General features: G+C 41.2%; 4 protein-coding genes across 8 annotated transcripts in view; 2 read left to right on the plus strand and 2 right to left on the minus strand.

The window, feature by feature from the left end:
* The window catches only part of RNF138 (ring finger protein 138), an 11833-nt gene extending 11740 nt beyond the window's left edge, over nucleotides 1-93 (plus strand). For both annotated transcript variants that reach the window (XM_039549385.1, XM_039549384.1), the window contains exon 7: nucleotides 1-93. This exon is cut by the window's left edge and continues 2765 nt beyond it. The gene's annotated coding sequence lies outside the window, so the exon portion shown is untranslated.
* Nucleotides 94-16315: 16222 nt separating this feature from the next.
* On the plus strand, nucleotides 16316-40897 carry MEP1B (meprin A subunit beta). The gene is made up of 14 exons (XM_019286804.3): nucleotides 16316-17561; nucleotides 19720-19770; nucleotides 19872-19915; nucleotides 20911-20983; nucleotides 21895-22012; nucleotides 26388-26566; nucleotides 28025-28243; nucleotides 31309-31461; nucleotides 32198-32413; nucleotides 34732-35199; nucleotides 36715-36897; nucleotides 37334-37589; nucleotides 39325-39526; nucleotides 40488-40897. The coding sequence occupies exons 1-14, from the start codon at nucleotides 17492-17494 to the stop codon at nucleotides 40503-40505; spliced, it is 2250 nt and encodes a 749-aa protein (XP_019142349.1). The 5' UTR covers nucleotides 16316-17491; the 3' UTR covers nucleotides 40506-40897.
* A 22444-nt stretch (nucleotides 40898-63341) lies between these two features.
* Nucleotides 63342-165636, minus strand: GAREM1 (GRB2 associated regulator of MAPK1 subtype 1). 3 transcript variants are annotated; one of them, XM_039548894.1, is made up of 6 exons: nucleotides 165277-165636; nucleotides 142738-142878; nucleotides 87923-88053; nucleotides 77474-78652; nucleotides 72233-72399; nucleotides 63342-68809 (listed from the first exon to the last, which is right to left on the minus strand). In XM_039548894.1, exons 1-6 carry the CDS (start codon nucleotides 165395-165397, stop codon nucleotides 67897-67899), a joined length of 2652 nt encoding a protein of 883 aa, XP_039404828.1. In that variant the 5' UTR covers nucleotides 165398-165636; the 3' UTR covers nucleotides 63342-67896. The 3 variants fall into 3 exon arrangements, with proteins under 3 accessions (XP_039404828.1, XP_020439670.2, XP_020439671.2); XM_020584081.2 differs by lacking the exons at nucleotides 142738-142878; nucleotides 165277-165636 and adding an exon at nucleotides 83072-83177 and having other exon boundaries at nucleotides 87923-88010; XM_020584082.2 differs by lacking the exons at nucleotides 87923-88053; nucleotides 165277-165636 and having other exon boundaries at nucleotides 142738-142808.
* A 7313-nt stretch (nucleotides 165637-172949) lies between these two features.
* Nucleotides 172950-206226, minus strand: LOC104690435 (ras-related protein Rab-10-like). Of its 2 annotated transcripts, XM_039549934.1 has the most exons (6): nucleotides 206053-206226; nucleotides 199972-200032; nucleotides 196642-196780; nucleotides 188389-188478; nucleotides 183051-183152; nucleotides 172950-173877 (listed from the first exon to the last, which is right to left on the minus strand). In XM_039549934.1, the coding sequence occupies exons 1-6, from the start codon at nucleotides 206210-206212 to the stop codon at nucleotides 173803-173805; spliced, it is 627 nt and encodes a 208-aa protein (XP_039405868.1). In that variant the 5' UTR covers nucleotides 206213-206226; the 3' UTR covers nucleotides 172950-173802. The 2 variants fall into 2 exon arrangements, with proteins under 2 accessions (XP_039405868.1, XP_039405869.1); XM_039549935.1 differs by lacking the exon at nucleotides 188389-188478.
* Between the last annotated feature and the right edge of the window lie 30179 nt (nucleotides 206227-236405).

Genomic DNA, 236405 nt, shown 5'->3' on the forward strand with positions numbered 1-236405 from the left:
TCGAATTGTACCTTCTGGTTTTTTTCCTATTAAAGTGTTTTTACTATTTGTCTTTTTGTTGCATAATAAAGATGATCAATTCCCTTGGTGCTACTTCTTCCTTTTCAGATCATTTCTAAAACTTAGATATGTGATCGGTTGTATGTCTACGCACTTTGAATTACTGGAATGGTGTGTATGCTGCTGGAATGATAAGATGTGACTGATGATGCATCTGTGAGCTGACAAGTTACCTTATATCATATCGTGGGTATTTCCAGCAAGCAGAAAAGATGATAGGTTGGCCAAGATCTACTTTGTGCATCTTTTCTTGCTTCCATGTTTGTATTTTGCTGTCCCATGTAGTGTTAATAGAGAAATAACATCCTAAAAGGAGAGGGAAAGATGTATGTAACACTTGGGGTCATTAGCAAACCTTGTTATTTAAAGGTAGATTTTCTGAGAAGATTTAATGCTTTTCTGAGGAAAGAATTGCCAGTAAGTTTGGGCTGGTTGCAAGTTTTAACTTGCACACACCTTTAGCAAGGTGGCAGCTAGATGATTTATCCTTCTGCCCTTTGTTCTTGTGCTGAAAATACCTTTGGTTGTTTCTTGTGCTTTTACATTCTAAGGACACACAGATGATAATACAGTAATAAAATTGATTTAATGTGTTATTTTGAATGACAGAAATTTAACAAAACTATGTACATTTCCTTTTTGGTAATTTATTCTTTCCCCATAGAATCTAATTTTCTGATCTCTAAGTAAACCACTGTATCTTCTGAATCTGCTTATAAGTCCTTTGTTAGAGATTTCATTGGATTTGATTTTATTACAGCAATTCATATTTCACTGCTTAGAGAGAATGCATGTGATGTGTTTAATTTTCATTGGCAGTTTCTTGGTTATAGGATACTTGAGCTCTGTAAAACTTCTCTTTGTTCTCTAGTCTTACACCAGGGCCTCATTCTCAGGTAGAGAGGGGGATTTTTGTGCACCCAGCTCATCTTCTGACAGGTAGTTGGGGCTAGAAGGCTTTTTGTGTTTGGGAAGCATTCCTGGGTCCCTCTTTTTTAGATTTGACTTTTGAGTCCCATGAGATTTGAATGAGTGTCTGTGAGGACTCTGCTATAAAAGAGTGGATAGTGTGGTTTTTTTTATATCCTTTGTTGTATGCAGAAACAGACACACCAATTCATGAACACTGTTAGGGGATGGGACAGTGTTTAACAGAAATGGAAAATGCACATTTGTGAAATGACTGCAGAACCTGGCATCCAAGGCTGCTTTGTCGCAAGACAGAAGAGCTACAAGAATATCTGACAAAGGCATCTTCAGGTTTCTTTTAGAAATGGAGAAACAAGCAATGAAAGGACACAAAACCTACATAGTCTGTTCTCCATACAGTGTGTACATTTGCTCCAGAAATCAGGTTTCTTTTGTTTCTAGTTGTGGCTGTAGTTGAAAACATGTTGGAGACAAAATTCAGGGCGTCTTCAATGAGAAGACACTTCAATAATGTTAAAACTTCCACTGCCCAGTGCATTGCCAGACTCTTACTAGGGTCAAAGCATGGGTTTTTTTTTTTGTTTGTTTTTGTTTTTTTTTTGGTCTCAGGAATAGAGTAGGTCTGTACTGTTTCTTACATTTCCAGCTCTAACCAGCCTTATTTTATCTGTAACATTTTCGTGGACATGATCAGGAAAGAGCTAAGAAAGTGAATTTTACATTTATTCCCTCACCACGCCTCACACTGTCAGGAAATTGAGGGAAAGGAGGGAGGAAGGAGTCATCACTGTCGAATGCATTTTGTGGAATAGCATTTAATCCTATTTCAAATCTGTGCCTTAAGTACTCTGTATACATTTAGAGGCATTCCTCAGATCTGTGAAGCTGTTGGTTATTTCCCAGGGCTTAGAGAGAAAATACTGTTTTTATGAACTTGCTTAATCTTGTGAGGATGCATAGTCACTGAGAAAAGTGCTTCTCACTGTTTACATTCTTTCTCTACTGTTGTGTTTTTGTCTCTCATTTTTTTCATAAAATGGCTTGAGTTGGAATGAACCTTAAAGGTAATCTCATTCCAACCCCCTGCTGTGGGCAGGGACACCTTCCACTGGACCAGGTTGCTCAGAGCCCCATCCAGCCTGGCCTTGAACACTTCCAGGGATGGGCCATCCTCAGCTTTTTTGGGTAACCTGTTCCAGTGTCTCACCACCTGTTTTCCTCTATGTGCATTTCCCTACAGCAGTTCCCATAAAATTACTCTATGCATTTCCCTGCCCACTCCCTTTTCTGTCTTTTAAAGTAGTCAGTGATTAAATTGCTATGATTATATTGGTTACTAATTATTGTTTCATATTCCATATGTTTTATAAGCTCCTCTGGCTGTGCCCTTAATATGGGCTGGTGTGGGCCACAGGGGTAAATACAGTAACTAAGAAGCTTAGCACCAATAATTTCCAGAGTTCTCCGGAAATGTTTACTTTTATGGCCAGGGGAGTTGGTGTTTATCAGAATGTGTTTGTGCTTGGAAAGAATCTGAAAGTCTTACCAGATAGCTTTTATTGCTTTTAAACATATTTTAAAGCTTTTACTTTGTTGTTTCTGTAGGGAGAGGATCTGCTTTTGGATTGGAGAGATTAGAATGAGGTTGAAAATTAAAAACTTTTCATGGAGACCAGGTCTTTGATGGTAAAGATACCCTGAAAATCTTGTGTTAGGGTCTCTGGTTTTGTAGGTACGGACAGAAGAGTGTGGGGTGTTTTTTTTTCCAGGGTAACTGCTGTGGCCCTAGTGCCACAGAAGGTGAGATTCATGTGACCTTAGTTGTGAGACTGATCAAACTTGAGTAGTTTCTTTTACGAATTTTTCTTCTTTCATAACTCAAACCACCAGAGGGCACTGAATATATTGGGTACTTTCTGACTAAGTATTTAAGGGTGATAATTCATTAAGTATTGTAGTCCAAAACACTATTAGATACGGAATTTCTCTCCAAATGTTTCATAAAATGTAATAAATCTTTTAAGGATTTTTGGGGGGTTAAGAGACGGGCTGGGGTCATTCCATTCTACAGAAAGAATATTTGCAACTTACTTTAAAATCTTAAAATTACAGATTTCCTTATGTTGCTTTATCATCTATGGCAAGTAAGCGGTGTTCACCCCTCGACTCTACTCCGGGAAGAATGCTCCCCTGTTCACGAGAGGACATAAAATGTAACACGTTCTCGCAAACGCCATTCCCTTGCAAGACCTTTCCTTGCCCAAGGGCGTTCTCCAGAGGCCGCTGGAGCTCGGGCGCTGTAGTGCAGGCGGGAGGCACACGGGGGCACCTGAGGACTGATGCATTCTGTGACAGTGACAGGGGCTTAGCGCTCGTTCCCGGCTGCTTGCTTTGTGAGACTGCACACAGGTCATCGCCCTCGCCAGTTCCGCCTGCCGCGGTGGTGCGGTCTGCCAGGTGCCCCGTGCAGGTGTGCTGCGTTATCCCTTCCTAGCAGCCACAGCAGTCTGGGGGTGGGACAGCCCTCTGGTATGAAGCGAGGAATTCTACCAGCTGAGGCTTATGCTGCCTCATCTGAGAAAGAACTAAGCCTCCCTGGAGTGTGCTTCTGCAGTGGCATGATAGTGGCCAGCCACAGCCACTTTAGTAGCTGCTAATCAGTGACAGTTCGTTTCACACCGTAATCTGATTCATATTTAGCGTGAAATGTGTTTGTGTAAAAACATGTCAGACATGGTTCAGATCCCTGGGAGAGGGAGGGAGGTGTAATCCCGTATGAGTAGTTATTTAATTTATAAAACACTGGTTTTTTTACACATACAAAAAAAAAAAAAGGTTAAAGTATGTCTGAAGGGCAGGAAGGTGTGCAAGTTATACCTAAGCTTCTGCCATTTGCTTTTTAACCTTGCTTTTTAATTTACTTGTAGCTAAGCAGTATGAGGAAGCTGAGGGTCTGCTTTATTTTCTTGTTAAACTCTTAATGAAAGCAAATATGTCTCGTTTGCTCCTCTGCAAGCAGTTGGAACACTTGTATTTGATATCTGGTGTAATTTTTACCTTTTTACATTGTATCCCACATGACACTTGCTAGGTTTGTAAACACTGGAGCTTCCTAACTTTAAATATTTAGGCACTCAGCTTGTAACATTCAGGATTTGATCGAGGGTCTGTTATCTTGCAGGTTTATCTGGCAATGCTTTATCTTCATTGCAGCGTTTGCCTGATCAGCCAAGGAGATAACACTGCAGTAGTGTCTCCGTTTGGGAGATTAACTGAAAAAGTGAACTTAATTTGTGCAAGATAATGCAGGAAGCTTGAGAGAGGGCAAGGAACAATCCACTATCTGAGAGTAATAGACCATCTGAGTATCCTCCTGCACTTTCACATTTGAGCTATAAGCCCTGCTGTAAGTGGGATACATAATGTTCTGCAAACCAGCACTCTCATGTTATGTAATGAATTCATATCACTTGAAGCTGACACTGAAACTTGTGATCAGACAGGTTCCACCCAAATGTCAAGGAGCAATCATGAATCACCACTGTTTGCTGAGCAATATACAGATGGCAAAATTACCAAAGCATCTCTGCTGCCTTACAGAAAATTAACAAAACTATTCAAATATGAAGTTACCTACCAAAAATTCTAAAAAATCACTGTCTGTATGGAGCTAATTTGACTTGGGTTTATGGTTCTCAGTAGTTAGCAGATACTGCATTTTGAAATTAAGTTCTTCTGGCTTTGAAAAGAGCATTCTTGCGCTCCTCCACTTCCCTCATTTTTCCCAATCTCTCTGCCTGCATTACTGTCTCTTCCCAGGTTATTACAAAGCTATGTAGCTTTACAAAGAAGAGTAAAACAGGTGATGCTTCCCATCTACATTGGATGATGCCTGATGAATGTTCCTTCTTCTGCAGCAAGGCAGGGGAAAAGCACTGCAGTATCTTTATTACTGTGCTGTTGTAGATCCCAGATGCAACAGTGCCACCAGGAAGGCAGGATGAGATGGTGCCTGTCCTGGGGAACATGCTGTCTGCTCTGGGGTGCTCTCTGTGTGTCTGGTGCTCACAAAGTAAGCTCAGCAGGAGATCCAGGCAGTCACTTGTAATAGATCTGCAGCAAGCTCCACAAGAAGTTCTGAGGTCTTTCATTTTCCTTGTTTCTACTAACAGCATGGGAGTCTGTGGGAAAAGAAGTGTAATTGACTGGCAAAAGCTCAGATTTTGCAGGTGTCTCTTATAGTTACTCAGGGCTCATTAGATATCTTAGCGCTCATAAAAGTTGTGAAACATGTTCAAGGCAAAGAATTGCAAGAAAGGAAAAAGCAAACAACCAGTTAAAAGACCTGCTCCTTCTCCTTTGCATTTAATGTTTTTATTTTTCTTCAAACTCAGAGTATGCAATCAGGATACTGGTGGATTCTACTTGCAGATCAAAATGTTAATGGAAATAACATCCTTGAATTCCACGGGCCCTTGACTGTGTCAAGAAAGGACATGCATTATTTTGGCTATCATATGCTAAGGAAACTTCTCAGTCTGACCATTCACAAGACTCTCAGGCATCTCAATCTGCAGCTTGCAAGCTGAGCTACCTTGACCAGGTGCATTCCTCAACATATATGCTCTGGTAGCTGTGGAATAAAGACATAATCTAAGACTGCCATTCTTTTTGTTGGTCTGAAAATGCACTCTGTCTATTCAAGTAAGTTGCACTATTCTTTATTAATTAATCTCCAGTAATACTCAGTTATTTGTTACTGTGGGCCTCAGTCTTGGAAGTATGACGTGGCTATATTCATAAGAAAAATTCAAGGAGTTCTGTAGGATACCACTTAAGAAAAATAAGGGGTAGGTATATTTCCTGAACACAGACAGTAAGTCAGTGATAAAGCAAGATGGTTGTCATTGTAGAGAACATGGTCACAAAAATAGATAAGGCCTGTTGAAAAGATCTTCCATGGTTAGACATGTCTTCCTGAAGACTGCCCCTATATGAATTTCTTTCTTCTCAACATGTATTAAAAAGCCCATTTTAGCTACTTACTCGGTGACACTGAATTTTCTGCCAAGAGCTTCTATCTTAAAAGTCCTGATGTTCTGTTATTAACATATTATTTATTTTTCCATTGCCTCTTGTTTTATTTTACCAGATGACTGGTTAAGGTGTCAAAACTCTGAGTTTATTTAATGAAAAAGCAGTGTGAGTTAGCATATAACTTTCATGCCTTCTCTGTTTGGTGTCACTACATGCCAATTCCCACACCTTCTAATGTTTGCTTTGGGCAACTCACTTTTTAGCCAGTCCTGAAAGCAGCAATGGTCATAACACAGAGGTTCATATAACCCTTCATCCCTCTATGTACTGTTGACAAGAAGTTGGTGTGAGCTCCCAGTAATGGCTGATACGTCTTAGAAGCAGGGATGGGGAACAGAGAGCAATTGTAGTGATTATTTCCATCTAAAGGGGAGCAGAAAAGAAGCAGAAAAGCAGAGTTTTAGGCTTTCTTCCAACATCAAGTAGTAAGACCAAAATTGTGCTATTTTTGTTGAGTTCACCATCTATGGAAAGCCCTTGTAAGGTACTATAATTAAGAAATAATGGATACAGTCTTTTAGTTTTGATCAGGATTGTATTTTTTAAGCAAGCATTATCATCATCACCATTCATATTTACCATGTTTTCGCTCACATCACAGAGCAGTATTGGTGTGTCCAAATTGAATTCCTCTGTTTCGAAACTAAGTCAGGATATGTTCTGCAGATCCCTGCCTAATGCAGTCCAGTTGTCACCACTGATCCACTTGGGATCAAATCAGAGCCAGACTAAAGCAGAGCTCTTCGAGATCTGTACAGCACAGATGCCAGGTTCTTGCCACCAGATGTTTCAATGTATGGATCTGTTCCAGTTGGTTTGAAGTAACGGTTACTGTGGGCATGGCCAGTCTAACTCAGGGATCCTTCTAAAGCACTACCATAATTGTATCAGGGACCAAAGTCGTGTCAAAGGCCCTGCCATATTTGATCCACTGTTGTGCACGTCAAGATAATGAAGAAAAAACAATGAAGAAAACCTTATTGTTTAACTGGTGGGAATTTGACCCTTAAGAGAAACAACGTATTGGTCACTCAATGGGAACTTAACCTGTGAAAGAACAATGTACAGTGGAGCTGTTGTTAGCATGGAGGTGGTATCATGAGCCATTATGGCCTCATCTCACACTCTGGCCAAGTGTGAGGTGATGTTGTAACTGGAAAACTTCCACTGCAAGAGGAGGAGATATGAGGTGTGGTTCTGGGGTGGAGGGGCTGAAAAGGACAAGATGCACACCATTTCGATCCAGGGGATGCCCTGAAGGTGCAGTGCCTGCTGCCCCTCCCGCCTGAGCACCATGCTCCATCTCCTGCTCAGCGGCTTTTCCAAGAATCCAGGGGTCAGTATGTATTATTTGCTCCTGCTTCTAATAAAAACAAATCTGCTTTGCAATCACAGTTGCGTTTCAGTTTTTTTTGTGCACGGGTGTCCTCCAGAACCAGTAACATTAATGGCGATGAGGATGGAATGCCCAGAGCACAAAAAAGGACACAAAAACCTGACAGGGCTTGGGCAGTGCAGTGTATGGTTGCACCAAGAGAGTGAAACATGTAACTGTACTGAGACATGCTGTTCCATGTGCGTGTGGCATATGGGAGGTCAAAATTTAGTCTGGGTACCCAGTTGCGTGCAGGAACTTAATAATGTTTTTCTGTGTCCGAAGTGTAATCAGTGTTGTACACTTGTTGTTGTGCAGTGTGGATATTGTGAACATAGCTCAAGTACATTTCAGATTCTGTTAGGAAGAACTCCTAGTCCTTTGTGTTTGTGGTGTTGCTGGACGATACTACTAGAACAGAGTTATCACCCTTGCTATTTTTGTTGTCGTTACCACATCCTTATGCAAGTGCATTGGTAAAGAGGTTTCATAAAAAGGAGCCTCGGGCCATGGCTCCGCCAGTGGAGCAACCAGGGTGGACAAAGGAACCATGGAGCACATTGTGGGACAAGCTAGAAACCTGTACAAGTATTGGGCCCGAACCATGGGATGTTAAAGGTCCCATGGGAATGTTGAAATATTGGGGAGAGTTTGTGCAAACTCCTCAAAAACACTCTAAAGAGCAGCTTATTCATGCTGGAAGCATGGCTGAATGTCTGTTATTTGCATACAAAGTTGCAGTTGAAAAGAATACAGAGCTGAAAACAATCAAGACAAGGACATGGAACAGATGAGTGCTAATATAATGTTGCAAAGGCAAGCGTTTGTAGCTGCTGCTGCCACACTGCAATCTGAGATCTCAGTTAGGTGTGTAAGTAAAGTTAAGTTGTAAATTATAAATTAGGTTAAATGCTGTTAAGTGTTATTCCTCTCTTAAATGGTTACAGTTAAGGTATAATTTAAGCTTAAATTGTAAGTTAAGTTAGGTATAAGTTGCGCTGTTCCTTTGTTAAATTTTTAAGTATAAGTTAAGTTTAAGTACTGTTGAATGCTGTTAAGCTTTTAAGCCATATTCCTTTTTATCCTTGCCTCACTGTTCTTTTGTCACACAGACACAGAGATCCTGGTTCATTTCTGTTTTGATTGCCTGGATTTTATTTGGTTTTGTTGTTGCTTGTTTTTCCTTGGTGTGCCTCAACTGTTCTGTAAGTAGTAGAGTGAATCTTGTAAACAAACTTTGTTGTGCTGTCCCTTAATATCAAATCTAGTTTTGCTGATACCCTTGCTGAGGATTTTTTAAGAAATCTCAAACTCTCGTTCGTAACCTTGGGTGCAAGAGATTCAAAGAAATTCTTGGTGCTAAGCCCAAATTCTCTTAAGGAGAATGCATTTAAAACTAATCCACAGGACACTAATTTGTTAGCCATGGCTACTCAGGGATGTAGTATTAAATACCACACAGAAAATACTTAACCAGGGTCTGAGCATCCATGGTATACCTTGTGAGATTGTGTACAGTGAATGAAGGAGGAAGGGATGAAAGCAGCAATTTTTACTGGGGATGCTGCCACTCTGATGTGAAATCCCTGTTTGTTACCCTGAGAAATAGATGGATTAAGACTGCTCCCCCTGCATATAAAAATGTGATAATGACCCTTTTGATTAACGAAACAGGAAATCCTCTGGATGAGATAATTGAAAAAATACGGCAGCTCAGTAACCTTGGGGAGTGGAACCCCGGGGAAGTGCTGGTAATCGAAAAAATCAACCTATTGGGCTTTTGACACCACACAGTGGCTACATGCCAGAATTAAGATTCTAGGAAGAGATGCAGAAATCCAAGCAACTATTAATGATTTGTTATGAACAAGTGTTTTTTATGTTTTGCTTTCATCCCTGCATTAGTAGCAAGTGGATTTGTAGTGTTAAATTCTGTATAAACACAGCACAAGAGCGGCCTTACACATTGCTATTTTTCATGTGTTTTTTCAATCAAAATGTAGCATGTAACTTGTGTTTCAGTCTTCTGGAGTGAAGATTTCATTATATAAATCTTAAATTATGTTCTGCAAGTTCTCAAGTAGGACAGAAAAGAATGTAAGTTTATTTGCAATGGTGTTGGGGAATTATGCTAAGCAGAACCTACAGAGTGCAGGCTGGTCTGTGCTGTCTTTTGGGAAGAGTTGTTAGCAAGCTATCCACAGAGCTGCCCTCGTGCTTTGATGTGAACAGAGCAATTTCCTTCAAAGGAAAACTGGAGAGCAAGGTAGCCAGGTGACCTCTACCTGGGAGATTGACAAGGAGCTAAGCACAAAGTGAACCTGTCCACTGAGGTCCTGGTGTGAGGTAGTTCATCTGCTGAAAGATATGATGTCGTACTGAGTATTGTGGGATACAGAGCAGAATACCCTGCTCCTACAGCAGTTTCCTGGAGTTGTTAGTTCTTCTAATGTAGATCACCAAGTTTTATCAGGTCTGAAAATTATAACCTTTGCTGTTTTCATAGCCTTGATCATAAGCCTATCCACAAGGAAAAGAAGGCTCAGAGCAGCACAAGAAACTTAAAAAACATTTTCCATAGCTTGAGCTAACATTTTAATAATATTGCTTTACTTATAATCCTCACTTTTAAATAATTTTTGTACGTCTTCTGTTTTTGTGATTTGTAGTATTATACTGAACTGCCTTCACTATTGATTTAAAACAAAACTCAGTTCATATTTCTCACCATTGTTGAATAAAACTATTGTTATGGAATTTATCTTTCCTTCACAGTGTATGCCAATGTTGAAACAACACTCGCTATTGTCCCTACTAACTGTACTTTGCTTATCGTTGTGGGATGGTTTTGGGCTGGATGCCTTTGGATAAAACTAAAATCCTCCTAATTAAAAGCCTCTTTGTGTAGAGGAAGGGTGAGAAAAGCAGAGGAGTTTCCAGATGTATATTAGTTTGTTTTTAAAATTGATTTTACCTTTGTTTCAGAGGAGTTCTTCTATAGTTGCACTGTTTTAAACAGTAGGAAAATTAACATCCACTCACTTTAGGCATTAGGAACACCACTCCTTCTACTCGTATTCTCCCCAGTGGAACTATTGGGTCAATTTTCTTTTGGATTATGCCCTCCCTATCTATTCAAGGTCCTTTTCAGGTGCCAAGGTACAGTATCAATCCCCCATGGAACCTGGTGCTATGGCTACTGAGGTGATAGCAGCAGAAGCAAAGCAGGTTACTGTCACCATTCCAGGGGAATGGCTCTGGTGCAGAGTACCTGCTAAACACTTACATAGGTGGGAGTAGCAGGTGGGAGTGGGAGAAGCAAGGGGGAGGTAACTCTTCTTCTGTTTGCTTTGACAGGGTACCTCAGACTCATACCCCTGGAACAAAACATCTGGGTGACCCTGGCTAAAGTGACCAGACCTTATGATGCCTTAGCACTGCTGTGCCCCAGAACCCATTCATGACACGTCTGATCAGCGTCCCTCTCACTGCCCGTGAGCTGCAACAGCTGTTTAACAGCACCTGGGCATCTGTGGCCTGTCTGGCTACCAGAGTATGGCAACAACTGTCTCACCTTGGGAAATCCCCTGCTTTACCCCCACAGGAGTTGCAGATTTTAGGCACCTTGAATGCAGATAGTTGTACCACCTTTAAACTTATTAGCACAAGAAATAGCCCTAGAACTTGGTGGGTCAATGCCACAATACCATGGTATTAAAATACTTCACACTGGTATAATTCAACCACAGTACAGCTAGCCCTGAGTTTTAGTACACATATGTAACTCCCACAGGGTATCTTCTTAATCTGCAGGGACCAAGCCTAGGCCAGAGTGCCAATGGCAATTAAAGGTAGTCCATGCTCCTTAAGAAAACTAACCCTCTTATCTCCAAATATAACTAATTCAGTATAGATCCAACAAAACTGAACTCACCACCGTCATACTCAGAGCATACATGCTTTTACTCCTGACTACAGAGATACAGCTAAATTCTAGAACACTGCCAAGACAATCACTGCCTCTTCATGGTTCCTGAGGTTCCAAGTGCACAAGCCCTCATGAGCCTGAATAGACTTAGTTGTTGGTTAGCAAAGTTTAGCAATACTACCAACACAGCTATATCTGATTTGTTAATTGATGTAGACAGCATTAAACATGCTATGATACAGAACTGAGCAGCAATTGATTTTTTGCTTTTAACGTATGAGCATGGGTGTGAAGATTTTGGTAAATTATGTTGTATAAACTTAAGTGACCATTCTAAATCTGTCCATGCACAACTAGAGAAATTATGGGCACTTACTCAACACCTTGTAGAAGACACAAATTGGAATCCATTTGCTGGATGAACATGGGGTTGGAATTGGTTAAAACAGGGATTAGTATTACTTATTGGGTTTCTATGTATTCTTTGTTGTATTCCTTGTTTAGTGTTGTTGATCCAGTCTTTAATAGACAGCATGTTGCAGTGCACTGTTGTTCGTATGGTGGAATATCGATGTGTTCCAACCGCAGAGCACATGGTGGCATGTGTAAAGGACTGAAGTTGTGTCTAAGGCCCTGCCATATTTGATCCACTGTTGTGCACGTCGACAAGATAATGAAGAAAAGACAATGAAGAAAACCTTATTGTTTAACTGGTGGGAATTTGACCCTTAAGAGAAACAACGTATTGGGAACTTAACCTGTGAAAGAAGAACAATATACAATGGAGCTGTTGTTAGCATGGAGGTGGTATCATGAGCCATTATGGCCTCATCTCACACTCTGGCCAAGTGTGAGGTGATGTTGTAACTGGAAAACTTCCACTGCAAGAGGAGGAGATATGAGGTGTGGTTCTGGGGTGGAGGGGCTGAAAAGGACAAGATGCACGCCATTTCGATCCAGGGGATGCCCTGAAGGTGCAGTGCCTGCCGCCCCTCCCGCCTGAGCACCATGCTCCATCTCCTTCTCCTGCTCAGCGGCTTTTCCAAGAATCCAGGGGTCAGTATGTATTACTTGCTCCTGCTTCTAATAAAAACAAATCTGCTCTGCAATCACAGTTGCATTTCAGGTTTTTTTGTGCACGGGCGTCCTCCAGAACCAGTAACAATAATCTCCCAGCAGCTGAAGATGACAACATACAGAATTCAAGGGCTGCTGAACTTGTAGAAGAGATCTAGACAAAAGAGCTTTTTGACCTGCCGAACATCACTGATTTGAACACAGTTGACACCGTCAACATTGGTGAGTAGGGGATTATAATATTTAGTTGCTTTCATAGAAATAGACCCTAGCATTATAAGAACAATAACATCTACAACTGCTACTTCTCAACGCATCAGGAATGAAACAAGTATGGATCTAAGCAGCTATAAATGTCTTAGTTGTCCTCATTACTCAGGATCTTTCTTTCTTACCAGCTCTGATACTTAAAATAGAATGCAACATGTTATTAATTTTGATATAATAATTTGTGAGTCTGAATTTACAATACAAAATCTAAATGCCATTCTTAATTTTTGTATTGGTCTATACAAGTAGTTGGTCTGGGAAAGTAAAAGGTTACTAAAGCCTGACCATACAATTACCACAAGTACCTGCAGTTTAAGCAGAAGAAGCAACTGTGGCAATTCAGCATTCACTGGCAGCTAGGAAGTAGAAGAGATGGTTAAAGTTGAAAGAAATACCCAAGAGTCACAGACAGTGGTGATAGTACAACAGTACAGACATTTAAAAAATTAATTTGTATGGAAACTTTAAGTAATCCAGAAGGATGCCATTATTTAAGCTAGTAATAAATGCAGTGTCTCACATATATCAACAATAGAAATAGCTTTGCATTTTCCAAAAGCAGGATACTGAAATTATGTTGCTGACAGATTATTTTTATGTACACACATTTGTCATTTTCACTTTCTGTCAAAAAATGCAAAATTATTAATATATTAATGTCTTGCCAAGAGTCTTGCTAGTTTTCTGTTGTTGAAAAGGTTTTAGTGTCAGCTTTATTCTCTGAATCACAAAATGATTGAGGTGGGAAGGCACCTCTGGCGATCTCCTAGTTCAATTTCCCTGCAGTCGTGCTGCAGGGTTACCTGCAGCTGGTCACTCGGATCTGTCTGGTTGTGTTTTGATTGTCATCAAGGAGAGAGACTCCACAACTTCTCTGGGCAACTTGTTCCAGTGCTTAAAAACACTTAAAATAATAAAAAAAAATTTCTTAAATTTAGATGGAATTTCCTATGTTTCAGTGTGTGTATTTCCCCTGTATTTCCTTTTTCTTGTTTCCATTTCATCCTGTATTTCAATTCTTCTCCAATGCTTTTTCTCACAGCAGTTCTTAAAAATAGTTAAATTATTTCTGTTAGTTATTATAATACAGTAATGATGGACTTACTTGGCAATGATGTGCTTACTTGACAAGAAAAAAGTAGGTAAGGCAGGTGAGTTAATCGTTGTTGAGAGGACAAAGGTTTTGATTTATGATATTTACTGTCTTAAATACCAAGTTGGTGTAAAATTCTGTCCATACAACTGCTGACTGGAGAACAACATGGGCTTGTTTTCTGTGCCTGGGCTTCTAACTTGTCTTCTTCTTCAGGTGGTCTGGAGTCTGGTAAGAAAACAAAGAATATATATTCTTTATATGACTGAGTAAGTAGTGCATCTTAAGATGAGCTTGAGAGGAAAACATTTAATTCTTGTTTTGCAAAATCAATATAATTCTTTTGTTGTTAGTTTAGTTAGTTTAGTATTGCTATTTTTCATAAGCCTGGCTATATATGGAAAGAGATTATCTTGTGTTCCCCATCTAAGCAAAATATCCACTATTAAAGTTGCCAGAATAGCAAGTCTGGGGTTTGAACCAAAAACTGATATTTATTTCAATTGTCCATATCTGAATGGATTTTTTTTTTCTTTGCTATAGTACAATATAATTGATATTGAAATTTATGCCTTTTTAGCCAGTGGATATACTTGGAAATGACTGCTCCCTGTTCCTCCAATCCAGCTGAAATATTTCAAGTCAAAAAGTAACAGTTGAGATTTTGTGTTACCTGTCTTTTGTAGTGAAATGTAGCATTTTGCTCATGTTGGGAGGCCTTGTTGTAGAGGTCAGGAACTTTCGGTGATGCACAATATAATTAGTTCAGAGAACAAAAGCCAAAAGGTTCTTGGAAGTTTGTTTCAGCTGTTCATATCTTCAGGGCAATCTACAGAGTAAGGTATTACTTTTTATGGCACTATCTGAGTGCAATAACCTTATCTAAGTTATGCAACTTAGCTATCTGTGGCAGCCTATCTTCTTCCTCTCCACTAACACATGCTCATCCATCTCCCGAAGTTAAGCGTTCAGCCTCACATTCCTAACTTTGCCACAGTCCTCCTGTATCCCCCACCACCCCAATCCCATCCTTCCCTACTATTTCCACTACCTGTGCCTCTGCCCCAACCTTTTGGAAACTCAAATCTCAGCCTTGTGTAGATTCCACTGCAGGCTTCGTTAAAGCCTATAGTAGGTGATGCAGGGTGCTACTAACATCCAGAAGTTATCTCACTTCAAACTGATCCCTAATAACTAGGTCTTGTGTGGGAGAGGGGCTTCTGACCTCCAGGGCTAATTATTTCATTTCCATGCATTTTGTGGCCAGGAAGAGCTGATTTCAAATTTCTGGATGCCAATGCTAAAATAATATAGTCTGGAGAAAACACTGGTAAGTTAGGGTGTCTCATCCAAACTAGATGAGTATATTCCATCTGAATACATGTCCAAGCTAGGTGAGGTGGATCATCTTCTGGAGATACCAGGGCCTCATGGTGGTGCCATAGATTTTCTAGATACATAAGAATTATTCATTTGTTTCTTCACTGATTACTGAGTGAGTCCCTTTTCCTAATTTTTACATGATTACAATAGGATTGATGTCTCCCACCTCTCCAAGATGCACTTGAATTATTTGTATGTTAAATGTGCTCACAAGCCATGGTTTAACCAACTGTTACAATGTCTTAATTCACATGTTGTCCATGTCCAAAATTAGGCACTGATATTAGAAATGATCAGAAATTTGTGTGTGTGTAGATTTAAAAACAGCATTGGTTAGACTAAATTAGATTTCTCTTTGGAACACCTCAGATAACACAACTTTCCTCTGCATGAGACTATGAGCTGTGAATTTGTTGTGTATTTACAATACTTTCACAGACTAGAAATGCATCATGTAGTTTGTCAGGCTGGTATTGAGACCAAAGTCACTGGTTTATAATGTCTAAGCAGCATGAGAGAACAACAGCTAACAGGCCACGAGAAGCTTCAGTTACACACTAGGCAGTACAGGATTTGAAAAATATAAAAGTTAAAACCTAAGGCATCATGTGAATGAGTAATACTTGCATACGGAGATGCTCCTTTTGAAACAGAGTATTTTGCTGTTGACATTCACAGGACTAAAGACCTAGTTTTGTTTGGAACACAGTGGAAAGAAGTGATGGAAGGCATTCCTTCAGTATAAAACATTCAGCAGCAGTTTTCAGACACTGAGGACCAGCCTGGATTTCACTGAGTTGCTGAACTTGGTGTTGTTCAGTCATGGACTCATGTTTTGATCTGTGCACCAAAAGTACCACTGTACTTAGCTACTGATTTCAGTTTGTGAGCTTTTTCTGCTGCTAAAGGAATTTTTCCAGGAGTCGGCCAGTTTGTACCGTTAGCACAGTTCTATTTTCTTATTAGTAGGTATGAGTATATTGTAGTTTATAGTTATTGGAACTGCAGAAACCTTTTACTCACCGTTAATGATTATAAGGGCATTCAGTATATATGGATGTGATTCTTCTCCTCCATCAATAATCTGTAACATAAAATGCAATAATGTGATTTTAATTTTTTAATATTTCAAGCTTTACTTGTAATTTTTTTTTTCACAGAAATCTGTGTGAGTGGGAGTTTAAAAGCAAATGAAGTCTTCAAAACGTGTGTTGCACACTTTGCCCATGTACTTGCAGTTTCTTTTACAAGCTGCACTTTAATTTCAAAACTTGAATATGTAGATACTGTTTTATGCACAGTGATAATGAATTGTCATATGCAGTGATAACAAAGTGTAATGGTACAATATATGTGCAATAAAACTTCAACATGTAGGAGGAGTCTATTGACATTTCAAATCTATGGACGATCTGTCTGAGCAAGATATCTGCAGTTATTAAACTGCATGTGTATATGGTTGTGGGGTTTTTCCCTAAAGTCCCCATCCTTATTTCTCATGTATCAATGTAAACCTGAATGATAGCAGTTAATTTTAAAATGTGAGATCAATATCAATCCTTCAGCATTTGCATCTGCCAAACTCTGGAACCAGTTTTTCAATGGAGTCGGTCACTTTCCCACAATGATACTGGGTTTTTAAGAGTCACCCATCTTAAAATCTGACAAATTTTGAAAACATCCAAAATGCAGAGTGTTGAAACACTCTATTTCAGAAGAAATTCGGTCAGGAAACAGATTCTACTCAGTGTTTTCTGTAATCGACCCTTCAAGGTCAAAATCCTGCCTTTAGACTGGGCAAGGACATATGTGGGTGGTAGTTTTCATTTAAAAAAAAAAAAAAAGGAAGCAGAAGAAGTTGATTAAAAACTTTGCCTGCTTAGATAAGAGTTAGATATTAAGCGTTTGCCTGTGCCAGCTGATACCAATTAGGAATTATCTCTCTTGTAGCCTTCACTTGGTTTGGCAAAAATTATTTTCCTCTATTAGGCAATTGGATTAAATGATCAAAATCTGACAAAAACTGTGAAACAACACCCTGAGTTAATTGTAGTTCAGGTGAATCAAAATCATAAGACGAGATTTCTGGCCTTTTTATTTACAATATTTTTACTGCCATTTGCTGAGGTTTTAAAAAGACAGTGATTTCAGATTAAAACTTAATCTCTCATTATGAAGATAAAATAGGTCATTCTGACAATTTCAAAGCTTTCTTTCCAAACCTCGAAATTTCATGGGAAGTAGGATTTTTTTTTCTGTCTTTGGTTAAAATTTTTATATGAAGTCAGTTCTAGGGCTCACAGTTGTTTCTCTCAAAATTGTTCCCATCATTATGTGTCAAAACTCGGGTCTAGAAGAACATGTGCATTTGAATCTGTCTTGAATATTCTGGCAATACTGTTGTCTTACACATCATACACGTGTTAGAAATTACCACAATTAATATTCCTAGGGACTGCATTGCCTTGATTTTTGCTGTTTGTCAGCATTCTGATCTTGTGTTGTTCATTGCTTCTAGTGGAAGTTGCAGATGTTTATCACACTGGAAAAAGAAGTCCTACATGCAAAGCTGCATGTACAGAAAATAAATTACTTATATGGAGGAAGAAAAACCGGGCAAATTGTAGTAATGTAGGTTTCGGGGGTTTCTGGGGTCCAGTCGGGACGGCCGGACGTAGACGGTAACGGATGGAGACGAGAGATCTCTATAGGCAGGTCTCGGGACACAGCCGGTTTATTGTAAAGGGCGTGGGTATTGGGGCACTGCTCAGAGCTGCCAGACTCAGCTCTGAGCAGGCCCAAGAGAGCAAGAGAGTGAACGGGTAAGAGAGAGAGAGAGGGTGTAAGAGCAAGAGTAGAAGTGGAAGAGAGAAGTATGAGAAAGTCTGAAGTAGAAGTGAAGAGAGAATGAGAATTGAAGTAGAAGTAAGAAGTGAAGAGAGAATGAGAAAGTCTGAAGTCCTGGTTACAATACAATAAATCATCTTCTGTACTGAATATTCTAATTGTCACTAACCAATCTAATACAAGATACAAATCCTATAGCATTTACATACAGCCTATAAGAGTTCTTATATTACCATAGAGTGTTACATCTTAACTTCTAAAAACTACTCTTTGGACCCCTTCTGCTGAGCTAGTAGGGTCTGCTCTGACCCTTGGACCTGCCTGCTAGCAGAGGGTATTGTTCAATCAAAAGGGGCTTACCTTCAGTCGGCCATACCATTGTTTTCCAGTTGTTCAGTAACTAAGACCTGGTATTTCAAAAGTGGCTTTCATTTCGATGTTGCCTGTAGTTTTCATATTCCCAAAATCTTTTGTCAGGCAATCATATTTCCAAGGCTTTCCTGTTTCATCTTCCCCAACATAGTAAAAGTAAAAATCCCACACTTTTTTCCAGAATTGCTGTTATATTTTTCCATTTTCTTTATCTGCAACCTATATTAGAGCTTAGAATATAAAGATGGTTTTTTTCTTCATTTTGTGAACTTCTATTCAAACATACAAATACAAGACATGCAGGAGTGACTGCTTAGGAGGGCTGTTCATGATTTTACTCACTGTGTGAGAAACAGTTGCATAGTGTTAAGTACATCCAAGCCAGTCCAAAATGAGGTGTCTAGTCAAATAAAAGAATTAAGATTACATTCTCTAGGCATGCTACGGCAAGGAAATTCTTCTTTGTGTATCTCATCATATGTAACTATATCTCATTATGGTCTGTGGATTCTCCATGTTGCAAAAGGAGTGTTTGAGTTGGTAGTGCTTAGGTAAATGGGGTCCAAATAGGGCACTGAACTGGGGCTGAGGTGACTTGGGCTGTGTGCCCAGTCCTTCAAAGCCATGCTGTGTGACACCAGACCACTCATTCTCTCCCCTAGTCGTCTGATTTGCGATGGGAAGTTCAGCATAACTTCCATAGGTTCTGTACAGCTGCTGACTAGTAGCAGTACTTGATTCCATAGAAATAATAGGCTCCTTCTTTTCCCCATTTGTGAAGGACAATTCAGCGCTACCTGAGTTGTGAGAGAAAAGCGGCTGTGAAACCTGCACAGAAGCAGTACCGGGCGAATTACTTGTTGGGCAGCCTGAGGTGGGGAGGGCACAAAGCTGCCACATGAGCAAATAAAGATTTCCAGTCAAATGAGGAGGCAGTGGGTGCAGTCAATCCAATACAAAGCCGTGTGCTAAGTGCTGTCAGTTGAGCTTGAATCACATCTCTAATACTGTTGAGAAAGTAACGCGAGCTGCATTTCATTATGTGCCTTTCTAATAATATCTTTTTTTCTTCCCCCTCCCCAGCCTGCTCCAGAGACAACTGGTGAGTTCTGTTTAGAAATCTATTTGTATGCATGGGAGGCAGTCAACAAAACCAGCTGCTCATAAACATCGCTAGGACAGACACAGATTTATAATTACTGTTATTGTTATTGCATTAATTTTCACACTTCATAAAGATAACAGCAAGGGCTAATGTCCTACCTCACTTGTCTTTTTATTTTTCAGAAATAGACATAGATGGAGGAATTGATCAGGACATCTTCGACATAAACAAAGGTTTTTCAAAATTCATTCTCTTTTAATTTTTCTTGATAATTTTCATTAAAGTAGTCACAGATCAATAAAATAAGCGAATGTTAATCTCCTTTTCCCTTTAGCTTTAGGACTGGACCTTTTTGAGGGAGACATCAAACTTCATGGGGTGAGTTGAAATATGATACAAAGCAAAATGTGTCATTGATTTAAATGTAAAGTATCACTAACATGGAAATAACAGATGCATCCTGCTCCTGCAAACAATAAATGCTGTTTATGTGACAATAAACTGAAGATGATTGGGGATGAAATTCTACAAAATGTTATCGACAATGAAGGGGTCAGCAGCATTTGCAGAAACATTATCCAGCATGAGATCTCTTCAGTGATTAGATCAATATTATTAGCTTCTTGTTTCCTTTTTTACATTTGCACTTTTAAGAGATTAGGCAGCACTGATAATCATCCAGGCAAGTTTGTATAAAATAATTTCTTAATTTATCTGTACAGTATTTATTCTGAGCAAATTAAATTTACTGAGCAGCACTGCAAAACCTTCATCCTATAAATAGATTGACTAAAACCAATGAAAAATTCCGATCTGTAATACCACATTTTAAGGCATCTGGCCAGCATCCTTATCTGATCCACTAAAAAAATTTACATTTATATCTCAAATATATCTAGTAAGAAACCCCCAATGTGTCTTGAACTCTGAAAGTACTCTGAAAATAGTATTTTACTTTCCCTTTTGGGAGATATGCTGAATGTGTCACTAGAAGCAAGGACAGAACTTGCTAAAGGCACAGAAACAAACCCTTGCATTATGAAAAATCATAATATGATTAATCTCTGTACAGTTTTCGGGACTTTCGATCTTAAGGCGTCCCATAGGAGCTGAAGCTCCCATGCACATGCACCAAAATCTCAGGTAATTTCTATGGAGAAAATGCTGCAGAAGTTGGAGACACTGGTAGAAGGGAGTGAAGCAATTTCAAACCCAAACCTCAGACCTCTGAGTAATCTTTCAAGGTTTTTGAGCTCGTTGTTTTCTTTTATGTCTTAATTGAAATTGCAGGTTTGCTTTAGCACTATTGTAGTCCCTAATGCTGAATCCCTTTTTACTGAGGACTGCATATTTATTTTCCTTCTTGGATGCAGGAACGAAACGCCATCATTGGTGACAGCTATCGGTGGCCCCACGTTATCCCTTACGTTCTTGAGGACAGCCTGGGTACGGTATTTGCCCTTCACAATGTCTGTATGTTGTGTTGATTGCAATGTTAACCCGGGTTGATAAAGCTCCTGTGGCATCCTTTCCCCTTTAGAGTCAGGAGCAGGCCATTTCCCACAGCAGGAATGGGGCTGAGCATGCCCCAATGGGATTTATAATCTTCACATCAGTGCTGGCTCTCATCTCCTTTCTTGAATTATTATCCTGCTACAGCCCAGCAGATTGTTTTGGTTTTGGAATCCTGTGTCTGAGACATGAAACTCTACAAAGCAGAAGTGAAAAGAGGGCACTGAAGATATTTTTAAGGCCATTTACAGCATCTATACCAGTGAAGGCAAAATGGCATTCTGACAGGCAGTTTGCAATGGCACATTGCCGAGTCCCCTAATGTGTGCCAGGGACACATCATAGTTTGACTCCATCCTTTAAATCTCTGAGTTGAAACTATGCAAGTTGCTTAGAGGAGATGACATAGATATAATCTGAAAAATTCAAGTCCTGCAGAAATTCAGTGAGGGATCTGTAGCCTGCATTCTGCACTGGGTAAAATATGAAGTCTTCATTTCCTATCTATTTAATACTTGTTTACATAAATCTCAAAAAATTAAATGAAAGAATGTACAAAATTAAGACCCCCCCCCCCACTATCCTTTATATGCTCATCGTGTCATATTTCATGCATTTTATACAAAGAAAAATTACACAGGAGCAAAACAAGAGCAAGATACAGTTCTGCAAGACCCTAATTTATGTTTTTTTCTAGGTTCCTCCTTGAGTCTTAATCCAACAAAAAGCCTGTTTATTTTGATCAAAGATTGCTGGAGCAAGACCCACCCTTGGGACTTGCTCCATACGGATAATAGTAGAAATCTGTCAGTTCAGTATTGACAAGAACACTGTTTGCTTTGCAGAAATGAATGCTAAGGGACTCATCCTCAAGGCATTTGAACAGTATCGACTGAAAACTTGTATTGACTTCAAACCTTGGGAAGGGGAGAAGAATTACATATCTGTGTTCAAAGGAAGTGGGTAAGAGAAGCAATTCAAAATAGCTTTCATTCTGTTTGCTTTTGGGCTATTTTCACGGCCAGTATTCACTCTAAAACTCATATTCCTGATTATTATGTTACATTTTTGTTGTCTCCATTTCCCCAGTCCTTTTTAAGCCATCATAGTTTCCAAAAGAGGTATTACCTTAGTAGTTATGAACAATTTCTACTGATATTATTCGTAAATATAAGAAGAAATCAAGTCCTTTAAGAGGTAATTTTTTGGACATGGTAAAAGGTGTCAGAAACAAAGCATTATGTTCTTGACTGATCTTTGGATATATGGAATATCACTTTCAGATGGTCATTCTTAATATACCTTGGCTTTTAGGGGAAAAGAAAAACCAAGGAGAAATATGATAGTTCTCGCTGTGGGACAATGAATTTGTTTGAATGTAACAATGGAAGTGCATTTGAACAATGTCACATGAGCATTCAGATAAAAGAGAAATATTTTTAAATTCTGTACAGCACTGAGATATTTTACTGATGTTTTACTTTATTTACCTCTTTTGATGAATAGTCATGCTATTTCATCTTAAATTTTGCAAAATATGACTCCAGTAAAGAAGTCAAAATTGCCCTGACTTCTTCCCTTCTAAGACATTCTCTGTCAAAACAGTGCAACAAGAACAGATATATTCTTCACTCTATGCTGAACCATTTCTCTTTTAGAGAAGGAGAACAGGGAGATCTTGATAGCCTGGTGAGGAAATTTGCTTTCAGAAAATAATTTCCTGATATGAGAACGCATTCATAAATGGGAAAAGATTTTCTGATAATAAAAATGTTTCTCCTTCCCTTTGGCTTGTTCTGAGATATTTGTAGCAGATAATTGTTTCAAAATTTCTTTGGTGTCTGGCTCTTTGTATTTTCTGCTGTTCATTCTGTACACATGACACTGAAACTCAGCTCTAAAAGATGTATAATTGGAGACTCAGGGAGCAATGCCTTTTCCTGTGCTAATAACTCCAGCTCTTTGAGCTAAATGGGAAACTCGTGTAGCTGAACTTCGTAATCCTTCATCCCCTAAAGTATGCATTGAATTTGCTAATAATTGTACCTGAAAAAGAGCCACAATATTTAGCCTATGGCAAGTAGGAGCACTCTGGGCAATGTTTCATTTATATGTCTATTAAAAATAGATGAGTCATGGTGATGAAGATGAATCCTTCTAGTTGGATAACATATCTTGCCCTCACTGCCTGGAGTGTGGCTTGCCCTGAAGTGTTTCCATCACCTTAGCTGACACATCCACAGCAGAACTTTTGAAAAGGTTGGAGCTAAATGGTGCAGTCTCCTGAAAATGTCCATCCAGTTTCAGTGAGTCATCTTGGGCTGTACAAAGAAATCAGGACTGACCCTGAATGAACTGCCTTCGTTTCATGCCATTCCTCACTTCTGGTGTAATGGAACAAGGTGTAAGCTGGGTAAACCAACCCATTTTCTCTCTGTTGTTCCCACTGTTTTGGAGTTTTTTTAATCAGTTAGGACTCTTCTATCTGCTGACTGAAGACCTCAGTCCAGAGGGTACAGTGCAGACAGGCACACAAAGTTCCTGGCAACATAAAATTTTACCACACCAAGTAAAGGTTGATAAATCATCTTTGCCTTTCTGGTCTTGGCTTGCATCTATAAAACAGAGGAATGTGGGGGAACTTCTGTGTCAAAAGGATTTGTAGTAGGCCATAAAGTCCTTGTCTGGATTACCCTTTTGTATTCAAATGAAGTAAGCCACAAAAGAAGCCAGCTGTCTTGTTGTATTGACCACCCTGTGTAAAAATGCATTTGTAGTCTCTGGTGTATGTACAGAGTCTATCAAGACCCTGTACAAAGAGCCCCTCCCTGTACACATTCTGCACCTATCATTCGCCTTGGCTACTACCAGTATTATGTTAACTCCAGCCTGGTGCTGAGCAAAATTCATGAGGGGTGTAATTATGAATTACAGAAACATAGGGTAATCGGATGTGGTAAGATGTGCCTGGAAAGTTCTTAGAAGAGTCTGGAATGGATGTGCCATTTCACCTTGCTGTTCTCATGAAGAGCAGGATTTATTCAGCAGGAAAACTAGCATGGTGTTGTAGAATTAAATGATTAGCAGACCAGGGAGGATCAACATCATCTCTAGTACTTCCACATGGAAAATCAGGTTTTCATGGAGACCTCCTGGGAGGCCACTACAGCTCTTTGCCACTGTTGCACACAACAAAGGGAATCCATGCAGAAGTGGATTGACAGAGATCCCTGGCTAACCAGCTTGGTGCTGGTAAGCCAAAGTGTCTGTGAGCTGATACTGATGATCTGTGATACTATGGAAAGAAAATCAGCAGAAGGACATTAGTATGAAAATGTGCCTGAAATGAGTGGCATCGTTGCTACTGATGGCGTGTGTCTATTTACAGCCCAAAAAGAGGGATGGTGGGATTAATCAGAGCAGGTACTTCCCGTTCCTCCAGCCTCCGATAGCAATGCAGAAAGCATTGAGTCACAGGCAATACAGCTCTCACGCACCTGGGGAAAACTGGGACTTTCTCCACTTTCTCCCCCTCAAAGATACTGCTGACACAGGCTTCCAGGCGCCCATTGCTGTGGAATGCCATGTCCCACTCACCTAAGCTTTATTCTCAGTGCAGGGTGACACAGACCATGTATTTACTCCCTCTGTGGCTGTAGAATGACAGTGTTGTAGGCATTTGGCAGACCAAAGGCAAGGGGCAGCTGCATCCCCTGTTGTTTGGACGTCACTTTTGCCAAGTGTCCTGGATGTGCCTGTGGCCTGCTGTGCACTGTGCAGCAGCTGTGAAGCCAGAGGTGGCTTTGGTACGAGGTGGACCCAGGCCTGTGATGGACTTCTGCACAGCACATGAATCAATGTGAGGCTTTGTTCAAGGAAAGACCTTGAAATTATGGATACTACATGTGCTCCTTACCAGGTCTCATGTTGTGATTATAATGAGTAATCAATAGGCAAGGCCTGTGTTGCTCTGTGGAAAATGAAATACTGGGGAATATGTTGCACTGATAAGTTACAAAGTTTGAAAGCACATGGCGTGCTTGTGTTTTTAAATTTCTGGGGTGGTAGGATTGCAAATCCTATGGTATATTTTGTGCCCGATTAATTTTATGTACTTCATTGGGTAAGTATTGATTTATTTGCTGCATAAAATATCAATTTAAATGTAGCTCTCTGTGCCTGCTATTTTGTGGACACAGGGTGCCATTTTATTGGCCTATGCAGATAACTCACCAAATTCTTTCATCCTTTAAGAAAAACTTCCAGCACAGCTGCAGTTTTGCTCTTACTTGGGAGCGTGTGAGAGCAGTGAGTGCTCTAGCGCAGCAGCTCACAGAGAGCCAGAAAGAAAAGAGCCTATGAAAAGCACTGTCACATCCACCAACCTGTCAGATGGTAAAGACACCATGCAGAAGCACACCTTGCCTGGCAGCCACAGCCCCATGCAAAGTAAAAGGCCAAAACACTACAGAGAAAAGCAGGCAGAGAATGTTCATTAACCCACTTCTTCTTATGATAGGGACAGGCTCAAAGAGTGCTCACAGCTACATACTGTGGTCTAGCTGAAAATTGTTAATTTGCAGTAACTGAATTGCTCTAAATTATGTGCCCATGGCCTTTGATGTCCCAGAGTACCAAAGTGATGCCTGGGGCGGCCACCTAAAAACAGAGACTGGACAAGAATAAGAGAATAAAAGGAGGTATTTATTTGAAGGGCCTTCAAAGGTACACCCTGGGCAGTCAAAAGGCTCCACCCAAGATAGACCCCAGGTCACAGGTTCTTCACACTGCTGTAAGTTTGGTTCATTTGCGTATCAGGGTTAATTCTCCAATTATAACCCCAATTAATGATGTAATTACCCAAAGTTTGCTCCCCTCTTCAGAAGCTTTTAGTTTACACATTTTGGGGCCTGGTGTCCTTGAAGAGCAAACCTAGAGAGGGTTTGTTATGTCTAACCAGCATGAGAGAACAACGGCTAACAGGCCACATGAAACTTCAGAGTTACACACTAGGCAGTACAGGATTTGAAAAATATAAAAGCTAAAACCTAAGGCATCAAAAGAAATCCTCATCAGTTTTCTTTTGTCACAAATAGCTCAACATTTTTCTTCTAGTAGAGCCAGAGATGAGGAACTTCTTGTTCATCAAAACAGAGCTAAGTGTGAGAGGAAGGGATATGATAAGGAACAGATCAATGGAGAAGTGCTCTCTGTACCAAAATGTGACCTCAATGCTCAGGTTAAAATCTACCTGTTGAACAGACTGGTTCTGGGGTTCTCATGGCATGGGGATGGTGTGTATCTCAAAGAGTCCTCTCTCCTTTAATGTCAATGCCAGCTGCTGGTCCTCAGTGGGAAACATGCAAATGGGCTTGCAGCAGCTCTCCATCGGTGCCAACTGTGACAGGATTGGGACAATCCAGCATGAATTCCTGCATGCCCTGGGATTCTGGCATGAGCAGTCACGGTCTGACCGGGATGACTACGTGACCATCGTCTGGGACAGGATTCAGTCTGGTCAGTCACTCCTCTGCTTTTCCTTTCAGGCTCTGGTGTTAGTGTTTTAGCTGTGGAACATCCCTTCCAGCCATCCTTTGGTGGTCATGCTATTCCCTCACCTAGACTTACTTTTCAAAGCTAGTATATCAATAAATGAGGTATCAAGGAACATCTATTTGAGACAGAAATTCTCATTTGTTGTTGCTGTTGTAATTCCTTGTGCCATGACGGTTTCCAAAGCCCTAATTAGAGATTTGAATCCTGTTATGCTACATGTTGTACCATGGAGGAGCAGAAGAGGATAATTTAATTTGTTTAAATGAATACTCTAAAAGGACACTTACTCTAGAAGCCCTTAACGAAATAAAAATAACTAAAAACCCTCCCCAGTCTGAAAAACCCAGTGTGACCAAAGCCAGTAGAAAATCTCCAGTGAAAACACTGGTCCTTCTCCTTCTGCCTGTCTGCTACACCTGGTGCAGGCAGCAGAGCTGAGATAGAAGAGTGTGCAGAGGGTGGGCAGGCAGAAGAGACCTTATAGGGTCTGTGTCACGCCAGCTGTTACTTTAGCAATGCAGCCTGTGAACTGTAAGTGTTGGTATATTTGGCACAAGCCTGAGAGCTGGCACAGAATTCCTCAGGACTTTGCTCTGTCTCTGCCTCTTTAGCCTGTTGTCGTCCTCTGTGACTTTCAGGCTGTTCAAAAACAAAGTTATACACACAGACTTGATGCTTTCCTGACATAGGCACACACAGAAAACTGAGAAAGTAGATAATGATTAAATCTAATGCATTCTTATTTAGTCATGATCAACAGTCAGGTGCATATTCAATTATAAATTACAGAAAATTACCTAGACTCCGTTATTTGATTTCCATTATATTTTGCTGACTCTTTAGTGACAAGCTGCACTGTTGTTAGACATTTGAAACTGCTGCAACTTTTTTACACTGACCAGAATATAGTTACTGTATTTTGACTGATTTAAATCTTGACTCCCCATTGGGTAGTAAGCAATAGGTTTTTTGCTCTTACTCCAGAAAACGCCTGTACAGTTAAATTCTGGAAGCTTATCTGATGACAATTCTAACTTGTTTATTGTTACCTAAAATGACTAGCAATTAAACAACAGAGAATACAGATTAGAAACAGTTGCAAATTGCAGTAATTTGAGTACTAAAACACTCTCTAAACTTTTGGGTATCACAAGCCTATCAAAGTTTACAAGTAGTTTCACAGGAAAAAATTTTCTGGTAGCAAAAACCTTGCTTCATCCAGCAGAAGTCATCAGTGGCTGAAAGAGGACAGTAAATAACCCTAGACTGGAAATAAAACTGTTTTACAGAGTAAGTGCAAGTAAATGGCTATAGAAAATACTTTGGGATTTGATGGATTCTCTGTCACTGCAAGTCTTTACATTGAAACTTGATTCTCTTGGGCAACAGACAACCTTTCCTTTTAATTTTGCCATTCAGGTAAAGAACATAATTTCAATAAATATGATGATAAAACATCAGACTTCCTGAATGTTCCTTATGACTACAATTCTGTGATGCACTACAGCAAGACTGCATTCATGAATGGAACTGAGCCCACCATCCTCACCAACATACCAGACTTCATGGATGTCATAGGACAGAGAATGGATTTCAGTGAGTACGACCTCCAGAAACTGAACCGGCTCTACAACTGCAGTAAGTTCCCCCATTTATTTTATATTATATGCTTCTGGCATTTGAAAGAAGTGAGGGTGATACATACATGCTGGACCCATCCAGACACAAGTGAAAGAGATGTTAATATATTTGGAGAAGTGAATTGTGTTAAAAACACAATATAATAAATAAAATAATAATATAAAAACAAATAAAATAATAAACATTAATAAAATAATAAAATAATACTACAGCTAGAAATAACATCCCTCCTGCAGAAACACTGCTGAGTAGCAGAGGTTTCTGTGCAATTTGATCTGACCTTTAGTTAAAAACCAGCTTTGCTCAGCAGCTGATTTTTGTTCATCCCTTGGGTGGCTGTTTAAAATGTGTGCTTCTGCACAAAGCCTTTTGTTTTTTCCCTGTATTATTCCACAGCTGTTGCTCAGACACTGCACAGAAATGAGTGTGCTGTCATACCTACTCCTCTTTCGTGGAATCTGTGAGACAGAGTGGATATTCATGCAAATAGGGTACAGATACTGTTAGGAATAAAATGCAAGCTTTGAAAATTTTCATGTTTAGTTTCAAATCTGGTCTCTTATAAAAGTGGTCAAAAGAGTTATTTTGCTCAGGTGGGGTTTATTTTACAAATGTGAATTAAAGTAAGAGACAGAAATCTAGATAGTTCTATTATCAAACTGGAATATAATTCTGTAATTGTTGCTGCATTCAATGTGCTCTGGCACTCAGAAGAAAACTTTTATAATATCCTAAGTAGTGAGTACTGGCTTACAATTATATTTTAAGCCTCATTATGCAGATACCTTAAACAATTATCAAACTGATTTATTAAAATGGTGCAGTTTTTTGAGTGTACAATTCTGATGAAAATATTTCTATCCATGTAGGTCTAAACTGAACACACACTTACCTGCAGCCTTAGCTTCTAGCACTCACTGCACAGTCAATTAGGCATTATAAACGTGCTTACAGCTAGGGATGTCTTTAACAGGGGATGGGGTCCTTCTTCCTCTCCATTGATCTTATATAGTTTCCATCATTCTCATGCATTACAGAAATACTTCACAGCATTTTAAGTTTATTCTTAACCCATAAACACATTCCCCAAATGAAAAAAACCTCGGTCCAGTTGAAATCCGTGACAAAACTGCCACCACTTTCAGTGCAATCAGGACCTGCCCTGCTCCCCAATCCATCTCTTGGCTTCACGTGATGTGTATAATGTGGATGATATTTGCAGAGACATATATACTGTCAGATCACCCACCTGTGCCAGGGAGGATGGTGCTTCATAGGTCCTAGCCCTCACCCATGTAAAAGATTACTTCATTTGCTGAACATGATTTAAGGAAGTGTTTAAGCTGAATATCTGCTAGAGGCCCATGTGGACAGGAAATTGCATTAAAAATGTGAATCCTGGTACTTGAATTGAAGAAAAAAACCCGCACCATAAGAAATTCTGTCTGATAATTTAGTGCTGCTCCAATCTGTACTTCACTGCTGTCTTTCAGGCCATATGGTAACAGTAGATTGTAGTCTGCTTTCCCCTTGCAGCACAGGGCTTAACAGAACTGACCATGAGGTTTCCCTCTGCCTCTAGAAATTAGGACTTGGCACTCATTCCCCATGTGTTTTCTTCTGAGTCCAGTCTTTCACTACATTTCAAGCAAGTATCAGGCTTTTGGTGCAGATGGAATTCACAACCTGTCTCACTCATTGCCCCTTCCCCCGTTTCAGGAATGAATCTCAGAAATACACCGTGAGCTACTGGGTCTTGCCTTTCTCTCTTCCTGTCATTCAGGTCAACACTCCATGACAGCCAGCACTTTCTAATTAAGGTCATTAGGTTGCTTCCTTCCTGTTTGGCCAAATCAGTTTCATGTTTTGTTTTGTATTGTGATTTCAAAGAGTTTGTTCATCTAATAGTTCTCCGTTTTAGCTTACCTTCTTTTTCCAGCAGTCAATGTAACATTTGCTGCCAAGGCCTTTTCTTAGTTTTTGCAACATCCTACTGATACTGTATCTTAAAAAATAGCACTCATACAACACTTCTGATTATCCTGCAGCCTCTAGAGGGTTTTTAGCTTTCTGTGAGGACAGCACAAAATATCTGAGCAGTAGAACTGATTTGGCAGCAGTTCATACTTAAGTACTTCCCAGAGCTACAGCTTAAGTGGAGCATTTGGCATGTTATTGAGGTTGAGTTTTGTGATACTCAAGGTCTTTTTGTTATGCAGTGAAATCTTTAAACCTTTAAGCCACAATATTTTATATGTAGTTTAATAAGCATTTCATTAGCTTAGTTGTTTTCAATTCACGGCTGGTATTACACATGAGCTCAGATGTGGTACAATGGAAAACAAAAGTAAGACCAGGGATAAACCTGGACTGTGCTATCTCTCACCTATCCAGAGTTTGCTTTAGACAGAGAAAATGTTTCATATGGTCTTCTCCTTTCATATCCAACTTCACAGTCTTCCTTCACTTAATTTCTCACTTGTTATATGAAAGACATTGTAAAATTTGTATGACATGAAATATCCACTGGTCCTTTGCCAAATGGGTTTTTTATCAATTCAGCATTTGGAAAATCAAGGTTTGTTTATTAGAGTGAAACAGCTTCTGCTCTTCTATATTTCAAAATAAGCATTCCAGCTGATGCATTAGTGAGCTTGGCAAAGCTCAAAATCTGTGGCCATGTGTGGACTGGCCCAAAGAAAGCAGAGGAATGAATGGGAAGTCTCAGGACTGTAATTTGAAGGTGTGTGAATTGGGTTGGTATTAGTGTTTCTTTTATAAATTAAAGATGTGATATGATAATTAGCAGATGCCCTCCTGTGCTTGCTTAGGGCCCAGAGTGTTCCTGATGAACACTCCTGATGACATCTTATTAATGTCAGTGTTAACCACCAAGTGTTTTGAGTTCTTGAACATTGTATGTATAAATGCTGATCATATTTGAAGCCACTGATTACTTGGTGTTCACATTTAGTCTTTCTCTGCTCATGGCTTTGGACCTTCAGAACTAAAATGTGTTATGTAATAGAGATTCACAATTTTTTTTTTTTTTAATGTCGTAGCCTCCTCCCTAAGTTTCATGGACACTTGCAGTTTTGAACTTGAAAATATATGTGGCATGATTCAAAGTTCAGATGATAACAGTGACTGGCAGCGTTTGTCTCAGGTTCCTGCTGGGCCAAATACTGATCACACTAATATGGGAGAATGCAAAGGTATGAGAAAAAAACTCTTATCTTTCTGGGAAGGGTTTTCTGCAGCGACACGCGAGTTCACTTCAAGCTTGGCCTTGTTATCTGTTTATTTTCTGACAAATTACAGTTTATTTTTTAACTAAGCAACATAAACCTACATGCTTAGGGACACCATGTGATATGTTTGATTTTCTGCTTATTTCAGAAGATCGAATGTCCTTATCTCTTTTGAGCTGTATTTTAGTCTTAGTGCCACATCCTGTCATGAGAGTTATATAAAGTGTTGAACCTGTGGTACAGGCACACCCGATAGATTGCTGCTTTTCTGCATAATTTCTCAGTAAGTCCTTGGGAAGGAGCAGGATTTTGAAGTGTATATTATCAGGGTGGAGATGAAAAAAACAATCAAGCTATAGATGTATCTCAACCTGTCAGAAAGCTCCAAGAGTTCAGGAGCTTAAACCAGTCCTGCAGAGAGTTATTGACACTGGGTAAAGAGCAAAACCCCATGGTTTTGAGTACAATTTGCTAGAGATAATGAAATGAGGACAAAAGCTGCAAAGAGAATGGTTCTGCCTTTGGAAAATGTGAACAGGTAACAGTCCTCAGTCAGAGATTTGTACAGGATCTACCTAACTCTGTCCTGACTGTACCTTCTAGAGTTATTACAATGCAGTGTTAAGAAAAACAGTACACCAGGAAAATTCTGTTTTCTCTCCCCTCTCTCTACTGCTCATTTCTCATTGACTTTTGGCAGATTCTGGCTACTTCATGCATTTCAACACCAGTGCTGGAAGAGAAGGAAGCACAGCTGTCCTGGAGAGCCGAATTCTGTATCCCAAAAGGGGCTTCCAGTGCTTACAGTTCTATTTATACAACAGTGGTAACGAGGGCGACCGGCTGAATGTCTGGGTCAGGGAGTACACGTCAGCCAATCCAAATGGTACTCTGAGATTCATCGAAGAGATTAAAGGTATGGAATAAATTGCATTTTGTTTTAATCTAGACTCAATATTTTTCAAAGTACTGGGGGAAATTATTGTGGCAAAGTCACTCATTTCCTAGTGTTGCTCTTTGGCTTCTTCTCTATCTATGTAAGCGATTCGTTGCTGGTGAAATTATACCTGATGGATCGTCAGTCAGCTGTTTTCCTATAATATAATAAATTACCACAAATTTCAAACTCTCACATTGTCAAAACAGTTTTCTCACCAAAATTGCTTAAATTCCATGAGCAATCGTTTTAACTGTTCTGGAATTGCTGGTATCAATAGTAGCTGATGAAGTTGGAATATTGGAGTAAATGACAATTGATAAGAAAGTATAATAAAGAAATGGAAAGCAAAAGTGCCCTGGAATACCTAATATACAAGTTTAAAAAAGATAAATAAAATTTAAATGGCTTTTTAAACAAGGTTTGAAATTACTTAACTGAAATATATGGGCAGCAGATCATGTTTTGAGTTCTAGTTTGAAAAAGATTGAAACCTTGTGGTTTTAGGAGCCTATGGCCTACAGAATGAGGCCAGCTAATGGACAAAAACTCTTTAAGCTAGAATTGCCAAAGTCACCATATGATTAAATTACTTTCTTCATTATTTAACTATTATGTGGTCTCCACTGTAGCTACATCAAGTTCAGAAGGGTCTGAGCAAGTTCTTTTACTAAATAGGTATAATTTCTGTCTCTTTTTGTCCCTTTAGGCTCAGCTGCTGCTGGTGCCAGTTTTCTCTTTTTTTTTTTCCACTCCTTTCTTCACCTCTATGGCTTCACCCTCTGTGCCATCTGTGCTAACAGGTATCCTTAATGTAAGTGTTACTAAGGCAGGTGTAGACTTCACATCGGTCTGAGCCCTCCAAACTCTTTCAAACCCTACTTTGAAGTCAAGATTAATTTCTCCAGACTTCCTTCTTCCTCACAAACACTCTTTTGTGTCTATTAGGTCCCATCTCCCATTCCTGCTTTCTCAAGTCCATAATTTCCTTTGAAGTCTCTGATCTCAAAAGTGGGTCCAAAGAGGCACCCTATTTCGACAATCTGTGGCAAAACTTTTAGGAATGGTTCAAGACCATTTTTCCCCCAAGCTGTTTCACTTCTCTCATGTGAGAAGTTACCCTCACCAATGGAGTCAACAACCTGGAAGAAACAGTGACACTACAGCCCCTTCCATCCATGGTTTGACACCCTCACCCTGGCTGAGCTGCTCATGGGTTTGCACTGAACTATGAAGCTTAGGGACAATCCCTGAACCCTTCCCACGGGTCTGTGGCTGTGGGGGATTTTTGCACTGCACATATTACTTGTAAAATTCCTTTAGCTTATGCAGAAGGCAATTGAATGGAAAACACTGGGGTGTTTTTCTCCTTGTTTCTGGGTTAATTTTGTACCTCCTAATTATAACACTAATGAAAAATGTCAAGAAATTAAGACTCATATTTGAGATCCATTGTGTTGTGTTTAGGGTTGTTAGGAGAGTGATGCATGAGTTCTGCTCCTGGGACTGGCACTGCTTGTTCAATAAATGCAGCTGGTCTTCTGTGCAGATAAACAAGACCCAGAAAGCAAAAGAATTTGCTGCACATACTTTTAAAAAAAGGGTGTTCTACTTTCATCGACCTCACAAGGCCCCTGTGCAGAGGTCTTTGCTTTTGTGTACGCTGCTCTTGAAGTTACGTGGAATTTGCTAGTGCAGGCACTTTTGGATGCAGAATCAAACTTGCAGTGAGGTTTTATTGCATGAAGTAGGTTTTGCAAATGACTGGCTTTAATTTGACCTTAGTACCATTAATCATTTGATGGGTGAATAGTGGTTCTACATAGGCAAGCTTCCAACAAGCCATTTAAAAATACAAAAACAAATGAATGAACCAGTCTTGTAGTTCTAGGTTCCCAGAATCCTCTGGAGTATTTTTTGTTGAGGCATGTTATTGTTATTTGAATATAATTAGTTCTGAATTTTTTTTCTTTTTAATAATACAGGTGAAACGATTTTTGTACATTTTATTATCACAATGTTTGGATTAATTTAATGAAATTTTATTTAAAAATTTAAAAGAAAAAGCAGTTTTAAAACATATCAACAAGTACTATTATGCATATTAATTCTGTTAAAATATTGTATTGAGCAAATATGATCTTGCACTGAAAAAGTAACATCTACAGAAGAAATATTCCATCACATCAGTGCCAGGGGAACTGAAAAATTCTTGCACAATGTTGGTATAGGGTACACAGACCTGTGCAGTGTTTGACTGTACTGCTGATTCAGAAATCTTTACCCTTGTTTTACAGGTTCACCTGAGACTTACTGGCAGCTCCATCATGTTTCTTTGAATGTCACGAGTAAATTCCGGGTTGTGTTTCAAGGCGTGAGAGGAAATGGCTTATCAAATGGAGGCCTCTCTATTGATGACATCAACTTGTCAGAAACTCAGTGTCCCCACCACGTCTGGCATATCAGAAATTTCACACATCTCCTCAACACGAGTCCAGCAGGGAGAGATGGGATAATATACAGTCCACCTTTTTACTCTAGTAAAGGATATGCTTTTCAAGTCAGCTTGTATGTAAATGGTACCACTAGTAACCCATTTAATTTAGGAATATACTTATCCTTGATTTCTGGAGCAAACGATGATCATTTGCAATGGCCCTGTCCGTGGCAACAAGGCACCATGATCCTGCTTGACCAGCATCCTGATATTCGTCAACGGATGTCAAACCAAAGAAGTGTAACAACAGACCCTCTGCAATTATCAGGTCAGTCAACATCAAACATGTAGAACACAACCAAAAGACAAGGGGTCACATCTCTTCTTCATGTAAATTAGTGCAATTTTTTTAGCTTCTGGAATGTTTCATTATGTTTGCGGCAACAATAATATTGATCCACAGACAAGAAAAAAATTAAACCTACAAGCAAGTTTAGTTGGGACTCTGGATTTCAAAGTTGCATTTGCAGAAGAAGCACGTGGATGATCTATTCCTAAAGTTTCTCTCATATGCTCTGTGAGGATATATTTATTTCTGTTTTGATGAGAATGAAAGTTTTCCAGAAGGCATGAAAAGAAAAATATTGAATTAACAAGACAAGCAGTTCATACCAGATAAAAGTGCAGCTATCAAACAAATCCCTGCCCTCCTTGTCAAAGGTACAGTGATGTCAGCACAAGCCTCCAGATGGACAAAGTACTGATTCACATTATAAAATCTGTACTTGTTCAAGGTGTGAGAAGATAAGGGCTGTTGTCCACAATAACTTGGAAAGGTGGCAGCTGAGGTAAAAAGTAACTCTGAGAAATGGCAGGAATCTCTACAGAGAGAGATATTAAAGAAAACACCCACATTCATCACTGGATAAAGTTTGGATTTAAGCCACAATGGATTTCTTCATTTTGCCAAAAGAAACCACCTCTGCTACTGAATTAGTTTTCTGGAGTTTCAGACTAGAACGGAAGGAAAGAAGGCACAAAAACGTCCAATTCACATTATTTTAAAACCAGTATGTTTTACATTCCTTTTTTCTATGACACTGGTTCTATATGAAAACAAAGTGGGTAATCTAGAAAGACTTCATGTCCTTTCTGTAAATGAAAGACACGCCACACCATGTCCTCCATAGATGTTTGGAAAAGCACATTTCCCTGTGCTTTCTGCTGTTACAGCTACAGTGCTTAGCCCTTTTCCTTCCCTGGCCCTGTGGACATGCAGTCTGTTTGCCCTCTGCTCCTTCTTCCTTGTTTATTCATGTATTGCAAATAGTCTCAGATTCCCAAGGGAAGCCTTGTAACACACACTCTTTCTCTAACCAGAGAGGTGTTGGAGCTGGCAGTTTTCTCTCTCTGTCAGATTATTCCATGGACAATCAGGCTCAGCTTTGAGATTTACAACAGGGTGTGAGGAGCAGGCATCAGTGATCCATGATCATTCAGGTTGTTCCAATACCCTGTGCCCCACATCTACTGCAGGAGATGCTCTCTTTTGAGAAGCACTGCATTAACTTGTGTTACAGATGATTCATGTGCTACTTATCTTCTTGACCACTAGACTTTAAAGAGCTAAAAACAAAATGCAACAGATTTTCAACTAGCTCTCCAATAACCTCACCTCCAGCAGGTTATTTTCTCAGTACCTCAGGCTAAACCACATAATTGAAGATCTCCATTGTCTTGTGCCTCTCATCAGTGGGGAATCTCAGGCAATTGAGGTTTCTGCTGAGAGACAAATCCAGAGTGGTCTCACATTCACATTCTTTTTTATTTTTTTTTCCTCCAGAATCCTCATCAAATTATACTTGGGATAGGCCAGATAAAGTGGGATCCGAAGCAACTTTTCCCAATGGAACTAAATACATGAGAGGTCCGGGAGTTGGAACAAGTGCCTTTTTAACTCATAAGAGACTTAGAAGCCGCAACTTTATTAAAGAAGATGGTGTTTATATTCTTTTAACAATGGAAGGTATGTAAACATAGCTGATACTCTTTACAAAGCAGTAAACAGCGTCAGATACTAAGTCACTAGGGCTGCAGATATAAATACACACGATGTACTTTGCACACAAGCAGTATTTGAATTATGCCTATATCTAAAGTCAAATCATATGTTTGAATAAATTTATGAACAGGTAAATGCACAGTATAATTCCGTTATCTCATGCGAAGGTGTATAAAACAATGCAAATTATTTTGAATAATTTGAATAAAACTATCTGTTTCTGAAAAAAAATCTAGAAGACATTTCCAAAATACATCATGCTCCTGAAAGGTAAAAAAGACTGTTTATCCATTACACCTGTGGACAGGCTCATTGCTCTTTATTATCAGAAATTATCATTAGAATAAGAAGAAAAATAACGTGGAGCAAAGACCTGATTTCTTGTGGGTTCACCGTGCAGATATCTCACATCTCCTGTCAACTGAGCCGAATGTTCCACCCACTGTTGTTACAACTACAAGTGCCAGCACCACCAAACCTGGCCCTACTGCCACCAACAAGCCCCCCACTGGCACTGAGAGCACCACCACTGCATCCACCACCACAACGAGCAGCGTCACCCGGCCCGAAGGTCCAGAGGTTCCAGCTTTCTGCCCAGACAACCCCTGTGAAAATGATGGTGTCTGTGTTATGGTAAACAGAGCACCAGTGTGCAGGTAACTGCCTCTATTCACTCTCAAATGCAATTTTAGGATGAGTAATGAGAGTTTCTAAAAAAATAAATCTTTGCTCCTAATGAAACAAAAGACAGACTGTATCTGACTAAGGCAAGTACTTACAACTGCTCCTATGAGACTGAACTTATGGCCAATTTGGGCAACAAAGCTCCTAACCTCAGCATTTGATCATTTTGAAGTACTCTGCTTGACTTCCCTGTAAATTATATTTTAAATGTGTTTATTATTTTCAGTAATGTATTACTCCAAGTCCTTAGAATTCCCAATAGCAAAATGTAGAAGAGTTGGATAAATGTAATTGAAAGAAAAGAGCATTTATATCAGTAGAGAAGATTTTTAATACTTGTTATGTAGGAAGCAGCATAGACATGATTTTAAAATTTGATTCAGAAATATTGTACAGTGCAAATTATGACCATGAATTACCAAAGTGTAGTTGCTTGCTGAGGAATAAAAGATTGTTTGCCCTGAAAGAAGATTAATATCAACTTCTTTTTAATTCTCTGTGCATACATTTACGTAACCCACCTTCCTGATTAGCATTGTTCCGGCTTGCAAATAAGCTCCGAGGCTGAAGGGTAGTAACCTTATGATGCTGTGCCAGGGCAGGTAGACTGGGGGAGTGCTGTGAGGAAAACATAAAGGCCAAGAGCCACAAGAGTCAGGATGACTCACTAAGTGTTGTATCTCCCCATTTAGAAACCTTTTAAAAAATACTTCTCGTGCAACTCATCAGAAGCAGGTCACAAATATGAGTAAATGTCAAGAGTTGGCTCCAAGAAGACAAAAGTAAAAAACATGCTGAATATTATGCCTAATTTCAAAATTACAGAAAGAGAACATTTATTTTCTGACATCTCTGGACTCTTTGAAGCTTTAGTGCCTTTGTGACCTGCTTTCTGTCCTATAGAAATGTGTGACCAGCAGTCAGTTTCCACCCCAATTTTCTGATGGGAAATGGGCGGGAATGTGATACATCTGTTCAAGCTGAACCACCTGGAGTCCCCCCAGCAGGCAGTACCTGTGCAGTGCACTGCAAACAGACTTGTTTTCAGGGCTGAGGTAGTCCTGAATAAATGGCTTAGACAGGAGCTAGACAATCAGTACATAAGGAATAACCAAGGTTAGAAAGATGGGGGTAGGTGTGCACTCAGCAGCTCTGCATGGATATGTTTCTTTTTCAGTTAGATCATAGGACCCTCGTGTGCTCACTGTAAAATCTTTTGGAGCCGATTGTGGTGCTGGGTAAGGTGATGGAATCAAAGCCTGGAGGTTGTTTTCAGTCCTAAAACTGGATGACTGCTGGGCTGTTAATTTCTTTTCCTACCTGCTTGTTGGGGGAAGGCAGAGGCAGCTCTTACAAGTTCTTTAAATCTGAAAATTAAATAAAAAAAAAAAAAAAAAAGAAGCTCCATAATCAGCTGCAACCAAGCATTAAGCAGTCCAGAGGATCAGGAAGGCATTTAAATTTTCTGGCAAAGGCTCTCTCTGAAGGCACAACCTGTGAAAGAGCAGGAAGATGAAAGAAACACATTTAGGTGTGTAAGGACAGTGGGCCACTCAAAGCAACTTTAAAAATAGAAGACCATTTTAAGGAAACTTCAGTATGCTTTGGGATATAGAAAATGCATCAGAGATGCCATTTTTCTGAAGTAGACCTTTTCACACCTTCACTCTGCAGGTGATAGCACATGTTTGTTCTTTTGCTTTCTAGATGTCCAGCAGGTGACAACTGGTGGTACATGGGAGAAAAGTGTGAAAGGAAAGGCTCAACTCAAGAAAATACTGTAATAGCTGTTTCTTCAACCATAACTGTGTTTGTTGTAATGCTTATTGTCACCATCACAACTGCAGTGTGCCTTAAAAAGAAATACAAGCAAGGAAGGGAGAATAAGGACAGCCTGACTCTAGAAGAAGTAAGTATTTTGCCTCTTTCAACAAATATACACACACATGCACGCATATCTATACTCACTAAAAGGTAAACAATCAAATTCAGTAAGAAGTAAATGGGAAGATGTCACCTTTTTGAAGCCTAAAGACTCAAGATTGGAAATTAAAGAGGTCCATTGTGCCACTAATTTATCAAACACCAAAACCCCACTTAATTAAAAACCTGTTCTCCTCCTCCACCCCTCATCCACTCTGCCCCAATGACAGCCTACATTGAGTGGGATAGTGTGAACAAAGAGGTTCATTTTCAATCTGTAATTAAACCATATTTTCTGCTCAGTAAACTTGTACTTTATCTATTACTGCCTCTTCTACTAAAGATCTCCCCTTCAAATACACAGATATGGTGCTAAAAAATGCATCCCAGAATGTCAAAACAAAAAGCAAATCTAAAAATAATTTTCCACATTCAAAGGCCATTTTTTAATGCAAGGCATGAAGCAGCCATGGAAATCATGACTTAGGGAAAGGTAAAAGAAGACAGCAAGTTAAAACTGTCTAGATGACAGGATCAGAAATGCCATGTATTGGATAGAAGCAGCATTTGGGCATGTTTTCATAGGAATTTTCATACAGTCTGAGATACATGGACTCTTACATTAAATAGAGGCTTGTCTTGGAAATAGAAAGAGTGACAATAGTTTAGAGGGACTCATAGGGCACAGGAGAAATTTTGTTAACAAACTGAAGAGGAATGTCCTTCCAGAAAGCAGAGTTCCATTTTAAATTTTGTACTAATACTCTTTGTGTGATACCCCACTGAGTTGCAGTACCTCTGTGCAGCGTCAAATACTTGACACTGCTACTTTATGACCTTCCAATAAATAGTTTTGGTTTCTTTGCAAGTAATGCTCTTACATTGTACACATATTTCCCTTCCCTATATACTTTTAAGATGTGGGTTGGTTTTTTTTCCCCACTTAGACTAAAACATCCTTCTGAAGATAATGCAAACAAGCATCAAAGACACAAGATGAACATCACTGCAAGACCACAACTACGTCATGACCCTTTTTGTTCCTTTTATCTCAACCATCATGATAAAAGTTTATAAAGTCTGGAAAATAATTCATCATCTGGATAAAATACTGTGCTGAAGTCAGTGGAGTGTCTGACAGTGCTGTGCATCGTCATGCAATGGAGAAAAATGTCACATGTTGTGTGACATGGCTGCCCTGTCCTTCAAGTCTCCCTGAACATGAAGAAAACATGAAAACTGCGTCCTGAATTTCAGTCAACACAGGAAAGTCTAAGTTTGCTGTATTATCATTATACAATTGTCTGTAATAAAGGGAAGCTGGACCCTGTATTCACAGGGTACCCAGCAGTTCTCAGTCCTGCTGCAGCTGTCAGTCAGTAGTGTGAGAGTTTGTGGAGTGTGGGAGCGTCTGGTTCATTAAGTTACTTGGTTGTGATCTACTCACTATAAAAGAAACAACAAGTGATGAGGAAAGTGATAAATGAACCTCACAGACACACAAACATTAATGAGGAAGTCACAACAGAGATAATAATGAGGATCCAGAATGCTTCAGCCACTGATTGATGGTCCATTAGAAGAACTACTCAGGCAGAACCCTCAAGAATGTCAACCTGAACAATTATTAACTGATAGGAAGGGGAAAATATGATTAACATGAGTGTTGTGGAAAAGCTGAGGCTGCTTGAGATATGGGCTATCAGAAAAGGGTTGTGGATTTACATAAAAATGACTATGGGGGGTTTAGGGGAAGGATTAAAAGATCCAAAGAAAAGTGGAGGGATATGGGGCCAGTAACTGGAGAGACCCACCTGCAAAAGAGATCTGTGTGCCAATGACCAGAGGAGATCACACGTCTTAGGGCTCATGGATCTAGGTACTAGCACATGAAAGGACTTGCATGGAAGGGTCTGTGTGCCAGGAACTGGGGGGACTGTGGGCCATAGGGCCTGTAGGTCCCCCCCAGCAACTGGAAGGACTGGTGTGTATGTTTTGTATGAGTCTTGAAAGGTCCAGGTGCCAGCAGCAGCGGGAGGGATCAGGTTGTGTGTGGGTGTGTAAGAGGTCTAAGTGCTGGCAGCTGGAGAGATCTGTATGTGTTAATATTTCTGCAGTGAATTCAATCCTCTGTGTGTGTGTGTGTGTGTGCATAATTCACTAGCAAACTTCAAGCTGGACTAGCTGATGAGTTGGAGGAAACATTTCCACATCTGGAGGACTCAAACATCACACTGCCCTATTTGGCAAGCAGAAGGTGACTTGTATACCACTGCCAGAATCCCCAGGCACAGATATCAAACAGGTTTAGAGGCCATGCTAACATTCAAGGGAACTGTGCATGTTTGAGTGTTTCTGGATGTGGAGAATGAGGGCACACTTTTTTCACCAGAGAACCTGCATTCTGATTTCCTGGAGGAGAGGAAGAGGACAGGGCTGTGTGCCCTTCTGAGAATTTGGGTAGCATGACAGAGGGGTTGTGCTGTCCAGGCTGCTCTGTGTGTGTGTGCAGCAGCCTGTCCAGGCAGCCACTTCAGGCCTCTGCGTGTGTGTCTCAGACACAACCTTGCTGCCAGCCAGATCTGCGAGCTGGAAGAGAAGCAGCAGCCAAATCCTTAGGACTGGGACGTAGAGATCACCTGGGACCGTTCCTGGGCTGGGTATATTGGCTGGGGAGGCAGGTCCTGGGTCTGGGAGATTTAGTGGCTCCCTTAACACCCCTGACAAACAGAGCTACAATTCAGTAGGATTTAGAGAAAAAAATAAGCATGGAAATAAAAGGGCCAGAGTAAGCAAAACATCCCTCCCTGAGGACACTTTGCAGAGGGAGATGGCAGCCACCATGGGCAGAAATCATCATATTTGCAGTGTTTTGGAGGGGGCTGTGAGAGACAGGAGTGCCAGTAATGGAAATGTCAGGTCACACCAGATGGTTGGTAGACTGGTATGTGAACATGTTCATATTTAAAGGTCAGCAGCTACTTTGATTGCCTGGGATGGGTGTTGATGATCTTAACATTTGTCGTGCAATTTACCCTAATTCTGGGCAAGAGCAGTTCAAATGTATGGAAATTTGATGAGGGAGCAAGTCTTCCTCTGAATGCTACTGCACAGCACAAAGCAACAAATGTGTATTCTTCTGTATCGATGCTATATATGTAGTCCTTCTCTGATTCATATTCTCTGAAATGTAGTTGTATTTAAAGCATTCATAGCTGGATTTATTAGCTTTTGTTGGAAACCAAAGATTCATGAAAACAGCCAGACAAAATTAACAAAGATTTGTCAGAGCTAACAAACATCCTGGATAGGAAAATACCCTACTATAGCTGTCTTAAAATAACTTTCCTATTTCCACACGTCTTCATCAGCAGTTTTCATGCAAATAATCCTCCAAATGCGCCCTCAATTAAGATATGCACATAGATTTACATGGAGTTAAGAAGACACAAATGAGACTGTTCATAAATTCAACCCTGGCTACAATCCTGAACATTATAAACTGTGAGCATTTTATAATTTCAAATGTGAAGTACCAGATTTGTGATTGTAGAGATCATTTATATTCTTGAAATCCAGATTACATGAGATACTTACCTGTACTTTCATCAGAAGAGAGCTTAATACACAGAGCAGTATTACAATATAATTTCAATACATTGTGGAAGACACAAATTCCATACGGTATATCCTGAAATGTTAAACTTTCATGGGAAAAAGCCTTAAGCTGCTGGTTATTCATTTCAAATAGCAAGGAAGAGCATGATTGAAAACTGAATCTCCCAGCAAGTGAGTGTAAAAAACTCACTTCCATAGAGCCAAAAGAGAGGTTTTTTTAATGTCCTCAACTGACCTAAAAATACTCAGGAGAAGTATTTTTTTTTCAGTTTTACAATGCAGAAAAATTACTCAGGAAATGCAGAATGAGATTCAATATTACACTTTATTGTTTATCACAAAAGTTACGCTGCTAGCTCAAGTTCCTGAACATTTTTCTTAAAAAGCTGTAGCACAAATGACTTAATTATCTTAATTTTGGAGATGTACATTTAACACATTTACAGATAATGTGGATACTTGTCCCAGGTCAGATACTGTGTTGGTTGGTCAGAGAGCTGTACATGGGCTTGCAGCCTGGGTATTTACTTTACTTTCCTGGAGCAGGTTTATTCACAGAAAGTGTTACTAAAAATCTTTACTGTAAAGATCCCTCTGTAAAATCACTGAGATACTAATGTGATATTAAACTCCACCAGTGTTAAATCTGCAAAAATCTATTTATCTTTCCTGTCCTTCTCACACCATAGTGACTCAGGTTGTGATTTACACCAAGGATTTAGTCTGCCCACATGCCTGCTCAGGCACGTTCCGCTCTCTACACTCCAGGACTAGTGTGTAAACTTTATTACTGGCTTCACACGATATGCAGGACAAGGGCTTGGGCTGTGGACATTGACTCTGTGGGTCACCTGCCCTGCTCCTGTTCCTCATTCAAGAGCAGATCTCTGCATCTCTAGCAAAGACCCAGACCTAAGTGAGTGTTTCCTTCTCTGCTCCTCCTTTTCTGGGCTCCAGACTTGCTGTACAGCTGGACCTAGCAGCGTATGTGCACATTGTATCCAGAACTGTGCATTCCCCACTGTTGAGTCTATCAGGAGTCACAGCATGGGCTTAAAAATAAACTTACTCCAATATTCAAGTTAGTGTCTCAGGTGTGGAATAATAAAGAAAGAAAGAAAAAAAAGATGGGTCATCATTCTAGATACTTCTTGGTCTTCAAGCATTTCAGCACTGCAGAAAATCTTTTAGTCATGCCACCTACTATCTGTGCTAAACAGGATACACAGCCTCCTATTCCTGATACATGCAAACCAACTCACAGCTATTTGCATCACACAGATCAGCTCTGCTCCGTTTAGCTTCTGCACAAGTAGCAAATTACTGAGTTATAATGTCTCAGTCTGGCTGGCACAGCATTGTCTAAATGCAAGAAAGGGACTGATCCTAGACACCAGCCCTCCAATTTCAGCTGCGTGTGTCAGGTGTCTCATGCCACCCACGCCAGGCAGACACGGTCCCGGGGTGCAGGGCAGGAGTCATGACTCGTCATTTTCTTTAGGTGCAATTCAGAACAGAGAAGTAGCTTTGTTCCTTTTTATTCCCCCCATAGGTCTCCTTATCCGCTGCTATTAGAGGTCAGGGTCTTTTGCTAAGACACAGATGCCATCAGCTGAACTACCTTTGATTCTGATAAATAGGATCTTAATTCTCCACTCTTCTTGGACTGCATTTTCAAGCTATCTTTGGGGCCAGTAGTACAGATAGTTCTGTCTCAAGACAAGAGGATAACCAACAATTAAACTGCCTTTTCTGAAACAGTGCTGTTTTTCAAATCTAGAGTTATTGCTTAGAGACTTTTGTAGTATTTGATGCAGTACTGGCAAAATATCTGTATTTTGCTCTGTGTTATGAAATTATGAAGAAATATATGGTGATGTAATTTTCCCACTTCTTTCAATGGCATATATTCTCATTTATCACAAAAGACAGCTCTAAAGTCAAGATTTAAGGATTTGTTTCAGGCAAGAAGATTATAATTTTTTTTGCAGCAGACAGATTCCATATGGTTGCTCTCCTTGTGTTCTCCCTTTTCTGAGAATCAACAGAAATAACTGGGAAAAAACAACGACCACAACACCTCAGACTGACTACTACTTACACCAGGTACACTCTAACTGGTATCATAAAGGCTGCAGACAAGTTTACATGTTTACACTGGAGTTCTTTTGCTCACAAATTCCTAAACTTCTACTGGAGATGAAAAGGACCATGATTGATCTACGCCTTTGACTTCACCTACTTTGAAAACAAAACAGCAACAAAGAAGCTTAACTGGAATGTCTGGAACTTAAAGGAACAAAATCAAACCTCATTGTTTCCCAAGGCTGGAATACTTAATCCCACAATACATAATCATGGTCACTCTTCCAATGCAATACTCATGGGAAAAAAGAACTGTGTGCCCTTTATCAGATTTGAATCTTATCTCTAAACAATTTGATGGAATATTTTGATTAACTTCTTAATGATAGCCTTTCTACTTCACAGTTACTAATATGTAACTAGAACCACCCACCTTCTTCTGCTAGAGCTCTGTGTATGTGCACTTGCCCTTGATTTTTTGTCCTAACACCATCTGGATCTATGAAGTCTATGCTACAAAAGACCAGATCAAAACTTGCCAGAAGCACATCTCCCTCTTCATCTCAACTTGCCCCCCTACCCCTCTACTTCTTATCATATTATGATCATTTGGCTTTGGAGGCAGCTTTCACTCATGTAAATGATATTTGCTTGTTCATGTTAAAAACAGGCTCACGATTGAGCTTTTAAGACAGATGTATTAACAAGAACAAATTTAACTGACAATAAGAGACCTCTTGCGATGATCTGCCATACACAAGACAAAAGGCGCACGGCTGGGAGCTTGACCTGGGACAGATCAGACCAGAGACTCTCCTCACAGCCTTGGGTGATACATTTTGTATCACCAGTCTCTGCCTCCTGGCCGCCCCTTTCCCCGCCCAACCGGAGCATTGCGATTGGCTCGCTGATGTCTAGGCTCTTCTTACTGGCTCACTGTCATCTGGCCATTGTCTAGGGTCTTCCTACTGGTCTGGTGAACGTTCACAGACAGTCTTTTATTTCTCCCTTCAGGTAAATAAGGTCTGAAACCCTCCCCTTATGATTACATCATAGATACTCTGCAACATTCCTCAATTCTTCATTTTGTACAACAATCCCCATAATAAATTTATTAACAATAAGCATAATGAACAGATCAACTAATAACTTAACTTTGATAAGTTACAACAATTAAATCCAATAGTAAATGAATCAACTGGATCGACAAGTACTTCAACGCATAACTGCAAAAACACTTAACAAGATAATTTTTATTTAAATGCGTAAGCCAATTTTCCTAAACTTAATCATAACATTCAGAACAGAACATTATAAATTATATAAAAGTAACATTGCAACTCCAAGACAGCTACGGGGAATTAGAGAATTGCGTTGTGAGCTGCAAAACCTGCCTGCAGAGGCACACGGCAGCACAAAGGAGCACACGGCAGCACAAAGGAGCACACGGCAGCACAAAGAGGCTTGTCTCCACCGGACCCTGGCGGGAGGAGGCGTCACATGGCAGACCCTTACAGTGAGGAGCCTGCCACGATCTCTCAGATGGGTGAACTGCGAGTGATCACCCCATAGAAGGACACTGAGGAAGTGTGTTGCTGATGTGGCAACACGGGATAGGTCACGCCATATAAGGAAATGCTGTGCCTTAGAAAAGTGTATAAAACCAGTTCATTCCTTTGAATAAACTATTCTGATTCCTTGCCAGTCTGTGTCCCTGATTCAGTCACCAATAAATGGTGCCCCGTGTGAGGAATTTATTACACGCCTCTCTGTGCGTCTGTCAGTGAGCCTCATGGGACTTGAAGCGCTGCTGCAGGAAGCAGGAATGCTGGCCAGTGATAATCCCTACAAGTTGTAGGCGAGCTATGGGGAACAATGGGGGATGGCGTATCCCAGGAACAGAATGTCCCAGAGACGTTAAAACAGATTTTAAAGAAACATGGCAGGAACGTTGAGTCTACAGATTTGAACAGACTCTTGTTCTAGGCAAAGAACAGTGATTCAACTTTAGATAGTACCAATATTTTTGATCCTCGGACATGGGACGCTTTAGACGCATTATGGAACCGAGTTACGCAACGCAGCACTGATGGAGCTTTTGTGTCCGTGGAGGACAGTGTGCAAAGCAGTCACAGCGCAGGCGGCACCCAGAGACCGGACAAAGAAAGACGGTTGTGCCACCGCGGTAGACATGCCGAGCCCTTCTGCGCTGCCAGCAAGCGACCGTAAGTCTGTCGGGGCAGTGGGAAGAGAATCAGCAGATGTCCCCTCGTCCCCTGACCTGTTTGACCCTGGAGGGAAGCCAGATGGTAGCGTAGAAAAGCACATGCCGCCCCACGCCATGTGGCATCAGCTGGAGCCGGGTTGCAGCAAGTGGCTGGAGCCGGGGAGTCCCGTCCGGGTAGCGTGTTCCCTCTCCATTTGCCCTCTGCGAGAGTGCAGCAGCAGCGGCAGATGCAGTGGGGGGAAAGCGTGCGGAGCCACAAAGGTGTGGTGCATAGCGGCACTGGTGACTGCACCACGCCGGCAAGCACATGGCAGAGCCAGAAAGCAGCGGTGAGCACATGGCAGAGCCGTGTGGTGCCAGCAAGCACATGGCAGCGAGCACATAGCGGCGAGCACACGGCAAAGCTGCGCCGCAACCGCGCCCGGCGGCCACCCCCACGCCACGGACAGGCGGGTCAGCAGTGCTGGGAGCTGGCGGGGCTGCGGCTCCTCTCAGCGCATGGTGGGGGCCGTGAGTGGCTCTCTGCATGTGAGAAGTGAGGAGACAGGCCCGAGGGACCCGCGCAGCCGGCAGGACCCACGCTGCTACAGCCAGGGATCCCATTCCTTGCAGACTCTCGGGAGCTGATACTGTGCTGGAAAAAAGACTGAGTGGACCGATAGCCCCTTCCTTGAGAGTGGGGTAGGGCTGCAGTATTTTGCAGCGCCTTGTGCGAGAATGGCTGCAAGCTAGGCAAAACGCTGTCACAATCCTGGACCCTATCTCAAAGACTGCTTTTTTACCACACCACCTTGTGACCCCTCTGCATTGTTCTAATTGCTTTTTGTGATAGATAATAATTATAATTTGTAAGCTACTTTTTAAAGCAGGAATCAGGCTTGTTACCTTTTGAAACCTTTTGAAACCACTTAGAGAGTTAATGTTATTATAATTTTCTAAGGCCTAGATTTATATACATTCTGTGAAATGGTGAAGTATTTAAACAGTTGAAGATAATTACCTTGCTTAGTTTTACATGGTGTGCAGCTGATATTGGATTAGATATATTAGTTTACTGTTCATAGTAAGAAAAGTGCATGTTATGTTCCACATTTTCCTGAATTTAGTAAGTTGAAAGATGTTTGTGTTACATATTGTTAGAAAAGGAGGAAATGCAGAGATGGGGTGTGGCCCCCACGGAAGACTGTAAAGAAGTTAATATGTTCTTAATTTTTCAATTGCATTCAAAATAATCACAAGATATTAATAAAGTTTTTAAGCAATTTTATACGTATTTTAGGAAAACCTCAGTCACAGTTTGAGGCTCTGGCCAAGCCCTAGCCCTGGCTGATTGGGGATTATACCATCAGATCCAGGTGTTTCTGCCCTCAAAGTATCATCAAGTCATTTTGATTTGTTAATTTGATCTTAGAAAAGCTGGACCCTCTTTCAAAGTAAACTTGAAAGTCTTGCCTAGGAAAGACTCTCTAGGTCTTCACTATGAAACAGGACCTTCCAGCAAGTTGCAGACTCTGAGTGATGGTAAAAGTTTTAGACAACTTTACATTGTTTCTCAAAGTTTTATCTGTTTAATAACTGCCATAATTCTCATTTGTATAAACAAAAAAGGGGGAATTATAAGAGAGAATTGGGCTGTGATCTGTAAAACCTGCCTGCAGAGGCACATGGTAGCACAAAGGAGCACATGGCAGCACAAAGAGGTTTGTCTCCACCGGACCCTGGGGGGAAGAGGTGTCACAGGGCAGACCCTTACAGAGAAGATGGGTGAACAGCAAGTGATCATCCCATAGAAGGACATCGAGGAAGTGTGCTGCTGATGTGGCAACACGGGATAGGTCACACCATGTAAGGAAAAGCTGTGCCTTAGAAAAGTGTATAAAACCAGTTCATTCCTTTGAATAAACGATTCTGATTCCCTGCCAGTCTGGGTCCGTGATTTAATCGCCGACAGACAGCTATTAATTAGTTTATTAAGTTTGTTAGTTATTAAGTTGATTAACAAAATTTGTTTATTAACTGTGGAAGGAGTCTCTGTTGCTCCTTAGAAGAGTCAGGTTTCATTCTGGCTCCTACTTGTCATGCTTTCATTGCCAGAAAAGATTTGTCAGGGTAAACTGGAGGTAAGGAGAGAAAAAGAAAATTAAAGGGTTGCCTTGACCAAAAGAAACATGACCATGCTTAAGTCTTAGCAGGTGCGACTGAGAGGAGTGGGGAAAAGACAAGCTGCTGGGATAACAAGTGTGAATTTTCTTTAGGGGAAAAAAAGCTGTAAGGAAAAGAAAGAAACTTAAATTGAGATAGTGAATACCTGCTATGGGGCACTGCATGATAATCTGTCCACAGGCTGTGTCTCCCAGGCAAATTCCTCCTACTCAGCAGCCCACCCGTTTGCTCTGCTTTTCACAGGTTGCCAGCTCACAGCAAGATCAATTGCCACTACATGTGTCCTTTTTAAACCTATTTCCATCGGCTTACAGCAAGGCCCACGTCTCTCACTTACAAGCGAGACCTCCAGCTGCCATGACCCCAGGGCTACGGGGCCTCTTCAGGCAGCTCTCTCCTTTGGGAAGGTCTGGGAAATTGACAGACAGGGAGATGCAGAGCCTGCACTGGCACAAGTATCACGCAAAACAGATACTGGGAGATGGAAGACTGAGGAAAAACTTGGAAACATAACCCCTTCCATGGACAAAGCCATGGTGGTATCTTCTTGTGCCAGCTCTGCTGTGTCCCTGTGGACATCATCCCTGCATAAGCTGCAGCTGGGAGCAACAAATAAAAGTGGCTTTTGCCTTGGAGTATTTGCTGGAGGAACTGGTTGAGACCAAATCTCTGTTTCACATAGGCACTGAAGACCAGATTTTGCCCTCCTCTCTTGGGAGGAAATTCACCATCCCGCACCCAATCCCCCTTGCCAGGAAGTGGGGCTGGCCCTTCCAAGCCCTCTGCCCCACACTGGCTTCCCTGGCCAGGTCCCCACAAGGCCACGTGGTGGGAGTGACTGCAAAGAAACTTGATTAACATCAAACCTCCCCACTGGCACAGCCTGTCCATGGAAGATCTGCAGATCACTGTGCAGCAACCACCTTCCCCCAGGAGTAGATCCTGAGCTTTGGAAGAAATTTGAGTTTCTGAGAAATACAGATAGCCACAAATACATCCATTTGCTGCTGCAGTCCCAGCAGCCTCTAAGACATTTCTGAAGTGAAATGTGGGGAAATAGAGGTTTATTTACTTCTTTTTCCCCTGGGGGGTTCAAATGAGCAAGCCACTCCACCCTTTATGCTAAGAAAGTAATAAAAATGCTTTTCTTTACTCCATAATCATACCTAAGTGCCTAGATCCGGTTGTGCCACTTGTTTGCCTAAAAGCAAGTTATCTTGGCTTCCAGTTGCCTTGATTTACACCCATACTGCACAAACCACTTTGCAGGTGTGTCAGATTGCTCTCAGATTGGCTGTGGTCAGGCTCACTTGTGTATTTGCTTTGTCACATATTTCCCACAGCATCTCAATGATCTGGAGGACTAGGACAGGCTGGGTTAAAATTACTTTTTTTCTTTTCCATTCCACAGATATTCTTTGGCTATAAAACACTTTCCTACTTCTTATTAGGTGCCATCAAAACCATTTTGAGGCTTTGTTACCCAAGCCCTCATGGGCTGGGGTGCAGGAGCTCAGGTGCATTGGGTGCTGGCTGATGCTCACATGGGTGCACAGTGTGCAGCCCCTTGCATGACAGCAGGGTTTTAAAGCTCAGAAGATGGAAAGTTTGATATCTTTGGAAATGCAAGGTTGAGCATCAGTTTCTTAATCAGCAGTTACAGCTGCTGTCAACTGCCTTCCTGGCAACCCCCTGCTGATGGTGGAAGTGGTTTAGGGAATGTTTTGCAATACAAAGATCACCTCTTAAAGGGGAAAGCAGAACACTGCCATCTTCCAGCCTTTTGCACACTGATTTAAGAACAATGGAAAAAACTAAATAGCCTAATAGGAAGTAGAGAAATCCTGACCTTTCTTTGCTACCGTTTTATTCAGCATACATGTGAATGATTAAATTGTTCTGAATTGACACTGTTGGGGCTGCCCGAGGCAGCACAGTGTCCAGCTGCAAACGTCCTTGGCTTCTACTGCTGCAGGCAGGGGTCGGCTGCAGCTTGCAGGGAAAGCTGTGAGCTGCAGCAAGCAAGGAAAGCTGGCAGCTGCAGCAAGCAGGGAAAGCTGGCTCCTTCACAAGGCGCGAGCCCCAAACAAAGGTGGTGTAAAAGCGTTGGCAAAGGCAAAGGATGAGAGAGGGGTCTCTGTGTAGGTTCCAGCTGGTTTATTGCCAGTGGAGGGTCCAGGGAGAAAGACTAAGAAGTGAGACAGATTGCAGTGATTTATAAGGGGGTGGAACAAGGGGAAACCACCAATGGGGATCAACTGATAAGGAGGGGACAACAGGGGACTATCCAATAGGGATAACTTAAGGGAGGGAATTAGATGAGTAGACCAATGGAGCATCGAAGAAGAGAGAACTTTCCAGAAGTAATACATAAGCAACTAGGGGAAATACATAGACATGAACTTATACATAAAACTGGGTGCAGAACTCCTGAACCAATTAACTTAAAACATGTAAACTAAGAGCCACTAGGAACCTGGGAACTCGCTGTAACCAGGATGAGAATCAGACCTCTGTGTTCTGGAGGCCTGTCCTCCAATGCTCTGCTGCAGTGGCCACTGCCACCTGCACTGCAACACTGAATAACTGGTGCAGTATTTGTGAGTGCACGATTTCCCATAGGAAGCTCTCCTTCCCCACCACTTTGTCTTTTATCACAAGAGGTGCTGAAAGCATTTGAAATGTCGGTAGCTACTAGTGAAGTAAAAATGTTCTTTGGACATCTCTCTCAAAGGTCACTGCGTAAGACACAGAGGTGCACTCCTAAGGTCTGGATCATCTCAGATGGAGCCACACATTAGCAGGATTACCCTTGATAAAGATCTTCTCCCAGCTGTAGAAAGGCTTATTTGTCATTGAACCTCCGACCTCAAAGCACAGCAACTCCATGCAAATAAAATAACTTTTATGAAAGGGGAAATGTGGATCCAAGCAGCCAGAGCCCTGACTCCTCTCCATGGATGTGCAAAAGAAAGGGCAGGAGGAGCATTGTGGTCACCTCCTTCAGATCCAGGGACTGAAGGATGCAGGTCTAGGCCTCTGAACTGGATGTTAGGGATAGTCACAAAATATTTACTTATGATGTTGGGCTTATTGCCCCAGTACACTGGAATCTTGGTACTTCCAAGCGCTGGTAGGAATGAACTTGAATGAGATGAACGTTCAAGCACTTACAAAGTAGTTTTACAGTTAATTACCCAAATACTCCTGGGAAATGGGAAATCAGTTTCCTCATTTATTGTAAAGAGTTAAATCACTACTATTTGGAGGCTTAAGTAAGGGCACAGAATAAATTCCTATCGAATCAGATTGAGAAAAGGCAACCCACCAGCACCTGTTAGCTGGTCTGATATTTTGCTGCCTCAGTGGTGTTGTTTAGTCCAGCAGTCACAACCAGGGAAACACCACTTGGTGGGAGCAAACCCAAGACCTCTGTCAGTGCTGCTCTGCCATGGCCACAATCATTGACAAGACAATTCTTCCCCCTTGGCCCCCAAAATCCCACAGCTGTTAGCAGACAGACCTCAATAGCTGGATGAAGATGGTGGCACCAGGAGTACCAGGCGTCCCTGATGATGGATCAGGGGATGCTAACCCTGATCTTGCTAAATCCAAGGAAGTATGGGGCTGTGGTGCCAAAAAATGCAGCTTTTCAGGCAGCTGAATGACATTCACAGCCAGCTTTTATGTGCTACCACTTGATCTTCATAGTAAGTATTTTTTATTCAGTGTTTCCGAAGCTCCTTCACTGTGAAAAGAGGAAGATGCCTTTGACAGTGTTCCAGGTATGCTGAGAAGTGTCAAAGCTTTTCCTGTTTTCAAGTAATGAAGATCAAAACTTAAAGTTTAAAACATTCACTTAAACCTTGGAAATACCTTGAAACATCTTTACTACATATTTTTCCTCCCTTTGTTTTATTCGTTATTCAAAAACACAGCTTCCATATAAATGTCATGAGATGTAATGTTCTGCTTCAGCTTAACAGAAGGAAATTGTGAGCATAACAAATCAACACTCTTCATTATTCTAGGTACAGGACCCTGCCGTGCTTCACCAGGATCTCAAAAAACACAGGTCCAGGCAACGGGAGGAAGACAGAGCATTAAGAGATGTGCTTGAGCCTTAAAGTTCCCAAAGTTGAAGGGTTCTGGTTATAGAATTTTAATTTGCTCCTTTTTTTAAGCATTTCCCCTCTAGAATGCTCCTGACTCCTTCCAAACTTGAAATCTTGCAACACTAATTAGCTTCTAAACTGCTTAATTACTGGTAAGGTTATACCAACGCTATTGGTGTGTATTGTGATTGCAATTTTCTTTTCAGTCTCAAAATGGAAGGAAAAGAAACACAAAATGGCATTTCTAAGGTCAAGACTGTTAAAAAAAATATGTAGAAGAACTAAATCTGTTTTCTTAAGGAAAGGTTTATATTACTACAGTATTACTGCATAGCTAACTCTCCTCTAGAAAATAGTGCAACACAGGTGGGTACTAAAGACAGCTTCAGAAATTCTACTGTTTCAATAAATGAGATAGAAATGCTCAAAATATACTTTACTTTAATTAGAGTTCTTTCTTTAGAATCCTCCCAGAATAAATATTTAATTTTTTTTTTTTTAAGTTCTCATTCCATATTTCAAGGAAGCTTGTCTATGTCCCACCTAGCTTTGCATTTCATTAAGGGACCAATTTCTGGGTTTATTAAAGCTTTAATAGACAGTCCTTTGGATTGCAAAGCGCAGCAGATCCATTAGCATGTCACTGAGTGCTATTAGACAACTGCTTTGAACTTTTGTGGTTCCATGTGTGCCACATTTGGGTACCTAGCAAGGCAGTGCTGGTGCTGAGCAAGTGCTTTGGATAAGGGGTTATTGGGCAACAGATCCCACCTGTACTGACATGGTTAAAATGCCACGGCAGGGCAGGAGGCGTGAGGGAGGCGTTTCAAGTTGCCCTCTTGAGGAGAGAAAAGACATACTCAAAAGATTTGACAAGGATTACTGTTTTAGTCTAATCTATTTTTAAAAGCAAGCTATCAAATATTGGATTGAAAGTCCATAGAGAAACAAAGAGCTTGATTTATGTAAGGAAGCTGACATCTCTGCCAGGAGCTGTTCTGGAGCAGGTTAGAGTTTGCAGCTAATGTAACTTAATTACGGATACTGAAAACAAAGCATTTAGGAACGAAGTCACAACTGAACAACTGTGACTACAAGTGACAGAAGTAGAATAGTTCCATCAAGTTCAGCAATAAACTGAAGCCCATTCGTGGAATCAGTGGGTGTCTCGCCCCAATGAGCAGCTCAGGATTAGACGGGATTGCGCATCATGCCAGCGCTAGTTAGAAACATAGAACAGATGTCACGTAAATAGGGAAGTGTGAGACAAAACAGAAATAATTGTAAAAATATGCCCAAGGATAAAATAAATTGATCCTAAGACACTAACAAACATTCTTGTATAAGGCAAAATGAGTCTTTGTACTGGGTTGGCTTTTATTTTCTTGCTAATATTGCATAACAGAACCACACTGGCATGATGAGGAGGGGGGATAATAAAATAACTTATCAATGCACTATTAACTCTGCACGCTCTTACCTAATAATAAGATATTGATGTCTCCTTTAATGCATGCCTCATTGTCGAGAACTTTCTCATTACCCTGCAGTAGCATACACAAAATGGCTTTTTTAATATACTCATGGCCATGAACATTTGGTGCTAAAGGCTTGCTTAAATGGTCAAAGATACCCTATTTAAGAAACAGCAAACACTTACATTGCACATTACCAACATTAAATGCAATCTCATTATCCATTAGCCAGTATTAGTGCAATTTATATCTTACTTTGGTTTGAGTTTTGCAGAATTTCTTGATCTTTGCCACATCATGAGTTGAGAATGTCGATGCTATTTCTTTGCTCATCAGTTTGATATTATTAGGAAGCATTATTGTTCTGGGTATTTTCCTGCAGATGCAGAGAAATGTCATGAGATTAACTATTAAATAAATACTGGACCATTGTTTACACAATACAAAAAAAAAAATCAAAGAAATTATTAGGTTTATCCATTTTATTATGGCTCAGCAAGTGAAATCCACACTGCAAGAGGATTCAATGAAGTTCCAACATCAGCCCCCACAAAGAGGGCTCATGGAAGAGCATCTCAGGACCCATCACAGGGGGTGCCCAGTTGTTACTGGGGAGGAGCCAGGGCCAGGTAATGGGAGGAAATTTGTCGAAGAGGAGATGGCATTAGGTGGAAAGGGTTGCTCTCAGCTCCAGGGGTGGCGTGGCAGCCATCTCCGACAGGTACAGAGAGCAGCTGGCAGCAACCGGCACAGGCCAGGCCGGAACCTGGCTCTGAAACAGTGGGATCCTTCCAAGTACTGGAAGCCATGCTGACAAGAATTTTTTAACTGTTTGGTAAATGCCAGTGCCTGCCATGGGACCCCAAGTTCCTCTCAAGCCAGTGCCAATGGCAGCCTCCCCTGCTGCCACGCCCATCCATGGAGAGTTTTATGACCGCTTATTCCTCCTGCACACTGGCCAAAAGAAATAGATTTTTCTGGAAATACCTTCCATGTGATATTTGTAATATTGTCAACAGACCATTTGCTCTTGAGATGTAGGGTATTTGGATATTTCCCCACTGAGGAGGAGGAGGATGGATGGCAATTCTGGCAGCTACACAATGGTATGTTGGGGAAAGGAGAATGCAACAGCTCACAAGTTGCTTGTATTTTTGTTCCAGTGCCTGCTTCAACCTGAGCTGCAGCCAACGCCTCAAGGTACATAAGGACACCAGGATCTGAAAAGACATCTGCCTGGAGATGCCCGCTCTGCACTGAGGGACAGTAGCTCCTCACTGCAGCCATGGGACTAGACCAGGCAGTGGGCACCCAGCGAGACCAGTGCTACCAGCAGAGCAGGGGGAAATGCTGCATTAATTCTTGCCGTTAATGCTTACTGAGTAAGGAAACCCAACAACCAGTGCATATTGCCTTTTATACAGTTGAGAGACAAAACACAGACCAAGTTACAACAAAGCTTAAATCCAAAATAATTACATTTTTTCACAATTCCTTCCACACAGTCCAAGCCACCAAGGAAGCAAGCTGCCAGCACCCGAGGAGAGACACGATTTGCTCCACAGCTCCCTTCAATCCCAGCGCAAAAACTTCCAAATGTTTGAAACGGGGAGCAAGTAAATCTTTTAATGCTCTCTGAAAAGCAATCAGCTCACCGAACGCATCATTCAGCAGCCTCTAATATAAAATAATTAAACCATGAAAAGCTGCTGCAGTAATCTTACTTAAAAATCCCAAATTCCTTTACATTTTGAGGATCTGATGGCACTGACTCCCAGTCAGACACATACAGGCAGGGCAGAGACCGCGGGAGCTTCTCACAGCTCAGCTGAACAACGTCTTCCACTCCTTGAGCAGAGGCAGCTTAACTTTATGAATATTTGTTGTTGCAGCACAGCTATCCAAGAGATACAGCGAAATCCAAATTCATTTCATTTCCAGCCAAATTATATTTTGATGCAGGTCACTAGAAGCTAATCTTTCATCTTGGTTTTCATACATGAAAACGAAAACGAAAAAGAATTTCAGATTAAGCAGCATTTATCATCAAATTAAATTAAATCAAATGGAAAATTGCATAAAGAAACTCAGTTAAAACAATTAAATTAAAAAGCCCTTTACCTCTGTGAATGTAATCTTTGATTTTCTCAGAAGAGAAGAGAACCTTATTATTAAGCAAACTTAAAAGGGATCCTGGATTACCCTTTCCCCACTTCCCTGTACTTGAACTGTCAGTCTGTCTTCATGAGCAGACTTTGCTTCCTATCTGTCAGGCAAGCTCACTTGCTTGTTCTCACATGCCAGAAAAAGTTGAGTTTTCAGTACTGCAGGAGCACTTAAGCTGTATAGTAAGCAGAAGATGAGTCCTTTATTCGTGATTATTTTGTTAGTTACATGCATATATAGACAGACACACAGGTGCATACACACATCTGCATTCAGTAATATAACACAGCTTCAGCAAAAACCTGAGCTCACCAGAAGCTAGCCTGCATTTAACCACTTTTTATTGATGCTCTGACAGCTCCAGTCTGAAATAGCGTGTGGTAAGTACTAAAAATGAAGAAATAGCAAAGCTTTCTAGAAGACACCTATTTAAAATGATCTCATAAGTATTTCAGCTTAACTGAAGAAATTATAATTCTTTTTTTCATCAAAAAAACCTCCAAGACTTACATTACATCAATTAAAAATACATTTATGATCCTGGCTTATGGCAAAAGGGAGAGCAATAAGTAGTTGCTGTTTTGGAGAACAGCTCTCTGGGAAGAATTTTTCTGATATATAACGCAGGCCTAAGAGGCTCAGTAATGCCTTGGGTCAAATTTTTGGTGATGAACATTACCTTAGTTTCTTGGCTGGAATCCCCTCTGGCTTCTAAAAATCCAATTTCATTTCAAGGCAAATTTTGTCTTAGAAATAAATGCAGGAAACCATGCAATAAAGTTGGTTTCACCCAGAACTTGAGAAACACTGAGATTTGGGGTCCAAAGCTTTTCTTTGTTCCTTGGTATTTGGGCACTTTTCCTTTAGATCCCCATGAATGAGTTGGTGCAAACTGCAGCCCTTGTCAATTGGGAGGGATTTTCTGACCAGTCAGGAAGAAGCATCTCCTAATTCCAAGTGCTCCACACATTATTGCATGAATGTCAAGCTCTGTGAGTACCAACAGAAAGTTGTAACACCTCAGGAAAGCATCCAAGGACAAATGTACCAGAGGCAGAGTCACATACTGTTTACAAACACAACATACTGACACTGTTTTAGTGGTGGCACTGGGGTCTTTGAATGCATCTGCTCCTATAACCTAGATTTTTGCTTAGTGCTTCTGAACAAAATCCAACATAAGCCACAGGTAAAAGTTTGCATTTTATCATGAGGCTTCAAAAGTCATTAGTGAAGACAGTGACTTTTAAACACAAAATACCACTACTGTCTCTGAAAGCCCCTGAGATGTAAATCAGTGGAGATGGGGAAAGCAGTCCCAAAAAACATACTGGTGTTTCCTCTTCCCATTCCCTTGACATGCCCTTTGCTCAGGGCTGCTGCAAGGGAGGTGATGCCAGCCTGCAACCTCAGGCTGAGGTGCTGCAGCTTGGCTTGCATTTGTTCTTCTCCTATATGCTGGTCCTTCGTGTTTGGAGATGAAAGGTGCAGTGTGACACAGAGGCCTCTCCTCTCTCCTTTTGAAACTGCCTCCTCCTCTCTGGTTTCCACAGTTCAAACGCAAGACTTTGAAAAAGGTTTCAAAGCTGCATATTGTATATGGAAATTCATGGCTTTGGGCAGGTTCATGATCAGGCCTGAAATTTCGAGCTTAAGATTAAGAACCTGCTGCCTAAATGTAAGTAGTTTTACTTGTGCTTTGCCTGTGTCTGTTTTTTAAACGGCAGCGGGGTATAAGCATTAGTTACCTGCTTTTATATGTGGATATCACCATACTTGATTCCTTCAGGATTTGCAGGCATGGTGGAAGCCAAGCTCATGTTTATTTGCAGTGGAAGCTCAGAGGTTAAAGATCTCAGAGGAGGAGAGGTGCAGACAGCAGGAGCAGGTCAGGAAGAGGATGAGGTTTGCCGGGATGTGGCAGTAGGGCTCTATGTGGGACCAGATATGGATGGCCACCCATCCCTGCAACCAGACCATCACCTGTGGCAAGAGGCACCCAGTCAGGCTCTGAAGACCAAAAGGTAGCAAAGGAAAGTGACAAAATGAAAGGATATGTTGGGTTGAGTTGGTAGGTGAAGCTGGGAAACCTGGATTTGTACTATTTGTTGCGTTTTTAATTTGGATACTTTTTATCCTTGGCCTGCCACATTCCTGCTGGAGGCTCAGTTTCCAAATCCTAGTTTTCAGCATCGTACAAGGAGCTCAGATTGAAGAGTATAAAATAAAAATGAACATTGTAGAATCCGTGAAAGGACACTTCATTTTTCAGTAAACCAGCTGTAACAGAGACGAATCAGAAGAAACAGTATGTGCCCTTAGAATTTTTTAAAATCAGGAAGGAAGGGTTATTGGAAGCCTTACTCGATAGATAAGACAAAACTTGAAATATCACTGCCTTTTATTAAAGGAAGCAGAAGAGAAAAATGTTTCAGCAATCAACAGTAGACCTACACAGATGCAGAGAGAACACTGTGCCCATTTCTATTGCAGCTTCACCGATTTGTTAGGAAAGGAGAAATTTCAGAGCCATGAAAATCAAACACCTCTCCTATTAAGACAGGCCAAGAGTTTTGGTTGCTTAGCCTGGAGAAGGCTCCAGGGTGACCTCGATGCAGCCTTTTAACATATAAAGGTGGCTCACAGGAAAGAGGGAGAGAGGCTTTTTATCAGGATGTGTAGTGAGAGGACAAGAGGCAGTGGTTTTAAAGTGAAAGAGGGTAGATTAAGCTGGGACATAAGGAAGAAATTTCTTCTGATGGGACAGTGGAACAAGTTGCCTGGAGAAGTTGTGGATCTCTTTAAGTGCTCAAGGCCAGGTTGGATGGGGCTTGGAGCAACTTTGTCTAGTGGAAGGCACGGTGTTAGATGAGATGATCTTTAAAGGTCTCTTCCAACACAAAGCATTCTACCATTCAGTGAAGTACTCATCTAGTGGGATTTTTCAGTCTTTTTTTGATAAAAACACCCATGTTTTTCAGGAGGAAACTGGAGGGCCAGTTACCAGGATGGCCAATGCTTCATTTATCAGGAGAAGAGGCTACTCTCTAGGAGTAGCATTTAGGATAGTTTCTAGCTGTCATATGTTTCTCCCATGTGCAGAGCTGCAGTTAAATAAAAAGATTAGCCAAGATATATGCAGTTTTCTTCAGGGCTCTGCCAGACATTCTGCCAGGTCTTACACTGTTGGCCTATTAGAGTCCTTCCTCCTGCTTTCTGTTTGCAGTAATCCACTGGAAACCCAGCCCTGGAGACCTCCCTCACTGACCCCCATATTCATTAAGAATAATTGTTGATACTGTACAATGGAAAAGCACCAGCACAATTAAAACAGCTCCTTCTCATGACAGAGCTTTTGTGGGATTGGCAGAGAGTCCTAATGAGGTCCCCGAACCCATCCATCACCCACTGCAGCCCCTCCAGCTGGTTCCATCCTCTGTGGCTGTGTGCCAGTCTGACACTGTGTGGCACGTACAAGTGCTACAGCAGCCACTGTCACACACGGCCAGGGGACACGTCCCTCTGCTTCACTGCCAGCTCCTTAGGCTTGGCACCTTAGAAATGTTTTCTCCTTCGTCCCTATTTTCTTCCCTTTTATTCTTCTTCTACCCCAGACTCTCTGTGAGGAATGGTTTTCATTTAATCCAAGCGTGTTTGGCAAGAGATTCCTTTTGTCCTGCCTAGGAGTCAAGGGCATTTTGAGGTCTTGTTGAGCAATAAATAAATACTTGAGTCGTATTTCTGTGCTTCCATTGTGGTGGCCTGGTCACTCATCTTGAGCTTTCCACCTTTGAAATCTGATGGAGAGAATGGTGTGAAGACACCTACTTCTCAAAGCCACTCTTCATGTCAGCTCTTCATTATGCCAAGTAAGAATGAATATAAAATGATTTATCCTGGAGGGAAAGGAGAAATGTTGGATCCAGGCAACTGAATAAAAATATAAATACTGCCAGCTTTCAACAAAAGTTGATTTTCATTGAGTGTGACAATCACAGGCCAGAGAAAAGAATTCTATACACAGAATACAATTAATAGTGAGTTTTTTGTGGAACTACCAGAGCTGCTGTTCCAACAGTCACCCATACAGGCAGAGGTAGTAGTCAGCGAGAGGCGCCAAGGGAATCCCTTAAAATAATGCTGCCACGGAAGCAAGGCTGCTAGGGAAATGGTCCAGCAGCACTGAGGGCCTGAGCAAAATCACCAAGGGCAACTGCCCAAGCAGGACTGATTTTCTGTTCGTTCTGCAATGGCAAATCCCATCATGCGCTCACAGCACAGAAAAAGGGGAGAACACGGGAGCTTAGCCCAGGTTTGCAGCTTTGAGTCACTCTGTGCACAGGAGAAAGTGGTTACACGTGACGTGTGCATCTGGTGACATAAAATGTGTTTATACCTGGGCAGCAGAGCGTAGTGTGGAATGCCCCAAGCTAGCGACGACCGGAGCTAGCGCAGTCCTCTGCAACCAAGGACTTCAGGGATTAATCACCGGCGACATGAGACAGCACGTTAGGCTCTGTCAGCAGCCCGGGCCCACAGCAGCTCAAGGACAGGAGCCCCAGGGACAGGGAGGACAGGGGACGTACACACCTAACAGATCCAGGAGAGCTCTGGTTAGACTGTATCACACCAAGAGGAGGAGCATGTCCAAGGGCATTAAGCTTGCACTTTCCAAAGAGAAGAGAGCTGTGTTTTTGGTCCCACCTCTGCCTCTATTCTTTATTCATATTTATAGGTAGCCATGGTGACTAATCAGACAGGAGATTTATGTCAGGCTTGCTGACTACTACCTATAATATATATATAAAATATACATGCCTGATTTAGGACAGCACTTTCCTGATAGGGAGATGGACATACTTTGATTTGGGCTACAGCCCTTCACTTCCCCTTCATGCAGTGAATGCTATCCTGTATCCTGCAGATCTTTTTGCTCAGGTTGGAGCCAACTGACTGGAGCATTCAAAAAATGAAATATTTTTCCTTCCCCTCTTAGGAGAGGGGAGCACAGATAAGCCCTAGACAGACCTGCTCATGGTGAACGAGAGTTTTCTTCACTTGTGAAAGCAATTCTGCTTCTCCCTGCCCCTCCCCCAATCCCCCCCCCCCCCCCCCCCCCCGCCCCCCTGTGATGCACATCCTGCCTCCAGACACGCTTCTTTCCTCTCCCGGAGGTGAGGGTTGGAGGCAAGTAAACCCCATCTGTCTCAAATCCAACGGCAACCACTGTGTCAGATCCTGCCCTGCTTTATGTCTCATAAACACGTATTAATGACTCCCTCCATAAACCCTTCCACAACTACTGTTGTGCTGTAGTAAACTTTCTCTTGGCCTGGTATCAGTGAATGAAGCTTCAGCCCAAGGGAATCTGGCACAGTAGCAACTTATCTGCATAACACGTGGATGGCTGTAGAGTTGACATTTCTCTCCACTGCCAATATCGAAGGAAGTGAGAACAGGCAACCTGCAACCTACAGCACAACATTGGTTTGTCTCTCATTTCCTCCCCATCCAATAAATGCCTCAGAGACTTTCTGCAAAGCAGGAATATTTGCCCATGGTCTTGCACTTAAAAGCATATCCAAGTTATAATTGAATACTTTCCTCCAAAACAAAGGTAATAGGGATTGGGAAAATAATGTTTTAGGTGAACGTCTGCTGTCTGGCAACAAGTTCTTTGGGGAAACACAGCTCGATACTCTTGCTGAAGGGGAACGAGTGAAATTACAAGACAGGGAAAAGTAACATGTCTTGAGAGGTTAAATGCAAAAGCCTGATTACTCCTCTCAATTATCCCAATCTTACTCTGTGAAATTCACTATTTGAGAAGTGCTTATTTCCAAATTATAGAGATGAGCAAGAGGGTAAGTCAGTGAAATTACTAAATGAAAACCAACCCTTTTATATAATACATGCAACCCGACTGATTTAGTACAACAAATTCTGTATGCATTTGAAGTATCATGAAAATAGTGTCTTTAATATACAGTTTATATACTTACAATACACGGTTTAAAGTTGTTCATATACATTACAGGGATATTTATTTGCACCTGGTTTAAATAATAATCTGCCTTCAGCCTTTTACACAAAAGCCCAAAACAGCACAGAATTCCACAAAACCCATGCTTCATTTTATAACGGAAATGCACTAAGCCAAAGTTTTGGGGCTTTTTATTTTTTTCTTTTTTTCCCAAGTGTTACTTTTTTGACATACCCAAAGTGAATCTAAAGCGCTAAGAACTAACATATTTTTAATACCATTCAGAAGATTGTCCAAGTCAAGAGAATCACTCTGCAGATTTTCACACTGAAAATTTGGTTATTACACACAAAAATTGTGAAGTTGGAACAACTCCTGGATTATTAGGAATTTAAGACATAACAAAATGAAGAGTCATTTATTGCTAGGTCTCAACAAGGGGCCTGCATTTCCACACTGCCCTGCCATCCCTATAAATAAAAAGGACGATCCCTCTTGCTTATTAGGATTTAATCTGTACCTTCTGGCTTGCATACAGGAACGCTGCAATTTCAGAGCATCAGTAAGAGGAGCCAGGACAGCTGGGCTAAGCTGTAGTCCTCTCACAGGGCTGGTGTTTGGCTTTTAAGTACCATGGTGTAACCTCCTGCTGGGCCCGCAGGCAGGCAACCCACTGGGAAGCACACAAGAAGCTGGTGCCAGCACAATTTGTTTTGTGGGAGGACAATCAAGAAGTTGATTTAACATGAAAACATAAGGGAAAACAATTATTTATAGACAGGTTTGAAACACGGTGCCTTTTCAGGCAGCTTCGCTGTTTATGCTGTTTCTCTTGAAGCTGTTGTGGAACGAAGTTCATTTAAGTGGCGAGTAAACCTGTTGTATTAGAAAATACACAGTAATACACAGTAACTTCAAACCCTTGCTTCTAGCTGAAAAGAATACTTTAAAATGCATTTCCCTTCTAATTTTGGATGGACCAAATGTTTTCTGTCTAAGTTTCTAGCCGTAGGCAGTTTTTACAATATGGCAAGAATAAGAACGCAAGTATGCACTTTGAGTTGCTGTCAACACAGCTTTGGTTAGCCAGGCAGGCAGCAAGACAAAGAATCTCAATCCTAGGCACAATGAGCATTTGAAAGAAACTAGCATTTCCCCTCAAGTTTCCTCTCCATGCCTCCCCTGCCCAATTCAATGTCCACCTCCAGAAAAGCCTCCATGCCAGAATCCGGCTTTCACTGCTGAAGGCAGCATCAGTCCTTGTGCCAACATGCAACTGTTGCATAGAAAGGATGTGTTTCCTGGTGCAGGACAGAGAGACAGCTCCATACAGGATGACATGCCATATTTTTTGCTACCAAAACCCCCAGACAAACAAAAACCCCAAAGGTAACACAGAGCTCGGACACCAATAACCAGGTAAGCACCAGAGGCCTTACATTTATTTAATCTGAGGGAAGAAATCCAAGGTTAGGACTGGCCTGTTTTAGCAGACTGCCTCAAAAATTTAAGTGATTTTTGGCCCACTCTGGCACAATGCTCAATGGTTACAGCTCTCAGGCCCCAAAGACAACGAACACAACTCCCATCTACATGGCTGGACTCCACTACTGCCCAAAACCAGATTGGTTTTCCCCACTGCTGACCTCCACGCTGTGCCTGGCTACCTATTGAAAGATACCCCTTTCCATAACCTAGGATCCAAAGGCTGAGCCACAACACTCCACCTGCTCAGTTTGCTCATCACTCTACTGATTTCAGCAGAGCAGATAACTTCAGTCCAGCTTGGGCACCACAGCAGGTAGATCAACACTGGAGTCATAAAATTCAAGGAACACAAATTTTAGGAACACCTAAATCCCAAAAAATGGCTTGGAAAATGAAGGCAACGAGTGGCTAAGGGCAAAGGAAAAAGTTAAATGCTAATACATTATGCACAAAAAAAGTAAGCAGTGCCAAGCTAGAACGAGACAACTGGAAGGCCACCAATAGCAAGTTTGCAGGTAGAGGTTTTAGCTGTACTTTGGTGCACAGGCTCAGCTTCTGCAAACAATGCACATTGCTGGGCCTTTCTGTGGGCCAGTTGTATTTTGGTTTATGCATGTGAGATGTTGATGCAGCACGGTCATGAATGCAAATTCCACCAGTCTCTTTGCAAGAATAACCACTTCAAGCAGGTAAGCAGAGGTAACAGAAGAGGTGTGAATCCACAGTCAAAGAAAACTACTTTGTCAGGGATGTTAATATACTGGGGGGTGTTAGCAATATTTAATGTTAATATTACCAAGACTGCAATATTTTCTTTTTTTTTTTTTTTTTAGATATTTTAGGGGTTTTTACCTAGAATTAACAAGCTGAGCAAAACAATGACAAGTACCTGACATTAAATATTTGGCCCTTTCAAATTTGAACACTCATTTGACACAGTGAGGTTTAAAAGGCAATTGGTTTCAACTTGCATCTGTCTACCAACAAGCACACACGTCTGAACAGTATCTGAATTTGATCTCATCCTATTTGCAGCTAAAATATTTTAGGATGCTAATTAAAAAGCATTTGGAGAAAGCTATTCATGTGTTGCTTAAAGCCAATACATTATGAAAAAGAGGATTATGAAGTCGTGGGGGTTTTTCTATTGGGGTATTTGTTGCCTTTACAGTACCCACAAGAACTGGGATTTGCCTTCTGGTTGGGAACTGGTGGTTTGCATTCTGCAAGACAAATAATGCACCTTGGCTTCGTCATGGCGACATGACATGAAATTTGCCCCAACAACAAAAAGCTCTATTTGCTAATAAATTATTTTTAATGAGTCAATATGGCTGAGAAAACAGGCAAACCTAGCAGTTTTGTCCCTGCTCTGTATTTTCTCTTGATGCTCCCAACTATGTGCCCTACAATGGAGATATTTTTTTATACATCAGAAAGGTAAACAAGGCAGGTGATGGTGTTCCCCTAGCCAGGGCTCTGCTCAGCAGCAAGTGAAGGTGAAATTGCTCTAGCATTCCTAGCTCTGACCACCTGAGGATCCTGGGCACGCACACTTGCTGAGGAGGAAGGGATAACATAGAGTGTTTCCTGAGGACCTCCACAAATCCTTGAATCCAGTATATAAAGGCAGGGGGATCCAGGGGTTTTTTAGACACATTTCAGAGAGCTCTGTCAACTACAAGAAAACCACAAAGGACTATCAAAAGTTAATCCTATTCCTAGCCTTTTAAGCAGTTAAATTTGAGAGGTCTCCACGGGCAGACTAATACCCACGTACCATCTCTGTGCTCCCTTTTAACTGCTACTTACATGTGACATCTAGTGCAGATTTTGCAGCTGGGCAACTGAATTAGCACGTCCTTTGATGCTCAGCCCCTCCCACTTTGACACCCACATCCTTCTAGCCCACTGCAAACAAGACAGGTGAACTGAAAAGATCACAAACATTTCCTGTGGCATGGTCCAAAACCTCACTCAGCCCATTCTCAGCAGCATGCCGTGCTCTGTTTCCGATCCCTCCCACCTTGCCGATGCTTTATTTCAAAGGCATGACACAGGAGCACGATCACCTTCCCACACAGATCCGACCGCAGGAATAGGAGAGCAGACCGAGCGTGTTTTCAGACGATCAGAACAGCAGCAGAGGAAACACAAGGAGCTGTTACCTTCCACCACAGCACAGCTCCTGCAAGGGCTGTGCTAGCAGGCTGCTGCAGCAGGCAGGATCTGCTGAGAAAGGAGTCTGTGCACTGAACTGCTTTTCCCATGAGAAAGCTGCACGACCAGAAGTCATGCTATTTACTCCAGTCATCCGACTACAAAAGCAACTTTTGAAATCTACAGGTCATAAACTTTTAATTGGCCAGGGCAGAGTGGCTCAGTAGAAAATCCCCCTTCTCCCTCCCCTCTGGGCAACGAGCTAAGCATGACTCTTGGTTTAAAAACATTTAACTCTTTTTGCTCAAAGTAACATGGAAAATGCATCCATGTTACAGATAGTCAGGAAGATACTGTGAATAAAAATAATGCTGCAAGAATAGTGTGCTAGTGGCACTTCACAGCAATTCTTAACATTTTCAGATGTAGTGTCAAAACCAATGCTTTTGAATATCTGCAAGTCACAGCACGTTGCCAAATATTATGTGAACAGAAATAATCCCATAAGAAATACCTTTTTTTGCAGTTAACACAAAACTGTAAACTGGATTGGTGTGTGTCTTTCAGCATCAAATTGTTCAGTAATAAATACGACTAAGTCTTAACAGACTATGGAGTCAAAGTTCCCTTAGTGTCCGGTTTTTAGCAGCTGTTGAATATTCAGGGATGCACAAAGGCACACCTCTGCAGGTTCTCTACCTTTATTATTGACATAGAAAAAAAGTCCATTCACCACTGAAAAATGTTTATCTGCATAGTAAGAATTTTTCTACTACTATTTACAAGAAGGATTTTTAGTGCAAAAAACAGGAAGCGATGTATTAGCTCAAATGTATCGAGCACACCTCATACAGTTTCACTAAAAGCTAGCCAGCATCACATCTTGGGCCGCCAGCCATTAATGAACTGTAATATTTTCTTAACCTGCAATTTGCTTAGCTTGAAGTCTTCTGATAGGATTTCTTCTGTAAGCTGAACCAGTAAATTGCCATCAATCTTCTCCGTGACAAAAAACGATATGACATCTTCTGACAGACCAATAAACCTCAGCGATTTAGACACTTCCTCTATCGAGAGTCCAGAAAGGTCTGTGGGTGGCTGCCAGGGAGAGCCATCCCCACAAGACCTCGGTGCTAACTGGAGGTGGAGGGGAGACGAGAAGGGGTAAGACACAGAGAATGTATCCTGCATGCCCTTTTTAGCAAGATACTGGTCTTCCAAGATGTCTGGAGAGCCAGTTTTTGATTCCTCCTCGGCACCATCTATTTTCAGTGGCAAGGGACACATGTCTGTAACCATCTTATCTTCACTTGACTTGGGTGCCCGAGGAGGTAAGGCAGGACACGAATGGCTCTGCTTTGTGTTGCTGACTCCCAGAGTTTTCTCATCAGTGCAGTCTAGAGAGTAACTTGCTGACTTTGGACAGCTGGAGATGGTGTTTGTGAACTCTGCTGGAGTCAGCGGGGAGCACCCCGTTGGGAGCTCACACCCATCGAAGTCAAAAGTCAAAGGTGCTGGACAGTTTCTCTTTGGCGTACCTGGAGTCTTCTGTCTGGGGTAACTGTAGCTCCTGCTTGGATCAAGCAGGAAATCACTCCTGTTCAGGCCTTCAGCAGTTCCTGAAAAATGGTTTGGCCAAGATAACCTCGAAGGCAGAGCTTCAGCTGAGGGGCTTCCCAAAGGCATTGTGGTCTCAGGCTCTTTGGATTCAGATTTCATCATGTTACATGGGTAGCAGGAAACGGGTGGGCTCTCAGTTGGGTTGGTGTTGTCGCTCTCTGTGACATTACTTAAGGAACAAAGCAGAAAAGATGTTGTTAGTAAGAAAAAAATTGGCATTTCAATAAACTCATAAATCATCTGACAGAGTCAGAGGGTGACCGTCACAAGGAAAGAATCTTCTTTCCTCCAGCAGAACTTTTCACATTTGAATTAACATGTTTGAATTAATGCACTGACAGTTCCTTCACCCCTTCTATAAGCCTGACAAGATGCTGATATACCCAAAAGCCTCATGTCTTGTTTTTTCAAGCTCATAAAAACAGTAGATGTCTCAATTCAGTTCTGTGTCATCACACAAATACTCAGTTTTTCACTGTTGAATTCCTGAGGGATACCACCATGGATGAGAAACAGCCTCACATATACTAGAAAGATGTTCTAGTCCAGTACTTTTCTATATATATAGCACAGATGTGTCATGGTATGCAAAAGCTCATATGAGGGGCAGGTCACCCTGCACTAGGCCATGTGCACCAGGGCAGAGTACAGAGACACAGAGTGAGTTAATGCTCACTGCCAAAGGATTAGTTTTAGCAGGAAGGGTAAGCAGACCTAGCTGGACGTGCTGAAGTATCAGGCTTTAAGCTTACCCACAGTAACTTGTTGATGTGTCTGGATCTTTAAAATGCTTTGATGTCAAACACTTGCTGTTCAAAGGCACCTAAAGAAAGTTACCCTGATCCACTTCCAGGTGGTGAACTAAGCTCAGCCTGTCCCAGGGAACTGATGGTTTATATCCAGGCGTTCCCAAGAGACGGAGATGACAACAAAAGCACGCAAGCTGTTATCAAAAGCAAATGTTTGCTGATTCTATGCCACTTTCTAAAAGAAAATGTGAAAGATTGTGCTGATCTTTGGAATTTTGGCCAACTAAACCAGAACACTGGAAAAACACTTAGCAGACTTATAAATCCTTACTCAACAGAACAGACAGAAACCACCAGTTGAAAAAAATTGTTTTAATTAGTCACCTATCTCTCCTGAGAACTAACTACTCAAAAAAGAAACTCAACAGTCACCCCATGACAGCTCAGTGGAAACTGCTTGAGAATGGAGCAGTTATCAAAAACCAGCATAGTTTTCAGTGGATTGACACAAAATTACTTCCCCGCGTACTTACAGTGGATCAGAGAGGAAGCCAGCCTGGACTTGCCCAGATCAAATACACAGTGCAGATGCATAAAACCAGCTCTAATCTGCATCACTGGAAAATATCCATCCCAACAGATGCAGTTTCCCTCTTTCTAACCATCCCTCAGTCTCCATTCCGTGCCTTCCGAACTTTTCGTCTCTTTACGTCACTAATACAAGTCTGACAGGTAAAGCAGCTGGATATTTACAGTAGGAGAGATGGAGTTTTCCCCACTCAGCAGGGATACACCATCAGCTGGTCACTTCTGGCTGCTGAAAGGCCAACTAGTGTATTGCACACAGTGCAAATCATTTTTCACAAACCAAGCCATCAAGCTGAGGAAACAGTCAGCGAGGTGTTGTAAACAACCAACCATACAGAGCAATTAAATTGATTGATCCTGTTTCTGTTCTCTAATTCCATACTAGAACTGGAACATTTATTGATTTCAAAAATTAATGGAATTTCTGAAAACTGATAAAATAACATTTTAACATTTTCAAAGTACTTCCTTATTCATCCTCCACTAAAATTAACTCCCTGGGACTTGGTGCCAAAGGATGCAAGACAAGCCTCAAACACAGCTTAAGTCAGGCATCAGGCATTTTTAGAGGCAGATAAGGACAAATCATACTGACTTTGTTTCTGTTTAAAATATTGCCTGCAACCTTTCGTGATCCAGAAAACAAGACCGTTGATATAAATGGCAAAGCAACTTCACCAGCAATCTGGCTACTCCACACAACGCCAATTTTCTAGTAGCTTCCTTTGCAACACAGAGGTGTTGGTAGGTCAACTCCACCAAAATGGAGATGTCTGGTCTGGACCCAGGTGGAGATGAATTTCATGCAAATACTGTGAAGTTCAAGGCAAATCATTGAATCACAGAATTGTTTAGGTTGGAAAAAACCTCTAAGATCATCAATCCAACCATTACACAGCACTGCCAAGTCCACACTAAACAATGTCCCCAGGTGACACACATACATTTTTTTGGAACGCTTTCAGGCATAGTGACTTCAACACTTCCCTGGGCAGGCTGTTCCAGTGCTTGACAGCCCTTTCCATGAAGAAATTTTCCTAATATCCAATCTAAACCTCCCCTGGTGCAACTTGGGGCCATGTCTTCTCACTCTATTGCTTGTTAGTTGGGAGAAAAGACTGACCCCCACCTCACTACAACCTTTTGCATTCCTGAGAAACTTCACTTCTGTTTTCCTAGCTTTTTCATAGTTTTTTGGAAGGCAGATGTATTCTTAGCTACAAAGAGAGAAGGCAGCATTTGGTGGGCCCCAAAAGCTGGGAGGTCTTGTGTTCAACCTCCTGTGGAGTAGACCTTGACAGAACTACCCAACAGGCTTTCATAAAATAAGCAAGCAGCCTTGATCTAGAGTGATCATTGCCAGATCCACAACACTAAGCCGCAAATGTGCAGTATGGCTTAGTAAGGCAATTCCAGCACAAGTTATTATCCCAACTGCATCCAGGCTGAAATGAATTCAGTGATGTTTCAGATTAATTTGTAATATCCACACACTGTGTCACTGAAGGGGTACCAAAAATAATGGCAGGAAGACATCCAAGGTAAAAAGGAGGTGAGGCTTCAGAAGGTGCATATACTTTCTGAACCCAAAGGAAGGACACTGTATCACTAAGAAAAGCTGTGCAGCCACATAATTCAGAATTTACTGTCAACTTTCAACCAGCCTGGGTGGATTTTCCAGTTTGTGGGTCGTGCTGAAGTGTGTTTGATGTCTGGCCCCCTTCTGCTACACCTCACTTCACACTCAGTGGTGTCTGCTGGTCCTTCTGTCCTCCATCACATCCACCCTGTAGGTTCCCATATAGTTAGCACAACACATTTCTGGATTACCACACTCTTTTTGTGTCCCTGATTATCAGAGCTGGCTGCACTGCATGCAGCACTGCAATCCCACCCAAAAACTAGCTTTGAGGTGGTCTGGTTTGAAGATTCAAGCCTTTCAAGAAACATGGAGAACTATACATGATTTTTTAATTAGACAGCCTATGTCACCTAAGAGCGGTATTACCTCTAGCAATGTGTGCAGGTATTTAATATCAACTGCTATGTCCTATCTAGTAAAACCTAGTCCCTGATGGAGCTTTTCTTCCTTTTGAATCTTTAAAAATAACTTGACAGGCTAGCCCTTTTTACAAAAAGTCAGCAAGTCTGACACCGTACCGTGCCTTAGAAACAAGCGCCTTTAAAAAGAACAGTGCTAAATTTAACTTTCTCAGAAAGTGCTAGCACGGTGCTCCCACAGCTCAGACACATACATGTTGTGCAGTCCTGAAGAGTAGTAGGACAGAGTGGGGCTGGGAGAGCGGGTCTGCTGTCGTGCAGATTTCACTGTGCGAGGAGGGATGGAAGGACTGGTGGAGGACGGCTTTGAACTCCGTGGTGGGACCGGGGGAGCATTGAGGAGCCTGCATTCCTCTTTTACCTGTACAAAAGAAGAACACGTAAGCAAGCAGCAAGAAAATCTGGGCAACAGCAGCCTCAGCCAGATGAAACACATCTGGTTCTGCCTTACTCTTTGAAAGGAAATAATTAAAAAGGGAGGAGAAGAGAGAAATGAAAAGGTATATACATTTGCAACAGTATGTAGCTGTCAAAGAAGTCCAAAAGAACACTTTGCCACTGGCAGAGCTACTAGCAATCTTTTTTAGGGCACGTTTCAGCAGTTTGATAGCCACTCATTTAAAAAGTAAAAGAACCTTCCAGTAACATAGAAAATCAGACAGACTGTTCCTGATATTGTACATTCTGTAAGGAGCAATTCATCATGCCTAAACTTCATTAGTGTTGTTTATTTAGATGTAATAAACCAAGCTTATGTAATGAAAAGATCTCAATATACTTTGATGTTTCCTGACTTACTTCACCAGTGATAGTCAGTCATCCAGCTCTAGGACAATTCCCAGCCTCCCTCCCACAGGAATAGTACATGTATCTCATATTTACCAGCTTCTGGATTCAAACTTGGAGCTTCAGTCCTTCTGTAGCTGCCAAGGCAGGGCAGGATAAGGCTGTCCAAAATGTAGAAGTGGAAAGGTGTGGGCACAAGAGTCTGTTCAAACAGTGCACCAAGCCAACAGGTCTGCTCCATGCAGCCAGACAACCTTGCAGCTCACAACACACAGCTGTAGCACTGCTCACCTGAAATTCAGTTGGGTGTGTCTATGTAGGAGCAAAATGTCAGGATCCATCCCCATATAAAAAGATGATGGAATTAAGGACTTAATCTCATCAGGACATATTTGGGAGAGCAACTTTATTTAGTAGGGCTAGAGATGAGAAGGCTGCTGAGAATTAGGCTGCCAGGCAGGATTTTTAACAATTCACCACCTGCCCCTGGGCAGGAGGAGACCTCTATGTTCTCCTTGTCTGAAACAGTCTTAGATGCATCAGAAAAGGGAAATTATTTTTGTGTTTGAAAGCTGCAGTTTATTTTAAAATTTTACAGCACTGCAGAACTAAAAGTTATCTTAGCAGTTCTGCAACACATAATTAGCAATTAAAGTGATTTAATTTACTTAAAAACAAAATAAATGTGGAACCTTTTGCAATCCACTTCAGTGCTTTCAAAATGCAATAACATATTTAGTACTTTTGTGAAATGGAAAACTGGGGACTAGGACATTGTACTACATTTTTTCCCTAATTCAAAACAAGTCAAAATTACAGGAAATGCCCGACAGCATAAAACACTGAAATAAATCTTGTTCTAAGGGTTCTTATTTGCTCTTTCAAAGAAATGAAAAAAAAATGAATCAATTTTATTCATGTTTGTTATTGAATTCAGGCATAAAACTCTTCAGCCATTTTAGTGTTGTGCCCCACGGATGCCTGAAGCCTTTTTTCCCTCCCCAAGTCAGAATAGGCAAAATTAATACTGAATGCTATTGAATATATATCCATGGGGTTAGAGACACCATTCAGGGAAGCTCTTGGAGCACAGCAGATGGTCAAAGGCTTAAAGTGTTTCTTTCCTGGGAAGACTGAGGCATTCAAAGGTGCTGGCATAACAAACTATGCCAAACTCTCTTGCTGACCTAGACTGCAGATCAGAAGGAAGCCATAAATAACACCTGTTTGGAGTCCCATTTGGTCCCTGTCATAAAACTATAATTACAGCTGCCACACACAGCCCCCAGAAAACCCAGCAGAGGAATAAAAAGTAGAGATATTGCAGATTAAATGGACAACAGCAAGGGGAAGCTTCAGGAAAGCCACGTTCACTAGGTCCAAGAGAATGGCAATGAAATAAATAAGGGAGATGAGTGGAACAGCCACAGTGTGACAGGACAATGACCTCGATGGCTGCTGCTCTTAGCTGGAAATACTCTTTGCCCTGCAAGCACTGGATGTCACATGGCTGTCAGATACAGATAAAACACATTTACACTGCACAACCTGAAACTTCTATTTGATACTGACCTCTCATGCACCAACCCTCCTTCCTGTGACCTAGGAATGGTGACCTGTTTCTAATGGCATAAGGTGCTATGTTGATTTTAAGACCTCTGCTCCTTTTCCTTGCTGCCAGCCCAAGCCCTGCCAGCACCGCCTGGGCCCTGGGGTGTCACTGCTGAATCTGGGTGTTACAGTGCCCATTGCAGTGACCAGCTCTGCAGCTGCCTGGATAAAACCTGCCCTGTCACCAGTATGACTGTGAGTGTAACACAGAGCAGTTCCATGCTCCTCATCCACAGGAGCCTGAACTTCCGGTGTACTCCATCAGGGATGTGCTTTATATCAATCAGGAAAACAGCCTCTGATTTTATGCAAATTAGTGTTTGGGGAATGAAGCAATTACTAATTTACAGGCCTTAATTCAGAAGTTATTCTCCCCTCCTCTGCCTTCTGCCTTCACGCTGCTTTGATTTTTCTGAAAGTTATTTAGAAAATACACGTGATATATCAGAATGCTTCATCCTGCTGGAGAGAAGAAAACCAGAACAGCTTCTGAAATACCCAGATGTCCTTTCCTGTCCTGCAAACAGCTCCTGGACGCACATTTTAAATTTAGTGCAAAAATACAATTGCCAGCCAACCTTTATACAGAAATGCTACGGAATATCATTCTAGAGGGAGTGATGACTAAACCGCATGTTCTTCAGCAGCTCCTGAGATCTACTTACTCTATAAATACCTACATGAAAACCATGCAAACCTCTCCTCAGCCCCAGCCCACAGATGAATTCAGTAGGTCACTGATACTCACTCCAAAGCTGTTCCAGGAAGCCATAAAAGTGAGTCTAAATTCTTATAATCTGTGGAAATGTAGGTTTTTAGCTTTATTTTTAATGGGGCTACACCCCCTGCTCACTTTTAAATGCAAGCTAATATCTTTAGCAGAAGTTATTTCTCCAACTTGGCTAGAAAGCAATATCCACATTGCTGACAGCACTCACACATTACCTCAGTAATGTAAGACACACATGACAAAATTCCACACTTTACAGAATAACTCTCAAGGGCAACATACACATCTACCCCAAATGTCACCCTGCTGGCCCCAAAAGGGAGTCACTATACCCCAAGTATGAGGGTCCACACCAATGCTGTGCAGGTGCTCCACAGCTCTCCCAGCACCCTACTTCCCACACCTCAGGGATGACATAAGACCCTCATATCTCAGGCATGATCCGGGCATCATCACCCCCATGGCACAAGGGCTGCCCTCACCTTGCTGCAGGGGCAGCCTTCCTCCCCCACCACCCACTCCCCGGCACTCCAGCACTCCTCTGACCCTGTGCAGAAGCAGTTCAGCTTGCAGAAATCAGCAGGAAACTAATCATTTTCCAGATCCAGACCTGGCTGCCTGCCCAGGCACAGGAGTGCCAGAGCCAGCACAAAAGAGAAGCCAGGATGATGTGTCTGGGAAAGGAGGAGGAGGAGGAGGTGGAGGAGGGCGGGACCAGCCCCACACCAGTTAATGTCAGTGTAGGCTGCCAGGGAGCCTCATCCCGATATGGTGCTGCTGGGCACTCGTCCAAGAGTCTGGACAAAGTGTCAGAGCATACCTGACCTCAGAGGCAAGGAAGTGCTCTTGGGTTTGTAAACGCTTTGCTAAGAAGACATAATGTCTTGCCTTTCCTGGCTGCTCCAGCTGCTGCATTTGCTTTTCAGGCAGTTTTGGCAGCACAGTCCAAGGGCTGCAGTTGGGCATTTCGTGCCTGCACGGCGTCTTCCTCCCCTCTCCTCGCTGCACCTCCCCAGGAAGCACAGAGCCTGGCCAGGGGCATCCCCATGGAAATCCACTGCAGGCTAACCCAGCATGAATGAACACAACTTAGCTTTCAACCAGGTTCTGACCTGACTTGTGAGGGAAAGGCTACAGCCAACACTACTGGACTGTTAGATGGCAGAAGGAAAGGTGTGGGATCATCATGGTTTGCTACAGTTTGGTCTCAAATTAGTCTTAATTTACTGTACAGCCGTGCTCTTGAAATCACCACAGGACTTGTAACAGGAATTATATATTTTTTTAAATTCCAGAAAAAACCCTGCAAAACAAATTTGATAAATGATATCCACCAAGATTAATGCAATATAAGTATGTATCACTGACACTTTGCTAAAGACTGCTAGACAGTCTTTCCTGGGGAACCTTCTTTTTTCCTTTCTTTCTTTTTTTTTTTTTTTTTTTTTTTTTTAAATAATGTTTAGGACTATGTCAAGGGAGCACATAACAGGTGGATTCTCCAGCCAGTCCACATAAGCTCCTGTTGATAAAACGTATTTGCATTTTTCCTCTGAAGTCTCCATGACATTTCAGGTTTGGAGAACTGATTTCTCCCATGAGTTTTCATTAAAAACCTTAGGCCAGGAAACATGCTCTGTTTAAAACTGACTAGAAGGCTCATTTATCAATTCTGCAGAGCTCCTATTTAAACATACTTTCTTTCAATAAGCAGTACAGAATGATTAGTTAAGGTCTAGTTCGATAAAGTTTCCTTGAGGATAGTGCCACAATATTCTTCAATATCTGCTATAGGCTCACAGTAGAGAAGACAATCTCTCATTAACAAACACTTCAAATCTGTAAAAATTATAGCTGTTCTCATTATCAGAGCCTGTTAACTGAAGACACACACTAAGGTCATCTGAGGCAGTTTGTGTGTGTGGTCATGCCCCACACACTTTGGCCACAGAAAGTATGAGAAAACATGGAGGTCACATGGAGAGAAGATGCGGAAAACAAGAGAATGAAGTGACTCAGCAATTCTTAGACCTTGTTTGAGTGAGCAAGAAACCCAAAATAAATATCACCTGAAAGTATCAGGATTAAGCTACTAGATCAGTAGTATTAAATATACTCTTGTGATTTTTAAGGCATGACTTACACACAGTAGGAAACTAGCTGAAGTTGCACATCTTGTGAAGTCTGACTGCTTTCTTGCCCTGTATGTGCCCTTCCCCCTCCACCAAGTATTTCCTAAAAAGATCTGCATGCAAACTCTTCACCACCTAAAGAAAGAAAGAAACAAACATAAATAACCCTGACTTACTGCTTCTGATTTCGGAGGCACTGGAGGTGGAGGTAGGGAAACATCTGAAGACTTTGTGGTTGTTCCGATAGTTGCAGGCACAGGAAGAGACGCGGTACCACACTTTGATCGGAAAGATCCTCTGTAGTTGTCACACTTGTTCTTCTCACTTAGCGAGCAAGAGAGAGGCTGATCACCACCCTTTCCAGACCCTTGGTCCAACCAGAGCTCTTCATAAGGAAGTTCTGATTTCGTAGGCAGAAACATCGATTCTTCGCTAACTTCAGGGAAAAGATAATCACTGCTACTGTCCCCCGACTCCTGGTACTGAAGAGCATCGTGAGAGAACAGGGCCCACTCGTTACACAAGTCCCTGCAGCCGTGGAGGTTCACCTCGCTATTCCCATGCAAGTTGTTGCCATAGACGCAGACGGAGAGCCGGTGGAAGGACTGCGTGAGCTCGTCCCGCGCGTAGCTGAGGGAGTTTGGCACGTGGCTGTGCCCCGTGCACCGGCTCTTCTTCGGGCTCTTGCAGTCGTCGTTCCAGTCAGTCTTTACATCTCGCACGGCACGAGAATACTCGTCTATGTCAAACTGTTCCTGGCATATGTTAAACCAGTGCTGGATGAGGGGTTCATGCCACAGCTCCCCCTTCACCACACTATCAGGTAGAATAAATTTTGGAAGAGTCAAGTGCAAAGGAAAATGCATGGGAATGATTTTGTTTCCACGAAGCACGCAACAAACTACAACAGTCTTGGTCTGAATGTTGACAAACTTGTACCTGTGCCCCTCACGGATAAAATGCAGGTCATAAGGGTTTCTTGGTGTAGGACTCGGCACTGTCACATTAACGGGCAGCCTGGTTTTTTCTACTATATTGCGAATTGTGTGCTCCCCTTCTTGCATCTGCACCTCCAGTGGGCTGCGAGTGCTGAACTTGCCCTTGCACTGGAAAGGGAGACTGATGCTCTCGTTGGTCCTGTGGTTCATGCAGATGAGGCAGGGCATTTTGCCTCTGCCTAGCTTACTAATTGAATTAAGCTTCCCGATTTTTTTGAAGATGGTGTTGAGCCGTGACTTCTCCTTAGAAGATTTTGCATAAAGGATTTCTGCTTGCCCCATTAAAGTGAGCTCATCCCCAGTACTAAGGGTAATGTTGTAAACTTCAGTGTCTTCATTGCATTCACCTGAAGCTACCTGCAAAATAATAATAAAAAATTTGGTTTTCCCCCAACGAAGACAATACTTCAATCACATCAAATCTCTTGAGACTGAACTTACAATACTATGTACTGGAAAAAACGAAAGTAACTTTATTTGAACAGCCAACTGGTCAAGTGCAAGGTGTTTAACCCAAAGCTCAGCTAAGTAAGCTTTTAAAATTGTTCAGCACATTCCTGCATCTTACTTGAGAGGAAAGAGCCACCTGAAACTGCCAAAGAAGGCATGAGAACAAACATTATCATTTTTTAAAGAAAGGGCAAATCCACATATCCCAACAGTTCGAACAGCCGCTTGTGTCATACAGCTATGACAGACCATGGCTGGATTCCCTTGGGTATCTTTTCCCCACACCCTTGTTTTTTGCTGTTTGCTAGAACTTATTTGCCAGGCTCTTGAGGGAAACAAACTTCTTTCACCATCTTCAGCTCCCTGAGGAGCAGAAAAGGTGATCTCATCATTACAGATGAAGCATATCCCTTTGATATAATCTTTTCCAGGCTAGGGGGAATGACAGATGACATCTATTCCCTGAAGGAGAAATCAAGAATATTGGTCTATCCCATATGCCTAACCCCCCTCCCCCCGCTTTGCTCTCCTAGTCATAGACTTCCTTCCTCATTTTTTGATCATAATTGCAATTTAAGAGATTAAACAACATATGCACAGCCATGTGTGAGCTTTTCTAGTATGGAAATTGTACCAGGAGAAAAAACCCAACAAAACAGATGTCCAAGGCTCATTTGCTCCTGAAGTTATTTCCTTAAGACCGAAATAGCTCTTTATAGACAAGATTGCTCTGCCTCATACTTGAGTGGTTTAACATGAAAAGCCCTCTCCAGGGACCTAACAGAACCCACCCAATTCTTTGGTAGCAGCAGATTCCTACTCATAAATGAAGGTGCACCAGATAAACACTACTCATCTGTTATAGACCATTTTATTTGAGAATATCAAACATACTAAAGAAATTGCCAATGAAAACATATGCTAAAATTGTATATCCCTTCCTCACCTCTGAAACCCCTAAAGACTTCATGGACTTGAGTGAAGTTCAAAATCCAGGCTTTGAACCCTGGTATCATCACACAATAGCCACTGCATGAAATGAAAGCTGTAATTCCAGTAAGTTAATAACTGACAAGCGCTGTGAATAATGCTTCCTCTTGTAAGACATGACCTGCAATTCCCCCGTATTTGCAGAACTGTGATTATCTTCTGCAAGCCTCTCGGAGCAATTGCACAGGCAGCGCAGGCGAGGTGTGCCGCCTTAGCACTTCAGGCTTGGGGTTTCCGGAGAGGAAGTCATTCAAACCCTGAATTATCTAAACAAACACTAATTGGTCTAATCCAGGAAACTACTAGGATTTATGGTACGTAATACTCATTCACAGTTTGCGCCACTGGCCTGACAGCATTTTGAAACACCACAACGTGAAAGGAAAGCACTCGGGATTTTTTTGCTGATAACGCCTGTGTGACGTTCATTGCTGGTTTCTCCTCAAACTGTCACAGAGCACTGCATTGGAGCTGCAGCCACATAGCCCCGCCTTCGAGGGGCTGATAAGGACTGAGGACACACAGGGCTCCGTGCCTGTACCACGCAATCCCCCCCTTCTCTTTCTGAGAGCGCGTTTTCTCTAAGAATATTGGTTTCTAGAATCAACAAGTCTCCACAAATGGCTGCTCTGATAATGCCAGCTACACTGTTGGACTTTTCACTCGATGCTGCATGATCACAGCTTTTCCTCACTACTTGTGGGACACTGTCCGGAGCGAGGGAGGTGGCACAACCTACAGCATTGGGAGCTCCTCCTCGGGCAACTTACAGTTCCCTGGTGATTCACAAACAAACGAGCCACTGTAGGAGGAAACAGTGGGTCAGATGTGAAACCACAGACGTAACTACACGGCTGAGATTCACAATGAAGGTCTAGCGGAGCAGCTACTTATTAATGTCATCCATTTCAACCAACCAAGTAGCAAATGGACTTTGAGAGTCAACAGGCATGTTTAAATACAAAATTATTTTCAATTAAAAACTCCGAAAACCATTTTCTCATTGTTAAAAAATATAGTCACAGGATAATTACAGGTGAAAAAAGGCTGAATTTAACCCTGGATGTGTCTACAGACTGGGGAATGAGATGCTGGAGAGCGGCACTGTGGGATTTGGGGGTCCTGGTTACTGGCAAGTTGAACATGAGTCAGCAGTGCCCTGGCAGCCAGGAGGGCCAACCAGGGGTATCCTGAGGTGCATCAGGCACAGCACCACCAGCTGGTCAAGGGGGATGATTGTCCCGCTCTGCTCTGCACTGGGGTGTAGAGTGCTGGGGGAAGTTTTGGGTGCCACAATATAAAAAAGACATTAAGCTCTTAGAAAGCATGCAAAGGAGGGCCATGAGGATGGTGAAGGGGCCTTGAGGAGAATCTGTATGAGGACTGGCTGAGGTCACTTCATCTGTTCAGCCTGGAGAAGAGGAGACCTCAACATCCTCACAAGGGGAAGTGGTGGGGCAGACACTGATCTCTTCTCTGTGGTGACCAGTGACAGGATTCAAGGGAATGGCCTGAAGTTGTGTCAGAGGAGGTTTAGGCTGGATATTAGAAGAAGATTCTTCACCCAGATGGTGGTTGGACACTGGAACAGCCTCCCCAGGGAAGTGGTCACAGCACCAAACCTGACAAGAGTTCAAGAAGCATTTGGACAATGCTCTCAGGCACATGGTGTGATTTTGGGGTGCCCTGTGCAGGGCAAGGAGTTGGACTCAATGTTCCTCGTGGGTCCCTTCCAACTCAGTATATTCTATGATATTTTCTGAAAAGAAAGATGAGGCCATAGTTCTAGTTTAGCACTCTGAGAAAAATACTGTTCTGCATTCTTCCTTCTAAACAAAAATATAAGGTATTAGTTGCTGTCCAAAATTATAATAAAAACTGAAAATGTGAAATTAGAAGTCTAAGAGCACACAAATTTATCCGCTAAATTCTATTATGGTGGTGTTAAGACTGCTGATACATCCCAGCAGGCTAATTATACTTTAAAATTGGTAGGTAAATTGTAGGTAAATATGTATTCCAGAATGTTAGCAAAAAGATATACCATACATATAATATATACCTCTCTCTCAATACACGTAACAGTGCACAGATATCACTCAGCTTCTGTTTTGCAGATTACACAGCTAAATGATCTTTACTTTGTCCTTGTAGCAATGACATATGAAAATCAGACTTGCTCTGTTTTGTTCACTCAAACATTTCACTTTATCAACAGCCACAAAACTTACAGAAAAATCAACAAAGAGCCATGGACTTTAGCTCAGCTTTACACTGCCTTGGGTGAACTTCACAGGGCCTCCAGAAGCCCAGGAATCAGCCAAGCAGAGCACTTCCTAAGAACAGATGGGACAAGAGGAAATGGCCTCAAGTTGCACCAGGGGAGATTTAGATTGGATATCAGGAAAAATTTCTTTACCAAAAGGGTTGTCATTCACTGGAACAGGCTGCCCAGGAAAGTGGTTGTGTCACCATTCCTGGAAGCATTTATAAGACGTGAAGATGTGGCACTTAGGGACATAGTTTACTGGTGGACTTGGCAGTGCTGGGTTAATGGATGGACTTGATGATCTCAAAGGTCTTTTCCGACCTAAATGATTCTATGGTTCTATGCCAAATAGTACACTTATAGACAACATCAAAGTGCATATCATAAATTATTCCTAGAAGGCAGAATGGGTAGCCCCACACCAGACCCATCCCCCTCTACCCTCTAAGCTTCCAGCACCAACCCATCAGGATTTGCATCTTCTCAGCCCTGCTGAGAGCACTCTCTGGGCAGCTGCTGGCGGGGTGTAGCAGAGCCCTGCGCTGTTTCAGACACTTGGACCTGCTAGTGGCAGGGCCCAGCTGGTGGGCGGGACACAGCGTATCGCTGGTACCTGATGGACAGAAGGCAGCAGCGCACAGTGGCAGACTTAAGGTGGTCTAGATCACAGACTAGAGCAGAAATAATCATACATTTTTGTGGCAAACTCTTAACGTCTCATAATAATTCTGGAAAAGAGGTAATGCTGCAGAAGGCAGAAAACACCCCAGAAGCTTTCACTCAGCTGCATCACATATCCAAGGAGGGCTTATACATTCTAACAATAATGTTTCATGCATTGTAAGAGCAACTCCTGCAGTTTTACTTTGCTCTCGCCCCTCTTTTGTTCTTCCCAGCCAGTTTTCATTGGAAACAGGTGAGAATAACCAGTGCTCCCAGCTTTGTGAAAGAGGCAGTGCTTGCCACACTACACTCCAAAGCCATCTAAGAATCTCTAGTAGATGTTCAAGCTGAACAATGAATGCAGAAGACCCACAGAACCAGAACTTCCTCCCTGTTGTACTTGCCTTCTCCCTTCCGACTGCCAGATGTTGATCCATACTACCTGTTCACTATTGATGCCAGGATGCTGACCAGAAAGGTTACAGGCACACAGACACCTTACCAAACACACTGCAAAACAGCAGAGGGTTAAATCACTATAATATTTTATATTTTAAGACTCAAGCAGTTTCAGTAACATTGAAAAGCCAACTGTAACTCCTGCAGAAGACAGGCATCAGGGAAGCAAGGAACGATTATTTAGGAAACGTTCTTTTGGAAAAGCTCAGGTATACTCTTCCTTTTGCTTAAGGAAAGGCTAACTTGGAATAATAGATTTTGGTAACACCTGAGTCAATATGCTGCCTTTGACTCCAATTATTCTAATTTGTTATAGTTTGAAGCAAAAGTCTTTAATTACTTGGACACATACGAACACTTTTATAAAAATGATTTGTGGCTTTATATTGGTTGGTATACCTGCTAGATTTTATTAGAGTAATGCAAGCTTTGCATTCACTTTAAAAATACAATGAGGATTTTTTTCTTTTGGTAGAGGTCTTTGTAACTGTGAGGTCTCTGATTCATAGCTACAGCATATGGTTTTTACTATTAGAGCCAAGGGACCAATCATAGCACTACGCATATATTTAATAGATAATATATACTAGCTACATTTTTTTTTTTACAGGTCACAAAAATGGAAAAAGATTTTTAAAATGTAAAACATAGTCTTCAGAAGAGCTGTTAGCAGACAAAAAAATGAGGAAACTTTTTCAAGGAAGTTGGCTAAATTCAGTGAGACAGTATCCCATTTTTCTTCTATAAATGTCTGTTTCCCAAGACAGAATCAGCAAGTAAAAGTCTTCATGCTAGCATACACGTATTTCCCTCTGGGATAAGAGCGACTTTGCCCAATTGCTACATTAACAGCTGGCTTCAATGCTCTTCAAGGATGTCTCAAATAAATCAGTGTTCTAAAACTGACCCAAAACGTGGCAGGTAACACTGCAGAGCTGTAACATGGAGCATCTATTTATGTGGGACGTCAGGAGCCACTGAGGCAACGGCACTAGCCATCCAGGCTCCTTTTGGAGCAGGACCCCTCTCACAGGTACCTCAACATAGGCATGCAGCAGCAGCAGCTCTGCTTCCTTTGTTTCTCTCTTACTCAAGCCACCCACCTTTCTCCAAGAGGAAAAGAGGCAGCCACAGCACTGCATTGCCAGTGCAAGACACCGAGGTGTCGAGCCCGTGTGTACCAGGGGCAAAGGGGAAAAAGAAGAAAAAACCCCAAACCTCTTGGAGCTGACTCCTGCTGCTTCGTAAGGCTGGCATCAAGCCACAAGGCCACTAAAGCACTAATTCTTGAGGTGAAGTATTATTAATTGCCTGAAAGTCTGGAGCCAAAACCTACACACCACCTCATTTCAAGAAAGTCACTACTGCAGCACTTAAGAATGTCACCGTAGGTTACAACCTACTATATATGTGCTTTATGGCAACTCAGGGTGAGTTTATCAGAGGCATTAGAATTACAATCAGGAGATCAATTTTGCTGCACTGTACTGCACTAACATCTGCCAAAAAAAAAAAAGGGGGGGGGGGAAGAGCAAAGTTTTCACTACAGATTTCTTTCTGCCAAAATGCACACTGTGTGGGCCAACATGGTTAAATCACTGTGAAGAGACGATTACATAAAAAAAGATGAACAAATCAGGTATCAAAAGTTCAAACCAGTCATACAGTGTCTTTGATGGGTAAGAAAATTATCATTATAAGGCTAATTTACTAATCCACCTCTCCATTCTGGAAAGTGTCTGCAAACAGCTTCACAGACTCTCCAGAGAGACCAAGTGATGTCTTCAGGACAAAAACATTATTGTGGAAGATCTGAAGGGTCCTGCAACACTAAGTAGGCTGGTTTTTAGAGTGAAGGAATTCCCGGCTTGTCCAATGTTCAATCTATCAGATAATACTGCTGCTTTTTTAAGAGAACTTTTTGTGAATTACCCTCAGTATGATGTGGAGGATTTGTTCCTTGTTTTGTTTTCAAGTGTTAGTGCAAATAGCTTCCTGGGTGTTTGTACACACTGCCATCTGTATGGGATCAGAGCAGTGGAGAGCAGAAATCTACTGCTGTTGCTTCAGCAAAAGATAGGGCCCTGGGGTAGCTCAACCTTCTTAGTATTTTGTTCCTAGTAATAGAGAATCAAAAATTCTCATTGTAGCATAATGCTGTAACATAAATAAAATCTTCTTCAATTACGCAATGAATATTAATACAAAAAAGGTTCTCACCTATCTGGTCAGTGAAGAAAGAACAGAATACCTCTAATTTTCAATCAGGAACAGATTAAACTACTGACTGAGTGAAATTCACTTATTCCCAGGATGCTCTAAATTGCTGTGCCTGTAGATGCTGCTGGCCACCGCCTGAGATAACCAACTGGGTATCTAAGTGCAGTACGTGTGGACAAAAAAGTTACTAAGTACTTTAAGCCATTATGAAAGTTTTATTTAACCTAAAATTTTTGTTTGCTATTCTGTGAAAAGTGGTTCCACCTTTCCCTCCTAGCTGCACTTGCTGACACATGTTACAGCTGTCCTTCAAACACCCTGCAGGTCCTCAACCCCCTGCCTCAGGGCACTGCCCAGAAAGCCTGTCCAGCTGCAAAACCATGGGGAAGGAAGGGAGAACTATCTCCCCTGCCTCCCCAGGATAACGTGGCTGATTTTTCCCTTCAACAATTATTACAAGAAGCAAAAATAAAGTAAGCCCCTTAGAAAAGATCTTGCAGCCCACTGCAGCGAGAAGGCAGCCTGCTGAAGGGCAGCGGTAGCTGTGAAATCCTGCTGGAGCAGCCAAGGATTTACACACAGGAGCAGGGTTCACACCAAGTGGAGCCACAACTGTGGTGTACTGGCACATGCAGGCACACCTCAACAGAAGCACACAGTGACTGACTGGTCACCTGGTAACTCTACAGCCTCCTTCTTCAAAAATTATCCACTGAAGACTTCAGTGTTTAGAACAAGAAAGAATTCCCAGACTTCAGAGCTCCTTCTCATCTTAAGTACTTCATCAGATATTTTAGGCATTTTTTTTCTTTTATATCAGATTAGCTACCTTCTGATACTCTTTTCTGAATTTAAACAGGCATGCTGCATTGGACAGAAATCAACCATACTTAGTATTCCTCCCTTTGCTCTAATCAGCTTGACAGAACCTCTCCTATATTAAAATTTTAGCGTACATAATTCTCTTGCATGTAAAGGGTTATTAAACACTTTAATAAATCCTGCTAAGTTCATTTATTTTTTGGAAGATGATAACCTTGGAATAGACTTCTATGAAACTGGAAAAACTGCCAAGAGGAATACTGCCAAGATAACTGTGTAACTAGGTTAAACCTGGATTATTACTACTGTTATTTACATTAAAGAGTATCACTATAAAACCTTTTAAAAATGGATTTGATATCTAACAGTAAGCTCTGCTTATTTCTCAGTTTGCTACATGTGACAAAGAGTTTTAAAAACACTCATATTAAACTCAAGATATGGCATTTTATGTTTAAACAAGTCTGTAGACAAATACTTTTTGCACTAGAAAATCAAAGCTGCACATTCTACTGTGCCATTCTCTTGGTTTGGTCACTGATCAAATGAGAAATAATAGCACAGCACTGGATAAGGCTAGCAGTCCAAAGGATTTTTTCTGAGCAGAAATGAAATTTTCTTGTTCGCTTGCCTAAAGATACAGAAGTGTTCCAACTTTCTCATGTAGCCTTCATTCATAAAAGCCTCTGTTTTACAGGCTCAGGTTAATGCAGAGCACAAATGAAAACAAACTACTGTCTTGCAAGGTGTGAGTCTGTCACTGAGTAAATTAACTGATGAGCTCTTGCACTTACACCTATAAAAACTGTGAACTAGCAGGTGTCTTCCAACTGCAGCAGTGCAAGAAACAGGAAAAAGCCATTAAAAGGTTCCTATACAAAGCCCATCTTGATACACATAGGACCAGGAAACTCCAGACTGGTTTTGCACCAGCAGTATCAGCCAGTTTCCCCTGTAGGGTACACGATGTGGATCCACACCATTGCACCCCAGCTCTAGGATGCTCTTCTGCTAGTCTGAGATGGTGTCACTGCTCAAACAAACCAGATAAGCCTGAAGACCACTCTGCTCTCATGGCAGAGCTGACCTACCTTGTGCAGTGTCACACATGTAGGACAAAGAAGAACGAGTTCTGTCTTCACTGCTTCATGACATGGCACTGCAGTGTGTTTGGTGACAGCAAGCCCTCCCGTGGGATCAGTGACCCTTTGATGAGCCCAAGAGCTATGCACATGCAAACACACACACACACACACACGCAGAACAACTGTGTCTTTTTTTTCTTTTTTTCTGTTATTTTATTCACAATGCTACTTAGCTGCAGTAATTTTGAGACAAGCAACCCCATCATTTCACCCTGTGTGCTCTCTGAGAATGAGGCTTTCTGGAGAGGGATTTGAGCAGCTGCTGCTTAGCAGAGAATGAAATTCAGACTGCTGGAGGGGGAGGAGAAAGGGGGCAACAAACAACATTTGTTTAAAATCTGGCAGGAGCATCCTAATTAGATGAATTATTGAATGGATCATCAGGATTGCTCCCCAAAGTGCCATAGGGCAGGAGAGCCCTTAGAAGACGTGTTGATTTAAGACTGCAAAAATGATCCCAAAGAGCACCATCACTGAATGTGGAACACTAAAGGCTCATTTGTCTCAAAAATCACACTTCCCACTCAGCGCCGTTGCTCACTTGCCATGTATGTAAAGGTTGTAACAGTTAATCATTTAGACAGGGATAAATATTTATTCAGGGACTACCTTAACGTTGAATGTTATTTCCTCCATGACGTAAACTCGTTCAGGAAATGCTTTAGCCACCTCCTCCACACTGTTAAAATACTGCACTGGCTCCTTAATATCTCGGTCTTGTTCCAGCAGCTTAAACTGCCCTGAAAACAGATGATAAACAGAAGAATTGTAAGATATTTATACTGGACAACTGTCACTGTGGCAACTGCTGGCTCAACTTCTTCACCATTTTGCTCAGTCAATTTTTCCAGTTATTAGCAACCAAACAAGAAGACGAAAGATTGTAGAGTCTCCTGAACCTGCCATGAAAGACACCCACTTTCACTGGCTCGGAATGAAAAGAACGTGTGGCAGTCAAAGTGAAATTAAAAAAGATTGGTTTATCACATGCTCTCTAGAAATGGTAAATAATTATGGAGGCATTTACATTTGTGTACTTAATTCAGTGTCGTTATATCTGTACAGATAGCACTTTTGGGTCTTTAATATTAAAAGTTTTACAGAAAGAAACCACACCCATTACTACAAAACTCCAAAACAATAAACATAAAGTGTTTGGGTTTGTTTTTAGCATCATCAAACAGCTATTAAACATGGTAGGCTAAAGCCCTTTTACCCCTGGGCTTCCCTAACAATGGAACAACATCTAACTTTCCTTAATCATAAACTAAGTCCTCTGAGAACTTTAGCGAACATAAGATATTAAACCACACACATTTAAAACTCTTTTGAAGGTGTCTGCCTTCAGAAGAGCATGAGAAAGAAGCGTTTCTTGCTCCAGCATGAAAACTTTGTCTATTTTCTATGTCTTGTAAAAGGCAAGAACTAACATGGAGGGAGCCACCCCAGGCAGACCTGCCAGGGACAGCCAGGCACATCAATCACCTGTGTGCACTATGAACACAAAGTTTAAAAACTTTATTTTATAAATACAGAGATAAGAAAAGCTTAGACAGTTTACTGTTTGCATGACTTAAGCTTAAAATCAGTGGAGTCGTCTTTCCAAATTTAGAAATGGTAACTACTACTAAGTTAAAGGCTGGTCTCAGCAAGACTCCATGTAAGAAACAACTCCAGAAAATGAGAAAAAGGTTGAATAAAATCTATGGTTGGTGCAACTCCTGTCAGTCTCATTTTAAAATTTGCAATGCATGCAGCCACTGGATTATTGTTCCCAAATAGTGCTCAGCTTCATTACAATATATCCAGTACATGAGGATGTCAGCCACCTACAGAAATATTTTCTCACTCCTTCAGCATTCTTGTGCTCAACACCCTGCTGCCCCTTTACATCCCATCAGGCTTGAGACTTCTGTGACACATTTGGAGAATTCACCCACACTGAACTATTTCAGTCCCCATAACAGCAGAGGAGGAAACGAATGCAAACTCAGCGAGCCCTGATGCCCCATGAGAGAGAGCTCCCAGCCCCCTGCCAGGTGTGTGCACACACATGTACCCACCCACTCAAACACCCCCCAGGAGAGGTGCCAGAGCAAGAGGCTCAGTGCTGCTGCCCATCCCCAGCACCTGCTGCCAGGGGCACACCCTTTTAATCAGTATGTTAGAGTTCTGTGGTTGTAACCCCGAAGATCAACTTGCAAGGCAGAGGACTTCCTTTTATACCCTTCCATATGTTTCATCTTTCTAAAGTGATCATGGTGACTTTGACGTATTGTCAACAGGGTAACTACATATGCTGGTACTTCTCACCGCAGGACTCTATTTTTCCAGTGTTTTAATAACCTTCATCATGCTTCCAAAATCTGTTGAGTTTTCCCAACTTCATGTCTGCTTCAGGACATGCTATGATTTGAAGTTCAACCAAGACAATTCATGTACTTTGGAGACCAGCACTGGGGTAGAAGCCACAGGACCTTTGGTCTGACCTGAGGAAGCCCTTCCTATAGTGTACTACAGCAGGAATGGCTTCTCTGGGTCAGACCAAAGGTCTGCCTCAAGCAGCATTCCACCTTAGACAGGAGTAAGCAACAGCTGTGTAAGGAGGCTGGACTTAAAGCACAATTAGCAATACCACCCAGAATCTCCTTTGCAGCTCACAGAGGAACTCATGGCTGAAGAATGCCCAGAGCAGGGAAGAGGTTTTGGGCTTAGTAGCTGGAAAGGTTTTCTTCCCTGTAAATTTGTTTAGTTGCTCACTGAAGGTATCTAAAACTTTCATTGTAGACATACCCTCTTATCTTGAAAAATTTTGGCAATCTCTTTTTCCACGAACTTTGAAGTACCTCTGGGATTAAGACTACAAATTGTAGGAGTGATAAAGCTACACCTGGCAGACAGCATGGGTAGCCACAGGAAACCTGACAGCAGACAAGCATTTGGAAAAATGCTTCACATACTCAGTAGAAACATGCCAGCATACTAAAGCTGAATTCCTCAGCCTGTCCACTTTGAGCCCCTTTTGGTGCAAAGCAATAGAGGGGCCAGGCAGCCAACACCTTTGGGCTAAGGAAATCTGAAAAATTAGCAGGGAGCTGCTCAGTTAACTGATGCTGGAAAGTCCGTTGTGACTGATGCCAAGGCATGCACATGGCGAGTTGAAGAGAGAACTGTGCTTTTTAATCCCCAATCTGCCACAGACCATGCAAGTCCTCTTTTCAGGATTTCCCTGTCAGCCACAGCCTAACCAAGGGGAAGATGCACTCTGTAGCTGCATCTTTCCCTCACAAGAACCCCACTTTGCTTCGAAAGAAACTCAGGAGTGGGAGGAGATGAGTGAAGTCAGGTTGCCCTCCTACATGGAGTCAAGCACGTGCCAGGACATCATGCAGCAGCAGAGACTGTGAGCTGCACCAGGGAGCACTTGACAGCACAGAAAAACCACTACTCTAGAGCACAGAGCCAGTGACTGTACTTCAGATGGTCACTAAGGGCAAGATGCTCTTAAATTTAACAGATGTCACACAGTGTCCCTTCACCATGGGCTGACCCGAGGCTGTGCCTATTCTCGACTGTTATCCTCTTTGACTACTGACACAGCCACTGGGATGCAACCCTAACTGATCGCCCAGTTTGGGATCCAGGGGTCTGATTTGCAGGATTCCTGGCTGTGGTTACCATTTGAGGCAAGCTGTGATTACAGTTTTTAATGACAAACCCCAAACCCAAACCACAGCAAGTTTAAGTCATCTCAGACAGATCTAAACTCAGTGGAGTTACTTCTGATTTAACACTCCATGCTTATGCACAGAATGGAGGTGAATATAATATTGCATGGAAGCTACATAGTTTTTTGAAACTGTGCTATATTGCAGTGATAAAATTTTGCTAGTTCAGAAAGACATTGAGAACTCTCACTTCAGAGTGGGAACTGAGCTGGGCACAGTAACAAAGCATGAATTCACATGAACGAGGAAGGAAAACAAAATACTGAATAGTAATACATGATATGAACAATACTCATCCAGCCCTTTGAATGAGAGAGTGGTCTTTAATTCTAGGTTCTCTAGTTACTCTGTTTGGAATCATAATAATACTATTTTTCTATGACTGTTACGTATTTAACAACAGTCAATCTGATGGCAAGACATGATCAGTTACTCCTTGCAACCCAAAGTTCTACAAAAAAGGTCCCAAATTCCTCAGCACAGAACAAATGTTCTAGGCTGTGTGCAACTGGGAGCAGAGTCTGCTCTTTACTGCAGAACTACACATTCCTGCAAAAAAAAGGGAAGAAGGAAAAAAGAAAGAAAAAAAAAATCATCACTGGGAGCTCTGCTTCGGTACAAAGCGAAGCTCAGAGCTGTCTGTGTCGCTATCTGTGCCATCCTCCCCGTCCTTCAGCTGAGCCTCACAAACACAAAGCTGTCTGTGCCCTCACTGCTAATAAGCAGTTCACGAGGAGGTTGACGACAGAGGAGTACACACAGATCCCAAAGCACAGAATAGAAGGGCAGCATTAATCTCTGCCTGTTACGAAATCAAGAAGTATGCTGTGCATGGAAGCTGTCAGGGCTAGATGTTAAAATGCCTCTTCTTTGAAAAAGATGGGTTTATAACTTGAGATTTTTTATAGGCAGTTTTTAAAAATTTATTTCCTCATTGAAAAAAATGGACTTTTTTATTGGAAGGAGACAAAGAAGGGCTGAAGAGGAGCCTACAGTAAACATTTGAACTAGATGTCAGTAACTAACTAACTAAAGGGGAGGAAGCAGACAATTTCTTACTATGTTTCTCCTTGGTCTCTATTCAAGCCTCCATAAAAAAACAAAGACAGCACGGCTGAAAGACAAGTTTAATGGACATAAGTACGGCTTGACTGCATGTTAGAGTGGAATTTTATTACACTTTGCAATGGGCACAATTTCATTGGGAGGCTTTACAAAATCGACAGCAAGCCTGAACAAACCACTGGGCAATTTCACTGTGTGTTAATTAGGAATTTAACAACAACAAAAAAAGAAAATATAAAGCTAAACCTATTCTTTTATAGAAGCTCACCTCTCTCTCACTAGCACAAAAAGAATAATGAAATGTTTCTGTAGTAAATCAGAGAAGGTTCAGAAAGATCAAAGATTCATAATACCTGCACGGTCCACTGAGCAGGTATGGCTATTCCTTTGCAGCCAAGTGCAAGGGGGAAATGAACAACTACTGCAAGCTTTATATCTCTTTATCTTTCTGTCTGGCCTCTGGCAGGCACAGTATTGGAACAGTTTCATCCCAGTATATATTATCTCTGTAGATTATGAATTCTTATTTCTCTGTGAAGGTACTTACAGCAAAGACAGTAAATCTACTACTGGTGGAAATGAGTCTGGAAAGCTAAAAAGGCAAGGAAGGACCTAAACCAGTGCTTATTCTCCAGTTTATGAAGGCATTTATTAAAACCCACTAGGAGCAGGAGGATCAGTCTATCTTCCTTCTTGCCAGATTGGCCCTGCAATGGCTGTGAGAAGGGGCATTAATCAGCCCTTTCTGTTCCAGCTTTCTGCTGCTTGCACTGCTTAGGTTCTTGCAGGCTTACACACGTTCCTAACTCCAACCCAGCTCCTACAGGTTATTTCTGTGATGTTAGATCCCCTGGTTTTTGCAGTGACTTACCCCTTACCCTCAAATAGTCCAGCAGTTTCCAAAAGTCCAGAATGTTTCCAAAACAGAAACATTCATTCTGTACAGTGTCTGCACTGTGCCTAGACCCAGGCAGTCTTTATCTATGGCAGGCGTTCACAGGCTGGACAAACAAGTCAAGTTTTCATTGATATAGAAGCATGAGAGCACATTTATGCTCATAGACCAAAAAGAAAAGCTGGAAAAAGAAATTCTGTTAAAAAAAAAAAAAAAGCATGTCATCAATAGGAAACATGGAAGGTCACTGAAACATCTGCTCAGCTGTGTTAGCTGCTAAATGTTTCTCCAAGGAGGCAGGAGCCGTATTGTCTTTCAGCAGCTTTGATTATTTAGTAGTCTCACAGCCCTCTATGAGACTGTATGCAAGGCCCAGTGCTTCTCAAGAATGTGCAGACGGCACAGCAGGGTAGCAAAAGTACTGCAGAGGCTTATGTTTTGTATTATTTGTTGACTGCTGACTGCATTTTAGTATTTCAAAGCACTGCAGAGCTACTCAAAAAGGAAAGGCTCTACCTGTCAGAATAACATAATTTTGGAAAAAGACAGTTCTTGCCTACATTTTTCAGTGTTCCTGTGCATAACAGTGATAGCAAATTACTTTGTTTTTCTTCACAAAATGATGATCCTTGATGTAACTGGGCAGAGTTGAAGAGCATAAGCCAAAAGTACACTTCAGCACACGTGGTTCTTAGATGGACCTGTACAGTCTTTATCTGATTGTGTATACAACTCTCCTCAATGCCTCATTTTAGTGGGGGAGGATGGAAGGAAATCTCAGTTTATGGTCTCCCTTTGTCAGCCCATCAACTAGATCACACGGTAGAGCTATTTCATCCCTAACTAATCCTTAGACAAGGCATCCTTAGTCAAGAGTGAGCATGGCAAACCAAAGACTAAAATAATGGATTAAGCTATAATCATAACACTTCAGCCTACCTGCAATTAAAAAAAGGGTCAATTTTTATTTAAATTGACATTTGCCAATATGTTTTTGCATAGAACCTAAATGTAGCATTTTGTTGTTGCAAGAAGTGTCATCCTAGCAGTGTAGCTGTCCAGACCTGAGAAAAGGAAGAACAGAAGAGCCCATCACAATCTTTGACATAGCTATCATGTGGCTAACAGGGACCACGGTGTAAAATTAATACTGAAGCTCTTCCAGGGACCTACCACTAAGCCAGCCTGAAAGGGTTTGGCAGACATGCAGAAGTAATGATGAGTGGGAAATAAATGCCTTGCTTCACTTCTGTCATCTTCCAGCTTGTCGAAAGTGAGCATTTGTTCCCAGCTCTCTGGAGGAGAGAAGAGTGCAGGCACATTCAGTTCCTCTGGAGCAGCAGAGCCCCACTGCAAAGAGAGAAACTGCAAGTGCAAATGGAATTACAGAATGCTGTTTTTAACAGCAGGAGCAGACAGTAGTCCACAAAGGGACTAGTGCAGGCAGGCTCACTGCCCACAGAGAAGACAGGAAAGTGAATCACCTGCTCTGTTATCTCAGGGCTCTCCACTGAAGTAGCTACTGATTTCATCTCAGGTTGGGATGTGGCAGCAAACTAACATGGATGCAGTGCTATGGTAAGTTCAACCCCTCAGTCAAAGAAAGAGCAAGATAACCCAGCAGCAGCACAGGTTCACCCTTATCTGCCACACCGATAGCTTCTGAGAGCTATGCAAAAAATGGCTTGGGGGCAGAGAGGATATTTTTTTGAGTTATTAACAAGAACTTCTTTGTTTATTTTCATATTGTACCCTGCTGAAAGCATACAGGAAACTATAAAAGGGTGGAGAATACAACAGGAAAATACACAAGCATATCTTTGGTGCACAGCTTCCAAAGGATGACAACTGGGACACAAACTAGAAATGCTATGATTGATTCTTAAGGCATAATCACCTTGAAACAGCTATAAGAAACCAAAATATTCCTTCTGTTTTTTTAAGAGCTGCCTGTCAATACTTTTTCTTGAGGAGATGGGTGAAGAAGAGGACCTCCTGTGTCCCAATCTATACCCAATCTTCCGGAAATTTTGGGAATGTATTAAAAAAACAGACGGAACATGAACTAGAGACAGATCTAAGTAAACATGACACAAGTAGAATTCATCAAGAGTACTGGAACTAAACTTATGGCACTGCAAAGCAGAGGGCAAGGCACAAAGGCACATTCAGTCAGCAGATATGGTGTAACACTTCACGGGGACGGAGCCCTTCAGAATGAATAATTTTACTTCTTGGAAATATTATGAAGATTTTGAAGCCTTAAACGCCTTTATTCCTCACTGTGTCATGTCCATGGCACAAATAGCCAATCAACCAAGAGAGAATGAGTCAGGCATCACAACCTGGTGAGACATGTCGAAGCAGAGCATCAGCCCACTGACACATCACCTGTGCGTATGCACAGACACCATCTGAGAGATCAAGGAAGGGAATCCAACCAAGTTTCCCACACAGCAACGCAATGCTTGCTAATCAAACCCTCTAATCCTGTGCTGGCAAAGCAAAGGGGATGGTACAGCCTAGCATTCTCTTTTGTCTTATCTTACTTTTATGATTCGTAAGTAGCATAACAAAAAAAAAAAAGATTCTGTTGGCAGCATAACAAAGAAAAATCAGTTCAAATGGTGACTGATGATAGCTTAAAGCAGATTTAACTCACAGATATTGCAAGAGGGGGAATTTTAGGTTACAGATGATGTAAAAAGACAGGGAAAACAAGCCTAACCTCCAACCTTTGTTTCATAAGTTATTATCATCACAAATACAAGATTACCACAATGAAATGTTCCATTTTACAGGGTCACATGTTTTGAGTGTCTGGACTGTAAGTTAACTAGATTTAACTTACTGGGTTATCATCGATCTAACCTGTAATTAGCATAATTTTCTTCCTTTCCCACATGCTTCCAGCAGACATGAAGAGTATGTTCCACAAGCAGTGCGCTAGTTCACACGCTCAACTGGCCATGCAGAGGACTCTGATGAGCACCACACTGTCTGACTTTCCTAATGACTTAACAAAAGCTGTGATAAGTCTCCTGTTGAAGAGTAAGAATATAAAGACACACATGCAGATGGTAGCTCTCCTGGTGTATATCAGCTCAAAAAGGGATTGAAAGAGAGGAAAGTCACAGAAAGCTCAACTAAACCAACCCAGAGCTCGCATGAAACAGTACTGAGGTGACTACATTTTACAGCAGCTGCCCGATGACAAAATCTTTCCTTATGTGTGTAGGAGCAGCGTTCCCTTGGTACTGGAGTGGATAATACCCACGCAGATCGCAGTTATGACAATGTTTAAGAGCCACTGAAAGCTTATGGCTCCGACCTACTACAGCAGCATCCAGGATCCTTATGAGAACATCCAATGGAACTGCCTGCCACCAGAGAGGAAGACTTGATAAGAAGGTAAAGACAACTTAATCCTTCACTTAGAAGAAGCCTCTAGCAAAAATGACCAGAAAAGAAAATGAACCAAAGGTGAAAAAGTATATGGTTACAGTTCTTTCCACATTTTAAACACTTGCATTATTAAGTTAATACATTGCTTTCACTTACACGTCAACACTGATTTGGTACTAAATATCAATCCTAAAGGAGCAGAGATCCAGCTTAAGTATGTCGAAGCAAACTGAACATCAAACCTTGCACTGGGTGGTAGATAAGACCCTTAAAAGAACCTTACAGTGCTCTGCCCATAGATTTGTCCATTTTAGTGAACGATATCACATACCTTTAAAAATAAGAAGCAACACAGACCTAATCTGCCTTTGGACCTAGTCATAGCTAGGTGATCTCCTCCCAAATCATCAGTGTACACTCATCCCAAGATATACACACATTAAGCGAACAAGGTTGTCTACAATAGATTAACATTTAATTAAAGCACAGAAGAAAGCTGAGATGAGAGTAACTGAATAAACTCCTGGTTAATATTCGAAACTAATATTACTAGTTTCAAGCAGGCTCAAATGGATGACATGAGAATACCTGTTAAAGGTTAGCCAAGCATGCTGGAATTTTGTATCACAGCAGCATCCAAATATTCTGCCTTTATCCCACAGATTACTGACCTTATTAAAGCTGATATCACAGGAAATTATGAATGTGTAAGGTTTCCTCCTCAGTGCTGACAGAGAATATCCCTTTTCCTTTTATTTCAAAACAAATTTGTGATTAATAATTTGGAGAAAACATATTAACAAAATCTGTTCCTGTGGGCTGATGCCTGCACCATCAACAGTGCAGTTGTAGGCCATAATCTGCATGGGCATTATGCACTACAACTACCTAATGAGAACAGAAACCCAATGACATCCTTCCCTTGTCTCAGCAGATGCCTCCTCACAGAAAATCCACACAGAAAGATACCCCTATTTTCCCTTTCACTCTTGCCATTTTGGTTGCTAAACAGCGAACTTCAGTTTCTTGTGCAAGTTAAGTGTCAGTAAAAGAAACTGGAGTTATTTTCTGAGGGCAGCAATATTTCAGGACCTGAGTTCAGTGTAGTTCTAGTGGAACAGTTTCTTCTAACTCCACTGTCTAAATTTGTTCAAAAAAATGAAAATGATTTTTTGCACTGACAGAAAGATAAAAACCAGACAGCATTCAAAAAAAGAAACTGTGTTCACCTGTGGCAACAGAAAAATGTTATAGTGACAGATGGAAGAGGCTTCATTCTTAGGGAAACAGATGAGTTTGAAAACAGGGCTAATCATTTTAGGGAATCAAAATTTGATTGCATTAAAGAAAGGCAACTTCTGTACATTAGAAACAAGCAGGTTCCAGGCTCTGTGTCAGGCCTGCTCTGAATCCTATCATTTCACTTAGATTAAAAAAATTGAGAGATGGCAATTACAGGGAGAGATTTAAGTTGTCCAGAAGTGCATTTTTACCACAATACGGATTCCAGGGATCGTAACCACAAGCCAGTTGTGGATTTACACCAGACAGCTTTATGGATTTGGTATCCATCTCTTAAAAAATAAATGTGCAAAGTGAAAGCAGCTCTTCCAAACAAGTTCATACACATTCTTCTATTTCTTGGTAAGTCAAAACTTTCACTAAAATAACAGCAGCAACCTCTGAGCTTAATCATTAACTTTGCCATACTGAGTAACAGCTTTTATTTATTTATTTGGCAAAAGCTTCAAAGCCCACACTCACCAAAACTCAAACTCTTAATATTTCTGCCATAGTGCAAAGACACTTTCTTCAACTGCAAACCCACCATCCTTTATGCTTTCTGCTCTTTTGCTGACAGATCTTTTTCCTCCTGCTACTCCCACGTGAGTATCCCCATTTCTGTGGCCTGACTTGAGCACCATTCATTGCCTTCTTGCTCACTGAGCAGTCTTTTGTGCCTTTCAGGTTCCGACCCCATCCCATGGGCAACACACCCCGGCCCAAGTGTAGGACTGCCCAAGGAGGGCAGTCACATCCACAGCACTGCCCCTGGCAGCAACTTGTGCTGCAGTAAACAAAGCTAAAGAAAAGTGCATTCACAGAGCAGAAATCTTTAAAATGCACATAGATCACTTCTGTATAAAAAGTGCTTTTGTTTCCTGCTCAGGAACAGGTTTTTTAAATAACTGAATAGGAGGAGTTGTAAAAAACAGGAACAATGACTGAGTCAGCAGCTCAGTCAGTTCTCAGTAGCTTAACAGGGCTTTACATGAGACAGAATAAACTTATTTCATTCAGTTAGACATTTTCATCAATGTGTAGAGAGACTTCAGAGCCGGGGCTTGGTATCCTGAAAGACTGTCTGTGCATTATAGAGCAGCTTATTGTTTCAAAGCTTGTATCTCATTTGCTTGCTGAATATATATGTAGTTTCTAGCAGAGCCTGTATTTTTCCCCCTTCTCCCCTCTCCTTCAACTTAAATCTACTAAAGTATTGTACTCAAATTACTGCAGAACCTGTCACTCAAACAGTTCCCAACATTTGTGTATCTGCAATGGAAAGGAGTAGTTGCTGTTATTCTATGTAGTTAAAAAGACAATTTTCTTTGGAAAGGTACTATCACTTTGTATTGTCAATGCCTGTCAATGCCGACGATACCTTAGTTTACCTATTTACAACATGTTTAAATTAGGAAGGAATTCAATTTATTATACTCCGACCACCAGCAATCATGACCAAGTTCTGAAAAAAACCAAGTTCACTTTACTTCTGGAACAAATTAAACAACATTTGAAAAACTGAAATGAAGCCAATTTCCAAAGAAACTCTTTAATTACACAATAGGTCTGGTTTATTCATCTGAGGTTTCCTGTCAAGGAGGGTATTCAGCTTTAAGTACGTTCATGCTACAGCTAAAATTACATTAAGGAGAATTTAAAACAAGTGCAGAGCCAAAATAATACACGATCTGAAAATCACCTTGATGAAGTACATGCAGGAGCTTATGCTCCAAAAACTGTCATCTGCAATGCTGGAATATCTATCAAGCATACAAAGTAACTTGTAGCAAGCAAACATTTCTAATTTTTTTTGGTTTAGGATCAGCAGTCACGTTTGTATCACCCCCTCAGTTGAGAGGCAGAAGGTGTTTTGATCCCTGCATTCTGCATGAGCTAAGCCATCTCTTCACTCGCTCCCCATGAATGCAACGGAGTTTGTCAGAATTGTCTGGTTTCCAGTACAAGAGGACATTGATTCAGCGCTGTGCAATTTACCCACGAAGCAGACAAAGCTCTTGATAACAGCTCAAGATGAATGAAGGCAGCTTTTAAGAATGAGCATTTTGGCATATGTTCACAGCATGTGCTAAAGTGTCACCAGGAGAAAAAAAAGGGGAAAAAAGGGAAAGAAGAGATGAGCTGAAAAGGTGAGTGAATAGAGATGATGAGTAAGAGCACATTGCTTCAGCACTGCCACTTCATTTAATTTTCACTGCTACTCAAGAAAGCAACAAAGATGATAAATCTAAAATGCAGATCTAAGCAAGATATGCATCTGTCTCAGTTCTCTTGAATGCATTCCGACACACGCATTTTGTTTCATTACCTTAAATAAGGAGGGTACCATCTAAACCTCTCTCTGGCAGTTCGACTTACCATAGCTGAATCCAAAAGGTATAAAGAAACAGAATGCCCAGCCAATTTTTCCCTCTTGTAAGATGCCTGCCAGCTTGCTGAGAGCCAAATGAAACCCGTTACTAGACGCTGCCAGCCTAGCCTAAAACAGCTTGACAGAAAATAAATGCTACAGACTACACATGGGGTGGTTTAATTCCAAAAGTGTTCTTAGACCACCACTTATGGGATTTTGTTTTCTTGATCTCAATGATAATTCATGAGTTAAAGAGTTGTACTTGTGAATATTTTTCCTATATGCGTTTCTAGTGAAAACTTCCCACTAATACTGGTTTGGGGCATCTCCCGTTGAAGGGCATTTTTGCACCAATCCCACTTTGTAGCCTTTCACTGAAAGGGCTGTGAAGTGGTAATTATCAGAGTGGCTGGTTGTCTGTTTGTCTCTGAGTGGACATGGACTTCCCCAGCTGCTAGATTATCATGAGATATATTATTACATACTGATTTCTAAGCACAAAAGCTAACATTAGCAGCTGCAAACATTCCAGGGAAATTCTCTGCTTTAAATTTCTGCAAAAGAATTAAAAAAAAAAGTTATTCCTTGAATAACGAAGCTAAATCAATACTGCACAGTTTGCCTTAGCACACAGATTTAAGGCTGTAAAGATGCCATGGACAGGAAAAAAGGATATTAGGGTTTCAGACAACTAGAATTGGTTACTGTAGGTATTTAGAAAGGGAGGCAGATGATGCTTAGAGACCAGAAAAACTGGGACATCCCAAGCTAAAAGTAACTCAAAACCAAAACCCATCATAAGATCAGTCTGCTAGAGTTGTTACAAAGTTTTCCCGACAGCTTAGTATTTCCTTTCAGGAAAACGACTATTTCAGTTGAGATTTTTGAACATAGGAAACAGAGAGGCAAAGATGCTTAAAACCCCTGCCTTTGAAATGACATGCATTATGCTCTTTCGAAGCACATTTTTCCTCAAAAAAGTCCACTCCTTCCTTTTTTCAACTGTACTCCTGCATATCCAGCGAAGCAAAACCCAACAGTACACAAGGCCTTGACAGACACACAGTGGCACAGTCATCACTGTGCTGCAGAAGGTCACTTGGAGAAGGGTCACCTGCCCCAAGGGAGCAGACCAACACTTCTTTTACCCCTTCAGTCTGCCACCTCCTGCTGCCACACTGAGCTGCCTTGAGGGGACAGAGTGTCCATGCTGCCAAAACCCTGCCACTGAAGGTGAGGGTCTCAGCTTGGCCAGCAGTAGGTGCAGGGTTCACAGGAAGAAGCCATGGGCATGGCGTACTCTGTCCAGACATACAGCCCCACAGCCGACAGGCTTATCCACATGCACCTTCAGTGCCTGCCTAAGTAAATCAGTCCAAAACACTTCTACTTAAATCACTAGAGACTGTGACCACCCTAAGCAAATCCAGATACAACCTGGTTTACAATCTTTGTCTTTTTGTCTGCTGGGTCTCTCTGATTGAGGGATATCAAAGAGGGCAATTCACTTTTCCTCCCTGCAGTCACTCTCCATGCTTTGAGCATGTATTATTTTGGCCTCCTCAGCCACCCTTCAAGTTGGAATTGCTCAAGTGGCTGGGAGCCTAAACACCTACAGAATTTACTTGATGTCTTACCCATGTATTACCCTTCACCATGCTATGCCCCAGTGTTGCCACCCCTGCCTGCTGCAGGTTCCTCATGGCTGAAGAGGCAGCTCATTTACCAGCTCTAGGAAGACTCAGCCGAGCCAGCTCTCAGAAAGCTGTATGCCAGCTGACCTAAGGTTTTTCTTGGACAGGAGTCAGAAAACCACTCTGTACACTTTCCATCTGATCCACATTAAACGAGCCTTACAGTGGCCAAACACCATGAAGTGACAAACCTGTGCACTGATGCCTTTTCCTGGTCTTAAAATCAAGAGACAACCACGGTTAGAAGGGAAAAAGGGATTTTACCTTGGCATTTATTTTAAGGATCCTTAGGTGCACCACGTCCAGGTCAAATACACCTCAATGCACACCACAATGCCCACCCCCAAAAGATCTGGTATAACATTATAGGTCTTACTAATTAGCATATCTATCAAAAATTCCCCAATGAGAGGCTCCTTCCCTTGGATGGTTCTATCTTGGTTTACAGAATGTGTTCTGGAGAGACTTGGGGTCTGGAGCACACTAACTGGGATCCCCTAACTACAAAGCTTCTAAAATGTTTCATCTCCTAGCTTGACAAACAAGTCCAAGAATGTAGGCAAAAAGCACGAAGAATACAGAAGTTGTAAAAAGGTATAAAAGGGGTATAAAAGAAAAGGCAAAAAATCATCATGGCATCAGCACCATGGGAAAAAGGTGGCTATTTTCATTTTCCACAGTGGAGAAGACGAGTGGTACATCCAAACAGGATGAAGGCATACAAGTCACGTCACACACTTCTGCTCCCCCGAGCCAGCACGTCGGATGGCAGTAATGCAGACATGGCAGCACCACGTTCCACTCTCAGCAGCACAGGATGCCTCCCTTCCAGGGACTCCTGGCACACAGACCTTGGTTGCCATCACGTGCCGGGCTGCTGCTCTGTCCCTGCTGTTGTTAAACAGGCAAGGAAATGTTCTTACACATCCATGGGGGTATGTGGGCAGACCCTACATGCCTCACTTCCAGGGTTTCTGGGGGAAGTCTTAGGCCTTGCAGACAGCTGATCTGCAAAGCCTGCACACATCTTCATACAGAGCTGAAGGCTTAGCATGGCCCTTTGTATGTTATTTACTCACTTTTTTCCCTGACAAACATCATATCTGCCAATGCCTCTCTGCTCCCCTTCTCCCTCACCCACAATTATTTCCCTCTGAAGAAAAGAAAAAACAAGCAAAAGAGTATGTTTGAAATTATCTTCTGCGATTCTCCTCTAGGAAGTGGCATACCCAGGAATCAGTATGACCCAAATTTCATAGTAAATGTTTGAAAACATAAAAGTAAAGAAATCTATGCTACAAAAAATTATTCTTTTCTTTGACCACTAAAAAAAGCTTCACAGATAGTATTAATATTTAGAGAAATCAAAGTTCAAAAGCATTCTTCCCAGAGTAAAAACAGAGGATAAGTTTATCTATGACCACATAGCACACCACTCTAACAATCTGTGAAAAAGGGAAGGTTAATTAGTAAATAAATTGAGCCAGATACCAATCCTTCACAATAAAAAAGCTAACATATACCAGAAATATCAAATCACACACTTAAGATCTTTGTGCAAGATTACAGTATGAAGCACTATGGGCTAATCCAGGAACACCAGACAATTTAATTACATTTTCTACTGAAAAAATTAAACCATATGCATAGCTCATCAGATCAGGCTTTCTAACGTGTCTGGTTTTGATATCCAACATCTGTCTGAAAATGAGATTTTCATTTCCCTTATGAAATCTGATTCCACCTCCATGGTCAAACTCAAGGAGCATTGATGGAAAGAAGTGAGGGAAAAAGAACAAGTGTTGGGTCATCTGATTTAGCTAAGCTTATAGTTCAATCTCTAAATACTAAAAAGCACAGACTACAATAATTCTTTCTTCACAGGTGAAGGCAATAGGGAAATGCAAGAATAATCAGATTTTTTTTCCTCAAGGAATATAGCCTAAATTTTCTTTCTTTAGGCCTACAACTAATTAGGGTCAGCTGTTATTAAACAATTTCTCCCACACTGTAGTGCTCTCTCACTAGTTCTGGCTGTCTCCTTGAGAAAACCTTGCAGAAAGACTGCACATGTGCGATGTACAGTCAAAGAAATGACAGTGCTTCTGCTGGATCAGCTCATCTGTCACCTTCATCACCTGTCCCCTGCTGTTACTGAGCAACACAAAGCATGGTGAGCTTTAGAAACCTGCTCATTGTGAGGATCCAGAAATATTCAGTGCTCCAGCTCCTGTCAGCTGAACAACATCTATACAAAGGAGAACCATGGAAGTAGCTATTTAACTCCAAAAAAACGTTGCTGTAGGTGTTATTTTACAAAGTTGTAGCACCAAAAAAAAGTGCTTTTCTGAAGGAAGAACACAAGCCTGCATATTCCATCTGTATTTCACCTTATGCTAGCAATTTGCTTGCCATGTTTTTCAGCAGCCTCTTTCCAAAGGATCTTGAAGCTCCTCTGAAAACTTTATTTCATTGAGTGTACAGACGAATTCTGTATTCAGAAACTCGGTTAAACTTTTCTGTCCCTCATACTGATCTGAAGTTTTAGAGTTATTTCTTTCTTTTCCACAACAGAATTACTCTGAGATCCTTCCCCAGTGCTTTGAAGCCTGCACGGGATGCTCACATGCACTCAGTGCCACCAGATAGGGTTGGAAAACCCTACATATTGGTGAGCAGCTGGAATTCAATCTACCCCTCTTCTGTTTCATTTGAGCTATCAATCTGAATTCAGTTTCTTACATCCCTGCTACAAGTTCAATCTTTCTGCCACAGTCAGAACTGTATATACATGAAAATAAAAAAAAGGAAAAGAAGAACTGCTCCAAATATAATCCTTGGGGCAGAGCAGCTGATTATACACATTTATGGTCAAGGAACTGTGAATATGAAAAGCAAATTTCGAGTCATTGCTCCACATCCTGTAGGACAGGAAGTGCATGAGTCTACACATCTTATATGTTATTCGCAGAAGTTTTAAATCACTTGTTATTGTATTGTGCAATTTTCTATTTCCATTGCAGATCTGAGAAGCTTTTCAATTAAGAAAAAAAACCAAAAACGAAACCACAAACCTACCTTCAGATTGAACTCAGCATGGTGCTACAAAAGTGTGAACAGTTCAGCATTCCCAGGAAAAAAATGGTACAGCTAAAAATGAATTCTGCCAACCCTCATTTCAAACCTCTATGAAGAGATCATTACGAATGTTCACTCACACCATTCACCCACACTTACACTAATAGCCTGTATTTGACTACAAGCTTCCTGGTGATGGAAATGCAATACACAGCAACAGCAAAATGTCTTGCCCACGCTGCTGTCAATTTAGCAGAAAAAAATTAACCTGCATCCTCCTGGTTCAGGAAAAGTTTCATCAATACACATGGGGCAGCAGGGTCTGCAGCTGTGAATATGCTCTTTTAATGATTTCCAGAAGCGTTTGCTCATTACATTACTTAAAATAATAGCCCAGCTTTTTCAGGGTTGATAGTTTTCTAAAGATTAAACTGCTTTATTTCAGCTTCCATCCAGCAACAGGAGTAGGAAATCGCTCTTACACCAGAAGGGGGTTTCTTCTGACCAAGCAATTTACAAGATAATCCAAGATGCTGCAGCATTTGGAGAAGCCAGCCAGCACAAGGGGCACATTGTTAGAAGCCCCCAGCGTGCAGGGGCACCCTGCCTCCCCTTAGGGCAAGGGTTCAAAGGCTTTATACAAAGCTGTGGAAGGGGCAAGCTGCAATTCACCCTCTGCCCTGTTTGTTCCCCTTGCCTGGGGTGCCAGAGCTGATGCCTTGGAGACAGGTTTCAAGGATCAGGTCTCCACCTTGACTTTCTGCACTCAGTTCTGGCTTGACTCTCCTGAAGGCTGGTGGCAGAGAAAGGGTTGGGGCTGCCTTTCCTTCCGTGTCAGGACTAGTCCCACAGGAGCACACAGTTCAGCTATTACACAGAAGGGAGTTTTGTTTCCACTTGGCATCAGAACTGATACAGAGAGTCAAAGGGAGGATCAGCACTGAAGATTCATTTGTGTATCAAGGGGAAATCCAGAAGCCATTGAAATTGTTTACAGCAGGTTAAAAGAATAATACAAAGAACAAACATTGTGCTGACAGATATCCAGATGGCTTCTGCAAGCAAATCTCAACACCTTTAGCCCAGCTAAGGCTCATTAACATTTATGTATCATCTCAGGATTTTATTTCTAAAATTTATAAAGCACCAAATTATGAAGGTTTCAGAGAAATGGGTGTCAGCCTTCTCCCACCCCCTCCCGACTTTGCTTTGTGACTGAATTGAATTTACATGGCAGGGCAAAATGGTTCAAACAACTGGTGCAAATGACAAAGAGGGGAATGGGGGAAAAGGTGTAATACAGGGGGGAACTAAAGGATGCTGATTGTGCAGCCCTGTGGACAGGGCTATTCTGGGGCAGAATTTCACAGAATTCCTGCAGTTTCACACTGCCAGAAGAGGCTCCTGGAAGTTTGGAAAAGGCAAACCACACATATGGTAGGAGATGGCAGGTCCATCACCTTCTATCCAAACACTTAGTTCTTCCCACATAAACTCACCCAGTGATTTCTATTGTTATTTGACATCCCTGTAACTAAGAGGATGTTGTCAAAGTACAGCAAGGGATGTTTCCCTACCAGACACAAGAGCAAGTCAGGAGTGATGCGTCAAGGAGTAGCAGCATCCGACAAACGCCACTCTCCTCAGTGGGAATCAGGCAGGAGTACCCGGACTTGTTTTAAGACAAAGAGCCATGAAGGTTGAAAATATTCATCCACTGCTCATCCACAGACAAATTGTGGGGAAAAAGTTTACCAGGCAACCCCTTTTTTTTTCCATGGCTCCCCCATTTTGTGATAACAAAATTCCCTGACTTCTGCACTGATGCATTCCTGGCCACACCACTGACCACTGTTTCATGCACTGAGTACAGACAGAGTATAAACACTTAACGTTTTCCAGCCTATCCAAATAAATCATTCCAGTCTGCTGCTGGAGGTAAGAAAGGGTGAAAAAGCAGCACTGAATCCTTCACCTTCACGAAATGGCATTGAAGTTAAAAATAGATTTCTAACATATTTGCAATCCTTAATCTCCCCTCAAATCAAACTGATGTTGAGATTCACCAGTGTTTAGAGACCCCAAGAGATTTATTTGTAAATGGCTGGCTCAGACTCAGCTAAATCCTCCTTCTTTTTATTTAGCCAGTTTGGTGACCTGGTAACTATTCAAAACATAAATTTTAATGAGAAAAATATCCAACCACCTCCAGCACATTAAGGTTCTGTAACAGACATTATAAAAGAAAAGAAAAAATAAGGTGTTGGTTCACGGGACACCGGGGGGAGGGGAGACCTTTTCAGCAGCAGATGAATTCAGTGTTCAGAAGAGGCCTGAATCTTCCACACAGGCAATGTGTTTTGTGTGGTTCCCTGCACAACTAATCTGTTGTTACTTATTCTTTTTTCCTGCAGTATAGATGGACCCTGTGTAGCAGGGAACAGGGTTTTGGAGAACAGCCCTTATTTTGTTCAGTACAATACAGCCTTCTCAACTCTTAACGCTGCCACTTGAACCCTCAAACTGTACACAGGCGAGAGGAGAACAATTTTGAAATGAATAAAGCAAATAACTGATTTGAGTCTCCTTTGGGTGTAATGTCACATCCCAGCTTTTACGGAGTATTTTCCACACCTGGAAGTTTATACAAACACTCCCTATGGGTATTTCTCAACTTTCCAAAGAAAAGAGACAGCTGCTATTGTCCTGAACAGCTTTCCCATCAGATGTTTGGTGAAGATCAGAGAGGAAAGGCATTACATGTCTTCTTGCACATGATTAATTGGCATTGCTGCAGTCTAGTGGATATCTTCATTTATATAAGGAAAAGGTTTTAGGCTTTATCAGTGACATTTTAGATCACAGCCAAGGAAGCTTTGCTGCTCTACCATGACTCACCCAGATTAATACTTCCCATTACAAATTCAGTAATACTGAAAGAAATATAAAAGTGTCCACAATAATCCAGAAAAAAAGCCTACCACTGAAAGCCATTTTTGGTGAGTGATGATATTTTTATATCACAAGACCCGAGAACACAATTCACATGCTAAATCTGTTCCATGTAGATAAAGTTTAACAGATTTTTATCCATAAAGGCATAGAGACACGCAAGCACAATTCCCAAAAGATGAAGGAATTCCCATTCTCATAGTTAGACGTGAAAGGAGTGGGCTGGAGAGGGAAATGACTGTAGTTAAAACTGCCAAGGAGTCTCAAGGAATGAATATGCATTGCTTGACCTGAATCTATTCCAGTTTCACATGGTACAAGAACAGAACATTTGCTTCCATATGAAAAACAAAAAAATAAATGTGTTTACATGGTTTTCCTGGGTAAAGCTATATTTGAATTTGTTTGGAGATAGCACTTTTTGTAAAATGGTTCTGTTGCTATTAAATAGTTCAGAGCACTTCAGGCTGGTAAAGGATAAAGTAGGTGGCTAAAATAATATTGCTCTCAAGTATTGTAAAATAAATAGAAAAACAGCCTTAATTTCAAGAAAAAACTCAACTGAACACGATCAGCAGGAGAGCTCTGTTTGTAGTTCATTAAACAGGATGGAATTCATTGCTCAGTAAGGAAGTTCAGGATGTCAGATTTTTGCCATTTGGTGCAAAGCTGGACGTTGGTGTGGGAAGCAGGTGTGACAGAGCACAGAGTTGTTCAAGCACGCTAAAGCAAGAACGTCCTGTGAACTCCTCCAGAACACTAAGGCTTCATTTACTCATTTGTCATCTTCAAGTCATACTTGTCAGCTTCAGGTCTCTGGACCCAAATGCTCCCAAACACAGTACTGGCACTTCATGCACTTGCCCCTGAGGAGAATTTATGACTAACCTACCTTTTAAGGATACCTATGCTGAGCTATGAGACATGGGATTCACTCTTGTAGGAAATTCTGCACTGAGAGGGATTTAATTTTATCTTTTATAAGCAACCCCTAGGAAGTGCCATTTTCAGCACTGCAACACAGAAACTGTAGAAGATGGAAAAGGCAAAAGAAAAAAAAAATCAGTGATATTAATGGTTATATCTAGCAAGAAACTAAATTCACATAAAACTATAAAATTATGAAGCTTAGAAATCATGGTCTTTCAGCTACAAAAAAGAAACTCTACCCTATTTAGCACAGTGGCAGTGAATCTATTCTATCCCAAGAAATGAGGGGAAAAGAGAGTTGAGGTGAGGATTCAGAGGAAGCTATTTGGCATCCATCCCAGAGAACTGCTAAGCCCTCTCCTTCCATCCCTGCCGGAAGCCCCAACCCACCAGATCACAAAGAAGAGCTTCCAAGGAACTAATTTATGCCCCAGTTAAGAGGGAAATCTGGACCCACACATATAAAATAGGAAACAGTGAGGCTTAAGTGTATCGGGGTCATTACATCTGATGGCAAGAAAGTTTGAGTGTACAGATAGTTTATGGGAGGTGATATGAAAAATAGGCAAAAGGCTGTTTATTATTAAAAAAACCTAAATCCTAAAATACAGAGCTAAGTTTCTGCTTTGTGAAAACCACCCAGTCGCTTTGTGAAAAACTGTGGATGTTTGAGTAGCTGAAGAGGCAACCTGGAAGGGTAGGGAAGATTTTGTGGGTGGAAGCAAGGAAACAAAGAGGTTGAAAAAGAAAGAAAACTGTGTGCATCAGCGAAACTGCTCAGACGAACATGAGTCTTCCCAACTTGGATGCATAAGGGCTTAAACCAGTAGAATCCAGTTTTCACAAGCTCACAGCCATAAGCAGAGAGACCTTCTCTCTCCAGAGAAGGGAAGAGAGGGGGAGGAGAACAAGCAAGTTAGCCAAGGAAGGCCATCTGTTAAGTGAACTTCAGCTATGAACTCAAGACCTGCCCTTACTAGGCTCAAATATTAATAGAAGTGTCCAGAAAACACCAACGGCTAAGCAGAACAATTCCTTTAAATCAACAAAACTGGAAAAAAAAAAAAATAAAAATGGAGGTATCTTATTTCAAAATAAATGCTATAGCCACTTAGTCACAAATTAGATACAAAATAAACCTTACAACCAACTCCAGAGCAAAACATTCTTAGTAATTTCAAAGGTGTATTCTCATCAAATAGGAATAAGTGAACAGTTAAATGGTATGCACATGCCAAAATTTCTCCTGGCAGCACTTGTAAAGTTTAGGAAGAAGCATTTTGGAGAGATACAAGAAGAAAAGGGAGTGGGACAAAAAGCCTCCCACACCCATCCCCAGCTTCTAGCAGAAAGGGAGAAAACAGCAAATCTCAACATCAGCTCCAGATTTCAGGCAGTAGAAGGTTGGGAAACATGAGAAACTAGATGGCTATAACCCTTACCACCACACCTTGTGGTACACCACCAAACGTCCTTTCCCACAGAACGAAACGCCACCAGTGTACTGCAGGTGATAAGGACAGGTTCATTCCTATCCTCATCTTGCTGCCCAACTCTTAAGAGCATCTCACGAAACAAGACAAACATCTGAATAAAATAGTCCATTTTAAACTAAGGTTTCAGAACTACAGATTCAGTGTTTAGTAACAAGCAGGAAATAAAGGGGAGGAATGTCTACCTTTATGGGACAAATCTGTAATGTCCTTAATCAGGCAGGGACTTCTGGAGGCCATGAACTGCTCAAAGCAAGACTAACTTGAAAGGTGGATCGCAGCACTCAGTTCCATCAGGGTTGGAAAGTGTCCAAGGATGGACACTTCATGGCACCTCTGGGTGATCCTTTTTCAGCTTTAACCACCATGATAGTGACAAAGCTTTACCTTACATCCAAGTGTAATTTTCCCTGCTGGACATGGTGTACATTGCTCTTTCATTGTGCACCTCTGAGAAGTGCCTCGCTTGTCTTCTCTCAAAAGCCCCTGTGGCTGGTAGGTACTGCCATCCCCTGTGTTCCTCTTCTCCAGGCTGAACAAGCCGTAACTTCCTTCAGCTCTTCTCATAACACCATGTGCTACAGCCCCCAGCTATCCCAGTGACTTTTACCTAATGATTACTAGTTCACAGATACACTAAAATTTGCAGAGAGCTCTTCACAGCTAAATAAGATTGCCAGTAAGATCATTCTGAAGTCAGCACCCTTCCTTCTTTGACATTCCCTTTATATAGTATGCTGCTGCCATTTCCCTCAACATGAAGTATGTATAGTTTCATAGTTTTATCTATAAATGGTTAAATACTGGAAATGCAAACCAAGTCTCCTCTACCCCCCCAAAAATTCATGATATATTTAACATGTACAATATCCACACCACCAACTACTTGGTTCTGCCTTTTTGTCAGATTTTACAGTTTTCAGGACATATTTGTATAATATTTTCTTTACTATGAAAGAAGCTTGCATCAGTAATTGTGTGACTCCAGAAACTATGGTGTCCCACAAAATAACAAATGAAACAATTACTGAAGTGAAAAAGAAATTAAAATCAAGAATTGAGAGGAATTCCTTTGATGGTAAATGAACAGTGTCCTCCTGCTATGAGAAGAATAAAAGCTAAAATATATTTCTCCGATATCAAAACTAATAGAAATACTAATGACCTAAGAAAATCAGGCACAAAGACTGAAAACACCACTTTCATAGAGAGATTAAAAAATGCCAGTCATGGGAAAACCCTTCTTCCACTCCCACCAGAGCTGCTAATCTCCCATTTAATCCTCCCCCTCTCCCTCACTTTGCAAAATAAATTACGAAGCCAGAAGGAGCCAATGTAATCATCTAAGTCTTTATCTCTTTGATAGAACAAGCCAGAGGATTGCAATGAATTATTTCTTTTGAGTTAAGGCTTATGGGTTTTTGCTTTTTCCAAAAGGGAAGAAAAAAAACCTCCCCTGTCAATCTTGATTGAAATGTTTCCAGGGAAGGAAGTTCTACACTCAAATTAATGTTTTTGTCCTCATGCTGATTGCTACCATTTTATTTACTTTCCATTCCAGTTCTGATGTGACTTGGCCTGGCGGGCTCTTCCAGCTTTAACATTACATGGCTTAATTTCACTGCTTTGATAAGGGAGAGCTCTTCGAGACTACAGCTGTATAAAACTGACTTCCCTTCCAAACCCCCAGAGCTCACAAGTGATATTATTGCCGAGCCCATCATGTTGACGTGCCTCTTCTAGGAATCCTGCTTTTCCCCCAGTATCTGTTCCACTGTAAAAACTAGACATAAATTGTATTCTGGCTGCAGTCACATCAGTCCCAAAGAGAGATTTGTGTAAGCCTCTGTTTTCCAAACCCATTGGTTACCATGAGGGCCATTTACCACAGAAATCAGATTAAAAAAATCTCACAGTGGATAATCAAGACCTTTTCAGAAATGACACTTCTTAAAATAGTGTTTCTTGATCCTGTAAATGTAACTTACATGCCTTTGTTCCTACATGTGTAATTTTTGTATCTGTCTATAATGAAATAAATACTGCTTTAATGTAGAATAATATTTAACCTAGATTGATTTTCTACTTGTGCCTGACCTTGTGTTTCCCAGACACTTAATTAATAAAAATGCTAAAAAACCACACACATCTGAGAAAGAATGGGTATGAATGGAGCTTCAAAACAGCTGTTCTTAAATCACAGGAAACAAGAGCAGATGTCCAAAGGTTCTCTCTTCCCTCCCTTCTCTCACTTCCAATGAAGAATTTGTTATCTCTAAACCAGTTCTGGCAAATACCTGACCTGTTTTTAAAGCTTCTAACATAGGAGATGTCTCAAACTGTCAAGGCACTTTATGTCAATGTGTAGCATCCTCACATGAAGAAAAGTTTTTTGGCTTACTTGGAATAACTCATTTAAATCTCCCTTGCTAGGACTGTTCCCTTCAGAGGTTGTATTTTCTAGCTCTTGATTATTCTTGCTGCTGTCATCTGGATTTCCAGTTGCCTGTGCTCTTCTTGATGTTTGGTGTCAGAAGTGAACATGCTGCTCAGTTCCTGCCGTACCAACAGCTGAGAGAGCAGAACCGTATCATCCTACAGACTAAGTTTCATCTCAGACACTTCACCCCTCCTCTTTCCTTGAGGCAACAGCATGACACAGTTGACTCATGTTCAGATTTATAAACAGAAGTAAACTATTACTAAACTTGTTTTCCATCTCCAAATATCCAGCTGAAAATAAAATCTTTGATGTCTGTTGCTAGCAATGTGCTTGATGCCTGCCTTTAACCTTTTTTCATGCTCTTGTTCTAAAGCAGATTCCATTTCAGCTGTCAAGAATTCTAAAACTGGAACAATCAGGAGCTTGGATGGTTGATTTTCAGACATATCAAAAGACCACTTTCTTAATAAATAATAAAAAAAAAAGCAGCTCAGAGCAGTAGATGCAGACCATAAACACTTCTTGCTTGAATCTCAATTGTCTGTATGGGTGAAAGGGCAAGCTTTCATTTTGTTTACCCCCAACCACCTTCCAACATACCAAGTCCACACAGACAATATCTGCTATGTCTTCAGGAGAAAGAAAATCTATCATTAAAATAAAACAACAAAGAAAGAACAGAGTAAAAGAGCTACTGATGGCAAATAGAGTATTTTTAAAAAAACAACTCAAGTGTCACATGGAACAACAAAAGAAACATGTTCTTTATTTTTCCTCTTCCTTACAGTTTCAGTGAGGGAGAACATCTTGGAGAACTGACCCACAATTAGAAAAAAGAGGCACCAGCAATGATCACTGAGGTAAACAAGCAAAGTATTCAGTAGCACACAGATTTCTGTCTTTGTAGTAACACTGAATTAGACTACAAAAACCCAGCAAGGGAGCTACAATCCTCTAAAACATTCCTGAGTTCAGAGAGGTTGTGTTCCTTACATATAACAACTGCTGTCATCTCACAAATACTCCCCATGTCACAGAAATGTGTGTCAATAACATGCACTACAAACTGTACTGCATTACCACTTCACAGAATACATGATGTTTGCATTAAACATCACAATAGTTTTCCAAAAGGGATACTGGTGTGCAAGAGCAGTGTGAGATGGGCAGTGAGTTGAGGAAGAGTCAAAAGAAGCATTTTAAATACATGAAGCACTGGGTAGGAGATATATCATGCATACATAAGCATGTCTTAAGTTTCAATAGCTTCTAATGAAAGAGATGAAAAAACACTATGAAGGAACTGTAGAAGTCTTCATTTTAATAAAAAATATACCTTAAATATTCCTATTTTTTTCTAAATGCTGTTGGACAGACAGATAATGACTGACACAATCTGTTGCTTGAAGCAATTGAATTTATGTCTTTGTTCATCACCTAGTAAGGTGCTGTTAAGATCTGCTTGAAGTTCTGATATGGGCTTTGAATTCCTCAAAGTAAATTAGTCCAAGAAGCAAACAAAAAACCTCAAGGAAGCTTATGTTGAATATCCTCCTTCTGAAATGTATCAGGCAAACATGTTCTGGTTTTTTTTCCCTCCTAAGGAAAGCAGTCACAAGAAGCATTAAGAACACGTAAGAATTTACAGAAATAACCACTGAAGTAATACCATAAAAGGCAGAAATGAGCCATAAAATTAAGAGCTGCAAAATGTGGCATCTCCATGGTGCCTCCCAAGTAATGATTAATATTTTCCTCGCCTCATATACCCATACAAGTTCTAGAAGCCACTACAGGCGTAGCAATACCCTTTTTTCCAGAAAGAAATAAAAATCCCTGGATTTTTCTTTCAACTGCTGTAAACCAGAGCAGCATAAAGGAGTTTAAGTTAGCCAGCTCCTGTACCTTGTACATTCAGTGCAGAGGCCATCCTTAAACCAGCTTGAATTTCAAAGCTGCTTTCAAGCATTAGTAGCTACACAGTGCAAGTCCTCCTGGTTCTAGAAGGGAACATCATTTAAGAAACAGGTCTGCCTGGCTCATTTCTGAATTCCTAATTAAGGTAGATTCTATTGAATATGTCCAAATACAGCATTTTACAGCACTCAAACCTGACAGGAAAGGGAAGTACTTTTAAACTGTAGTAAATATTATTAAAACCATGCTCATTTATAATGAAAGATGCTACTGACTTACATGACACCAACAGATATGAATCTCATTTTCTGTCAATGAACACAGTTCAGCCTTTTCTACAACTTTATTTTTCACATTTTACTCAATAGTTTTCTATTAAAACTATTATTTTCCAGTTTTCCTGATGTGAATCCATTTCCAGCTGTAGGGTGAAACTGACTTAAGCACAGCCAACATTTAAAAGTCTTTTATGGAAGTAGTGTTATTTTTACCAAGATAAACACTATATAAATTTCCACAACAGTCTTGTCTGGAAACAGCACATGAAAGTGTTCTGAGTTCTACAAATATTTCGAGATGTCCAGCAAATCTTCTTTTAAATCAAGTGATTAGATCCCTCTGCCCCCTAACCATCAACAACAAGCATCTTTTAGAACTTCTCGGCTCATCTGACTTTCCAGGATGCTGTTTGCTTAAATACTACTAAGCCTATTACTCCCAGTAAAGCCTAACGAAACAAACCTAGAACTCTATATGCATGTAAGACATCTTAACACATTTATCTTCTGTTACATGTCTCCCACACAATGCTTATAGTGACTCTAATGTTTTGGGTGTGAAGTAAAACGGTGCTAGGATGTTATTTAGAGAATCAAAATTTTCTTAAAATCACTCTGAGTTCTGTCCTACTAGAAGACACCAGTAGGGTTTTTTCACATGGTTAAAGTGCCTAGATTAAAATCTTGCATGTGTGACCTCTTTAATCCAGATTAATCACACATGGTGAACACATGCAGTCCAAAAGAACGTGCACCCAGCTCACTCTCTGAACCCTTCTTATATTGGTAGCTGGTAAATGAATGCTTTTGAGAAGGACTTACAGAAGTCCCCTTTAATCCATTCTCAACCAGGTAAGTGTAAAACTACACAGTAAACAACTGTCTTCAGTCTTCTAAAGGAGAACTGGTTGAGATTAGGATAGGAAGGCACACGCAGTTAGTGACATATTACAGCACAGAGATACATTAGTCAGGGTTTGTTTGGCTTTTTTGTTTGCTTTTAAAAATATTATTAGAATTCTTTCATTTAAAAAAAAAATCTCTATTTTAACTGTATAAACCAAAAAACAACGTTTATTTCTGGATTTTTCTACTACAACATCCTTCACCATGGTTCACTTCTTAGATTTGGGACTACAGGCAACATCTCTCTTCCATGCCTCAAAAACCAGACAGTGATCAGGCTCTCCTGCAACACAAGAAGTCTGTCTCTCCACTCAGCTAGACCAGGTATTGAAGAGGAGATGATTCATGTTCAGGTAAGCACTGCTGGCTACACTGTAAGAAGGTCTCCAACAAGGCTATTTTTCTCCTCCCTGTGTAACAAGAAAGCCTCCTCTCCTCACTTGCACCTTCCCACAGAAGGCAAACTTCCAAGCACGGAGAATGGGAAATAGACTTAGCTGAATGCACCACTTCCCATCCAGGCTGGATTGGGCTTTGAGCAACCTGGTCCAGTGGAAGGTGTCCCTGCCCATGGCAGGGGGGGGAGGGGGTGGAACTGGATGATCTTTAAAGTACCTTCCAAGCCGAACCACTCTGTGCACAAAAAACAACTTGGTGCCCACAGAGTACTAAAGAGTGCTTTCCACACTGCTATCTGCTAGTAACAACAATGCCTAGTCACAGAGAAAAGAAAGTGTAAAATCTCACCCTGTAAAGACAAGATTAGAGGCTGAGAACATTTTCTTCTCTACGTCGAACTGTTTTGCCCTCCTACTTCAATACTCAAATCCTCCATTTATTCTTCCCGCCAAGGACGCCGTGTGTCTCATCCCTCCCATGCAATGCAAAAATAGCTGTTCCTCCCCAAGAACCATGTGCCCAAAAGTCTGCCTGCCTTTTCCAAATGTATCTTGTGAAATTCCAGCTGGTCTAACAAAAATATTATGCCTCCCTATATAACTTGTTGTCACAGTGAGACAACATACCTACAAACACTACAGCTACTACCCCTCTCTGCCTGCGTTTTCCCTTTCCTCTTCCTCATTTCTTCCACAGAGAAAGAAATAGGACATTCCAGGGTATCCAGGTTTTAAAACTTTAGCTAAGATTTAAAGTCAGAGATCAGACTGCTACACAAAAAACTGTCATTTATTTGATTTACAGGGAAAAGGCAGAAACTGCTCAGATGGCTTGCCAAAGGCCTTCTGCTCTCTGATACCTCAAATATCAGCTGGCAATTTGGCACCAGCAAGATGTAGAATCCACAGAAATGTGGGACTGGAAAGTCCCCATGGCCATTAAGTTCAGGTTTCTGATCAATCACAGACCATCACAGTAACAGCTCTGCAGTCCACCAAAATTGCCAGTATAATCAACTACCACTGATTGTCTCATTATGGACACAGAAGGATTTTGCACTGGTCTCTCTGCAAGTAGCAAAGGAGGACTATGCTGGAACAAGTTCAGAGGAGGCCACAGAGGTAATCAGAGGGCTGGATCACAGGCTGAGAGAGTGGGGATTGTTCAGTCTGGAGAAGAGAAGACTCTGGGCAGACCTTAGAGCAGCCTTCCAGTACCTAAAAGGGGCCAGCAAGAGAGCTGGAGAGGGACTTTTTACCAGAGCATGCGTGGTGACACACAAGGGGGAATGGCTTTAAACTGAAAGAGAAAAGGTTTAGATTAGATTTTAGGAAGAAATTAGTTCCTCTGGGGGTGGTGAGACACTATAACAGGTTGCCCAGAGAATCCCTGGAAGTGTTAAAGGCCAGGCTGGATGGCACTCTGGAAGATGTCCCTGCCCATGGCAGCAGGGTTGGAACTAGAGGATCTTTAAGGTCCCTTCTATGATTCTATGATGTAGCTCTCCAACAGCCTCAGCAGAAAAGTAGCTCAAGTTTGTGCACCCAGATTATAGAAGTGTAGGCCTCCATCTTCTCCCAAGCAACCCATTCACATCCCAGAGAAGACAGCATGCTCCCTGCAGAGCCAGGCTGGCTTCTCAATCCCCTGTAATGCCCTCTGGAAGAGGTGGTTGGCAGCTGTAGCTCCAAGTAGGGTCTCTACCACTGCTACCAAGCAAGAGTCACTCCAATAATATTTTAATCCTGAACTCTCTCCCCATCTACAACTAGGCCAAGTACTAGTAATCTGTCACCATCTCTAAGTCTCAGAGCTGTGCCTAGGGCTGAGTTTCTGCTCTGATCACAGAAGGCCAGAAACACTTCAGCTCTCCCAAGGACATAGTGGCCACCCATCAAAAGCTAGTTTTCCTGTTAATACAAACTGTGGGGAGTATTCATGAGCTTCTAGTTTCAATTCAGACAGAGGACAAGAAGAAACTTTAAGCTTCAATTGGATGCTTTCATCAGTCTACTTACATTTATTCGCCCATGCAAAATTGTCAGGCAGGTTTTTCATTTGCTGCAGGACAGTCATAATTACCCGTAAATCTTAAGTCCTTATATAGATTTAATTAAATGTGTTTATAAACTGCTTTGTAAGATTACAGACAACATCTGAATCTCCAAGAAAGCCCTTAGGAAACATTTAGTAAACTAAGAGAATTCACAAACAAAAACATACCTGGAAAAAGCTAGATAACTGAAAGCTTTGGCAGGCCCCCAACAATTCTTTTACTGGTAGCAATCAACATTCACCACAGACTCTGATTTGTCATCTACTACTTTTAAAATAATGGGGCAAATACACTAGCCCCAAATACCATCTTAAGCAAAAAATTCATTCAAATTGAGTTTCCAGAAAAACTGAGCTAGGAAATCTACTCTTCTCCATTCTTGTCACTACTGAAAGCTTATGCTTCAGAGTAATGATGTGACAAAATCAAGTACTTGGTAGTTACAGTTATTCTTGATTAGTCCAGAGATAATATGCAAATTAATTCCATTTAATGAGTACAGTGTCATCACAATCAGCTAGGCATAACTGAGTCAATATGCAATCAAGAGTCCTCATAAACAGAAGTTTCATCATCTAAGTTAGACCAGCTTGTCCTTTGATTGATGTAAGCACACATCAGCCTGCACAGGAACTACAGTTTTTATGTATAAAATAACCTACAGAGCAGCAAGCCCTGCACATCCTACTCATCCACTAGGCAAGAATTAGGCTAGCAGAGAACTGACAGCCATCAACATATATTAGTAACCAAAGCCCAGTTCTGTCCTCCTCCTCTGCTGCGCTTCCTGTTCCTACCATCACGTGAAAGATGCCATCATTCAGTACTGCCAGGCTTGCTCCATCACTATTTTCACTCTGTTTTCATTCAAGTTCTTACTTCAATACACTACTTAAGTCAAAATGTACCCAATGGACACCTTTGCAGAAGATTTCCAGGTCTGTGCAGCACCAAGTAGCTCACACCTACAACTGCAGAACATGGTGAGAAGCATCACACATCAGTCTTCTATTTGGCTTGATGAATAGTTGATGATCATCATATTAAAAGAGAAAGTACTTTTTTCAAGTACGTTTAATCAGTGAGGTGTGACCCTTAATTTCTGCTTTGCATTTGATTTTCTACCACTTGCCTTATATTTTCCTGCAGAGGCTTAGAGAAGTTGTGTTAAGAGTACACACAGTTCATACACAAAAGACTTTTGAGGGAAGACTTCCAAGTTTGTTACCCCTGCAGTAGTGGCTTTTAATGGTTTATTGACTACACAGTGCAGTTGTGAAAAGCAAGGAGTTTTTCTGTTGTTGTTATTCAGCTTATACTGGCCATAGAAACACCAGGATCTTTACAGAAAAAAAATATTCAAATGGGTCAAAGACATAACATTAAAAAGAGAACCCTGAACAACTTCAACTGTAGGTAAGTGGTCCAACCTCTTCAGTGAAATTACAAACTTGTGGAGTTGAAGTACTAAAGCAGCCTCCAGGGTAGTCCTGGTTTTTAACTTTCAACTGTTATGCAAAAGCTGGAAACAAGGAGCAGCACAGTGTCACCACCACTTTGCTAGTTCACCAATGACCAGCTAGTAGGTGGTCCCACAGTGCATAACCTAAAGACCTTCTGCTGGAACCAAGCACCTCTAGGAACCAGTTAACTTGGCAAGGTTTGTGAAGAGTAGCAGCAAATGAATGAATGAACTATAAGACGCTCAGTTCCACATAAGCATAATTAATGTATCCAACTATGAAGCATAAGACTGACATTATCTTGGAAAAACTCCAAGGGTCACAGGCACGATACAGGAAGGGAAGCTACAGAAGGAGCTACTGTACTTGCTTAATAAATCTATTGCACAGACTGCTGTCAGTGGATTTTGTTCCAAGAAACTACACAAACAAAACAGTCTTTACAGACAGAAGAGAGGGAAGGGGTGGGAGAGGCGAGAAGGATTCAATCTCATGATCGCTAACAATGCTGAACAGCTGAAACGGTCATGGACAATGTCTGTGGAACTCATGAATTTTCTGAATTATGGTGACAAACCTCGATTTCACAACCTGAAGGAGAAAATGACCACTTCCCTAAGAAACCAAGTGTCACAGTTTGTCATTTAAACGTGAGATTGTATTTAAACAGATAAACTTTTTTTGTTGAGCCATTTGCATTCTTTGAAACATTTTTCATCATTTTCCAAGATGAGAGTAATTCACATGTTGTCTATAATTGCTTTTTTAGTAAAATAAATGGATCAAATTGTATACAATCTGCTTTCCTATAAAATCACTAGAGAACTCTAAATATACACTGAAGTCTGATTTTTCACATTACCTTTTCAAACCACTTTAGTTTAGCTAATAGGCTTTAACTGTGTTGTCTTTGCATGGAAGCATAAATGGTAAGAATAAAAAAAAAGTCTTTATCAGAAATTCTCTTAAGTTTGAGACTGTATACAAGCGTAAGGATGCCTTGAGATTAAACAGAAATAATATTTCTTCATTCAGATTTAGGAATATGAAAAATGCCAAAGGATAATCAGTTCTTCTTATATCCTTCAGCTACGCTGCCTTTCAGTTAAATTTAATTAATATACCCCAAAAGGTGTTACTTTCATATCAGACTGTCTGGACAGTAATTATGGAAACAGAGCATTAGGCAAGATATTTATATAGGGTACTAGTAGCTCTTTCAAAGTTGTCCTGAGGAGACATTTCAGACAAGATTCTCAGATGACTCAGTAGATGGCAAAATTCCCTCTACTGCCAATTATTAATTAAAGCTTATTCTAGAGAATTAAGCTCACATACGAGTGTCTCTTGTAACTCAGAAACTCCTTGCAATAGGCCTTGGCATGTGATTCTGCAGCTCATTACCTTTCAAACAGGCTTAATTACTTTGCAGAAGTTTTTTTTTTCTTTCACTTACTGCTGTTAAGGAAGCTTGGTGTTACTACCCCGTTATTCTTCTGTTTGCAACAAGGACTTGGCCTTCAAGAAGAGCATCGTGCAACTCTGAATTGCTAACAGGCAGTAAAAAAAGTGGCAATAGTACTTAGTAATCACAGTTTCAGATAGATGATTGTGTGTGTATTTGGATATGTATGAGCATATGAGTATATATGTAGACAATACATATATACATATAAATTTTAAAACATAGACCTTACCTATAAACCCCTGAAAAAAACAAACAAAACCAAAATTCCCACTTCATGAACTCTTAATCTCACACCTTCCTCCCCCCAGCTTTTCCTTTTCCACATCTACCACGATATACTTCAAGCATTCGTAGGTGTCAGAATAGCACACCCCTCTCTCCTTCGACACATCACTCTGACCCACTTCACTGCAGAAAGCTAGTGAAACAGGCTCCAAATATTTCACTCTGCAGCTGGTCTTTAAGCCCTAATAACCAAGGGAGGTTGAAGTCACTCTCTAATCTCCTAATGTGTAAGAATCAACAGAGCTCCCCTTTGAGCAGCCAGCCTACGCCGGAGCACAGAACAGATTGTGTCAAGTGACAGCTGCTTTCTGGCAGAACACGCAGGCTCCCTACCAAGAAAGGGAGGCAGGAAACATCACTCAGTTGAGGAAGAGGTTGCCAGATTTTAAAAAAAAAAAAAAAAAAAAAAAAATCACCCCCCCCCCAAAAAATACAGTTATTTGAAGAAGATCCATGCAGCTCTAAAGAGTTGCTGGCATATACCCTGAACACATACATGTTGTTGCCATCTCCTCTTCACCTCTCCTCTGTTCCTCGCCTTCTGCAGGAAGAAAGTTTCCCACCATAAGGACTATTTGCCTATGTATCTGAATGGTGCTTCAGGTATTATGGCTGCTCTACAAAGAGAAATAATAAAGGACTGTCAAGCTCTCTAACTGGTTAAACCAAGTTTGAAATTGAACATGTCACACAGATACTCACTTTTCTGCAGAAAAGAATTAGGTGTGAGAAAATGAGCTGTAGTCTGGTGATTGATCAAGGATATTACTGTGTGCGTATACACAGGTACAAACTTCTGAAAGCACATTTCTTGCAATTGTGCCAGCATGCAAGAATAAGGCACAGAATAAAAAACGGTTTCATGACTCCATGTTCTGACCAGCTTGTGCAAGTATTATTTTAATTCAAAGTATCCACTAAATACAGCTTAAGAGCAGTCACAGCTCAGTTCAAGTAAGACGTTTCTGAAGTTACTGTAGCATTTTTTCTGGGTACCTACAATGCTCTGCAGCACAAGATTAGAATTTTTTTTAAAATGCTACATTTTAAAAAAAAAAAAGTTGCTGGAAGAACACATTTGTACGTCTGGATGTATTAGGTTCCAAGATGAGGGAAAAAAATTCAGCCCAAGCACCTTTTCCACCTCTGTTAAAGAAGGAAAACAAAAAAGAAACAAAAAGAAACAAAAAGAAACAAAAACCTCCCCAAGAAAATCTCAGCAACAAAGCAGCAACTGATTTTTTTAGAGGACAATTTAGATATTAGGGCTGCAACACTTGACAAATTTGCATTCATATCCTTTAGCTAAATGATTTAAGCCCTTGTTAGCTTGATTTCAGTCCTGCTTAAAACCTTTGTCAGTATGTTAGACACACAGCAGGCTAACAACTAACTGCTTTGTCAAATCCACATTTATGTGTAAGCAGTCAACATACAGATCATATGAATGGATTTTTACCAGTTAGTTTCAGCAGGATGAAGAAAGGACTAGAAAAGGCTACAGAATTAAGCTTTTTTAGAGGAAATGCACCATCCAGGTTGATAGATCATAGGATATTCTGAGTTGAAAGAGACCCACAAGGATCATCAAGTCCAACTCTTAAGTGAATGGCCCATGCAGGAATCAAATCCATAACCTTTGTGTTATTCGCACCATGCTCTAACTAACTGAACTAGGCTGGCTGCTCCTTTGAAAGAAGGCTATATAAATCAGACTCCAAACAGTTCTAATACTGTATGGTCAGTGAAGAATGTTAAACTGCAGACTGCCTTCTGAAAAGAACTTGAAAATGGCAAATGGGTGTAACATAAATACACCGGACATTAACAGTTCAATTTGTGGATGAAAGACAAGGCCAAGCCCCTAAGAATACAGATACCTACAAACTGATCTGATAATAGGAAGAGTTTTGCAATACAAGATAATAATAATAAAACAGGAAAGACGGTTACAAAATCTGTTCTTGCAGGAGTCCTGATTACATCATGAATTTAGGAGATTATAAATTATTGCCTTTACTACTTCCTCTAGTGCTTTACATTCTGTTTACCAAACAGAAATAGCATACAAGGAGTTTGTAGCAGGTGTTCCACTTTGCTGTGCTGCAGCAGAGTCCCACTTGGCCACCACTGGCCACACGCCAGCAGTGGGGCACCTCTGCAGAGCCAATGTTCCAGCCCACAGGACAACTCCAGAGCTGAGGCACAGCTGGGGCACGTGAACAGATTCAGAATCCAGCACTATGTAACCAAAAGCTGCTGCTGCTGCTTCTGAAATGTTAGTGGCTGGACAGACATTTTCCATTGCAATTACATGATGCTCTTCTAGTTTTGCATCTGTGTTCGTGAATACACTGCAACTCAGTGCCAAATTGCAACTGTTCTCACAAATATTCCTTTCTAGCCAGAGACCAAGTACTTTTAAAGCTGGTCTCTGGTCAGGATCAGGCTAGTTCAGTTACTATTCTTAATTGTGAGTCCCTATTACACAAGCCCACACAAATACTTCAGCCCAGAGCCAGGAATTCCCCTTCATTTTCCATCACCTCAGCCTGTACCATCTGGTAAACAAAAATACAGAGTCTCTCATCTTAGAGGAGCAGCTTATCTAGACATGGGTTATAACACTTTCTTGCTACATATCCAGCCTGTGGAACTTCAGTCTCACCTGCCTTCCTGTTTCACCTGGGAAGTTTTCCTTTCCTCCTGGCTGGGCCTAAACGCTGAGATGCCTCCAGAACAAGGCTTTTATTGCATGTTCATAGCCAATAATGCAGTTCATCTCACAAAGAACCACGGGGATAACCCCACTGTCTTGTCCTTGCAAGATACACAACAATAAGCAACCTCTTACTGGAAGGCTTACAGAACTTAACAACCATAGAAAACCTACTGCCACCATTCAGAACTTGAGAAGGATTTATTCTAACACAAAGCAGCCTTTAAGACCATATACCAGTAACTTTTTAGGAAATTAATAATGGCTTTTGTCACATAATATATCGGTCTTGCTAACTGCACAGTGAAATAGGGGAATGTTAAGGGCTTTTTAAAATGGCCCAAAATCTACTCTCACAGTTAACAGCTATTCAAAAATATAATTACAAAATTCTCGTAGTCAAGCACAGCATAAAGGTATTTTTTCCACTACTGCTTTTCACAGATCTCAAGATCACAAAGCTTCTACTCAAAACTTAAATGCTACGGTATTGAACTTGCAGGACAGTGGTGCTTAACAGATGATCATGTATCTCTGTACAACTGCCAAACGAGAGCGAGAGAACAGTCTAAAAGTGACTTTGCTATATTTAGGAATAGCACAATCAATACAATACAAACATCAACTCCACAAATATAATGCGGGTTAGTCGCCAATGCCTGGAGCCAGTACATCTGCAGAGAAAAAAAAAGTATGTAAATAAATAAATAAATAAATAAACAAACAGTTAAATCAGTCTGATAACACATGGGGAAAGATTCTAATAAAAGAATTTGCCAGACACAGAAGAAATGCTTTCTTTCTTTTGGGGGAATTTACCAAATCTCTACACAAGTTTAACAATCTCTTAGCTGTTCTTCACATGTTTACTTTGATTTTGCTTTAGCTACTGTGAGACTGTTAAGCAGCCAAAAACATTAAGGTGATACCACACACAGGTGCAAAATGACGGGAAAAAAAATAGTGGCAATCTAACAACCTCTACTGACAAAATAACTGACTTTGCAGCTCAGAGGGAAATGTTGCACTATAATCTGGATGCAATCAAATCTCTGGTGGGTTTGTAAATCATTGCTAAGAATAATCTGTCTGGTTGTTTATACTATTTAGAAGAATACTGGTGTCGACACCCAAAGTTTCATTTCCATGTTGGCCTGAACTCTTCCTTCTGTAACTGTTCGCAGACAAACTTTTGTCATGTCTATTAGTCAGACCTTCTGGAACAGTCAAACATTGAAGTTATTAGGCCTCCACAAATTACAAGTGATAACTCCCATGTAGAAAAGGAAGAAAGAGAAAGAAAACATCTACCACCAGACTTAAAAACATCCATGGAAACAGTACTGTGGGGTTTTACATTTACTGTGTTACTAACTTCTGCATGGTATACGTGCCATTCATGATGAAAAATCCTACCAATGTACATGGCCACAAAAACAAAGAGATTTGACTACTACAGTTTGGATGTGGGTTTTTTTGGTTTTTTTTTTTTTTGTTTTGTTTGGGTTTTTTTTTTGTTTGGGTTTTGGTTTTTTTTTGTTCTTGTGCTTTTTTGAACTAAAAGGTTATCATACAGTATTAACCTCTACCAGCTAGTTTTAATGTCTGCAATTTTATCCAATGGAAGGAAAGAGAGGGGAAACAACAGTTGAAGGCATCTGTTCCCAAATGTTTGATTGGATATGGTTCAGAGAGTTTGCAGTCCAACTCTTCAAGAAGAGGTGCTCTTACTAAATAATACAAGAACTTTGTACATGATCTTGCACCTGCTCTTTTCAGAGGAAAACACATTTATACTGTTCTTCACTTCTCGATGTTTCTGAGCCACAGCAACCAAGAGTAAGGAACCTAAAAGGTGCTCCCAAAATGCAACACACATAAATCCATTGCTGTGTGTGGTTGGGAATGACTAATTCAGTGCATTTAAAATTAGTAATTTTACTTACATGCTCCGAGTTTTTAAGGACACATTTTTTTGTTGCTGCTATTACAACCAACTAAATTTAATGTGGAATCACATTTTTGTTATTGCTGCCATTACATATTAACTACATTTGACATGAAATCAGCTAAACAAATATATGTACACTCCTATCTTCATTATCTCCATTCATCCCTGGGCATTTAACTGATAGTGCTATAATTTATTTCTGTATATATAGATGGATGTTCTTTTATAGCCACTGGATCAAGCTTCAGTGTTTAAGACAAAAGGTTTTTGAACCTTAGTTTTCTCTGAGCAAGATTTGGAAACCTTGCCATCTGTAGCCTCTACCTCCTCTCACTGAATTGAACCCCTAGATCCAGGGCACTGTGTTCAAATAACCAAAAGCCACCCACATTGCTTCCTTCTATTTCTCACTTTTTGAACCATAGTAGTATGAGTAGAATACCAGAGAGAGAATACAAGGATTTCCAAGTACTCAGAAGGAGGCTCTTTTCAAGAGCCCTTATTAGTAATCCAGCTCTGCTCCCACTGAAATTACTGGGACTTTTAACACCCTCTTGAAAAAAAAAAAAAAAAAAAGTAAAAAATTAAATCAATGGCTCAATTAAGGAAATGCTACATACTTCTGCAAAAGTTTTCCTGAGAGGCCAGTGAAGAGTTTCACCTAATCTTTCCCTGATGCTATTTGCTTTTTCACTTCTCCAAACGTTACCCAAAAGTTCTGACATTACCCATGTCCCATAGCCACTTTCTTCTTACAGCAGAGGAAGAAGAACTTTTTCCTCCAGCGAGGAATTACCAAGGGAAACAACTGATGAGCATTTCAAACGGAGACAATACTTGGTGAAGAATAAGGGTTACTGAGCCTTGGAATAACAAAACCAATCACTCAAGACAAATTTCAGAGTTATAGCATTTGTTAATTTTAAGCATAATTAACTTGTGAAACTCATCTGGCCTAAGAAGACATGATACAACATGTTTTAGCATGCAACAACATGGAGTTGTGGCTGTGTACCACAAGCAGAGCCTAAATGTAAAAAGACAACACACAAACTTATTTTTAAATCTATTTCGGAGAAACTGTCTGAGGACATAGGTAAGAGGCTATCTGTATTAATTTTAATGGTTCCTCACATGTAAGAACAAACTTTTAAAACAGCTTTGTTTATTTGTTCAGTACAGAGAATTACTGCAAGGGAGACTAATATTTATAACAATACTAGTCAAAATATTCAGTCTCTATTCCCAAGATCATCCCTCCAACTGAGGAAAGCAAGAAACAAAAAGCCCCATCTGCCAAAACCAGCTCAAATTGTTTCTATTGTTGATTTCTTTTGAAGTCAATGATACTGAAGCCTTGGGCAAATGCTTACCAACCAGGTCCCCCATTTTAGTTTTCCAAATAGCTATCCAAACAAGGTTTTCAGCTTTATAAACAACTAAGCCTTTACAAAGAGATATGTTTTAAACTGATCCAACTAAATTACGAACAAGATCAAGTATTACTCAAGTGCTGCCTTTCAAAAGGCAACAGCTGAAACTTTTGATTCAGATTGGGAAGAGCAGGGCTTACTGGTGCTCAAGGGGAGGCCCCAGGCAGTAATGCTTATTTTCTCCTCCACTTTATTTTATAAATGCATCTAAGGATCACTGTGACTGGACCAGCAACTATGGAAAACAGTCAATACCCACCATCACCACACACAATGCAAACACTAGAAATATGCACATAAATCACACATATGGTTCCTAGGACACAGGCCCTTCAAAGTGAGGGGCTCTGTTTACACGCAGTACAACTCCTATCCATCAGAGCAGCTTATGAGCACAACAGGCTTTTGAAGCTGAAAATGTTCTTACCCTGAAAAGGGTATTGTATTAAGGCAGCAGATAACCCTGCTATTGATTTGGACAGAGCAATCCTCTCAGAAGCATTCAAATAGTGGCTTGGTTTTCAAAACTTGGGGAAGAGAAATTTAATTTTCATAGGCCTTAAACACATACTAAGTTTCTAATTCTAGGACTCAACTTTCCTTCCCCACTCCCTTAAGAGCTTTTTCAAAATGGAAAGTATGGACTACAAACTTCTTTTGCAGAAACTTTCTAATGGAAACACCAGCTTCCTTGCACACCCATTCAGCTGTATACAAATTGAGGCAACCTGTCATAGAGGAATTTCACAGCATCCCATACTTCTTTCACCATCTCCCTCAAACACATTAGTCAACTTTATTCTGTGCTCTTGAAATTTGTAACATTAGACACCTGAAGCTAAATGAAATACTGAAATATATTGAAGTACTATAGTTTTGTTGAAGATGGCACATGAAAAAATTCTTCTGGCTGTTTTTGGAGAACCAGAGAAGGAAAGTGCAGAAGCCTGTTTTTGGGTTGCATTAAATTTTCTTTACCCCTTTTCAGATGAATTTAAGACAATGGAAATAAGCTAGATACCTTATGAGTTCCTTCCCAGATACAAAACTGTCAACTACTTACTGCAGTCAGCAGGACCTGCCAGCTCCTCAATGATCCTATTTAATTCATCATGCTATAAGAGTGTACACACCCTTCACACTTTACAATGGAATACCTAGATTAAAAACAAAAAAAATTGCCCACGAGCATCCCAACAGCAAATAATACAGTTTAACTCAGCCCCATTGGTAAAATTAGGTAGGCAGTTTTGCTACATTGCTTTTTTAGTTATTTGCCTATCAGATCATACCTTCCTTAAAATATATTTACATTTCCCCCCAAAAAAGTTCAACCCACTCACACAGAATGATTTTTACTGCTCACACACAAAGAAGTAGCTGGGAGTAATCTGCCTTTGGGTATACAGATACATTGGAAATCAAATCAAAGTGAGATCTGTTATTGGGGGGTGTATATATATATGGAGAGAGGGAGAGAGAGAGAGAGAGAGAGAGAGAGAATGGCTATTATTCACACCTGGCTATGATAATATGACTTGGCAAATACAGAGGGTCAAATGCCTCCGCTCTCCCCCCCCTCCATATTGTGCTGCTATAATTGGTCACCAGCAATGTGACACAGAAAAGGTTTGTACATTTGCACTCAGCTGGCTCATGTCCAGACAAGGCCTGGGGAGGGAGAACTTCCCAAGAGTCCCTGTTAGACACACACAGTTGGAAGAAAGCCTGCAAGACCGAAGATTAACAATCTACAAAAACTCTCCACCACCCAGACTATGTTGGCCAGCTGAAAAGCTTGGCCCCAGATTTCAAACCTGTCGGACACCAGACCTGGCAGTGCCTGAGGCCAGCAGCAGCTCTGTTTCCAGGCTGCTTAGATAACAACTGTGCAGCCAAGGGATGGACTGGGAGAAGTTATTTTAAGTTGCAATTACTAGTTCATACATTATCAAAAGAGCCAGAGGAGTACAGTCATTGCTGCTAATAGCTTCCTTTTCTCTTCTGAAAGAGCCACAAGGATTTTAGCCATGGCAACTAAAGGCAAAGTAAATAGCACCAGGTGAAGAGTTAGGTGCACACTACTGCTACTGCTACCACCCCAGGGAACTCCAGTGCCTCCCATTTTTTTTTCAGGCAGTCCTACTGAAACAGGTCTGACATGCATCTCTCTTTTTTTCTTGTAGAAGTACTTAACCAACCTCTTTCTTACAGAGGATCCAACAAACCCACTATGTAGTGGCAGTGCTCAAAATAAAGGACTGCTCAAGCAGCCCTCTCTCTTCAGCTGAGGGTTGGGTAGCCTCAAATGCACACAGAGGTTGGGTGGCAAAGTACTTCGCACTTTCAATCACTGAGTGGACAGGAAAAGTGTTGGAAATGAGAGCAGGAAGGAAAAGCAGCGCTACTTGCACATCAGGCGAGGCAGAACTTCAGAAGGGTTTAGCAGCAAGGTGACAGAGCATGAGGTATTCTCCCTTTGCTACACACAAACTAATTCCAACATGAGAACAAACACTAATGTCAGAGACAATATTAAAAGTCATTGCCGTAGCACAGAATTCAGCAGGCAAGGTTAAGAGGTGAAGGACAGCCTGACCTTACCACAAGTTCATCTGAAGTCATAAGGCTGAATGATAAGTACGTAAGTTTTTACTTCCATGAATCCTTGCACAGCTACACCTTGGCAATGGATTTCTCTTAGATCAGTCACACAGCCATTACTGACACCAGAGACTGATCATCATAAATTTTATGCTCCCATACTGGTGGCACCCACAGTTTAGAAACAATGGTCCCATCAATCCTCCAGACCCACTACTGGCTACCAAATACAGTATTTTCCGACAAGTATTTATTGAAAGTATTTTAACAGGATTATATAGACCAGCTGCATTAATTTACTACAGCCTTTCAGACTACTGTGACTTTCAGAAGTCAGACATTATGTTACTTTATTTTATTTATCATTGAAAATTTCACATGCTCTAAAAAAGCATATATGGTACCCATCCACCACTAAGAGGTAAAGAACTGTGTGCTTTCCAGTTTTCTAAACTAGGTTCTGGAATATTTTCTTACCATTTTGGTAAAAATTGTTGCAGAAGCTACAGTGATGTTTTGTCTTTCTCTAATACATTATAATGTTCCCCACCCCACTTCCTGAGAGGAAACTCACCAAAAGGTTGTAGGATTTTAATTGTTTTTTTTAATCTGGCAAGAAGATACTGCTCTAAGACTGTGCCACACACAAACTGGATGAGCAGCCAACTGCTGAGTGGGAGGCTCATTAAAAAGGGCCATTTGCTTGCCATATGTCTCTTTCTTCTAAACAGACTAATTCTAGTCATTAGAATTTTAACCAGAAATGCAGATTAGCAAAGCAACTTTTTGTTAAAATGGCACCAGAAATTTTCATAAACAGAATATTGAGAGCCACTCGGGGCTCAGAGCAAGTTACCAGTTTGACAGGGGAGCCCTGATTCCACAGCAGGGTTGGCAGAACACTTCATCCTTGCCAGGCTGGTGTTTCCTGACCTCCCAGTGGGGAGCCCATGTCCCTACATCTCTTCCTCCTCCTGCCATCCACCGCCACCCATGCTGCTGCTGCTATTGTCCCCTACTTCCCCCCCTCCACCAGCACTTCCCCCTCACTCCTCTTCCTCCCTGCTACTGCCCTAACACTCCCTCAGCCACCAGGATGACTACAGGAACATAAGATGACAAGATCAGCCAAGCCTGTCTGCCATTAAGAAGTCTGTGCACGTTGCTCCCAGCTTAGGAAGGCAGCACAAGCACATCTGCTCACAGCCAGCTACCTAGAGCAGCTCCTGGAGACCTTTGCATCCACTAGATCCATCGGATCCTTTGACACCTTTGTGTGTCTAACAGTGTGTGTACTGACACACCAAGAGACAAACACAGGTAACCCACAGACTTCCTGAAGTGGGACAGTGGTCAGTCAGCAGCAATCAAACTGAAAAAAAGGGAAAACAATCAACCAACCCAACCCTTAGGATTTCGAGTCCATCTCAGCCTTTTCTTAGACTCAGATAAAGTAGTTTTTCAGAGAGGAACATATGCATACTAGATCTTATTATAAATGTCAGTCTCTCTTCTATTTACATACTGTTTTAAGACACTACCAGTCTGAACTCAAATTCAGGTTTTCTGTTGATTTTATCGAGAATGTTTGTCTAAATTCACGTGTTACGTTTCTATAGCAACTCTCCTCTTGGAAGGTTCAACAGCACTGCATAGAAAAAAATCTGATATCATGAACAGTTACAGGTACTGACCATTTCCCCCATCCAGCATCCCACAGTGTCTAGTGAAGCCTAAAGCTGATTTAATATCATACAGCAACTTCATTCCTACTCAGGGTATTTCTCATCCCACACCCCAGGATATGCTGTAGCTCCTCTCCTACACTGACTCTGAGGGACACATCCTTCCCAGCAGTTGGTTCTGGGTTTCTAAGTCACACTTGTACAGATCTCTCAGCTATGATCCATGAATCTAATGCAGTACTACTTTGTTTTTCTTCTATTTTTGGCAGTGCCATTTGTGTAGCAAATTCTCCTACATACTTTGAATCCTAGTAATTAATTTAGCAGAGACATAGTAGCTAAAGAACTGGATTATTCAAGTTACCCTGCCCATCCATCTCACCCCTGTTTCACTTTCCCCATCAAGCTTCACAGTGATCCCACTTGGTCTACACAGACTTTGCTTTTTGAGTCGGGAAATGCAGAGGCCCATGCGGCATTTTATCAGAGACAGTGTTCAGCAAAAGTACTGATTGGAGAAAGCTTTCTCCTCCACAGACACATAGCTCACACTTGCCTATGCTCAAAAGGTTACTAATTGTTAAAAAAATTAAAATACACAAACAATTATTCTGGCAGCACACAACAAATGCACTTCCCATCATTTTGATGAAGATCTTCAGGTGTGATCTTGCATCCTACTCACACATCCCTCTTCCTTTTTGAGCACGTGTGCAGCCATCATAATAAAAATGGGACCTTTCACATGATGAGCTGGTCCACACACAGCAAAAGAAGAATCAGGTGAGTGCCATGAAACAAGGCAACAATGAATAGATGCAGCCAGCTTGAATTATTTCAGCCACTCAAATGCAGCCAGCCAGCCTTGGCTGGCTACTCCCAGTCCACTGCAATACAGGACTCATGTGAGATGAACCGGAAAGGTTGAACCAGTGACAAATATTTAAAGAGCATGATGTGAAGGTGCCTCCCCTGAAAAATATAACCTTCTTAACACATTGATTTAAAAGGTCTTTCTTACTCTACATAGGCTATCAACCATCCAAGATGACAGTAGCATCTGTCAGTGCTGTAGATTTTGTGACAGGTGGCTCAGCAGCCTGGCGTTCTTAGTTTGAGGACATTTATGAAAGCCCTCTTACAGCGTACAATGATTTCCTTCTTTGCCCCTGCTCCACCTGCTTTTGGGGTCAAACTGAACACTTGGGTTCACCAGAAGAGTTGAGTCTCACCTGCAGTAGAGGGAATGAATGGAATACAGAGCTTCATGTCTGTACATAAAGCTGCGAGAAAGTAAGTACAGGCTTTCAGTTTCTCTCTGTTGCACAGGTCCTTCAGAGCAAGAAGTTAAATACCCTTGTTCCTCCTATCCAGGTAATAATGGTCACCTTTGCTATTAGTGTTTATAGCTTCCCCCCCACCACTGAAACCAGTTCATCTCTGCCAACTGAGAACAGAAAAGCTCTGCACAACAGCCCATGACAGAGGAAAGAGCCAGTTTTTCCACTTCTTTAACTTTCAAAGCTCACAGAAGTGCCTTTCCCTGACACAGCAGAATCACTGACTTGGATCACAGGCTAAATTAAACACACAAATTACATTCTCAATATAAACAGTTATACATGACTTAAATAGCACGGTTTTATTTTCCTATTGGCACCAATTGGTACAGTAGTTCAGTCAAAGCTTAGGACATCAGTGATGTCAGTTGCTTTAATTGGCAGCACTGACGTGACCAGCTCTCGTTCCCAGACATGAAGTGTGCCGGTTTCCATAGGGAGGATGCTGACCGAAGAATTCCTACCACACTTCCTATCAGTTGTTTTGAGCAGCAAATACTGCCACCAGCAGAAAAAAAAAGGGGAAAAAAAAAAATCATCTGTTTAGGCATCCAAAAATTCACAGGATGACGCCATCCTGTGAGACAGATTTCTCTGCAGCTCCCTCCCTAAACACACATGACCTATCAAAACTCCTGCTCTACATTCCTGCCAGCTGGGTTCTGTATTTACAGAAGGAAAAGACATCAATAATTTTTGCCTTGCTTGTTTGCCATGTTGGCTCAGTTGTAACAGTTCCCCCTCCAGCCCCCAGAAGGAAAAGGGACAGTCTGTCTGAAAGAGATTTGATAGACTAATTATAGAAAGCTCATGGCAATTTCTTCCCTCACAAATTCCCATGCAGATTTAGTTCATCTAACAAGTCATAATGTCTCTAAAGGAAAAAGTGGGGATGAACTTGAAACGAAGTGAAGCCAAAAGCAGAAGAATCCACCAAATGAAAAGAAGTGTGCGGTAGCCCATAACCAAATTCCCCAAGCATTAAGGACTGTACTTCTTTGCAAGAGTCTTCACCTGCTACTAGCATGAACAATGATCCAGGTAAGAGTCATGGGATAGTTGCACTGGTGACTGCTTCATTCCTAGCAGTCACATGTGCTTGCTCTCTTCTGCACCTGGTACTCTGTATGAAAATTCATGCAGTGTTACATAAGAGATTAATAAAAGGCATCATCACCCATATGAACCATCAACTCAAAATATACCATTTTTCAGAATTTAATAAAAATTCTTCCCCCAAGTTTGCACAGAAGGGAAAGCATATTTTTTAACTGATTAAACATAGCCTTTACAACTCCCTTCTCTTTATTCTTTTCTCCCATCAAGGGATAAGTTCAAGGCCAGATGGGTGATATTAAAATTGTGAAATTCCTACTTTAGGAAAACTGGTGTGAAGTTCCAGATTGCAATTACAGACCACAGGTTAAGAGACCCACTTTGAGGTTCTTAACGGTCCTTAAAGACTTTTAACTGTATGGTTTTCTGTGGGCCTGTCATGGTAGGCAAGGGGTGAAGCAGCTTCTCACTTTATTCATGCCTTGCTCAGTGCCTAGAAACCGGCACTGTTTCTCTGCCCCAGCCTTGCTGGCAGCAGCTCACCAGCTGGGTAGGCTGTAGTGCTCATACAACTCCTCCCTTTTGAATTCTGAAGTTAGACCTCATGAAAAAGGAGAACAGCTGTCTCTTGGGAACTCAGGAGCCACATTTTCAATTTCCTTGTAGCTAGTGCTTCGGGTAGCTTCAAATCATTAGAAATGAGGGATCAGACTGGAGCCTTGAGTGCAGCCCTGAATACACCTCAGATTCCCAGTGGGGATCAGCCTTTTTCTCTCAGCTTCCCAGTGGTTAAGTTAGGCAGCTTTTAAGACCCCCTCCCAAGCACTTAAGTCTTTCCAGCAGCATGCAAATGAGCCCAGCACTCCACTGTACCAGGCAAGAGCTAAGGCAAAGTAATTCAAGCAATGCCAAGCAAATCCCGTGTGATTCAGGCCATCTCCCAGTCTTCTGGGAACCAGTTTCCTGGCTGCTATTCCACCCTTCCCTCAATTGCAATCTTTCAAAAAGTCATCCTCCCCAGTTAATTTCTTTTGTATGAGCCTCTAGAACTTTTTCCTAATTGATGCAACTCCAATAGGCTTTTTTGCTGCCCATGGACATCTGAAACAAGCAAACAAAATGAAACAAAAAAACCAACCACCACCTTACAGTGAATGCTTGTAAGGTCACAGCTGAATTTCAGCAACTTTCAAGTTTGCAGACTTTGAGTAACAGCCAAGAGCTGTGGAAGTCTGAGAGGAACATGTGATACTCCGAGCCATCAGTTGTAAAAGCTGCAAGTTTTCCCTCTCTCTTCCTACTTCCTTTCTCACAAATAAAACAAATTCAATGCTGAAGCAAATCTTAGGGGTTTTCTTTTTAAAACAAGCATAAGATTATACTTGTGCTGAAGTCAAGGTAGAGGAGAGCAAGACAGCTGTATCTAAAAGGATACAGTTCTTCCCACTTAGTAGCTCACTGAAATAGGATTGAAAAATATCACTGTCATCACAAGGTTTTAAGGTACCCTTTAAGGTACCAAGCAAATCCCATGAAACCAAGCATATTTTATAGCAGAATTGGTGTCTACAAACCATAGACCCTTACTCCAGGTTAGAAAGCAAGACAGAAAATGCAAGTATTTTCTTTCCATGAACTTCTGGAACACAGTCAGACTTTTCCTCCATTACTTGGAATATTACTACCCTGTGAACTGATCCTACTTTTCTCATTACATCAAAGAGCAACAGTCTTTGAGGGCTGCAGACTCTTACCGCAGTTCCAGTTTTCCAGTCTGGCCCATCTGAAATATCTGAATGGTAAATTTGAACTAAAGGAGTGTTGAACATGGTATCTTTAGAAAGCTGGATCCAAACTTTGATATAACCACCCACCAAACGGAACATCAAGCAAATTCTACAAGTTCTGTAGGGGATACCAGAAATCTCCCATAGACATAAGGTTGTATATGTGCAAAGAAAGAAAGTTTCACAGTCTGCTGATTTTAACTCATGAGAATGGTAACTTCAGGGAAACTAGACACTGCAAAAAAGTCTGGCTGAGTCCAGAGAGATGAATTCAAGTGAAAGATTCTTGATGAAGTGAATTCTTCATCAGTGCAACCTGATGAAGAATTGCACAGCGTCGTTTCACTCGACGCTAAATTCGAATCATCTCTCCACACTGAAAAGGTATTGCTGATCCGTAGCTTCCATTTTGGGAAGCTGTCAGCACACAACTCTACAAGAAGGGGGGAGGGGGGGTGAGAAAAGGGAAGACATATGTATTACTTTCCTTAGCAGTTATAAAACAAAATGCAAAGTAGATGAGATTCTCCAACACGTTATCTGATAAACGGGGAATATTTCATTAAAATTAGGTAAAAAGCTGCTACTTCACCAGGCTGGCTAATAGGGGGAGATGAAAGAACAGGAAGAACAAGTGCACCCAGAGATGCAAAAGAAATAAGCAATTTTTGCCAGCAATCTCATTGACTGCACTTTGATACTGCACTGTAGATCAATGGAGACATGTTTGCCAAAATTCAAATGGGTACAGAAAGTGAAGTAACAAACAGACAGGACCATGGGAAGGTCTGACAACTTGTTGAAGGTAACTCTTCGAGGAAGAAAAAAGAGGAATATGGATATTTGCTTGTATATAAGAGTTCATCCAGTTTTTCAAGGCGACAGGTTTGAGAAATCAGGAATATGAAGAATTTCCAGACTACAAAGCTGTGATTTCCTAGAATAAAAAACACTAAGTCTTTGTGGGGAAAATGAGGTAGCAACAAACTAAAATCAAGTCAATAAATATATTTTAAAGCATAAACATTTCCAGAAAAGCATGTAATGATGCTATATGGGCAATTACAAGTGTTACAGACATTACTGATTTCAGAGTTGAGGAGGCACAAACTGTTCAATAAAGTGAATGCCCTCTCTCTCTGCAATATTCAGGCAGTACTTTACAATTTTAAATGAATACCAATTACACCTTATTCTACATGTTTATGGGGAAAGAAAGGTTGCAATGCTCAAGAAACTTCCCACAGTCAATTATTCGGAACTACAGAAGTCATATTTCTCTTTTAAAAGCATGAAGGCTATATGCTGGTGGCAATGCTTTCTCTTATTAGAAGAACTTGTGAAGAAAAGTTTTCAAACCTCCAGTTTCTTTTCAGATGCACAATCCTTTTCAAGAAAAGAAAGGAAAAAACAAAACGAAACTTGGGTACTGGGTGGGTTAAATGTGTGTGTAGGTTGTTTTCTTGGTTTTTCTTCTGAGGATATCCATTCATTAATCATTTACAAGCCCACATACACATGGCAGCCTGCCTCTCTCAAGCGCACAGCATTCGGGCTCTGCTCTCTAGGAAGTGATACTCAGCTGTAGAGCACGAAAGCCTCAGGAGAACTATGTGATAGCTCGGTGCCAGGGTAAGTTCAAAGCAAAACACAAATCAGAGTACAAAACATTTTGTATCAGGGAGTGGTGTGCCTGTTGGCTGGAAAGGACTCACCTAAGTTCTCTACTCCAGAGCAGTGTGTCCCTCCCTGCCTTAGATCTCACACACCTCTTTGAACTTAAAATTACCCCATCAGAGCTGTGCTGCTCAACTCACTCAGAAGAGCAGGCATAGCTTTCCCTGGCACCACTCGCTCTTCTCAAGGATGCAAAGCTTTGGACAAAACGCTCTTTGTCCAGCACCACCTTCCCTGATCAGCAGACAGCATTAAATTGCATCTGAGGGAGTGGAGAGTCTGAATTGAACTTAAGCAGGCTCCCACTTTGTCCCCGAAGTAACACAAGCTGGCAGCAGATACCATAATGCTGACAAGCAAAGGATGTGTGCCACTCTAATGTTTTTTCTTCTCCCCAGGGCCAGGAAGAGAGCTCTACAGCAAACTTACAGAAGACCCAACACACTAGAAACATCTAAGAGTGCTCAGCATTACCGAAGGAAAAATCGGAGCTCTTCCAGACCTTGGATGCATCAGGTTCAGGGTGGCTAATGAGAAACAGCAGCTGCTGTTGCTGTCATCATCTCAAGACAACTGGGAGATGCCTAATTCACACCATGCTCTCCTCCCTCAGTGTCCAGGGGATGGCTATTCCAGAGTGGATAGCAATAGGCCTACAGGGATCGCGAAACTGTGCCTTGGAGGCAGCCATGGACCTGAGAGAGAAACTTCTGCAACTGCATGTTGCCAAATGTCAGGGAGCTGTCCTGCTGCCAAGGCAAGTTCGCTCCTGAGAAGACCTGCAGAGAGCGTCTTCCTCCATGCTAGCAGGGCACGGGGAGGAACAGGCCCATCAGGCACCACTCCGTGATTAACAAATCAAACCAGTAGGAACAGGTTTCAGTAAGGTGTTTGTTGTACACCAGTTCCAACAGCAGAGAAGGGCCTTCTGACTCATTCCATCCAACACCCCACCTGGGGAAGGTTCACATGACAAGGTTTTATATTTCCTCATTTAAAAGGCATTAAGAAAGCTATCAGCACACTTAGGTAAGCAAGCAGACCAGGGCATCAGTGATTACTCTGTATTAGCAGTTCCACACCTGCACTCTGTGGAAGGGAGGCGTGAGTTCACAGGAATATTTTCAACAGCCCGGATGTGTTACGGTGTGGCACACCCTGGAATAGGGTGTTACTTTCTAATATCTTTATAGAAGTATTTTTGTTATTAGTTGCCTCCTATGTGCACACAGGTGGCAGCAGAGACAAAAGAGGGATTCCTTCCTAACTCTGGGCAAAACTGAGTAGACAATTACAAAAAAAGAAAAGGATTTTTACATTCGTATGTTTGGGGTTTTTTTAATGTAATCTCAGAGTAACAGTTTTCCTCTCAGAATGGAAAAAACCAAACAGACAGTTAAGAAAATGAACCATCAGTTCCAACAACAGTGATAAGGCCCTAAAAACCCCCAACATTAAAAGTCCTGTAATGATTTGATTAAACGTGGGAGTGCATATTTGGGGCAAAATTACCTAAATGCTGCCAACCCATCCCAAAGTACTTTTTTCTTTCATTGCATGCACTCACCAACACTAGCATGGCCTTTGAAAGAAAAGAATGCACTGTGTAGGTGGGGGTATGCACACACTCCACAGCCTTCTGTGCCACTTTTCCTGTACAGCAGGTTTTAAGCAACCACATCCAACTTGATCAACCACTTTCACATCAATAATCTGCACACATAAACAACTGTGGCCACGTAGCACAGGCATTTGCAACAGACAGAACCATTTACAGTCAGAGCAGAACACCTCTGCGGCTTGAGCTGATGCATCCTCAAAAAGCTTTAGATAGTTTTGAGCTGTAGAGTCCTAGAAGGTAATGCAAGAAGAGTCAGACAACGGCTGAAGGTTGCAGTATTAAAACTCTGAGAGAGTGTCTTTCAGTTATCACAGAATACATCTGAGATGTGGTCACCAGCATATCCCTGGGACACATCTTCCTATGCAGAACCTCTGCAGAAGAATGAAAGTATCCTCCTTGGCAAGCAGCAGCACGGCAAAGTGTAATTCTGCAAGGTACCAACATTCCCTGTGTATCTTCCAAATTCAGATCATAAACCAGCGTTTTCCAGAGGCTACCAGGGGAGACATTTATCAAGGTAAAGGTTACCGTGCTGCCTAAGCAAAATGTAACAGTAATATTTAACATCAGCTGGAGGGTATCAGTAATACACATTTGCTTTTAGAGGAGAAATCCAGGTATTAAGGATATCAGAGTACCAGGAACGAAACAAAACTAGTTCAGACAGAGAGCTGATAAGACCTTCCTGTAAATATCAAATGTGAATTGTGTATCTGAGGAAAGCAAAGGACACCAAAAGAATGTCCATCTGCTGTGATGGTTTACCTTGGATTCTTGTGAAAACTGTTCTTTCACAGGACACTATCAGGACATTAATTTTGATATGCTCTCCATTCTATATGCACATGAAGATTTCTATTGTTTTAAGAGCCAGAAACACATTAGTTACTTGGTTTTAATTACATGAAAATTTAACTTGATGCACATTAACTTTAAAGAGAGAATATTCAAGAGAGAATGGTTACACTAACAGCTGTCACATATGATCTTTAATAGCAAAAATTAACCATGTCTGCCATCACCAAAAGAAACAACCAGGGTAGCAATTTCATAGTAGGGAAAGGACCATCAGCAAGACTGCACAACTCAGGTTCTGTTAATATAATTTCACTTAAATGCAAAATACAGCATTTCCCCTCTTTAGTAAAGCTTTATTGTATTGTTTTGTATTTGTTGTATTGTTTAATAAGTGTATCAAAATCTGATTTAGCGAGTAGCAAAATAAGATTTATTTTATGCTCATATTTATATATACAAGTGATGACTTTGTGGTACTTAAGCCATAATCTCAGGAAAACAAAATCAGTTTCAGTGTCTCTTCCTGCTCAACTGTTACAACCAAAATAATATTGCAATTTGTGACATTGAAATTCTTCTGGGGATTAAAAAAAAAAAGGTATTCTATTAAAGCCAAAACAAACCTAGAAAGTAATTTCAATGAACTCTTATGTTCCATCTCTAAGGGTTATTCTGGTAGCCAGTACATCTTAGCGGACAGAAGTTTAAAGTTTAACCATGCAAAAAGTCAGTCCTATAATCCAGGTCAGCACCCAGCCCAGCAAGCTGGCTTAGGCAACCTGGCCTCTCCAGAGGGGGTTCTGGATCCCAGGAGCAGTGAATGTGAGGCACTGCACAGGGCAGCACTGAAAGCACTCAGTGTTAGCTCATGGATTTCTGTATGCTACTCCACAGCAGCACAAGTTAATCGTTAGGGCATGGAAGACACTTCTAATTGCATTCATGTTAGCACCCAAGTGCCAAACTGCAGTGCTTTGCTAACTAATCCTTCACATGCATAGATTGAGCTCTCCTTTCATGTAGGCAAACCCATCAGACATGCTCTGGCTCTGCAAGTTAGCCCAGACCACGTTTGTGACGTTCCTTAGGCAACACTGGAGCTCATGGTGCATTCAGTAAGTGCCGTCACTAGGTGGAAGTTTCTGAACTTTAAGATATTTTCATCTCATTAATGAGGGTTTTGTGGCAGGCAACTTTCTTTGACAGCAAAATGTATTTTGCTAACTAAACACACCCTCTTTTCCTGCATTAACACAGGCCAGGAAGAAAAGCACATTGACACTTTTATATCTCAGGGGATAGATTTTAATTTTGCTGGTGTCTGTGTAAATTTAAGATATGGATGAATGGAAGCATGAGGAATCAGGAAACTCTGCTTAGCATATCTTTAACTTTAAAAATTAAGAACCAAGCCTCCAGTAAACCCCTTAAGATCTTCTTTCATGCCAATAACCATTTTATTTTCTGTTCTCCTTCTTCCAGGAATCAGTGTAAGAATTCTAAAACATGGCATTCAGTTTGAAGGAAGTGTTTATCTGTCCACACCACTGGAACTTATGCAGCCAGGAGGTGTAAAAAAATTGTTACTAAGCATAAGCACTAAAAACTGTTTATGCTAAGAAGGTTAACTTCAGGGAGTTTTAAAGCTGCATATATTATGACACTATATGCCATCAGACCAAAGCTTTTAAACATATCTTAGAAAAATTAACCTTCCAGCAGTGAACTCCAAGGAGAAACAGGGCATAAGGCGGCAAGTGGTGTAATTTTCATCACTGAAATAGGGTGCATCACTGCATCACTGAAACAATTCAGCCAGGTCTTGTCCAACTCAGCACACCCTCAGTGCACAGTGTTTTAAAGGAGACTGTAGCAGAGCCAAGTACATTATTCAATTGATAACTGGTTATACAGAAGACTAAACCACTAAGCCCACATCTTTATTTCGTAGCCATGTCTCTTTCAGTTCACACTTTCCAGCTTTTAAAAGTTTTCTATCTACTGCTGTAAGATAAGCACTTCCCACTCACATTTTATTGTTCTGTTCAGCTTGTGAATAAGAACACTAAACAGCAGGAGACAGTATTAAAAATAATTTCCTAGGAAAATAAAAATAATTTGAAATCGTAAAATAAATATGGATTAGTTGGATCACAGCTACTTGGAACAACAGTATTACTCTATCACCTGAAAAGGCAGACAAAGACAAGGTACTCCTGAGGAGCATTAGTTTAAAATTGCAGTATTATTATGGTGTTTAACATGGAAATATCAGAAAATCCGCTCCAGCTTGAGTGTAAAACCTATTCCATCTTTGACCAAACATTTCAAGGCAATTTCAAACTTTCACACTTGTGTCTCCAAATTCACACATGAGAAGTGCTGGCAACTCATTATGCTCAAATTGAAACCAATTCCTCTACACAGCTACGTGTTCTGTCAATGTGCTGCTCAATGAAATACATCTATTTAGCAGCCCTGGGAGCAAGTCAGTATCTCTTGCTCTGTAACATTTCTAAAACATTAACTCACAGACACAGCATGAGAGGCTTAGCTTCACTCTCTCAAATATAGTGATCAGTGTAAGTGGTAGGCAGTTCATTATTTTTGCATTGTATTTCAGGTGAACAATAGCTTTACCTGCATAATGGACAGGGATTTCTATCTTTGGCCCTATGACGTAGTGACCCTCCTCCAGACTGTGAGCTGTGATTGTTGTCCACTGCCGACACGAATGTATCAGAAGATAATCGCTCTCCCGAAGACCTTCTACAGTTTCTCCTGCAAAACAGATGTAGGGTTTTTTTAAAAACTAAAACAAGCCACACTTACTACATGAAGAATTAGGAAAACTTAACATGCATTTTATTCATATTGGTGTTTATTTTTTTCCAGATGTTTTGATAATTAAAAATTCAATTAAGTAAATTTCAACTCTACACAGTATTCACTTTTGCAGCTTAAGCATCTTACCTTCCAGAAAACAAACATGAAGCAAATTATGCCATGCATACAATATCACAGAGATGCAATCCAGATTACTGAGTAGTGGCTCTGGGGCTCCTTTTTCAGCTTTCTGCATAAACAGACTTTTCATATTTCTATTTCTGTCTGCCTATCTCACTCGATATAAATACTTGAGAGGTCCTTTAAATAAAGGAAAAAAAAAACCCCAACACATTTTCATATTTTAGAAGATCAGCATCACACTACCATACAGTAGTAACTGGATGTCACACTTTCAGATACAGAGATTTCATCTTTATCATTCTATCCCTTTGCAAGCCCTTGCTTAATCAGCCATTCAGATGTCTATAAACTTAATCCTATCACTTAAGGAGGAGAAATGAATATATATATATATATATATATATGAAAAAGATAAAAATTCACACACACCAAAGTCCCCTCTCAGAGTGAAACTCAACCAGAAGCCTTACCAGACAATGTGTAGCTCACCTTTCTAAGGCACTCTCCTGTACTCTGGTATCTGTCAAATCCATCCCAAACACAGTCAGAGATCAAGACCCAGCCCTCTTTTCTTCCCCTGTCCCTAGTAACTCCTCTGCATTTCTGCAGAGCATCCTCCTCTCCTCTATGGTTTGCAGTGCCTGATCAGGTCTAGAGTGCTTTGCTTGGTTTTCCAGCAATTGCAAGAGCCACATAAGACGGATCACTCAATGTGCCAGCTACACATCTCGAGCATGATATATGAACAAAATTTCACAGAGCAGGGAACTGTTCTGCATATCATCACAGAACTGCTCTCACACACCTGCAGTCCTGCTCAGTACCCTTCTGCATTAAGCACACCAAAAAGCAGCCTTTCTCAAGGTGTCTTTAAAGCAGTCACTTGGATGTTCAGGAATACTCAGTAGGCACTAAACATGGGCCAAGAATAACGAAACTTCAAATTTCATTTTCCTTCTCTCCCACCAGCCCTCTGCAGCTACAGCCAAAAATAACACAAGTAGTTTAGCCCTGGAATCAAGTTTGGACAAAACCCACCCCCTTCAGCTATGCCAACAAACTGAACTTTCTCCTCACTGTCCTGATATTCCTGAAAGTCAGTGGAAGAATGAGAATTTCCTCAGCCCGGGGCAGCAGACATTTCCTCTGTTCAATCTCTGCAGAGGACAGCTATTTCCCAGTAAGCTTTTTTTTTTGCCCACAACAGGCACTCTTCCATCATAGGCAGCAGCTTCTACACACCCAATTCCTGCCTGATTTCATGCTCCCATTCTATCAGAAAGCACCCTCCTACACGATTTAAAACACAACAACTGGTGTGTGTGAGAACTGTTAGATTTTAAATCAGAAGAGACCATTACGACCATCTGCTCCTACACCCTTTGGCCACAGGATTCTGCTTGTTTCCTCCAGAAACTTGTATTTGGCTAAACAAGGGAGAGACCTGCCCCAACCTGCAGAGTCCAATAGATGGACTTCCATGGGAATGCTGTTCCATAGCCTGTTAAACCTTAAAAACATTCCTGTTTTGCACATTTGGGTCTTTAACTTATAACCATGGGTCAACTGCTATGATGGGAATGTAGAGGAGAAACAAAAAATGTAAAAATTAAGAAGTCAAAAGGTATATACAAAGATGCTTAGTACCAGTTATTCTTGCTCCTATGAAGGTACGCTTCTAGGTTTCCTTCTTTTCCAGAGCACAGACAGTAACTTCCAGGTAAACAAGCTGTTTCCATGAACTGGTTTCCAGGTGCTCCTTGGACCACATCCCTTGGCGGCCTAGACAGCTGCTTAACACCAGTTCCTGATCCCTGGGAAGCACCACCCCTCCACCCACAGCACACTGGGATAAGTGATCTTGTAAAGCCTCGGGAAGAGTGACAAAATTGCCATGCATGGTGCTTCATGAGAACTCTTTGGTCCCATCCATATCTTGAAAGAAATTCAGATATATTTGCTGAAAGAATTATGCATCTGCTAATTTTTAGCAAATTATCAGCTCTCGGGCATCTCCTGTTTTCTGCTCACAGAGCAACTTCTACTATGTATAAAAATTACCTTCAGCTTGCTGCAGAGCTTTACAATTTTGAGGGAGAGCACAATAATAATAACAATAATAACAGTAATAATAATAATAACAACAACAATAAGAATAATAATAAGTGGTGTTCTTTGAAACTCATGTTTCAGTTTTGAGAGTTACACTCATGCTTCCTATAATCTGTGGCAACAAGTAATTATTCTGTCCCACAACAAAATCAAACCAAGGATACTTAAGGGAAGACCTAGTATTTTACTAGTTTCACTGACAGTGGTGAACAAATTTGGAATAAATTACAAAGCATTTCCAGTATGCTTTTTTTCTGCCTTACAATCTGTAGGTATAATTTCGGAATACCCAGAAAACTTCAAGGGAGGCTGTACTCTACATCCAGGATTGCAGGGAAATAATTACAGTATGGGTCACCCTCGAAGAATCTGAGGAAGATATTCTCAGGAAAATAAAGACACCCATTATGAAAAGGTGTTTCTAGCCATGGCTCACATGCTGCGATCTGTTTAAGTGGTTGCTCCACTAAAACTGGGTGGGACAGGTGAGTGTAAAAAGAGATTAGTAAGGCAGGTCCAAGAGTGACTATGTAATTGAGTCTGGAGCGGGAAGGAGCTGTATTTCTTTAAACAGAACCTTGGAAACCACAATTCTCATTACACAAATTATTTGCTGCAACTGATTACATCGGAAACGAATTTTGTGCTTTGCCACAGGAGACTGGAGGAGACAAGGTGAAGCAGGTGTGACAGGGAGGTGACATTCCCTGTGGCTCCTTAACAAAGGGCCTGTTCTTACCAAGCCCTGATCTTTCCTAACCATAGGTGAGACAGATTCCTGGGGTTTGCTTAACAGGAAGAGGCTCCTTGTCACCAAGGGATTATTGGACTCTCAGAAACACCTGGCTAATCATGGCCTCCATGCTATGTGAGGAAAATGCGACTGAGGACAACAAAGCAACTCACTTCTGTCTTCCCTTTTCTTCTACTCTGTCTCCCCCATAAGACTTGCTCAGTGATTTTAAAGTGGCTTCTTCTTGGAGGGGAGGACCTTCGAGGCTGGAGGCACCTCTGACTGACCCTTGCTACACAACTCCTGTCCCAGCCCAACCCAGGCCAGACTTAGCCAGGCCTTCACACTTTTCTCAGCCAACCATACCTTGCAAAACAGCCACACACATTCAATCTGATCCCACCCCCCCACTGAAGTAACGTAAGTTATGCAAGCCTTCCATTAATCACATTTTAGCCGTGTGGGAGAGAACTCGGCAGCCCTCACATTCACCAGCTACGCAACTCGGTTCTCACCTATTCAACACACTCCTACGCTGCTGCTCACATAAAAATAAGACGCCATGAGAAAACAGAGAACACAGGCCACTCATCTTTAGTAACAGTTTTGTCTCTTATGATCCAGTGTGGATTAGCTGCTCTATCTTTTCACCCTCTCCTCCCTGCCCCACATGCCTGCAGTATAATTAAACCACTACAAAGAATCTACAGGCAAATACTTGTGCTGGTCTTTTAACCCCCCCAAATAAAAGTCAAGAGAAGCAATGAACTACCACATTCAATTCCCCACCCTTCCCCAAGTTGCCTACCTCCTTCCAAAATATGAGTCAAGTTTATTCATAATAATGCCCAAGACTAAGACACCCATGATTCACTAGCAGCTCCTAAACCCTAAATAAAGTGTCAACACCCATCCTTGCCCGAGATGAAAAGCATCACACCTCGGAACTGAAAATGCAACCAGTATGTTCCAACACAAGCTGATCTCCCACAAGCACTCTGACCACAATCAGTATCTGGGTACTTCGCTCAGCACCACTGAAGTAGCATTGCAATAGGTGTTCACTGCAATAGGTGTTCACTGCAAATCAGATTCACTATCATTTTTTAATTGCATGACCCATTTCTGTACAATTCCTAAAACCCTCTAATATTGTCAACAACATCCTTGTTGAAGGGTAGTTGCAGGGGAAATGCTGACCAGGAAAGTAAAATCATTCACATGTTGATACAGTCATAAAAAAAAAAAAGTTAATTGCTTCATTTAGAGTCCCATGCTTATTAAATACTACCTACATTAAATGCCAATACTACTTTAATAATTCTTTCCAGTTACAAAACCGGACCATCCACATTTGGCAAATCTTGATTCTGTCATTGTAAACACTCCAATTTCAAATTAACAGCTAACAACTGTAGCAAGACTGATGGAGGAGGGACATGATACCCCCATCCACAAATTCAGACACGAAATTCTGTTTTCACCTGCAGTTTTTAAGAACCAGGTGAGAAAACAGAGGTCAGCTACATGCAGGGACTGAGTTTATATATGTCTATGCTGCAGCACAGAAAGAAGCTCATTTCTTTTGAAAAGAGACCTCTCTGCAAGCTGTTGCCAGTGCTTACTTTCTAAAGACACACACGTTTTTATTTAGTTTAGCATTTCACAATTCCAAAATGTCTGTAAATTCCCCAAAGTCTCGGGAGTAGAACTGAAGACCACTCCAGTTTTGAAGGAGACTTAGCACTCCTGTCTTCTCTTTGCTTCCTCCTGGATCACAGAATATCTCAAGCTGGAAGGGACCCATAAGGATCATCAAGTCCAACTGCTCATTTCTCACAGGACTACCTAAAACTAAACCATATGCCTAAGTCTCATCAAGATCCTCCCTGAACTCTGACAGGTTTGGTGCCCTGACCACTGCCGTGGAAAGTCTGTTCCAGTGACCGATCACCCTCTCAGTAAAGAGCCTTTTCCTAATGTCCCATTACAGTCCACAAAAGAAAATTCACACAGGTCCCACTTACTCCACTTGCCAAAGATAACAATGACTTTTCAACACCAGCCACTAAAGAAAACTCATGGAACAAATGAAAAGAACCAACAACAAAACTTTTAAGGTTCTCCTCCTAATATTGAAAAACTAACATTCAAGTCACTGCAAAATGTTCAGACCAATATGACTCACTCACTCACAGAAACTACAATGCTAAAAATAGGCAGTGATGTACAGGAATACAAACGCTTTATAACGCCACACACTTTGTCATTGTGGCTAAGAGTTTGCATCACTGCCTTAAAGCATAAGCTTTGCGTCTGGAGACATTAAAATAGTAGGTAGCAAGGTAATTCAGAGAAAGAGAAGTCATCACATACAAGGTTCCAGTAACATAACAGATTCCATTTACACATACCAGATGAGCTAGATACCATTTCCTCCTGCCAGGAAGACGGTTACGGACACATTCCACTCATCTCATTCACCACGGAGGACTGCAAAGTGAGCTTAATGCTGTTCCTTGCACATCAGTTCAAGCAGGCTGAATTTGCTCTTTCTGGAATGAAAAGGCTTACGGAAAAGAACCAGGAGCTCACAAGAAACTTGAGATGGGTTTTGTGAAATAACTGATGAAAAAGATGCCTGTGGAACCCCAGGGAAAACTCAGCAAGACTTAGGGCCATGTGTTTTCATTAAGCCTGAACACCATCTGCATGCAAGGTAACAGATGCTGTACAATTAAGTGCATCACCCGGACTGTCTTGGTCAGTTAAGTAGGTGGTGAGTTTAATTTTTCCATCTAATGTTCCATAATCATATTACATATCATTACATAGAAAAATCTCAGCAATATTAAAAATCACGACCGGGTACTCAGCCAGGTGCCTACCAAACCACACAAAAGAGTAACATCAACCTTATTCTCCCTCGAGTTTGCACTAATATTTGCCAGGAATGAAGTGTTAATTTGTGCAACTGGAAAAAGAAGTGGCTGGCTGGACAGGTAAGCAGCTATGCTGTGAAATAATTAGGCAGAACTGTCAGCATGTGGCTAGTGTTACAAGGGAAGGAGGTTTATCTGGCAACAACTGAAAGGTAAGAGAAAGCAAAACTATTAGAAGCCAGTAAACAGAAAGAAGTGAGGTTCTTACTTATTCATCATGCTCCCATTGCACTGAGGAGCCCTACTTACACACTATCTGCTCCACTGGGCATGTAGCTTCCCTGAATGTTCCCTAGCTGAGGACCAAACAAGCCATGCATTAAGATAAACCTTAACATTACCCTACTACACCACAAAAACAAAAGGACAGCTCCACACAGTATGAAATGAAGTTATAATCTATCGTTTAAAAAAAAAAAAGACAGTATTACAGACTTGCATGGCTCTGTGCAAAGAGACGTTTTGGGTCAGAGGGAGGTCACACTGCTAGCACAAATATAAATGCCAGCGCTGCTTTTTCATGGCAAAAGAAGGGACCTACAAAACCAGGCACTAGTAAAATAATAAAAGCTGTCTTGTTTTTGGAAAGGCAAACTTGTGTTTCTACAGACATAGCTAGTCACATAGCTCCCACACAAGGTAACACTTACAATTAATTAGATTTCTTTTCATCTTATTGGGAGATCCATAGAAGGTAAAAGATGAAGCCAAGGCCTCTCCTCAGCACAAAAGCTAGGGGGGACCCCATCTAAAAATGGGAAGCCCAGGGCCGAGCACTGATGAGACAGCACACCTGAGGAGACCACACACAGGTCAGAAACACCTGGCAGCACACAGTGAGCACCTGGGAACTGCAGGCATCTCACACACTTCAGTCTCCTTGGCAGTGAGGGTCTGGGAGCTCCACAGGTACCTGCAAGCCTTTGCAGTACTACCAGGTGTTAAAACAAGGCTGGGTACCACAACATTCTTTTGTTTTTAAAAAAATTAAAGAAAGAAAGAAAAGACCAATCATAACTCAAGAGCCATTCTTATCTGAGAGTCTGTGTTTCCTCTTAGTGGTGGGCTAATCCTTAACATAAACTTCAAAGAGGTCTCAGCACTTTGGTTCTTTTTTAGCCAGTTGTTTGTTTGGGCTTCTGATCTCTTAAAATACAACACAACAAAAACCAAGGCATAACATCCACAAAATCCAGAAGATGGCAACTTCTTGTCCCACACAAACCAAGTAAGCTAAAACAAAAAGATGTACACCAGGCTGCATCACAAAGAGCATTTACTGTTAATTTGAATTTGGACTCATTTGATTCAGGGATACACAGAAGCACCACCAGTGCTCAAGCAGCACTGAGTATGTTGTTTTCATGGTATTAAGAGTACAAGTTCTCTGAAAAACATACACAAAAACCCCTCAGATTGTTAGCAAGGGCAATAGGCTATGGAAAGAGAACTCTAAGTTCCTTACAACAGTGCACAGGACAGCTTCCATCTGACTTGCACACTGCTGTCAACACATGATCCTTCACCACCTCCAGCACTCAGCTGTATTACTGCCACAGCATTTCACTGGCACTACAGCTGCCTCTTTTCCTACAGATCATTTCACTAATACTTAGAGCTTCCTTCTCTTATAATGATGAGTTTGGGATTTATGTTTTGGGTGAAGAAACAAAAAGTTCTTGCTAAGTCTGAATATTTAAATTAGGACAAATTATTTTGTTATTATTCAGCAGGCTGTGCAACCTCTCCTCATGAGAACTCCATCTGAACTCTTGAGGGAGGGTGGAGGGAGAAAGTCAAACCTTTTGTTTTCTGCACACTGCATCATACTGCAGACTACCTGCTGTGTATTTTATCTATGGAGATGCACCTCAATGAATGCCAAAGACTAATAAATATTAAATTAGGGTGGTTTGCTTGCTTAAGCTTTGGCATCGTCCTTCGTTACTGAGTCAAATCTCCATTGAGCTGCTCAGCCTGCCAGTCCTATTTCTTCTGCAAAAGCACTGGTCTGTGATGTAGGTCAGCGGAAAAAGTTCATTAGGTACAGAACAACATCTGAATTTTCCAGACTGAAGTAGCAAAGCAAATTTGTAGGAAAAAAAAATCACATCACTGTAATGTTCCTTATAGGAAGAGGAAGAAAGTCCCAGAAATATTTTGCTACGTGATGAAGCCTACTTGTAGCAACGTTAGACTGACAAAAATCGAATTTTTTTTTATCACTATGACTGAACAGATGCTCAGAAGAGTTACTCTTGCATAAAATGCCTAATGGGAGAGAAGTAGAAAGAGCATGCAATTGCAGAAAACACTACTACTGAAGAAAAACCTTCTCTGAAAGCTGCTTCATGTTATCAGTCTCACTTTGTTATTCCATACAGACACAAAAAAAGGTTGATTAAAAAATTAAAATCAAGCTGATCAGAGAAACTTCCTTGTTTAAAAGAAAGCATAACAACCTGTGTGGGAGTGTATCATGCAAGGTCTAAATACAGACTGCCAGTAAGTTAAAAGGGTAAATATTGTAATTTCTAGGAGCAAATATTGTAGTTTCTAGGAGTAAGAAAAAAAAAAACCAGCCAAACAACCCAACCAAAACAAACCCAAGGCACGTTAAAATTTAAACATCTCAGGGCTATATAATGTAGTGTACTAAATTTTTAATTTAAAGTGGGCAGATTCATTAGGAAAGCCTGACAGTGGTCTCAGCTGACTTTCTGTGTCTGAGCATAGTGGAAAAGATGAAAGCAGAAGGCTCTGTACCCAGCTACACAATCTTTTGAGCTTGCAACACAAGGATCTAGAAAAAAATTCCAGTTATATCCAGGACTATTGATAATCAGCCTCACTTTTCAGTTTCCCTTCTTCCTTTTCAAATTCCCAAGTAGTTTTCAATAGGTGCTTCCGTTTAACACTTCCATTCCTGCAGCACATTATTTGTGCTGCTTCCTATTATCTGAATCAACCAGCATTTCTGTCATGATTCAAACTGCAATTTAACACTCCTCTCTCTCAAAAAAAAAAAAAAAAAATCCAAAGTCATACTGACTTGACCTTCCATCAGTGGCACAGATTTCACATCTCCCAGTGGGTGAAAAGTTTCGTTTGACAGCATAAGGATTCATACTTATTTTGATTTTAAGATTACTTATATTATTCCTTCTTTTGCCAAAAACAAGAAATGGGGGAAAGTTGTAAGTAAAGCACGAAGATCAGGCAAAATTAGTTCAAATTCTTGTGTGCTGTCTCTTAGATTAAGATTCAACCTACTGGTCTTCAGAGTTGCTTTTTAATTACAAAAGAGTTTTAAAAAGTGCTTTTTATATATTTTTAAAAATATTTTTATTTGAGAGCTAGACATCAAAGCCAGCTCAGGTTGTGCCTCACAAACTCACCAACAGTTTCACACCATCTCTTCGTTAATTCGCTGCTGAGACAATGCAGGAAATGTCCATGAGATTTGTCCAACTCCATCCAGCCCAGAGTGCTGTCCAAAAGCTGGTCATCTGCAGCAAGGACTGCTACCAGCAATTACACTTGTTTCCACCTTGGATGGTGGAGGGAGGAACACTGAATCTTCTTACAGCTTCAGGAAGAGCTGGGCAAGATACATCTGCCCACAAAATAGTTTGTCCAAGGTGAAGCCTCTTGCCACTTGTACACCTCGGATGAAATGCAACTGCTGTTGGCTACACTGCAACAATTTTCAGTTGTCTGAACAGGGAATCCAGTTTGCTTCACTGACCCTACCTGCTCAGCGAGGAAGGAGCAAAGACAGCATCACCCCCAGACTGCCTTATGTTACTACCTGGGGTACTTTGTGCATTGATGTAACCCTTCAGCCCCACAGCACTGTGATCAGACTTTGCTCTGGGCAACCATTAAGTATTTCACAATCAAGAGAAAGGAGATAAGGCTTTATTTCTGCAATTTCCAATCCCTCTGCAAAAGCCTGATACAATCAAATTGCTTCAATCCCAACTGAAGCTGAACTTAAGCTATCATCCACTAATACCTAACAAGAGAGCAGAGACTCCCAACCACCTATTCTTTTTATGCCTGCCAGCAAGAAGACAGATTTATTTCTCTAGGATTAGCATTTTGCTATTGGAATGACTGGATATACCAGTACTGTTGCAACAAATCAGCATAAACCATAATCTCATTACAAAGCTATGGGACAGATTAATCCACTGAAAAATCCAGTTTGTTCCAAGGCAAGCTTTTCCCTAGCTGCAAATATACAGAGAGAGCATCTCAGTGAGTCTTCAAAAAAAAAAACCTGTTTGACCTACTGCAGGGAAGAGAAGAACAAATATTTTAAATAAGCAGTAAGTGGAATTTTGGTGCCACTGCCACTGATGGTAAACTCTCTGCTGACTTCAGCAATCTCACAGTTTCAACCTTGGCATCTTGCTTTCTTTGTGTTCATAAGAAAGCTAGTGAGAAAAAAAAAGAGAAAGAGTAGTAACAACACAGATTTCATTGAGCTTTGTTTGTGTTTATTTCAAGCCTTCAGAACTAACATCCCAGAATGAGAAACCTTACTTTTCATGAATTCAAGCCAAACAAGCCAAAACACATCTTTCAACACAGACTGCTCTTCACTCCCACACAGGGGGAAAAAAAACCACTCAGTACAACAACATCTTAACATTCACATTCCAAAACACAGTAACTTTCTGTTGCTACCATAATTACTCTTATTAATATTGAGCATCATCAGATGTAACTGCAGATTTGCTGTATCCTCATGACAGATTTAGTTCTATGATTGATCAAAACAGTCCAACACCATGGTTACTTACAACAGGCTAGAAAATATCAGCAATTCTTTAAACTATTCTGATACTCTGCAACAAGTTGTGTATGTGGCAACTATTAATCATGGTAAAAAAAGGAAGGGAAAAAATATCTTAGAATCACTCAATTCCTCAAAAAATGAGATTCTTATGGAAGAAAGCTCTCTGGTTTTGAAGTCACCTAAGACCACAAATCTGAAGTGCTAAGAATAATAGCAAGGAATGACAAGTCTAACTGCACTTCAAATGGTCACAGGTTAGAAACATTGAGGAGAAAGCTAAGTAACTTTTCATTGCATGCAGGAGAGGTTCCAGCCTAGTTCATTGTTATCATAGGGAGCGAGAGAAAGGAGTTATGTTGATCCCATACGTAGTTAATTTTCCACTTTGAATTCTCATGGCCAAAATCGAGGGGGTAAAAAAGTTAAAATATTGATCTGCCCTTTGCAATCAAGGCACCAGGCCTGGAAAGGAAGAACGCAAAGAGCAGCTTTCAAAAGCAGTCTGATAGGTACAGATAAAGAGAACAACAGTGCTACCTGACCAAAGGAAAAACACAGCAGTAATGAGACCTCTGAGCAGCCTGCTGCCATCCAAATCAGCTCGTTTCAATACTTTATTAAGAGAACCAAGGCTCTCTTTCATTAGAGGCAGGCATTCCTCATTCTAGAGAGCTCCTGCTCAGATGTGTCTATAAATACTGTGAGGTCCACTGGAGGACACACTTCCAAGCATCTCTTTAGCATCAGGTGCCCAGCTGGAGAAGCTTAATACTTCAGAGGTGGGAGGTCAGCATTTAACATTGCACTTAACCCACTGGTACTGACTTCCTATTTATTCCAAGCACAGATACAGAATGGTTGCTTCATTTGATCAAGCCAGAGGCAGCTGCACTCCTTTGCTACTGCACAAGTCACAGGCAGTGGTTGGGAGTGTGATCAGGGAAGGCTGGGTAAACCTCCCCAGATTTGGGATGCCAATGAAGAAAATTTTAACCCTACCAACCTCATGGATTTAAGAGCTAGAATTTGATTCCAGATTCTGCCCTGGCAGATGGAGAAACAGCCTATTCATTCAGACTTTTCCTGGGCACAGCATGAGAGCTGGGGAGCTCTCATTGACAGTTATTTATAATTAGATGATATTTTAAAATAGCATCCAAGTAAACACGCTCTATCCTCTCATTATACATCCCAAGTCCTAAAGGGACACTATGCCACTTTGTGTTGCACAGCAGTGATCCCTGCTTGAACTTGGGGCATCTTGGATAAGCTCCCAATTAAAAATAAAGTAGCCCAAACGCAGGAGCTGCTCAAGCATGGTTTTCTTTGGCTTTCAGAGAACTCACCATTACAATTTAATTTGTCTCTCATCTTTCTTGCAGCCTGGGTTAAGGATGAAATAAAAACAGCTGGAAATGAACAGAATTTCGGCTCTGCTGTGAAGTGGGGTTGTCACCTGGCTGCTTGCCCAGTGGCCTGGTCCACCTCCCCATGCCCTCACAGTCCGAACGGGCACTAATGGACTGTGCACACACGGCACCCGTTTGCTGGAGCTACCACTGCCTCTGCATTTCAGCTTCATCCACCCAGCAGAAGGCATCCCTTCTGCTCAACCTGGAAAAATTCAAGTAGCACTAATAAGTGGGTAATGCCTCTTCAAACGTGGGCTGACTGCATACATGGACAGAAGTATGGATGTTCAACTCTAATTAGGCACCTCTTTGGTCTGGTTACATCTTGGAACAGTATCTGAGTAATATGGGAATGCTAACAGGAGGAACACAATCAAAGCAGCCCCTACGCCTTTTCTGAACAAAAACAGTCTTAATCCTGCATGCAATTTATTTCCATTGTTTCAGAGAAATCTACACTTTAAGGCATAAAAAGAATGGCTTTGCTTTTATTGAAACATAAGGGACAAGTGAATAACAGCTCTTTGATAACCTTTCTAACACCTTAAGAAGGCACACACAAAAACCCCCCAAAAAACCCCATTCCTGTGGAAAGGAAGGCTTCTACTTTTGGTAAGCAGCATGCAGAACACAGAGTGAACAAAGAAAGCCCATCATGCCTCACTCTCCCCTTGAGGGCACATTTATCTTTGCCCACAGGCAATTTGGTCTTAAGATATTTTGTTATACATTGACAGGAATCCAAATGATATTTGACATTGCAACCCATAAGACATGCAAAAGGAAAACCTTCTCCTCCAGCTTGCTCTACATTTGGCTGCAGTGCTGCTACAGCTTTGCTGCTGGTCTGCAGCCACATCCTGAGTGCAGGGGCTGCAGCAACACGTCTGTGTAACTACATTTTGTATTTTGAGCCCTCTCACCTCTCTGAGTCACACATGTGCTGTTTCTATATTTTCTTGCTATGAGTTTTCTGCTTTACATTCAGAGATTAAGACAGGGGGAAAAAAAAAAGAGAAATTAACTAAGTGCAACTCAGGTAAGATCTCAGCTTAACTCTATGCGTGTGCGTGTGGCCCCTTCAAAAAGGAAATGGGGCAGTTTGTCCTTTGAATAAATAGAAGCCTAAACAAAAAAGTATTAAGAAAGAAGCAAGATAATCAAATGTTTTAGAAGCCAGTTTTCAGCAAGGTTATACACCTAAGATTGTCCTTTTGGCTCATCGCATTATATCACAAACGGACAAGGATTACTATTATTCTTACAAGTACACAGCATCCCCACTCATTTTCTAGGTCAAGCAAGCAATCAGTGTGGGCTGAGAAAAGGAAGCATTACATGCAAAACCTATCAATTCACATTTGAGTCCTGCCAGCAAAACTCCCTTCATTGAAGTTATACAAAACATCACGTCAACAGCAAAGTGTAGGACTCCACAGGGGGAGATCCCACATTTTCTGCCCTGATATCAGCCACCCCTCTGAAGCAGGGAAGGAATTGCAGCTCCTTCTAACAGCAGTGAGCTGCAATTCCAGCTTCTGCTCCCAGTAACCAGAAACACTGAAGTCTCTAGAAATGCCTAAAGTAACTTCCCCTGCTTGCTTTCTCACTTCTGGTAGCACATATGAAGCTATCCCTCCTGGAACACGCACAGCCGAACACCACACTGCTCCATTCTGCCACTGCTGGACAGTACTGGGGGTTTTACCTGACAGCGACCCTGCAGATAACCTTGCAACACCTCCTGGAAGCCCACAAGTGCAGGACAGCAGCCTGGGGGATGGAACAAACGACAGAGACTGGAGCCAAGGGTTCCTTGAACCCACCATGCCCTAAAGGGACACACTGAAAGATGCAACAGGAAAGCTGGACAAGAAGAGGCACTTATGCACAGATCTCCTTTTTCCTCCCCCTCCTTAAAGTTTCCTTCATTTTTCCACCCCAATATTCCCTCCTTCATCTCCAGAATGGTGAGGTACCAAGAAGCAACAAGAATAGCATTCAGTGGGGCAAATAAGCAAAACTGCCAGTTGGAACCACCACAACAGAAAAGCTGCAAACTGAAAAACAAACACAGGAGAGGGGGTATCCAAGCATTTGTGGGCTACTTGGAAATAGTTCCTGGAAGTTAGTAACTTGAATATTTAGACTGCATAGCTCTTACAAACCCAGCTGCAAGGCAAACATGCTCTGCTTCAGTCTGGCTCACGCAGTGCTCCCCAACAGCCCTGGCAGCACAACACCGAGTCAGGAGCAGCTCTGAAATGACAGCTTATGGTACACACAGGGACCTTCCTCCACCTGGGTCAGTCTTGGGCACACAGCCTGTCCCTTCAGGACAGAGTGAAGGCTTATTCACTCTCTTTGGGGTGGTGAATCTCTGTTCTCTGTGCAACTAGCCCATATCCTCCTTGCAGAGCAGAACAGTGTCCCCACACAGCCTCTAGTCCAGTGTGTCACCTTTGGAAGATGCACACCCCCACACTGTATCCCAGCCAGCGGCTGGTGCTCCCCTAAACAGTAGCTGCAGTCCCCCAGCCTGTCCCTGGAAACCTGTCACCCATGGAGCCACGTCCTTACCCATGCCAGGTAGATGTTTTGCCATGAGGGCACCAAGACAGAAAGCAAAGCAGCACATGGTACATAATGGCCCATCAAAAGGGGCTTTTACTTCTTTACTCAGCTTTTCTTCCCACTCCCCCAGCTCGGACTGTAAGGAGAAATGCCCCAACTTCCTTGTCGCCACCACAATGTTCTCCCTACTCATTTCACAAACAGAATTGCAGCATGTTGTGTTTTATATAACATCTGAGTCACTAAGGTTCAGCCCCAATATGAAGCAATTCCAGTATCAACTTCATCAGGTTGAGCTCTTGGGCATCTTCCAGCCTGAGACCATGTTTAAATCTTTATTCTTGGTTCTCTTAGAAGCCCAGTGACATTCTCACAAACCAAGGAAACATGCACACATCCAAGTTCTCTGTGATTACAAGATTATAACACCCTGAGAGAAAAACCCCCAAACCAAAAAGGACACTTTTCAAGTAATTTTGCATTTCTTGAAGGTCTGCACTTCCAGGAAGCTCCAAGTGACCTTCCCCACTGCAACAAGATTTGCTGCTTTTCCACTCCACTGCTGAGAGCACATCAGCTCTTGCCTGGGTGTGCAGATCTGCAGTCCCTGGCACAGGACTCCCCCCTGCCCCCCAAACACATAGCTCTGGCAGCTATTGCTCAGCACTTCACATCTTCATCGTGGCTTGATCCACTCAGCTTGCATTTTGTAGTCTCAGGAGCATCTCCCTCCACATAACAGGCAACCTGAAGGATGAGGAGGTTGGACTCCACAGCCTCCCCAGCGCCAGGAAGACCCTCCTCTCCCTCACCCCCCCTCCAGCACGCAGCACCAAGCCTGGCAGGGCAATACATCACACAGCAGCAGTACAGGAGATACTGAGACACAGCAGCTATTCTCCTTGGTGCAAAGCCTCAGCCAAGCACACAGGTGCCCTGGCAAAGATGTGATTTATTAGTTTTATGCCGACTTGCACATGGCCTCAGAGACTGCAGTGCAGATGTGGCTCTGATCCCCAGCAAAGACACTCTTCAATCTGCTTATACACCTCAATTTTACATTTCTGTGCTAAGCCCTTTAGACGAGCAGACGTCGCTTACAGGTGGAGGCACAGTGAAGTTAGCTCCACAAGTTTTTCATACTGCAAATGGTATGAAAATCACAAACCACAAATGCTATGTAAAACTCTTTCCAAAGAGAAGCATCATTAAAAGCAAAAAAATTCAGACTTGAAACATTGGCTCACGGAGTTTTATGAAGGTTGGTTTTGAGTCATATGCAATCCACACTAAGATGATGAATATTTTCCTATAGGGGAGAGACTTAAGCTTCCCTAATCCAACCAACTTGTTACTCCTAATGCCAAAAGGAAATACAGCAACACCCATGCCCTTTACTTCTGACAAACCACCACTGGAACGACTGGAACACACTGCAGCTCTTCCCACAACTTCCATCAAGTCCTGTAGCACCAGACCATGCTGTCCAATATTCTCCAGCACTTCATCTTGGCATAGTTGCCTTTGCTGGGGCATTACAGGGAGTGCCAGTTCACATAATCACCGAAGCCAGGAACACCTAGTTCCAGAACAGCACTTACAGACAAAGCAGAAAACAACGAAGCCCTTCTTTCCTATGCTAGACTTATGCCATTCCTTGCAACAGCAGCTTATGATTCATTACACCACATTTAAGATTAAGAGTTTGACTAACTGTTTGAGGCACCTTAATGCCTTAGATTTTATGTATATCTTGTGCTTTATTTGGAAGTTAAATGCAATTTAAATGGGGGGGCAGGAGGTGGTGGAGAAAGAAAAACTCCCGTGGACTTAAAGTTATAGCACTTGAATTCCAGTTAAGAAAAGACTAGTGGTATTTCACCTTCAATACCTGAACTACGTAATTATCCAGGAAGTGTTCTTCCAGTTATGTGCATGAAGGCTTCACCTCACAAAGTCAAAACTTTAGAAATTGAAACAAAGAGCTAGTAGTTTCACACCTTGAATAACAGAGAAGAATACGAACATTTATTAAGCACGCAAGAAATAAGAGCAATGTAACTATTTGCCATTCTAGCAGCCCTAACACACTACCAAGGGTTCAAATTTCTGGCTAAGAACACACAATACACACTACTAAAATGGGTATGATGCTGAACTCTACCTCACTGGAAGTCCAGGGTATTCCTGGGAACAGATTTTCCTGAGGTACTGGCGTCCATCTCCAGAAAGACATGAAAATCTTCACAGGACACCATTTGGTAGATGCAGGTTTTAAATGAATTAAAAGCTTTTTCTCTAAAATGTTTCTGGAACACATCTCTGCCAGCAGGGGAAAAGGAAAAAAGCAATCCAACCAAAACAAAAACCCAGGAGCAGTGGTTAGTGGCAACCTGTTGTTTTTTTCATTCAATTGTCTTGATGGAAACAGCAGACTGCAGAGTAAAGGTAGAAAGATGAGGAAGCAAGGAGGAGATGCTACTGAGATTATTCTTTAATGGCAGAACGCACAGCATAAACAGTTTCAAAGCAGGAAGGAAAAAAAAAAAAATCAAGCCATGTGGATACAACGTATCTTGAGGATATTTGCTTTCAAATCAGACACTTTTCTGCCCCATACATAAGAACTATCACCTACCACACCTCAGTGGACAAGGTGGCCACACCTCCAGTGGGCAATCAGATCATGGGCATTGCCCAGGGTCTGAGCATATCTGAAACCTCTTTCTTGGTCCGTTCAAAAGCTTTGCCCTACTCCCACATGATGCCTTTTAAAGATTTATTCAAAAGCAGACTGCAGAGACACGCTGCACTAGCTTCTCAAAAGAAGGAGGTCATTCAAGACAATTAAAGCGCAGATAGCAGCATTCAGACCTTTAAAGAATAAGTCTCTGTGGTTTCAAAGTATTGTTCAGCTGCACAGATAACCCGCATTTGTGGAGTGACGCAATGCAAAATTTTCACTATGTACACAGCCACGCTGTTCTATTAAGTATGATGTTCTTTGATAAGATGTGAGGGTGCTTAGTTTCCAGAACTGGAATCAGCTCTACAGTAATGTGCTGAACAGAACAATAGTCCCCTGAACATGACTGGGGTAGACAGTTGTCACCATGAGAAAGTTTTGAAATGGAAGAGAAAAAGAGAACCTGAAATAAAACTAAACAAAATCCCTTTGTCCCCAGGAGCAAGAGCAGTACGAACTCACTATTCACCCATTGCTGATATGCACAGGAGTTCACCTTAGGGTAAGAAAGAAGAAAATCACCTTTTAAATCTGTTACCCATTTTACAGATTTTTCCTCTCTTTATAACCTCCAATTCTGCCATTTCATCTTACAGCACATTTACAATGGATAAGGAAGCACTTCCTTCACTGTCTCAGTGGCTCATTGAGATCCATCATCTCCCTTGCAGGAAAGTTCAGGATGTTTTCCCCACCATGCACAGTCGGGAATCGCTTCTCTCTGAGCTGAGGTCAAGTGCCACTATATTTGACCCCAACAGCACCAGGACACATTTCTTTTTTTCTTAGATATCATTGAGGGAAAAAGTAAATAAAAACAGAGGACCACATGGCCTTTTAATCCCCTAACCTTTAGTCTTTGTACACAAACTGGGAATTTCTATGAACTCTTTCAGTTCATATCCAATATATGAGTAAAAAATACCTACAAGCAAAGGCTGATCTTTACTTGTGAAAGCACAGCAATACTGTCTGGGAAAAAGGGAGTTCCACTAAGAAAAAGAATGACAGGCTCTTGGGAGTCTGAAGGGATCAGTAAGCTTACAAAAAAAAAGCTTGGCCTAAAGCTCAGCTCTATGCAAAGCAGTATTTTCCAGATATTAACCTTGACAGCATTTCTCTTTTACCCTCCAAAATTATCCATAGAAAAATAATTATCAGAAATGTAAAGCCCTGAGATCACCACGCACGACGCCATTTCTGCATTAGCAACAAGACACAGTCACAGCTTCACAGTCAGCTTTTTCTCCTGATGGTCCAAGGAGAGCTGAGCCAAGCCTCACGTGCAGCCCTGGTTCTCACAAGCCAGCGATGCTCACCTCTTGCCCTGTTTCAACAACCACACTGTGATAAGATCTCTTTCTGCTGCGGGTTCCCAGAGCAAAATCTTTTCCCCACTTCACCCACCCACAAGTCTCTCACTGGGGTGGGATTCAACTGTGACAATGCAAATCAGGACTAGGGGGCGGAAGGGGGGGAGGACAGGAAAAACACAGCACAAAGCTCATTCCTCTCTTGCTCTTCAAGTCCTGCTTCTTTTCATCTGAAAGAGCCCACTCAGTGAATTCCACAGCATGAGATCAAGTCCATGCATTTTCTCTGGAAGGGTGTTTAGCTCTCTTTTAGCATTTTGTATTTGAATTATCATCTAGAAATATTTAAGCTTTTATGGAGGTTGGAAAAAAGACCCATATAATACCCATTTGCTTCCTTCAAGAGTGACAGGTTTGGGTTTTCTTGGTCTATTTGTTCAATTAATACAACAATATTGACCAGCAAAACAATAAAACACATGAACACATTGAAACAAACAAAATTTGATGTATGACTTAACAGCATCCAAAAGCATAACCTGAAAACACCACCAGTCTTAAAATTTAAAAAAAAAAAACAAAAAAACCCAAAAACTTGAAAAGTTTTTCAGATTTTCAAACTCTGGACCACCTCCCCGCCAGAAGTTGACATATTTATCATTTCTGATGGATAAGGCAGGCATGAATGCCTAACTAATTCCAACTATATCTTGATGTAACAAAAGACTACTTCCTCCCATACCATCAAGAAAAACCCTCCCTTCTTAGCAGAGGACCAAATTTAGTGCACATAAATATTTCATAACTTCATCCTGTCAAGAAATCAAACTGAATTACTTAAGGGCAATTTTCCAGGAGCTGCACATCCAAGCTCGAAGAATAAAACTGAACTGATCATATCCATTCTTCTGCTTCATACTGAAAGGCCAGAAGGTGAAGCAACAGTGAAAAACTGGAGATCTTGTGTGGGTGTCATCTAAACACATTATCCACCAAGTGCTACACTCCATTAAGAAATGCAGAAACAACACAGTAAGACTGGCATCTTCTGAAGAAAATACAACTCCAGCTTTACAATCCTCTCCTACACCCTGGTCTGCCAGAAGAAACAAATTCTGACTTTCACAAAACCTCACGGAAACTGAAACAACAGCCAAGAAACAGCTTGCTGCTACAGACAGAGGCCAACCACAGAATCAAAAGGTGACTGAAGACAGACATCTACAGGTGGTTCGATTTCCAACAGCATGAAACACATGCAGCTTCCACTGACCTGGAGAGGAATTCAGCACCTGAAGAAGACGTGAGGTCATTTCTGTGCAAACAAACCCTGACCCAAAGATAAGAAGCACACCTGATAAAACTGGCACAAGACACTACTTTGCTAACAGAGGTAGTCTTAAACCTCCTAATCACTGGATGATACAGATTTGGATTCAACTCTGCATTTATTTTCTTCAGTGTTGCATCAAGAAATTCTCTGACAGAGCTCCACTTGTTAACTTTGCAAGACAAGAACAGGGATGCAGAGCAACCACCCCACAACAGCCTGTGCTCCAGTCAATTCCACAAGCATTGCACATTCCCAACTTTCCTCCTTTAGAAGGCTATGCAGTGATTCATGGTTGCTTTCTCTTACTGCAAGATAACCTCCTTTGGAAGAAGGAAAAGCATTATCTTTGTATCCCTGAGACGATGGCGTCTGTGTTCTTTATAAAATATTGATTTGTCTGCCATCTGTAGTGCACAAAGTTAAAAGTACGTGCATTTGAGTAGGCAAAACCAGACCCACGAGCCTGGGTCTGGGCAGATCTAAACCAGCTCCAACCTGAAGCCCTTCACACAGAGCTCTACCTGAGCCTGCCTCCTGGCAGGGCTTAGTGCAGGGCTGAACCACTACTGCAGGACACCTACACCAACAGCTGCCTCATGTCTGGCCATCTCAGGGCATGGGCAGAAGAGCTCAGGACTGTCTGTTTACATCCACCTGCCTGTGCATATGCTCTGAAGTGTGGCACATGGGACAAAAAAGCCTTTGCACAAAAACCACAACATCTTTGTCTCCCCAACAATTATGGCATACTCCCATCAACAGCTCCAGCACAAGAGTCCCCCCAAAAAGCCCCAACAACTGCTTGCTTCAAAAACCATAATCTTTCTCTACCCACAAAGCTTTTTCAGGTGCCTTCCAACGAAGAAAGACAAGAGGAGCAGGGAGATTGGGAGGTATAACACACAGAGAGGGAAATTAATAAATCATCAATATATACGTCCTGTTAAAGCCTGAATCAGTGCCAGGAGCCTCAAGTAAGTTGACGGCCTTAAGTGCAGTGACTGGAGGCCATCTTAGCTGTTCCTAGTGACAGAAGGTGTTACCACGAGGAGCTCCTTAACACACCAGCTTTGCCACTCTCACAGGACAACATACATTCGACAGTATGATGAACAGGCAGATGCAGTTATAAAAGCAAAATAAGCTTTTCTTTAATATGCTCCTGAGTGCCAGCTCTGAGGAAGCACTACGAGTGAAAGGAAAAATACTGCACAATCCAGGGGCAAAGTCAAAAATCATCACTGCATTATGGAAACTGCAGTTAAGTAATAAAACAGCCTTGGTCTTGACCTGTACACTGAGGAGTAACAGAGGACAATGCCTGTGCTCATTTTTAACTTTTCAAATCAATACAAAACTTGATAAATCAAGAACCGCTCTATTATGTCATAAGAGTATATGGTGACTTCATAAGCTAATGAATTTAAAAGCCTAGAATTTTTTTCCAATTTGTGAGTTATCTTCTGCATTCCTTTAGGGAGCTGGACAGTTTTCATGGAGCTACCAAGCAATGCACATATACATTATTACAAAGCAGTTATCTGAGCTTTTATAAAAGATTTCCCATATTTCCCTAGTTCTCTGTGCCAACACATTACTTTCCAAGACATGGACTTAGGAAAGGTAAAACGCTGCTATCATAGCTGTTCTGTCGGACCCGATTCATATTTCCTGGAGTAAACAAAAAGCTGCAGACTTGGAAACGGCAGGTGAGCACCCAAGTGAACTGTAATAAAAAGTTATCTGGAGACTGTAAAGGCTTCTGACGTTATTCTTTTTTTTTACAGGTCCGTGGCTTTCTTAGGGAATTGTAACACTAGGGATTTAGCCCACTTGGCTATTTAGTAGCCCTTCTTATTTGGCCTTGTTGCAGCATCACTTCACCAAAACACCGGCTCTCCAGTGCTGAAAATGCCCTTCCACGCTTAATTTGGGAATGCGAAGACCTCTCTGAGTGGGGCAGGCTGCTGACAGCAAACAGGCTCCACCGAGCTGCCCTCCGCACACACGGAGGGGGCACGGGGGCACTCTACCCAGATATTTTGGTGCAAAGCAGCGCGCGGACCCCGCGGCGAGCCGGAGCCTTGCACCGAGCCCCGGCAGCGGCAGATGCCAATTCAAGGACCGCGGGAGAGCGCTCCCGGGAGCCGCGGGAGGCACGGGGCGCTCCCGGGACTGTGTCCGGCAGCCCGCCCGCAGCCCGGCGCCCGCCCGGCCCCGCTCCCCGCCCCACGCACCGCTGTCCAGCCGGGCGATCTGGGGCAGCCGGTAGGTGCTGACGAGCAGGTCCAGGGGCACGGCCACCGCGCTCCACTTCACGTCCTTGAGGTTGCAGCCCAGCGGCGGGCCGGGGTCCATCTTCCCGGCCCGGGAGGGGAGGGAGCCAGACAAGCAGCGCCGGCGGGGTGCTCCCACCCGGCGGGGCGGCTGCCAGCGGGGCGGGCGGCGGGAGCGAGGGAGGCAGGGAGCGCGGCTCGCTCCGCGCCAGGCGCCCGGGACACGCGGGGCTAGGCAGAGAGGGAGGCCCGCCGGGCGCCCGCTGCTGCTGCTGCTGCTGCTGCTGCTCCTGCTGCTGCTGCCGCTGCTGCCGCTCCCGCCGCCCCCCGGGACCGGCTGGGGCCGCCCGCCGCCGCCGCCGCCGCGCCTGGCCCAGGAAGCGCCATCCCAGCACTGACTAATCAACAGGGTGCGAGCAACGCCTGCGCAGCTGCCGCTCCTCCCCGCGCCGAAAAGGAAAGTGCCGGGCTGCCCGCCCGCCCGCCCGGCGCGGAGAGCCGGAGCCAGAGCCAGAGCCAGAGCCAGAGCCAGAGCCAGAGCCAGAGCCAGAGCCAGAGCCAGAGCCGCCCAGCCCGTCCCTCTCACTCCACCCTCCGACCGCTCGCCCGACGTGCAGCCCGCACTTGGGCTATGTAGCTCTTATTTTAGTTTTCACCTGTGCGTCATGTATATGCGTGTGAATTCATGTATACAGGCTAGTGCACAGAAGTCACTGTTACTGCACACGCAGGTATTACATATATTGCGTAGTCAAAGGTCTCCAGACCATGGGAACATTTGTAGTCATTCGCTCTTCAAAGTGGCTTATGTGATAAAATCTTATATGATCCTCATAAGATATTTTACTTAATGTTACATTTTATTTTATACATTTTGATCTCCAGGCTGCCAGAGTGCAGAAACTCTGGGAAATTAAACCAGAAAAACTAACTGCTGGGTGGTTGCACTGTACTGTGCTCAAGTTTATTTTGTTCACTTCTGTGTCAAACCCGTTTATTTTATTGCACTAAACTTGGCTACATTTAAGCCTTCACTGTTGACTAGAGACATAAAAGTGCCTTACAGTGATTAGCAAAACGACTGACAACAACCACAGCCAAAAATTCTCTCCAGGTTCCCGCTTCCCCATCTATCCTTGAGACTGCTGGGGATGGCAGAGCTCAGGGAAGAGCTGTGGTACCAGGAGCCCTCCTGCTGCTCACCCTTCCTCGTGGCCTGGGTGAAGGGCCAGACGCTGCTGCGTGCCTTTGTCACTGCTGGTGCCACAGCACTGCCAGCACGAGGAGGGCTGAGACAGACACGCTCTTGTTCTGCTCTGCTGCAAGCAGAGACTGCGACTTTATCCATGGTCTCCACGATGAAAAAAAGACCGTGGAAACTAGTCGACATACAAGATTACAGAAAACCCAAGTTATCTTGCTTTAAGTGGATCTAGGTTGGCTTGAAGCTCATCCTGCTGGGGGTCCATGCTTTAGCTGTACAGTATGGTGCAGGGTTTTCCCAACACGGTGAAAAAACATCATTCTCTACACTCTGTCATGCTGCTTGTTAGATCCTACCTACCAGAAAAGTTAGCTTTAAATTTTTTTTAAATTTAGCTTGAAAAGATACTTCTTTACGAAGTAGTTTCCCTTTTACCAAGTTCACCAAATGCTTTTCAACAACTTCAGTGAATTAAGCTACTGAAGTGCAAAGTAGTATCACAGAGTGGATCAGGCGGGGAAGCACCACATTGGGTCATCTGGTCCAACCTCCCTGCTCAAGCAGGGTCATCCCAGAGCACATGGCACAGGATTGCATCCAGACAGTGCTAGAATATGGAGAGAGGGAGTCTCCACAACTTCTTTGGGCAATCTGTTCCAGTCCACGGTCACTGCACAGTAAAGTTCTTCCTCACATTCAGAAGGAACTTTCTGTGCCTCAGTTTCTGCCTATTGCCTCTTGTCCTATTGCTTGGCATCACTGAGGAGAGCCTGGCTCCATCCTCTTGACACCCTCCCTCCCTTTAGGTACTTATAAACATTGATAAAGTCCCCTCAGTTGTCTCTTCTCAAGGCTGAGCAGGCCCAGCTCACTCAGCCTGTCCTCATAACAGAGATGCTCCAGTCCCTTCATCACCTTTGTTGTCCTCCCCTGGACCATCTCCAGGAGCTCCATGTCTCTCTTGTACTGAGAACTGGACACAGCACAGAACTGGACACAGCACCCCAGGTGTGCCTCACTAGGGCTGAGTAGAGGAGTAGGATCACTACCCTTGACCTGCTGGCAGTGCTGTTCCTAATGCTTCCAGGACACCATTGGCCTTCCTGGCCACCAGGGCACCCTGCTGGCTCAGGGACAGCTCATTGTCCACCAGGACCCCCAGGTCCTCCTCCGCAGAGCTGCTTCCCAGCAGGTCAGCCCCCAGCCTGTGCTGGTGCCTGGGGTTATTCCTCCCCAGGTGCAGGACCCTGCAGTTGCCCTTACTGAATCTCAGACAGTTCTCTGCCCATCTCTCCCATCTGTCAAAATCCTTCTGAAGGGCTGCACAGGCTCTGGGGTATCGGCCACTCCTCACAGCTTTGTGTTGTCAGTGAACTTGAGCGCTGTTGCTAAGAGCACTACTGCTGAAATATGGAAAGCATGGCTTTAGCTCATTCAGGCTTGATGAGGTTTCCAGGTGCAGTATGTAAAGCAAAGCAGATCAGATCAGACTGAGATTCACCAGGACTTGAAGCACTAGTCTGTCAGGAATTGTTCTTAAACACTATCTTGAGTACCATTAATTCCAGGATAGATACCATCTCACAGCATACGCTTCTCTCAGACATCACGCACTTCTACTGTCTGGGAAGAAAAGCATCTTTCACACAGAAATAGTTACTGTTGATTTTTCTTCAAACATCTTTTCATTCTTCTGTATTTGATGTCCTACAGCCTTTAAGTCTGCCTTCCTGTAACTGTGTTTGTGTTCTCATCAACCAGTGAGAACCCAGCCCACCCTTAATCGTTTTACTGGAACAACGTGCATTTAAAAAAAATGTAACTTCTAGATACTATCTAAATTTCATTCAGTTGTCTCCAGGCAGAGATGTCATAATGCTCACATAATGCTCACTAGTATTTAAATGGCTTGCTCTTGCTCTTGGAGTCACTTTGTTATGTGTCCTAACTGTACTACAGCTCCACCTCCTTGGAATACATTCTAATATTATATAAATGGCATTCAAATCACCAGCACATAGCAGAAATTTGTTTTAACTGCACCTTATGTATAATTAACACTTTAGAGATAATTTTCCTGATGTCTAGCAATGCCCTAGTGTGATCTCTTACCAGTCTCCTACTGGTGCAAAATGCTAATGAAGCCACCAGACCTGAAGAGCAAATCCACCCCAGGGCCAGGGCCTCAGTTACACAACATCTTCGTTTTTGTCTATGTGCCTTTTAGGTGGTGTTCAGAGACAGTCTTTATGAATCAACAGTAAATTCTTGCCATAAAACCATAAGCAGTGGCAAAAGGATTCAGAATAATTCCTGAAATTATTCTTAAATGCATTTTGAATTGACTTCACGTTGACTCCACAGCACATTTATGCAGCAGGCTGTAAAATCTGTAGTATATATTTATTCCATTGCCAATAACATTATTTTTAAAGCATTTCAGATCATCATCAGTTCGTATCTGTGCTAACATCTGAAAAGGAACTGTTTACTACAAACTCATTTTAGTGTGAGTCTGGTAATATGCTTTACAGTGTAGTATGCATATATCTGCATACTACAGATATATGCAGATATATGTAGTAATAATAAATAAACTGAGCTTTATACAGTAAGTTTCATGGAAACCATAATATTTGGTATTTCTTTAAAAAAAAACCCAGCAATTTGCATTCCTTGTTCCCATATGATTTTTTTTATACCAAAGGCCTGACTTTCCTAATATTTACAAGTCCAGTGGGATATAACAGAAGATGCAGTGATAATTTCAGAATCAGATCCTGAATTTCTTTCCCTGAATCACAGAATTACAAAATTATTTAAGTTGGATAAAACCACCAAGATCATCGAGCACAACCTTTGACCAAACACCACCTTGTCAACTAAACCACGGCACTAAGTGCCATGCCCAGACATTTCTGGAACACTTCCAGGGGTGGTGTCTCTACCCCCTCCCCAGGCAGCCACATGCTTAACAACCCTTTCCATGAAGAAATTGTTCCTGATGTCCAACCTGAACCTTTTTTGGCCCTTTCTAGTGAGAGTGGTTTTTTTTCCCCAGTGGCACACTCCTGTAATCTACAAAGAGTATGTTTGGAAAAAGGCAGTTGTTTTGCTCCAGAAGATGTGAAAAGGAGAGCACTCATGGTGCTCATGGAGCTCATGGAGTGTTAGGTGAAGCATGCTGCATCAGCTAGCAGGAGTTAGCATCCTGCAAAAACTACCATGGGAACCTGAGTATCTGCATCTCCCTCAGGTGGGACTGGATCATACCTAAGGACAAGCAGTAGGAAACTCTGCAAGAAAGAAAAATGTATAAAAGAAATTCCTGTACTTGAAAGTCTCATTAGCAATAAAGAGAAGAAATCAAAATTACAAATTAATCTGACCTTTTAAAATCTATTTTCATTGTTAGAAAAAGGAGGAGGAATTACATGAAGGTTTAACCCAGAGAACTAGTAGCTGAACTTCTGTGAGTTCAGGACAGCTGAAAGTTCATCAGAGATCCACTGCTGAAATGCAAAACTGCAGAATTTAATCTATACAGAGGAGAGGAAGGAAGTGAGATAAAGATTAAGTTGAATGAATCATGAGATCTTCAATGACCTGAAAGAAAATAAAAAGTAGGTCAAATTAGTAAATTATTAATAAATATATATACTATATATGGACAAAACCTGAAAGATAAGGTCCCAAAATGTTAGAAAATTAGATTTTAAAGATAGCAAGCCTGTTGATAATATACATAGTGAGAATACTAAGGAAAAAAACTGGTCTGCTATTCCACAGAGTGGGAACTCTATTTAATCATCACTGGTGATGCGGATACTTTCAACCTCAGTCTTCAATTTTAGAAGGCAAATGTGATTTCACTACTAGCACCACCAACAAAAGTCCAAGGCTAGAAAAATGAACAAATAAACTGGAAAATACATAGGCAAGTTAAAGATTTCTGCACAGACTGGACCTGATGAAACTCTCTCATGGTTCAAACTGTGTTAGAATTGCTACTGATTATTTCCAAGAATCAACAGAATGAGGTTCCGGAATGTGGTGGCCTGTTCACCCCCTAATTCTGTATGTTCATCCTGTTCCCTCCCTGGCCTTGGCCACTCCCTCGATTTCTCCCTATTTTTTCCTATACCCCAACCCCGTCCAGGGACCGTCCCTGGGCCCCTGAGAAAACCATCCCGCACCCAGCCCACGCTGTCTCACCACCGCTGAACATCACGGGGACAAGATGTGATTAAAGCCATCTCAAACCCTCATGAGAGACTCTTCTCTGCCTTCTTTACCACCACTGCACTGTAACGCTGCTGGCTGCCGGAGCCAGATCGCGGGGCTGTCCGAAATGGACTCCGGGATGCGATCAATCGCACGGCCCTAGGAAACCCTCGCTGAGCTTTCAGGCTGCAGCAGCCTGCTAGGCAGAGTCCAGAGGCTGCAACACCAGAAAACCCAAAAGGGATTGCATCTCTCTTAAAGGAGGGAAGGAAATACCTCTACAAACTGATCAAGTGAATTTCTACTAAATAAAGAGGTTTTAACAGGCTTTGTGGATGGGGGAGAAAGACTGAGGATCGTAACAGTTTCTTATAATGTGCTCTTAACAAAAAAACCCCAAAAGAACAGTCTAGGCAACATAAATACAAAATTACTTGGAAATAATTAGTACTCCAAAGATGAAAGGATACATTGAACAGGATTTCACTTAAGTCCATCCTGGATCCAGAACTATCCAGGACTTTCATCAAGACCATTGATGACTGAACAAAATACACTTGCACTTGGGGACTGTATCTATAGGAAGAGGCTTCAACTATGCTGGACCACAACATTACAATTCAGAGGGATCTTGGCAGACTGGAGCACCTGAAATGCCACTGAACAAGGAGAAACAGAAGGTTTTTACACATCCAAAGGAATAATCAATTGCACAAGTATGTAGCAGGATAAAAAAAGCTGTTCTATGGATCACAAGCAGTGCTAGGCTACTTTGCATTATGCTGATGCTGGAATGCATAAGTAGGAGTATCACAAATAAGACAATGAAAAAATAATTTTAATCTATCCAGCTGTTTTTATTTAAACTGGAATAGTCTGCTCAGTTTCCAGGTCTACAGTCCAGGACAGTTGAGAACTAACTAAAGAACCTCAAGAGGAGGGAGACCAAAAGAGCAAAAGATTCTGAAAACCCAAACTACAATGGCAGGTAGGAAGCTCAAGAGTTCACTGGAGAGAAGAGAAAGAGAAAGAGAGAGAGAGAGAGAGAGAAAGAGAGAAAGAGAAAGAGAAAGAGAAAGAGAAAGAGAAAGAGAAGAGAAGAGAAGTGAAGAGAAGAGAAGAGAAGAGAAGAGAAGAGAAGAGAAGAGAAGAGAAGAGAAGAGAAGAGAAGAGAAGAGAAGAGAAGAGAAGAGAAGAGAAGAGAAGAGAAGAGAAGAGAAGAGAAAAGAGAAGAAGAGGTGTTCACCTACGTCAAGAGGAAAGGGAGAACCTACTTTTCATGTGTACCAGTTAGGTTAGGTATTAGGAAATTTCCTGTTTACCAGACCAGTTAAGTAAGGACTGTTGGCACTCACAGACACTCTGAAATCTCTACCACTGCAGGTCCCTGACCATCTTGTTGCATTACTTCAGGGGCAGCTGATCAGAGATTGAGATATGATGAGAACCCAGACAGACTCTCAAAATCCCTTCCAGCACTATTTCCTTCCTCTGCTATGGTTTTAACGAAAGCAGGGATTATCCTTTGTTCCTTGCTTTCAGATTTGGTGATAAGCACTAGCTTTAGTGACTGGCCATGATGAGTAGTCAGGACACAGCCCATCCCATCCTTTTGCACCCTTTCTGCAGGCACATAACCCGGGCTAGGGGCACATGAACCTGGCACTATGCTCATGTGCTTCAGAGAGTATTTTCCAGTTGAGCTCCCTTTCTCAATGCCAAATCTAATAATAATTTTATATCACGACAATCTGCAAACAGCCCTCAAAAAAGAACCAAGCATATTTCAGAAGATTAGTGGCATTCCAGAACAGTAAGCCAGTGGGGGTTAGTTATTTTGGATGTGCTGGGATGGCTCAAACTGCACAACAGCATTATTCATTCATAAATGGTGATAAAATGACCACATCTCCTATGCAAGGGAAAAAAAAAAAAAAAAAAGACAGTATAGTCACCACAATTCTTCAGGTTTCCCAACTCAGGTTTGCTTTTTGCTTGTCCTGCAGGTTTGAGTTGTGCTTACTTTGCTTTGAAATAAAAAAAAAAAGCAACCAGCATCCAGATTCTGCCCTTGTTCAAAATTAAATAAGATATGCCCCACAGATTTTAAAGGTATTACAAGTCAGTATAAAACAGGTCTAAAAGAGCAGAATCAGATATCTCCTCTATTTATACTTTAAGAAAATAACATAAATGTACCACAATATCAAACAAAACCTTTTATTCTGATCATTTGTGACTTAAAGAACGTTTGAAAATGCAGGTATGCTGCTAACACCTGTGTAAATTATTTTAAGGAATTAAAAAATTTTATATCAGAAACATTACTATTACTACCAGATGCATTCTGTTGTTCCATGTTTTCTGAGTTCTTAGGAAGGTCCACCAATATACTCTAGTGGAAGATGTCCCTGCCCATGTTAGGGAGGTTGGAACTAGATGATCTTCAAGCTCTCTTCCAACCCTGACCATTCCATGACACCAATCTTTATATGGTTTATCCCTTTCTCTCAGACATCACCTTTGCAGAGTCCCTATTCAAGGGTACTGAAGTAGCATGTATGTTTCTGAAATGGGTATAAAAGAAACAAAGCCAAAAACTCTCCAAGACTTGTCTTATGGGATTGCAGTAAATATCAGGTACTTAAAAGTGATGTTATATAATTTCATATATCAGAAGGTTGCTTGTGTGATGATGTCAATGTTCACTGTATTATAAATCTGGTATAAATAACACACACAAAAAAAGTGAAGGGTGTTTTTTTTTAATAACAGAAAATTAGTACACTTAAGACTTCCTTCCTGCAAACATTTGCATTCAAACACTTTCACCCTGTGATGCATCTAATAATTCCAAAATCAGATAACTGTTTTATCTTCACATTAAAAATATGAAAATATAATATAAACATATAAAAGAATTTGGCAACAAAGTCTGTATAATGCAAAGGATGCCTAAACACTGTGTTTTTGGATTACAGGCTCACTTTTAAAATCTTGTCTGTTCCTTTGCAACACTTGGTATTTCCTGAAGAGAAAATGGAGTAAGAAACAGTCTATCAGAATGCACAGCAGGTTCTCTTCTTAGTTTCATTTAGAGACACAACGTCTAAGTCATGTAATACACAGGCTTTCTGTAAAACAAAAGCAAACACTTCATTAAGATAACTAGAACACAACAGTTGAAAAGTTTGCTTTTTCACATACTTTAATGTAAAATATTTGGTGAAGTCACTGGATATATTTTTCCTTTGAATATTTAATTAAATGATTGAAGTTTTCTAATAAATTAGATGGAAACCATTGCCCATGCAAGTCCCAGTTTGGCATTGTTACATTCTTTAGCTGCCTCATATATCTCTCCTAAATCTGAAGGTGACAGAAAGTGTCTTTTGAGGAGTCACTACAAGCCATATGTGCCAGTCCTGTAAATCTTTACTCACATGAACTGTTCTAGAAGTACAGGTTCTTCTGTTGACTACACCAATTTTAGCTAATTTTCAGTTAAGTACGCTTATCTTTGCAGTATTGAGCATGGGTTGAAAAAGTCCAGTTGAAAGGAACAGGAAATACAGAGTATCAGTACCCACTAAAAAAAAAAGGCATGGGCTATTAACTGTTACAAAGGACATTAACTTGTTTTGTGAAATTCACTAAAATTCTCTTTTCTTGTCTTGCCTCTATTTAATAACCAGGAATACCCCCAAATGGAAACAGTTCAGTCTTTATCATGATGAACTATCAAAATAGCATTCCACCCTTGTAAAACATTTATGTACTGATTGCAAAATCAGATTATAACAAAAATGAAAATCATCAAAACCAGGACTCTTCCTTTCAGCAATGAACTCAACTAGATAATTAGTGTTGACCAGAGAAACAATCGAACCCAGTTGTGCAATGCAGTACATGTCGCAATCTTGTACTCTGAAACTATGAACACTGAACCCTGAACTAGGGCACAAAGACACAGAGAGTATTGTCACATGCCCAGGAAAATAAAAGCCCCAGCTTCTCTACCTGCCACTCTCCTGCCTGTGTCTTGGCAGGTTTACCAACTAAGTGCAGAGAAGTAAGTGAAACCACTGGATTCACCACATTCCTCTCTCAACCCAAACCCAACAGCCATAAACAACCATTTCTGACAATAAAGAGAAGCTTCCAGAGACAACTGCTAAGCTGGAACGAATGAAATCCAAAGCACAGGAAAAAAGAAAGGAAGAAAGGAAAAATGGCATAATGTAGTACAATGCTAATCATGATTCAAATTGAAAACTTACACCTACAAAGTCACAGGATAGTTGAACATTGACTACATCCAGAAAGATTCACCTAAAATTAGTCGGCTGCATCAGAACGAAGGCAAAATATCAAGTTTCCCACATGCTACAAATAAGCTTTATGCCTCTTTGGCTGAGAATATTCATCACTACCTAAAATGCTGGAGAAGATGCATGAATTTTTTTTCCTTTTTCCTTCTGTAGCCACAGTTCCAGCTCTTCCAGAGCGCTGGCTGCCCTGTGCCAGAGACATCCCCACAAAGAGAGCGGCTGAGCTCATTCCTCCCTGGGGCTGCAGGGACCCAGGGAGGCTTCCACAGTGCATGGTGCTGGGGGGAGAAAATGAAACATCTGGGAAGGCATCAAAAGTGATGGATAGAGAAAGGAGCAGAGGGCAGGAAATGTATTGTAGTGTCTAAACCCCAGGATGGATGCTGAAGCTGTCATCAGTAAAATTATTAGCAAATACTGTCTAACTGTAGAGTGCCTGCAGACTGTGACTTACTGATTTTAGGAATTTCTTGTCATAATGAATTATCTACATAATGAATTCTCCACATAAGGAAGAAATACAGCATGTGCACTTTTACTGGTTTTTTTAAAATTTATTTTTGAGTGGTAAGGACCAAGAGACGTAACATTTTTATTACTCTTGAGAATTACCCACGAATACCAACATGCAGCTTTATAGCTGCATGTTTTAAATTTTAGTTTTAACTAAAAAAAGTTTTAACTTTTCACGCAGTTGTGGGAGGTACAGGCATTAGCTATTATGATTTCTGATGGGCAAAGACAGTATTTGGTAGTCTGCAAGCACAGACAGTAAATTTAAAGTATGAAGACCTTTTTAAAAAAGGGAGCAAGGTACAATCAAAAGTACACAAACCTAACCTTGTCATCTCAAGGAACAAGATACCACTCTGGTTTCGAGATAAGATTCTGAAGGGAATATAAAAGCTTTGGAAGATAATGGTAAAGTAAGAAATTTAAATTCACTCAATTGAGACCAAGAAATAACAACACTGAACATTGATTGTTGTGAACATCAACTAAGTATGTTTTGTTTCACCCCTGCTTTTTCTTGAGAAGAAAACAATCAGTTTAAGTAGTAAAAAAATTCTAGAAAAATCCCTGTTTGAACAGTTTCAGAATTAAACTTTCACTTACTTAGAGAAAACAGGTAATTCAAAGATGTTGCAGATTACACTTCAAGATCAAACTTTATGCTTTCAGTCAAAGGGGAGAAACATATTTCCTGAAACACTTAGGATACTTACTTGCATCCTTAGCATTTTACTACTTAATAGTACTTTTGGGTGGTGAGTAAGCTGCTCATGTATCCTTAGCAAGGATCCTCAGTACTGTTAAGCAATTAAGAATGGTGAAACATATTTGATAATGCAAAAGTTCTTATTAATCTCTAAAACCATTATTTGATAGTTCATCAACAAATTAGCCAGGACAGAAAGACAAGAACTACCACTCCACAAATAAAGAACAGCCATTTTAAAATCCATTTAAAAGCTGAGGACTCTTAATCACTTCAGTTTGTAAGACAGTTCCATACAGGGTCTTTGTGAAGCAAATAAGGCTCTGGGATCCACTTAAGCAAATGTGCTGCAGACGCATTTAAAAACTGCACATTCATAATCTATAGACATATGACAAGTCCTGCATAAAGCATTGAAGCAATGATCAGATTTGGGCAATCCCATGTAGTGCTCAGCCTCAGCCAAGCCTTGGGAGAGGTGGGGCACCCCCTCTCCCAAAATTACAGCAGGGAGGTATGCAAATCTCTCCCACCTGTGAGAACAAGGCGGGCAGCATTCCTCCTCCAGGGCTCCGCAAACACTAACACTTCCAGCTCACATTTCAGCTCAGCTTGCTGTAACTCACTGCCCCACAAGTCAGCCAACAAACAGCAAAAAACTGTGAAAAGGTGAGAAGAACCAAAATGGTACCAAGAAGCTGGAGTTTCCACTTGGGTATCTCGGGCAAAGGGGGGTTTTGAAAATACCGCCACAGACACAGATGCCACTGTACCCTGCAGTGATCTCAGTAAGATGTTGAAACTTCCTGCTATCAAATACTAGTTTTTCCTGTTAAATAGCACAGCAGACATCTCACCTAACTGGCAGGCATCTCTTCGAGCCAGTTTTAAATTTCCTACTTAAAACTGCCCCCCTGGCTGTCTCTCCTTCCCACTTCTAAGCAGAGTTTGTATGACTGGCATGCAATAGATACCTAGACACAGTAATTGTGATGAGATGGCTGAGTTACCAAATTTCCTTTTTTTTTTCAATCAAGGCAAGAAAGCTAGAGTGGTATATGAAGGAAAATGTAATGAAGAAAAAATCCCACAACATCTTTTAAAGGTTTTTAATGGAGTAAATATATAAATCTTCATTAAGCTCAGCTGCCCATTCCTTGCTGAAAATCTACCCACATTAAGGGTCCACCTTCTCTAGCACCAGTTTTTAGTATTTTGATACTGGTTTAGTTATTTTGAAGGTGGGGCTCACTGTGGGTTTGAAAGAATGAAAGGATTTTGCTTTATCCGTATCATGTCCCAAGTCAAATTCAGACCTGGAGTGTTTGCTGAAAAATTAGGGGCTTTGGAGAAACAAACAGAAGAGACTGTAACTGAGGTTACTATTATTTGTATCTTATATCAATTTTAAGGATTTTTATTCTAATTACAAAATGATCCTACTTAATTACTGCAATCATTTTGTTTATATTTAACAGTGATGGTCGACAAAGATTGGCAGAGAACTTCATGCAACCAAGTCCATGTGACTTCTGTGCCTGAACTGCCATTAGAGAGAGCTCAGTTATTAATAGTCCAAACACTTTCTATGCATTTTCCCTATATTCTGTAATTCTAATTATCTGTTCAAAATGCAAGAGAGTAGTCTTGCAGTAACAATGGGCTGGACATGGCACAAGCAGTGTTAAGCAAGGGCTAGGGATATATTAGCAGGGAAGGCAATCATTGTGGGAACAGGGACAAGAGCAGGAGAGGAGGATATGAGGTCTGGCACAGCAGGATCTAGCTGCTGCTGACTACATTCCTCAAGAAATGTTGATGAAGGTCTTGTTCCCAAAGCCTGCTATTCCACCAAGCCTAAAACAGCTAACCCACTGGCAAAGCGTGGGGCTCTATCTCCCTCTCCTGTTACTACCACGTAGACTGTAGCAATGCTGTACTGCAATTAGTTATTTCACAAACTTGAGAAGACAGCTGTGGATCTCCCTCCCGTGAGGTTCCTCAACCCTACAGATCATCTAGGTGAGGTTTACTATAGTTGCATCATAAAAACTCTATTTAAGAGAGCAATATATCCTCAAAGCCAATATCCTGCAGAAGCGGCAAATGCCAGAAGTAAGCCAAGTCTCTAACTTTCTTTTGGTCTCCTGGAGTTTAATTTACTTAATTTGAATCATATGAAACCATATAGGCTAAGATATGGAGGCCTGTAAAATCAGTGGAGGGAGAAAGGCACCTCCAAAACACAATTTTATCCTAGAGACTCATGTCTTTCCATTGAATAGAGATGATTCCAGACAACCAGACTAGTCATGCAAATTTCAGCTGGCTAAGGTTGCATGCTAAGATGAATCTCATCCCCTATACACAGACATTGTGATTAAGTTTTGATTTACATGACCTAATTATATGCTACTGTTTCCAGAAGAATATCTGGCTCATTCAATGTCCAGAACAGACTTTTAAAAAAAATTAAATAAGATAGTGTAGTTAAATTATGCCTTACACTGCACCAGCACTGAGTGAGTTGGTAGCATTTATCCTCTTTGCTTTAATCTCTGTACCTCGGCTCCCACATGTGCAATGTTGAATATGCTACTTGATGTTCCTAAGAACGTTGAGGAGATAAAATCTAAAATGGATCTAAAGTACAGCAGTACAAGCATTATGAAAAACCTCTTGAAGGAATTAATATTCTGTGGTCAGTACAAGATAAATAAAGGGCAAATAAAGCCTGGGGCTCCATGCATGACTGAGGATAATAAAGAAACACTGAGTATGCACTGCTGGAGACACAGGGATCTTTTAGACAAACTAACAATTCCATGAACCTCAGCAATAATGAAATCCGACTTCCTATGGATTTGGGTCTTGAAGTGAATTAAATTTGATATCTGTGATGCAAACTCCAGCTGGAGTGGCTGGTTGAAGCATTTTTCAGTCTCTCTATGTAGTGGTCTCTATTTAATATTCTATGAACTAATCCTGGAGACTTTCCTTCTGCAGAGTACTCTGCCTCTCACCTTATTTTCAAGGAACTACTCAGGAACTTAAATATCTAAACCAGCTAACAAGTTCCAAAGGTACTTTAAGAGCAAAGGAATAGGAAACACAGTATAATCTCAAAAATCTTGTTGCCACAGGAAAGAAATGTAAAGAAATGAAGGAAGGGCAAAATTGAGGCCTGCTGCTTCTGAATGTTCGTCTCGAATGACATCCAGCTGTTAAATATTAAATGTTACTCTCAACAGCACAGGGCAAGGTCTTAAATGGATTTTCACTGTTCTCTACTCAGCAGATATATGTTTATTTAATATGATTAAAATAATCTTAGTAGTCAATCACTCTTGGGAGGTAGGAAGAACGTAAGTTTTGGTTAGTTTTATTGCAGTTTTCAGAAAAAGGTGATAACTTCATTAACTCTTTTTCCCCCTTTTTTTTAAATGGAGTTTCTTTCCTGATTCTAGTTTAGAAAAATACCAACAATCACACACACAAGGACATATAAAAATGCTTGTAATATTTTTTTAAAAACCTGCTTGAGAACACTACTGCTTGTCAGGCATGAAACCAAAGAACACAGAAGAGCAAATGCTAACTGTATTCTGGGTGGTATTTTTTTGGTTTTGATTGTTTTTAGAAGACTGACTCACAAGTACAAATAGTTCACTGGAAACCAGAAGCATTGTCAAAGAACAGCTGTCATCTATTAATGAACAGGTTTAGGCATATCTGAGATTCATAAGAATTGTGAATAAATAAAATACTGTTATTTATCAACATGTCTAAGCAAACTCCTGGAATAATCTGTGTCATTAACATTTATTTCCACAGCAGCCTTTCAAATACAATCAGATCAGTTACTATTGCCTTTCCCCAAAAATTTGTCAGTCAGAGGAAGTTAAAACTCAAGTACTGCATTCAGTTATTATTAACTGATTGGTTTGGAAATTGGGAGTTCTCAGAAATATGGCATGACTCCTTAGCTGTCACCAATGTAAGCTGTCAAAAAAACATCTGATGGTTTTAATGAGACTGCCCATGTAAATTAGAGCTGCAGAACCAAGACCCAGCATAGAATGGCTGGGATGGAAAGTATCTGAAAGGTCAAGCAGCACTTTAGCTATCCAGATCACTGGTACACAGAAGTCTTCTCTCTCCCTTAAGCCCACTACAAGAAAAACTTCAAAAGAAGAGATGGGATGATGAGCACAAAATAGTGACAATACACTCAAACACCTGCCCTTTTTTGTTTTGTGTTGTTTAAATGTCCGAAACTTTTTAATTTTTTCTTTTTCCACAATCCTCCACTGAACCACAACCTGTTCTAAATTTCAAAAGAATCAAGAAGCTTAGTACTTCTTTATGAGCTCTATAACTCTGGACACCAATCTTCCCCATCTATAGGAGTGTTTTGTGTAGATTAAGTTACTAAGGAAATGTCCACAGTAGACGGCAAGCAAGAGTGTATATAAAAAGTCCTAGACTTCCTTGGATTAATACAGTCTACTGCAATGCATCTGAGAATGGTCTACTGCCTGCCAGCCTGCCCTGCCTATTTATCTTACCTCTGAGTAAGCTTCACGCACTTCCCAAAAGCATGGCCATAATAGACTGTTCTAGGGAGTTCCTTTCTTCTGTGGGACTGGGAAAGCACTGACATGCTTCCACTGAAGCATCTCATCAGTCTGGGACAGGTAGTCCTATTGCAGAGGGAAGGGAGGCCCGATATCCCCAGAGATAGGTGCCTTAGGCCAAAACACTGAGCAAAGCTGTATCTCCTTTTTACAATCAGCAAATACATATTTCACCACTACCAAATGGATGTACGACTGAAATGATCTCAGACTGGCATCTATCATGTCATTTTTCACAGCTACTAGTCACACTTGCTACTGCATTTTCCCTTCTCCAAAATTTCATCAGTTAGAGGAAGTTAAAATTCAAGTACTACATTCAGATTTCACAGTTTTGTGAACAGGCAAATTATTTTGTCGAACCTGAAAACCATGATGAAACTGTAAGGTAGATTTTTTTTTTCCACCGCAAACTCTTTGTTATCAGGCCAGTGGTATAACCAACTGGGCTAAAGGGGTTCTTGTTTAAATCAACAATGCATTTTACTAAAAATGGCAAATTATACACCAAAGTAATGGTACATGATGCCTCATCAGGATTCCAAATATTTTTAGCTAAGGTGAAACGTTACTACAGACAAATATGACAAATCCTCATGGGCACGTTTTCCAAACACACATATATGCAGAGCATACAACTGTTCAAAGCAGTTCTAATTAAAACCAATCAGCAGTACAACATGTTGAACGTGGTCTGAATTTTTTTGCCATGTCCACACTACAAAACCCATGAATTTTCATAAAGGTGAGTAGGAATACTGAAGTTTCACTTACAGTAAAGTAAGTGTAGGCAATCTTAATGTGAAAAATACCCAAACATCATTTCTGCATGTGCAGAGAATTCTCTTAGATATCATCCAAATACACTCTGCAGAAATGCTCACTTCTCACATTTGTCTTTGCAGCAGTTACGATCACAGATATTGTTTTGTAGTTTTCATGTTTCATACTAACAATATATTCTCTATTTACAGTAGACAATGTCTTTTTCATTTACAACAAAATCAGTTATCTTACTTGAGACTTTTTTCCAACAAGCTCAGTAACTCAAGGGCTTGCCATTATTCTCCTGTTCTAAACAGTATTTGACTGTTCAGTTGCTGTGCTTCATTTTCATGTTAAAGTAACCAAAAGATTTTTTTGCCTTTTTTTTCCTTCCCCAAAATAACCAGCTACAGCTTGTGTTACTATGTAGTATGACAGGACCCCGATTTAGAAGCAGTCCAACCCTGAACTATTATTCTGACCAACCCCTATGGCTACTTAATCAAAACACTGTTATTTGTGACTTTGTCAGTAATTTTGCTCATTCATCTTTATTATGACTTCAAGAGTATTTGGAGTGGAAGGTTAGTTTTGTATACCTAATACTGGTGATGAATGGCAGTGATAATGCACTGCATGAAGAACATCTATTATGTCTAAAATAATATTCTACTGTCTAAAAATAAGTTGCAATGCAAAACATTTTCAGAGCTAATGAACAATAATTCAGTCCTACAAAAGAATTGCAACTCTGAGGAGTAAGGACCTTTAAGCCAACACACTCAAGTTGGAGATGCTGACTCTGACAGCTACAATATTGATTCTACCACTAATTAACTCAAATCTTTAGGCCCTGATAACTTCAAAAGCACTAGTGTAAATCAGCCAAACAAACAGCTATGAACCTTGGATAAAACATTTTATTGCTGAACATAAAAGCTCCACTGATTCTACCATCATACAGCATCTTCACTGTGTGCACGCTCTACAGAAACCTAGAGGAAAGAGGAATCTCCTTGGCACAGAAGTGGAACTACTCTGGAGCTGTTAACCACTCTCTTAAAGAAAAGCATGGGAAATAAAGCCACAAATGCAGCCTTCCTGAATTTTCACTTTCTCTCTGAACTGTATTGTACTTGCTTGCCTCTTCTGTTTTTCTCTTCTCCCACGATTCTTCTCTCCCACGTTTCTCCTCTGTATGCCTGCAGCTACAGGATCCCCCCAAAACATTAACTCTGTAATGCAAAACCAGCACTGGCTGTGCTTTGCTAAAACTATTCTGTAGTTACAACCTTGTTTACCCAATCTGTCAAGAAAAATTTCCCATTTTCTTTCTACTTAGAAAAGAAGCCTACCTTTTCCAGGATTTCCTTAGTCAAGACTGAGAATGCGTGCTCAATATTCACATTTTCTTTAGCACTGGTCTCAAAAAATGGCATTCCATATTCCCAAGCAAGCTGAAAAACAAATGTAGGAAATGGGAAGAACATTCTTTAGGAAAAAAATCAGTTCCTTATGCTAGTAGCAAGAGATATGGAGGTGTTCTGACTGCTTCTAACACACTATTAAAAACACTAATTAAATACATGACTGCTCAGTAAAGTACTCTATATTCATCCTCAGTCTACAAATTTCAGGTAACTCTTAAACCATTCTTCCTAAATTTTTGCATTTTCAAAACAGCTTTTTAAACCTTTCTTTACTTGTAAATAACAAGAATAAACTCCAGTGGGTCTGTTCTCAGTGTTGTGATTTATTTGGAAAATGAACTGTCTCCTAAGCAATTATTTAGAGGAATAAACACTAAAATAAGAGGAATAAACACAAAAAACACTAATGGAGTGCCTGCAGATAAAAATATGACAAAAACTGTTGAAAAAAATTGGAATGATGAAATAGAAAAAAAATATGTTCCTTTATGCTAGACAGACAGAAACACAGAGGTAACAGGCAAGCAAAGAAAACATATGCATGCAAAAATATATTATGGTAAAAGGCAAAGAAGAAAATACTTACAAGGGCAGCATAGACTTTACAATGGTTGGGTTTATTTAATTTACTCCTGTTGTCTCATTTCCAGTGTATTTCAATTAGAAATAGCTTTGAATTATGTTGGCATGAAGAACAGAACCCTAACACAACGAAACTAATGTTTTTTTTAGGTCCTAAATTTTTCTACTTTATACAGTTAAATACATGGAGAAGAAGAAAAAAAACCAATTGCATCGTCTCACATGGGAGGGGCCAAGGTGGGAACAAATATGCCAAAAAACCCATACTGGGAGAGTCTATTCTCATTGCAATTATTCCCATTGCAATGGATCTCTTCTTAGAATACATCTGGAGAAGATAATCCCAGGCAAAGAAAATACCCCACTGCTTATAATGTATAGAAAATCCTATAATTACTGACCACTTAATGATTTATTTGGAAGGCTCTCCATTAGGATAAAAAGTCTAATGTTGGTAACTTCTGTTTGCTTTCAACGAGGTCTAGAAGTAACTAATCAACATTTGACAAAAATTCCAAAATCAGGCATGAAGATGCAGATACAATAATCAGACTTCAAAGTTTTAGTCAAAATGTAATAAAGATTAAAGGTAAAAAAAAGTAAGCAAAATGGTTTCCTTTCCAAAATGCTACAAGCAAATGTAATTCTGAAAATAAAGATGAGATCTAACTGATTCTTTAGACAGAGACCACTTGATAAGGGATTCTGAAACTCAGTGGACTGCTGTGAACTGTTTTCGGTACTGCAGCAACTTGTTACAGAAAGTTAAGATCATTTGACTATTGCCAGTACAAAACAATGACACATAATGGGTCCTAAAGAAAAATACAAGCAATAAAAAAATACTGGGCTAATAAAGTAGAGAAAACTGGTTTGCTGATTATAAAGAACACAGAAACTACTATGAAATAGCCCTTTTCCTTCCTTGTATCATGTAACAGGTTCCTAGAGGTTACCTATGCACAAACTCTGATGAACACAAACCAACCCCTTTAATCATGGAACCACAGAAAAATTTTGAAAGATAACCCCACTTGAAATGAGGCTACTGCCCACACAAGACTAGGTCAGCTGGGGCTTTGTCTACAAAAGTCTTGAAATCCACCAATGATGGAGATTCTGTAGTCTTTATGGGACCCTCCTCCATGGCTACATCACCCTTCTAGTGCAAATAGTTCTCCTCAACTCCAACATGAACCTCCCAAGCCAGGACTTGTGTCTGCTGCCCCTTGGTTTATTGTCTGTCTCTACTGAGAAGAGTCTATTTCTGTCATTCCTCTAGTGGCACTTCAGTTGCTGTAGACCAGTAACTGCTCCTCAGCCTGCTCTTTACCCAGCTCCCTCTCCTCATGGAATACTGGTACTAGACCCCAATCACCTTTGTACCTGTCTGCTGGACCAGCTGCAGTTTCTCAACACCCTTCTTCACAGCGAAGAGCCAAAGCTGGATACAATGTTCCATGTGGCCCTGCCAGCACTAGGTAAGGGGGTAATAATCTCCCTAGATCTACATCCATTACCCTTCTAACATAGCCCAGCACCTTTTAAGCCTTTGCTGACTTATATTCAAGCTGGTGTTAATTTTAACTCATGAGTCTTTCGTAGCAGGGCAGTGACTCGTGACTTGGATTATTCCATCACAGGTGCAAATCTTTGCGCTTCATGAACTTCACGATGTTTCTGCTGGCCCAGTTCCCAAGTTTATCAAGGTCCCACAGAATTGGTGTTCTCCCGTGTGGTGTGCCAGTCACACCCCTTAATCTCATGTCACATGCAAATCTCCCTCTATCATCAGCCAGATCACCAATGAAGATGTCGAACAATGCGACTGAGGCAAGGCTGACTGGCTCCCTGAACCTTCTTCCTTGCCTTTTAAAAAGATACAAATCATGCTGGCATCTTTCTAGTCAAAAGAGATCTCTCCCAACCACCATGATTTTTCAGAGTTGACTGACAGCGGCTCAAATCACAATGATCAGCTCTTTCAGCACAACTGGGTGAACTTCATCATGTCTATGGCCACATCCAAATTTCCTAAGCAATTTCTAATCCAAAGCTTTCCTGCTGCTGGTTGACCTGCTCCTTACAAAACCATGACAGTACCTGCAGAGGCCTGGGAGCAAGTTCTATTTGTGAAGATCAAAGAAAAGAAAAACCAAATCAAATCAAACAAAGAAAACTTGACTACTTGAGCCTTCTCTGTATCATGTTACTACATTGCCTACTACATCTATTAATGCACCCTCATTTTCTCTATATGTGCACAATATTGACTGAAGAAAATTAATGCATGCATTTTTTCGTTTTACCCTGCATACTGCTAAATTCTGTGGCAAGCAACTCCTCCAAAAATGTAGCTCAATGGAAAAACCCCCACTAGTCCAGTGGTACAGCACTCAAAAGTATGAACACGTATTTGGCTACTCCCTCTCCTAAAGACAATAGACAGGCATATTCAAAGAACTATTTCATTTTCCTTTGGGAGCATCTTGAATAGATCCATGAATAAAATACCTAAATCCATCTACAAACCTGTGGGAATTATGTTACTGGGAAATGATATTTTATAATATCTTTGATAACAGTTCAGAGAATTTGTGTGAAGTAAGATCGTATCTTACATACAACAATAAAATAAGTAATGCTAATACTACTTCCTAGCAAAGTGCTGGTATGATTTCTTAGTGTTGAATCAGAGAGATATGTCTGAAATATTCCTAAACTGTGCAGAGTTGTATTACATGTGAAAAATCAGCTTTGAAACTATGAATCAGCTTCAGTTATGAGGACAGCAAAAGCAAAAAAAAAAGGAAGAAAATTTTACTTGGCTTTTTCTGTTAGAAAGATTTCATAGGAGAAAACCAGCCACATTCTACCAAGTCATATAACCTTCAACATTTTTATCTTTCAACGAAAAAGATAATGATATTGGGGAGTGAACAGAGGAGCCCAAGAAGGTTGAGTTAAAACTTTAGTCAAAGTGAGTAAAAAGCAATTAATGCAAGAAAATTAATTTTCATAGTGTTAAAATTAAATATCTCAATTTTGGAGTGATCAAAATTACATAAGTTTGTACAACATGAATTATTACATTATTTTGTACAAAAAGAAACAACAAAAAAATTTCTCAGCATTAAATTGAAATGAAATTATATACGACAACCACTCAGTTACAACAGATTTTTACAGAAATGCCAATACAGATGATGAGATTCCCAGGGAATCTAGGGTTCCTCTGTGCAAGAAACTGAAGAGAATAATACTTAAAGCTCATACTATCAGGGTAATACGAAATATGTAGCTATGAGTTATTATTTGTCAAAGTCAGAATCAAACTGTTCTCCCCTCTTAATATGGATACTTTCTTCTTTAGAATGAGAGGACAATTACTGTCTCTCTGCTAATGGAATCTTCCTCCAGCACACTCAGTCAGATCCTTCAGCACTTGTAAATCACATTAAAAGAAGAAATAGGATAATACAAGAGTTGCTTTGCCTCAAAACACAGGGGAAGTCTAGAAAGCAGACTAACTGGGGAGGAGGTAATGATTTGTTTCTGAAAAAAAAGTGCTACATTAAGAGGAATTTTGGGTGCATGGTTAAGAACCCAGAAGTCAGAAAATGTCATGGTTAACACCCTATGCAAAACCCTACTACTGCCCTCTTGTGCACATGCATCCAGTGACTCTCTAAGTTTCTGACAGTGCTTTCTTTGTGTGAGAATACAACACGAGTTTTTCAGCAACCTAATTCCTTGTACATAGATATGGTACATTAACACTGAAAACATCTTGCCTATGAACTATGAACTTTCAGGAGTGTAATGCTGTCCAAAAGGTGGTGTTATTTTTTTAAAGCTCCCTAATCTGGGATTATATAATTGGCAAGAAGCTGTGTTTTTCTTTAAACATGAGACATCCTGCCTGACTCACCATGCCTGAAAGCATAGCAGGAGGGCTAATTCCAAGTTTCAGAGAACAGATGCATACAGTTTGCAGTAGCAAAAGTTATTGGTATATAGGACATGCTCTCCTGCATATTTAGTTATTATACCATTTCTTCTGTCATAGCATGACTTCTGAATTTCCTCACTGGCTCTCAGTGAGAGACATTTGCCATTCCCTTTAGAACAGCACTCCCCACTTAGCAAGTTCTTCCCCTACTCACGGTCAGCAGCTATAAACTCTGCTGTAGTCTCACCTACACATCAGATATGCAGTTATGGGGAGCTGGATGTTCAGTATCTGTCCAGTGTTATCTAAAGCTATCCACAGACAAGGCAGATCACTTTGCACAGGCTGCCAGAATAGTTCTTTATAGTCAGACTATAGCAAAAATACCACTGATGGGTGGTATCAGAAAAATTATGCAGAATGTATTACATTTTAATATTCCACATTACAACAGTACTCTGAAAATGAAGACTCTGTATAAGATTTCTACTGTAGCACCTATAACTTTTAAAGTGCATTTTAACCTTTAAAAGAAAAATCAGTATTCTAAAGAGATCAGCTAGGAATTACTTAATGTATTTCCAACACTCCAGAACTCCACAACTGCTCTTCTAGAGCAAGTCCTAATAGAACTTTTGGAATTCAGGAGCTTTTTACCATTTTCAGTTTAACAGCTCACAGTCACACACTAAGAAACTCAGGAGGACCCAAAGAAAGTACCAAAGATACCTTTTCTCCTTTCTGTTTTGGAACTACCCGTTCTGACTCCTTATCACACTTGTTGCCCAACAGTATTACGTCCACTTCATCACCTGCTTTCTAAAAGAGAACCAGCATTAATAAGTGTCAAGTAAGAAAAAAGCAAACAACAAAAGCCCTTCATCTTCAGCTCACACTAACCTTCAGCACTCCATTTCCTTGAAAGTAAAGGCTAAATTCTGTTGTGACCTTCATATGTGCAAATATTTTCCACCAGTTACTGGGATTTGGAGGAAAACAGCAAGATTGCAGAGAGCAGAAAAAAGCTACTTAGAAGTGCCACGTGTAATTTCCGACCTCTTTCGTAAGATATAAAGTATATGGTGCATGGGCACCATCTTCTGATGAATGCTCCATCTTGAGGCTTTAAAGTGACTGGAAATACCCTGAATTCACAGACACTGCCCTCCTTAAAGTAATAGATTCATGGATTGGCATATGACTCTGGTCTACATCCAGCACTCACAAGTAAAAGGGAAGGAATTTGCTGCACCTGAAAGAGCATCTCTCTGTGCTTGAATTTGCACAGAGACAGTAAAATTACTTTCAAAGTGTTCAAACTCAACATAAAAGTCTGATTATTCCAAGACACTAGGAAGAAGGCAATAGATTTTTAATGAAGTAAAATTTAAAAACCTCATTGATTCCAAAAGGAAGAAAAATCTACCTTTTTGACCTTGTCTCCATCTCTATTCCTCTAATCCACTCACATGCATGATGACTGTGAAATGCACTGGGTTTTTTACATCAGTGTTATTTTAAGATAAGTCATTGTAACTGTATGTGACTGGAATAATGACAAGGAAAGGGAATAGCTCTGCAACAGCATGTGGAATTTGAAAACTGACATTCCTTATGAAAATCAGAATATTTAAAACCCCTTTTGGTGCTTAAATGAAGGACACTTAAGGGTCTTGATCTACAAACAACAGAAGCTAACGTAATCTGATGCCATGGCTTTTATTCTGGAGGTACATGCTCCCACAGCTTCCCTGATGACTCAAAACGCCTGGTCTCAGGCTGCAGATCTCTCTACAGGGACTTTGATGAAACCTCTGATCTCTGTCAAATCCTTAACTTTTGTAACTTTGCCGTAAGACAAAATCCATCACAACGATACAGAGAAAAACCTCTATCCATTAAAGGATGAAAGAACACTATTTTTAGTCTCTTTCTACTTTTACAACAACTTGAAGACTTCATCAGTAGGCACAATTTAATATTAAGGAACACTGTTTCTTTTTTTTAATCCATTCTCCTCTTAGAGTCACTTAGACTTATTCCATACCTACAGTTTATGTTCAAGAAAATGTAGTATTAAAATGAAGCAAACCTCCTAAGAGTACAAAGTACAGGGCTAAAATAATGAATTCCTCTAACCTGGATTAATAGACCAAAATTTTGGCTGTTTCAGAATGCACTGAAACTTCACTCATTAAGATCAGTGGCTCTCCTACATAAAATCACATACATCAGTCCCAAAATAGGGTAAATAGACAATTAAATCTCATTATATAATCAACTTTTAATTTGAAAGAAGACTGAAGGTTGATGACGGTTTTAAGAGTGACATTTAACTTCACTCTGAAGTTAAAAGTTGAGAGGGAAATATTTGCATACTGCATATACAAACCCACTGAATTCATTCTGTAACTTAATTTCTGTATAAACAGCACAAATTTTTGCAGTAGGAATGTTCTTTCTAAACAGCTTCAAACAATAACAAAATTTAAATGAGGTTTGAGGTACTAAGCCTTTCAGTGAGTATTTATCAGTACTACCAGTCACAAAGTATTTATTTCTGCAAATAATTACTATTTCTACATCAATATAATGCATTAATGTAGTCTCACTTTGTCTGGATCCTCCACCAAAGCACTTACAGTTCTCCTTTTTTACAGATGGTATCTTGCAGCTTCTTTCATTTAGAAAAATGAAGATTGTAAGTCAAAATGATGTCCATTTTAATTTCTGAAAATTTATTTGTATGAAGTCTTAAAAAGTTAAGTCAATACAACTAGGCAGAATTTTGACCGTGTGCTCAGCTGGCATCAAACCTGCACGGGTACACTGATTTGACCTGGCCAAAAATATGGCTTTTCAGTGCTTCCAAAAGCTCGCTGTGTATTTTCATACTCAGTTATTTATAGCTCAGGAATAAGCTTTCCAAATGCAAAATCTATAGCTAAAAAGATGATGGTTATTTTACTGTTGTTATAATCCTATTATGCAAGTCAGCACTGAGTAAGCTCATGGACTCAGGAAACATTTTTCCCCCATGTTTGGAGAAGTACTATTAAAAATTTCATCAGTTCCATCAAAGCAAAAATAATTTTTTCTTTCCAGATGAAGTTTTGCTCTGGTATCTACAAAAATGCCAATTTTTGGACCACTCTCTCAGTTTTTCTTTGGGTTTTAACATTTCAAAGTTCACATTTTACTGAAGCTTAAAATAAATATAATCTGAACCTGGAGAATACCTACACTATTTTATTTTGAAAAGGAAAACATTATCGCCATATTCCTCTGTAAAAATTGGAGTAGAGAGATTTACTGAGACTGACCAAGTTTTCTCAAGTGTTTGGCACAGCTTGGAGCCACCAGGTTTTGGCAGAAGCGTTTTTCTTCCACCAGGTTCCCAGGCAGCTGGATATGGCAGCAGCAGGAGCCAGGCTGCTCTGAGCAGTGGCCACGGGAGGGAGCAGCAGCAGAGCCTCAAACTCAGCAGTGCCACATCCTGGACTCGGAACACTGGACACTCACATCACAGTACCACAGTCTCTGTAGCACATCACTGACAGGGGCCACCCACCCGTGCCCTTCATCCCACTGCTTAATGTCCACCCAGCCAGGGAAATACACAACCTGGCTATGAGGCTATTAACAGAAATCAAAAATGCAAAAGCAAGAATATCTTGCTCATCCCCTTTGTATGTAATTTTTTGGGGATTTGGGTGGGTTTTTTTCTAATGTTAGGTCTTTTTTTTTCTGCAGTTTTAATTTTCCAGAAGTGCTGTGAATTTATGTGAGTATGAAAAGTAGCAGACACCTTTTCCATATGAAAACTACACCATATCTGTACTTACAGGTTATTGGAAGAAACAATGCCTTCACTTCTTAAATAGTGAGCACAGACCTACCACGAATGACCTCAGCCTCCCCTGCAGCAAACCAACCATGATGATTATGAGCTCACCCAGACCTTGTATAAAGCTATCTATCCAGAGATACATTTTCCAGAACACCACCTTGTCCCTTCATCACACCTCCAGGGTGTAGTTGTGAAGGGCTGCACGATTTTGATACTCCTTAATTACAGTTTGAAAAGGCAACAAAAGTTTGTTTGTAGGTCCGAACAGTCAAACTGAGAACGCATACCTGAGAAACACCCTATGGGAATACTTAAATAGTCTGTATTTAAGGAAGAAATGTAGCATTAATACAGATTTTCACATTTGAAGAAGATGTACATGGTCAAACATCAAAATGATAGCAGAGCTGGAGAAGGCCATAAAACTGGGAAGCTACTTCTTCTTACTCACTGGACAATGACACAAGGAACTTACCCTTTGGAATATTGAAGAACAATTTGTTGCGAACAGATTGTCCTCAAAGCCTCTTTGAAGCATCCCATGGGCAGTGTTCATATTAGGATTGCTGTACATGACTCTGTCCACAAATTTTTCTAAGTGCCACCTTATGACCTCAGTTACAAATGCCTGGTTTCCAGGACTTCAGTGGAAATAAATGACTGATAAAATTTATTTGTCTATTAGCAAATTTAGAAGGCAGTAGATACAAGCCTGTTCATCCCCAAACCAACCTAGGACTACAGATAAACCAATTTAATAAAATGACAAGAACAAGAATTTTAAGTTCTAATCAGAGCTGTAACGACAAACCTATCTACGAACTGGGACAATTTGATCTTTTGACATCAACCTTTCCCATCTGAGCAAGAAAAACTCAGAAGAGTTTCAAGTCAAACTAATTTACATTTGTGAAGCAGTTTCTTATGCTGCTTTTATTTAAGTATGATGCAGAAACACTTAAAGACAGTCCAGTCTCCCAAACACACCAGAAGAACCAAATCAAAAAAGAGCATTATGTAGAAATGGCAGCAACTCAACAATCCATACAGTTCATGTCCTGGCTGAGGGGTCACTTCTTCAGGGAGGACAAATAGAAGGTTAATGTACTTCAACAACACTAAACTGTAAACTTCAACAACACTTCAACAACACTACTGTCACCAAGACTTGCACAAGTAAAGAAAATTATCTTCTCCACGCAGAAAATTCTGAGATGGCAGAAAACTTCTAGCACAGAGAGAATTGTTAGGACCTGGTAACGCCACCTGCATGGCCACAGCAGGAGACTAGCACTATTAAAACCAGTTTAATAGTTTACTTCCAAGGTATTTGGAAGTAAACAAGGACCTACCATCTATCTCAACAATTTCTGGAGACCCAGATGCCATGTGTGAAAAATGGAGTGATTTAGGTTGGCAAGGACTTCTGGAAGACAGCTGGTCTAATCCCTGCTCAAAGGTGGCCCAACTTCAAAATCTGGTCAGGCTGCTCAAGGCGCTGTTGAATGGACTTTTAGGTGTCTCCCTGAAGTCATCCTCTCTGGGCACCTATTTGAGCATTTGAACACTCTATTGTGAGGAACTTTTTGCGAATGTTAGTTGGAATCTTGTTCAAAACATCCTGGAAATAGCTGCTTTCTGCAAATGGATTTGTTACACAGCTGCTTGTATTTAATTTTCAAAGGCCAAACAGCATCAGCCTTTCAGAACAGGTGCATGCAGTAGCTAAAAGCCATGTCAGCAGACAAGAGGAACACTTTAATAAATTGAACATAACCTGCAATCCTACAAATAAAGAATGGTTTCAGGTTCTAAAGTTATCTTCCTGCAATTATCATGCTCCTAATGAATGCATTACAAATCCAATATCCCTATACTGGACTTGACAATAATGCCCTCAGATATTAATCTGTGAGTGAGTATATTTTTCTAGCAAGCTTTTGAAAAGTACAGTCATGTTCCTTAATTTCCTCTAGTTCTGAATTCAAATTTTACAGCAATACAGATATGGCAGCATATTTGTGTCTTGAACTTCCTTGGACAATAATTAATTTTTAATAATGAAGCTGCTGTATTCCACACTTAAAATAACTGAAATATAACGAGAACATTACTGGTAATCTGATTGTAATTGCACTGACTGGCCAGTTTTTATAAAATCAATGGGAGTTTTTAAGAATGCTAAATTGCTTGGATTGTTATTTTCAACTGTTGCAAAAATGGCTTAGCACACTGAACAGACTTCTAAAAAACTTTCTGTTTAAAATATTTATGTGCAAAGAACCAAAAAATGAGAGCATAATGTAATAACTGAATTGCCTCAAAATTTCTGTTTGATTGGTTCATGTGCAAGCTTTACATTACCTATTAGTCTGGTATTTAGTGAAACCTGTATTCTCTCTGCTTCCCTTTTAAAAACTTATTTATTTTTTCTACACTTGCATATTTTAAATGGTGCTGTAGCAACAGTCACTTTTATTCTGGGCATTTTTGGGGAATTAAATACTGGTTTGCATTCACAGACCAAAGCACATGCAAGGAATGTCACCGACCTCCAGGAAGTAATCAATTTTCATGAAATGCCCTGTGTTTTAACAGTTATTGCTTAAAAACATTTCTTTTGCAATGAATGGCCCCATATATTTTCACCAAGACACTTCAGAAATTGATATCCCACTAGGACTAAATTAAATTTTTTATTACTATCTAGCTCTATTACAACACTAATTGCTAGTTTTGAGATTGGTACAATCAATCATGCAATTTACATTCCTAGAAATTGTTTTAGATTGAGTATTTTTCCATTTTTTAAACTTTAACAAAGTACCTTCAAGGGTTAATAGTCTAAGTATTAACAGCTTGAGTACATTTACAAGAAAGCTTTTAAATATCACAAACGGAGAGCAGGTTTGTGCAGGTGTTATTTCCTGATTGACTAAAGCACATCTTAGCCTGTGTGGTGGCCATAGGAGCTAGTCCCATCCTTCCCTCCACCCTAGCCATTACAGCCCTGACACCTTCTTGGTGTTTGTGCATTGTAGCCCACTGAATCAATCACCCTGTTGATCTAATTAAAGACAATAGGACAAAACAACCCCTTTGGAGCCAGTGTGAAGACAGACCAGTATTTTATGTCAAAATTTAGATAGATAGATAGATAGATAGATAGATAGATATAAATGGATATACGCAGATAATTTACATTTTCAGTTTCAGGTAACAGTAAACCTGCTATCATACTGTTTGCTGAGCTAAATCTCTGTTAACCATGAAATTGTACAACCAGTGGCATATCCAGCTGTGACTTTTGTGTGGCCAACAGAAGAAGGGCGCATGCTTTGCTTAACAAAATAATAAAACAGATGTGTTAGCTTAAAGTGTGTGCATACAAGCCAGTAAGAATATTGTGTCATGGAATCTCCTTTGTAACATGTTAACTGCAGTTAGGCTCTGTTGCCACTAAGACTTCTAAGACAACTCTAAGGTCAAGAGTAATGATGTACGAGGTCACCAGAGTAATGGTTTTAATAGTGAGATAATGTGAATGTAATGTTTTACCAATTATATAAGATATCCCATGTAGCTATTATTGAATATATGATCACGTGTAGTTCATTAATTCAGCTGTATACTGAAGCTGTGAAGAGAGAAAATAATGCATTCCATGGTTTTATTTCAAGCCCCCTTCCCCAAGATGGACTCTCCTATCCATCATGTCATATCCCCACCAAATCATAAGAGTATTAAAAAACCTGCTTGAAAGTTTACTTGATTTTAATCAACAAAGAGCACTACCTTGCTTGTGTTCCTACACTAACTTCCACAAGCATGCTAACTACAAGCTGCTGTGCTACTGCTGAGGAGCAATCTCACTGCTCCCCCAGCCTCCTGAGGAGGGAAAGTAGAGAGAACGGTACTGATCTCTTCTCCCTGGTATCGAGAGACAGGACACGTGGGAGCGGCTCAAAGCTGTGCCACGGAGATTCAGATTGGACATTGGGAAGCATTTCTTTACTGAGCGGGTGGTCAAACACTGCAACAGGCTTCCTAGGGAGATGGTCAGTTCCCCAAGCCAAATTAAGAGGTATCTGGACAATGCTCTTAATAACATAATTTACTTTTGGTCAGCGCTTAAGTGGTTGGGCAGCTGGACTAGATTATCACTGAAGGTCCCTTACAGCTGAACTATTCCATTCTAAAACTGCCTTGCCTCTGCCTAATTGAGAAGACATCAAGAGAGACCCAGCAAAAAGACTTGGAATATAGGATTACACGCAGCTGAATGATCTCACGTCTAAGGGCTTGCCCACTCCTCCCTCCCTTCACATTGTTCCCACACATTCTTCTTCTGGCCTTCCTACTCCTACCAATTTACCTTGCTCCAACTCCAGTAAGTGTCAGACCTTCTATGGGCCTCTTAAACTCACTGATGGAGCAGAAAAACCACCCAACTTCTTTAGCTGTGTTAGTTCTCTACCACATTAGGAAGTCAGAGTGAACGACAGAGGGCTCTGACAAGCTCCAGTGGGAACACATACCCCGTCTGGCAGCCATGTGCTGTTGAATCACTTCCTATGTCACATGAAAGCACATATTTCTGGCTGCAGCACCACGAGCAGCTGAGCTAACCAAACAACTTCCCATCCCACTTCCTCCCTCCTGAAACCATCCTCTCAAGGACTATCCAGCAAGGACAAAGATGGTATTTAATCCCTTTGATCTTGGGATGAGGTAACTACACTGAAGTAATGAAATTAGCAAAGGGAAATCACTGGCTATGATACGGAATTTTGATATGGAATCTAATTAAAATCCGAGGATGAGCTCATGGAGATTCATCTATGCATAGCCACAGCAGTGACAAGAGCACCATAACTCAGCATGCACAAAGCTGGACTGGAAGCTGTGTTTTAGAAGTACTTCAGAAAACATTCCTCCATCACCATGGGCTTGTCTACATATACACCATGTTCCAGTTTCAGATGACAGTAATTCTACTATCATACTGTGTGCTGAGTTAAATGCAAGAAATTCTGGTTAGAAACATACAGGAACAAGAACATATCTCATGCATTTAAAATGACACATGAACTACCTCCACTAAGAGATCAACCACTGACAGATATATTTACCTCATATATGTCGTTCATCCAGACTGTTATACTTTGAAAACTCTTCAGATTTGTGATGTCATATACGAGAACAAAGCCTTGTGCACCACGGAAATAGCTGGTACTAAGTGTATGGAATCGTTCCTGGCCAGCAGTATCCCTGAAAGAAATTGTAACAAATCACACACACACAACCAAGCAAACAAAAAAGAGATGATCAAACTGCAGAATCGCCAAGAAAGATTATTTCACTTTAAGGAGTATTGTCCAAATTTTAAATTATGTACTCTTAACACGAAAGGAACAAAAAAAATAGGGATGAGAGAAAATCTGGATGCCAGATATAGCAGTAAAAGAAATACACTGGAAATCTATTCTGACTAATTCAGCCCTACTAGGGAAGCTAAGCCAGTGGCTGAAAACAGAGAGTAATGTCAAGCCCACCATTCCTTTTTTATATAAACAATTCAGGTGATTGAAAAAATCAGATGTCAGATGACATCCCCATATTCTGACAACCCCTTTGTAAACTGTGACACAAACAGCAACCTGGTTTAGGTGGAAGACAGGTTTTGGGAAAAAGCCATAAAATACAGACACAGAGATTCCTACACACAATGCCAAAACTTTAGGAAACAAACACAAATGGGATCCCTCAATCTGCCTCAGGAGACATTGGCTACAAAGTACCACACCTGAAACGTTTCTACACTAACACACCAAGCAAGAAGAACAAATGAGATAAGCTCCAAGCTTTGGCCTAGTCCCAGAGACTTGACATCATTTGTGTAAGTGAAACCCGATGGGAAATAAGATAAATAAGGAAGGTGCACGCCCAGTGGAAGCAAAGTCAGATGACATGGGAAGAATACAGAGATGCTGTTTGCCACTGTAGGGAGAAAATTTGTCTGGCCAAAGCTACACTGGAGTTGAAGTTGCCAGAAACCTGGGAGACAGTAAAAAGTTTTTCCAATATATGAATGGCAAAAGGCAGTGTAGAAATAACATCAGCCCGTTCCAGGATGAGGATGGTCACTTCACCAACAGGGACACAGACAAGGCAGAGGTGTTTAACAAATTCTTTGCCTCTGTCTTCAACATGGATGACAGACCAAGGGGTTCTCAGTGCCCTGAGCTGGAGGATCATGGCTGTGAGAATGATCAACTCCCAGTTGACCCTGAAATTGTGTGGGATCTGCTTCTCCAGCTGGATTCCTACAAATCTATGAGGACTAATGGGATTGATCTGAGGATTCTCAAAAAGGTGGCTGATGTCATTGCAAAGCCTTGCTCTGCTTTTGAGTAGTCTTGGGAGTCCTGAGAGGTCCCAGCTGAGTGGAAGCTGGGTAAAGTTGTCACAGTTTTCAGGAAGAGCAAGACCCTGCAAACTACAGGCCTATCAGTCTCACTTCAGTGCCCAGTAAAATAATGAAAAATATTATTCTGGGAGATAGTGAAAAACACCTGGAGGACAACACACTCATCGGTCACAGCCGGCACAACTTCATGAGGGCAAAGTCCTACTTGTTGAACATGATTTCCTTCTATAACATGGTAATCCATCTAGTTGATCTAGGAAAGCCAATAGATATGATCTCGTTGAACTTCAGCAAAGTTTTGATATTGTCTCTCACAGTACCTTCCAGATCAAATGTCCAGCACACAGCTGGATAACCATGGTGAGTGATGGGTGAGCAACTGGCTCACAGGTCAGGCACAAAGGGTTACATCAGCAGTGAATGGGGTGACATCAGGCTGGCATCCAGTCACTAATGGGGTTCTACAGGGCTCCATCCTCAGCCCAGCTCTCTTCAACATCTTCATTATCCACCTGGATGCAGGACTTGAAGTGATAATAAGTAAGTTTGCCAAAGATACTAAATTGGGAGGAGCTGCTGACTCCCTCCAGAGCAGAGAGGCCCTGCAGAGAGCGTTCCACAAATCAGAGGACTGGGCTGTCACCAACTGCGTGAAGTTTAACAAGGGCAAGTGCTGGATTCTGCACCTGGGACAGGGCAGTCCTGGTTGTGTGTACAGACTGGGGAATGAGATGTTGGAAAGCAGGGCTGCAGAAAGGGACCTGGGGGTCCTGGCCACTGGCAAGATGAACACGAGTCAGCAGTGCCCTGGCAGCCAGGAGGGCTGGCCCTGTCCTGGGGGGCATCAGGGACAGCATGGCCAGCTGGAGAAGGGAGGGGATTGTCCTGCTCTGCTCTGCACTGGGACAGCCTCACCTCGAGTGCTGGGGGCAGGTCTGGATGCCACAGTATAAATAAGACATTAAGCTCTTAGAGATCCTCCAAAGGAGGCCCATGAGAACAGGGGAAGCCATACAAGGAGTGGCTGAGGTCACTTGGTTTGTTCAGCCTGGAGAAGAGGAGACTGAAGGGAGACCTTTTTGCAGTCTACAGCTTCCTCAGAAGGGGAATCAGAGGGACAGACACTAATCTCTTCACTCTCAAGAACGGCGATAGGACTTGAGGACATGGCCTGAAGCTGAGTTGGGGGCAGGTAGGCTGGATATCAGGAAAAGGTTCTTCACCCAGAGGGTTTTTGGGCACTGGAACAGGCTCCCCAGGGAAGTGGTCACAGCACCAAGCCTGACAGAGTTCAAGAAGCGTTTGGATAATGTTCTCAGGTACATGGTGTCATTCTTGGTGTCCTGTGCAAGGCCAGAAGTCAGACTCAATGATCCTGATGGGTCCTTCCAACTCAGCACATTCTATGATTCTATGAATTATGCCTTAAGAAAGCTGTAAACAACCCTGTAATACTTTTGTGTTAAAGCCTGAGATGGAATAACTGCAGATCCAACACCGGTCAGATAATTCATGTACAGATTTACTCCTTGAGAAGTGAAATAGTGGTAAATAGAGATAATCTTCTGTATTAGATGTCTGGAGAGCCAGATGTCAGAAGCCCTACATACCCTTTAGAAAAACTAAACCAAACCAAAAAATAGTGTACATTCCCAAAGATTCATCTTACCAAAAGTCATTTCTCCTGGTGACCCTTTTGAACATACATTTGATGGGTAATGAAATGTAACATCTTCTTGCTTTGTCACTTTCCTCCATGTTCCTATATAATTAAATATACTTCATATGGATCATAGATCTGCATTTGTTTGTATGCTGCAAGTTTTATTGTTAAAGCAACCCAGTGAGAATCCTCTTTTTAACTTACATTAGTTACTGAAAAAAATGTACTCTCCTAGGCTAAATTCAAATTTTAAAATGACCTAGTAGGAGCACCTGCACACTATGAAGACACACAATTAAAAGTAGATGAGATTTTTCATGTCATAATGCAATTTAGTTGGCTTTCTTTGTGATACTAATTAAAACTTACCATATTTGAAGCTTCACTCTTGTATCATTAAACATTACTGGCTTTACTTTAAAATCAATGCCTAGAAGAAAAAAGGAAAACCTGTAACATTTCTCATAATAACATGGATTCCCTTTGAAGATTGTTTCTCAGCTCTAGTATCATGCAATTTCAAACAGAAAGTGAAAAGGAACAATACCATAGAAAGAATAACTAGCCAACCATATACATTCAAAATGGAAGATGCAAAAGGAAATTACTCAGTGCTGAAAGCAACTGTGCGCCAATACATTGCACAAATACAATACAAAGCAATGCCAGTACCAAGCAAAGAAGGGGCAGGTCGAAGCAAAGGTGCAGATACTTGAACCTACAAGTAAGCATTACCATGGATCAGCAAGAGATGTGACAGCAGTTTCATGGCATGTGCACAATAGTACATTGTGCAAATATAGTGGGGATTTTCAAGACCATGGCAGATATTATTGGGAAAGTACAAATGCTTACAAAGCTGTCACATGTGCAACACAATTTTTCTGTCCTTATTTCCAAATCCCTAAAGAAAATATCCAGGGTTACATGAGCCCAAGTAGGAATTGGCTGTACTCATTAAATGCAAAGATCAACATACGTGGGATTTAATTCAAAATGAAGAGGGCTGGCTCTACAGCCTAAATCAGATCCAGAAAGCCAATGCTAAAAGCAAGTATTAAAATCAGTGCACAATGTTGTCTCTACATATCCTACAGATCTTTCCTCAAAGATTTTTTTTAATGATTTATAGTGTTTTCCTTTATTAAATCATCAAATTAGTACTTCAAACATGCTGTATGATACCTAGATACCTAGCTGTTGAAATTCCAGTTTTAAAATTATAATCTGCCAGCTATCAGCTGCTATCTTAGGAGTGACATATTTTCACACAGTAAACCAGTTTCCCCTATTGCTTCATTGCTGAAGTTTGAAATACCGTTTGATAATTTCTCTGATTGCTTTTTTCCCCCCACTGAAAAACAATTAGGCTCTTCCTGTCAATTATAGTAAGTGAAGTTAAAGTAATGTGACAGCTGATGATACTATTTGGTCAAAATTCCATAAGAGCAAACTACAGCTACTTAAAATGACAGTGTCTTTTCCCTAGTAGTGTCATTTGAAATAACCAGACAGATTGAAAAATCACAAAAAATTTAAGTTAATACCACTGTTTGGATTTCTGTAAGAACGTGCCAAATTACTTTATCAAAGGAAAGCACCCATGGCAGCAAACCAAAAATGCAACAGAGGAAATGCTCCCTTCCTTTGTACTCACAGATGTATTGTGCACCAAATTTTAACAAGTACACTCTCACATGCACTTTCAATGCTATTAACATTTTTTGTGTGTATGTGGTAAGGGAGTTGAGGTGGATTTTAAAAATTATTATGATAACCATGTCCTTCACTTGATGAATTTTCATTGAAGCTTCAATGAAAAGGAAAGATGAAATAATATAATTGGTATCTGTAATTAATATTACACAAAGCTTCCTTGATGGAATTAATAATGTCAGAAGGAAATGTAATTTAAGTAAAATTTGCTCATGTAAGGTGAAATTCCAATGCAATGGAAAACATTTGTTCCTGAAATTCACATAGTTTTGTTTAATTATCTGTATCATTTTCTACAATTGATGTTGGAGCAGTTGAGAAGGACCGAGTATACACCGGGAGGCTGGAACGTCACTTCCATATGGTGCATTAGGAACACAGCGAAAAAATTATGTTCCAGACAGGGATTCCCAGAACTACAGGAAAAAGTTCTTAGTTGACATACCTTTTAATAATAAATTGCTATAAGCTCTTTTTAAAAAAAATTATTTGTAAAAAGGGAAGCAGAGTGCTGAATCAGACTAAAACTTAATCTAAATTAAAATCAGGCATATTGACTTCTTAAGTCAACTTCAAAATTTATTGACCTAAAAGGTCAATGAATGTTAGTGAAAAAAAGAAGTCAATATGTTCTGCATGCATGAATTGTTCATGTCTTTATATGAAATTTCCAGCAAACTTAGCAAATTGGAAAGACAGAAAAGAAAAATGAGATACACAATGCCAAAGACAGCTCACAGATTTCAGATACTTTTAGTCCTACCTGGTATACAACATGATCAACATAACAAAGCAAGCATTGATTACAGCTCTTGAGATAAATGTTATTGGAATGCAACAGCATGTACTTGTTTCTTTTAAGCTGTCAAATAAAACCAAGAAGGGGGATGCTGAGTGCAAGTTCCAATTCTGGTTGTTATTTCTGACTTTTACAGCCATGAAATTAATTTCTTTTCTTTATATTACAAAGAATAAATAATGCCCATATTAGGACTGAGGCACCTTAAAGACAGTTAGGTCTAAAAAGCATAAAAATACTCAGCCACGGGGTAATTCAGCTTTGAAATGGCCCTCTCTTCCCTCCCTTTGGCCCTCTGCAGAAGTCCTCTTCAAAGAGGCCTTTTGCAGCTGGCCTGGAAAATTACAGCACACTTTTCACCCAGAGCTGGTGGGTTCCTGATAGAAAATGCTCAAAAGCATATGTCTATCAGGAGCAAATGCAAGTTTGAGTAGCTTAGCAGGATGCAAGTGTGAAAGCATGGACAGAGGGTGGTGAATGCCCCGTGCAGGTTCTACCCAGCCCACTGCCCGTCATACAGCATCTTCAACTCCAGAAACAGGGAAGCAGTTCCTATCAGCTCCTGTGCCAAACTGGGCAAGACCCCAGTGAGATGTTGTGGGTTGAGTTTCCACTGTTACTCCTACCCATACACAACCCCTTCTAGTTGTTGGTGCATTACTTTCATCATTGAATCAACAGATTCTTTTCTGAACATGTCAAGAAACGTCAGAAGCAGAGCGGTATCTGAGCAGTCACAAGTACTGATAATTCCTGGTTTGCTAGGGATGTTTATTAGGAAAGTAAGAGTGACATGAAAACCCAGTTTTGTTTAAAAGAATTAGTTAAGAGGTGGGTTGCTACTGGTGTTGTTAACACAGGGCACACTTACCTTCACTATGGTTCATTTTTGTTGATTACTTCATTCCCTTCTAAAGTAAATCTCAGGGAATCTACATAGGCTTTTTAATCCTAATGTTGAAGTTGTACCACTTTCAACTATGACAGATTTGGGAGGACTCACAGCTCTTTAGAAATGTTTCTCACAGAAAACACGTGCTATGGGACCACAGCCACCATAATACAGCAAAATAACCTCACAGCCTGTGAGATCACAATTCTGTTCACTGGTATACAAGGAGGTTTTTTTGTTCATAAACCTTCTCTATGACCTTATATGCAATGTCATTGTTTAAACAAAAACATTTATTCTTTACAGTATATTCATAATACAATGCATCCACCTTATGATGTGTATAAGTTTAATTAGAAAACTATAACTGCTTATAACTTATCCAAAAGGAGGAAGGGCACTTAGCCTTGAGTATTTAACTGCTGCATTAAAAGCTTTCAATGAAAATTTAGTGTGGATGTATTTTCTGCATTTTCTCACAAAATACGTAATTTTAGAAAAGATCACTACTCCTGGAGCCTACTACAAAATGCTTGTTCAGTTTTTTTCCCCTGCAATAACACTAGGATATTTCGTAGTAACAAAAGTCTGTGATTCATGATGACATAGCAATGAGACTTTCAACAACCTTTTAACTTCTGTGCCCATGACCCTTTGCCATCAAGGAAGGTGATGGCACATGATTTCCCTGAGTCAGGGAACTCAGGAAGTTGCAAGACTGCACCGCCAGGATAATCTTCCCTCCGCTCAAATCACCATTTCAACTGGACAGGCAAGGTGAAAAATAACCTAACAGCACATGAGCATTTAATATGCTGTACAACAGGAAGGTTTCATTTGACTGAGCTTGTATGAAACAGACACCCAGATAAAAACAGTTACTTGTTCTGATCGTGTCAGTTATCTGTTTGGCGGTGTTAATGAGGGAGAAGACATCACAAACACAGAACACTATATTGTGTCTCCTTTCTTTACACCACTAGGAGCCACAGCCTCCAGAGCACCCTCTCCATTGCAGCTATCTCCATGAAGAAGGAATCTTCCACTTCCAACATTACTCTTTTGGAAGACACCACTCATAATCCCACCTGTTTTCAAAGTCTAATACACGTGGTAAAATGGAATTAAATGGAACACAGTATTTCAGAAATAACTTTAAAAACACATTCAGGTAACAAATACCATGTTTGGATTATTTCTTTACATTTCAGATAAATATTTTTTTAAAAAGTTTTTAAATATCTCAATAATAGGTGTCACCAATAAAAATAAACGGATTAATCTTAGTCCATAAACTGCCATAAAAACTCTATTATCTTCACTATTCCTTGAAATAGTTCAAGTCACAACTTGGGAAATATATTCTTAATATCATCACCATATAAAAGTTTTTTGAGTCTGCAGTGGTCTGAATCAGGAGTAAAATAAATTATGTCTCAAAATAATAACTTCATGGTCAGGAATCTCAATGTAAAGCACATCAACAAAGCTGTTGTTTATTTTTATAGCCATTCTTTGGGCTTTCTTGCTAAGCCTGGCAACAAGTTGCCTATTATTAGGATCAATTTCCTGACTTTACTGTTAGTTGTGCTCTTCCCTCTTCGTCTGTGCTGGTTTCAGAAACTGCTTTGCAAGAAAGGGCAAGAAAAAAAAAGTAGTTAAAGTTCAGCCATTCTTATGTGGACAGGTCAAGTCATCTCAAGTACATTAAGTATTCCCTGGACCAACTACTGCCACAGCTACTGTCTGGTATTTAATTCTGTTATGCCAACTCCTCCCACACTGAAAGATGTGTAAAAGGACCATGCATATTCCAAATGCAGGAATACACAATTTCCTGACATAATTTAGTTTTCTCTTTAAAATAAAATAAAATAAAATAAAATAAAATAAAATATTCTAAAACTCTAAAATATTCACAAACTCGAAAAAATTTAAATTTCCGAATGAAAATTTGTAAAAATCTCCACAGCAAAATCTCCAAAAGCACCGCACTCACATAACATATTTTCATGCCAGAGACAAGGTTTTCAGCATGTGGACAGTCACCCTGCCACTCCCCGTGGCACTGCACTCCTGCAGCGCCAAGGCAGTGAGGAGTTCCCCACCACCCCACATCTGCAGTGTGTGCTGCCAGCGCAGAACTGCACGGTCTGGCAGGGTTAATTATTTCCATCATAGCAACAGCTCTGCTTTAATTGTCATGCACACCGCTAACTACAGTAGAAGATACCTTTATACCATTAAAATGATAAAGTTTAAGCCCTTTCTAGCCTGAAATATTGATGAACTGGGCATTTTACTGACATCTGACAACTCCTTGAGGTTGGTACCTGAAAGGAGGCTGTAGCCAGGTGGGGATCGGCCTCTTCTCCCAAGTGACACACACAAGTGACAGGACAAGAAGAATGAGAAGGTTTAGGCTGGACATTACAAAGAATTTCTTCCCAGAAAGGGTTATTAGACATTGGCATGGACTGCCCAAGGAGGCGGTGGAGTCACCCTGGAGGCGTTTAAGACTGGACACGGCACTTAGTGCATGGTCTGTTTGACATGGCCGTGTTTGGTCACAGGCTGGACTCGATGATCTCAGAGGTCATTTCCAACCTAGCTGATCTGGGATTCTGTATTGTTTTATCTGCACCTGCAGTGATGTATGGCACCAGGGCTTCAGTAGGCAATAAGAAACAGTGAGAAACAAGTCTTCACAAGCTTACAACAGGAGTAGGTTCCCAATGCCCAGACGAACAGCAAGGACAGTGTAACAAGCCAGCACTTTGCAGAGGCTCCGGAGCCAGTGTGACATGTGTCCTGAGACTCCGGCAGAGGTTTAAACTGCTGGACGCGGCTGCACACACGCTCAGCTCAGCGCAGGGAGGTCTGACATGGCCAGACCGGCGCTGTCAGCGCGGCACTGCCGGGCTGGGCGATGTCAGACCTCCCTGCGCTGAGCTGAGCGTGTGTGAGCCGCGGGCACCGGGGAGCGGAGGGAGAGGAGCGGCAGCCAGGCGGGCGGAGGCGCACGGAGCCGGCGGGCACTCACCGATCGTGGCCATGTAGGAGGCGGCGGGAGAGCCGGCGGGCTCCGTGTACCTGCGCACGATGGAGGTCTTTCCCACGCAGGACTCTCCGGCCATCACGATTTTCACCAGCAGCGGCCGCGGCTCCGCCGCGCCGCCCAGCCCCGCTCCCAGCCCCGCCATGGCGGGCGCCGAGTGGCGGCCGGGCCGGGCCGAGCTGCGCCGGGGCGGGGCGGGAGCGGGCCCGGAGCTTCCTCAGCGCCGCGCCAGCCAGTGCCCGGAGCCGGCGTTGTGAAATTATGCAAAGATACACGTGTTTTTTCAAGAAGTTTCATCACCGGGGAGAAAGCGGGGAACTTTTACAACCCCCATGACGCTCCCCCCGTGAAGTACAGAAATAAACAGTCTGGTTTCACATTGCTTCCTAGCGTTAAGTCAGAGGCAGAGGAAACAGGTTTTAAGAATTTCCTCTTTTAATTTGTTGTTATCTGACAGTCAAAGTGACCTGTAACACACACACACACACAAAAGCCCCCCTAAACAACAACAACAAAATATCTGCAGTTTAGGCTTAATATATGTCTGGGTGGTTTTACCCACATTGTCCAAATTATAAGGCCCATAGCCATTTGCCAGTGTGCACATGGAACTCATCCAGTGTCATAAATTTAGGAACAGGATATATTTGAATGAAAAGTGCTAATGTACGTTTGCAAATACTTGCGTCTATCTAGGCCTGCAATGACTTCCCACGGGATTTGACATTGTCACCTTCAACCCTCCAAGCAACAACCTGATCAGTCTATGTATGAGATGTAGATGTGACATGCTTGCTTTTTGTGGAGGACAATTTTTGACTCTGTGAGCTCCACCTAGCATGAATCAGGATTACAGAATCAGGATCATCAAGGTTGGAAGAGGCCTTTGGGATCATCCAGTCCTACCGTCAACCCAGCACTGCCAGTGTAACCCCTAAATCACTAAACCGTGTCACCAGCACCAGATCCAGATCTTCATAAACACTTCTAGGGATGGTGACTCCGCAAATGTCCTCTTACCAGAGGCCAAGTATTATTTCAGGCTTATGTCCCCTTCACCCCTCACACCAACCTGCATCTCAGCTTGCCAGTATTGGACTTGGTAACCTTTAGCACTTTGTGATTGAAAATCTCCAAAAGATGTCAGAAGCTTGTTTCTCACTCAATGCAATTTCCTTCATTGCTGGAAAAATGAGAATTTCTGCTGCAAGCTGAGAAATAATGAGTAGGAAACAACAGATGTAATCAACTACTGAGTTAGGTGGGCTTTTTAGGAGTGACCTCTGAGATGTGACTGTGTACAAAACCCAGCACTAGAAAAGAAGGCATCAGTTAAAGTGTTTCCATTAGGGACAGAGTAAGGTTGTGTATTGATGAGTCTGAATACATTCTTGAGCAACTGTTGGTGGAAAAAGTTTAGCCCACAGGATACTTTCAGGTGACACATCACAGTTTGAAGGCGTTTTGTCAGCCTGGCCTGTACAATAAAGCAGCAGGCATGTGGCTTGCTTAGTTTGACAAAATAAAGGCTAGGAGGGAATATGGTTACTCTTTGCCAGGTATTCAACTGTAAGAAGGCAAAAAAAGCTGTGTAAAATAAATAATAATATCGTGAATAGATACACATCGACCATGAATATGGCTAAGCCAAAATTTGTGGGGGTTCTAATGATATTTCAGAAAACTCTTGCAATTGAGGTAATTGGGAGAAAATTCTAAATAAAGGCAAAACAAGAAGAACTTCTTAGGGGGCCTGTAACTGCCTGCAATAGGGAAGGACTGGATTTCATAAACCAGAACGCTTCCTACAAGAAAGATCCCCTGCTATCTCAGCAGCCCCATGAAGTTCTGCTTTCCCATGCAGAAATTTGAAGTTACCATTGGTTTTCCCAGATCCGAGGGAAGAAGGGGGTGCTGGCATCTTCTGGTAGTTCTCATGGGTCAGAGGCGATGGTGCATATGGGCATGTCTAACACAGATAATGTAACATCTGCAGGCACAGACGAGTGTCTCCAGCCAGATGTGCATCAGTCCTGCTCCGGTCCCTCCGTCAGGGCGGCTGCTGGAGCGAGGACAATGGTGCTGTGTCCTGTGGATGGGTGCTGTAGCACGGGTTGGACAGATGCATGCATGTGGGTAGCACGCTGCTTAATAGATACACCATAAGGCTTTGTCTTTGCTGTGGAGCCTTCTCCCATTGTCTGCTCTGAGGCTGTCCTTCTCAAAATAGGTTTCTTCAAATGCAAGCAGTGCTGCAGCTGCCTGCAGCAGTTAGATTTACGTGTTAGCTTGGACTGGTGGTGTTAAGAAGGATGCTGCATTAGCTCAGTCTTTACCCTCTGCTGTCTGTCAGGCCAACCAATTTAAATAAAAAGGCTCTCCATAGCATTTTGTACATTCGAGTGTTGATTTATGAGCCATGGGCAAGGTAGGATTCTAGCCAAATTCCTACTGAGATTCCAAATACCCGGGGTTACTGCTGCTCTCAGTGAGTTACATGATCACTTTTCCTCATATTCCTATCCACAAGGGGACACTCTTTCCATCTCTTACCACCGACTAAAACCATTTAAAAGTTAGCTCCTTGAAAAACTACCATTCAATGAATGAATTTTTTTTTAATGTATGTTTCATGCTTTAGAAAAAAGTTCCAGATCTTTGTAAACTGTATGATATTACTGTACTTACAGAGCTAATCATAAGCAAAGTTAGTTTAATGAAGCTAATGACTTGAAAATAATGACTGTGGCTACAAAATAATTGGTGCAAGGCACAAAATGAAGTTTTCATTATGCTTATTGGGACATCCTTGGAAAAGGGTGTATTTTCTTCTCATTCAGCTTTTTTGATTGTTTAAATCCATTTCTTGACTCTATCCAAAAATGTGATGAACAGTACTAGTAATAAAGACACAATTTTAAAAAGCATTTTAGTGGGAGAACTTTAAACTCTCCTATGTAGAAAAATGACTAGATTTATTATTTAATTTTATAAAATGTTAGATTATTAAAACATCACATTCCCTTTTCTTCAACATTTGTAAATTGTTGCAGTTGCTCTCATAGATATGATTCTTACATTTTTACTTCTTACCTGAAACATTCAGTTTAGAAGTAACAGCTTAGTTTACTGTGAGTACAGAAGTACTTTGGGCAAAGCAGATAACACCATATTTTTAAACTCTCAAACTGCTCCCACCTCCTAGTTTGCAGTAGTGTGGCATATGCCCTCAATCTCTCCTGGTAAGTTGATACAGCAGTTGATTTTTCATAGAGCCAAACCCCCACAAAAGTGGTCCAACTCCTCATTGCAGTTACAGAAAGTACTGTGAATGCAGGAAGGAACCAGAGAAATTCTTCAGCCAAATATTTCATGCAAACCATGCGGCATAATCTTGTCACTAAGCCTGCTTTGCACATACTTGCAAGCAACCATCATTCAAAAAAAAAAAAGTTAAGGAGAAGAACATAAATATGAACCAAGTGTGAAGAAACATTCTTTTGAAACATAATGGTACCATTAGAGATGCCACAGCCTCCTTAATAAATGAAGCTTCCTCCTTAATGAAATAAAGCTTACAAAATATTGCTAAGTGGTTCAATGTATTTCCATTTGAAATTATTTTGATGGAATATTAGAATACTAATGCAATTACAAATATTAGCAGCATATTCATGAAAGTTTTCCTGAGCTGGAAATATAAGCTAAAAATGGTAATGAGAAGAAAGAGGGAGACTTAATTTGGATTTAAAATCCTCAGTACTAAGTCACTGCTCATGTCAAGATTACTCACTGAATAGATTCTCTTAAATGACCAAAGTGGAACTTTTTGCTTTCATTTCTGTTAAGATAAAATCACTTCTGAGTGGACAAAATTGAGATAAATTACTCATGATAGGCAAAACAGGGTTCACTAATCCTTAAATGAAATTTCTGGGTGAACTGTAAAGTATTTTAGTTATTTAAGAGACAGGATTCTCTGTCAAACCAGAATATAATTTTTAAGATTTCATCAGAGAGCAGGACATCTCTCTGAGTCAGAATGACTCAAATGTGTGGTTACTGATAAAAACTGCTGAAAAGTGATTGCGATGAGGTACCCGTTGTTTGTAGCTGCTCGTGATCCACTTTGGATTTGCAATAGGTTTTAATTTTACTTTCTTCAACGGCAGAAATCATCACTACATTCTGCCTTGGCTTATTATCCTCAATTTGTGTGTCCCTTGATATCTCTGGATTCAAAGCTGTGTTTCTCAATATATTTGAAAGAGGCAGTGGGTGGTCACAGTAACAGGTAATTTCAGCTGATTGAAGAGCAATAAGGAGGATAAATGAATGATGTGAGGATTTCTGTAATGAGAGGGAGAGGTAGTTGAGGCTAAGAGAAATATTTTTGTTACAAAGACGAGTAAGAAGGATTCTGATATGTTACAGAGAAAGATGTAGGGTCACAAGTCCTGCCAGAAGCCTTCCTACAGGGTCACAACCTCCTTCAGGCATCCACCTGCTCCAGCGTGGGTTCCTCCACAGGCTGCCGGTGGATTTCTGCTCCACCATGGATCTCCATGGGCTGCAGGGACACAGCTGCCTCACCATGGTCTGCACCATGGGCTGCAGGGGAATGTCTGCTCTGGTGCCTGGAGCATGTCCTCCCCCTTCTTCTGCACTGACCTTGGTGTCTGCAGAGTTGTTGTTCTCACATATTTTCACTCCTCTCTCTGGCTGCGGTTGCCCAGGGTTTCCCCATTCCCTTCATGACCTGGAAAAACTTGAGAAGTGGGCCCATGAGAACCTCACGAAGTGCTGTACCTGGGTGGAGACAATCCCAAATCTGAGTACAGACTGTGAGAAGAAGTCATTGAGACAGCCCTGTGGAGAAGGTCTTGGGGGTTCTCACAGATGAAAAGCTGAACTTGAGCCAATGCTGTGCACTCGCAGCCAAGAGGCCAACCTGGGCTGCATCAAAAGTAGCGTGGACAGCAGGTTGAAGGAGATGTTTTTTCCCCTCTACTCCACTCTTATGAGACCCCACTTTCAATACTGCATCCAGGTCTGGGGTCCTCAACACATGAAAGACATGGACCTGTTAAAAGAGGTCCAGAGAAGGGCCACAAAGATGATCAGAGTGATGGAGAACCTCTCCTATGAAGACAGGCTGATAGAGGTGTCGTTATTTGGCCTGGAGAAGAGAAGGCTTCAGGGAGACCTTCCAGTACCTCAAGGGGCTTTTTAAAAAGGAGAGACAGGGACTTTTTATATGGGCAGATGGTGACAGGACAAGGGGCAATGGTTTTAAACTGCTAGAGAGCTGGTTTAGTATAGACGTTAGGAAGAAAAAGAGAGTAGTGAAGCATTGGAACAGGTTTTCCAGAGAAGTTATGGATGGCCCATGTCTGAAAGTGTTCAAGACCAGGTTGGATCGTTGCCAGGAGCAACCTGGTGTAATGAATGGCATCCCTGCCAGGGAAGGGCTTGGAACAAGATGATCCTTAAGGTCCCTTCCAATCCAAACCGTTCTGTGGTTCTGTGACTAACTCTGTTGTCCCAGGTGCACTACCACCATTGCTGATGGGCTCATCCTTTGCCAGCTGCAGGTCCATTTTGGAGCCAGCTGGCATTGACTCTGTTATACATGAGGGGAAGCTTTTAGCAGCTTCTTACAGAAGCCACCCATGTGGCCCCACTGCCTACAAAAACCTGGGCATACAAAAACAATACAGAAAATATCTTGGTAAACAGCATTCAGAGGAGTTGCCACAGGAATTGCTATTATTTGAAAGAAAACTTGAGGAGCATCCTAACATCACAAAAGGAACCCTGTAATAGGAAGAGGGGTGAAAAGATATGTTACCATCAAGATACAAGGGCTAGGAGGAAGACACTAAGTACATATGCTTATTCTGATTTTTCTTAGCACCTATAATGTCAGGAGCAGTGTGGACTGAGGGAGATGATTGATCTCCATATCAGGGGGATGGAGAGTAGAAGGAGATGATTGATCTCCATATCAGGGGGATGGAGAGTAGAAAATTAGAGCAGATGTAGAGGTGAAGGACTGAATTCATCCTCGCAGGGGCCTTTAGGTACAGTTTACGGGAATGATTTCCTACAGCAGTTTTAGAGGATCTAAATGGAGTATGTAGCTTAGAGAGGTCACAAACTAAAGGCCAAGCAGCCGTGACAGTCAGCTTTGAAGGTAAGCTTTGACATACTCTTCCGATTACTTTTTTACCCAGTAATGGAAACAAATAGGAAACCATGCAAGCAGACTGCTTATGGATGAGCCTGAGAATACACAGGCTACATCTGTATCACCTTCAGTAGAAACATCCATATTTCAGTTCAAGTTCACCAAGTGAGGTTGCTGGAGGAGTAATCCAGTGAAAATGCTCCATCTATCCTGTAGGCATTAGCTCATTTTCCCTGGCTGTCACTCACTGGCTTGCTCTTGTGCCACAGCTGGTCCTGCTAACTCCCATGCCTCATGCTCCTCTTCTGTGTCCAGACTTGCTACTCCAGCTACGAGGTAGCTGCCAGCCCATCACAGATGGAGTTGAGGCCACAGAGCTGCTGCCTTTGATGGAGCAGTGTTTTTGGAGGAGAGGTGCTGGTAGCTGCTGATGGTGGTGTTTAATCCTCTGAAGCTTGCTTAGCAAACTCTAAGGCAGCTGGCAGCTCCCCAGACAAGTCAGCTTTCCAGGGCTGGATTCTCCATCCATGTCCAAAAGCACCCAATTATCCCCAAACCCTACAGAAAGAGCAACAGGAACATATATCCTCTCCGTTTTCATCCTGGTGAGGAGCTCTCACATCTGGACTGTACCATTCCCCTGTGAAATTGCCTAATTCCTTTGATCTTCAGATCTGATGGCCCCATCTGCCATCCTCACTAGTCATGGAGCACAAAACTGGGACTGGGTTGGGTGTACTCAGAGCTGGGGGCTTGCAGAGTCCCTTTTTAAAATGCTTTTAAGATTTGAAGTCACTGTCTCCAATTGGCCTCATGGTTTTGGTTAGTGCTGGTTATCTGAATAACTGTCTGGAGCAGGCAATGGTTTTAAATTTATTTTTCGATGACTGTTTTCTGATTTAAATGGAGGTTGCTGAGTTTATACTTGTTTTCACCAGTTTGACTATGTTTTCCTGTATATCAAAAGCATGTGGAGGTGCAGATAGACCTTTTTATGTATCATATAAATCTATTTAAGTGAATAAATAAATAAACACTTCCAGAATGGAGTAAGAGTGAAAGATTGCATTGATGCTATTAGTTGTAGAAATATTTTGGAAGTACCACTATCAAATCGTCTGTGAAAATGCCACATAGGCATATGCACATACATAACCCACAGAGAGTATGTTTTCCTTGGGATAAATGTGTAAAATTCTGGCATCCATTTTCATTTAAGTATCTGACATACTCTTCAAATGCACTGTGCTTGGCAGATACTAGAGCATCTTCCACCAATTCTAAAAAGATTTAAATTGCACTTTATTTATATTTAGCCTTCTGGAAGCAAAGTAGGGAATAGTAAGATTATATGATGCTTAGATCCTATAGGCTTTTTTTTCTGGAAAAGACTGCTAAAAGAATAAGGCTAAATCAGTAGTACCCCAATCTGTTGTAGATAATCTAATTTATGTTGCTATGCATCATGTTAACGACTCTAAACCAATGTGCACATTATATTTTTTTTTCATTTGCAATTTGGGATTCTCAGAATAGGAGATGCAGAAACAAGTATAACCCATGTTTTCCATGAGAGATTCATGGAAACTGAAAAATAAGGTCTTTTAATATCTTTCATGATAACTGTTTTTCTTGGCTTAAGTGTAGGTTTTAAAAAATGGTGCTCATTGTTTTGCTTGTAGTTCTTTCATGCATGAACAATCATGCTGATGATGCATTTACTTGAAGTGAATTTTCCAATTGAAAAAGTGCTTGTGAGTAGTTTAAGTACTATGAATCACGAAAACCTCATCTAAGTCCCATAAAAGCACTGGCTGCAGAAAGCAGCCTTGGAAAGAAGACATATTGGGATTGTACTGCATGATTCAACTGAATGGAAGTATATTTGGTCACAACAGAAGAAGCTGAGGAACCTGACAGTTCTGTAAAAATGAAATTATAATCTGCTAGACAGACAGAAACTAACTGCTGCAGCCCCCTCTTATATGCCTCACTTGTTCCTCACAGCTTTGAAGCAGTGATTCTAAATGTGAGAACCTCAGCCCTTCAAACACAGGATTTTTGTGGGGCATATTTCATTCCTTATCTCTTTCTTAACTTGTTATCTCACTGTTGTCTTCCTTTCTCCCTAGTTTCCCTTGTGGTCTGACTTGTGGAAGTTCTGTTTTTCCTGGTATCACAGCCTGCAGCATTTGGACGACTAGTGTTTCTGATACAATATTTTCTGAGTATTAACAAATGAAATCTGTTTATTTCTTATATAATAACATTTTGACTGAAACTACTTTGAATCATAAGTATTTGTCAGGGAAACATTAGTGATTTTTCAGTTCTTTTGCAACTTTTATTTAAGGCTACTTTTGAAAGCAGATAAAACTCTTCAGTAAATCACAGTGTTTAAAAACTGTAGACTGTTTAATGATAACTTCAAAATATTCAGCTCTTGCCTTAGAATTTTTTTTTTTAATTTATGATGTAACTTAAGGTTACAAGTTCTTAACAGTATCTTAAATGTGCTGAGAGTTTAAAGAATTTAATGTAGCTTTCTGCATCTTGCATAGTGATGTATTGTCTCAAGTGAGCAACCCAAGTGTGACGATTTCCTTATGCTTGGAATTTCTGTCAGAATCCAAGGCCTTGGGGCCCAGACCTGGTCACAGACTGACGAGCTCTGTGGTGCTGCTATAAAGGCTGAGAGGGTTGCTGTGGTCACAACATCTTTTCTACTTGCAGCTACTTACGCAGATGCAGGTTGCTTGTTGCTGGAGCCTGGGATGGTAGACGGCTTCCATCTTGCCCTGGTGAAAGAAAATATTTTTGCCCACATGAAGCCATGTAAAACATTTACATTTTGATTGTTTTTCTGAGAAAATTTGGATACAGGTTAAGATGCTTAATATGATCTAGGGGAGTTTGCACAGGAAGTCTAGACAGCAGTGCTGGCAGGCTGACCAACTGATAACCAATGTCAGTTTGTGATTGGCGCTGCTTCTTGGGAATCCAGAACAAGAGTACCTGAAATGCACCTTTAGGGTAGAAGATACCTGAGAAAAATTGATGGTTTATCTCATGTTTTATTTTTTGCTGACATCATCAAGTGCACAAGCCTTACTTTGGAGATTAGCATTCTTGTGCTGTTCTTTGAAATAAAACACTTGGTGAAAATGAAATGTAATTAAGTAGCTCACGGCCTCTGATGAGTTATTAGAACAATAACTGTAAAACAAGAAGAATAAATAAATTGCCTTTTGATCTCTACAGCTTCCTAGCAACAAGGATGGTATCTTCCCCTTCCTGTCTAAAAAAGTTAAAAATGCCTTGAGGGAGGTATGGAAGGGAGGGAAGCTATATGAAACATGAATGCTTAATGCCCATTGAAGGGAGAAAAATCAGAAGGTGCAGTTTTGCCACAAAAGGTATGAAATAATCAATTCTCACTTCTAACTCAGCCTAACCTTCTTAAGGGTATGCCTCCCTTAAATAAAAGCTGTGCTTTAAGTCAAGAACATTTTCTTTGATTTACAGTTAAAGCAAACCAAACTTCCATCCAGGTCCCCACACACACACAGAGCTGAAGGAGTGATTGTGCACATCATTTGAAATATTGATCAAGCAGTTGAAAGTTATTTGGAGAGAGAGTAAAAAAAATGTTGATAAAGGCCTGTGTGCCTTGTTTAGCAAAATATACTCCTGCAGTGGGACACACAGATTGTACACCTGGATGACAAGCTCTCTTCCCATTCCAACAGAAAGCAAATTATCAATTTTGCATTTCTGTAATATTTTGTGTTCACGGTTTGCCTGGAAACCTTTAGTATTGCCACAGAACAATTCAACTGTATGAAACTGGTGCTTTCTTGAGAAACACCATTCTGCTCAATTTTATTATTGCTAGCCTTCTCTGGTTATTTGTACACCAGAAATTTTGAAGTCACTGCTAGGATTTCTTTTTAAAGGAGCATGGCTGAGGCAGCTGATGTTGTGCCCAGTGTGCCACACACACACCATTTTCCCCATGTGCTACTCTTGAAAATGAGTAGTTTAGGCCACTAAAAAAAGTCATCACCAAAGGTATTAGCAAAAGCAGGTTTTAATATAAATTTGCAAAGTGTGGCTTAACAGAGTTCAATGGCAAGGTTCACTCTCTTACTTCACTACATAAACCAAGCATACAAAGGAAAATCAGTTTAGAATCAGTTTAGAATGATTTACACTGAGGCTGAGGATGCAAAAGGGTAAGGGTGCAAAAGGATAAGGGAGACTCTTCTGTTAAGTCACAAAGTTCATAGAGGACCCCCTTGCTTTCTAAGCTCCTGAGAGATCCTAGATGTAGCCGAGTCCAATCTAAGTGCTGTATTTGATCAGTGATTTATGTTTAAAGGGTTTAGCAGCACTTAATCATTGACTAATATTTATAAAGTGATCCAATATGATTTACTACACTCACAACAGCTACTTAATTATAGACCGAGGATGGCAACATTCATACTACACATGTTAGAGGGCATTTGGATCAATTCACAGATGCATACACACAGATGCAGAGGTGTATATATGGGAAAAGGTACCTGTTAAAAATTCCCCTTGAGTTCAGTGAAATACTCCTGTTGAATGTATGAATGCACTTCTCAAAGGATGAGGGCTGAGCATCGGGAGAGTGGAGCATATCAGCCCATGCCCCATCAGCTTTTGGTGATGGTCCTTAACTATCCCAAACTTGAGAGTTTGTGGGCTCTGAGAGGCATCCCACTCAGACAGAGGTACTGGCACAGTCCACTGCAGTCCATCAGAGCTCAAAGGGCCTCACTTAGGTCCCCTGCTTATAGGGTCACAAAATGACTGACTTTAATCATTATGGCCATAATCCTGGCCATAACCCAAGTCGGTAACTACTGAAGTTTTTCAAAAGTCTGATAACAATGGTACCATTCCACTTGGGCTACAGTTCAGCTAAGTAATGTTCCAAGACTGTCAGGGGATAATTGATTATCCCTTGTTCTCCACCTTGGTCAGGAAGTGGATGTCCTGGGTATGAACAGTGCCGCTCCCAGCTTTGCAATTCAAGAGTTCCTGGTATGGACAAGGAGTGCTTCACTGCCCAACTCGTACAGTCAAGGGACGCTTCACTGCCCAGCTGGTATGGTCAAGGCTTAATGGGAATTGCTGAAGTCACAGGGCAGGTCCAAGGGGGCGTGAGGGTGTGGGAAATGCAACACCACAACCCACCCCATGACTTAAAGTCAATTTGTCTTGCTCCACAGAGTGGTCATGCGATCACCTCTTGCCTCAGGGTCTATAAACAGATTAATACCATATTCCAGTTGTAATTTAAAGGGAATTTTTGGTTGTTACATAATTATTTAGGTTTTATTAAACATGATTGAGTAGTATTACATATGTAAGGAGGACCTTGCAACCGTGCTACCCATCTAGCTATTTTCCACACTCTGTTCAATAACAAGCATAATATAACACAAATAAATAAAATTACGATGGGATTCAATTCAGAGCTCCTGTTGATGATGACAACCACCCAAACAAGGTATCCCAATGGTGATGTTCTCCATCCTCCTTCACTCTTTCTAGGACATTTCTTGTCTGTGTCATAATGAACAGTGCCTAGAGTTCAATGTCCATGGTTTTAGACATGTATGTTCTGGTTCTCGACTCAGGTCATCATTTTGTAGTATTTTCTTCACCAAGGTAAAATTCATGCCAGTGGGGGTAGGGGGTAAATCTTGATATGAGATGCAGTTAGTTTGAAACAATTGGTGGGTTGTGACAGGAGCTGAATGGTTAAAATTGCATCCCAATTTGGCAAAATTACAGACACAGATATTTGACCGATTGCTTGTCTCTACAGTGGTGTTATCTGTAAGTATAGAATCACAAAGAGTTCTCAAAGTACCCCAAATCCATTTCCAACATACACAATTTCAGGGTTTTGTCAGGATGTATTTCAAAATGACAAACATTTTGTTCAGCGTCAAACAAATGTCTTGGGCCTTGAGGGTATTACTTTCACAAATAAATCCCTGTTGTTTCTGAACAACACATGCACCAACATCAGCAGGTTTGTGTGCATTTTGTTGGCCCCACAGTCTATGTTCTATCAGATAGAGTATGGTTTCATGCTGATTTAATCCCATCACAATGATTGGCTTTATGGTGTATCCCAAAGTATTGTATTCCACATCATATCAAAATGATGTCTCTTTTAGGTCCATTTAAAGATGGAATTTGTTGGTTTTCCTTTTCATCTGTACTAACCCTTTCCTGCCTACAAAAGGAGATGTTATTGTGTAGTGCTACTGCTGATGTATTTAGCTCAGGCATAGCTACATTTAGAATTACGTATGTATCAACCCATAGACACCCCATTGTACAGAAATTCCACATTTTATGCTTAACAATAATGATATCAAATAATAGTTCTACATCATGTTTACCCAGAGGCAAAATGTGAGTATGGGTTGTGTAAAAGTAAAATTGAACCAGCAATCTGGTTCTGAGAATTTATAGCAAGATTTCTCATTATTTCTTGGTTTGAAACAATCAGTATAGTATATATTAATCTTGATGGGACTTTCTGGGTAGATCCATTGATTGCCCAGCACCCTCTTTTTATTTTTATCTTTTATCTCCTCCCCTAGTATACAATTATTATTATGCTAATTATTTTTCCCTACAGTGTCTCCCATCTTCACTTATCTTCAAGATGTACCGCATTTCACTGTATAAACAAAGTAGCAAGGTTTAAGCTTGCCTTATCTTTTGGCAGGATCTCCAATCTTCCAGTATAATGTAGTGAATGATCCCAAGGCTTTTGTGTTTGATTTGGAGGGATTATATTGTCTCAATCAAGAGGAAAAACAAGACTGTGTTGGGGGTATACAGCTGTTTTCATTGCTATCAATATAGATTCTTTTTCTGCTGTAAAAGAAAAGAAATAAAAGGTTTTGATGGGGAAAGTGGAATGGGTTATCCCTTTTGTGATGCAGGATAAATCCACTGTGCATTGATTCTCTATTTTTCAACACTCCTATCAGTAGCTTCCCAAGCCATAGGGTTTAGTCAGAGTCATAGGCACAGTTCCCATTTGTGGTAAATTTACCATAACGGGTTGTTCTGGCTGTAATGCTATCGATATTTTCTTTCATGGGAAGGTAAAGCATCAAGTTCAGCTTTTGCAAAGAATGCTGCACTCACAGATTGCCAATTACTCAATTGATGAAGCACTTTGGAAAGTCAAGTATCCCACTGAACATTGTGTGTCTTAAGGCTCCTTTTCAATAATCCCTTAGGTCTTTCTACCATCCCATTTGATTTGGGGTAATTTAGAGTGTGTAATACCCACTGAATTTCTTCTTGCTTGGCCCATCCTTCCACCTCTTAACATGAGAAATATGAGCCAGTATCACTTCGAATGGTATGGGGGGTAAGTAGACTCAAGAACTAAGATTGTAACCCCTGTACTTTCATCCATCAGCCTTTCAGCACTTAGTCACCATAGGTAAGCTAGAAGACTACTGCTACACTCTGTAAGGATAGGTTGGTAACCTACAGCGGATTTGAATGGCCTGATACAGTCAACTTGCCATGTAGCATGTAGACCATAAAGTTTTCCCTTGATTGACGTGTAGGGTGATGCTTTAGCAGGGTGATCTGATTGTAATTTTACACTGCACTGAGGACATTCTGTAAGAGTAGCTACACAAGTTTTCCAGCCTTTGCTCTGTGCAGCAAAATAATGTGCTGATTTGCCAGTGTGACCTAATTTCTGATGTTGCTATTCTCCCAATTGATACCACTCAGGATTTAAAGAGATCCCTATTTTTATCTCCCTAATTTTAGTCAATTCATCCACCTTTTGATTCCAGTTTGTGGCTGGTTTGTTACGCTTGGCATGAGCCTTCCCCCATGCCATTTTGAATGATGTTTTCCTGTCTATATCAAGAAGTAATTGCCAGTCTTGAGTTCACCAAACTGAAGATCTGCCTACTTCCCGGTTCAGTTATTTCCATTGACTGAACCATTGTGTGATGCCTTTCCACACAGGATAGGACTCCACATAGATCATTTTTCCTCCATTTTGTGCTGTCAAAACAACTGCCCTTAATTTTCCTACTTGTGTACTACCTTCACCTTCTTCTATTATTTGTTTGCCAGTGTTAATGTTTAGTGCAGCAGCCTTACATTGCCATTTACCATTTATCCTTTTTGCTGAAGCATCAGTGAAACAATCTGAAATAGGTTACTGGAAGTACTCTGTTCAGCAAATCCCCATTCTGTTATGACAGGGTCATGGAGGTGTACTGGTCCCAGTGATTGATGGTTTTAATTCCTGTATTAGGGTTTTGACTGCCTCTTCATGTTCCAAATTCCACCTCTGCAGTTTTCCCATTCATGAAAGGGAATATCATGGGCAAGCAGTGGTATAAAATCCAGACACTTGTTTTCTCCTTTATTTTTGAGTTCTCATCAGCTTTTGTAACTCTTCCCAAGACTGGGATGACTGCAGCTATTCTGCTTTTCTTAAGGTGTCTGGAAAAATTACCACACTCCCTGCTATCCACCAAGTACCCAAAATCTTTGCTTCTTCACTTGGCCCTTAACATATTTTTCAGGTGGGATCTCAACTTCTTTATGCAGTGCTTGCACTGTTACTGCTGCTTCCCCATCTTTTCAGGTGAATCTCCTGCAATTAGAATATCATCTATATTAACATAATTTCACATCTTGAGGAAGTGAATCTGTCTGTAAAAGTTCAGCAAGTTCAGCAAGCACAGCATGAGCAATCATGGGTGAATGTTTATACCCCCATGAGAGTCTGCTAAAGGTACATTTTACACCTTCCCAAGTAAAAGCAAATTTCTCTTTATCGTCTTCCTGTAAGGGGACCATAAAGATCATATATTTTCTTTCTAGTGCTGCCATCCATGGATGTGTGGCTGCTTGTAGTGTGGCTGCTGGGTTTGCAGCATTGAGTACTGCAGCTGTTGGTGGGGCTGTGTTGGCATTTAAGCACCAATACTCCATAGTAAGTCACCATCTCCTGTCTTGTTTTCAAAGTGGCCAAACCAATGAATTACATGAGGAGTGGGTTCTGGAGACAGTCTGTCATTTTTTCAAATCAACTGTAACTTCCTAAATTCTGTTTCATGCTGCAACAGAAATTGGGGGGGGTTGGGGGACGTGGGCAGCAGATGAAGGTGGGCTGTGGGTGGAATACACCACCACAGATGTTCCATACAACTCTTCTTCAACCCTGTTTTCACAGCTGCCTCATCCATCATCTTCCACGCCCTCCTGGGTTTTCCACCTTACATATCTCTCCAACCTTGTGCTTCACAAGGCATAGGTAGGACCTGTTGAAGTGGAAAGACCAAAAGGGTGAGAGGAGCCAGGATGGGAGACAAAGGGTCTGGTGAGTTGTTAGAAGATTGAAGCAGACTCTGAAACTTGACTCTTCTGCCCTTTACAAACTACAGTTGTTTGTGCTATACCGGTGGCACGACTTAAATCAGAATCCAAGAAGTGACCTGCCTCAAAGATCACTTTGTTTGAAATTTGGAGTTTGTCATTGTTTAGGCAGAGGAACAAAACTACCTTGGGCTACTGTAGACTGTGGCTAAGCAAAGCAGAGCAGCCAAATTGACTGGTGGTGCTGTGGTTGCGGAGACTAAGGCAACTGTGGCTTTAGTTTATCCACAAGCATGAGCACTGATACCTTCTGTGAAATAAGGATAGTTAGCACTGAGGGAGTGCTCCAAAGCTCTTCTGGAGCCATTGATCATGCACATTACAAAGTGCACAGGAGTGTGTCAGCTTAAAAGAGTGCTGCTTGATGACCGATGAAGTTGACCAAATCTCACCTTCAGAGGAAACTGGAGATGAAAACAAGTAATGAAATGTGTGCCAGATAAGTTACACGGGGTAAGCCTGGAAAATGATAAATGTAAAGCTTATCTTTAGAAAGCAGGGAAAGGAAGAGCCAGAGACTAAAGGAACAAATAATCAAACAAGCTGCAAGGACAAATGGGATTTGTCAAGTACAAATTGTATTAAACCAGCCTAATTTCTTTCTGTGACAGGATAACAGGCCTTGTGGATTAGGGAAGAACGAATAAGAGTCTGTAAATCACAATTTTGGGCAGATTTTTGTCATGGTTACACATATGGAATTCACATGAGCAAGCAAGGAAAATATACTCTGGGTATGTCAGTACTAAACCACTTCAAAAACAAAAGGGAATAATTAGTAGATCCCTGTCACACTGAAGCATGTTTCAAGAGAGAATGTCTCAGAGATCTCTCATGGACCTGGTGTTACTGAGTGTTGAATATTCATTCAGAGTTAAATTTCAGTGAAACACTGCTGATGAAGTAAATAGCATATTGATTAAATTTGCAGAAAACACCAAGCTAAGAGAGCTGCACACCTTCAGAGGAAGCTAAGAGAGCTGCACACAGTTTTCAGGACAGAATTAGGATCTAGACTATTCTTGGTGTCTTGAAAAAGGTGGTAAGAACAAAACACTGGGTGAGTTCATGAGGAAGAACCCTACATTCAGAAAGGAGAACCTGCACTCCAAACCCCATAAACCTGGGAATAGCTGCAACAGCATAAAAGTCATGGAGAAGATCTGGAAGTTACAGTGAATATGAGTTAATGATATGGCAAAAAGGCAAACGTTGTACTGAGATGTATAAAAAAATGCACTTCACCTGCAGTGTAGATGAAGTTTTCTTCCTCTGCTCAGTGCAGGTGTGGTGCTCAGCTGGAGAATGGTGTCTGGTTTTGAACACTTTTGGCGCTTAAAGAAAGATGAAGGTGAAGGAAGTAAGGTGGATCTGGAAATTTTCTTTATTCTCCTCTAAACAAGATTAAAGAGACAAGGCTTTTTTGATCTAAAGGTTGCTTCTTTGAGAGTATTTTGCCAGTTTTGCAGAAGAGTGAGATGCCATTCCTGATAAATGATAAATTCTTTTCTCTCTGTGACTTTCTCAGCAGCCAAAAGTTTAGTGATTCTTTCATTAGTCACCTTTGCCTGAGGAATACAGACATGTCAGAGGACAACCTGAGGATGTATGGAGTCCTTCCCTGTGATCACGTGTTAAAAGCAAACAGGATTGTGAATTGAAGATAGTTCTGTGCACAAATGAGCTAAAGGCCCGTGTGACAATTACTAATTCTACATAAATAAAGGTCCAATTCAGTATTTTTGGTAATGCAACACTAAATGCAATAGAAGAAAAGAATATTTCCTTTCTCAGCTTTTCACAGGTGAGTTAGACTAACACTGCCTGCGTGCTTAGCTTGACTTCAGCAAGGCTGTTGGCAAGTATGTAAATTAAAGGGGATGGACAAGCATGGGTTTACAAGAGGCAGTAAATGGTATCAGTAGAGTAAAACCAATACATTCTTGTGCCATGTGATGTGCTAGCACTCGTTTAACTTCAGTCTCTTTGGATTCCCCCGTTTTGGTCAGAGTTGAGGATAGGCAGAGGTGCAAGTCTTCATAAGTACAGTATATTTCTTTCTTGAAGACTAAGATCACTGAACATTGAGCACCTCTTGTCATTAAAAGTAGAGGCTTTTCAGCTGGGTTCCTTCCTGTCTTCTGGAGCCAGAAACATTGTAGATGTAATGCAATAATATGGAACTCCCTGTGGCAGAAGTACCACAACAAGGAAATGAAAAGCAGACGAACCTTTGTGGTTCCACTGTGTCCCTGGTGGAATCACAAGACAAAAAGTTCAAAACACAAACTGATTTCAGGTTTTTGAAGGACCTATTTGATGATTAGCTGTTTCGGGTCTTCACTGAAGCTTTTGGTAATATTTTTGACATCAAAACTCTCTCAGAAAGATGGATGTATAACATCAGTAAGAGGAATGATTTTTGCATTGCCAACCTGTTGTTTGCAGTCACCTGTTAAAGGTGAAATGCAGATATTTTCTGTCAGTCCATGGCTCTTGAGAAAGTACCTAGCCTCCACTGAGGCACTTGTCTTTGCTGCTGTCCTATCATTAATAGTTATATGCAAACAATATAGGTGCTTCTCTCATGCAAAAAGGAATCCCAGCAGCACATTAAGGCTCTCCAGGCTTCAGTTCCAATCTTCTACCACTTTCTGTGCTGTGTAAATAAATTCTGGTGTCTGTAAATGCCAGGTTGAACATATACAGGTTGCAATTAAAAAATGGTTTGAGGTGCACTTGTCTCTCTTGGACAACATGTCAGCAGCTCACACTGAATGGCACGTGCTAAATTCCATACCATTTTTCCAAACCACAGCTGTGATACATATCTACAGATTTGACAGACACACTGCACTAAGAAATTACACCTTTTTTTCTTGGAGCAACTGATATAGCTGGGAAAAAATACTCACGTTTTCAGGTACAAATTTCTCTGCAGATAAAAAAACCTAGGAAGCTTTTCTGTGTTTTTACAACCAAGTAACAGGTCTAACCAAAGATATCATTTCTCCTGACAGATTTGCCCCACTGCAGCCTGGGCAGCAGGGCTCATCAGTGCTTGCTGGTGGTCTGTGCTGGGTCTGTGCTGGCAACTGCAGTGGGACCCTCCATGGGGACTGTGGTCCTCCCAGACACAGTGGAAGCAGGACCAGGCAGGGATGTGGCAGCAGCCAGTGAGTGAGGCGATAGAAGGAAAAACCTCACATTTGCCCCCACAAACCCCTTATCTATCCTGCAAACCTCATCAGGCTTTAATTTCCCCTCAGGTGCCCCAGCTTTGTCCCTCGTTTGGACAATGTCCTGCCATCTCTACCCAACCAGGCTTCAGCCCTGTTGCTCTTGTTCCATCTTTCCAGAAAGCCCACTCACCACCCCAGCAGCAGCAGCGGTCACCCAGCAGCCACCTGCTCCATCGTTGCCAACAAGCAGCCATCACTTGCCACAGACACCAAAGATGAGAAAGGAGGAATGCCACAGCTCTTCGCTGAGTACAAGTGCAAAGCATTTCTTTCCAGGGAGAGAATTTATAGCAGAATAAATTATACAACTGCAAGATAGATTCAAAAGTGCTAAGAGAGGCAACACAAAATATGAACATTCCCTCTTAAAGTTAAAATAAGGGATTTAAAATTATGGAAGGGGTCTAAAGAACTGCTTTAAAAAAGGGAAAATATTTTAAGTCACATGCTACTTTTGCAGGCTTGCTGACGTCGCCTTCTGAACACTTTGCTAAAGTCCAGAAGTACTTAATGTTCTGCATTAACTAGACTGTATTTCCACAAAATACAGCCTAAGTACTCTTTTTTTACCTCCTTCATATATTTACTTAGACATGAACTTGTGGTAAATGCAGAAATGGGAAATTTTTGAATGCTGAGTCAAGTTCATAATGAGGAAAACAACAGAAGTGATAAGTGAACTGGTATGTACAGAGAATCTGTTTCACCCTGGAGCTGCTTCCACCTGTCTTTCCCTGTGAACGAGTCTGGGGAAATGGTGTCTGTACAAAAGCATCAATTTCTACAGCAAGCTGGTGTTCAGCGAGTGAGGCATTCCACAGGGTGGTGCTGGAGGCACCAGAGGCTGTACACCCTGGGGGCTGGTTTATGTGGAGCAAGAAGTGTCATCCTGTGCCCAGAGTAAGGGTTTTGCCTTGCAAACAGCAGCTCTGTGCCCTAGCTGGTGCCTCAATCCCTTTGTTCAAGGAAGCCAAAGCAATATTGCCCTCCACTGGTCCTGAAACTAGTTTAACTGCTAATGTGAGTTGGACAAAATCTTTGTTGGTACCATCAGGGGCACTTTGAAACCAAAATTTGACTCAGATTCCTGGGACGTTGGTGTTGTTCCATCTGTGCTAGGAGCTTTTTCTTTTCAGCCGCAGCTGTGGCAGGGACAGTCATTACGAGTGGCACGGCATGGCCGTGCAGCAGAGCTGGGTACAAGCAGCATCACCTCCTGTGAGGGATCTCTGGTCAGGGGATCTGTGGCTCAGCTTTTGCTCAAAACAGATAGAAACTTCACTCGGCATGGCTTCTGGCATTGTCCAGCCTGAGTCTGCCCAAAGATTGGATTTGCTGTTGACAGTGAACAGTGACATTGCCATCAGCTAAAACCTGCAGGTCCACTAAGCATTTCTGATTTCTAAAGTTTGTGATGCTGTGTTGAATACCTGTGTTTTCAATTATTACGTCTGCTGCTTCTCACTGCTGGCTGAGGAGGAGGCGATGTATGGAGGTTACAAAACCTCAAGGCCTTGCAGGCACCAGAGCTGGCTCCGAGGCACCCAACAAAGCCAGCCTCCCTTCAATAACGCAGCCAAACACTAGCATCCAACAGCTCCACGCTAACAGCAAGGGGGTTTAAATACTTTCACTTGTGATTTGAGGACCATCTGAGCACTGCAAACAGCACAGCAGCCTGCAGGTTTATTCCTTGGGTGTGAAGGTGTGTGGCATTGGTGGGTTTCACCTGCCTGCTGGTGGCACAGAGGAAGTCTGTTAGAGGACAGGGATTTCTGGTGTGGTGAGCAGAAGTGGAAAGATTAACTGTCCTGGCATTTAAGTGACCAAAATTAGGCTTCCCGTGAACAATCCTTTGAAATAAATAATAGAAATTCACACCTATCTGGGTCCTACAGCTTTTCAGACTATTTGGGGCAGGCTGAAATTGGGTGTGTAAATCTCCTTGAGTACCTTGGGCACTCTGCAGTTGTCTTAAGGAGCTCTGGCAGTTGCTGGCTTTGCCTCCCTAGTTCAGTCTTTTAACCTGCTGTTCCTAGCATCACCTCCATGGATAAAAATGTTCCTGGTTTGAAAGGCATGCTTCCCAGAAAATTACTCTTCTAAGCAGCCACAAATCTTACTTCTGTCTTGATATACCTAGAATAGCTGTGGGAAATAAGTCCAAGACTTCTGCGAATGGTCCAAGTATGAAAGATTTTAATATTGATGCATTTACTGTGACTTATCGCACATCAGAAAAACCTATTTAATTTCCACCATTGGTTTCTTTCAATGAAGTTGAAAGAGGTGCATGGGAGCAGCTTGGATGTCAGAGAGGTTTTTTGCAGACTTAAGGACTTAATTTTGGAATAATTTCCAATAAGTTGCTAGGAAAGATTATGGGCTGAGGGTTTTTGCAGGATATTAAGAATTATATCACCCCTTCCAGAGCTATCTGCAAATCCTGTGCTGGTGTGATAAATAACCCCACACTTGTCAAAAGACAGGGAGCAGCCAATGTCCTTGCAAACTAAAAGAGGTCTGTTTTCCAGACAGTGAGGTAGTGAGAGCTACAGTTGTTGTTCTAATGCTGTTAATGGGTGACTGTATGCTAATTAGTCAGATTAACTAAGCGGGTGAGTCATGCACTAACCCTTCTTGAGAGAAAGTGCCCATTTTGAGATGCTAAATGAGAACATAAATGCAATCAGGTAGAGAATTCTTGAAAGATAAGAAGAAAGCAGACCTGCTTGTTAATGGAGTCAGTGAAATTAATTCTGCTCTGGAAAGGGGTGCACATTTTCATGTTCAGGGTTCATTTTAATGGGGAAGGGTTCAAAACCTTCCGATCTATACAAAGCATTTCACTAAGTAGCTTTAATGACCTAACATAATCAAGGAGATTTCTGATATTCTCTGTTATGTTTGCACCTTCAGAAAGATTTCTTTTTTCTTTTTTTTCTTTTTTTAATTAGAGGCATTCAGATGTTTCAAATGAAGACAAAACTATAATATTGTGAAAAAACACAAAGCCCTCTCATCTGTGATTGATGGGAAAGTATTAAAAATGTTTATTGTGAATGCTCAAGATATTATACAGAAAAACTACAGCTTTGCCACATTTGAGAAGTCGGCATCAACACTGACAGGGACCACAGGTGTGGTTCTGTCGGGCTGTTGGGAGTCACCACTGAGGGTAAGGGAAAGGGGGCTGGGTGCCCTTCTGTAGAGAAGATCTGCATCCTTTTTTTGGTCTGTGTGATCCCTTCCTGTCAGGGTGGCCACCCTGTGTGTTTGTGTTAGCCTATTTTTATGGTTTTTTCTGCATTACTCATAGCAGGCATCAAGGAAGTGTAGCAGTGGTGCTAGCAGCCATCCCACACTGCCTGGGATGCTTTAGGTCCTGAGCTAAACAGGGCTCAGATCGCCAGGAAGCGCCAGTCTCTGCTCTGAAATCCCAGCCAGCTTCCCAAGTGCCTGACACGGCGAGAGGAGGAAGCACCGGACCTGGCTCCCAGCAGCTGTCCAGTGACCAAGCCTGTACGTGGCATTTACTCATGGCAGTCCCCTGTGGGCACCGTGAGGCTTGTGGGGACGTGCTCCACACGGGAGCCAGTGGGGAAGTCAGTCAGTGCTGCAAGGAGGCTGATGCTGGGCAGAAGTTCTGAGGGAATGATGCCCGGGGGGGTTCTGTGGTCCTCCAGACCCCATGAAGAAACACAGGCCCTGTCACACCCCTTGGGTACTGAATTCACCATGAAAATATTTTGCCTGGTGACTCATCATTTGCCAGAAATAGCCTTTTTTCCTAAAGTTTTTTGACGTTTCCAGTCTGATATCAAGGCAGCAGCTTGACAGTAAGACTGCTAGAAGCCCTGGTTCCACAACTCTGCCTTCTTTTCTAACCCAAACTCTTCCTAGTGCCACTGCAAATGGCCACCTGTTTCCAGCCCAGAGGTGGCTGCACTGAGGTGATTGGTGAAGTGATCCTTTTATATATTTTCAATTCTCTGAAGTGCCTTGAGGCTTGCAAAAGGCACTATATAAATCAATTAATAACAGTATCAGAGGTCAGTCAGCCAATAAGAATACAATTTAGTTTAATGAGAGATAAATAAGACAGACAGAGTGAGAGGGAAAGGGAGCTACAAGGCTACAAGCTGGCTCTAAATACTCCAGCTCCTGGCTTTATCACAGTGATCATCAGAAACAGAGGAGATAATTGTGTCATTGCCATTTCTTAGTCCAGTGTAATATCTATTACTGGTTTTGATGTCTTACTCAGCTTTGTACCAGTATGATTTTAGGAAGAGTGTACATTATTTTCATGAAAACAAATATGAGCATGAGGAAGCATTTTTCCCTTGCGTGCAATTCCTACTAAAGAATTTACATTCTTCTAATTTACTGGTTTACTGCACCACTTAGTGCACTCCTGAGATGTGCAGAATGTCCTCGCAGTTAAGAATGTGCAGATGAAATTTACCCTTTTTGCACTGAATCACTCACTCTTCCCTTGGAAGTCACCATGCTCTTTCCTCCCTCTAAATCTCCTTTAACCACTCTAATAAAAGAACAGATTATTCTGCATAGTTACAAAATGGATCCAAAACGGATGGTTGGCAGTTTATTTGGATTTTAAGGTACTTCTATATTTTTGCAACCAGTCTGGTACTAAATAGGTGAAAGGAAAGACTCTGTTTTAAATTTGATTCTTCCATTTATATAGGACTGTGGATGTAGGAATGAAAATTCTCTATTGTAGCCCCAGACAAAAAGCTGGGCTACACCACCCTTACCAAAGCAGTACTTGTGAAGTTGCCAGAAGATGCACAGGCCATGGAGCAATAACCCTGAGGGGTGCAGGCCTGTGTGGCTAAACAAGGAGGTGTTTCCTGTTTGTGCCGCAGCAGAACACAAGCAGCACAGCCCATTGTCGTGGCTGTGTCCACATGGACCTGCTGGAATGCCCTGAACAGTGCCTCGGGCCCTGCTGCCCTGGATGTGAAGCCTGAAGAGCTGTCAGGGAAGGCAGCAGCTCCTGTCCAGCCCCTGCACGTGCCCTTCCTGTGGGTGCAGAGGGAGCCTGTGCATTGGGACGCATTGGTACACGGAACATTGCTAGGGAATGGTCCAAGGCTCGGTATTATAGACACAGCCATTAGCAGCAGAGCATGAAACATGTATCTAAAGCAGAATTAAGCAGTATGAAGCCCTCATGGTGAACAAGTCCATAGCTGTAGGGCAAGGCTGACTTGGGTTCAGATTTGCCACAGTTTAGTGTAGCATCATTACATGCAGAATTGTGTCACCCGGTTATTCCTAGAATCTTCTTTTTTTTCAGCTGTGTCTGCACTCACTGCCTCTCTCTTTGTCTGGCAGTTGCCTACATCATGCTCCAAGGGGGTACTTGTTCACACCTCAATTTGTGGCCGTGACAAAGGGATGCAAAGGAGGAAAACAGACCTTCCTAAAGCTCTTTCACAAGAATCCAAAGCCAAACAGCGCTGACTTCCTGCATATCAGCACTTTCAATGCTGCACCCCCAAAAATCCCACTTATATTTTTGAGTCCTTTCACGTGCCTCAAAACAGCAGCCTGTTCAAATCTGGGGCTGTCTGCTTCACACTTAGGTAATCCATTTTCAGCCACTCAGACCTGGACCTGAAAACTTTTCTTCTGCAAGGGGGACTGCTCTTTGTTCTCTCTCCCCCAAGCCAAAAAAAATCCAGCCCTGAACACTGTGACAAAGGATTAGCTCAAACTGAGGCCAGGCTTTAATGTAAATAGCCAGACAGAGAACAGAATGGCTTCTTTTATCAAACTTAACATCCCAAAGCTCTACTGATTTCATTGTCATTATGGTGGTGATTAATTTGACCCAGAGTACTGCCACCCACTGCTAAAGCCTTCGCTGCATCCCTGTTGATAGCTCTCATGACAGAGATTACGGTCTGCCACTGCGTTGTCCGTAATTAGTACTTGTCAAAATGAGATTTGCCTATGGTAGCCCACTGCTCATGAGAAACCCATTCAAAATTAAACATGCTTTGGAAAATAGGGGACAGTTCATCCTCTAATTGGAACCAATAAGTACAGAATGACAACTCTTTTTCTCATCTGTTAAGTGTTGTTCCAGTTCTTAAAAATGATTTTGTGGGTTCTCGCCATAGCTATCAATAAGTGTCCTCTGGTGAAGTATGAGGGTGTTGATTCTGTTCTGCAGCTGGGTTCTAAAATGTTTATTCAGTTAATTCCCCAAAGCAACACAGTTTAATTACTTCATCTGAAACAGGGACATGGTCAGGGCACAGTGGCAGTCCCTGACACATGGCCAATGCCAGCCCTGCTGCCCATCCGTGAGTGACAGCGGGCCGTGGGGAAGGCCAGGGCTGGGCACAGCCTAGGGAATACCAGGAGTGACACCAGGGAGGGGGTATTTGGAAGAGCTGTTGCACATCTCCAGGGAATGGAGGCAAGAGGAGGGAGAAAATCCTGATGGGCTGGCACGGAAATGTGATGTTTGTAGTGACTGGGGTGTGGGCTAGTCCAAGGCTTCATTCATCAATGTTTTGGGTTGGACTAGGCATGGAGTCTAATACACAATTCACTTTGCAGATCAAGGCTACAGCTCTCTGGGTTTTTTCCCCACTGTAAGAGGAATGGCCAGTGTTACTGCAACCCTGAATGCAAAGACTTAGTTACTAGATCCAGTATCACTAAGGATTGCAACAAAAGGTTTTCTGATTAAACTCTGAACTGCAGGGCCAAGGGTGGAGTAAATATCCATGCTGGAATCAACTGAAGTTGATGTCCAATGACATTTTTTACAGGACAAGCAGGAGAGCTTGTGTTTTTCAGAAGCATGAATATATCCATCTATGAAAATAATTGCCCTGAGCAACTGCCTAAAAAGGCAAGAGGAGGGGATCCAGAGCACGACACCCTTGTGCTAGTCAAAACAGACCTTTGTTGGAGAAATACATCTTTTCAGGTCAGGTACTGGAAGTACTCAGCAGCTCTTGAAACCAGTGGAATATATAATGGCAAAAGTGAATGCTTGGAGAATAATTCACAAGAGGTGATGATGTGCCAGACATAATTCTTCACCAATATCTTTAATTTTATTCCACTAGAAGAGGCAAAAGAGTTTAAAAGACATTAGTAATTTTTTTTTTCTGAGTGCCCAGCCACTGATTAAAGTGCCACACTTTCCTACAGCTGGTTAATTAATCTTTACACAGTCCTATATGTAAACTCCATTCGCTAAAGTTTATTGGACTCCCTACCTGAATCTTGCACAGCCAGATGTCAGCTTTCATCCTTATTTTCAGTGGAAGTGCTGGTAAGAAGTGGATGTTTTGTCTTGAATAGTGCTAAAATATCAGTCTGATCAGTTCTGACTTGGGCAAGTTATAGGGAGGCTTTGTAGGGATGGAAAGACCTCATTGCAAAGCTGCAGTCCAATGCAGCCCTGGGCTGCATTACTGTAAGTTAGACAGAAACCTCCTCATCACTGGGCAGCTGAAGATGTGGGCCAGGTGGAGATCAGCTAAAAAGGGAAAACCAGAACTGCTGGTAGATGTAAATTCCATAGTCAGGGAGAGACTGAGTCACAGGCTTGGAGAAAAGTGAGGACTGATAGTCCTTGGGTTTGCAAAAAAAGCTGTTGCAAAGAGTGGTAATAAGCAGTTGTCCTTATCCACTGAAAGCAGGAGAAGAAAAAGCAGCTTTGAAGATTCTGTCAGTTGTGAAAGTTAGAGATTATTTAATTGTGGACTTAGATTTTTGGAAAATATTTGTTTTCTATTTTAGGTTTTTTCCTGGAATCACCTCTTTAAACTAATGAGACATTTACTCTAGGCATTAGGAAGCATTTTCTGATGATGACGGTGACTCCATCCCGTCACACTTGGCTACAAAGGGGAGGCGAGTCAGCAAATGTCTGCTGGGAGCGCGCCGGCCATGGCCGGCCCCGCCGTGCTGGGGGGAGGCAGGGGATGACCTTGGCAAGCCCCAGCCAGTCCTGTTCCCTCTCACTCCGGCAAGGCTGAAGATTTACTTTCACCCTGAAGGTAATCAGTCAGTCGTGATTTTGACCTACAGTTTAATGTGCTCTCTTGCTATAGTTACAGACATCCTCCTTCTGGTTATGCTCCCTGCTGTGACTAATGGCATCTTTGCAGCTAAAGAGGTGGTTTTTAAAGAAAAACATCCAAGTTTCAGCGCTGTTACTGAGTTAATAGTTTTAGCAAAAACAACGGCACAGCAGTCCTTGCTATGGCCTATGAACTTAACATTTTTTGGGTGCAAATGTGTACATGTATACTTGTACCCCTTTTGCAAAACCCCCACATACACAGGAAGCAACGATTTTTTTCTGTTAGTGTTTATGCAAAGGATCATCAGTGTTGGTATTCACTATTCACAGTGAAGTACATTTAAAGTTCAGCCTCCATTCATACAAAATAGTCTCAGTCAAACAAAGTTTTTTGAAAACTGACTTATTTTGCACAAATGGAAAAATAAATGGAAATGAGTTTGCAAAGAATCAGGAGCTGAATACCACACAACATACCGAGATCTTAAGGAAGCTTTACAAATCTGATCCTGCAAGTGTGATTTTCTGGAAGATTATTAAGAGTGACATGAGAAACCATTTTTTAAAGATAAAACCATAAGGATTTTAATGATATTTTGCAATCTATCTCAACCATTAATAACTCCTCCTTTTTAAAACACTGCAATGATTGAAGGTAATTCTCCAAACTGAAGAACGGGTGTTTAGATTTAACCATGAGACCCCTTTAAATAAATAAAATTAATTTTTTTTGTCTGTGTAGATGCTGACAAAAAATTTGGGAAAATGCTACATTCATTTAAATCTCCTTCCCTTGTTTTCACTTTCTGAAAATGTTCCCTGTATCTGTTCACCTCTAAGCCCAATTAAATTCAAGGGCAGCAGATCACAAAACCTAATGCTACTTGACCAAAATTTCTACTCTGTGTGGCAAGAAAATCAGCAGAAAATAGCTCAAGTTTTTCTTTTCTTTGCTATATAAGACGGCAGATGTCATTTGGATACTAATTGGAGTCATTGTACAATCATGTTAGATGCCCTGTTCTCATTCAGCATGTGGCAGGTAACATAGTACCTATGTTCTTCAAGAAAAGATCAATGACAAAAAGGTAGTTTTCTGCTGCAGGGAGAAGACAGACAATTAGAAAATCACTATTTGTATTCAATCTCTGTTTACACTGGTTGACCACATCTCTTGCAAGTGCGCATTTCTCTCCAGCTTCAGAAATACACAAATATATCAGCACCAGAAGTCTCCTCTCGTTTTAGTTTGCAATTCAGGATTGCTTTATTAATCAACGCAAGATGCATTCATTGAACTGGATTAATCCTGCATAAGTAATTTTGAAATTTCCTGCTGAAGTTATTTTTCATTTCTGGGAACAAATCATTTATTTGGATTTTCATATATCAGGATCACAGAGATTTGCCACAGTCAGATTTTAATTTTAGTTACATCTGAGCTGGCTTATATATTAGGGTGCATAGTTTTGCATGAGAGCATCTTCTAAAATCTGTAATTGGTGTGGAACACTGACATGCACAGAATACATCTGACAAGGTCCAGAGAGTTAGGTTCAGTTTCGCTGATCAACATCTATGCTGCAGATTAACTGAATCTTTTATGGCATTACAAGCCCTCCAGAATTCATTAGTGTGCTTTCCCTTCCTGCAAACCAGTCTGACCTCCAGGGCTGCCATCACTGCTTCCTTGGACAGGACCCGAGAGGCTGAAACAGTGACTCTTTTCCACTGCTGCACTAAGAAAAGAAATTAGAAATGCGTATCTTAAAACTGCCCTGGAATGTGTGCATTGGCACTTACCTTGGCCTTTTAGCATTGCTTGGGATTTCTATCTCCTTTGTCTGTACCAGAAAGCTCTATTTAAATTGAAATATGGTCTCTCCCTTAAAGGCAAGGGAACTAGAGGACTTTATTGATGAGTGATTATAATACAATAGAAACCAGTATATGTAATGAGGTTTGGCATGGATTTTTCTCAGAAATTGGCTCACAGATGCAGCTAGCAGAGTAAATCATTGTATTAAAAGCAGCAAGGGGGACAAACACATGAGGGAAAGCAATGCCAGGTTTTGGGAGGCGGGCGCACAGTACCTTTGAAGACAGTGCTGTAATTAAGGAAAAGGATATTTTTCAAATGCCCCCTTTGTTATTCTTAAGGGCATGGGTACAGGTTGCAAGTCAACAGCAAGTCAGTGTTCTCACACTTCTCGGCCAGTGGATGGGACCACAGCTCAAGACCAGGGAAGTACCTTCATTCACCGATCTGTTGTTTCCCAGGCCCCACTCTGCAAAAGTACTTAGGCAAGTTTGTCATGCTGAAGGAAAAATGGAGAAGATGAAGGTTTGGCAGGAAGGACAGGAGAGAAGTAGAACTATGGAACAGTCCATGTGTCCAGGTGCCAAACATGACTCTCATCAGAGAATCCCTCCAATGCAGCTGGGACCAGGAATTGTGACTCATCTGCTCTTCTTGTGCTTCCCACCACCAGCATCAGCTCCCCTCCTGCATCACAGATGCTGGGTGTGGCTAAGTGCTGGCCACAGCCCAGGCCCTGCACAGAGGTGTCACTGGGCATCTCTTTGATAGGTTTTGTTGTGCTGAAGTCTGTGCATTAAAGCTTGAACACTGCAACACCTAAGTACTCTGCTAATCTATCCTTCTGCTTGACAGCTAGACCACTGAAAATTATTAGCTGAATACCACCACCCAAGGGCTTACTTAGTTCTTTTCATGTTTGTCTCATGTTGTCTTCTATTGAATTTTCTTACATTTCTCTTCTGCCCTTTGTACTGCCTTTCCTCTAGTTTTTTCCAGCCTTGCTCTGATATATGCTTCTCAGAAACCATCTTTGCTTTCCTCATTAGTCCTGATTTTTTCTGTGCTCTTGGTCCTCAAAAAATTCCCACCTTCTCCTCTCACAGTCTTGTTTTCTATTTTTTCCTTTCGTTCTTAACTCTTCTTTCTTACTATGTTCCCTTCCTTTCTAAATCATATCTCTGCCCACTGCTTCCGGTTTCTCCTCTTCATCCTTCTCCCACATTACTTAAAAACAATATGCATAAATTTCCCTTCCTTCTTCTGCTGAAATAAACTCATTAATGAAACAATCCTATTCACTGTGCTATCTTACCATAGTTGCCGCTGGCTCACTTCTCCATTCCTCCAAAGGTCTGAACAGGATTGATTCCCTCCCATCAGAACCCTCTTTCATTGTGCCCACAGCCACCCTCCAGTACAGCCCACACCTGCTGTAAGCACGGGGGCCAGTTTGCTCAGTGCACCCCCCTGGTTTGCATAGGCAGGTTCTGGTCCCTGACAAAGGTTGGTAGGCATGAA

The sequence above is a fragment of the Corvus cornix genome, chromosome 2 (assembly GCF_000738735.6).
Source record: "Corvus cornix cornix isolate S_Up_H32 chromosome 2, ASM73873v5, whole genome shotgun sequence".
NCBI lineage: Eukaryota > Metazoa > Chordata > Aves > Passeriformes > Corvidae > Corvus > Corvus cornix.

Bases quoted from the DNA above. Each gene is read 5' to 3' on its own strand.
- MEP1B (XM_019286804.3), top strand. From the start codon at position 17,492: ATGAAGTCAGTTCTAGGGCTCACAGTTGTTTCTCTCAAAATTGTTCCC. The intron at 26,567-28,024 runs GTCAGTCACTCC...TTTGCCATTCAG, and splicing joins CTGGGACAGGATTCAGTCTG to GTAAAGAACATAATTTCAAT. The intron at 37,590-39,324 runs GTAACTGCCTCT...TTTGCTTTCTAG, and splicing joins AACAGAGCACCAGTGTGCAG to ATGTCCAGCAGGTGACAACT.
- GAREM1 (XM_039548894.1), bottom strand. From the start codon at position 165,397: ATGGACCCCGGCCCGCCGCTGGGCTGCAACCTCAAGGACGTGAAGTGG. The intron at 78,653-87,922 runs GTAGTCCCTGAA...ATTATTTTGCAG, and splicing joins AAATAACATTCAACGTTAAG to GTAGCTTCAGGTGAATGCAA. The intron at 72,400-77,473 runs GTAAGTCAGGGT...TCTTTTGTACAG, and splicing joins TGCCTCCGAAATCAGAAGCA to GTAAAAGAGGAATGCAGGCT.
- LOC104690435 (XM_039549934.1), bottom strand. From the start codon at position 206,212: ATGGCGGGGCTGGGAGCGGGGCTGGGCGGCGCGGCGGAGCCGCGGCCG. The intron at 200,033-206,052 runs GTGAGTGCCCGC...TTTTTCTTCTAG, and splicing joins CTCCTACATGGCCACGATCG to GCATTGATTTTAAAGTAAAG. The intron at 196,781-199,971 runs GTAAGTTTTAAT...AATTTCTTTCAG, and splicing joins AGAGTGAAGCTTCAAATATG to GGATACTGCTGGCCAGGAAC.